Source organism: Molothrus ater, chromosome 16, assembly GCF_012460135.2.
Source record: "Molothrus ater isolate BHLD 08-10-18 breed brown headed cowbird chromosome 16, BPBGC_Mater_1.1, whole genome shotgun sequence".
Lineage (NCBI taxonomy): Eukaryota > Metazoa > Chordata > Aves > Passeriformes > Icteridae > Molothrus > Molothrus ater.
In genome coordinates, this window is record NC_050493.2 from 1433460 (window position 1) to 1649752 (window position 216293).

The 216293-nt window shown below is 52.5% G+C and overlaps 12 protein-coding genes across 17 annotated transcripts; 6 read left to right on the forward strand and 6 right to left on the reverse strand.

The window, feature by feature from the left end:
• Positions 1 to 12273: 12273 nt before the first annotated feature.
• HS3ST6 (heparan sulfate-glucosamine 3-sulfotransferase 6) lies at positions 12274 to 41576 on the forward strand. The gene is made up of 2 exons (XM_036392463.1): positions 12274 to 12635; positions 39875 to 41576. The coding sequence occupies exons 1-2, from the start codon at positions 12274 to 12276 to the stop codon at positions 40491 to 40493; spliced, it is 981 nt and encodes a 326-aa protein (XP_036248356.1). The 3' UTR covers positions 40494 to 41576.
• Positions 41577 to 58840: 17264 nt separating this feature from the next.
• Positions 58841 to 71106, forward strand: MEIOB (meiosis specific with OB-fold). Its single transcript, XM_036392817.2, has 14 exons — positions 58841 to 58860; positions 60007 to 60088; positions 63332 to 63389; positions 64573 to 64704; positions 65314 to 65386; positions 65760 to 65955; positions 66491 to 66591; positions 68093 to 68145; positions 68230 to 68325; positions 68688 to 68789; positions 69232 to 69385; positions 69675 to 69858; positions 70275 to 70361; positions 70639 to 71106. The coding sequence occupies exons 2-14, from the start codon at positions 60020 to 60022 to the stop codon at positions 70753 to 70755; spliced, it is 1422 nt and encodes a 473-aa protein (XP_036248710.1). The 5' UTR covers positions 58841 to 58860; positions 60007 to 60019; the 3' UTR covers positions 70756 to 71106.
• Positions 71107 to 72423: 1317 nt separating this feature from the next.
• FAHD1 (fumarylacetoacetate hydrolase domain containing 1) lies at positions 72424 to 73754 on the reverse strand. Its single transcript, XM_036392819.2, has one exon. The coding sequence runs from the start codon at positions 73691 to 73693 to the stop codon at positions 73007 to 73009; it is 687 nt and encodes a 228-aa protein (XP_036248712.1). The 5' UTR covers positions 73694 to 73754; the 3' UTR covers positions 72424 to 73006.
• Positions 73755 to 73809: 55 nt separating this feature from the next.
• On the forward strand, positions 73810 to 82787 carry HAGH (hydroxyacylglutathione hydrolase). 3 transcript variants are annotated; one of them, XM_036392466.1, is made up of 10 exons: positions 73810 to 73886; positions 75433 to 75458; positions 76679 to 76860; positions 77355 to 77419; positions 78199 to 78316; positions 79515 to 79623; positions 80478 to 80581; positions 80965 to 81066; positions 81314 to 81393; positions 81700 to 82787. In XM_036392466.1, the coding sequence occupies exons 3-10, from the start codon at positions 76756 to 76758 to the stop codon at positions 81797 to 81799; spliced, it is 783 nt and encodes a 260-aa protein (XP_036248359.1). In that variant the 5' UTR covers positions 73810 to 73886; positions 75433 to 75458; positions 76679 to 76755; the 3' UTR covers positions 81800 to 82787. The 3 variants fall into 3 exon arrangements, with proteins under 3 accessions (XP_036248359.1, XP_036248360.1, XP_036248358.1); XM_036392467.1 differs by lacking the exon at positions 75433 to 75458; XM_036392465.2 differs by lacking the exons at positions 73810 to 73886; positions 75433 to 75458 and adding an exon at positions 73967 to 73987.
• A 1185-nt stretch (positions 82788 to 83972) lies between these two features.
• On the forward strand, positions 83973 to 89605 carry HAGHL (hydroxyacylglutathione hydrolase like). Its single transcript, XM_036392440.2, has 8 exons — positions 83973 to 84144; positions 84842 to 84906; positions 85017 to 85134; positions 85738 to 85846; positions 85992 to 86095; positions 86547 to 86648; positions 86734 to 86813; positions 87771 to 89605. Exons 1-8 carry the CDS (start codon positions 84040 to 84042, stop codon positions 87934 to 87936), a joined length of 849 nt encoding a protein of 282 aa, XP_036248333.1. The 5' UTR covers positions 83973 to 84039; the 3' UTR covers positions 87937 to 89605.
• On the reverse strand, positions 89566 to 100712 carry CIAO3 (cytosolic iron-sulfur assembly component 3). Of its 2 annotated transcripts, XM_036392438.1 has the most exons (11): positions 100634 to 100712; positions 98809 to 98904; positions 97618 to 97761; positions 97042 to 97174; positions 96296 to 96430; positions 95901 to 96019; positions 94537 to 94666; positions 94234 to 94306; positions 92604 to 92738; positions 91478 to 91635; positions 89566 to 90728 (listed from the first exon to the last, which is right to left on the reverse strand). In XM_036392438.1, the coding sequence occupies exons 1-11, from the start codon at positions 100697 to 100699 to the stop codon at positions 90490 to 90492; spliced, it is 1428 nt and encodes a 475-aa protein (XP_036248331.1). In that variant the 5' UTR covers positions 100700 to 100712; the 3' UTR covers positions 89566 to 90489. The 2 variants fall into 2 exon arrangements, with proteins under 2 accessions (XP_036248331.1, XP_036248332.1); XM_036392439.1 differs by lacking the exon at positions 92604 to 92738.
• A 9466-nt stretch (positions 100713 to 110178) lies between these two features.
• On the forward strand, positions 110179 to 135294 carry MSLN (mesothelin). The gene is made up of 22 exons (XM_054516589.1): positions 110179 to 110255; positions 111601 to 111638; positions 112362 to 112383; positions 112490 to 112517; positions 118756 to 118897; positions 119959 to 120174; positions 121472 to 121642; positions 122549 to 122695; positions 122823 to 122872; positions 123346 to 123466; positions 124745 to 124830; positions 125506 to 125629; positions 125940 to 126130; positions 127286 to 127376; positions 128191 to 128305; positions 128809 to 129017; positions 129577 to 129723; positions 130595 to 130728; positions 131756 to 131883; positions 132385 to 132479; positions 133166 to 133355; positions 134849 to 135294. Exons 1-22 carry the CDS (start codon positions 110210 to 110212, stop codon positions 134941 to 134943), a joined length of 2586 nt encoding a protein of 861 aa, XP_054372564.1. The 5' UTR covers positions 110179 to 110209; the 3' UTR covers positions 134944 to 135294.
• A 951-nt stretch (positions 135295 to 136245) lies between these two features.
• On the reverse strand, positions 136246 to 143329 carry LOC118692638 (mesothelin-like protein). Its single transcript, XM_036392585.1, has 13 exons — positions 143284 to 143329; positions 142850 to 142881; positions 142384 to 142430; positions 141877 to 142026; positions 141700 to 141790; positions 141052 to 141196; positions 140350 to 140522; positions 140020 to 140178; positions 139707 to 139840; positions 138886 to 139019; positions 138622 to 138722; positions 137825 to 138398; positions 136246 to 136259 (listed from the first exon to the last, which is right to left on the reverse strand). Exons 1-13 carry the CDS (start codon positions 143327 to 143329, stop codon positions 136246 to 136248), a joined length of 1800 nt encoding a protein of 599 aa, XP_036248478.1.
• Positions 143330 to 145927: 2598 nt separating this feature from the next.
• On the reverse strand, positions 145928 to 150278 carry RPUSD1 (RNA pseudouridine synthase domain containing 1). 3 transcript variants are annotated; one of them, XM_036392625.2, is made up of 6 exons: positions 149855 to 150278; positions 149475 to 149666; positions 149271 to 149394; positions 148698 to 148800; positions 148514 to 148615; positions 145928 to 148350 (listed from the first exon to the last, which is right to left on the reverse strand). In XM_036392625.2, exons 2-6 carry the CDS (start codon positions 149654 to 149656, stop codon positions 147950 to 147952), a joined length of 912 nt encoding a protein of 303 aa, XP_036248518.1. In that variant the 5' UTR covers positions 149657 to 149666; positions 149855 to 150278; the 3' UTR covers positions 145928 to 147949. The 3 variants fall into 3 exon arrangements, with proteins under 3 accessions (XP_036248518.1, XP_036248517.1, XP_036248516.1); XM_036392624.2 differs by having other exon boundaries at positions 149798 to 150278; XM_036392623.2 differs by having other exon boundaries at positions 149792 to 150278.
• A 167-nt stretch (positions 150279 to 150445) lies between these two features.
• Positions 150446 to 162423, forward strand: CHTF18 (chromosome transmission fidelity factor 18). The gene is made up of 22 exons (XM_036392864.1): positions 150446 to 150571; positions 150718 to 150882; positions 151002 to 151128; positions 151209 to 151383; positions 151470 to 151559; positions 151687 to 151739; positions 151937 to 152078; positions 152622 to 152834; positions 152946 to 153043; positions 153728 to 153851; positions 153954 to 154081; positions 154727 to 154820; positions 154918 to 155016; positions 155576 to 155706; positions 156255 to 156417; positions 156496 to 156720; positions 157375 to 157524; positions 158417 to 158547; positions 159857 to 159989; positions 160754 to 160849; positions 161515 to 161572; positions 161961 to 162423. Exons 1-22 carry the CDS (start codon positions 150478 to 150480, stop codon positions 162095 to 162097), a joined length of 2826 nt encoding a protein of 941 aa, XP_036248757.1. The 5' UTR covers positions 150446 to 150477; the 3' UTR covers positions 162098 to 162423.
• Positions 162424 to 162471: 48 nt separating this feature from the next.
• GNG13 (G protein subunit gamma 13) lies at positions 162472 to 164799 on the reverse strand. The gene is made up of 3 exons (XM_036392865.2): positions 164720 to 164799; positions 163877 to 163999; positions 162472 to 162971 (listed from the first exon to the last, which is right to left on the reverse strand). Exons 2-3 carry the CDS (start codon positions 163972 to 163974, stop codon positions 162866 to 162868), a joined length of 204 nt encoding a protein of 67 aa, XP_036248758.1. The 5' UTR covers positions 163975 to 163999; positions 164720 to 164799; the 3' UTR covers positions 162472 to 162865.
• A 4689-nt stretch (positions 164800 to 169488) lies between these two features.
• On the reverse strand, positions 169489 to 183624 carry LOC118692637 (uncharacterized). Its single transcript, XM_054516592.1, has 19 exons — positions 183362 to 183624; positions 182861 to 182990; positions 182634 to 182727; positions 181592 to 181742; positions 180539 to 180701; positions 179720 to 179845; positions 178627 to 178695; positions 177684 to 177806; positions 177237 to 177392; positions 176573 to 176626; positions 175808 to 176025; positions 174065 to 174141; positions 173811 to 173921; positions 172864 to 172950; positions 172000 to 172107; positions 171684 to 171805; positions 171310 to 171432; positions 170261 to 170303; positions 169489 to 170131 (listed from the first exon to the last, which is right to left on the reverse strand). Exons 1-19 carry the CDS (start codon positions 183534 to 183536, stop codon positions 170054 to 170056), a joined length of 2208 nt encoding a protein of 735 aa, XP_054372567.1. The 5' UTR covers positions 183537 to 183624; the 3' UTR covers positions 169489 to 170053.
• Positions 183625 to 216293: the final 32669 nt, after the last annotated feature.

The window sequence follows — 216293 nt, forward strand, 5'->3', positions numbered from 1 at the left end:
AAATTCTGAGACCTTTTTTCCTCCTTGCAGCTTTGCCTGTGCTCTCTTCCTGCTTGGTAAAAACATCTTCTTGTTTGGGGTGGGTTTATCCTTTGCTCTGAGCCATAAAACCCCTTCTAACCAACACACCCTTTGCCTCCTTGGTTATCCAGCCAGACTGGCTCAGCAATTCTTTTCTTCTACATCAAAACTTGCTTTCATTTCCATTCTTCTTCACATTCTACATTCAAAAAATCTTTCTGCCGAGCACAAATATCTGTGAGACTTCCTTGTCAAACCTTCATCCTTCCCAACAGCGTGGGCCCAGGTGTGAGGGGTCAGGGGCGGTGCCAGGCGGGACAAAACGGGGCCGAGCAGGGGCTGGGATTTGCCAATTCCCGCCGAGGGGCGAGACGGATCCTGCCTTCAATCGCGGCTGCTCACGTGTGTGAGTCGCTCAAATATGTCAGGTATTTGATTCCATGTCAGGTATTTGTTTCTATGTCAGGTATTTGTTTCATTTCTCCCTCTGAGGCCAGAGCCGGGTCCTGATGCTTATCAAACCTGGGGCTTGGACCGAGGCTCCGGGGAGGAACTGTGCTCTCCTGGTAACCCAAGGCAGCGTTTAAATCCCCAAATTTGGCTCAAATGGATCTTCTCTGTGGGTCGCTGGTAGGGCAGGATTGTTTTCACCCAGGTTTGTGCAGCGTGGTGGGGAACGGGGGGGATATTTTGGAGCATCCAAAGGGAGCTGTGAGCACCTGAGCTCAGCCTCGGCCAGGCTGTGAGTGCCCTCCCAGGCTGTTCCCAGCGTCAGACAGAGGAGTCCCTTTATCTGAGCTCTTTGCACCCCTTGGTCTTCTCTGGTATTGTTCTTTATGCAAGAAGCTTCAGAAATTTGCATTTTCCTACGCCCTCTGTACCATGGCAGAGGTTTCTTAAGTAAAAAGGTTAAAATTCAACACAATGTTCTACGGGCTAAACTTCAAACGCTTCGTTCATCTTGCTAATTCCAGTGAAGTCCAAAAATCTCTATTTTACTGGGGCAACAGCTCGGCTGGCACCGGGGTCCTGCTCTGCCCGGGACAGCTCTGCCGCAGCCCCCGGGGAAGCTCCAGTGACCGCAAACCATAAATCAGGCTGTAAAATTAGCGGCTAATTAGCAGAGACTGCGGGGTACCGCGGGCCGGCTGCGCTGCCCGTGCGCCCCTGCTCCGGAGCCGCCACCTCGGAATGGCAAAATTAGGGCAAAACGAGGGGATGGATGCTACGAGGAGAGGGAAACACCGCCCAGCGGAGCTCTGGCAAGGCCACATCCCCCTCCGGGCGGGCTGGAGCAGGGTCTGGTGTCGCCTGCCACCAAATCCATTGTGCCCCGCTGGGCACGGAGGGACGGGCTGGCACAGCCCCCAGAACAGGGAGAGGGATGGAACGGCAAACAATCAACCAAAAAAACCCCCACGGAACGAGAAATAACCCCTGGAGATGGGTTACTGCTGGTGACTGTGCGGGGCTGGGGTTTTCCCTCCCCGCCGCTCCGAGCTGGGCAGAGCCCAGGGGCCGAGGACTGCAAAGCATTTGCTGCAGAATCTGAAGAATTCGGAGTGAAACCCCCAAAGAAATTAAGGACAGATGGGTTAGAGGGGAGGGAAAAAGAAACCCAAATTCCTCCTGCTGCTCGGTGCCTGCCTCCAGGGCACTGCCTGGTCCCTGCTGGGCTGTGCTGAGGGACGGACGGACGGACGGATGGATGGATGGACATCCTTCATGCCAGGCAAACACCGTGAGCACACCAGAACAGTGCCCAGGGGCCGATGCTCCTGCAGCACCCAGGGCCAGCCCCGCTCTGCCCCCGGGGATCCCCGGTTCCCATCCCGCCCTGGAGCCGCTCCCCCAGCGGAGCAAAGCGAGAGGAAAATGAACTTCTCCACTCCCAACCGAGAGCTCCAGGGCCGGGCCGAGCGCGGGGGCTGCCCGAGGTGGGAGCCCCATCCCCAGCCCGTGTTTATTGCCGTAATCACCGGGATTAGGGGTTTTCTGCTCGGGCTGGCGCTGGCAGAGTCACCCAACACCTGCGTGCTGACTTCAGCACCTCAAATATTTCTGATGCAATTCCTTTTATTCCCCTCCTAAAGCAAACGCGATGTGTTAATGGGTAAGAAACGAAGCATAATTGCTCCTTTGTGCGAAATCAGTCGGGGGAAATCGCAGCGGTTCGGTTGCAAAACTGGAGCTGCAAACAGGTTTGGGGTGGGACCCGCCTGGGCTTGGGGTGGCCGGGAGAGGGAACCTCCCGTGGGGTTCATGGGATGGGAAATTGTCGGGATCTCTTGTTGGCCAGAGTGACCCCGAGAAAAGTTGGAAAGTCTCTTTTCCCAGCCCGGCGCTCGAAGGAGTCAGGGCTCTTCATTTCTTGGTCTCAAGGTCGTTTATTTTATCTTATCTATAAAAAATTTTCTCCTGGCCTGCCGAGGTCAGCTCAGCAGGACAGTTCCAGGCACTCTGCTTGCCCCTGGGGTGGTGTTATGTCTTTATGCTAAAAACTACCTGTACAATATTGACCATAACTTCCCAATTCCTATCACCTGTGTTAGACAGTGAGCTTCTACTCTAAACCAATCCAAAAGTGCCAACATCACAGCAGAAGATGGAGGCCAAGAAGAAGGAGAAAGGCTGGACACGCCCAGATTCCTCCATCTTGCCTCCTAAACCCCAAAATCTCCTTTTCCACCCCGTGATAACTTCACTATTATTCTACCTAAACTGTTGTGGCCTGCTGATCTTCATACAAGGTTGGTAATTTGCTCCATGGGTCATAATCCAAACCACAGGGGCATCCTGGGCTCTGTGCCAGGGTCTCTGAGCCCCCTGGCAGGGTCTGGGCTGCTCAGGACAGCCAGAGGGATGTGCTGGGTTCTGATGGGCAATGGGCATCTCCTCCTCTCCGAGGGGCCGAGCTGGGGGCCAGGGCTCCTTCTCAGGCCGCGTTTGATGCGTTCCCGTGTGCCAGGCTGAGGGAAAGCACCTCCAGATGAAGGCAGCGCTGGCAGCGCCGGGGCCGGGGCCGTTTGCGGCTCCAGATGTGAACAATGAGGCCAGCGGGTCTTGATTTCATCTGTCGAGTAATTGGGCTGGAAGTCTGTGATGCTAATGACTCCACATCAAGCGCTCAGATGTGACCCATCCCCGGCCGGGGGCGGCCCGCGGTGGCCGTGATGAATGTCCCCCAGATGTTCTGCCCCAGATGTTGTCCCTCCAGGGGAGGCCAGAGCCACACGTGTGCTGTTAATAACGCCCAAGATCTGAGGTTAGGAATGGCTGGGGGGGCTGGTCCTGCTCTGTGCTCGGGGCTGCCTGGGGTGGGGACACTCCTGGCTCTGAGGAGCCCCCTGAGACCCCACCGGGCAGCCCTGGGTGCTCTGGGGAGGAAGAGGATGATCTGACAGCCCCGAGAGGCAAAGATGGGGCTGGCACAAGAGACAGGGATGCTCTGGGGAGGCACAGGATGCTCCGAGGAGCTCCGACAGCCGTGAGAGGCAAAGATGGGGCTGGCACAAGGGACACGGATGCTCTGGGAGGGTTGCTGGAACGGGAGGAATTGACCCGGGGCAGATCCCCATGGTGTGCGGGCAATCCCAGATTGCTGGAACGGGAGGAATTGCAGCCCGGGGCAGATCCCCATGGTGTGCGGGCAATCCCAGATTGCTGGAACGGGAGGAATTGCAGCCCGGGGCAGATCCCCACGGTGTGCGGGCAATCCCAGATTGCTGGAACGGGAGGAATTGCAGTCCGGGGCAGATCCCCACGGTGTGCGGGCAATCCCGGGTTGCTGGAACGGGAGGAATTGACCCGGGGCAGATCCCCATGGTGTGCGGGCAATCCCGGGTTGTTTGAGCAGGAGGAATTGCAGCCCGGGGCAGATCCCGATGGTGTGCGGGCAATCCCAGATTGCTGGAACGGGAGGAATTGCAGCCCCGGGCTGTGGAGCCGAGCGTGCCCCACGCCCTCCCGGCTCCGGAGCCGTCCCAGCCCTGCCCTGTGCCGGCTCCTGCATGTGCACCGCAGATGATGAGAGATGAGCGGGGCTGGGTGCGGCTCTGCTGCGCTGGGGCCGGCCCTGCCCGAGCTCCTTTCTGCTCCTGCTGCCCGGGACGGCCGGGGTTTTGCTGAAAACAGGGGGGTTTTCACCCAGAATGTGGGTGCTGGCTCCAGCAGGACCTGCTGCCCCCAGCCCCGGTTTGGCAGCTCAGGCTGCATCCAGTGATGGGGAGGTGAGGGTCACAGGGTCCTGGGCTGGTTTGGGTTGGGTTAAATCCCATCCAGGGACACCTCCCACTGTCCCAGGCTGCTCCAAGCCCTGTCCAGCCCAGCCTTGGGCACTGCCAGGGATGGGAGCTCAGGGAGTGGCACCGTCCCTGAATGGGGAGGGTGAAAATTCAGGATTCTGGCCTGGCTTGGGAGCCTGATTCTGCTGCTACTGCTGAAATTTGGGTTTTAATTCATTAAACTCTGGAATCTGTGTTGCCCACAGAGGAGGTTTGGCTGGGGGTGCAGCTGGCCCGGGTTTGATCCAGTGCTGGCCTTTGTGCCCCTCTCTGACCCCACATTTTTTCCTGTTCCCCAACCCCACCAGCACCTGAAAGAAGGACACTGGGAGCCTCCTTTGTGCTTCTGCTTCCCGTTGGAATCCCCTTTTCCCCCTCCATCCCTCTGAGATGTTCTCCTTCAAACTTCACCTTGTGTTTCACTGTGCTTGGCTCTGCTCCAGATGTTCCAATCCTCAATCCCACACCTTTCCCTCCCTTTGGCCACTGGATATTTGCCTGAACCTGAGCCAGAAGAAAGCTCCCCCCCACCTGTGCATAGAATTAGCATGGGGGGCATGCCAGACCTCCACAGACTCCTAAATGTGGCCATCTGCACCTGGCAACAGGATTTTATAATGGCAAACAAGGAAAACACCTCCAGCTCCTAAATGGGTTGAGGGTTTTTTCTCTCTGGAAAAAAATAGGAAAAAAAAAAAAAGGAGGAAACTGGTAAATGATTTGCTTGGAAAAAGCCATTTCCCACTGAGATTGGGCACGGCCACGGGGAGCTCGTGGCTGTGACTCAGGGGAAGGAGGATGAGGAGTCCCAGCTGCTCTCTGCTGGGTTGGGAACAGCTCTGGCTGAGTCCTGCCTGCTCTGGGCACGGTTTGGGACAGGATTCTGCAGCCCTGCCCTGCCAGGTGATGAGCAGGGCCTGCCTTAGGGCACAGAGCCAGTCCTGCCTCCCCCCCTGCCTTCCCCAAAGCATCCTTGGGGCTGCCACCCCTGCTCTGCCATCCTCCCTCGCTTCAGGGGCTGCTGCTGCCCCTTCCAGACTCCCCAGTCCCACACTGGCCCTGTCCCAGCGCCTCTGGCACAGCCCCCAGCCCTGCACCATGCCCCAGGGGCACGGTTTGAGGCTGAAAAAGTGCGATTGAACCATGCAGTGACCCTGGTGGTGGCCTGTCGCGGATGTATTTTAAACAAGAATTTAGAGAATCGGGAATTCCCTGAGTGGTTTGGGCTGGGAGGGAACCTCAAAGCCCATCCAGTGCCACCCTTGCCATGGGCAGGGACACCTCCCACCACCCCAGGGTGCTCCAAGCCCTGTCCAAGCCTGCTGATCTCACCTGTGTGGCTGATCTCACCTGCTGTGGCCAGGAGAGGTTGCCTGGTGTTCCCTGGCGCTGAGCTGGTGCCCCATTCCCCCACCCCAAATGCCATTCTTGCTCAGGACCCTGCAGTGAGCAGTGGGACCAGCAGCAGGAGGAATTCCTGCACTCCCCTCCCCACTGCTGGGCTGCTCCAGCCCTCCTTGGGAGGCTTCCAGGCTCATTAGGGAGATGTCTGTTTGCTGTGTAATTAACTCTAAATGAGATCAGCAGCGAACACAAATGCCATTAAAGGCTCCAGGGCTCCCTGGGCTGGTGAGGAGCTTCAGGACAGCCCTGGCTGGGCACCGAGGCTCTGTGGGGATGGGACAGGGGTTGATGAGGGGGAGCCCTGGCCCAGGAGGGACAGAGGTGGCTCCAGTGACTCCTCAGGGACTGAACCTTCCTCTGTCATCCCCCAGGGCATTGGAGCCACTCTGGAATTCCCAATCCAGCTGTGGCCTGCAGCTGGACAGGCTCCAGGCCTCACCTTTGGCTGCATCCCTCACCCACTGCCAGCCCTGATCCTGCTCTGTTCCATCCCCTGGCTGCTCCCAAAGGGGACTTTTCCCACTGGGAATGCCCTTGGCTGCTCCACATCCAGCCAGGAGAGACAAATCCCTCTGGTTCCTCACACCTGTGTGCCCAGTGCCTGGGTTACAGCAAATTAAACACACAGAAAAGAGCCACTCTGTAATTTTGTCACTCCCAGGATGGTGTGAAACCTGTGTCACCCCTGCGTCCCCACCCAGGAGGGCACCTCTGAGGGAACGACTGCTCCCAGTTTGTGTCAGATGGGCAGTGAGGAGGGGACTGGGCTGTGCCAGAGCCCCAGGGATGGGGTTTGCCCTGAGCTCTGTGCCTCTGCCTGCCCCAATAAAAACTGCACATTTCATCTATGTTATTTTTTAAATTGAAGCTTAAAGGAAAAAAAACAAACCAAAAAACAAACCCCAAACCAGTGGGTTCTGGCTGCCTTATCCCCTTATTGGGATGATTTAAATCAAAAGCAGGAATTGGGGGGAGGCTCCTTTTGTGGCTGCAGCTGGGTGGGAGCCAGCCCTGGCTCTGCAGCCACGGGGTGCCCGTGCTCCTGCAGCTCCCAAATCCCCAAATAATCCCACGGGGACAGGAGCACACAGCTGCTGCACCCACGTCCTTTCTGGGCTGCTGGAGATCCCCCAGCCAGAATCCTCCTCCCTGGGATGCTGCTGCCTTTCCAAGCCAGGGGAATGAATGGGTTCGTCCTGTCCACGCAGGCTCTGCCCCCAAATCCCCGGGAGCTGAGGTGGCCAAAGCTCCTGTTGGGGACAGGGACAGCTGGAATTGGGGGTGTCCTGCTCCTCCTCCCCGCTCGGGGCTGTCTGCAGCTCCCCACAGTCTCTGTACCCACGGGCAATTCTCTGTGCTGGAGTTTTGCAAAACCATATTAAGCAAAAATCTCGCCCTGGCGCTGCTGGCTCCGCTCCAGGCTGGAAATTGCATTCCCCTGCTTGAAATTCCTCCCGGAGTTTCAGATGGAGAATGTACAACTTCACTTTCCATCTTGAGCTGCTGTCACACATTTTAATAACAGGGCTGGGCTCCACCCCAGCCGTGGCTGCGTGCCAGGGCTCTGGAGCCAGCCCTCGGAGCTGCTGCTGGAGCTGGGGCTCAGCCCCACAGCCCAGCTCAGCCTCCTGCAGCCAGGCTCGGCTCTGTGGCTTGGTTTTAATCCTTGCTGATGAGGTTTGGGTGTCCCCTTTGGTGATGGGGAGGGGGTTTGGAGGGGATCAGCTCCGTGTGCTGCAATCCCCGTGAGGAGATGTGATCCACCCCCCCTCCTTGCTCCTATCCTGATTCTGTGATCAGCTTTGGGGAGCTCTGGTGGGGCTTTTCCCCTCTCCATCCTGCCTTTCCCCACTGCAGGACCGGGAGAAATCCCCCTGTACCCTGACATTGATGATGGTTCTTCCCCAGATTCCAGCAGATAAACCTCAAATCTTGGGGAAAAGCCTTTGCTGAGACCCTGGATGGGACAGCAGCAGGGGGGTGGCACTGCCAGAGCTGCTGGGGACATCCCTGTGTGGGTGACCCCAGGTGGGGACAGCGAGGAGTGACCTGGCAGGGCTGTGTGGCTTTGGGGACATCCCTGGGGATGGGGATCCCCCTCCCCGAGCCGCCTTTTCCGGGCTGCTCTTTGAACCCGTGCAGTTGTGCTCTATTTGTCCAACAGCGGCTGCAATCAGGGAAACAGCCGCGCTAATTGGATTGGGCCGGCGGCGCTAATTGGCTGCGCTAATTGGCTGTTTGGAGCAGCCGCTCCCAATCAAGCTGTGCGAGCCTTTCAGAGCCCTGTGAGCCTTTACCAGCCTGGCAAAGCGCTCCGTGGAGGGGACCTGCGGAACGATCCCCGTGCTCCTAAAGCCCTTTTCATCCCTGCCGATCCCCCCGGCCTTTTTCTTTCTTTCTCTGTAATAACAAATTGGGGAAAATCCTAGAAATCCCCGAGCAGCTCCTGCCTGGGGTGGCCTGGAGGAGGTGACAGTGCTGGGGGGGGACCCGTGGGGTGGCAGGGGTCCCACCCTGCTGGGTTTGGGATGGGGGAGAGGGCGGGGCACGGAGCTCAGGTGTGCTCAGAACTGTGCTGGTGCTGCTGGGTTTGCCCCTGGTGGCACTTGTCATTGTCCTGGATCAGGCAGGACAGTCCCCTGCTGCAGGACAGGGTTTGTGTGAAGGGCTGATCCCACTGCAGGACAGGGTTTGTGGGGAGAGCTGATCCCACTGCTCTGAGCAGGGTTTGTGGGGAGAGCTGATCCCACTGCTCTGAGCAGGGTTTGTGGGGAGAGATGATCCCATTGCTCTCGCCAGGGAGCTGATCCCACTGCTCTGAGCAGGGTTTGTGTGAAGGGCTGATCCCACTGCAGGACAGGGTTTGTGGGGAGAGCTGATCCCACTGCTCTGAGCAGGGTTGTGGGGAGCTGATCCCACAGCAGGACAGGGTTTGGATGAAGAGCTGATCCCACTGCTCTGAGCAGGGTTTGGATGAAGAGCTGATCTCACTGCTCTGAGCAGGGTTTGTGGGGAGCTGATCCCACAGCAGGACAGGGTTTGTGTGAAGGGCTGATCCCATTGCTCTGAGCAGGGTTTGTGGGGAGAGCTGATCCCACTGTTCTGAGCAGGGTTTGGATGAAGAGCTGATCCCATTGCAAGACAGGGTTTGTGGGGAGAGCTGATCCCACTGCTCTGAGCAGGGTTTTGTGAAGAGCTGATCCCACTGCAGGACAGGGTTTGTGTGGAGAGCTGATCCCACTGCTCTGAGCAGGGTTTTGTGAAGAGCTGATCCCACTGCAGGACAGGGTTTGCTCACACTCCTCCATGCAGCATCTCCCTCCCAGGGAGCTCCTGAGCCACCAGCCCGGCCCTGGGGCTGCCCAAGGGCTGCTCACTCCTGCCAGGACCCAGGGAGGGAAAACCACCCCTGGCTGTGCTTCAGTGGGGACCACTGAGGGTGGTGAGGCCCTGGCACAGCCACCCCTGGGACACCAAACACGGGGAGAACGTTGCAGAACTCATTTATTTCACCCAAAACACCCTGATTTTGCTAAAAACCTGCACGTGAGCTGCTCACCCTCCACGGCCTGGGCTGCACCCAGGGACCCTCCTGCAGGGCCCCCCAGCTCCCCCAGACACGGGGCTGGGGTGACCTTGGGCCCATCCCAAGCCCTCGGCGCCAGGCCCTGACCGCAGACTCGTGTTTTCAGCCTTTTTCCCAAATTCTGGAGGTGAGAAAGGAAGGCTCTGACTGCTCTGCGGGGAGCTGGCGGTGCCAAGAGGCCCCGTGGCACCAGCCCTGGCAGCCCCCAGGCCGAGGATGAGGAGGGTGAGGAGGGGGAGTTTCCTGCTCCCCCTGCACCCTCACGGAGTCTCCCTGGCTGCTCTGGGACAGGAGTTTGTCAGGATCTGCTCCTGCCAAACGTTCCCATTTTGACAAACTGGCATTTTCCAAGAGCAACATTGGCCCTCCCAAGCCAAACAGGGAGCTGGAGCAGCTCCTGCTTCCAAAGGCTCAGGGAAAGGCAGCCAGGGCTGGCCAGGGGCAGGGTTTGGATGGGTTTGTGCTGATGGAACTGCTCTGATAGTGATGAGCTAGAACAGAGCCTTGGCAGAGTTCAAGGATAAAGCAGGGATTTATTAAAAGGCCTCAAAGGATACACCTTGGGCAGTGCAAGAGCCTGGCTGTGGCTACACCCAAGATGAACCAAAATGGTCACAAAATGGATGAGGTCTCACATTTTTATAAGTTTTGGTACATTTTCATGTGGGGGTTAATTGTCCAATTACAGCTGTAGGTTGTGAAGTTCCATCCTTCCTGTTTTTCTCTCTTTAATTCCCTGTTGTTTGCACTTTTTGGGCCTGGAGCTGCAGTGGTATCCTTGGTTCTGGGGCTGGAAAAGGAAAAGGATTGTTCTGTGTGACTGAGCTGTGAGGAGAACTGCTGACACTTTGTATGGAGTTCAGAGTTATGGACCAATGCAGTGCAGAATCTGGGAAATCGGAAATAAACCAAGGCACCAGCAGCAGCAGCAGCTGCCCTCCCTCGGTGCCATCGCTCCCTCCCGGCCCTGGGAGCTCGGGGCTGGGGCTGGGAGGGGTCTCGGCTGTCCCACCCCTCTGAGAGCTCCGGCGGGCGCCAGCCACGAGAGGGCACAAAGCCCTGGCCCTGCAGCCAGGCAGCCCTGTCACCGTGTCACCGTGTCACCCTGCAGCCCTGTGACCGTGTCCCCCTGCAGCCCTGTGACCCTGTGACCGTGTCACCCTGCAGCCCTGTCACCGTGTCACTGTGTCACCCTGCAGCCCTGTGACCGTGTCACCCTGCAGCCCTGTGACCCTGTCGCTGTGTCCCCCTGCCATCCTGTCCCTGTGTCACCCTGCAGCCATGTCCCCGTGTCACCCTGCAGCCCTGTGACCCTGTCCCTGCATCACCCTGCAGCCCTGTCACCGTGTCACTGTGTCCCCCTGCAGCCCTGTGACCCTGTCGCTGTGTCCCCCTGCCATCCTGTCCCCGTGTCCCCCTGCAGCCCTGTCACTGTGTCCCCCTGCAGCCCTGTGACCCTGTCACTGTGTCCCCCTGTAGCCCTGTCACCATGTCACTGTGTCCCCCTGCCATCCTGTCCCCGTGTCCCCCTGCAGCCCTGTCCCCGTGTCCCCCTGCAGCCCTGTGACCCTGTCCCCATGTCCCCCTGCAGCCCTGTCACTGTGTCCCCTTGCAGCCCTGTGACCCTGTGACCGTGTCCCCCTGCAGCCCTGTCACTGTGTCACTGTGTCCCCTGCCATCCTGTCCCCGTGTCCCCCTGCAGCCCTGTCACCGTGTCACTGTGTCCCCCTGCCATCCTGTCCCCGTGTCCCCCTGCAGCCCTGTGACCCTGTCACCGTGTCACCCTGCAGTTTTGTCCTCCTGCAGCTTTGTCACCCCCCAGCCACATCCCCATGTCCCCCTGCAGGTTTGTCACCCCACAGCCCTGTCCCAGGGCCACCCTGCAGCTTTGTCACCCCACAAGTCCCCACTGGTGCCACTGTGGCCCTACAGGACCTTCACTGACCCCATCCCAGGCCATGGATCCCCACCAGTCCCCAGCTCTTGGAAAACCTGGGGATTAATTCAACAGAGTTAATTACGTTAATCGGCTAATTAAGACACCAGCCTGGGATCCTGCTCTGGTGCTGGAGTGGGGCCCTTCCCAAAAACAGCCCCGGGAATGGTGAGAGGAGGAGGGAACACGGGCAAGGAGAAAAATGGATGGGAAAATGTGGTGAAGTACGGAGAAATGATGTGGGAAATCATGGGAAACGTGTGAGAACACAGGGAAATGTGGGAAGCGTGTGAAAACATGGGGAAGCGTGGTAGAAATATGGAAAAAACATAGGAAAATAGGGGGAAATGTGGGGAAATAGGGGAAAATAGGGGGAAAATTGGGGAAAAGTGAAAACACGGAGTAACACAGGGAAATGTGGGGTAACATGGAAAAACAACCAGAAATGTGGGGAAAAAAAGGAAAATACAGGGAAAATATGTGCAAACACGGGAAATGTGGGAAGCGTGTGAAAACATAGGGAAGCGTGGTAGAAATATGGAAAAACATGGGAAAATGTGGGGAAATGTGTGGAAATGTGGCAAAATAGGGGAAAATGTGGGAAAAAATGAAAGCATGGAGTAACACAGGGAAATGTGGGATAACATGGAAAAACAAGCAGAAATATGGGCGAAAAAAGGAAAATACCGGGATAACGCGTGAGAGCACAGGGAAATGCGGGCAGAGGAGTCCCGTGCGCGGCAGGGCCGGGGCCGGGGCCGGGAGTGCTGCCCCAGGCAGGGGCTGCCCCGTCCGGCTGTGCCAGCCACGCGTGGGCGGCCCCGTCCCCGCAGGGACCCCGCGTGTGCCGCGCCCCCTCCCCGTTCCCAATCCCCTCCCCATCCCTTCCCCTCCCCGTCACCGCCCCACGCGCGTGTCCTCGCCCTCCCCCGCCCCGCGTGGGGGCGGCGCGGCCGGGCCGGGCCCGGGGGGAGCTCGGGGGGCTCCGGGGCCGGGCGGGGGGCGCGGCGGCGGCGGCGGCGGTGCGGGATGCGCGGCCCCCGATGGGATGTAGCGGGCGGCTGCTGGGAGCCGCCGGGGGCCGCCGCGCCTCGCTGCTCCTCACCATGATCCTGTTCTTCACCTACTTCTTCTCCTGCCTGCCCGGGCCCTGCGAGCCGCTGCCGCCCGCGCTGCTGCTGCCGCCGCCCGCCGCGCTGCCCGCGGGCCCGGGGGAGGCGGCGGCGGGCGCGGGGGGCGCGGGGGGCGGCAGCCGCCGCTTCCCCCAGGCCATCATCGTGGGCGTGAAGAAGGGCGGGACGCGGGCGCTGCTCGAGTTCCTGCGGGCGCACCCCGGGGTGCGGGCGGTGGGCGCCGAGCCCCACTTCTTCGACAGGTGCTACGAGAAGGGGCTGCGCTGGTACAGGTGAGGCTGCGGCGGTGTGTGGGGGGAATGAGGGGGTCGGTAATTAGCGCACAGTTAATTGCTGCCCGGGCTGGGATGCGGCGGCTCCGCAACAGGCGGGTCCCGGGAGAGAAAGGGGGTCCGGGGGTCTCCGGCGGGGCCGAGCCTCGCCCGGGCTGGGGAAGGGGCTGGCGGCTCCTTTTGCGGGGCTGCTGCGGTGTGAAAAGCGATGTCCTTGTCCCCGTGTCCCTCCCTGTCCCCGCGCCTCCCATCCCGCATCCCGCCCGGCCAGGGACGAAGGCGGCAGCAGAAATGCGCTCGTTTCGCTCCGCAGGCTTTGAGGTTTGAACCTTTAGCGCCTTATCCCCAGCCGTGCCCCCGTTTCCCCACCGGGCTCCTTTAGGAATTGTTTTATTCGTGTGGTTTCTTAAAAAAACACAGAAACGAGCGAGGACCTCGTGCTTGATCCTGAGCCGGGCTCGGGGCGAATCCGTGGGATCCTCGGTGGGCAAAGGGCAGAGCGGGAGTGATCCAAGGGTTTTGTTTTTTGAGGGTTTCCATGGGATCGGGCTCTTCGGGCGATAAAGCGTTCGGAAGAGCAGCTACTGTGCATGTGGAGTGGATTAAACTCTGTCTCCTGGCCAGCTCCAGAGCGCTGGGCCAAGGGAGTCGGGAGCGATAAGTCCCTTGAAGCCGGGGGTGGAATCTGCCCCGTTATTCTGAAGGCAATCCAAATGTGCCGATGTATGAAAGCGCCGCGGTGTTCTCGGGGAAACATCTGAAAATAATCAAAGGAGCAGCTCTCGCTGTCCTTCCTGCCTCTCCATCCCCTTCTCCCCGAACACCGCGTTCCTCCCCATCCTTTGGGGGAGGCTGCAGCTTCCCAAGCCTCGCCGAAGTAACAACCTGTGAAAAATCAGCGTGTTTAATGGAAAGAGTAATTTCAGCGGTAATTTTACCCGCAGACTTTCAGCTCTCTGAGCCCACATCTGGGCTGTAAAGTTACGACTTAACACACCTTCAAAACCCAGTAAGTAGCGGCGCTCGTTTTTACGGCTGCATTAATATTGCCGTGATTTATGAGCTCATTCCTCAGCTCCGTTCGGGTCCGCGCCGCTCCAGGAGCAATAATGACGATCACTAATCTTTTTGGGGTGAGGACTGCGAGCTGGCTCTCGCTCGGCAGAATGGGGCTTTAATGACTGCGACCACATAATTAAAGCAGGGAAGATCGAGCGCTTTCATATCGCTCGGCGGAGCCCGGCGAGGCTCGCAGGACGGAGCGCAGAGGAGGAGCAGAAATAAATCTGAGTTTGGATGGCTCTGCTGCGGGTTTTTAGTGCTGGAAGTGCTTGCAGGGAGCCTGGCCTGACACCAGCTTCGAGATGATCCCGCATGTGGTTGTGGTAAATTTGGGGAAATGGAGCGGGGAAGGTTTTCTGGGCTGGGGAGAATCCGCATCCTCCGGGGCGAGGCAAAAAATCAGGAGATGTTTTACTTAACTCTGCATAAAGTGTGGTTTTAATCACACACACACACACACACAGAGCTATTTCCCTTCGCTTCCTCTCCTCTCTGCCTCTTGTTTTGTCTTCTCACAAGACCTCGCAGTACCCAGGGATCTTATCCCCGGCAAAGCCAGACAGAGCTAAATGTTTAAAGCTGGGATGTGCTGGAGTGGAGGGGAAGGGGAGTTGGACAGAAAATCGGGTTTTTCCTATGGATATCTCAAAAGTGGCGTAAACATTTTTAAAATGTTTGAACTTGCTAGGAAACCGAAATTACACCAAGTGCTTCTCACGCCAAGATATTTGGCCCGAAGGCACCTGTAGGTTGTTGCTTGTTTTGAGTAAATGTAGAAAAAGAATTCCCTTGGAAATATCACTCCAGAATTATTTTGTTCTTTCTTAGCAGCTCTGTCCCGTAGTGATTTCCCTGCCCTGGCAGGAGCATCTCTTCGTGGGTGATGAGTAGTTTGTTGTAAGTTACTGACTGAAATAATTTATTCTTACTGGTTTGTTTTATTTAATTTAAATTTGAAATGGCCCAAAGCCCCCCCCCCCCCCTTTTTTTTTTTTTTTTTTTGGAGTAGTAGTGGAAAGAAAATGTTCTGCAAAAGCATCTCCTACAGAATTCCTTGAGTTACTACAGCTTTAGCTAATTCTGAGGAGATTAAACACCTTTTTGAGGCTGCAGCATAAATGATTTAATGGCTGATCCAAGCACGATGGGATGCTTTCTCCTCAAGCAAAACACAGTTTGAATTCTTTTGGCACTCAGTGCTGCTTGAAGGAAACCTAAATAAAAAGAAGAGAGGATGCTGGGGTGTCTGCTGCCAGTTTGGGGTGTGGGGGTTCCCTGTGGGAGCCTGGAACTCTCTGTGCCTGTTTTGTGGGAATGTAGGTGAGGACAAATGGGAAAAACTGAATTGAATCCGAGCAGTTTGGGGTGAGATTCAGAAATCCATTGCAAAACTTGGAGCACCTGTGAAGGTGTGGGGCCAGGTCCTGCCTTTGCCTGTGGGGATGGAGGAAAACAACATTAGTGGGGTGAAGGGGTTTGGGGGCTGGAACCCCCTCGGTGAGAGGGGAGCAGGTTTGGGCTCACAGGGCACATCTGGGACGTGTTCACCCCTTGCATGGCGGGGCTGGGGCTCTCCTGTGTCACTCTCTGCTCCACTGGGGACGTTTTGGGGGCGTAGCAGAATCCTTGCATGGGGTTGTTCCCTTTTGGGGGGCCAGAGCTGCTCTGGTTCCCACGCAGAGCTCCCGGCTGCTCCCCCTGCCTCGCACCCACCTCGGGGCTCCGGGGGAACGGGGCAGGAGAGGAGGGGAACAGCAGCTCTGGGGAGCTGGAGAGGGGCCTGGCTTGTGAGAAAGGGACTTCAGCTCTGAGGGAATTGTGTGGAAAGCTCTGAGCTCATTCAAAGAGGTCTCCTTGTCCCCATCTGCCAGAACTCTGTGGCAGGATCGGCTCAGTGTGAATGGGCTTTTCCCCTGGCTCGGGTTTCCCTGCGTGATCTGGGATCCCTATCCCTCTCCTCCTTCCTGTCCTCCTGCTTTTCCCAAGGGCCAGAGGAAGGTTTGGGCAGGAATGGTGCTGGGCCAGGGCTCCCTGCACCCCGTGTGTCCCTGGGATTGCACACACCGGACCTGTAGGAACTGTAAAGAATCCCCTATTTTCACACAGTTCGCACCAGAAGCATTAAAAAGTACTATGGGATGTCTGGTGATTGTCCCTCTGCTGCCAGAGGCACACGAGGGGCTGCAATCCCCACCGAGCATCCTCAGGCCCTGCAGAGCCAGCCCAGAGCTCCGAGACTCCGAGGCCAAATTTAACTTTTCATTGTCGTTTTCCCGTCCCATCCAACACGAAAGCTGGCACGAGGGGCCAGGAACTGTCCCGGGGGTTCCTCATCCCTCTGCGCTGCTGCTGGGCTGTCCCAGCTCGGGAGCACCTCCGGGAAGGTGCAGGGGGAGCGGAGAGCCCTTCCCTGGCCTGTGGGGTTTGCCCCCTCCCCTTCCCCAGCCCCATTCACAGCAGCTAATAACGCTCTTGAAAGGCTTCCAGGATTTCTTGAGCCAGACTTTGTTATCTCGGAACCTCGCAACCCCGACGCCTTTGAGCGACAGGGGAAGGACGCGGCTGCGGCGCTGCTCTTTTGACTTTTGCCGGGAGTGTTATTGGCAGCTGAAAAGTGCAGCTAAGTAGGTGCCTGGAGGGGTTTTTGTGTGTGTTGTGATTGTACAGACAGATCGAGACACTCTATAGCCCGAGCTGCTGAATGGGACCGGCTCCTCCGGAGCCACCAGGCTGCGTTTTGGCACCGCTCTGCGGCCCCTTCCAGGGCGAGCTTTGCTTTCCTCGGGGAAGCGCAAAGGTGGGGACAGACAAAGGAATCCGGGCTGGCGATGCTCGGAGCTGCTCCGGGACGTTATCTTTATTCATTGGCACCGCTAATCTCCCCTCCTGATGGACTCGATTTCAGGCTCAGAGCGGCCCTTGTTCTCCCGGGCCGCTCGCAGCCACTCGGCCCCGCAGCTTCTCGCCTCTGTTTCTTTGCAATCTTTTCTCTGCCATTCACAAGTGAGACCTTTCTGTCTCAGCTTCCCGGATCCTCACCCCCGTGTTTGGGAAATGAAACCTCGAGCACAAAGAAAACATGCGGGAAACCTGAGAAAAAGCTGATTTTAACTAAGAATAAGATACACCAAAGCTTTTACTGAAGGTGTAGTGTTTTGGATCGGCTTTTATGCGCTGTTTTAGCGCCAGCCCTACTCTTAGGACCAGGCTTAAGCGCTGGGTCTCCCTGATGATGTGCCCCTGCTTTCTGCTCCCTAACTTGGGAAGCAATCCATAATTCGTGCAAAGTTTGGGTTTCTGCAAACTGCTTTCACGTGGGATTAAAAATAGCTTTTACTGCCACGATGAGGAATTAACATTTGAAACCATTTAAAGAGCTCCCAGGCAGGGATTGCTGCGGGTGGGGAGGGACAGGGGCTGTGCCTGTCCTGATGTGGGGGGTCGGGGATGGGGTGAGGAGCTCAGCTCAACCCTCCTGCCCCCCATTTTCACGCTGTTACTCCCTTATTTCCACCCGGCCGCGTTTTCTTCCCGACCCCATCAAGTGCTTCTTGCTGACCCAAGCAGGTTTGGGAGCCTGAATTTGAGCCTGAATTTGAGCCTGGCTCAGCCTCCAGGCGAAATGAAGTCGGGTTGTTCCTTGTGCTGCTGCTGAGATCGTGTCAGGCTCGAGCGATTGGAGCTGCGTGTTAATGTTGGCTGGGATTTTGGGGATAAAAGCTGCGACTTGCAGGGTGGAAGGTGCTCATCCCGCCTCAGGAATGCTCTCCCTGTCTCTGGCTCTGTTAAATCAATGGGGGGATTACACCCGGGCTGGGCAGGGGGTGTGCAGGAGTAACCCGAGTTCCTAAAGGATTTCAGATCTGCCAGGATTTCCATCCCAGGCTGCTCAAACACACCCAGAAATCACAGGGCTAGTTTAAAAAAAAATAACATTAAAGGAATGAATACCTTTGGAAAAGGTTTCTTCATTCCTGTCCTTTCTTTTGTTGTAACCTCAGGGGGTAGAAATTGAAATATTGAAACTTTTCTTTTTTTTTTTTGGCCCATGTAACTCCAGGGAAGTTTTGAAAATATGTCAAATATTGCCAAAAAATCCACCAAGAGCCGGGAAAGCCGCAAGGCTTCTGTAAGTGGAATTACTGAAGGCTTGGAGAAATAATCACAGCAGCGTAAAGGAAAGTTTGGGAGTTTCTCCTTCAAGGCATTAGGTGGATTTTTTTCCCCTGGATTTTTTCTTGATAGTGACAGAAGGTGGAAAAGGCCGGTGGATTTAGAGGGTGCTTTCATGCAAGGAGAGACAATTACTTAAGAGAGTTCAAAGCTTATTTATAAAACAGTAATTACCTTCCCCTGGGATGGAGACGGGCAGCTCTGGCGGCGGGGAGGGGGTTCCAGCACTTAATTGGCAAAGATGCTTAAAAGCTTCCTCCTGACCTTTTCAAAAACTTTCTGCTGCAACAGGCTCGGGCAGAGATTGAAAACCTGCCCGAGGAAAGGCCAGGTTTAATACCGAGACTTAGCTCTAAATGGCTTTTCAAAGGGCTGTGGAAATCCTCCTGCTTAGGGAGCTGGGGGTGTCAGAGAGAGGGAGGATGAGGGATGGATGGATGGATGGACAGGGATGAATGGGTGAGGGTTGCATTAGGGATGGGAATGATGGATGGACGGACGGACAGATGAGGGATGGATGGATGGACACATGGATGCTCCTTGTCTACAGGACAGAACTCTGGGAGCAAGGTGGGACCTGAGCCTGGCAGTTCCCTCCCCGCATCCTGGCTCTTGGGATGGCCAAAATATTGAAGTGAGGAGCACAGGGATGTTCTGAGAGGCTTCTGTGGGGCTTGGTTAAAAGCCAGGTCTGGGGGGTGAAGGCAGCCAGGGCTGGTCCCTGCTGGGCACGTCAGGGCAGTGGGTTAAGATGAGTCTTCCCTTTCCTGTGGGAACTCATGGAATGATGGGATGGTTTGTGTTGGAAGGCACCTCAAAGGTCAGCTCATCCCACCCCTGCCATGGCAGGGACACCTCCCACTGTCCCAGGCTGCTCCAAGCCCCAGTGCCCAGCCTGGCCTGGGGCACTGCCAGGGATCCACAGCTGCTCTGGGCACCCTGTGCCAGGGCCTCCCCAAATTCACCCCACACGAAGAACAGCCCAGACCCCCCAGTCCCACCATGACAAACTCGTGGTGGTTGCAGCTCTGAGCTTTCCCCATGACAGGGATGGGATCTTGGCTCAGGATTTACACGCTCACCTTTGGTGGTGATGCTCCTGGGTGGAAAATTCACAGCAGCTCCTTGGACTTCCCCTCCTTCTCCCTCTGCTCAGAGACAGCTCAGATCACAGGAATCTCAAAATTATTCCTGCATCCCTGCAGTGAGTCACTCTGACTGGTTTGAAATGCCAGTGTGGATGTGGCACTGGGGTGGTGAGGGGGCACAGGGGAGCTGTGGGGTCCTGCAGGTCACCCCAGCACTCAGGGCCAGCATGTGCCAGCTCTGGGTGTGGCTCCAGGGCTAGTGCAGAGCCAGGGTTTGCATGGCTGAGATGGTGCAGAGCCACGGAGAGCATCCCTGCTCCACCAGGTGCTGTGCATGGACTGCCCTGAGCTGGAGCACGTGGAGTGCTGGTCCCAGGCTCAAATGTAGGAGGGAATGGCTGAAATTCAAAAAAATTCACCATCTGGGCTGTTAAAGGCCCAGCACAGGATGTTTTAGGCAGCCTGGGATAACAGCAGCACTTTGGGAGTGGGATGAGCTGCCGGGCTCCTCCTCTGAGTGACTCTGGCGTGCTCCACCAAGGAAATCTGGTGGCAGGCAGGGACACAGGGAAGGAACTCCTCTCTCCCTGGCAGCAGCTCACAGCGAGGGGGTGGCAGGAGCCTCCCACGCCCCCGGGGCTGCTCTGCATCTTAGCCCACAAAATTGATCAGGAGCAGGAGGGAATTACATTAATACAGTCACTTGTCACTGAGGTCTTATTAGGAATCTGCGCTCATTAGTGTGGAGAGAACAAGGCTGTGACCTTGTTAAGGTCCTCGGGCAGGGAAAGGCTGATTGACCGCTTTGCTGCTGATTTATCACCGGGCCCCTGAGCTGTGTGTGGCACACCTGGCCCTGGGCACACCTGGAAGGCTTTTCTGTAGCTGGAGTGAAGAATTGGCGTCCCCTCCCCTGCCCCATCCGCACCCTCCAGGCTGATTCAGCCGGGAATTCGCAGCCACGTTATGCAAATAAATAAAAAAATAAACAAAAGCAGGCGGGCGGTGATTGATGGGAAGGGCCAAGGAAAGTGACAGGTCCCGTCCCCAGGGGCCACATCCCGGCTCTGCTCGGCGGGGGCTCCTGCCTTGTGCAACTTCCCAGCTGCTCCAGAGCCGCCGCATCCCAAACCTGTCCCAAACCATCGCAAACCCATCCCAAAACCATCCCATACCTGTCCCAAAACCGTCCCAAACCATCACAAAGCCATCCCAAACCATCGCAAACCCATCCCAAAACCATCCCAAAGCCATCCCATACCTGTCCCAAAACCGTCCCAAACCATCACAAAGCCATCGCAAACCATCGCAAACCCATCCCAAAACCATCCCAAAGCCATCCCATACCTGTCCCAAAGCCATCCCAAACCCATCCCAAACCATCGCAAAGCCATCCCAAACCCGTCCCAAACCCCGGGGCTGGGGGAGCTGCCCCCCGTCCCCCTCTGCTCCCGACATCAGCCCCAGCCCAGGGCAGGATGGACGCGCTGGGGGTGCAGGAGGGCTGGGCTCAGCTCTGGGGACAGATTTGGACACGGCAGGAAGGACATGGAGGGGCTGGAGCGTGGCCAGGGAAGGGAACAGGGCTGGGCAGGGGCTGCAGAATCCCTGAGGGAGCTGGGCAGGGGCTGCAGAGTCCCTGAGGGAGCTGGGCAGGGGCTGCAGAATCCCTGAGGGAGCCGGGCAGGGGCTGGGCCTGGAGCAAAGGAGGCTCAGGGGCCCTTGTGGCTCTGCACAAGTCCCTGCCAGGAGGGCACAGCCGGGGGGGGTCGGGCTCTGCTCCAGGGAACAGGGACAGGAGCAGAGGGAACGGCCTCAGGCTGGGCCAGGGCAGCTCAGGGTGGGATTTTAAGGAAAATTCCTTCCTGGAAACGCTGCCCAGCCCTGGCACAGCTGCCCAGGGCAGGGGTGGAGTCCCCATCCCTGAGGGGATCTGACAGCCCTGTGGATTGTTGGACTGGATGATCTTAGAGGGCTTTTCCAGCCATGATTCCACAATTCCATAATTCCTTCTGGGGGTGAAATCAAGCCCCCACCAGGGCAGGATCCCGAAATGCCCCCGCCATCTCCACAGATTATTTAATTCCATTTTATTTTCCCCTCTCTGGAGGCTTCTGCAGGTGCTGCTTGCGCCCGAATCTTTCTCTGTCCCCACCTGCCCGGAGTCCCCGGTAATTCCGAGTGACAAATGTCCCCTCCAGGGCCACCCTGCCGGGCAGGAAATGTCCCTTAAGTGGCAGCCAAAGAAATCCTCCAGTTTCCGGAGGGGCTCGGAGGGGCTCGGTCAGTGCCATCGATCGATCGGCCACTTGTCATTGTCAGCGTGATCGCTCAGCACTGCTGCCGGTGCCTGGGGACGGGGAGGGGACACTGCTGTCCTGGAGGGACACTGCTGTCCCAGGGGATGTGACACGGCTGTCCACAGGGGACACTGCTGTCCTGGAGAGGGGGACACTGCTGTCCCCAGGGGACACTGCTGTCCCAGTGGATGTGCCACTGCTGTCCAAGGGGAAGTGACACTGCTGTCCCAGGGGATGTGACATTGCTGTCCCAGGGGACACTGCTGTCCCAGGGGACGTGGCACTGCTGTCCCTGTGGTCCCTGGCGTGCTGCAGCCTCTCCAGGGCTGTCCCCCCTTTTCCTGTGAGTGCCAGCCCGGCGGGACAGGGGAGGGGGGGGGTTTATTCTGAGTTTATTCTTCCTCCGTCACTTCTCTGCTTCCCAAAGTCATCCCCCAGAGCCACACAAGCCTGAGAAAAATTTCGAGGGGCCGCTGCCAAGGACTTTGAGCCGAGGTTTGGGTTTTGTTGAGGGCAGGCAGGGTTTGTGCGCATGAAAAGCCGGGTTTGGGGGGAGGGCCGGGCAGAACTTCCCCCCGCGGTGCCCGAGCCCCGAGCGTGACAAACCCACATCCGCCCGGGCACAAAGGAGCCGTGAAAGGGGCTGGGATGGGATGGGATGGGATGGGCTGCTGCCAGAGGGACAGGGACACAGCCCGAGGGACACAGCCCATGGGACAGGGACACAGCCCGGAGGGACAGGGACACAGCCCATGGGACAGGGACACAGCCCATGGGACACAGCCCAGAGGGACAGAGGACACAGCCCATGGGACAGGGACACAGCCCGTAGGACAGGGACACAGCCCAGAGGGACAGAGGACACAGCCCATGGGACACAGCCCAGAGGGACAGAGGACACAGCCCATGGGACAGGGACACAGCCCGGAGGGACAGAGGACACAGCCCATAGGACAGGGACACAGCCCAGAGGGACACAGCCCGGAGGGACAGGGACACAGCTCAGCAGGACAGTGACACAGCCCATAGGGACAGAGGACACAGCCCATGGGACACAGCCCATGGGACAGGGACACAGGTGTCCCCATCCTGCTCCGTGGGGTGGGACACAGGGCTGGGATCAGCCCAGGAAGGGCCCTGCAGGATTGGAGCTCTGGGTACTGGGATTTTTAGATTTCTGTGCTGACAGACTCTGACTCCCAGGAGGGCACTGAGTTTATCCTGAGGCCATGGAGAAAATTCCAGAATGGATGAATAACACCAGGATAGCACGTGTGCAGTTGGGTAGAAGTGTGTCATATCACAGAGTCAAGAACCTAAAGTTTTAGAATATAGTAATATATAGAGACTTGAGAGACAAGTTTTAGGACAATAACCAATCCTTCTTCTTCACTATCTTCATTTTCTTCTTCATAGGTTTGAGCGGTGTTTTGGGTTAGGGCTGGGGATTTCACCTGCTGTGCTCAGGCACTGTCCTGCCCTGGCCTCCTGGGGTTTTTTGGGATCCTGGCTGCCCCTGGCTTTGGGGTTTGTTTGGAGCTGGTATGAGGCAGGAGGTCTGCAGGGAGTTTGGGGAGCTCAGAGCTCATTCTGGATGATGGATGGATGGATGGATGGATGGATGGATGGATGGATGGATGGATGGATGGATGGATGGATGGATGGATGGATGATGGATGGATGGATGATGGATGGATGGATGGATGAGGGATGGATGGATGGATGGATGAGGGATGGATGGATGGATGGATGGATGGATGGATGGATGGATGGATGGATGGATGGATGGATGGATGGATGGATGGATGCATGGATGGATGGAAGCTGGGTTCTGGTTCTGTCGCTGTTCCAGGCTGCTGTCACCCCTGGCAGGTGGCTCCGGGTCTGGGGTGTCCCCAGGGCTGTGGCTGTGTCCCTCTGGGTGTTTGGGTCACATCCCTCACTCTCTCCCAGTCCCCAGCCTCCCCAAATCCCTGGGCTGCTTAGGGAGCCCCCAGGGAGGGTCACCCCAACCTCCCCAGCCCCTGGGGGTGGTGGCAGTGGGGACATTGCTGAGCTCAGGGTCACAGAATGTCCCAAACTGGGACAGCCCCATTGCTCCAACTCATCCCTGGCGTTGAGTCCAGCCCAGGGGGAGCTGGGTGGCCCCAGAGCCCCCAGCCCAGGGCAGGGGACAGGGCAGGGACCCCCAGTGGGTCACCCTCGTTAGCCTGAGTGTGACATGCTGGTTAATTGCCCCCTGTGCCATCAGAGGGGCCGTGTGGGGCTGGTGTCACTCTGCCACCGCTCCGTGTTTGATCCCCGTCTCGTTACAAGGCAGATAATGAGGGACAGCCTTGTTCTGGTCCTGGTGTGAATATTAAAAATGCATCTTTGGCTGCTTTGAGGGGGATCAGGAGCGTGTGAGGGTGCCCTGCACCCACGGGGCTGAGCAGGGATCACACCCAGGCCTCGCTCGTGTTAGAGCTCATAAAACTTGAATTATTGAGCAGACACTGGGCAGGGGAGATTCCTTTCAGCATTAATCACTCTGCTGGTGCAAGACCTTTTCTAAACTTTTTTTTTTTTTTCTGGGCAGAATGCCTTTAAATAAAGGCTCAGAGGTTCAGTGAGCACCTAACTCCAGCTGTGCCCAGCTGTGTGAGCCTCATGTCAGCGCCACAACCAAACAAATTCCTGCCAGTGTCAGCACACACCTGGTTGCTGGGGGTTTCTGGTTTCCTGACACCCAGGGCTGATGAGTTCCACGCTCAGCTGTGTGTGTGTGATGTACCCAGCTGTGACCCCACTTCTGATGGGTGCAGAGCAGGGCTGAGCAGGGCTCTGTGGAAGGAAACCCGGCTGTGAGAGCCCCTGGGCTGGGCTGGGAAGCTCCCAGGGACAGATCTCAGCCTTTGCATGCAGCTGGAGAGAAATTAAAGCACGATCTGGGTGGAGGACAGGGTGGGAACTCCTCTGATTTAATTCAGAATCCCCAGAGATATGATGATTTTTGAGTCACGGAGCCTTGGCACGGGGGGAGTTTCAGTTCTTGCTCGAAGCCAGCATGTCCTGAAGACAAGAAAACTGTCCCAAGGACAGGAGAGCCACAGCCCATGTGAATGTGCAAAGCTGTGCATGAGCACAATCCCAGTTTGGGCTGGAGGTGTGTCACTGTCACATCTTCTGGAAAAATCCCCTTGCCCAGGATTCTTCTTCTCCTGGGAAGCTGAGAAGCCTCAGAGAAAAAGGAAAACAATCATGATCTGATTTGCTTCTCCTGTGTTTTGCTGCTTTGGAATGTGTTTGGAGATTGTTCCATTGGATTCTGGTGCGAGTGTTTTCACTCTTTGGCAATTACATCGAGCTGTGTCAGACTCCTGAACAGAGAGTCACGAGTTTTGCTTTATTATCTTTTAACCTTCTGTAAGTATCCTTTCTCTATTCTTTAGTATAGTTCAGTACAGCATTCTTTAATATAATACAGTATCTGAAAATAAGAAATGAGCCTTCTGAGAACGTGGAGCCAGATGCATCATTCCTTCCTGCCGTATCAGAGAGGTGGTTCATGATCTTCTCACCTGCAGAAAAACTTCAGCAACAGAGGTTAGGAAACCATTTGGACATGTAAACATCTCCCAGGCCACAAAAGCCCCCAAACCACCTCCACGGCCATAAAAAAAACCCCAAACCATCTCCCAGGCCATAAAACCCCCCAAACCATCTCCCAGGCCATAAGAACCCCCAAACCACCTCCCAGACCACAAAAGCCCCCAAACCACCTCCCCGGCCATAAAAAAAACCCCAAACCATCTCCCAGGCCATAAAACCCCCCAAACCATCTCCCAAACGATCTCCCAGGCCATAAGAACCCCCAAACCACCTCCCAGACCACAAAAACCCCCAAGCCATGCTGGCAGCCCAGTGAGGAATGGTGGCTGCTGTGGTTTGAGGAGCTCAGCAGATCAGATGAAGGCAGGGGGGAGCAGCAGGAGGTGGGAGGTGCTGCCTGGTGCCCCCACAGCCAGGCAGGTTTGCCCAGCCCAGCCCAGGGTGAGCCCCACACGTGCTGTCACCGTGCAGGACAGAGGAGAGCAGCTCTCAAAGAACAAGGAGAGCTGTTGCCACTTCAAAACCCGCCTGGGAATTGGTGCCAGGCCTCCAACAGACTGATGCTCCTTTCTTCTCCCCTTAATTAATTCCTGTGCCTGCAGTGAATTTCCATCTTTTATTTGTGTGGCAATCAAAGGCTGCGAGCAGCGAGGCTCACATTAGGAACAGACCCATCCAAACCTTTTTTTTCCCCTCTTCCTGTATCACTCCTGGCCCTCTCCTCGGGCTGCCAGGCTGCAGCTGAGGCACAGATGCCAGGAGATGGCTTGGCTGGAGCAGGAAGGGGCACGCAGAGCCCCGGGGTTGGCTCCCTGCAGGTCCCCTTGGCTGCGGGGAGGAGGCAGAACGGGGCTGGGTTTGCTCAGAGACACAAATGGGCAGTGAGGGGCTCACCTGAGGAGTGCCTGGTGATTCCCAGCCTCCTTAAAAGGGGATGGGAAAAGCAGGGAAGGTTTGTGGCATCTGCATGGAAACCCCTGGGCCTGACCCTCACACCCCAGAGAGAGAGAGAGAGAGAGAGAGAGAGAGAGAGAGAGAGAGAGATTAAATATCCAAGGATGGCTTTGGGAGAGCCCTGCACATCTGGGCATGGCTTTGGGGGAGAGCCCTGCACATCTGGGCCTGGCTTTGGCTTTGAAGGAGAGCCCTGCACATCTGGGCCTGGCTTTGAGGGAGAGCCCTGCACATCTGGGCATGGCTCTGAGGGAGAGCCCTGCACATCTGGGCATGGCTTTGAGGGAGAGCCCTGCACATCTGGGCATGGCTTTGGGAGAGAGCCCTGCACATCTGGGCATGGCTTTGGCTTTGAGGGAGAGCCCTGCACATCTGGGCATGGTTTTGAGGGAGAGCCCTGCACATCTGGGCATGGCTTTGGCTTTGAGGGAGAGCCCTGCACATCTGGGCATGGCTTTGAGGGAGAGCCCTGCACATCTGGGCATGGCTTTGGCTTTGGGGGAGAGCCCTGCACGTCTGGGCATGGCTTTGAGAGAGCCCTGCACATCTGGGCATGGTTTTGAGGGAGAGCCCTGCACATCTGGGCATGGCTTTGAGAGAGCCCTGCACATGTGGGCATGGCTTTGGGAGAGCCCTGCACATCTGGGCATGGCTTTGGCTTTGGGAGAGCCCTGCACATCTGGGCATGGCTTTGGCTGACACCGAAGGCCCCGGACCTTCCATGTCCTGGAATCAGGGAATTCCAGACTGGATTGGCTGGGAGGGTCCTTAAAGCTCCATCTCCCACCACCCCAGGCTGCTCCAAGCCCTGGCTTTGGACATCCCAGGGATCCAGGGGCAGCCACAGCTGCTCTGCAGATCCATCCCTGTCCCTCCCCACCCTCCCAGCCAGGAATTCCTCCCCAATATCCCACCCAAATTCCCCTTTTCCAGTCTGAAGCCATTCCCTGGGTCCTGTCCCTCCATCCCTTGTCCCCAGTCCCTCTCCAGCTCTCCTGGAGCCCCTTTGGGCCCTGGAAGGGCTCTGAGCTCTCCCTGGAGCTTTCCCTTCTCCAGGCTGAAAAGGGAGATTTGTGGTTTAGGGGAAATATAAAAATTGTAATTTTTAGGTGACTTTTAAGTAAAAAATATCCCAGCCAAAAGTACCTGTGAGGGCAAAGGCATGGTAGAAGCAGAAACTGCAGTTGCATCAAGCTGGAAATCCTAAATAATCCAAAAATAACCCAGGCTGCAGGTTTGGAAGCTGCCTCCTTTCCTTGTTTGAGGAAAGGGAGAAAAAATTAAACCTGTGTCTAAAGCCTGTTGCAAGGAAATGAATTGCAAATAAGAAAAACAAATTGGAGTTAATTCCTCTCTTCCAGCATGGCTCCATTCAGTGTTCTGGGAGCCAGGGGATTTAGGGATCTGGAGATAGCTCAGTGTTTTTGGGTAACAAGTACAAACTGTAGCAGCTTTTAAGGCTTCAGAAGCTGTTTTTGATTAGGATCTTTTCTTTTGACAACTTTTTTTTCTTTTCAGGAAAGGAAAAAAAAGAAGGAGGGGGGAGGAGGAAAGGGCTTTTTGTAACACAGTTGGGTTAGAGATGAGGGAAAATCTGTTTGAAATATGCAGGGACCTGAAAGCAAATCTTGAGTGAATAATAAGTTTAACTGACCTTAAAATATCCCATTGCCATGAGGGATTTGAGAGTAATACTTCAAATGGATTTTTGATGAGGCTCTGCAGGCTGTGGGGAATTGAATATTTTTACCCAACACGTTTTCTTATCTAAAATTTTCACAACAACTGGGGGGGGGGGGGGGGGGAAGAAAAAAACTATTTGGGAATGCCCAAAGAAGGGTTGGGGTTGTGTTGTTTTACTCTAAAGCTGCTGCTGGGCAGGGAAAAACCAATTTGCTGCAAGGTCACTTTTCAGAAGGACTTTAATTCCCCAATATTTGAATTTAATCCTGGAGCAGGGTTCCTGGGTGGAACCCTTGGCATTCCTGATCCCAGGGGGTTTTCCTCATTGGGAACATGGATTTACCTGATCCTGGGTGTTTTTCTCATTGGGAACATGGATTTACCTGATCCTGGGTGTTTTCCTCACTGGGAACATGGATTTACCTGATCCCAGGGGTTTTCCTCATTGGGAACATGGATTTACCTGATCCCAGGGGTTTTCCTCATTGGGAACATGGATTTACCTGATCCCAGGGGTTTTCCTCGTTGGGAACATGGATTTACCTGATCCTGGGGTGTTTTCCTCATTGGGAACATGGATTTACCTGATCCTGGGGTGTTTTCCTCATTGGGAACATGGATTTACCTGATCCTGGGGTGTTTTCCTCATTGGGAACATGGATTTACCTGATCCTGGGGTGTTTTCCTCATTGGGAACATGGATTTACCTGATCCCAGGGGTTTTCCTCATTGGGAACATGGATTTACCTGATCCTGGGGTGTTTTCCTCATTGGGAACATGGATTTACCTGATCCCAGGGGTTTTCCTCACTGGGAACATGGATTTACCTGATCCTGGGTGTTTTTCTCATTGGGAACATGGATTTACCTGATCCTGGGTGTTTTCCTCATTGGGAACATGGATTTACCTGATCCCAGGGGTTTTCCTCACTGGGAACATGGATTTACCTGATCCCAGGGGTTTTCCTCATTGGGAACATGGATTTACCTGATCCTGGGGTGTTTTCCTCACTGGGAACATGGATTTACCTGATCCTGGGGTGTTTTCCTCATTGGGAACATGGATTTACCTGATCCCAGGGGTTTTCCTCACTGGGAACATGGATTTACCTGATCCCAGGGGTTTTCCTCATTGGGAACATGGATTTACCTGATCCCAGGGGTTTTCCTCATTGGGAACGTGGATTTATCTGATCCTGGGGTGTTTTCCTCACGAGGTCCTGGCCACCACTCAACTGCAGCTTTCCATGGAAATGTGCAAGAATTCCTATTTTTGATCCTCAAACCCAGCTGGAACGGGCCGGTGGGATCTGACGGGGCAGACAGCTGGACAGACAGACAGACAGAGCGTGTGATTGCTCCAGCCACACTTCCTTAGGAAACCAGGCTAAAAATAAGCAAAATCCAGTTCTTTCCCACAAATGGCTCCAGTTGCCACAAAGTGCAGCTTTCCCAGTGGAAAGAAGTGTTTTGTTAGAGAACCCCCAGTTGTTCCTTCTGGAGCAAGGAGGGAGGGAGGGAGGGAGGGAGGGAGGGAGCCCTGACAGGACAGATGGAGCCCCCATCTCCATCACCTGGGGCTCAGCCAGAGCTCTGGGAGCTGCAGAAAATTCAGGATATCCTGGAATTCCAGAGTGGTTTGGGTGCAGGGACCTTGAAGCCCATCCAGAGCCAAGGGCAGGGACATTTTCCACTGTCCCAGGCTGCTCCAAGCCCTGTCCAGCCTCTCCTGGGACATTCCTGAGCCTTCCCAACACCTCCACAGCCCCTTTGGCCATGGCTGGAGGAACACCTTTCCTTCTTTTTTGTGCAGCAAAGTGCGGAATCCAGCCCAGCTCCCTCCTCAGGGGGGATTTCCTTCACCTGGGGACCAGCTGGGCAGGAGAGGGGGCTCCCAGCAGCATCCCCACATTCCCAAAGCTCCCACGTGCTCCAGGCTTGGCTGCGTTTGTGGGGCTGCTCCTTCACCTGTGCAGGCAGCAGCTGTGGGGCAGCGTGAGGGGCTGAGCAGGTTTTGGACACCAGAACCATTTGCTCCATGCTGGGGCTCCTCTCCCAGCTCCCTCCCACTGGGATGGGATGGCACAGGGAAGTTTGGGAATGGTGGCTCCCATCCCTGCCAGGCTGTGGGTGAAGCTCTTTGCCAGGAAATGAGGCTTTTTCTGATAGTCAAAAAAAAAAAGAAAAAAAGCTGAATTTGTTTCTCATCTTCCCCTCAGGCTGGATTACAAATTTGACCCAGATGGGGAATCTGTGTTGTTTCTGTGGAAAACTGGATGCATTTTCCTTTTCCATCCCAAGGAGAGCAGTGTGACAGCGTCAGGCTGAGACAAACACCACAAAAAAAAAAAATCAGCTCTGGGGTTTGGAGGAGGGGGCACAGAGGAGCTCCTGCAGCCTGGAGCCACCCTGAGCTGGGTGGGACACGGGTGGGATGTGGCTGAGGGAGGCACAACCTGCCCCGGGGGGACACAGCAGCTGCTGGCCAGCACAGGGGGTTTGGGGTGGCACTTTCCCTGCGAGCCCCCCAGGCTGAGGGGAGCACGGGGTGCAGGTTTGGGGTGAGGCAAAGTAGAAATTTCCCAGGGTATAGAATATACAAGTGCCCAGAAAGCACCAAGTGCTCGTTTTTGTCCTTTGGAAAGGAGACACTGGATAAGTGACTTGAAACCATTCGAACGGGGCATGTTAGGAATTGTGGGGCTGGGGGGATCTTTTCTATTCCCTGAAAGTTGTTGGGGAGCCCCTTCCTGCTCCCCCTGGCTGTGCAGGAGGAGGGCGAGGAGCAGGGCGAGGGAGGGGACAGCCAGGGCACAGCCAGCCCTGCCCGCGGTGGCCTCGGAGCCATCTGGAGAGCCCGGCTGCCCCTTCCCGCGGCTCCTCCGGGCTCGGCCCCATCCCGAGATCAAATAAACACAAACAGCCTGAAATTATTCATGGCTCTGGGGACTTGTCTGCTGCCCGTCAGCAGCTGCTGAGCAAATCAGGGCAGCTGTCAATTGGGCAGCGGGAGGGGCTGGCTCTGGCTGACATGTGGGGGTAATTCCTCCTCCTCCTCCTCCTCCTCCTTCCTTCCTTCCTTCCTTCCTTCCTTCCTTCCTTCCTTCCTTCCTTCCTTCCTTCCTTCCTTCCTTCCTTCCTTCCTCCCTGCCGGGCTCCTGCTGCTCCCGCACCTGCGGCACCGGGAGGGGCAGGAATTCTGGGGGTGCCCCTTGGCTGCACCCCGGGATTGGGACAGGGAGGGACCCCTGGGAACCACGGCCAAGGAGGGGATGCAGGTCCTGCCCTGGTTAATTAGGCTGGGCTAATTAGCTGGGAGTTGTGGCTCGGGGAGCAGCGGCCGTGGGATGGATGGATGGATGGATGGATGGATGGATGGATGGATGGATGGATGGATGGATGGATGGATGGATGGATTGAGGGATGGATGGATGGATGGACGGAGGGATGGATGGATGGATGATGGATGGATGGATGGATGGATGGATGGATGGATGGATGGATGGATGGATGGATGGATGAGGGATGGATGGATGAAGGATGGATGGATGATGGATGGATGGATGGATGGATGGATGGATGGATGGATGGATGGATGGATGGATGGATGGATGGATGGATGGATGAATGGATGAGGGATGGATGGATGATGGATGGATGGATGGATGGATGGATGGATGGATATGGGATGGATGGGATATTGGGAATAAATCCCTCCCTGAAGGGTGGGCAGGCCCTGGCACAGGTGCCCAGAGCAGCTGTGGCTGCCCCTGGATCCCAGGCAGTGCCCCAGGCCAGGCTGGAGGAACCTGGGATAGTGGAAAGGGTCCCTCCCTTCCTTTTCCTTCTGCTCAGCCAAGCATCAGCAGGTGGGAGAATTCCTGTTTCTGCTGTCTGTGTAACTGCAAACCTGGAAACCCCAGTGATAAACCTGGAAACCCCAGTGATTTTTGTGACCTTTCTATGCCTCCCCTCTCCTCCATCAAGGTGGGAAACCAGGCAGGACCAGCCTGTTGCTGTGAGGGGATAATTTAGTGACAACTAATGAGTGTAATTTTTAAATTTGTAATTGAAACAAAGATCTTTACACAGAGTGGTCTCAGGGATTTTTTTTCTGCTTTTTTTAAAGAAACCTTGGGCTAGTCAGGGTTAGTGGGGTCCCCTTTCCTCCCCAGCAGCTCCAAGAGCAATTTTCCCTTATTTATCGGCGCTCCCAAGGACCCCAGTTCCCAGGGGGATCAAATCTGTCACCAGTGTCGGCGCTGCAGGTTCAGAGGAGGGTAATTTGTGTTTCCCCCTGCTCAGACAGCAGGTCAGGTCATAAAGCATCAGATCCACGGGGAGGGGAGAGGCTCTGTAAAGGCTGCCCGTGCTGAAAGGTGCAATAATCCGCCGGATTACTTGCCGGGGGAGCTGCAGGGAAATTTACTGCCTTGCAAAGGGATTATCCCAGCGCCGCTGCCAGCGGGTTTCTTCCCTTTCTTTCCTAAGAGGAAGGAAGTTTTTCATTGAATTCCTGCTGCTGGAGCCGGCGGGAGCCATGGAACTGGGGCTGGGCTGGGATTGAGCTGCTGGAGGGGTCGAGATTGCTGCAGAGGGATAAAACAGGAGGAGGGATAACCAGGAGGAGAGATAACCAGGAAGGACAAAGAGAAGAAGGGATAACCAGGATGAGAGATAACCAGGATGAGGAATAAAAAGGAGAAGGGATAACCAGGAAAAGGGATAACCAGGAGAAGGGGTAATCAGAAGGAGGAATAACCAGGAGGAGGATTAAAGGGGAGAAGGGATAACGAGGAGGAGGGATAACCAGGATGAGAGATAACCAGGAAAAGGAATAACCAGGAAAAGGAATAACCAGGATGAGGAATAAAATGGAGAAGAGATAAGCAGGAGAAGGGATAACCAGGAAAAGGGATAACCAGGATGAGGAATAAAGAGGAGAAGGGATAACCAGGATGAGGGATAGCCAGCAGGAGGAATAAATCCTCTGCAGTGCAGCTCCAGCTGCAGGAACAGCTTTTCCCCAGCAGCCACGAGCACTCCAACCCCGAGCATCCCCTCCTGCGAACAGGGACCAAACCCAAGGGCTCCATCCCCCATCCCGAGCAGAGGATGGAGCTGGAGCAGCTTCCCAGGCTGGAGCTGGAGCCCAGGGCCACTGCTGAGCTCCTGAGTCCTTCAGCAGAGCCCCCCGGGGTTGGGGAGGGTTGGTTTTGTTTGATTTCCTTCCCCTGGAAGGCAGGAGCGGGGGCTGGGGCAGCCAAGGCCTTTAATTGTGTGCAATGAAGGCTGACAGTGCCGAGGCACAGCCTTTAAAAGGGGTACTGAACCTTTAATTCCTGAATAAATCATCTCCAGTCTGTTGCTCCTTCATCTGCAAGCTGTTTGAGGGGACACACGGGCACTGCTGGGAAGGGTCACCGGGAGATCAGAGCCCAGGGCCGGCCCGGGTCACAGGCAGGACACCTGCCACAGGCTGTCCCCTCCCTCGGGCCCTCAAAGGGACACTCAGAGGGGAGGAGAGGACATTCCTGACTGCTGCCAGGCCGAGGGGCTTCATTCCAGAGGGATGGAGAGCTGCCAGTGCAGCCCTGTCCTCACCGGGCACAGCCCCGGCCCAGGGTCACAGCAGGCTGGGCACGTGCCAGGCCCCATGCTCTGAGGGGTTTTTGGGGATTCAGTGCCCCATCATAGTTGGGCACCTTCCAGCCCCCATTTTCTGAGGGGGTTTTTAGGAATTCAGTGCCCCATCATGGTTGGGCACCTTCCAGGCCCCATGCTCTGAGGGCGTTTTTAGGAATTCAGTGCCCCATCATGGCTGGGCACATGCCAGCCCAACCATCTGAAGGGTTTTTGGGGATTCGGTGCCCCATCATAGTTGGGCACCTTCCAGCCCCATTTTCTGAGGGTTTTTTGGGGATTCAGTGCCCCATCTGAAGGGTTTTTGGGGATTCAGTGCCCCACCAAGCTGGCAGCCTTCCAACCACATTTTCTGAGGGGTTTTTTGGGGATTCAGTGCCCCATCATGGCTGGGCACATGCCAGCCCCATTTTCTGATGGTGTTTTGGGGATTCAGTGCCCCATCATGGCTGGGCATGTGCCAGCCCCCATTTTCTGAGGTTTTTTTAGGGATTCATGGAGCTGTTCTGTTTCCCACCTGTTTTTACCCAAGCAGTGGCTTCAGCTGTGTTTTCACTCACAGTTATTCAAACTCCACTCACAGTTATTCAAACTCCATCAGAGAGGAGGCCCTGGGGCCCATTTTGGACCCCATAAGAGAGGAGGAGCTCCTGGGGCTCATTTTGGACCCCATCAGAGGGGAGGAGCTCCTGGGGGCTCATTTTGGACCCCATCAGGGACAGCCCCAGCAGTGCTGGCTGTGCGGGGTTCCTGGCAGTGTCACTGTGGAGCTCAGGTGGCATTTTTGGGGTGACCCCAAATCTTGTAGCTGCTCCACAATGGAGAAGGGTGAGGAGGGGTCATCCCAAACCCCATTTAGAGACCAGAGAGCCTCTTCTGCAGTGTGGGGAAGGAGCTGTGCCCTGAGTGAGGCTGATTCCTGCTCTCCACAATCCACCTTTCACCCTAAGGATCCAGCTGGAATAACCAGGCAAGGAAAGCACCCTCCAGGGCCTTTTCCAGTCACTGCAGCCTCTGGCCATGCACATGGGCAGGAAATGCGATGGAAATTCTGGGTTTTGGGAACTGAACTGAATGCGGGGACTGCAGGGTTGGAGGGACACGGCCTTTTCCACACTTTCCTGCTGGGAATCCTGGGATCCCAGGGCGTTTGGGAGATTTTCTGGGTGGGAAAAGCAGAAAAGCTGGGTTCACCAGCCCCGGTTCTTGTGGGGGTTAATGATGGTGTTGGGTGGTGCTGGGAGCAGCCCTGCCATTAGAAATGCAAATGTTGCCTCTGGATTCTCCCCTTGCCTTTACTGCACATCTCCAGGTCCGGGTGCGCGTCCAGCCCGACCCTCCCTGAGCCCCCCACAGTCCCCAGGGCAGCCCCCTGTGCCCTGCAGCCCCTCGGGGAGGGCTGGGGGGCTCACACCCCCTTCCCCTCCTCCTCTGGGACTCTTCATCCACCCGAACCCAGCCCAGGGACCCCGTGGGGTGGCACTGGGAGAGTTCGGGGGTCCCTTGTGTGGGCTTGGGACCCTCCAGCCGTGGTGCTCTGTGGGGTGAGGGGGGAATTTGGGGCTTCTGGGGGGCAGGAGGAGCCCCTGGGGATGCTCCAGCCGGGAGCACGACCCGCCAGAGCCCCTCGCTGTGTGATGTATCAAACGGTAATTAGGAGCAAAGGGCAGAGGGGCGCAAAGGAGCATTAATAAATTATCCGCCTGCTTGTTAATTGACGTGTCTCAGCCAGCCCGTGGTGGAGCCCGGGGCTCGGCTCCCCTTGCAGGCGCATTGCAGCCTTGTTACTGCCCTCATTAGCATATTCAGGGCTCCCTGCTTAAAGGCAATTAGCTCCCGGCCAGGCCTGATTGGGAAGCCGCGGCCTCATTTGCACATTTTTGAATCGGTGAAAGAATCAAAAATAATGGGGGCAGCTCGGGGGTGGGGAGCGCTGGGGGGGCACTGCCAGGACCTGCCGGGGAAGGCGAGGGGGAGCAGCTCGGTAATGAGGGTAAAGAGGAACGCGGGCTAATTTGGTCCCGGGCGGCTTGGGGAGCTCATCCCTCCCGGTTCATCCCTCCCGGTTCATCCTTCCCAGTTCTTCCCTCCCGGTTCATCCCTCCCGGTTCATCCTTCCCAGCTCATCCCTCCCGGTTCATCCCTCCCGGTTCATCCTTCCAGTTCTTCCCTCCCGGTTCATCCTTCCCAGCTCAGCCTTCCCAGCTCATCCCTCCCATTTCATCCCTCCTGGTTCATCCCTTCCTAGCTCATCCCTCCCAGTTCATCCTTCCAGTTCTTCCCTCCCAGTTCATCCCTCCCAGTTCTTCCTTCCCGGTTCATCCCTCCCGGTTCTTCCCTCCCGGTTCATCCCTCCCAGTTCATCCTTCCCAGCTCATCCCTCCCGGTTCATCCTTCCAGTTCTTCCCTCCCGGTTCATCCTTCCCAGCTCAGCCTTCCCGGTTCTTCCCTCCCGGTTCTTCCCTCCCGGTTCATCCCTCCCGGTTCATCCCTCCCGGTTCATCCCTCCCAGTTCTTCCCTCCCAGTTCATCCCTCCCAGTTCTTCCCTCCGGTTCATCCTTCCCAGCTCAGCCTTCCCAGTTCATCCCTCCTGGTTCTTCCCTCCCAGTTCTTCCCTCCCAGTTCTTCCCTCCCAGTTCTTCCCTCCCGGTTCATCCTTCCCAGCTCAGCCTTCCCATTTCATCCCTCCTGGCTCATCCCTTCCCAGCTCATCCCTCCCAGTTCTTTCCTGTGTTTCCATATGGAAATTCCTGCTCCCTGGCATTTCCAGGGGATGAGCAGCAGACAGAGCCTGTACTGCTCCCCTGCTTTGGGCTGGGATAGAGTTCATTTCCTGCTGGAGCTGCCCTGGGTGATAACTCAGGGATGCTTTGGGCTGGAGACTTCTTTATCTCCTGAGAGTGCGTCCCCTGCTCTCTCAGCTCGGTGCTGGGAGGAGTTCTGCTCCAAAAAATCATCAGGAATCATGAAGCAATTAACTCTGGAAAGTTCTGTTGGCCCAGTTTTTGAAGTCTGCTTTGATTCCCTGCCTGCCGTGGCTGTTAATCACTATTTAATGCAGCTCTCTGCATTTTTATCATCATTTTATCTGCTGTAATTTATTGTGTGTTACCTTAGCCGAGGAAGCATTTTCATGTGTTGAATGTCTCCATGTAGGAACCCCCTGCTCCGATGCCTCTCAAGTGCCAGTTCTTTTATTAATTAAAACCAAACATTTATCAGCTTAATAGAGAGGCAGAAGGTTTTTTATCCTCCCCCTGGGCACACAGTCTCCTCTGGAAATCCCAGCTCCTCCCAAGGCTCCCCCAGTGCCGTGTCCTGTACCTGCAGGCACTGCTTGGCATTCCCAGGGTGCTCTCTTAGGTCAAGAAGAATTAACTGTAAATTTAATTAACATTCCTAATGCTTGGGTTAAAGTGGAGCCCAGCAAAGCCGGCTCTGCTCTTTGCCAGTTTAAGCCAGAGCTGGAGGGAGCTGGGTGTTATCAATAATTAACCGGCTCATTTAGGGGAAGTATTAGGGCATTAATGAAACTGTGAAATGTTTAATTATTGTGCCAGGAGCTGGGGCTGCTGAGGAAGAGGAGGTGTGGCACCATTCATTGCTGCCCCTGAGGGGATCCCGGGATGTCCCTGGGATGGGGAAATTCAGGGACTGAAGGTCCCCGTACCCATCACTGCCACGGGAGCCGCTGGGAGACCCCACCCAAGCCGGTCTTTCATTAAAACTTCTGGTAATTGCGTGTTAATTACGGTGTGGGTGGTGTGGATGGCCCTGGGAGGCTCAGCCTGGCCGGGATGTCCCTGTGCAGGACAGGGAGGGATAGGAGGGGTTTGCCAGAGGGGCTGTGCCTGCCCCATCCCTGGGCCTGCCCCATCCCTGTGCCTGAAGGGTCCAGGGCCAGGCTGAGGTTTAGTGGGGCCTCTCCAGGTGCCCATCCCGGGTTTGCCGTGGGTAATAAACAATTTATTGCCCACTGAGGAGCGGGGCTGGGTCAGACCCTGAGCCCAGGTTTGCTGCGAGGGCTGGGTGCGGTGAGGATGAGGATGGAGCCGTTCAGAAATCCCAAGGAAACACAGAATGGATGCCTCAGGAAGGTGCCAGGAGAGGCTGGTGAAGCAACCTGGAAAGCCCTGCGGCATTTTCTGCATGGAGTTGAAGTTCAGGATGCTCGGCCCCTCGGGAAGCCCCACAGGAGGGTGGTGGAGCTGTGCTGTGCTCCCGGTGAATCCCACTCCCCATCCCTTGGGTTTTCCTGGGCTCTGGGACAGGGATGGGTCTAATCCCTGTTAGGAAGGTGATTCCCAGCAGGAGCTCTGTCAGTCAGCCTCTGGTAGGTGCAGTTAAACAGCCGTGGCTGCCCTGGGGTCCATGGATCCCTGAATGCACCCATGGTGCCAAACGGGGGCTGTGCTGCCAGGTGAGGGCACCAGGGACAGGAAATACCTCTGAAAACGCTGGCACTGTGCAAAAATTAAAATAAAAGTGGTGGATGGGGAGAAAAGCCACAAATGGCTTCTGCTCTTGTTCGGGGGAGGGAGCTGTGGGGGCCCAGCGTCGCTCACAAATGCTTTTAATAAAATGTTCTTTCCTGAGTCCAGGGGAAAAATCCCAGAAACCTCAAGCTTTCCCCATGACATAAGGAGCAGATGCTGCTGGGCACAGCCCTGTCCCTGTCCCCAGCTCCCTGCCAGGCACAGCCCCAGCACTGGGATGCAATTCCCAGAGAATCCCCGGCTGTCCCTGGCAGTGCCCAGGGCCAGGACGGTGCTTGGGGCACCCGGGGACAGCAGAAGGGGTCCCTGCCCTGGCAGAGGTGGCATCTGTGAGCTCCCTTCCTGTTGGGGAAGATGAAACAGGAAAGCCTTATAAACATGATTGTCTGGCAAAAGATTTTGAGAACATGGAAACTATCAGCGAGATTGAAATGAAAGCAAGCTTTGAGATCCCTCAGTTACTGAACAACTGGAAAACAATGGTGTGGCCAGCTGAAGATGATCCCCTTTTGATGGAACAACACCCTCTGCTTGTGGACAGGTCTAAGGGTCAGAGCAGACCCTGCCAGCTTGGCAGAAGGGGCCCAAATAGGAGTTTGTAGGATTTAAAATGTAACACAGTGTGGTAATGTAGTGATTCTTATAGGCTGTATGTAAATGCTGTAGGATTGGTACTAGATTGGTTAGTGAGAATTAGAATATTCAGCACAGAAGAAGATTTATTGTATTGTAATGGGAACCTCGTGCTCTTAGCTCTTGCCTCTTAGCTCTTACTTTTCTATGCTCTTACCCCTTTTACTCTCTTATGCTTTTACTCCCTTACCCTCTCATCCTCTCTACCCCTCTCTTCTCTGGGGCCTGCTCTGAGCTGTGCCTGGCAGCTCCAGCAGGGCCCTGCACTTGGCCCTTTGCAATAAACCCCAAATTCCAAAAGGCCCCTGCACCCAATAAACCCCAAATTCCAAGCCCTGGCCGCAGAGATCTCTCGTCTCCATCTGTCCCGACCGTGCTATCCCCCGACGCTCCTACACCTTCCCAAACATTCCAGGATTTTGTGGGAGGGTGTGCGGGGCAGGTGCCTGTGCTGGTGGCAGGGAGGACCCGTTCTGTCGCACGGGGTGACACGGCTGGGTAATTTCTGCGGCAATTAATGCCTCATTAAAGTGCACGAGGGAACAATCAGAGCAGTGAATTTTACCCAGCACAATAGCTGGGCCCTCAGGGTTTTTTTTCTGCCTTTCTTTTGAAAAGGAAACAGTCTTTTTCTGGCTTTAACTGCTCCCTGTCTGGAGGCAGAGGAGGAGGGAGCCTTGGTGGGCATCTCCGTTCCCAGCTGGTGCTTGGGCATCACCCCCGTGATGGGATTTTCCGGGATTTTCCTCTGCAATCCCACGGGACGAGCTGAAACCTCCAGGACATGAAATCTGACTGGAGGCAGGGATGAACACCAGCCCTGTCCCAAAATGTTTGTGCTGAGATGTCCCTCACCCTCTGCAGCTGCGGGCAGGAGATTTCCAGGGCTGGGAAAGGATTCCAAGGGGGAGCAGCAGCCTGCGGGTGCTCTGTGGATGCTGCTGGGGGGACAGGGAGCTCCTGCCCGGGGACACTGGGGGGGACAAAGGGAATGCTGAGATGGGCAGAGAGGCTGGAGCTCCTAGGAAGGTTTTGAGGATGAGAAATGACCAGAGGGGTGTGACAAGGTGGGGCAGGAGGAAAGGGGAGATGTGGCTGTAGGTTGGGTGCGGAAGTTTGCAGGCAGCCCTGACATGGGAAGAGATGAGAATCTGACTCCATGTTTCAGAAGGCTGAATTATTATTTTATTATATATATATTATATTAAATGTAAACGATATATTAAAAGTATATTAAACGAATAGAAGAAAAGGATTTCATCAGAAAGCTTGCAAGCAATACAAAAAGAATGAATGATAATAAAATCTTGTGATTGACCAGACAGTCAGAGCCAGCTGGGCTGTGATTGGCCATTAATTAGAAACAACCACATGAGACCAATCCCAGATGCACCTGTTGCATTCCACAGCAGCAGATAATCAATGTTTACATTTTGTTTCTGAGGCTTCTCAGCTTCTCAGAAGAAAAAATCCTGGCAAAAGGATTTTTCAGAAAATATCATGGCTACAGATGGGAAGCCCCTGAGTCTTTCTGGCCGGGTTTTGGGCTTTGTTCCCACCCATTGTCCCATCAGGTGGGAGCAGCTGAGACCTGACCGTGTCTGTCTGTCCTCAGGAGCCTGATGCCACGGACCCTGGACGGACAGATCACCATGGAGAAGACCCCCAGCTACTTTGTGACCAAGGAGGCCCCGCGGCGCATCCACAGCATGTCCCGGGACACGAAGCTGATCGTGGTGGTGCGCGACCCCGTCACCCGCGCCATCTCGGACTACACGCAGACCCTGTCCAAAAACCCCTCCATCCCCAGCTTCCAGGCCCTGGCCTTCAAAAACCTCAGCACGGGACTGATCGACACCAGCTGGAGCGCGGTGAGGATCGGCATCTACGCCAAGCACCTGGAGAACTGGCTGCAGTTCTTCCCCCTCTCCAGGTTCCTCTTCGTCAGCGGGGAGAGGCTGGTCAGCGACCCCGCCGGGGAGATGGGCCGTGTCCAGGACTTCCTGGGGCTCCAGAGGCTGGTGACAGACAGACATTTCTACTTTAATGAGACCAAGGGCTTTCCCTGCCTGAAGAAGCCGGAGGGGGGGAGCAAACCCCGCTGCCTGGGCAAGTCCAAGGGGCGGCCGCACCCCACCATCGACGGGCAGGTGGTGCAGCGCCTGCGCGAGTTCTACAGACCCTTCAACATGAAGTTCTACCAGATGACAGGGCAGGATTTTGGGTGGGACTGAGCCCATCCCCAGGGCACGCTGCCGGGCTGGCACCTGCGCTGCCAGGACTGTGGTCCAGGGATGCCCGTGGGCATCCTTGGCCAGGGATGTCTGTGATAATAATTGTCCAGGGATGCCCGTGGTCATTGTCCAGGGATGCCCATGGTCATCGTGGTCCAAGGATTCCCATGGTCATTGTGGTCCAGGGATGTCCATGGTCATTGTCCAGGGATGCCCATGGTCATCGTGGTCCAAGGGTGCCCATGGTCATCATAGTCCAGGGATGTCCATGGTCATTGTAATCTGGGGATGCCTATGGTCATTGTCCAGGGATGCCTGTGGTCATCATGGTCCAAGGATGCCCATGGTCACTGTGGTCAATGGATGCCCATGGTCATCATAGTCCAGGGATGTCCATGGTCATCATAATCTGGGGATGCCCATGGTCATTGTCCAGGGATGCCCGTGGTCATCATGGTCCAAGGATGCCCATGGTCACTGTGGTCAATGGATGCCCATGGTCATCATAGTCCAGGGATGTCCATGGTCATCATAATCTGGGGATGCCTATGGTCATTGACCAGGGATGCCTGTGGTCATCGTGGTCCAAGGATTCCCATGGTCATTGTGGCCCAGGGATGCCCATGCTCATTGTCCAGGGATGCCTGTGGTCATGATGGTCCAAGGATGCCCATGGTAATTGTGGCCCAGGGATGCCCGTGGTCACTGTGGTCAATGGATGTCCATGGTCATCGTGGTCCAGGGATGTCCACGGTCATCATAATCTGGGGATGCCCATGGTCATTGTCCAGGGATGCCTGTGGTCATTGTGGTCCAGAGATGCCCGTGGTCACTGTGATCAAGGGATGCCTGTGGTCACTGTGATCTAGGGATGTCCATGGTCATTTTCCAGGGATGTCTGTGGTCACTGTGATCTAGGGATGTCCATGGTCACTGTGGTCCAGGGATGCCCATGGCCACCCCACCAGCACCCCCCTCCCTTTGTTCTAATTTATATCGGACCTTTTCTGACAAGAAATGGACTTTTCTGGAGTAGAGAGAAATATTTAATAAAACCTCAGATGAGCCCTCTCCCCTCCCTGAGCAGATTAAATATTCTTCCATATAAACCTTGCTGATCTCCATTCACTGGGAGGGTTCTGGGTGGGACTGTGGGTTTGCGTGCACAGGGATTGTGGATCCATCCAGAATGAAACCTTTGGAGAACTCTGGGCCACACAGCTGAGGGTTCTGGGGGTGACACAGTCCCTGGTGGCCAGGGGAGGGCTGGGCAGCAAACCCCAGTCCTGGGAGAGGTTTTGGAGATGGAAAAGAGTCTGCAGGAATTTCCCAGCTGAGCAGAACAATGAACAGCAGCAGTTCTGAATAAATGCCAGGTCCTGGCTTAGGGAGAGGGAGCTGTGGATCACCTTCCCATGTTCCTTGAGTGGCCCAGCTGGTAGGGCAGGGCCTTTCTAACCCTTAGTAGGAAAATTCCAGCTTCTCCACAATTTACCCAGCTCTGCCCTTTCAGTTCAATAATCTCAATAGTTTTTCAAATCTGCAGCCATCGAGGGTCATCATGGGAGGCTGCAGAAATTACTTTAATCTCTACTAACTAGTTTTCCCTTAATTAAAGATGGGGAAAACATTTAATTAACCTCTATGATCTTATTAGTGACTTGTATTTGTCTGTTTAATGAGCTAATTATGAGTTTTGGAGGGCCCTCAGGCCCTGCATTATTTGCAGATCTGCTTTGGCTGTGGTTCTTTCCATCATGCAGCATCCCAAGGCTGCTGAGGTGCCTCCTGTCGCTGCTGCTGCTGCCTGGGCAGGAGGAGGGAGGCAGGTCCCACTTCTGGGATGTTCAAGGGGCCTCACCCCTTCTCCTCCCCGGTCCAGGGTGGTTTCACACCCACACCTGGAGTTTCATCCCACACAGCTCTCCCTGCTCCAGGTCCTGGCACCTCCCTTGTGTCCCTGGGGTGAGGTTTGTCTCCTGTCCCATGCTCCAGGTGCAGGTGAGGTTGGGCAGGTTCTTGTCCATTCCCAGGACAAATGACACCTGCTTAAGGTGACGCTGGAGAGACCAGCAAGCAGCTGCCAGCTGCTGTGTGGATTGGGCCATCGAGGAGGTGACAGTCCCCAGGGCTTTGTCACCGCGGTAAAGCAGGATACTGCCAAGGCAGAGTGAGAGGAGATGAAGCCAGGGCTGGTTGAAATCCCAAAGTCCTGGAGTGATGCAGCTGTTCTGGGATGGACTCTGGGATGGACCCCCTGACCTGGCTGGGATCCCCCAGGCTATGACCTCCAGCTATCAACCAGCACAGCTGGGATGGGCTCAGCATCTCCTGCCCGGGGCAGGGTCCCCAGGTTGTGACCCCCGGCCGTGTCCCCCCGGCTGTGTCCCCCCTGGCTGTGACCCCAGGCCATCAATGTCCCCCCTGGCTCTGTCCCCCCTGTCTGTGACCCCAGGCCATCAATGTCCCCCCTGGCTGTGCCCCCCTGTCTGTGACCCCAGGCCATCAATGTCCCCCCTGGCTGTGTTCCCCCAGGCTGTGACCCCTAGCCACAGCCCCTCCAGGGTGGGATGGGCTCAGCATCCCCTGCCCTGGCTGTGTCCTCCAGGCTGTGACCCTCGGCCATCAATGTCCCCCCCCCCCGGCCATGTCCCCAGGCTGTGACCACCGGTTGTGACCTCCAGCCATGTCCCAGCCATCAATGTCCCCCCCAGGCTGTGTCCCCCAGCTGTGTCCCCCAGGCTGTGACCTGGGGCCATCCATGTCCCCCACAGGCTGTGTCCCTAGGCTGTGACCCCCTGTCTGTGACCCCCAGCCATGTCCCCCCAGGCTGTGACCCGAGGCCATCAATGTCCCCTCCAGGCTGTCACCCCCAGGCTGTGACCCCCAGCCCTGTCCCAGCCATCGATGTCCCCCCCAGGCTGTGTCCCCCAGCCATGTCCCCCTGTCTGTGACCCCCAGCCATGTCCCAGCCATCGATGTCCCCCCCAGGCTGTGTCCCCCGGCTGTGACCCCCGGCCGTGTCCCCTCCAGGGCGGGATGTCGCAGCGGCTGGAGCCCCTTGTCAGCCTGGCTGGCAGCTCCGCATGATGGACTGCGCTCTGCTTGTTTAGGTTTTGTTTCCAGCGACGACATTCGACCAAATTATTCTCCGCGAAGGGCTTTAAAGTTTCCCAAGTGCCTGTGAAAGGCTGGAAGCGCTGATAGTGATCCTATTTCCCAGCTGAGTGACTGCATTCAGCCCCAGCCGTATTGATATGCAAAACGTTAAGGGTCCCGGCTCTAAAGATGGTTTCTGTCTGCCCTGTGAAAGGGAACCATACTTTTTTAAAGCCCGGCCCTTTCTAAAGCCGCACAATACCATATAGACTATGCCATTTAAAGCATCTGAAGCGACCCAAAATGTATTGAAAGCTCGCTTTGCAGACTCATTAAGACTACTCAATGCGCTCTGGCAAATACCGTGCCAGGGCTGACCGCACGGATTAAGACTTTTGAAGTGTTACACAAACCCCCTGCTTAAACTAATTGCTGCCCCGCAGCTCACGAGGTCAAGTATTTGTATTCATTGCCTCCGAGAGGAGCCACTTATGGCTCTGTCCAGGTGAAGTCTGCACTTCATTAGATCAAGACAATAAAAGCAGCTTTGGTAGGAAGGGAATGAAATCTCCCGGCTCCTGCTCCCCGAGCCAAGCACGGGTTTAAGTCCACCTCGGTGGAGTTTGTTGTGCTTCCAGGAGCCCCAGTGGAGCGATGTGCTTCCCAAAAAAGTGTGTCATTGGGGATGGGGACAGCAGCCCTGTGCCGCTTGTGCCGTCCTGGAGGCTTCGGCTTGAGCAGAGATTCCTTGGAATTCCCAGTGCTCACTGAGCTCCACTGGGACACTTCATTCTCCAGGGTCATGGAATCCTGGTTTGGGTTGGAGAGACCCTAAATCCCATCCAGTGCCACCCCTGCCATGGCAGGGACACCTCCCACTGTCCCAGGGTGCCCCAAGCCCCATCCAGCCTGGCCTGGGACAGGGATGCAGGAGCAGCCCCAGCTCCTCCGGGAGGAATTGCTGTGAAACTCCCTCAGAGGCTCAGGGACAGGTGCCACTGCTGGATCTCCCTGCTCAAAACCTCTGGGAATAAAGTTTTTTATAAAGTTATAACGAGAGGATGCTGAGCTGTGCTGGTGTTTTCTGGGACACAGGGAGTTGGGGCAGCTGCTTGCTCAGGGGATGATGGCAAACACCCCGTGCTGATGGAACTGGAAAAATGGCTCAGGTTAATTGGGGCAGTGCCAAAACAAGAGGATGATGAAGATCCAGCTTTGCAGCCAAGTATGAAATGAAGTTTTCATCCCTGTCTCAGTTAACCAAAGTTTCCATTTCTAGACCCAATTTTGTTTTGAAAATCCAGCTATCCAAAGTTTTGTGGTTCCTGTGCTCTGGGCCTCTCTCTCCATTCCACTCCATAAGCCAGGAAGAGCAAGGCTGGAAGAGCTTTCCAAAATTCTTTATTTACTCCTTTTTCTGTTATACCAGATTTAGGAGGACAGAAGGGAAAGAACAAAAATAGGGAAGAAAGAAAAAAAAAACCAAAAACCAAAAAAAAAAACCCTCTAAAAGCAAGAAGTTAAAACTTCCCTGCTTTTGCGTGGGTCTGGAGATGAGGAGAGCAGCAGGGCTGATTTTCAGTCCCACATTTCATCTGGAATGTTTGTAACCTGTGACAGGGAGATCATGACCTTCCCTAGAAATGCCCATCAATCCCCATTCCCTGCTGCCACACCTGTCCCACCCCACACTCCCCAGGTGAGGCTGGTGCTGCCAGGCACCTGTGGGCTATAAAAGCTGCGAGGAGGCACCAGAGCCTCCCCCAGGATTTCCCCCAGGGTGCAGAGGCTGTCCTGGCCCTGGGAGCAGGAGCTGGCACTGCCTGGTAAGTGGGGGCTGTGCCAGGGCTGTTGGGCATCCTCCCTGCTGGTTTTGGGGGCTGCAGCAGTGTGGTTGTGTGCAGCCATCAGGTGGAAATGCCAAATTTATGCTCTGATTTGGAAGAGCGAGGCGTTGCCTTGCTTGATGAATTTCTATCATGTGAAAGAATAAATTGATGCCTTTCTGGCAGGAGGTGAGCCCCAGGCCCTGACTATGGCCCCCTCATGGCTGTGGGGTGGATGGGGCACTGCCCCCACTGCCCCTTCCCCAGGGAATGGGCACACGTGGAATGGGCAGGAGGAGGGGATGGCTGCAGCCTTTGGGGCTGACTCATGGCGATGCCACAGCTGGGGTTGGAGGAGAGGCTGGAGCTGAAAGGGCTGATCCAGCCCCATTTTTCCCAGTTTACGTGGCTGGGAGTGCTGGTGCAGGTCACGAAGCAGCGATGGGAAGGATCAGGCTGGCACACCAGCTCTGTGCCAGCACTGCCATCCAGGCTGGCAGCCACGCCTGCAAATCCACAGCGAGGGAATGAGGGAATTTCCCCCCCCCCCTTTTTTTTCCCCTTTTACTCTGAGTTTTTTTTTTACTTCCATCTGATGGCTGATTGCTGAAGACCCCCCCTGGCAGCCACAGCACGCTGCTGGCAGATGCCAGAGGGAAGGAAAGTGTGAGGGATGGAGGGCAGCAGGAGAGAGGCCGGGAAACTGGGAAACACTCCTGGTGGGGATGGGAAAGGGGCCTGTGCAACAGCCAGCCTTTAATTAAGGGTCTTTAAAGAGCTTTCCCAGCTGGTTAACATTGCCTTGCCATATTGGAGTGGTTTAGAAGCAATGCTCCTCTGGAGTGGCTCCCTTCCTGTCAGCCCTGTGTGTGTGAGATGGGTCCTGGTCCCTCACAACCTCTGCAAAAATGGGGCAGAGAAAAACGGGTCCATGCCTGGCTGGAGAGGACAGGGAGAGCCCCCCACCCTCCCAGGGGAGAAGCTGTATTTTCTGTGCTGGTTGCTACACACAAATGTCTTTAAAGCAGCTCAGCAAATGCTGGATTTGGGATCCTGAGCCAGCCCTGGTGGACAAAGCTCCACCTGAAGTGCAGGAGCCCTGTGTGGCAGCTGTGGGATCCTGAGGGTGCCACGGGGCACCCAGACCTCCCTGGAGCTGGTGCCCCTGTCCTGCTTCTCCTGCTGCAATGATCTCTGCAGTGACAGCACTGCCCTCCTGCCAGCTGGGCACAGGCCCTGCTGTGCACATAAACCTGCTGGGACTTCCTGGGGACTCATCCCATCCCTTCTGGCTTTATGTCTCATCCCAGTCCTCCCAGAGCCCTTCCTTCCGGCATCCCGTGCTGGAATTGCCCTGGGCAAAATCCTCTTGGAGGCAAAAGCAGAGCTGCCCATGGGATGGGGACTCTGGGGTGCTGTCCCTGTTTCAGCAGGAGCTTTATGGGTGCCCAAAACTTCCTGCTGAGGTTTCAGCCTCCAGCTGCCCTTGCAGAGGAGGTGATGCAAAGCAGCTCCAAGTGTGCTGAGAGTGTTTTGCTGCCCCTTTTCCAGAAAAGCATCCCCTGACACTGGAGCATCCCTGCAGCTTGCTCTGCTGCTCCCTTCATCCAGGCTGGGGCTGAGGGATGCACAGCTGAGCACCATCCTCTTCCTCCTCCTCCTCCTCCTCCTCTGCATGTCCCAGCCTCACCACAGCATTCCCAGCTTGAGGTTCCCCACTCTGTCAGCTCCAAGGACGTGGATATTGCTGGGGCTCCCTCTGCTCCCACAGCCTGCTTTTATCTCTGGAAAAAATCCTAATAAAAGCCAAAAGGCAACTTTAATAGTGTAATATTAGAGAGGGCTGGGAGGGAAAGGCTCCTGCCCGGGGCCATGGCACAGCTGGGGTCCCAAGCACGGATCCATGCTTCCATTTAGGGATGCATGGGGGAAAATGGGGGAAAAACCAAATTAAATCAATGTTTGCTAGGCTGGGCTGTGCTCAGGCAGGGGAGCACAGGGAGGCAGAGCCAAGGCTGAGCCTCCTGTTACCTTCAGGACAGGTATTGGGGTTGTTCTGTCTGAGGAAAGCCCAGCTGTGACCCTGCCTGTGGAAGGGGAGATCCTGGAGCAGCCTGCCCAGGCATGGGCATCCCTCAGCAAGGGGCACAAGCAGGCAGCAGAATGCAGGCAGGGCTGAAGGAACCGGTGTGGAAAACATTCCAAGTCCAGAGAGGCTTCGCAATAATTTCCACATTCCGTAATTTTTCTCAAGAGGGGAAGAGAGGCAAGCCTGGAATAATTACCCACACAAGCAGCCATTGAAACGTTCTGTGCTGTGAGTACTGATCACTTACTGTACTTAACAAGACAATTTTGGCTCTCAGCACATAAAAGCAAGCAGTGATTAAAGCTCTTGTTTGCAGGATCCCTGAGCCAAAGCACAAAAGTCTGTAGCTCGATCCAAATGTGGGCTTGGCAAGCGGCTCCTGCGTGGGGAGGGAGCCAAGGTGGAGTGGCTGTGCTGGGGATCCGTGGGGCTGCAGTGCAGCTCCAGGGCTGGGGGTGACCTGTGCCCCAGCCCCAGGGATGCTCTGCAGGGACTGCAAGGTGTGGAACTCTTCTCTTCGGGGCTCGGAGAGTCTGGAAATGGCTCAGGGCCATCTGCTGCTGTCTGCCCGTGGAGCTTGGGAAGGTAAAAGGCCCTGGTGTGGAGGATGGGAAGGTAAAAGGCCCTGGTGTGTGCAGGCAGTGCTGCAAATGAGGGGCTTGGCTGAAGGCAGAGCCTCTGGCACCTCATGCTGCCTGGATTTGGGGATTCTGGGTTTGCGGGGTGTCTCCAGCTAAACTGAAGGATCTGTTCCCTGTTGGGATATCAGGATTGGCCACGGGTAAAAGTGCTGAAAGTGTCCTTTGTGCTGTGCTGGGCACCACCCTGCTGGGAGATGCTGCCCTGAGATGAACTGGGAGCAGCAGGGCTAGAGCTCCCCGCAGCCCTGGGGGTGTTGTCTCTTGGAATCCCTGATCAGGGCCTTTCTCCAGCCTGGCTTTGTGGCTGACACAGGTTTGGTGAAGGTTATTCCCTCTGGGTAGTGATATTTTGGCAGCAAAGCCCAGAGGAGTTGGCTGTGAGCTCCAGTCAGTCTCACAGGTACCCTGTGGTGTTGAGCTCTGTCCCAAACCCAGGCACTGCAGGGATGGGCAGCCCTGGCACACCCAGGGCAGGGTTTGCTGCAGCACAGCCCTGTCTGAGGGGCTTTATTTTACCCTGAGGGTCTTCATGCTGCTGATTTCAGTGCTGCAATGCCTGGTGTGAGTGTCCCAGGGTGGGATCCCAGTGCTGCTGTCCCTTCATGGCTCTGCCCTGAGCTCTGCCTCGGGGGCAGAGGGAGCTGGGAATGGGTTGGGCCCAGGACATTGGCATAAATCAGCCCTGTTTGGTTCAGAGCAGCTGTGTGATTGAGATCAGGTCAAGATCTGGTTCAGATCTTCCTCTGTGCTTGTTAAGCTCCTGTCCTTGAGGACAGTGTGGGTTCACCTCGGAGGGAAGATGAATGAGTCCCAGTGTAGCAGCACTAAATCTGTCTGGCCTTGTGCTGGGCTTTCCAGGGCTCTCTGTGCTGCAGGACAGGGAAAGCATCCAGGGAAATCCTTGGGATGGCTGAGAAACCCAGCTCTGCATGGAAGCAGCATGCAGAGTCCCCCTCTGGCCTTTCCCCTGGACAAAAAGCAAGAATTCAGATCCTGAATAAATTCTAGTGCTGTTACCTATGCTAAATGAGCAAGTGCTTGCACAGGGCTGTTACTGCTGCCTTTGCCTCAACCATCAAACCAGATCAGGTCCTTGCAGGGAGGTTTTATTTCCAGCAGTGACCTCCTGGCTGTCCTGGAGCACTGCTGGTGCTGTGGAGGTCCAGCTCCTGGGGTGGCTGTGTCCCTTGGGTGCCCCTGCTCCAGCTTGGATGCAGCTGAGCAGTTGTTGTCTGTAAAAGTCCTCCTGGCACGAACTGGGAGCATGCCATGGTGGGCAAAGGTGTCCTGAGGGATGTCCCTGCAGCACTGACCATCCTGCCAGCCCAGGGCACAGCTGCCACCAGGACCCACTTGGGAGCTGCACTTGGCTTTCTTGGCTGCATTTTAGATGGAAAAGAGCATTTCTGGGGCAGAGCTGGCAGCGCTGGAAGGGCCCTGGCAGATGGGCAGCCTTCATCCATGGCCCTGCTCTCTTGGATGAGTTGTGCTTGTTGGAATTATTTACTGCATTGGTCGATAAACGCTCTGGGCACTGGGCTGTATTTCATGAGCACCACTCTCTCCATGTGCCTGCTGTTATATTTCAAGAGCATAAATAACAGCAGGGCAGCAGCAGAAATTAAAACCAAACACACACAACGATTTACACCCAGAATTTTTCAACACAGAAAGGAAGGAAAAAAACCCAGCCCAGGGCTGTGCCCCTCACTTAAACCTTGCTCCTGCCTTTCCTGGGGTGCCTGTGCCTCTGGCTTTGCTCCTGCCTCCAGCTGGGGGGGTTTGGTTTTGGCTGGGAAGGGGATATTATTTCTGGGAAGCCACCTGCTTTGCCCACATCCCCTCGTGTGTGGGGACACAGTGCCAGGCTGGTGCCACCATTTGAGAGCCTCCCTTGGCACATCCCGCCTGCCATCGGGGCGCAGCCACCCCGGTGTTTGTTTGCCTAGGGAGGGAAACATCCAGCAGCATGTGCTGCAGCCTTCAGGTTGTTTGTTTTCCTTTAAAATGCAATAGAGCTCTAATGAGATGAAAACAAACTCGGGGTTCCTCAGAGCAGGCAGCCAGGGCCGGTTCCCTTCCCTCTGGTAGCGTTTAAGCGTTTCCCCCGCGCGGGTGACGCAGCCGTTCCCCATAAATCAGCCGAGGTAGGAGCACATTTGCTCCCCTGGCTTTGAAGAGGCGTCAGATCTCCGAACAGAGGCTTCTTGCTGGGTGATCCTCCGGGGCTGGTTCTCATTTCCTTGTAGGAGGTGGGTCTGGAGCCCATTTTGTGCATTTGGGAAGGCTGGCAGGGGGGGAAGGGGGAGGGAAACGAATGACTTTGCTTCGTTGACAAAAAAAAAATGTTAAAAAAGCCTCGACACCACGAGCACTGTGCCCCATTAACGTCCCACTGACACAATTATTCACCAGGAAGGCGCAGATATTGATTTGGCAGGAACTGCACGTGCCAGGGCTGAGGCTGAATGGATCCATAAACTGAGAGTGGGATCCCTGCAAACCTGGGGCTGAGTGTGACCCTGCCTGGGCCAAGGCCACACCATCTGAGGCACTGCTGTGCCTTTCACCCCTCTGGTATTTGAGTGCCATCTGAGGTACTGCTGTGCCTTTCACCCCTCTGGTATTTGAGTGCCATTTGAGGTACTGCTGTGCCTTTCACCCCTCTGCTGTCACTGCTGGCTTTGCCATGTGCCCAGAGCCATGGGGTGGTGGCACTGAGGGCTGTGCTGCTGTTGGTGCTGGGGAAGGGCCTCTGGCAGTCAGCTTTTGGGGAGCCACCTCCCAGGGGATGGGGATGGATGGGGGTACTGTGAAGGGCAGTTCCTGCGGCCAAGGAATTGCATTTGTGCATTTTAATAGATGGAAAACTGCCAAGGTGAGGTGTTGAGTGCCCCAAAAATGGAGGTTTCCTGTTCAGTTCTGCCCAGCTTTTATGCCTTGAAGAGAAGGTGTTAATGCACACCAGTAGCACAAGGCATCCATTGCTGTCCCAGCCATGCTCATACCCTTCCCAAATCTCTCCTGTGCCTGCATTATCTGGGAAGGGCTCAGAGATGTCCCTGAAGAAGCTTCAGCTCTGTGTTAGGGTCAGCTTTAAAATGAGGCACTTTCATCCCCTCTGGGTGTGCCTGGGCTCTGAGGGGCTGGGCACTAAGGCTGGGCACCCTCTGGATGTGGCCTGGCAGACACTTCCACCTGGGACTGCCTCAGCTGCTGCCCTGGAGGAGCGTGGCAGGCTGCAGCCAGAGCCGCCGCGCTCATCCCGGCAGCAAGAAACTCCTGGGAAGGATTTGAAGGCAGGTTTGGAAAGGTAATGGCCATGCCAAGGTGGAGCTGGAACATTTCTGCTGCTCTGGGCTGTTTGCAGTGAGAGGAGCTGGCAGCAGGCGAGCTGCTGAGTGAGGAGCCGGCGCTGCCATATGGAGCTGCTCGCTCATGGAGAGATCAGCAGGGCCAGGGCTTGGCAGCCCTGCTGCACAGAGCCCCTGGGTGGGGATAGATGTTACTCCTTGCACAGAGCCCCTGGTTTGGGGATAATTGTTACTCCTTGCACAGAGCCCCTGGGTGGGGATAAATAAATGTTACTCCTTGCACAGAGCCCCTGGGTAGGGATGAATGTTACTCCTTGCACAGAGCCCCTGGGTTGGGATGAATGTTACTCCTTGCACAGAGCCCCTGGGTAGGGATGAATGTTACTCCTTGCACAGAGCCCCTGGGTTGGGATGAATGTTACTCCTTGCACAGAGCCCCTGGTTTGGGGATAGATGTTACTGCTTGCACAGAGCCCCTGGGTGGGGATAGATGTTACTCCTTGCACAGAGCCCCTGGGTAGGGATGAATGTTACTCCATGCACAGAGCCCCTGGTTTGGGGTTAATTGTTACTCCTTGCACAGAGCCCCTGGGAGGGGTAAATAAACGTTACTCCTTGCTGCACAGAGCCCCTGGGAGGGGTAAATAAATGTTACTCCTTGCACAGAGCCCCTGGGTGGGGATAGATGTTACTCCTTGCACAGAGCCCCTGGGTGGGGATAAATAAATGTTACCCCTTGCACAGAGCCCCTGGGTAGGGTAAATAAATGTTACTCCTCAGGGTACTCAGGGTTGCAGGATCCGCCTGCAGGCAGAAAGAGCCGTGATTTGGCCCCGCTGCAGGGGAGCAGCACAGCAGTCACTCCCCAGCTGAAATCTTGTGCTTAAACTCGATCTCTGCGGGGTCTGAGCTTTCTTCTGGCTTGATTTTTGTGCCTTGGATTAACCTTGGCTTTCCCAGTGGAGGCGGCCTCCTGTGCTCCATGGAGTCTGCCTGAGGCAGGAGGTTTGTGGAGGGGAATTTGGGGTTTGCTGAGGAAGGTGGCAATGGGAAGGCTGAAACAGGCTGGCAGGGCTGTGTTTTATTTCTGGTGATAAGAGCAGGGAAGGGGGAGGAAGAAACTGGATGGAATTGGAATACTGGGCATTTCAGAATGGTAAAGTAAAAAAAGCTCAACCAAAACCGATTTTAAGCAGAAAAAGTCTGTGGGAGTTCATAGTCTCAAGATCCTCCAGAATCTGAGCATGGGAGATGAGATGAGGAAAGCATGAGGTGCAGGACTGAAGTCATTCTGCTGCTGTTAGGTGGGAGATGCATTGGAAGGGAACCAGAATTGAAGTCTGGAAGTCCCAAACTGACCCCTTGCATCCCAGCCCTGTTCCCTGCTGCCTCTTTTGAACCATGGGTTTGTGGCTGCCCATCCCTGGCAGTGCCCCAGGCCAGGCTGGACAGGGCTTGGAGCAGCCTGGGACAGTGGAAGGTGTCCCTGCCATGGCAGGAGGGATGGGACTTTGTGGGCTTCAAGATCCCTTGCAACCCAACCCATTCCAGGGTTTATCCATGAGATGGGATCCTGACCTGCCTGTTCTGGGCTTTCACCTGCACGGCCCCGGCTGCTCCTCTGCTCCTGCCCTGATCCTTAATCGAAGCTGAGCTGCACTGGAGCTCCATCAGGGGCACGTTTGGCCTCCAGCCTCCTCACACAAAGCTGATTGCCCCTTTCCTCCCACAAACAGGGAGCTCAGGGCACCAGGGAGCCCCGTGACGGGACAGGGACTGTGTGGGAGAGCTCCAGAAAAGAAATGCTAATGGGGAATGAGACAAGAGCAAATCCAAAGGAACAGAGGAAACCCTTGTTAGATCGGGCCGAGCCAGGGGGTCTGGAGGTGGTGAGAGCTGTACAGAACACAGCAGTCTGTAATATTTTATTCCAGGGATGTATATTTCCGGGACAAGTTGTTAGATTGACCTCTAGTGTTCATTTTCGTAAGGGAGAATTCCGTGATCCGGTCCCGTTTTGATCAAGCCTCGTACCTTTGCACTTTGAACAGGCTTTGAGGGGAGGTTTTGTTTTTCCAGTGGATAAACCCTCCAAATGTCAGTGTGGGTCTGCAGGAGTTTTCTAACGAGCTGCCTGACAGGCGGCCAGGAGGGCTGTGGAAATGTTGACACACGATTCCCTCGGAAGGAAGGGCTGGATGCAGTCCTGGCTCTCCCTGCAGTGGGAGCCCTGCCACCACTGGGCCGGGGCCAAACGCTCAGCCAGGAGATCAAAGGTGGATTTGTGCTGGAAAGTTTAGCTTGGATGGGCCTTTTGGATTTCTCTGGTGCTCCCTTCACTGAATTCTGTGGTGAGGAAAAATTTGATTTATTCTAAGGTCCCAGTCTTCTTTTACAGCCACCCCCATATGTCTTTGGGAATTATATCCTAAGGTTTCCTCCTTGTGAACTGCTCATGTAGGGATCAAGTTTTTGCCTTGGTTGGAAACTGGAGCAACTGGAGGTTGGAAGGTTTTTTCCCAGTATTGTCACTGGGAGATGCTCATCCCATGTGTCCTAATTGGTACTGCTCAGTCTCATCTGTCTCCAGCTGAAATCCAGATATAATTTGGGTTTGGTTTCATGGATTTGAATGGCTGGAAGTGTCTGAATAGCAGCCAACAATGCTAAATATCTTCTTTTCTTCCCCCCTCAACGCATTCTTCCTCTGTGTCAGGGAGCTGTCACTAAAACTATTTTTAATTGTTGTGTGCTTTAATTCATGATGTTTTGTTGGAAAATATTCATCACTTGTTTGCTCAGAGAGGGAGGAGGAAATTCTGGTCTTGGGGAAAGTGATGAAAATCCAAGTCATTTCACTGAGCTCACATTATTTTGGAATTATGTGCAGGAAAAGTTATTCTCTATAGCCTGAAGGCTCTAAAAAGAAGAATTTTGAATTTCTGTAGTCTCAGTCAAGTTAAATAGCAGACTGAGGGCTTTAAATCTTGGGCAATCAAAGCCTGAGCTTCAGAAAAGGGAGAAAATGGAAGAAAAAAGGCCTTGTGTCAGTGCTTTCAAGCAGTGAGTTCCTATATGGGCATCTTATTCTGCCTTTTTGGTAGGAAAGCTACACAGGTTAGTTCAGGGATAAGTTTATTTGCTGATGATACAGTGAAAATAAGCTGACTGCTTAGTGAGGATCCAGGAGGTCTCAGATGTCAGCTGTGGTGTTTCTATCGGGCTGTGACTCTGCCCTGGCACCTGAGGGGAGCTGATTTTGGGGCAGGGGCTGGTGCAGATGGCTCCCGTTCCTCCCCGGGATGTGCCACATCCTTTCCGTGACATTCCTGCTCCACCACTGCTGCAGAAGGGATTGATTAGTGATGGAATCATGAGGAGCTGAGCTCACTGATGAGCAGACATCATGAGCCTGGGAGGGAGAGGAGCAATGCCGTGCCAGGCTCCAGCCCTGGCAATGCCATTCCCCCCCTGCCCATGGGCACAGCAGCTACGTGGCCCACAGGGATTTGCACCTCAGAAAAAAAGCTTTTTTATTTTGGTCTTTGCCAGAAATAGAGCTTTTCTTGTGCAGAGAGAGCTGTTGGCGTTCCTAGCAGAGCCCCTGGCCTGTGGTTCTGTTTGCTCATGCCTCTGTTGGGGTCTGAGCTCCCTGCAGGCTCGTGCTGCTGCCACCTGCATGCACCAGCCTCAGGTCCTGGCATCTCCCTGGCCCCAAGAAGGCAGAATTGACCCAGGTGAGGTGGGAACCAACCGTGGGTCGTGTTAATTTTACAACAAGGCTCTGGGTTGTTGTTTTTCCATGCTGCAGGTGGTGGTGGTGCAGCTCCCACTGAAACAGCACCGGGATGGTTCCAGTGCTGGGGGGGAGAACCAGGCTGGAGTGAGAGCTGAACAAAGACTTGGAGAAATTGAGATTAAATATCCCTAAACACACACTGAGCACCTGTTGGCTGCATCAGCACCTGCACTGCTGCTGCTGAAGATGTCCATCCTTACTCCATCAGCGCTCCCGAGGCTCTGCCAGTTCAGGTATCAGCCAAAACCACTGAACACTGAGCACCTTTAATGGTTTGCTGCTTTTAATGCATTCAGTCAGGCCAATTACATAAAATTACATGTCTGCCCTCTCCATTTTACCAGTTCTTTTGGTCTTAAGGATGTATAAATATTCAATGAGCCCCCTCAGTAAACGCTGTGGGCAGTGGAAAATGCACAGAGCAAATATTTTTATATTGCTCTAGGTTTGGAAATGATTTCTGAAATGTCCCTGCTAGTGCTGGACTTTCTTCCCCTGATCTCAAAGTGTACTGATGGTCACGTAACAAATTGCTAAAGTGAATTACGAAATGGCATTTGCACTGCTTGGCCATGCCAATGAGTGTAATTTAAATAAATCTATTCATGAAGGCTAATTAGCAGGGACTGGGCAATTTGCAGTCTAGTGTACGGGAAGGCCCTGCCAATCACAGGAGGACTCGGCAGAGCGCTAAGTGCCGCTGAAGTGCTGCAGAGTTCAAATCACTTGGAGCTTTCAGGGATCAAGCGCTAGATCAGAAAAGCACTGAATTAACACTGGTGCTGGAGAGGGGAGCTGGTTCTGTGTGGCACATGGATTGTAGGAAACCTCTTCTGGCCTTTCTGTCGCCTCTGTTTTCCCAGTTGTCAGAGGGAGATAACGATGCTGATTTCTTTTTGAGGCCACTTCGAGGTCAGCTGAGGAGGAAAGGCTGAGTAAAGCGGGATACAAGTTGAATAACATTTGTTTTTACAGATGCTCTCCAGTGTTTGTATTGAAAATTCCTGACTGGGAGAATCAGCTGGCATTGTAAATCAGTGGGATAAAGGCAGGTTAGACATTTGTGGGTTACAAACACCAAAAAAGGTGTTATTTGTTTGCAGTAACCACAAAAGTCCCTGGCTGTCCCTGAGGTGCCATGTGCTGTGTGAATGGTAGAATTGTCAGTGTCACCTGAGACAGGTACGGGCATCAAACGAGTCCTTGGCTCAGTATCTGCAAGGCAGAAATTCAGCATCTAATCAGACATCTCAGAGGGAAAGAGCCGGGTCTCACTTTGTCCCCTGCCTTTGTGCCTCCTGTCACGATGGCCCTGATAACGTCTTCCCAGCAGGAGCTATCCTGGGAAAGTTAAAAAGCAACTTTTTTTTTCCCCCCAAATGTACACTGAAAATAGGAGTGGAAGTGGCCCACAAAGCAAGCCCTGCCGGTGATTATGGGGAGCCGAGGAGAGGCACAACAGCACCCTTGTTCTGGTGGCTTTGAAATGGAAAAAAGGCCTGGAGGGGACATGGCAGGGTCGGGTTTCACCTGCCCTTTGTGCCTGTGGGAGAAAAGCAGCTCCACCTGGACAAAACCCACTGGCACTGGGGACCTGCCCATGCACAGGATCCCTGCAAGGCTCCATGCCGCAGGTGCTCGTGTCCCACCAAAACCTTGCTGAGATACTGAGCCCAGCTCAGCTCCTGCGAGCCCCTGGGCTGTGGTGCTGGTTTGTCACCTTCTGCAGCAGTGGGCACCCCACAGGTCTCATTTCAGGGATTATTTTTCCTGTTTTGCATTGCAGTCGTGGCTGTAAGAATGAGACTTGTGCCTTTGCCAGCATTTCCCAGCCAGTGTCCAGGTTCTCGTTCCCATTCCACTGGGATCCTATCACCAGGCTCATTACCTTCTGCTTGTTCATTAGCTTGAGGTAATGAAAACAACAGAACTGACAGAAAAAAATCCATGTTCTGTTTAGTGGAGACATCAAACCTACAAAACAAAATTAGATCCATGGATCATACTGTATAAAAGGTGACCCAAAAAGGAAAAAAAAAACCCACCCAGGCTGTCAGTTCCCTGGCATCCTGTTTGTCATCAGCACGGGATAATTATCGTGGATTTTTGTGACACAATAAATACAAGAGCACAGGTGGGATCCATTTTCAGCTGTTTAATTGAAGAAATGAAAGATCCTGTAAGACAGAGTCAACACAGAATTTGTCAGGCTGTGCTGAAAACTTCCAATAGCTGAGACCTTGGGGTTATAAAATTACTCATCAGGAGTAAAGTTTTTTATGATGCAGAAGTGAAGGGTATTGATTTTATGAAATATAATTTTATATTCAATATAAATGGAGAAAACAGGCTCAAAAAGCCAGCCTTCTGCAGAGCCTGAAAATATAGGACTATTGGGTGTAAATCAATACAAATAATATCTTTAAACCAGAAATTTTGATTAATTTATAAAATACAGGCTGCAACTTTTTTTTCCCTTATAACCAACATTAAAAAAAAAAGGAAGTAGGGAATGGTTTCTCCAGAGATTTCTGCAACTTGCTTTGTCTTGCTGGTGCATTGTGTGTTTATATTTGTAGAATGAACCTGACTTTTAATTCCTGATCTTGTAAGTCACGGAATCACAGGATTGTTTGGGTTGGGGGGACCTTAAAAACCATCCAGCTCCATGGGCAGGGACCCTTCCATTACCCCAGGGTGCTCCAGCCTGGCCTTGGGCACTGCCAGGGCTCCAGGGGCAGCCACAGCAGTGCCAGGGCCTGCCCACCCTCACTGGGTACAATTCCAGCCCAAAATCCCATCTAACCCTGTTGTTACCTCCTCAAAAGCAGCGACTCCAGGCCTGCTGGAGATCCCACTGAGCTGTGGGGATGGGAGAGCGTCTCCCCTCAGCCCTGAGGGACGAGGGGGCGCAGGGCCCTTTTCCCGCCACCGCGCCGGCGCCATCTTGTCTCCCTCAGGAACTGAGGGGCACCTGAGGGGCTGAAGGGTCGGTGAGGGGAACCTGAGGGGCTGAAGGGTCCGGGAGGAGGCTGAAGGGTCAGTGAGGGGCACTTGAAGAGCTGAAGAGTTCAGGAGGAGGTTGGAGGGTCAATGAGGGGCATCTGAGTGGCACCTGTGAGGCTGAAGGGTCCAGGAGGAGGTTGAAGGGTCAGTGAGGGAACCTGAAGAGTCCAGGAGGAGGCTGAAGGGTCAGTGAGGGGAGCCTGAAGGGTCCAGGAGGAGGCTGAAGGGTCAGTGAGGGAGCCTGAGGAGTTCAGGAGGGAGGCTGAAGGGTCCAGGAGGAGGTTGAAGGGTCAGTGAGGGGAACCTGAAGAGTTCAGGAGGAGGCTGAAGGGTCAGTGAGGGGTTGAAGGGTCCAGGAGGAGGTTGAAGGATCAGTGAGGGGCGCCTGAGCAGAATGGTGGATGTGTGAGGAGGCCCATGATGGGTTGAGCAGCAGCTGAGGAGGTTGATGGGTCCCTGAGGGGGGGAGCTCTGCTCCAGCTCTCAGAACTCAGATAATTTAAAATCCTAAATGACCATTTTAATATTCCTTTGATACAGGTGTTGCAGTGCTGGTTCCTTTGACACGACCCAGCTGGTGTGAGGTACAGCAGGTAACAATATTTAACTACTTCTGAGGTGAGAATATTACCCTGCCTTGGAGGGATGCTGAGCTAATTTTCCTACAGAAGGAAACATAAATTCTACCATCTAATGGGATGGGAACAGGTTTGAGGGCCCCATTGTTCAGTGGTTTCTGTAAGGCAAATTTGGGCTGTCTCTCTGTGAGAGCGTAGTTTAAAATGCTCTTTTAGAAAAATCACTTGGTTCTCAGATAACTGCTTATTTTTCTTTAAAATGTAGGCTTATTTGTTCTCTAGCTCAACAGACCTTTATCCTAATGCCTGATGAAATGGTTAACAATTCTCACATGAGGTTCCAGGTATAAAGACTGTGAAAGCCATTCAGGATTTTGTTCTAAAGATTGAACAGGCATCCTCTGAAAAATGTCAGCAGTTCTCTCCTATTAAGGTTATTAAGATTTGGACAATGCCAGAGTTCCTTTTACAACAAAAACCAGAATCTGACAACCATTTGTTGAGTATCTAAATGTCTCTGAGGAACCCATGAAATAATAAGAGGCATTCAGAAGGTTTAAAAAAGCAACTATGGCCCCACTTAGGCACCTCTAGAGAGAACCTGGGTGCTCTCAGGGCTGGGCAGTAAATGCCACGTTGGCAGCCTGGAAAGAACTGGTTTTCACAAATTTTATTTTAATAAATTCACAGTTTTTGTATTTTGAGGAAGGAATAAACTCACATTTTAAAGTAGTTTAATATTTAGTCCAAAACCTCAATTAAAGGTGCTTTGCAACCCAACACTTCTCTTTCCTCACATATAAATTGCCTTTTAAATATGAGCTGCCTCATTAAATTCAGTTGGCTTCCCAGAGAGAAGGAGGGTAAATATTTTTCAGAGCCTGGTGCTAATGGAGTCATTTAATGATGAATAATAAATAAAAATTACAGGCCTTTATTTGAGAAGCTTAGGTAGAGCTGTCATAGTAAAATTCATAACTTCCATCGCCAAATCCAAACAATATAGAATTGTCTACTTCAGATGGCTTGAAATGCCTCTTATTGAAAACAGATGCTATTAGGTCAAAACATTTATGTTAAAAAATAACTTGTTATTCTCACTGTGAATGGTCTTAAGTGATTTGTTTGGATATTTACAAAATCTAAGTCAGCTTCCTTCAGTTTCAGATAAAGAATGGCTCATTCTCGTTCAGCACAGAACTTTGTTGCACTTTCAGATCTGCATCCAAACCTTGCTCGTCCTGTAAGTCTCAAAGCCTTTTGTTCCCAGATGAAATTGTATCTGACTGTCTTATATTACTGCAAAATTATGTAATTGATGTGTATTTAGGTACTGATAGCATTAGTGCAATTGTTGGGTAGAAAGGACCTTCCCTTCTTTGTGTGCAAAGCAGCAAAATGAAAATTGATGCTGTAGTTGTCCTCAGCCTGTGGGTACCACAGGCACAGATATTGACTGGACAATTCCATGTATCAGAGGCTCCTTTGTAGCCCTTGAAATGGATGCTGAATTAGTGAAGACATTATTGAGGACATGACAGAGTCAGCATTATGCAGCCACAATCATCTGGGACCTCAGCAGTCTCTCAGGCACGCTGGGAAGGGCAGGGTAAAAACCTCACAGTTCCATGGCAGGGCTGGTTCTGTTTCTTTGGGATGAAAATTGGGTTTGCATAGGATCACAGGTTGGTTTGGGGGTGGAAGGGAGCCTAAAGCCCATCCAGTGCCACCCCTGCCATGGCAGGGACACCTTCCACTGACCCAGGCTGCTCCAAGCCCAGCCTGGCTTGGGCACTGCCAGGGATCCAGGGGCAGCCCCAGCTGCTCTGGGCACCTGTGCCAGGGCCTGCCCACCCTCACAGGAAAGGATTTATCCCCAATATCCTAAGCCTACTCTCTGAAGCCATTGTCCCTTGTCCTGTCACTCCATCCCTCTCTCGTGTTTCTTGTCAGCTCCTTCAGCCTCTGGAAGGCCACAATAGGTGACCCTAAAGCTTCTCTTTTCCAGGATGAGCAATCCCAATTCTTTCAGCCTTTCCAGTCACTCTGGAGCCTCCTCTGGACTCACCCCAACAGCTCCACGTGCTCCCTGTGCTGGGACCCCAGGGCTGGAGGCAGCTCTGCAGGTGGGGTCTCACCTGAGTAGGGGCAGCATCCCCCCTCCCCTGCCCCAGAGAAGCTCTGTTGTTCCTGGAAAGAGTGAAAATAGGAGTTTTCCCATTCCCACCACTTTTTATTTGGGATGGCACAATTTATTTTCTCATTTACTTTAAACAAATGAAAGAGGAATCACAGAACAGGGATGATCTAAGAGAAGTTTTCTATCTCCTTAGAGCCATACTGATCCAAACTGGTGTTCAGCAATGCTAATCTAACCTGTCATTCACAGTTCCTCCCAAATAATGATCCACTAACCCAGTTAAAGTTTTTCTTTTACAAATAAAACTTATCTCGAGTATTGCAGTTAGGAACACACGGCAATGAAAGTATTTTATAAAATAATAATTTATGATAGAATGATCAGTGTGTGTTGTGTTAGGCTGCTAAAACAGCTGAACACACAGTTTGAAGTATCCAAATGGCATGGTTTATGAGTTTGCTGTTTATTTTAAAAAGTGAAAGAGATTCAAGTGTAAACACTTGCAGTGCTCAGGAGTTGGTTGAGCAGCCTCAAGCAGTGCTCTGCCAAAACAGGCACCATGGGGGGGTGTTCCCCTCCTCTTTTGGGAAAATGAGTGCTTGGGCAGTTGCACAATGAGCTGATCAAGGAAATGATCTCTGGAAGTTTTTCTCCCTTTCTCAGTCCAAAATAGTTTCCAGCCAGGTCAATTCCTTCTGCCAGTTCCCCATGCAAGCTCGGGGTTGGAGACACAGAGGTGAACACATTTACAGCAGGGCCGGGGCAGATTTCTTTGTGAAACTGGATATTTACACCAGAAATTAGGCACAATCAGCCTAATTTCTGCAGGCACTCATCCTAAATGTCAGTTCTTTTGACATTTGGTGGTGAGATACAGGGAATGTTGCGCTATAATTTGATAGGTTTGTTTTTTTTTTTTAAATTAATAAACAAAACCCAAAATAGAAAAACAAAATCCTAATCAGAATCACCGCATGCAGTGGATATAAAGCGTTCATTCTGGAAGGGGGATATTACAGTGCTGAACACAAGTGGCCTCTTCCTGAGCGTGTCCCTCCGGGCAGGATAAGGCAGTTCCCGTGCTCCCTCTAGTGATCCCAAGGAAACCGGAGAGCTGATTTTTGAGCACGTGTCGATATGGTTGCAGTGAAGTCAGGCAGGTCCCGCTGCTTTGGGAACAGGTACCAAATGAATCCTGGCTGGTTTATTGAACTGCAGCCCTGCCCTTCCCAGCTGGCTCTGGAATTCTGCTGGAATGGGACACTCAGGGCTGCCAGAAGGGCTCGTGTGAAGGAGCTGGGGCTGCCCCTGCATCCCTGGCAGTGTCCCCGGACAGGGCTTGGAGCCCCCTGGGACAGTGGGAGGTGTCCCTGCCATGGCAGGGGTGGCACTGGATGGGCTTTAAGGTTCCTCCAACCCAAACCATTCCAGGATTCTGTGATGTGGAATTGAGGCAGGATGCTTCATGTTTTGAAGGGTCCTGGCAGTATTGCACTCTGTCTGTTCTTCCAGCCCTCATCCCACTCTGACTTTCCTTGCTGACCTTTTAAATCCCAAACGAGCACCTCAAAGCCCTTCTCTGACACCAAGGACCACCTGAAAAACAACAAGAACCCACTACACAGCTGTTATGTTATATTATAGATAGACAGATAATATATCTATATCTACATGTGTGTGTTTGCTCCCAGTAGTTGTGTTTGACAATTGAGAACAGGACGTTTTTACATAATAGACACAGCTTTAGCAAAGCAGAATAAGATTGATTTTGGTCTGAATCAACAGAAAAGCTCCTTGCCTCAGCTCCCTTGGAGTCAGTTGAAAGATAGCAAGAGAAAGCACCTGTAGAAATTTAGGCTGCTTGGCTGAGGCCAGGACAAGCTCCTGTAGGTGCACACGTGTGGCTCGTGGTGCTGAGAGCCAGGAAAACCTTGGACACTTTAGAGTAAAATAAATCCTGTCCAGACTTTTCATGGAGCATTTGAGGATATCTGAGACCTGTGCAGAGAGCATGAAACAGCATTGCTGCCTACCTGAGGAGAGATTGCTGTAGAACAGCCAGAATTGTGAAGGGTTGGGGTGAACTTTTGTCCTCTCATTTTCTTCACAAACAGAAACAGATGCATTTATTTTAATATTTTTATTAGTCACAATTTTTTCCTGAAGTAAACCTGTGTGTTTATGTTTTACTCTTTAGCTCATACGGTACTGTAGGGTAAATAGATTAAAATGATTACCAGCCAGAAATATGTTTATTATCATCAGCAGAGTATAATTCCATGAAATCTAATTCATCATCTACATCTGGGTTTAATACTTGTACTCTATAATCTTTTTATTTTTCAGAATGTAATCGGGGTGGTTATTGGGAAAACAGATGTCAGAAGCTTTCCAGACCGAAAAAGTACAGTCCCTTTAAACTCTTTTTACTTCATTTTCTTCAATTGTGTAATTTGGCAGAGATGACTGAAATCAAGGTTTAAATGATAAACAGATTTCTCAGTGTAAAATGGATAGAATAAAAATGCACCCAAAAAAATGGTGTCTGTTTGAGAACCAAGATGAAAGAGCAGCATTGGTTTGGCTAAGCCATATCAATTAGAAATTGGAAAATCTCTGTCATGGGAGTGTTTCATGCTCTGAAGATGGAACCAATATGAACCCACTCTTCCATAAATACTGCTGGAATGGGGCTGGTGCCTTCATGTTTGTTCTCTCTTAAAACAGAAATGTTGAGGATATGTCTTATGGAGCGACACAAGTATTTCTGGCCTGAGTAGCAACAGCTTCATCTGGGACAAAATGGGAATTGTATGTTGTTAATAATGTTAATTGGAAATTGAAACAACAAATTTACAGTCAGGGTTGGTGCAGACACTGTCAGGAAGCACCTCCAGCCCTGGAGAGCCATTCCAGCTGCAGGAGAAGGGCTCAGTTATTCTGCAGCCACTGGCTCCTGCTGAGCTGCTGGAGGGGTGACGTTTTGGGGGAAGGTCATTGTCACCCAAAACCGGGGCCAGCCTAGTGCAGAGTCCACAGAGGGGTGGCGGTGTGTGTGCTCCATGGGCCCGCACTCAAGGCACTCTGGGGGATCACCTGAGTTTTCCTGGAGAATTTGGTGATCTATTGCATCATGCTGTGATCCTGGAAAGCTTTATTAGTTACCTGTATGAGACAGGGCAGGGATGCAGACACCAACATCCTGAATTTTCCATAGCATTGCAAACACTTTGCTTTATTGAATCGCCCCCCTGGCAGTGTCCCTGCAGCCTGGGCCGTCAGCCAGCCCAGCTCGCACAGACCTGGGGCTGTGTGTACAAACAGCCCCGGCTGTCACCTCCCACAGCTCCCGCACCTCTCCCTGTTTGAGCTGAGGTTGACACCCGCGGGGTGCACAGCTACGGCCACAGCAGGAATGGAGCCCATTCCCAACCACCACCGTGCTCCTGCACCACCTGCTGGCCTCCAGCGGGAGAAAATTCCTGCTAAAATCCAGAAAACCCCCAAAATAGTAGTTTTTATACACAAATTCTAGTTAGGAATCAAGCTGTGCTGAGGAATTGCTGCAGCCCTGTTTATTTTTGCAGACATTGGCACTGAGAGATACACCTTCAGTTTTACCATTCGTGATTCCCCAACTTGCTTCATTAATGTCCAGTCCTGGGGCAGAGGAGAGTACATCAGATCCCTCTCAGAAAGCTTCAGGGTTGGTGACTGTGGTGAGTTTGTTTATTTTATTTTATTTTATTTTATTTTATTTTATTTTATTTTATTTTATTTTATTTTATTTTATTTTATTTTAATTTTTTCCCACCACGTTTCTGTTTGCATGGCAATCAGGGTTGTGCTGGTGGCTTTGCTGTGTTTTGCTCTGAGGACTCACAAACAGCCTAATTGGAAACAAATTGTTCAGTTCTGTTCAAGAGAAAGAGGAAAGGAACAAGATTCCAAGGATTTCAACTGAAGCCCAGTAAATATGTCAACAAAAGAAACCCACTGAGTGCAGCAGCTCAGAGCTGGCCTGCAGTTAATCAATGTCAAAGCTCACATTATACTGAGGTCTTAAACATGATGAAAAATAAGCTGTAAAGCAGTTTGCTGTTTGTCTTCCCTCAGTTATAGATATGACTATGATTGCTGATAAAACCACAACAAAAATCCTGTATTTATTTACAGGATGCACTTTTATCTTTTTAAGTTCATTGAAAGATTTTGCTGCCTGTGGTTGTTTGGGTAAAACTTGTGAACTTACAGAGTGTACACACAAAAATGTCTATAATTGTACCTATAATCAATTTCTAATATTACTTATCAATGTTTTATTTTAGTTACAATTGAAAATCCATTAATTCAGTCAAAGGAAGCAGAAAGAGAAGAAAAATTCAACCCTGTAACTCCTAGGTAAATTTAAAGCATGGAGTGGTGGTTCTTTCTAGAAAGATCAAAGTTAAGACTTGCTTTAATTTCCAGCCACATGAAATTGGTAGAAAATTTTGGTGTTTTCTTCTTGTGTGGCTGTACCTTCCTCCTGTGCTCAACAGTGTCTTGTCAAATCTCAAGGGAGGATATATTTAATAACCAGAAGGTCATAAAGCAATAATGTTCTTTGCTAAACAGAGTAAATTTCATTCTTTGAGTAAAATCTACAAGAATTTTTTGTACCTTTAGGAAAAACTAAAATGGAATAAAGTTGGTTTTCCACATGAACGAACATTTTACGCTGTTGATACCTCAGTGAGTGCAGTGCTGATCCATGGGATCTGTTCTGTTCTAGTGGCTACAAATTACTGCTCAGTGAAAATCACTCTGTGGTTAAAACCTCGTCCTGCTACGACACAGACACCAGGCTCCTGGCCCTGCTGCACCTGCCTGTCAAGGACCCTCAGGATTATTATTCCCTGGGGGACATCGTGGCAAATGGACAAAGCCTCCATGGGAGAGTCCTCAACGTGCTGGCAGCCGTGATGGCAGTGAGTGAGGAGCATTTCTGTGCTCTACCACGAGTAACTTCATTGTAAATCTGTGGCAATGTGGATTTTGGGCTGTGATGGCAGTGAGTGAGGAGCATTTCTGTGCTCTACCACGAATAATTCCATTGTAAATCTGTGTAAATGTGGATTTTGGGCTGTGATGGCAGTGAGTGAGGAGCATTTCTCTGCTCTGCCACGAGTAACTTCATTGTAAATCTGTGGCAATGTGGATTTTGGGCTGTGATGGCAGTGAGTGAGGAGCATTTCTGTGCTCTGCCACGAGTAACTTCATTGTAAATCTGTGAAATGTGGATTTTGAGCCTCACAGTGGCCAGGACTCCATTTATTCAGCTTGGCAGCTGAGTGACAATAACCACACTCACCCTTTGATGAGACTTTTATCAACAAAATGAAGGGAAAATGAAGTGATCTCATTTTTAATAGTCTAGAGTCTTCTTCCCTTTTCTAGGTTATGAGTTTTGTTCCCCTAAACACTCAATAGAGGACAAGTGACTTCTTCTCTTTCTTTATCAAGGTTGGGGAGCCAAAGTATTTCATGACTTCAGACAAAAGGAAAGGCCAGAGGTGTGAAGTAAAGCTGTTTGATGAAACAGAGAGGTCTTTCCCAATAGTATGGTAAGATGTTCTTTAATTCACTAAATGTTCTTTAATTCACTAAAAATATAATGCAAACATGGGTAAATAAATTAGCTATAACACACACTAATTAGCTATAAACCCGTCTTTTAATTTAAATATATTGTTATTTAGCAGGCAACTGAGATGAGGCAACAATGTACACTGAAAAGAGACTTAAAGAAGAGATTCATTAGAGTGGTCTTATATATCTTGTGTAGTTCTATGGCTTGCTGACAGCCTGCTGGCTCATGGACAGCAAAATGAAGCTCAGTTCCAAATAATTCCTTTTTTTTAATGTGGACATTTGAGCTAATTCAGGAAATGACTTTTACAACCAGCTGCAAAGGCTGTTGTGTCTCTTCCACAAGCAGGAGGGCAGGAAAATGAAGAGCATGATCCATTTTTAAAGCCAAGCAGTATTGCAAGTGGAGTGGAAATAGGTTGAAATAGTTTTAAAATACTTAAAATAATGCAGAAACATTTTGATGTGACTTTGGCTGTAGTTTCAAACTTTGTCCTGTTTACAAACACAGCTCCCCACAGCCCATCCCTGAACAGTGCCTTGTTCACAGAGGAACCTTTGCATTTTGCCCAGAGTTTGTTCAATAAACTCGTGGCTTTTCCAAGTGCAGGGGCATGTGGGGGTGTGGGTGTCCCCTTGCCCTGGGATTGCTGCTTGGTGGTTAAAAAGTGACTTCAGGGACCTTTGTTCCCTCAGGGGAAGCAGGCAGGCAGCCCTGCACTGTGGGCTGGGAGCTGTGTTACCACCAGGGGTGTTTAACACAATTCATAGCCACAAATCCAAGAGGAGCAGCAGCTCTGGGGTGAATCCTTCCAGCCCAGGGTTAATTTGGAAATGACCTCCTCCAGCAGCTCTCTCAGTGCTGGCACTTGGGCACTGTCAGGGGATTCCAGAGCCCAGCAGTGAAGAAGTGCCTGGGCAATATCAGATGAAAAGGAAATATCTTAAATCTTTTCCCAAGGATTAAGGAGAAAACGCACCAGAACAAATCCGTGCTTTGGCTGTGCTCTTGCCAGCCAAATTTAGGAGGAGCTGAATGAGATTTTATCGAGAGACCATGAAATTACCATTTTTGAGGGTTGTTTGTGACCTCACTCCAGTCTCATCATCCCCAGGCACAAAGATCCCAGTGTTGGAAGTGCTGAACATCTGGCCTGGGGATCTGAGCAATCAGCCTGGCCCTGCACACACAGCTCCTTGAACTGGGATTTGCTTTAGCTAGAAATGACTTGGATAAAAGCTGAAACATAGCATTTTCCCTGCTGTATTGTGCATTTAGACACATCTTAATTTTATCCTGTTGGAGATAAAGCAGGAATTTGATGGCACATGGAATTTCAGTGCCACGTGTGTCACAAAGGAGTCGTGTCCTCTTTGGCCAATTTTATTACAACTACATTATTGAGTAATTTAGTACCAAACACTTGGAGTGCTGTTTCAAAAATGTTTTGATACATCCACTTTTGTTTAATTTAGCTGGGATAATGAATCCATCCAGCTGGCACAGAGTTGGATCCCCCAAGAAACAGGTAAACCAGTCTGCTTTATGGTTTTATTGAAGTTCTTTATGTGACATTTACTCTCCAGTAACATGGGGGTGTTTTTCTGCACAGTTATATTTGCATCAGATGTGAGAATCAATTTTGACAAATTTAGGAACTGCATGACTGCAACGGTGATATCCAAAACTATCATTACAACTAACCCAGGTAAGATCTGCTCAAGTATTTCTTTGTTTTTAGTAATTATTCTAGGCTAGAATGCATTAATTAATCTATTGGAACTGTGATTTCTTCTGCCTGCTTCTCACAAAGCTCCCTGCTTTTTGTCTGCTCTGTGATGACCAGTTCCTTTGGCTTCTACTTATAATTTTTATTTTTATTTTTATTTTTGTTAGCAACCTTCATATGTTTATTCCATGCAGGATTAACAGTTAAAATAAAAAAGAGAAAAGCAAATCTTGGCTAATTCCAATGTGTTTGTGCTACCAGAACAAAAACTTGTAAAATACAAAAATGCTGTGACTTTTACATGCAACATATCCTGGTAACTTTTAAAAATGCATTTTCAGAAACGGCAGAAGCAAATGTTCTCTTCAGCTTCATCAGAGAGAGTGCCCAGGCAGGAGCTCTGCCCAGCCCCGTGAAGGAGCTGCCAAATGAAACCATCAACTGTAAGCATTTGATTTTATTTACCTGCACAGTCATTTCATAGTGCAGCTGAAAGAGCTCCTGCTCTGTGTGTTCACAGAAACAAAGCTCAGGTCCAGCCTGGCTGAGTAGGTAAAGTCTGGGTTGTTTCTTGGGGCTGTCCCTTATTTTACCTTTACCTATCTTCAGCTGCAGCCAGTCTGCTGTGTTCTTTCTGTCTGCAACCAGTTTGGAGAAGTGAGGGGGAGAGCTTTTGTCAAAAACTCCTTTTGGAGGATACAAAGATTAAATAATAGATATATTCCTGATCTGAGTATCTTTTGTTTTACTTTTTTTTCTTTTTTTTGGAGGGGGGCTTTACTGCTGCTTTAAATCTCCTTTTGATTGCCTGAAGATCCACTTTTGCCATTGCTCTTTGAATAATTTCTGGCTCAGACACACTTAACTTGCCTTTTAAACTTGTAGTGGAGGCTGTAGTGGATGTGTACACAGTGGAACAGCTGAAAGAAAAAGCTCTCCAGAGTGATGGGAAGCTGGAGCCTGTCCATGGAATTATTTATGGCTACATTTCCACCCTGGACATCGACGAGAGCGTGTCCAGAGTCCTGCGCAACAGATGGTGAGCGACTGCCTGCCTGGAGTGTGTGCTAAAACTGCTTGTCCCTCCTCCCCAGAGCCACATGACATGGAGCAATGCTTTAGTCCCATCCCAGAGAAGAAATCAAACTCCTCTGGAGCATGCCATGTGGGTTTCTGGTGTGGGGTTTTGTTGAGGGCTCTTTGTGTCCTAGAGTGAAAAAGAAAGAGGTCACTTTGTCTCAGACAGTCTCTTGGGAAATCTCAGTCTAGAGAAATGTTTCAGGAAGAACAAATTGCACATGTGCATGAATTCTCTCCTTGTGTCTCAGCTCAGTGTGCAGGTTCATCGTGAATGAGGTGTCAAACACCTGCACCTTCTGCACTGACGTCTCTCCAGAGGCCAAGTCCACCTTTGCCAGCTTTGACATCCTGGTGGATGTGACAGACCACACAGGCACCCTGCGCTCCTGCTACCTGGCTGACTGTGTGGCTGAGGACACCCTGGGCTGCACAGTAAGGGGGATTGGGCTCAGCTGGGGAGCCTGAGGAGAATTACAAACATCTGAAATGTTCTGTGTGCGTGTGTGCAAGAGTTACAAAAATGGATGGACGGACACACAGAGCTTGGCAGAAGCTGGAAGTCAGCAGATGCCAACAGGAATTGTGTTCAGTGTAAGACTGAACCCAATTCAGAACACTGCTTTTCTGAGAATGTGGCTGGAAATCCCTAACTCTGATTTTCAAACATCCTGCAGTTTATCTGGTTAATGTGACTGTCCTGGTACACATCTCATACCTAGCACTACATTAAAATAGAAAAATACAGCTTAGAAATGTATAAAAATATGTAAGATGTTCTTTTCATCATCATTCTGTTGTGGAGATGTTTTAACCACCTGCTGAACTGCTCTGTGGTGTCCTGTTAACAGGTCCCTGAATTCCTCATGCTGGAAGAAGACCAGAAGACTGCACTGAAATGGCAACTCCTCTTGGAACGAAGCAAGATTTACTTCAAAGTTAGTATTTAATGTTTAATTCAAAACAGTAGCTGGTTTTCACATTTAAACTTGTCCTTTTGGGAAAAACTCTTCTTACTCTCCCATCTCCCCTTTCTCTGTCCCTATTTCCAGGACAAAATGAAAGTGTTTGACTTCAGCAGTGACAGGCAGATGGCATAACTGTGTACTCACACAGGAAATAATGTAAATAAATCTGTCAAACATGCTGTCAAACATCTGAAAATAATCTCTGTCAAGGTGCTGTGATAACAAAGATCCTTAATTATTTTTCCAGGTTACTTCATCACCCAATTGGAGAACTGGATTAAAAGTGAATCTTCTTTCCTGCAAACTGGCAGATCCCATAGAGGCCAGTCAGAGCTTGTTGGGAAGAGACTGGAATTATTTATAAATGCTAGGAAAGGCTTCCTTCACTCTGTTGTTAGAGATGGAATTCTGCTGTTGTTGGGTTTTGCCAAGTCTGTTCTGATGGTAAAGAAGTGCACGTTACAAGCCTCTAAGTGGGCCTGAGTTCATAATTTTGGGTGATTATACTTTAAAAAGTGTACTTGGGCCTCAGCTTAAATGTTACTTCTACCAAATTCAACCCCTTTCAAGGGGGCTGGAAATTTCCTCACTCAGCTGAGATCTTTGAAAAAATCAGAAATGACAAATAGGTTTAAAGAGATCTGTTGAACTTGTGTGGTTTTAACTGCTTTGCTGCTTTTGTGTTAAAGAAATAAAGAGCCCCCTTGAAACACTCTCTGGGTTTGTGCTGCACCTTGCTGAGGCCAAACATGGAGCTGTGGGCAACAGCAGGGCTGAGTCTCTTTGGGCAGACTAGGTCTAATTAGAGCAGAGTAATCAATTAGCAGTGACCTCTGGCAAGCAAAAAAATCAAGCTGAGGCTGTAAGCAGGACTCTGTTCACCAAAGCTGGAATTAAAGAACCCAGGTATGTATATTGTGCCTTCCTCCATGTATTTTTTCCCCTATTTTTAATATATTTCTAGCTTCCATAGTTCATAAACAGTCCATAGCTTCCCCTCCTGCTGGTGTATTTGTCACATCCTCACTCCTGAGCACGCTGGGACTCAGCCTGTTTCCAACAGAGGGAGATCCCCCAGCCCTGCTCTGCCAAAGGGTTTTAGGCCAGGACATCCCAGGGAACTCTGATCCCTCCCTACCCCTTAAAGCAACGTGGCACAGAGAAAACCCCCCGAAACAGGAAATACTGACAAGCAATCCCAGGCTGCAGCCCTGACTCGTGGGTGGCAATAAAGACCCCAGAAATGCTGCCAGCATTGGGTCATGGCATCCCTCTTGTAGGAGTAATGATTTAACATTTCCCAGCCATAACAATTCCCATTCTGAAGGGAATGTTTCCAATAACTTAATCCCAACTCTGTCAATACCCAGGGCTGGAGACCAAACTGCAAACAATGCCCTGCTGCTGTTGCCAGAGATGGGAAATGCAAACAGTACAGACACTTTAATTCCATCCTTCCTCTTCCAGAACTGTTCACCCTAATGGCTATTTTAATTCTGTAGAAATTCTAAAGGAATTCTTCAATTTCTTCTGCCAGTGTGGTGTGCAGCACCCTGGACTGTGCTGCTCTCACAGAGCTGCTTCCCTTTGGGAGACAGGATTTTTCTCTGTAGAACTCCCCACTTTTAAAACCAAAGCATTTCCTAGCAGTTATTAAGATCTGGCTCTGATAAATGAAAGTGTTTAACTTTGCTGGTTTGCATTTATGTAAAAACAAAAGCATCCATCTGTTTTTATTAGAAGTGAGCCAGTTCAGTGCAACCTTTGAAAATCTAGGTTTTGATGTTTGCATGGGGAGGATTTTTTAAATTATATTTTACAACTTGCTGTTGAATTGAAAGAGAACTCGCTGTCATGCAAACCGGTGGGGAGTGCTGGAACAGCTGGAGTTGGGAACTGGGGAAAGTTACCCAGCGTGGCTTTCAGCAGCTGGAAACCTTTAAAACTCCAACTACCGCACCGCACTGGGTAACAGCAACTGCTGCAGTTACAGTTTTACTAAAAAATACATTGAAAACACTCAAAAGAAAAGTTTGGTGGTGATCTTTATTCATATGCTTCTTTATTCTTGATCTTTTTACATTATTTCACTTTTAGAACATTTTTAAATCTCAGTTTAGGAAAAAAACAATCTGCCAAACATCTGGCACACTTCCTGCTGCCTTCGCCCCCTGGAGTGGGAGGAAAAGCCATCCTTCTTTAATTTGTATGTTTGAAAAAAGCAGAGAGGAATCACAAACCTAATCCAAAAAATCAAACATCTTTCTCTTGTAGAGGAAACTCTTTGCAAAGCTGCAACTCTTGATTTAGGGCTGAACATCTTCACATAAACCTTTGATTTTCCACAGCATGGCTGAGCATTAGCTCCTACATCATCGTTTGAATTGTTTTGATCAGTAATTTTTATTTTAAGGCAATACTCAAAGCATCAGCAGAAGAGAAGCACATGCAGAACAACAGCCGGGCCCATTCCCCTCTCCAATGTCTCCGTCTCCAGTTCCCAGGTACGGTTTTGGAATTAAACTTTGGAATCTGGAGCTTCTGGGCTCCACCTGCTCCAGGCTGGGCCGCACTCCAGGTGTGTTGAAGCCTCCATGGAAACGGGGCTGTGGCAGTCAAACACCTTTTGGGCTCCGGGGTTCCGTGCCCTGTACCACCTTGAACCTCATGGACACCACGTCCCTGATCCCCGCCTCGATCTCATCGTTGGCCTCCACCGACCCCACTCCTTTGGGAGACCCCGTGAGAATCAAGTCCCCTTCTTCCAAGGTGAATATGTGGCTGATGTAGCTGATCAGGTAAGGGATGGAGAAGATCATGGACGAGGTGTCCCCCTCCTGCCTCAGCTTCCCGTTCACCTTCAGCCAGATCTGCAGCTTGTGCGGGTCTGGGATCTTCTCCTTGGGCACGAACTCACTGACGGGGCAGGAGGAGCCGAACCCTTTGGCCAAGGTCCAGGGCAGCCCCTTCTTCTTGCACTGCTCCTGGGTGTCGCGGGCGGTCATGTCCAGGCACAGGGCATAGCCCGCCACGTGCTCCATGGCCGCGTCCTGCGGCACGGCCTGCGCCCTGCGGCCGATGAGCACCCCCAGCTCCACCTCGTGGTGCAGGTTCCGGCAGTAGTAGGGCCGCACGATCGGGGACCCTTCCCGCACGTAGGCCGAGGAGGGCTTGAGGAAGAAGAGCGGCTCGGCGGGCAGGGCGCTGCCCATCTCCTTGGCGTGCTCCGCGTAGTTGCGCCCCACGCACACGATGTTCCTGCCCCACTCCCAGAAGCGGGACAGCGGCTTGGAGCCGGCCATGGCCGCCCTTGCCGCGTCCTTGCCGGTCCCCGCACGGCGCCGCCGCTCCTCCCGCTCCTCCTCCGCGGGCCGAGCGGGCGGGCCGGGGGCCGGGCCCGGGGCTGGCCGGGCGCAGCGCCGCCCCCCGCACGCCGGGCCGGGCCGGGCCGGGCCGTGCCGGCGCTGCCGCCGCCTCCTGGGGCGGACAGCCAAGGTAACCGGGCCGGGCGGGGTGCACGATGCTCCGCGGGGGCTGGCGGGGGCTCGGCACCGCCCTGGCAGCCGGGGCCGTCCTCGGGGCCGTTCTCCGAGCCGGTACGTGCGGCGGTTCCTCTCGGGCCGTGCCTCGCGGCCCCGGGCGTGCCCGGCCCTGGGGCTGACTCACGGCCCGAGCAGGCCGGGAGCTCTGAGCTGCAGCCGGGGCCGGGCCGTGCTGAGCCCATCGCGGAGGCCCTGCGGAGCCTCGGGCCGCCGGTCAGTGCTCAGGGAGGAGGAGGAGGAGGAGGAGGATGGGGGGCCGGGCTGCGTTCGGCGGGTGACAGCTTGTACCGGTGATGGAACCGACCCCAAACCGTCCGAGCTTGCGCTTGCATTTCGGGCCTAAATCCTCAAAGGCTGTCCTGGGCTCTCTGGGAAGTCTGCGCAGGTGGTTTTGCATCGTTGGGGTTTTGAGACGTGGCTATGATGAGCGAGATTGGCCGGGGTTCTGTGGCAGGGACGCTGCCGGGAGCTGCCGTGTGGCAGTGCCAGACCGAGCAGCCCCGAGGTCCCGGGATCGTAGGGTGGGCTCTGCACCTTCCCCTGCCGGGACTGGGAGCTGCCCTGGCTTCGGACACATTTCCTGGAGCCACAAACTCGCTGGGTATCCCAAAAATCCCCATAGAGTGTAAAGAGTGAGCGTGGTTCTTGTGAGGCAGCACAGCAGCTGGGCGTGCAGTCATTTCTGAGTGACAGCCCCGCTTGGAACGGGAATTTTCCACTCTTTTATGTAATAGAGTAACCCCAAACGTTCTGGAGGAAGTGCACGAAGCAGCCGGGCTCTGAGGGAACCTGCCTGCTGACATTAACTCCTCCAGCTGTGCCTGTGACCCATTCCACAAGCCCAGGTGGGTGATTCTAAGCCTGCTGTCCCACTGCTGTCCCACTGCTGTCCCACCCCTCTGCTCCAGACAACGCTGAGCGAGAATGAAGTCACTGGGCATTTTTTAAATTAATGAGTTCTGGGGCAGAGCTGTGCGTGTGACAGGATCTGAGCATGGCCAGGGAGCTCCTCTGGGCTGGACAGGTCTGAGCAGGGCGTGAGGAGCTCCCTGCTCTGCTCCTGAGCTGCACATGGCAACTCACAACATATGAGTTTCATTCTTGGTGGATGCTTTCTCATTCCTTTGTTGAAATTAAATGTTTGGAAACATTTCCTTATGTGGTGCAGCTTGTTTGTTTGTTTGGTAAGAATTGCAAATTACACATGCAAAGAGACTGTGGGATCCAGGCCAAGGTTAGGGATGGTTCATCAGAAAGAAGCATTTGAAGTATGTGAATATTTCCTTTGAGTTGAAGCTAAGGTTGGGTTGTTTCCTTTTGTTTGGTTGTATTTTTTTCTCCTAGTTGGTGTCTGGCCTGCAAACAAACACCCAGTATAGATAACTCTTGTGGCTGACAGCATCCAAAAGTTCTCCCTGTTGGTGAGCAGTTGTTTTTTGGGCATTGTTTTTCCCCATCAAAGAACAGTAAAGGCTTTTTTTGTGTTCTTTTTTTGAAAGGAGTCTTCTCCAGAGGAGCACTGCAGGTAGGGATACTTCTCCCAATCCTGTAAATAGCCAGTGCATGCCTGTTGTTTTGTGCCTTGGGTTTGTTGGTTTTTTTTAAATTTCACTGGTTCCCCTTCCCTCATGAGCAGGGATGGTGGAGGTGGAAGGGGAAGAAGCTCTGGGCAGGATGGTTGTGCCAGAGGGCTCTGACAGCTCCCTGTGCCCAGGCTGGGCTGGCAGCAGGAGCAGATCTGCAGGACTGTGGGGCTCCTGCAGAGCTGCTCTTATCGGGGGTGGGCAGGCTGGGGACAGTGGGACAGGGTGAGCACCAGCACGGGGACCCCTCCCGGTGGCACGGAGGGAGGCGGCCAAGCAGGAAAGTCAGGAGCCTTTGGGAGAGTCAGTGGTGCAGAATGAAATGGGTCTGAGCCAGCACAGGCACCTCTGGGTTGTGCAAACACCTCGTGGGTGCTCAGCCAGCAGTTCCTGACCTGCAGGGCCTGGCACCTCTTTCCCTGCAAGTGTTTGAGCTCAGCTCTGAACTGCAGGGCCCCAGCAATGCCAGACCTTGCTGCCTTTGCTTCCCTTCCTTCAGTTTGTGTGGTAACACCTCTTAGGGTTGGTCATTTCTTTAAGAGTCAAGCAGTGGAGCCCAGGTTATTTGCATCTGGGATTTGCTTCTTGGATCTGATTAAACATTGAACCAAAAGCAAACATGGAGGCTCTGGTGTTGCATCAGGGCAGGCATGAGCAAGAGCCCTGTGTTACCTGGCCGGGTAGGGAGCCTTCCTCCCTTGGAGAGCCTGTTTGCTCTCCATGTGCACTGCAGGGTGACATTTCCCCCAGAAATACAAACTGGACGTTTCTGTTGGAGCAGTGTATTTCTGTATTTCTCCTTTCTTTCGCCCTCCTTCCTTCTTGTTTTTTGGCTCTGACATGTCCTTTGTGCCTTTTTTGCAAAGTCACTGTCCCAGGCTGACCTTTGACCAGCTCCATTCTGCTCTCCTGGCCCTTGAAATCTCCTCTCTGATGCAAGTGCAGAGTTGTCCCTGCATGGAAAGCAAAGTGTCCTGTCCTTCTCAGGGCAGCTCTGGAGCACCCAGAGCCCTGAGGGGCACCAGGTTTTGTCCTGTGGTGGCCTCTCCCCTCCTGTCAGAAGGAGGCAGATCAGGCTGTGCTGTGAGCTGGGGCACCTGCCATGCCCTGTCCCTGCTGTCCCCCTCCCAGGGCTGAGCTCTGGCTGTTTTTGGGTGCCCAGGTCCAGCACAGCTGCGAGCTCAATTCCTGCACACCGAGCACGAGCTGAGGGAGCCCAAGGCAGTGAGCCAGGCCGACATGAAGGTGGAAATCCTGCCAGCCCTCACTGACAACTACATGTACCTCCTCATCGACCAGGACACCAGGGAGGCTGCCATCGTCGACCCTGTGCAGCCCCAGAAGGTAACACCCCCCTGGCTCTGGGATGGCCTTCCAGGATGGCCTTCCAGGAGGGAGTGAGCCCCACGCTGCCTCAGGTGTGGGGGAAAGGCTGGAAGGACAGCCTGGGGTCACCCCAGGGACTGCTGTGTCCCCCACTCACCCCAGGGATTGCTGTGTCATCCCAGGGATTGCTGTGTCCCTCATTTCAGGGATTGCTGTGTCCCTCACTCACCCCAGGGATTGCTGTGTCCCTCATTTCAGGGATTGCTGTGTCCCTCCCTCACCCCAGGCATTACTGACCTGGTTTGGGATTTTGGCCTTAATTTGATGTAGGGCAGAAAAGGGAAAGGGGATGTGGGGCTGGGTTAGGGCTCATTTGCTGTCCTCTCCCTCCAGCCTGGGTGGGATGAGCTCCTGCAGGGCTGCTGTGGCTCTCCCTCCTCGTGCCCAGGTGCCACCAGGGGTGCTGCCAGCTCGTTCCACGGTGTGACTCTCCTCCTGTGTCCCTCCTGCAGGTTTTGGATGCAGTCAAAAAGCATGGAGTGAAGCTGACCACTGTCCTGACCACCCACCACCACTGGTAACCACCATGTCCTGGTCCCTCACACACACACACAGAGCCAGGGGTTGCTGCTCTCCTGGCTCCAGGTGATCTCTGAGACAGAAGGATCAGAACTCATCCTTTGGCCTTGCTCTGAGCAGAGGCTTTGTGCAGAGCTGTGTGTCAGTGCCTTTCACCTTTAAAATGCTGATTTTTGCAGGCAGCCGGTGCAGTGCAGGGTGTGGGAGGGAGCACAGGGGTGCTGAGGTGCCAGGACAGGCCCGTGAGGCGTCCTGCAGTCAGCATTGTGGGAGGATCACAGAGTGCAGATCAGCTCTGCTAGGGGTGGAACATGAATGTTTTGCTGTAGTCATCTGTCTGTGGGTCAGAGTGGAGCCACCCCTGTGGCTGGAGAGTGAAACAAGCAGCCCTGAGCTGGACAAACCAGCAGCACAGCAGTGCTGGGCTCTGGGGTAGCTCTGTGCCTGCTCCCTGGTGTTTTGTGGGGTGCTGGACTGCACATTTTCCACTCACCCCATTCCCTCCCTGCCCCAGATACTGCAGAGGTTACTGGCAGCCCCTAAGGCTGCTGTTTCCCAACTGGGGATGGACTTGTCAGGGATTGATTCCCCCTCTGACTGCCCCAATTACTGCAGAAATGATCTCCACTCCTGCTGTCGTGGCCTGTCCTTGGCTGGGAGGAGTGATGGATCCTGGGAGAGGCTGGATCAGAAATGATCACCTGGAGCTTACCACTGCACTCCCAGTGAGCATAAACCTGTGCTCATCCCTCCCTAAAGCCCTTTTTCCCCTTGCAGGGACCATGCTGGAGGCAATGAGAAGCTGGTGAAGATGGAGCCAGGGCTGTGCGTGTACGGGGGGGACAGCAGGGTGGGGGCCCTGACCCACAGAGTGTCCCACCTGACAGCTCTCAAGGTAAAGGGAGGCCCTGCAGGGCTCTGGGCGTCCCCTCCTTGTGGCACAGCTCTGTTCCCACCTGGGCTGGGCAGCTCTGGTGCCTTTCAGCACATGGGGGATGGTTGAAATGCAGCTTTCACCATTGTCCAGCCCTGGGAACTGCGACCCCTCTGCCTTGTGTGAGGACAGCACTGGGGCACCTGGGACATGCTGGGTGTCCCTGTGCAGCTGGGGGACAGGGCAGGGACAGTGTGACAGGGACAGTGTGACAGGATAAGGGCAGGGACAGTGTGACAGGGGCAGCATGACAGGGCATGGAGAACAACAGGACAGGGACAGCGTGACAGGGCAGGGGAGGGACAGTGTGACAGCAGGGGCTGTGTGACAGGGGCTGTGTGACAGGGACAGTATGACAGGGCAAGGAGAACAACAGGACAAGGACAGGGCAGGGAGTGTGACAGGGCAGGGACAGTGTGACAGGGGCAGCATGACAGCGCAGGGGAGGGACAGTGTGACAGGGGCAGCATGACAGGGCAGGGCAGGGGCTGTGTGACAGGGCAGGGACAGTCTGACAGGGGCTGTGTGACAGGGCAGGGATTGTGCTCTGCCAGGAGCACGGCGAGATCCAGGAGAACAGATCCAGCTGTTCCTGTGGGATGCCAGCTGGAAGATGGGCTGAGCACAGCAGTGCCAGCCTGGCTGTCCCCTGTTGGCAGGGAGCTGGCAGGTGACAGCACTGCTGGGGCAGGTGACAGCACTGCTGGGACAGGTGCAGCAGGCATGAAGGGCACTGCTGGCCTCGGGTGCACCCCAGGAGGGGCAGCAGCACAGGAGGGAGCACAGGAAGGTGGGCACATGAGGCCATGTTGAATCCTTGCCTTCTCCTCATCCGCTTCTCCCCTTCAGCTCCATTTCTGTTTGGGGCTTTTTTCACGCTCCATCAGCTTTGTTTAGGATTCTCTGTTGGCTCCTGCTGCCAACCAAGCTTTGAGTGCATGGACATGAAAGGATCTGGCAGTTCCCTTTGTCAGGACACCTGCTTGGAGGAAGCAGCTCCCTGCCAGCCCTCCCTCCCTCCCTGGGCTCTCCCAGGAGCAGAGCTGCTGCTTCCTGGCCAGACTGGGGCAGATTTAGGACCATTAGAGCACTGAGAGTAGCAATTCTTTTCTAATCATGCCATTGCAGCTTCAGCTTTAGTGTTCTGCCTTCTTCCCAGGTGGGATCTCTGAGTGTGAAATGCCTCAGTACGCCGTGTCACACCTCGGGACACATCTGTTATTATGTGACTAAGCCAAATAGCTCCGAGCCACCTGCAGTTTTTACAGGTGAGGAGTTGGGAGGTTCCCTTGCAAAAAACAGAAGCTCCCCCTCTGCCTGGGTGCCTCTGGCTCTGGATGTGCATCCCTCCCTTCCTGCCAGGGCAGCTGCTTGACTTCCACATCTTGCTCCCCTTTCCAAGCAGGAGCTGTAGGTGGAGCTGGGGAAGCCCCTCTGGATTTGTGAGCCAGGGCTGCACAGACCCTGCAGGCAGCATCAGGAGTGAGCCCTGCATGAATCCTACCATGAATCCTACCATGAATCCTACCATGAATCCTACATCCAGCGTTTTTTTTTTTTTTTCCTGGAGTAAAGAGCTGTTGGTTTCCTGCCTCAGGCCAAACTGGCTGATCCCAAGCCCTGTTGCTTTTCCATATATCTGTGCTCAGGTCTGACAGCAGAGAGAGGAGAGAGAGAGTAGGGGACTCAGAGAGGGCTGGTGCTCCACTGCTGGTGGCCAGGGCCTGGATCCTGCTTTGGGGAGAAGGATTCCCCTTCTCTGGGGCTGTGCTTCATCCCTGTGTTCTCCAGAGCTCACAGAAGCTCCTGCATGGAAGAGAAAGAGCCTTAAACAAGATTTTAGGGAGCACTGAGGAGAAAATAGAGGCGACTCATCTTTGTTCAGTTTCACAGCAAAGAACGAGTGTTCTTGTCCCCTGTAGGAGGGACAGCAGGGGACAGGGGCTGCCCACAGCTCAGAGGTGCTGGCAGGAGGTGCCTGCTGAGGCTTCCACGTTTGCCAGCAGTGTTGGTGTGGCTGTCCCCGTGCTCAGCTGCCGTGCTGGGGCAGCAGTGGCAGGGCTGAGCCCCCAGGCTGGTGTGGGCAGCCTGCTGTGGGCCTGATGCCATGTCACCCCTGCAGGTGACACCCTGTTCGTGGCTGGCTGTGGGAAGTTCTTCGAGGGCACCCCAGAAGAGATGTACAAGGCACTGATTGAGATTTTGGGCAGCCTGGACCCCCGAACGGTACAAACCTGTCCTTTTGTGTGAGTGAGGCAGCCCAAAGCAGCACCCAGAGCAGAGAAACACCCTGAGGGTGCTGCTGTGCACAGACACTCTGCTGTGTGCAAGGAATGGGTGCTTACAGGAGTTCTGTGGTGCTGCAGTGCCCTGGGGAGGACTGGCCTGCCCCAAATGTGTTTGTGCTTTGTGGGGAAGGAGCAGGGGCTGGGACATGGGGCTCTCATCTGTTCTGCTGGCAGCTTGTCCTGCCTGCTGAGTCCTGGCACGTGTGCCTGTCTCCATTTGGGGCTGTTGGGTGGAGTGTGCTGTTCCTGTGCTGTTGGCACCTGGCAGTCCCCCTGGGTGCCTTTGCAGTGCCCAGTGTCACTGTCCCTTCCTCTTCCCAGAGGGTTTACTGTGGCCACGAGTACACCATCAACAACCTCAAGTTTGCTCGGCACGTGGAACCCAGGAACCCCAACATCCAGGAGAAGCTGGCCTGGGCCAAGGTGAGCTGCTCCTCCTCCCTGCACACAGAGCCTTGCTCAGGAGCTGCAGGAGAGGAGACAATGCTGGGGAGAGCAGAGGGAGCATCCTGCAGCTCCTGGCTCTTGTGTTGTAGGGGAGCAGGGTTTGGCTGTGCCCACACTTTGCTCTCTGGGGGAGAAGTTCCCTGCCTGGAAGCTCCTGTTCTGTCCAGGACACTCCCTGCTCCCCAGAATCCCTGGTGGAGCAGCCCTGTGTCCCTCTTTGCAGGCCCAGTATGACAGTGGAGAGCCCACCATCCCCTCCACCATCGCTGAGGAGTTCACCTACAACCCCTTCATGAGAGTGAGGTAGGGAGCCCCTGCTTGGGGGGCTCTGGGAAGGGGGAACTGTCCCTGTCTGGGTGCCTCCAAGGCTCTCACTGGCTGTCCTGGCAGAAGGTTCCTGGTTTGGGGGTTGTGCTGAGCATCATTCCCTGGCTCAGGAGGCAGAACAGGCTTTGGTGTGTCCTGTTTCTTCATCCAGCAGGTGCTGCTGGGGCACAGAAATGCCATTTCCTCCTGAGCCTGCAAACCAGGCTGAGAGCTGTGCCAAAGCCCAGGGTTTGATGCTGAAGTTCAGCCTTGAGCCCTGAGCCTGCTCTTCCCTCCTGGCAGGGAGAAGTCAGTCCAGGAGCACGCTGGGGAGAGCGACCCTGTGCGGGTCATGGGGGCCATCAGGAAAGAGAAGGACAACTTCAGAGTGCCCAAGGACTGAGCCCTGCCTGCATCACTTTATTCATCACTTTAATGTCACTTCAAGTGTCATTTAGACCATTCAGATGTTTTAGAAGTCAAATCTTCTGTCGTGGTTGAGACAAGTTTTCTTTAGGTTTTTTTTTGTTTTGTTTTAATTAAGGAAAAAAAAAAGCACTTTGCCCTTGTTGAGATGTTCTACAGCATATTTATATTATGATGAAGAATATTTATCCTCCTCTTGCTCTCTCAAGCTGTCAGTGTCACCTGCAGAGATCATTGTGCAAATGTTGGTGTGAGACTCCAGGCTGGGCAGGATCAAGCCTGGAGGTTTAGGAAGAAGCTCCTGTCCTTGCTGTGGATGCAGAAGGTGGGACTGAGATGTCTTTGTGTGAAGCAGAGACCAAATTCAGGAGCTGAAGATTCCAATGTTTCCTCCATGCTGCTTCTTCAACATTCTGGGTGTCCTCCTGGCTCCACCAAAACCAGTTCCAGGGACAGACCTGCTGTGCCAGTGCTGCTTCAGGGAGTCACTTGTGAGCCCCACGGGCTGCCCTGGCTCTGGGGGTGGCTCTGAGGCCATCCAGCTGCTCTCTGGTCCCCAGGCATTGCTGTGCTTGCACCCTTTGAGTCCCCAGGCTGTTGCATGAAGCTGCTCCCTGCTGTCCCCTGTGTGTGACCTGTGCCAGGGCTTTGGCTGGTGCCTCAGAATGCAGGAGCAGCCACTCCTGGTGAGTGCCTGTCCCCCTGAGGGTGGTGACACCCTCGCAGCAGGCCTGGGAGTCACAGGCAGCTGAGCAGTTGTTACCTGTCCCCAGGTGAGCAGGGATGGGGGGTGGCACCAGGTCTCCATTTGCTTTAAAATGCTGAATTTTATGTGGTTCAGAGAGAAAAGTGTTGCCTAAAGCTGTGGTGTCTCCTGGAATGCTGTGACTGCCACACCTGAGTGTGACTGTCCTGAGGGCTGGGCAGAGGGGAAATAAATAACAGCTGGAAGCAGAGGTTGTTAACTCACAGATTCCTTAATTTCTTGGGTTTGGACTAGAGATTGAAGCCAACCAGCTGGGAGTGTCACTCTCCCTAATCCTGGGGTGAGTGGGTGACATTGTGGGGACCCCAGGGGCTTTGGTGGTAGCTGTATTTTTGTGGAAGGGGAACAGGGGAGGGTTCAGCTCTGGTTTTGCTCCTTGTGAGTGCCAGTCCTTCCTCACCAGGGGCATTTGGGCCCCTCAGGACAAGAGGGACATGGAGGGGCTGGAGCGTGGCCAGGGAAGGGAGCAGGGCTGGGGAAGGGGCTGCAGAATCCCTGAGGGAGCCGGGCAGGGGCTGCAGAATCCCTGAGGGAGCCGGGCAGGGGCTGCAGAGTCCCTGAGGGAGCCGGGCAGGGGCTGCAGAATCCCTGAGGGAGCTGGGCAGGGGCTCAGCCTGGAGCAAAGGAGGCTCAGGGGGCCCTTGTGGCTCTGCACAGCTCCTGCCAGGAGGGCACAGCCGGGGGGATTTGGGATCTTATCCCAGGGAACAGGGACAGGAGCAGAGGGAACGGCCTCAGGCTGGGCCAGGGCAGCTCAGGGTGGGATTTTAGGGAAAATTCCTTCCTGGAAACGCTGCCCAGCGCTAGCACAGCTGCCCAGGGCAGGGGTGGAGTCCCCATCCCTGAGGGGATCTGACAGCCCTGTGCATGTGGCACTTGGGGACATGGGTCAGTGCTGGCTTTGGTTTCGGGGGGAATGGTTGGATTCTGTCTCAGAGGACTTTACCAGCCTCAACAATTCCATGTGGGGGCCATGGCCAGCCCTGCCCCAGCCCTGGGTTGCTCAGCTCAGCTCTGCTCCCGGTGCCTTTGGGGCTTCCTGCACTCGGGGTGGGACCCTGTCCCTGGGGCAGAGACCCTGCGGGACCCCCCTGCAGCAGCTCCAGTGTCCGGCACCGCTCTGCACCTTGTGTCCCCGCTGCTGCGTCCCTCCAGTGCCACCAGTGCCACCAGTGCCAGCCCTCCCATCCCTCCCCTTGTCCCCGCGGGCCCTGGGGGCGGGCAGGGGCCGATTTTGGGGACAGAGCTGAGGGTTCCCCTCCTTCCTGCATGCCGGCGGTGTCAGGATGTGCCCAGGCTGGCACAGGGGCCGTCCCCGTGTCCCCCGTGTCCCGCCGTGGCCATGGCGGGGCTGTGCCCGCCCCACGCTGCGTGACCCGCCCCGCACACGCGGGGACCGCCCCGGGGGTGGCGCTGGGGACGCGCCGGGGTCCCGCAGCCTCCCCGGGGCCATGAAGGTGAAGGTGATCTCCGTGCTGGAGGACAACTACATGTACCTGGTGATCGAGGAGAGCACCCGGCACGCCCTGGCCGTGGACGCCGCGGTCCCCAAGCGGGTGAGCGGGTCCGGGGAGTGGCGGTGGCTCCATGGCCGAGTATCCGTGGGACATCCCCGGGCAGGGCAGAGCCCTCCGTGCCCTGGCTGTGGCTGGGACCCCTGCCCTGCCCTGCCCTGCCCTGCCCGGGCTCCGCGGGGTCCCCGAGCCGTGCCGCGCCCCGCAGCGAGCGGGATCCCCCCAGAGCCGGCCCCGGGCAGGGTGACCCCATGGGCACCCCCCCTTTCCGGGGCCGCCGTGCCCCCCGTGCCGCCGTGCCCGCTGTCCCCGGTGCCAGCCCTCCGCTGTCGCGGGTTTTCAGCGTTCGGTGCTGACTCGGGCATTTCCTTCCTCCCGGAGCCGGAGCAGCTCCTGGCCCTGGGTGTTGAGCTGGCACCGGAGCCTCCTGGCAGCCGAGCGGGGCTGGCAGTGCCCTGCGGCCAGGGTGGGTGGCACGGCCGCCGTGTCCCTGCCGCGGCGGTGGCACTGTGCTGTCCTCTGTGCCTTCCCTAAGAAAGCACCGGCCGAAAATGCCCCCATGGCCGTGGTGCCATGCCCCTGCTCCAGGCAGGGTCACACCTTTGTCCCACCCTCAGCCGGTGCCTCCTCAGGGGGTGCTTTTGGGGGATCGCCCTGCCTGGTGGCACAGGGGACAGGTCACTGTGTGGGTGTGTGTCACCTCCCCTGCCCTCTCACCGCTGCTCTGGGTCCCTTTCAGCTGCTGGAGATCATCAGGAAGGAGGACGTGGTGCTCAGGGCCATCCTCACCACCCACCACCACTGGTAGGTGTGACCCGCTCAGGGTGGCCGTATCCCCGTGGGGACGGTGCCCAATCCCAGTCCCAAACCCATTTCCATTCCCAGTCCCAATCCCAGTCCGTGCTCTGCCCTAGGGACCACGCCAGGGGCAATGAGGAGCTGGCCCAGCTGCTGCCAGGCCTGCAGGTGTTCGGGGCTGACGAGCGCATCGGGGCCCTCACACACAGGGTCAGCCATGGCCAGGAGCTCTCGGTGAGAGCCTGCAGGGCTGGGGACACCGGGCATGGACCCACACACGGCTCCTGCTGCTGCATGGGGTGGTCCTTGCTGGGGGCCAGTGGGGAGCAGAGTGGGGTGGTCACACTGTCCCCAGTGGGGTGGAGAATGGGGTGGTCACGCTGTCCCCAGTGGGGAGTGCAGTGGGGTGGTTACACTGTCCCCAGTGGGGAGTGCAATGGGGTGGTCACACTGTCCCCAGCGGGCTGGTCACACTGTCCCCAGTGGGGAGTGCAATGGGGTGGTCACACTGTCCCCAGTGGGGTGGTCACACTGTCCCCAGTGGTCCCCAGTGGGGTTGGTGCTGCTGGGCCATGCTCAGCACTTGGTGTCCTGGGGTGGGTGCAGATGTGGCCCCACAGATTCCAGGACCCTCATCCCAATCCCAGCCTGTTTGGGGTTGTGCTGCAGGCTCTCACCCTCTCCTGGGGCTGGGTCCCAAATGCCATCAGAGCAGACACAGCTGGACCCACCCAAAGCCCCCTCAGATCTGTGGCCTGCTGGGCCCCAGGCAGGCGTGGGGAGGTCTGGGGGTCTGTTGGTCCCCCTCAGGAGGACCCTGACCCTCTGTCCCCCCAGTTTGGGACCATCAGGGTGAGGTGTCTCTTCACGCCATGCCACACCTCGGGCCACATGTGCTACTTCATGTGGGAGGACGATTCCCCAGATGCTCCCGCTCTGTTCTCAGGTACCCCCCTGCCCACGTGCCCCCCGTGGCTTTTGGGGACACACTCCCTGTGTGCTGCCTGTCCCCACACTCAGCCCTGCTGGGGTGACCCTGGCACCCCCATTCCCAGCCCTGGGGCCCCTCGGTGCCCACCCCTGTCCCACAGGTGACACCCTGTTCGTGGGGGGCTGCGGGCAGTTCTTCGAGGGCACAGCGGAGCAGATGCACACCAACCTCACCCAGATCCTGGGCACCCTGCCCAAGGACACGGTGAGTGTCCCCTTCCAGCCTGGGGGGGCTCCTGGGGCTGGGAGGGGGCTCAGGGCAGGGATCTGGGGCTCAGGACAGGGATCCTGGGCTCAGGACAGGGATCTGGGGCTCAGGGCAGGGATCTGGGGCTGAGGACAGGGATCTGGGGCTGGGACAGGGATCTGGGGCTCAGGGCAGGGATCTGGGGCTCAGGGCAGGGATCCTGGGTCAGGGCAGGGATCTGGGGCTCAGGACAGGGATCTGGGGCTCAGGGCAGGGATCTGGAGGTGGGACAGGGATCCTGGGATCAGGGCAGGGATCTGGGGCTGGGACAGGGATCCTGGGATCAGGGCAGGGATCTGGGGCTCAGGGCAGGGATCTGGGGCTCAGGACAGGGATCCTGGGATCAGGGCAGGGATCTGGGGCTGAGACCTGCCCTTGGAGAAGGTCTGATGCCCGCTGCCTCCTGCAGAAAATTTTCTGTGGCCACGAATGCACCGTCAGAAACCTCAAATTCGCCTTGAAGGTGGAGCCAGAGAATGAAGTGGTGAAGGAGAAGCTGGCGTGGGCCAAAGTAAGTGACGGTGCCCCCTGTGCCAGGGGGGCTGGGGTGTGGGATGGCAGTGGGACACCTTTGGACACCTTTGTTCCCCTGGCAGCAGAGGGATGACGAGGACCTGCCCACGGTGCCCTCCACGCTGCAGGAGGAGTTCCTGTACAACCCCTTCCTGCGGGTCACGTAAGCACTGTGGGCTCTGCCCCAAACCTGCTCCCAAAACCCTCCTGCACCATCCCTGCTCCCAAAACCCTCCTGCCCCAAACCTGCTCCCAAAACCCTCCTGCACCATCCCTGCTCCCAAAACCCTCCTGAACCATCCCTGCTCCCAAAACCCTGCTGGGAAATCCCAGCCCGGGGCCAGGGGAGGCTGCCCGGACATGGGGTCACCCCAGAGCCACCCCAGAGCCCCCGTGTGCCCCAGCAGAGCCAGCACAGGGTGGCAGTGCCCACTGTCCATGTGTCCATCCCAGCACAGGGTGGCAGTGCCCACTGTCCATGTGTCCATCCCAGCACAGGGTGACAGTGTCCTGCTGTCCATCCCAGCACAGGGTGGCAGTGCCCCACTGTCCATGTGCCCATCTCAGCACAGGGTGGCAGTGCCCACTGTCCATGTGCCCATCCCAGCACAGGGTGGCAGTGCCCACTGTCCATGTGCCCATCCCAGCACAGGGTGGCAGTGTCCATGTGTCCATCCCAGCACAGGGTGGCAGTGCCCACTGTCCGTGTGCCCATCCCAGCACAGGGTGGCAGTGCCCACTGTCCATGTGCCCATCTCAGCACAGGGTGGCAGTGCCCACTGTCCATGTGCCCATCCCAGCACAGGGTGGCAGTGCCCACTGTCCATGTGCCCATCTCAGCACAGGGTGGCAGTGCCCACTGTCCATGTGCCCATCCCAGCACAGGGTGGCAGTGTCCTGCTGTCCATCCCAGCACAGGGTGGCAGTGTCCTGCTGTCCATCCCAGCACAGGGTGGCAGTGCCCACTGTCCATGTGTCCATTCCAGCACAGGGTGGCAGTGTCCATGTGTCCATCCCAGCACAGGGTGGCAGTGCCCCACTGTCCGTGTGCCCCATTGCCCATGCCAGGCCAGGGCGTGTCCCCTGTGTCCCCAGGGCTCACAGGGCTGTCCCCTTGCAGGGAGGAGGCCGTGCAGAGGTTCACGGGCAGGACAGACCCCGTGGAGGTGCTGAGGGCTCTGCGCTCCCACAGGGACAACTTCAAGAAGCCCAAGGAGAGGCCCAACCCCCAGGCCATGCTGGCCTTTCACTGGGGGCTCTTTGGGCCCTTCCTGGAGAAGAAGTGACACCCCCGAGGTGCCAGGGCTCCCTCCTGGCTGGGCCCAGCTCAGCTTGGCTCCCAGCTGGATTTTGGGGCTGGATTTTCTCTTTCAGCTGCTTGTGTGAGGCTGCTCTGCTCTGCTCTGCTCCCCCCTGGCTCCTGGGGTTCCTGTGCAGCTCCTGGATCCCTTTGGGGGGATCCCAGGCTGTGGGACCCCCCCCTTGGGGCTGGGGTGCTGGCAGAGGGTCAGGCTTGGAGCAGGGGACAGTGCCAGTTTTGGGGAGCTGCCATGGAAGGAGCCAGGGCTGCTCAGGACTGTGGTGCTGTGCCCATGGAGCCCCTGCCTGCCCTGCATCCCCATCCAGGGCTGCTGTGATGTGGCTTTGGGACTCCTGGGAGCCCTCCTGGCCCTGCCTGTCCTGCTCCAGCCCCTCTGGCCCCGTGTCCTGCCTGATGGACACTGGGACGTCACTGGTGGCACTGGTGGCACCAGAACCCACCCAGCTCCAGCCCTGTGCTGACAAATCCCCCATCACAGCAGTTTGGGTGGGTTTTCCCTCTCTTTTTTCCCTGTTTTCCAGTAGGTCCCACAGGGATTTGTGGCCCAGTGGCTGCCCTGGGGAGCCCTTGGGGTGTCCAGGTGGAGCAGGGTCAGACCCAGCAGGGATTTCCCAAGGGGGGGCAGAGTTCAGGCAGCCAAGACCAAAGTGCTGCCAGGCATCCCTTTCTGCTTTTTGCTTTTTCCAAGACAAAAACTGGGAAACACTCGGTGCCAACTCCATGGACTTTGCCTTGTCAAGAGCCAGGGAGCAGCTGGGGCTGCACAGCCTTCGCTTTGTGCAAAATCAGGGCTGTGTTTTATTTATTTTTGTCTGAGAAAGGAGCAGAGTTTTATTTGCAGCTGTTGGGAAGCACTTCACACCACTGAAGTCATTCCATTTTTTTTTTTTTTTTTTTTTTTTGTGAAGAAAATGAGTGTTTGATGGCAGCTCCCAGCACTGGGACAGAGCTGATTTCAGGGATTTTCATGTGTGGACTGTGACTTTCTTTGTTGCCACTGGAGTCTGGTTTGGGGCTTTTTCCTGTGCTACAAACCAAGTTGTTTTATGGGTTTGTTTTTTTTTTTTTCTTTTATTAAGTTATAGTTTGTATTTACTTGGCATGGAAGGGGAAGGATTTATCCAGCTGCAAAAGCTCCCTTGGTACCAGGGCCTGCATTCCCCAGTTCCCATGGAATGCTGGATTGTGGATGTCCCCTTTGGGATTCTGTTTCTCCTGGGAGCAGGGATGCCCCTGTGGGTGTGAAGCAAAGCTGGGGCAGGTTCCAGCTCCTCTGGTGCCAGCCAGGGAGCCCAGGGTGCCCCTCTGGGTGTGTTGGTGACCTGGGAACTGGGCAAGTGACCCCAAGGGCAGATCCCCGGGCATTTCATTCCTCAGCTCATTCAGCCTCACTGAATTTTGTGCATTTCTGAGCTGGATGTGCTGAGTCCAGCCTGGAGCCCCTCCCTGGCCATTCCCTGCTTCAGCCAAATCCCTGCATGGCACAGGGAATTCTCTGGAAGCACCACTTTGCTCCTCAGGAAGGAAGGGAGGGGGCAGCAGGGGGACGCTGATGCCTTAGAACACTGTGAGGTCATGAATGATCAGCAACAGCTGAAAAATGGAAAGCTTTTAATTAAAAACATGAAAATTCAGCATTTGCTCTGTGGATTCATTGGAACAAAGTGCAGAGGAGGCTCTGGTTCCTGGCAGCCCCAGGTCAGGGATTATTCTGTGGTAATTTCAGGATGTTATCCAGCTGTAAGTGCCTGTTTTGTCTGGATTTAGGGATATTATCCCTCAGGAAGTGGCTGCTGAGGGTGGGTAAATGTGACAATTCTGTCACTCCCTGCTGAGTGCTTCTTAGGAAGAAAACACAGAGAAGGAACTGCCCTTGGTATAAATTATTATAATTTAAGGAAAAGGAATCACAGGGGTTTTGTCCAGCATTCACTCCAGTCCCTCTGCAGCCCCAGGGATGATCCCAGGCTTTGGATCCCCTCTCTGAGGGCACTGCAGGGCAGTGAGAGGGAGAGCTCCAGGCCTCAGGGGACCATTTCCAATGGGATGAGGCTGTTCCAGCAGGGGCAGGCACAGGCCTGAGTGCTGTGACAACCCAGCAAGGCCTGGGGGAGGAATACTGGGCTGTGACACAAAGCTCAGCCTGGAGCTGAGCTCTCAATCCTTGAGCTCCTCAGCTCTGGCAGCACTGGGGCTGTCCCATCAGCCTGGGACGTGTTTCTGCCTCTCCTGCTGTGTCCCTGTCAGACTCTGGGGCTTATTCCCATCCCCTCAGATTTGGGGCTTATTCCCATCCCCTCAGATTTGGGGTTTATTCCCATCCCATCCCCTCCAGCTGGAGGAATGAGCACAGTGCCTTTGCCAGAGGCAGATTTGGGGTTTATTCCCATCCCATCCCCTCCAGCTGGAGGAATGAGCAGTGCCAGGCACTTTGCCAGAGGCAGGAGCTGCCCAGAGTCCCTGGAGGGTCAGCAGTGGCAGCTCAGAAGGCACTGAGGCTCCCCGGGCAGGGCAGCTCTCACCATTTGATGCTGAGGGCAGAGCTGGCTCTCTCCACAGCGTGGTACTGCGTGTGCAGCACCTGCAGGGCCCTCTCTGAGCCCCAGCCCCCCAGCCAGTGCTCATAGAGCTCCCTCACAGCCTGGTTTTCCTCTGGCATCTCTGCCCTCAGGGATTCATACAACCTCTCCACCTGCTGCAGCTCCTCCTTGCTGGATTCCCCCTCCAGTTTGATCTGCCCTCCTCCATTCAGACAGCCTGGGGGAAAATAAAAAAACAGAAATGAAGAACTTCAGCTGGGAAAACACCCTCAGAAACTCCAGGTCATTTATCCTGCTCCTGCAAACAGCTGCAGGGATGAAAACACCCCAGGGATGGAGGTGCCCTCCCAGTTATCTGCCAGCAGCAGGGCCACAGGGCAGGGAGATGGGGGCTGGCTCCAGCTGGGGCTCTGCCAGCTCTTATCTCTTATCTGCTGCCCCCAGGAGGGAGCCTGAGCCCAGCCCAGGTGAGCCCAGCCTTGCAGGCTGAGCTGCAGGAAAGGGAAAAGTGCCTGGGATGAGTTCTGGGGGCTGGGAGGGCCCTTGGGAAGGAGCAGCTCCGAGAGGCAGCAGGGGCCCCTCAGGGGGCTCAGGCTGGCCCTGCTCCCAAGGGAGCCAGCAGCAGCACAAGGAAAATGGAAGCAAATATTAAATATTCCTCCACCAGCCACAGCAGCGTTTTCTCTAAGTGTGATGGCAGGTTGGGGCAGTTTCAGGGGGAAAATCCCCTCAGGTACCAGAGCTCAGGAAATTCTCCTTAAAAGCAGTTAATTAATTGATTATGAAAATGTTGTGTGCTGGAATTCAACTGCAATTCTTTAAATCCTGAGGAATTATTGGGAAATATCCCCCCCTCCCCCAGCTGTGCTGGTGTGGCTGTCACAGCCCAAGGGGGTGAGGATTCTCCCTTTTCTCCTGTCTGGAATGCCCTGGAGCTCCCCCAGGCTGGAGATGGAGCAGCCTCACCTGAGGGACAGGCCATGACCTCCACGTAGTGATAGGGGCACTTCCCTCTCTTGAGCTTCTGCACCAGGTTCTGGATGTTCCTGAACCCATAGGCCAGAGCAAAGTGGAGCAGGACCTGCCCATCCCTCTCCAGGGTCACCTCCTGGAAGTCCTTGTTCCTGAGGGAGCAGAGCACAGCAAGTGGCTTCTCCAAATCAGTTTCTATTTTAATCTTCAAAGGGCAAAACCCAAATTCTTTGTGAGTCTCACTGAAGAGCTGTCCCAGTTCTGGGCCATCCAAGGAAAACAGGAAGGAATTCCTTCCAGAGCCTTCCAGGATTGCTGGAGCCACCTGAGCAGAGTTTGCTGGAGGACATCTGTGCTGGATGAAGCCTGAAAAGCTCAGCACAGGGAGCCCCTCCCTGACAGACCTGAGTTCCTTCAGCCAACATCAATTGGGGATTTTTGACTTCTGCTGGATCATAAAACATGGGAACAAACCCTGATTGAGGATTCCAGATTTCTAAGGTTAGTGGGAATACCTGGTCCTGATAACAAAGTAAGTCATTTGATTTTTATCAAGTTTTTGAGACTGGTTTTTCTGCTTCTTAAACCAGGGAATCCTACAAAAAAAATGCTCATGAGGGATATAATTAAATCCAAAGGATACATTAAATTAGAACTGGGAAGCCAGAAGGAATCTCAGGTGGATGAGCCTCAATGCTCAAACTCAGTGATTAATGTTGTGTTTCACTACAGTTAAACAGAGCCCCAAAGCCCTCCCACAAGGTTCTTTGGGATCAATAATCAGTGACCAATGTTCCTGATTGGCCTGATCCAAGGTGAGGAATCCCAGCTCCACGACAGCTCTGCCTTTTCAATTACTCTAAAACTTTATAATTATTCTAAAAGTTATCAGTGGGAGAATCCACCAGGCCAAACTCCAGGGTGTGGCTGGAGAAGGGGCTGGAATTCTCCCTGGAATTGGCTGATTTATTTAACGTTGGCTGATTACTGCTGAGCAGCCAATCTCAGCCTGGACGCGAGCTTTAACATCGCAAAAAAAAACCCCAAAACTTCAGCCCATCAACAAGGAGAGAATTGTTGAGAAAAACCCAGAGTTTTCAGTGGGATTGCAGCTCCTTACTTGAGAGGTCTGTAGTGGATGGAGGCCCCCTGGATGCCGAAGAGCTGGCGGGCGGCGTGGGTGAAGATGTGCTCCAGGAACCCGCCCGAGCCCCCGCCGCGGTGTGAGCTCAGCTCCTCTGCAGCCCTGCCGAGCCTGGGGGCACAGCAGCAGCACCTCAGAGCCTGGGGGCACACACACAGCCCCAGGGGGCCCCAGGGAGCCAAAGTGCAGCTGCCCCCGAGCTCCAGCCTCTGCCCTGCTCCTGGCAATGGTGCCATGGGGTGTGCCAGGGGATGTGGCTGCTCCTGGAACCCTGCAAGTGTCACAGGACAGGCTGGACAGGGCTGGGAGCAGCCTGGGATGGTGGAAAGTGTTGGGGTTGGATGGTTTCCAAGTCCTTCCCACCCAAGCCATTCCAGGATTCTCTAATTAATCCTCATTAATGGATGGATAACTCGGGGAGGAGCGGCCTGGAGCAGCCTGGGATGGTGGAAAGTGTTGGGGTTGGATGGTGTTCAAGTCCTTCCCACTCAAGCCATTCCAGATTCTCTAAATAATCATCATTAATGGATGGATAACTCAGGGAGGAGCAGCCTGGATTTGCACTGGGTGTTTTGGTAATTTGGTTTTCTTACAGAAGGGGTTGGGGTTGGATGGTTTTCAAGTCCTTCCCACTCAAGCCATTCCAGATTCTCTAAATAATCATCATTAATGGATGGATAACTCAAGGAGGAGCAGCCTGGGACAGTAGGAAGGTCGTTGTTTGCACTGGGTGTTTTGGTAATTTGGTTTTCTTACAGAAGGTGTTGGGGTTTGATGGTTTCCAAGTCCTTCCCACCCAAACCATTCCAGGATCCTCTAATTAATTAATCCTCATTAACTGATGGATAACTCAGGGAGGGGCTGCTGCTGAACCTCTCTGGTGTTCCAGTGCCAGGAGCTCTGGGATATTCCCTTGCCCTGAAGCACAGGCAGCTCTGGGTGCTCAGTGCAGAGCCAGCCCTGCTGTCACCCCAGACCCCAAAATGTGCAGCTGGCCCTGGAGCAGAAGTTCCTCCTCAGCTCAACCACCCCAGTCCCATCTGACACGTCCTAAATGTCATTTTTCACCAACAGCCTCCTGCAGATTAACTGGGTGACCTAAATATTTGTTATTTCTGCTTTCATTCTGGGATCTTTGCAGTGGCTCTGCTAAGGAGGAGCAACAGCTTCTGCTTCAGGAAATTTTTAGCACTGGGACAGATTCTTGTCCTTCCCAAAGCCTGCAGCAGCTTTTTGTGGGATGAAAGGAGCTGGAGTGATTGTCCAGTGGAAATTCACCACATTCTGTACAAGAAATGTTTTAACTCCCAATTGTTCTGGTTCAAGTAACACAAGAAACCAAATCAAGGGCAAACACACTTGTGTAAAACAGCAGGAAAAGGGGAATTCTGAACTCTCTGAATCCTGGAGGAAAGGGAATTCTGAACTCTCTGAATCCTGGAGGAAAGGGAATTCTGAACTCCCTGAATCCTGGAGGAAAGAGAGCAGGGAAAAGGGAATTCTGAACTCCCTAAATCCTAGCAAAAAGAACAGGGAAAAGGGGAATTCTGAACTCCCTAAATCCTGGAGGAAAGAGAACACGATTGAAATGGGATTTTGCTCTTACATGGTGTCCAGGGGAGAAGGATCTACATCTGACAGGGACACTCCTTCTTGCTCCAGCAGCTTCAGCACTTCCCCTAGGGCAGAACCAGGCACAAAGAGTTCTTATTTTTGGGATACAGGCAAACAAACCCCCCAGAGTTTGAGGTAACTGCACCTGCATTTTACCAGGGCATGATTTGCCCTATTAAATATAAATATAGATCAATACCCAACCTCTGTCACAGACAAAGGGTTAGTGAAGCCAGGGAACACTGCAAGGCTCCCAGAATTTGCTGGAATTGGGAATCTCCTGTGGCTCTCTTACCTGTGGTGATGACACAATCCACATCCCTGGTCTGGTATTCCTGGTTGAAGAAGTCCGGCCTGGAGGCCTCCAGCTTTTTGTCATAGCAGGGCATGACAGTGACGTGGTAGATCCTGTCAGGGGGCAGGTGCTGCAAGGGAGACAAGGCTGGGGCAGCCCAAATCCCCCTGGCCCCAGGGAGTGCATTCCAGGAGCAAAGGAGTGGGGGAAATAATGCCACTGTGCCAAATATGAATGAGTATTTGTGTGTTTAAATATTTGTGAGTCAATGAAATGATTTCTCTCCTAAAGCCAATTTTAGCTGCAGGCAGTGTCAGCAGTCAGGGACCTTCAGAGGTTTCAGGGAATCCTGGAATGGTTTGGGCTGGGAAGGACCTTAAACCCCAACACCTCCCACTGTCCCAGGCTGCTCCAAGCCCTGCCCAGCCTGGCCTTGGACATTCCAGGGATCCAGGGGCAGCCCCAGCTGCTCTGGGAATTCCACCCCAGCCCCTCCCCACCCTCCCAGGGAGGAATTCCTTCCCAACACCATCCAACCCTGTGTCCTGGCAGCCCAGGCCTTTGGGAATAATCCCTTTCCATCCCTCCTGAGGCTCCCTTCACCTGCTGGAAGTTTCCCTCACTCTGGTGCAATGATCCAAGGTCAGGCAGAGAAGCCAATAATCCCTAATTAAGGCATTAGGGAATAAACTTCCTCCCTGCTCCCAAAGCTCAGCCCTTGGGGACTTGATCTGGAATCCCACAAAACCTCAGGATCATCCAAGCAATGAACACAGGCTGAGCAATCAGGTCACTGACCCTGGGCCACTCTTTCAGTCTCTTGTGCCAAACATTGCCAGAAATTGCCAAATTTTGTCCCAAATCTGCAGCTGCCTCATGCAAGTGTCCCAGGCAGTAATCCCCCCAAGAAATCCCAGTGGGTGCTGCAGCCCTTTCTGGCTGTGGGGATCTCCAGCTCCCACCTGGGAAGATTCCAGGGGTTCCAGGCTGAGGACAGCAGCAGAACATGAGGCTGGGAATGAGGGATCACTTTTGGATCTGCACCTAAGCCCCCACTGCAGCCTTGGCTTGGGTCACTTCTTTGAAATTATTCACCAAATTTAAACAACAATGGCACAAAGACACTGACAATAAGGTTCCTCAGCTCTCCCAAATAATTCAGAGGCTTTAATTTAATTAGCCCATGCTCAGTGTTCTACCCTAATTACTACTCATTAGCTAAGGCAGAAGTGAGGAAGATTTCTGCCTTCTGCAAGGCAATACTGACCCTTAAATGTGTATTACACAGCAAATTTATAAATAATCAGCCTAAAGTGTTGAATTGGAGGAGTTTTGCAGTAAGCAGAGCATTTTTAGAGCTGTACCTGCTGCTCTGCAAAGTAGCCCTTGACCAGGGAGCCCATGACCTGCTGGGGGGATTTGGTGGTGCTGATGTGGGGGATGATGAAGCTGCCGTGGGTTTTCTCTGCATAGCAGATCCAGCCTGCAAGGAACATCACCCAGAAATACAATTAAAAAACAAGAACAGGCCTTCACCCTGCCCATTCTCCCCAAACCCCGGGTTTAGTGCCATTCTCAGCCTCAGCTCAGCACAAAAAGCAAAGCAAGTGTCAGCCCAGATTGATCTTAAGGTGTCTCTCCACTGCTTTAGCACCAAAATCTGTGCTGTGAGGAGAATCATCCTGCAGGTAAGAACATCCATTTGCAGCTTTCTGAGCAGCTGCTGGATTTGGGATTGCAGCTGGAGCTGCAGGCATACCTGGGCAGGCAGAGGCCAGCATGGGCAGGGCCTTTTTGTCCTCTGCTTGTCTCTGGAAGCGCCTCACAAACTCCTGCTGGCTCTCCAGGAGGCTGAAGTTCCTGGAGAAGGTTGTGTCAAACACGTGGTGCACACCTGGGCAGGACAGCAGCTGGGTTAAAAACCTCAGCAGACAGCAAAATACAGCAAAAAACCTCCCACTTCAACCAGGGGCAAGCTCAGGCACAGGTGCAGGGCCCTGCAGTTGGCAGGGGACATTTTTCAGCAGGGGAAGAGGAGGAAAGGTGACAGGAGAGGTGGAAATGTAAAATGTTAAATTGTTTTCAGTGGTTCTTTACAGGTTTTATGGACTGTGGAATGGTTTGGGGTGGAAAGAGCCTCAAAGCTCAGCTAGTTCCACAGGCAGGGGCATCTCCCACTATCCCAGGGTGATCCAAGCTGGCCCTGGACACTTCCAGGGATCCAGGAGCAGCCTCAGCTTCTCTGGGAATCTGTGCCAGGGCCTGCCCACCCTCCCAGCCAGGAATTCCTTCCCAGCATGGCATCTGTCCCTGCCCTCTGGCAGTTTAAATCCCTTCCCTTGCCCTACCCTTCCAAAAAAATCCCTGCCCCTCCTTTTCCCAAGCTTTCCTCCCCTCTCTCCAAGCTCATCGTGGGACTGAAATTTTGGACAGCCTGGAATCCCTGTGGGGGTTAAATCCCTTTAACCTGTGCTCAGCCCAGAGAGCAGGAAACCCCACACTTGCCTAAGCCCTTGAGGAAGGTGGTCAGCTTCTGGGCTGTCTCCAGCAGCCCCAGTTTGCACCTTGCAGCCAGGGAGGCTCTGGACTGGGGGGACACAGAAACCACCACCAGCTTCTGCTCGTGGGCAGCAGCAGCCTGGAAAACAGCAAACAACCCCAAAGTGGCAGAGCTGGCAGCACCACAGAGCTCACCCTGAGGAAGGAACCTGCACCAAAAACCCTTGAAAAATGAGAATAAACCCCAAAGTGGCAGAGCTGGCAGCACCACAGGGCTCACCCTGAGGCAGGAACCTGCACTAAATCCTTGAAAAATGAGAAACAACCCCGAAGTGTGGCACAGGCAGAGCTGGCAGCACCACAGAGCTCACCCTGAGGAAGGAACCTGCACCAAAAACCCTTGAAAAATGAGAATAAACCCCAAAGTGGCAGAGCTGGCAGCACCACAGAGCTCCTCAGGCTCACCCTTACAACTTTAAAAATGAGAAGCAGCCCCAGGAGTGCAGTGGGGTCTCCGAGGGCTCAGGAATTCCCTTTTCCTGTGGATTTCCCCCCTTTTCCTGCAGGGTGAGTGGGACCCACCTTGTTGAGGGCCAGCACCTTGCAGAGCTCCCCGTGGCTCTGCTGGCTCACCAGGACACTCTCAGCTGAGGTGATGCAGCCACTGCAGGCCAGGCAATCATTCAGAGTGATTTTGGCCTTCTCCAGCTTTTGGGCTTCCCCATCCTACAAAAAAAAAACAACAAAAAACCCAGAGCAGGCTCAGTTCTGACCCCAGAAATTAAGGAGGAGCTTCCCCACTTTGTTACAAATAATGAAGGTGTTGTTCTTTTGATTTTTACATCTTTATTTTAATGAGATGAGGACAAAGCCACCTGAATTTGGCTGCTTTTAATGGGGTTGTTTGGCACAGCAAAGGGGATTTCATCCCAGACACTGGAAGGGAATATTTCCCTTCTATCTGCCCTGAATAATTTGAATTTCCCAAGAGATTCTCCTCTAATCATCACTCCTCAGTAAAGCCAGGAGTAGACCAGGAAATGAGGCACTATTAACATTTTAAAGTAAGGAACCAGGCTCCTTTGGAAGTGCTGTGCCCTCCTTTTTTTAAATCAAAATCTGCCTCAAGTTCCAAGTTCCATTCCCAGAGGGATTCCCAGCCTGGTTAACTGAACAGTGCCAACTTTTTTTGGTGAAAATAGGAAAAATTCAGCCTGAATTCTGGAAGCTTCTGAATTCCTCAAGCTTTTAAAGAAATAATTTGAAATATTATTTTTTTTAATCAAACACAATTTATTAAAAATATCTTGATTAAATCTCTGAGTGAGCACAAGGACATTGTTACAACCAACCTGGAACTGCCAATCCTTAAATATTGATAAAATAAATAAACTTTTCATCTTATCTGTTCTCTTATGAAAACCATCACCAATTAATAGCAGTATTTCAGAGTATAAAAAACTGGAATAAATTGGAATTACTAATTATAAAATGACTGCTTAGAAAAGAATTTATAAATTAAAATGCTGATAAATTGAAGTTTAATACAATATCAGCTTATCTGCTCTTATATTAATAATCAGTAATTAATGCCAGCGTTTCAGAGCGTAAAAGTGGCACAAAATTGGAATTATTGATTATAAATTAAAAAGGAAAAAAAGCCAGGAATGCTGACAGCACCTCTTTGAGGCATTAAATGGATGAAGATAATTAAATTACTTAAAGTACACTGATTTTTCTGGGTTTTTTACAGTGAACAAAGACGCCACGTACCTGATTGACCTGGAAATAGCTTCCATCAGCTTCAATTCTGATCTTGGCTGCTGCTTTTCCAGGCTTTTTGTCCACTTTGACAGGCTTGATGCATTCCTGAAAGAGCAGCAGAGCCTGGAGGTGAGGGGCTGAGCAAGGCAGAGGGGATTGATAAAAAATCAATATTGAGGATTGGATGAAAAATAAATATGGGGGATTGAATAAAAATAAATATTAGGGAATTGGATTAAAAAATCAATATAGGGGATTGGATAAAAAATAAATATAGGGGATTGGATAAAAATAAATATTGGGGATTGCTAAATAAATATTGGGGATTGATAAATAAATATAGGGGATTTGATAAAAAAATATTGGGGATTGGATAAAAAAAATATTGGGGATTGAATAAAAATAAATATAGGGGATTAAATAAAGAATAAATATAGGGGATTCAATAAAGAATAAATATTGGGGATTAAATAAAGAATAAATATAGGGGATTCAATAAAAAATAAATATAGAGGATTCAATAAAAATAACTATAGGGATTGAATAAAAAATAAATATAGGGGATTCAATAAAAATATAGGGGATTCAATAAAAAATAAATATTAGGAATTAAATTTTAAAAAATAGGGGATTCAATAAAAAAATAAATATAGGAGATTGGATAAAAAATAAAGAACTCAAGGGATCAAAGAGTAGCTCTGGATCCTGCCCCTCAGTCCAGGCTGGAATTTCCCCGAGTTTCTCTCAGCCCTGCCAGAGGGATGTGGGGCAGAGGCTGTGTCCTGCTCACCCCCTGGGAACAGGAGGAACAATTCTCCAGCATCATCCCAGCCCAGCCCAGCTCTGCTGCTCCTCAGCAGCTCAGCTCTGGGTCTGGAGCTGTGGCAGGAACAGCCAGCCCCTTCCTCCTCCTCCTCCTCCTCCTCCTCCTGCTGCTGCCCAGGTCCCAGCTCAGCTGCAGGGAGGTGCCAGTGCCCAGCCCAGCTGCCTTTGGGGACAGAAGGGGCTCAGTGCCACCCTGCCCTGGTGCCCCAGCACGAGTCCCAGGGGGTTTCTGGATTTTATCCTGATTTTATCTGGATTTTACCCTGATTTTATCCTGATTTAAGTGCTCAGGCACCCCTGACTCCGTGTCCTGCTCCTCCTTTGAGGCTCCCCTAAACGAATCCCCCGGCAGGAACCCCTCACTCAGATCCTTCACTCAGAACAAAGGCAGGGCTGGTTTTTCCAGGAGGAATTCCCTTACAAACCCAAACCCAGGGAGAATTCACCGTTTTGGGGTTTGCTATTGCCCTGCCCACAGTCCCAGCTCGGTTCTTCTGCCGTGCTTCTCAGCAAACACAGGACACAAATCTGGATATAAATCCTGGGTATGAATCTGGATATGAATCTGGGTATGGATCCTGGGTATGAATCTGGATCTAAATCGTGGATATAAATCCTGGATATGAATCTGGATATAACCTGGGTATGAATTCTGGATATAAATCTGGATATGAATCCTGGATGTGAATTTGGATACAAATCCTGGGTAAGAATCTGGATACAAATCCAGGACTGACATCTCGGGTGTGACCCCACAGTGACTCACAGTGTCCCAGTGACCTCGCAGTGACCCCATGGTGTCCCACAGTGTCCCCGCGGTGTCCCCGAGCCCTGCCCCGGCCCTGTGGCAGGATCAACTCCCAGCCCTCCTTTCCGCCCAGCAGCGGGAGGGGTTTGATGGCCGGGCACGGCCCCGTGCGGCGACACCGAGGGGCAGAGGCTGAGGTGGCACCGCCGCCTCCCCTCAGGGCCCACCCCGGGAGTCCCCGCGGGTCCCCGGCGCCGTCACCTGCGAGGGGGCGATGAAATCGTCCAGATCCGTCAGCTGCAGCACCCCGCTGAAGCGCGCCGCCATGGCTGCCGCCAAGCGAGCCGTGTGTCGTGACACGGGACTACAGCACGGCCGGAAAGCGAGCCGTGTGTCGTGACACGGGACTACAGCACCGCCGGAAAGCGAGCCGTGTGTCGTGACACGGGACTACAGCAACACCGCAAAGTGAGCCGTGTGTCGTGACACGGGACTACAGCACGGCCGGAAAGCGAGCCGCGCGTCGTGACACGGGACTGCCACACCGCCGGAAAGCGACCCGTGTGTCGTGACACGGGACTACAGCACGGCCGGAAAGCGAGCCATGTGTCGTGACACGGGACTACAGCACTGCCGCCAAGCGAGCCGCGCGTCGTGACACGGGACTGCCACACCGCCGGAAAGCGACCCGTGTGTCGTGACACGGGACTACAGCACCGCCGGAAAGCGAGCCATGTGTCGTGACACGGGACTACAGCACGGCCGGAAAGCGAGCCGTGTGTCGTGACACGGGACTACAGCAACACCGCAAAGTGAGCTGTGTGCCGTGACACGGGACTACAGCACCGCCGGAAAGCGAGCCGTGTGTCGTGACACGGGACTACAGCACCGCCGGAAAGCGAGCCGCGCGTCGTGACATGGGACTGCCACACCGCCGGAAAGCGAGCTGTGTGCCGTGACACGGGACTGCCACACCGCCGGAAAGCGAGCCGTGTGTCGTGACACGGGACTACAGCACTGCCGCCAAGCGAGCTGTGTGTCATGACACGGGACTGCCACACCGCCGGAAAGCGAGCCGTGTGTCGTGACACGGGACTGCCACACCGCCGGAAAGCGAGCCATGTGTCGTGACACGGGACTACAGCACTGCCGCCAAGCGAGCCGTGTGTCGTGACACGGGACTACAGCACCGCCGGAAAGCGAGCTGTGTGTCGTGACACGGGACTACAGCACGGCCAGAAAGCGAGCCATGTGTCGTGACACAGGACTACAGCACCGCCGGAAAGCGAGCCATGTGTCGTGACACGGGACTACAGCACTGCCGCCAAGCGAGCCGTGTGTCGTGACAGGGGACTACAGCACCGCCGGAAAGCGAGCCATGTGTCGTGACACGGGACTACAGCACCAACGGAAAGTGAGCTGTGTGTCGTGACACAGGACTGCCACACCGGTACAAAGCGAGCCGCATGTCATGACACGGGACTACAGCACCAACGGAAAGCGAGCCGCGTGTCGCGTGTCGTGACATGGGACTACAGCACCGCCGCCAAGCGAGCCGTGTGTCGTGACAGGGGACTACAGCACCGCCGGAAAGCGAGCCATGTGTCGTGACACGGGACTACAGCACCAACGGAAAGTGAGCTGTGTGTCGTGACACAGGACTGCCACACCGGTACAAAGCGAGCCGCATGTCATGACACGGGACTACAGCACCAACGGAAAGCGAGCCGCGTGTCGCGTGTCGTGACATGGGACTACAGCACCGCCGCCAAGCGAGCAGCCACACGTTGCACAACCGGACTGCCACACCACTGCAAAGTGAACAGCAGCACTGACAGTCGTAAAAGCGCTCGCAGTTACAATATGCTTTTTATTTTTGCTCTGTAAATATCAGCTTTTTGGAATAAACTGATACTGTATAAGGTCTTTTGGCGTTATAAGCAAATAAAAAAGTGTCAGCGCTAGGAAAATTTGGTGTAATTCCTCTTCTTTGAGGCGCTGGGGGGTGTTGAGAATCTCCTGCCTCAAGGGGATCCCAAAATTAAATTAAAAAAAAAAAAAGGTACAAAATGAGGGGAATTCCCTGCAGCTGCTGGGCCCAGCCAGGTGCTCAGAGGGTGCTTAAGGAGCACATTTAGGGTGGGGAACATTTGGGGTTTTGGCAGAGTGGGAGGCAGGGAGTAGCTGAAGTTTGCTCTGATCTTTGGGACTGGGCTGTGCAGGACCTGGCACCCACTGCAAGTGACTCTGTACGTACACTTATTATATTTATATTTGTATCTTTTTATATTTATGCATATATATGTTTATATTTACACTTATATTTACACTTATATTTTTAATTTCTATTCATATATTTCATGTTTATATTGATATTTGTTTACATTTCCCTCTCTATTTCTATTTCTCCCCCAGCAGGTTAAGCTGCCCTGCTCACCCCCAGGTGCCAGCCTTGCCCTCCCAAGCTGGGCACACCCCGAGCTCCTTTTCCTGGATTTCCTTGTGCTGGGAGTGAGGAATGAGGCAATTCCAGCCAAATGAGGGTCCCTAGCAGGAGCTGCAGCATTTGGGGTGCCCCCAGCACCTCTCCCTGCCTCCCCTGGGAATGTGGGGACAAACCCCAACTGGTGGGCTGGGGGCTCTGGGGAGCCTGGCAGGGGATCCATGGGATGGGATCCATGAGATGGGGATGGGGTGGGTTCCATGGAATGGGATCCATGGGGTGGAATGGAATAGGATGGGATGGGATCCATGGGGTGGAAGAGGATGGGATGGGATCCCTGGGAAAGGATCAGATGGGATGGGATGGGATCCATGGGATGGGAAGGGATCCATGGGATGGGATGGAATAGGATAGGGTGGGATCCATGGGGTGATATCCATGGAATAGGATCCATGGGGTTCCTGGGCAGCCTTGGTCACCCCTGAGCTTCCTCCTGCTGCAAGCCACTTTCCCAGTGACCCTAAAACCCGTCACACCTCTCTCTGCTGTGCCAGGAGTGTCCCTAGAGTGTCCCCAAGGCCCATGGGATGGGATCCATGGGATCCTGAGCAGGAGGGGCTGGGATCCATGGAGTGGGGTGGGATCCCTGGGATGGGATCCTGAGCACGAGGGGCTGGGGCACTGCTGGGCCCATTTCTGCTGCTCCCCAAACGTGGCACAGAGGCACAGCACGTGTCCCAGCAGTCCCTTTTCCCCTCTCCTTGCTCAGTTTGTTTGCTCTGCAGGGCTCGGAGCCTTCCCTGAGCGTGGTTTGGGCCTTGTGCAATGCAAACAGCACAGAGCCAAGGAAAGCTCTTGTGCAAACCTGCAGGGAGGAGCAGTGGGGTTGAATTCCAGCTACAAAGGGATGGTTGGTGCTGCTGGGCCTTCTGGGGGTGTCCCCATTGCCCCTGGGACACAGGAGGGGCTGCAGGAGGGCTCCAGGGCAAGGGATCAATCCAAGGGATCCATCAGGGCTGGGGTTAGAGGGCTTGGGGTGTTTGTGGTTTTTTTTCTACAGGTCCCAGAGCAGGGGATAAATCAGGATTGGGATTTGGGGTGTTTGTAGAATTTTTCTGCAGTTCCCAGAGCAGGGGGTCAATCAGGATTGAGTTTAGAGGGGTTGGGATGTCTGTGGGATTGGTTTGCAATTCCCCGAGCAGGGAAAAAGTTGGGATTTGGGATGTTTGTGGGATTGCTCTGCAGGTCCCAGAGCAGGGGAAAAATTAGGATTTGGGTTAGAGGGGTGGGAGTGTTTGTATTTTTGCCCTGCAGGTCCCAGGGCAGGGGAAAAATTAGAATTGATTTTTGGGGTGTTTGTGAGTTTGTTTTGCAGTTCACAGAGCAGGGGTTAAATCAGGGCTGGCTTTAGGGGTTCTGGAGTGTTTGTGGGATTTTTCTGCAGTTCCCAGAGCAGGGAATAAGTCAGGATTGGGGTTAGAGGGGTGGCAGTGTTTGTATTTTTGTTCTGTGGGTCCCAGGGCAGGGGATAAATCAGGATTAGAGGGTTTGGAGGTAGGAAAAGCTCTCTGACACCCCTGCCTTCCCTCTCTCCTTCTTTGTTGCTGAAAATCCCCCTCAGGTGAGGGGCTGAGGATGGGATCACAGAATCACTGGGGTTTAAAAAGACCTTTAAAACCCCAGCACTGCCAGGGCCACCCCTAGAACCTGTCCCCAGCTCTGAAATCCCTGCAATGACCCCAGCACCGCCCTGGGCAGCAGTGCCAGGGCTGCTCCCCCCTCTGGGGGAGGAAATTCTTTATTAATCTCCAAATTAAACCTCCCCTGGTGCACCTGGAGGCCATTTCCTGCTGTCCTGTCCCTGCTCCCGGGGTGCCTGAGCTGTGACACCCAAACCCCCACCCCGGGCTGGCCCCTCTGGCATTTCTGGGCGTGGGCTCTGCAGCTCCTTGGAGCCAAAATTTGTTTCTGTTCCTGAATTCCCTGCTGGGAACTGCAGCCCTGAGCAAACAGAGTGACACAAACTCCTTGGGGAGGCAAATATTGTCCTGTTTGTGGCACTGGGATCTCCCTGCTGGTGACATTTACGGAGGCTGTGTCACCCTGGGGGCACGGGCTGGGCTGAGCTCCTCTTCCTTCCTCATCCTCATCCTCCTCATCCTCCCCTCAGCTCCATGCCAGGTTTGGCACTGGAAATTTTTATGGTGGGCAGGGCTAAAACAGAGACAATGGCTAAAATTAAAATTTTATGGCTAAAACAGAGACAATGCAAAGGAACAAACTCCATTTCCAGAAGGTTTAAACTGGGTTTAAGCAGTTTAACCTATTGCAGCATGCATGTTTTTTATACATTCTTATAAAACTCATAAATTTAACTTTATTCATAGGTCAGAAAAGACAAAGCGTTCATTGCAATAGGGAATTGCAGATTCGTTGGAATAGAGAATTTTATTCCAAGTGAGCCCCAGGTTTCTCTTCTTTCTCCTTTCTTTCATTCTTGGTTTCTCTGTCAATGACCTTGGTAGGAAATTCTTTCCACGTGGATGTTCTTCTCAAAAAGTTGCCGTGAAAGCTCCTGCACAAGGGTGACACTGGAGCAGCCCTGTCCCCCATCCCTGCTGCAGCTCTCCCCTCTGAGGAGAAAAAAATCCAGTTTTTTCAGGAGGAAAACCCAGGATGAGGTGTTGGAATGTGAAATGCAGGGAACTCCCAGAACGAACTGATTGTTGTTGTGAAAAATCAGCATCCACTTGGTGAGGAAATGGCATCCACAAGTCCCAAAAATCAAAGGAGTCAGAGGTGAAACAAAGCTAAAGAATTGCCTGGACATATTAAAGAAAACCCTCAAATATTTATATATATATATAATAGAAATAATATGTAATATATTATATATAACACACATATATATAAATACTCAAATATATATCTATATAATAGAAATAATATATTATATATAAATATATAAATATATATGATAATATATAATATATATTATAATTATGTTTATATTATAAAATATCTTTAATTATATAATATAAATTGGAATATAATTATATCTTTTACAGAGAAATATAGAAATATAAAATATTTATATTTTATATTTATATATTTTTCTGTAAAATTATAAATATATATAAATATATAAAAATATATAAATATATATTATATAAAATATAATTATATATAAATAATATATAAAATTATATAAAAATCATAATATATAATTATAATTATATAAAAATCATAATATTATAAATTATCATTTCTACATGATAATTATATAAATATCATAATTATATAATTATAAAATTAATTATATAATTATATATAATTATATAAATAATATATAATTATTATATAAAATAATTATAATGATTATATAATTATAAAATAATTATATAATCATAATAGTTATGATTATATAAATAATTATATTTATATAATTATTTATATAATTATATAATTAATATAATTATTTATATAATTATATAAAAATCATAATATTATAAATTATCATTTCTACATGATAAATATATTTATAATATATGAATATATAATAGAAAATGTATATGAATATGCCTTTAAACAGTGCAATCAAACAATACATAAGGAAATTTGTTATAGCAATTGCTGTGCTTTTGGCAGTTTGCTGGATTTTATTTCTTACTCAGCCTTTAAAAAGTTGAAATTGAGCCTCGTTGCTCACCCTGAGACAGGCTTAGCCAGCCCCGGCTTAGCTGGGCCAGCACAAAGCCCCATTGTCCGGCCTGGGCAGGATTTATTGTCCCTGTCACACCTGGCTGAGCCCAGCCCTGCCCACCTGGGCAGGCTCGGGCTCATTTGGGGCTGTCCCCCCCCCCCCATTTTGGGGTGTCCCACCCTTCTCCTCCCAGCCAGGGGGGGCCTGGTGCAGAACTGGGAGAAGATTTTTGGGGAAAAAGCATCTTGGAGGCAGAGGCAGGGCTGGTGTGTTATGGGGTGAGTGAATTAAAGGGGATTTTTTTATTCCAGATGAGTTCCAAAATCCCTCTCACAGACCCTTGTAGGGCTGGTGTGTCTTAGGGTGACTTAAAGGGGATTTTTTAATTCCAGGTGAGCCCCAAATCCCCCTCACAGACCCTGCAGGGCTGGTGTGTCACAGTGGTGAATTAAAGGGGATTTTTTTTATTCTAGGTGAGATCCCAAATCCCCCTCACAGAGCCATGTAGGGTCATGGGGTGCATTAAATGGGATTTTTTTATTCCAGGTGAGCCCCAAATCCCTCTCACAGACCCTGCAGGGTCATGGTGTGAATTAAAGGGGATTTTCTATTCCAGGTGGGCCCCAAAAGCCCTTCACAGAGCCCTTTAGGGGTGCTGTGTCATGAGGTAGAGCTAAAGGGGATTTTTTTTTTTAATTCCAGGTGAGACCCCAAATGCCCCTCACAGTCCCTGCAGGATTATGGGGTGAATTGAAGGGGATTTTTTAATACCAGGTGAGCTCCAAATGCCCCTCACAGGCTCTGCAGGGCCGGTGTGTCACAGTGGTGAATTAAAGGGGATTTTTCTTTTATTCCAGGTGAGCCCCGAAATCCTCAAAAAAAGCCAAAAATCCCCAAAAAAGTGCCAAAAATCCCCCTCAAAAAAAGCCAAAAATCCCCAAAAAAGTGCCAAAAATCCCAAAAACGCCAAAACCCAGAGCTTTGGTCTCTGAAACCCAGCCAGAGGATCCTCAGAGGCCTCTCGCCTTGAGCTCCAGCCCTGTGACTAATTAATGACTAATGACTAATTGCGCTAATTCCCGTGTGCTGGTGGTCCCTGCGGGGTTGGAGCTTTGGGATGGGGCCCGGGGGGAGCCTCTGAGTCAGAGCAGCCGGGTTTGTTCGTGACTCCAGGAATTCCCGAGGGCGGCCAAGGACCTGGAGCGGGCTGGGACCCGCGGGGGTGTGGTGGCACTGGGAGGGGACAGCGACACCAATTATTGATGGCCAGGAACGGGCAAGCCCAGGCCCGGAGCTGGGCTTGGCAAAAAAACCTGTCTGGAGAAGCGCCGAGAAAGTGACAAATCACGATTTTTACAATTTGGTTGGTTTTTTTTTTTGGTTTTGTTTGAGGTTTTTAGGTGGTGGTTTTTTTTTTTTTTTTTTTGGTTGGTGGGTTGGGGTTTTTTTGGTGTTTTTGTTTGGTTGGTTTTGGTGGTTTTTGTTTTTTTCTTGTGTTTGGGTTTTTTTTGTTTTGTTGGGGTTTTATTTTTTGGTGGGGTTTTTTTTTGTTTGTCTTGGGGTTTTTTTGGTTGGGTTTTTTTTTTGGTTGGGTTTTTTTTTGTGGGGGGGGTTGGTTTTTTTGTTGGTTTTTTCTTTTTTTTTTGGGGTTGTTTTGTTTTGGGGTTTTTTTGTTCATTTTTTTGTTTTGTTGGGGTTTTATTTTTTGGTGGGGTTTTTTTTTTTGTTTGTCTTGGGATTTTTTTGGTTGGTTATTTTGGTTGTTTTTTTTTTTTTTGTGGGGGCGGTTTGTCTTGGGTTTTTTTGGGTTTTTGTTGGTTTTTTCTTTTGTTTTTTGGTGTTTTTTGGTTTGTTTTGGTGGTTTTTTGTTTTGTTTTGTTTATTTTTTTTCCCCAAATCTGAGGATGTAAAATTACCCTGAGATGAACCCAAAGGCACCGAGCTCCCAGCCTGACATCCACATGGTCCGGAACCATGGAATATCCTGAGTGGGGAGGGCTCACAGGGGTTGTATCCCAATAAATCCCATCCCTGGAGCGCTGTCCAAACTCTCCTGGAGCTCTGTTCGCTGCCAGCCCCCCCTGGGGATGAACCTTTCCCCCAACCCATCCTGGCACAGCTCCATGCCCCCCTCCTGCCTGCCCAAACCTCTCCCAGCTGGGGCTGCCTGGCACACCCAGACATTTCCTGGCAGCTCCGGGCACAGAACGGATCCATCCCTGGTGCCGAGCCCTCCCCGGGGCTTGCAGGGAGCGCTGCCCAGCCCGGGCTGGGTCAATCCGGGCAGGGACGGACAGACCCGGCTGGCTGCGGGTCCCGGCCCTGCCCAAGAGCCCCGGCTTTGTCCCGCAGCCCCTCTGTGCTCCTGGAGCCAGGGAGTGCCCGGTTCCATCCCCTCTGTGCTCCCGGAGCCAGGGAGTGCCCGGTTCCATCCCCTCTGTGCTCCCCGAGCCCAGGGAATGCCCGGTTCCATCCCCTCTGTGCTCCCGGAGCCCGGGAGTGCCCGGTTCCATCCCCTCTGTGCTCCCGGAGCCCGGGGAGTGCCCGGTTCCATCCCCTCTGTGCTTCTGGAGCCGGAGAGTGCCCGGTTCCCGCTCCATGCCCAGGGAATGCCCGGTTCCCTCTCCATCCCCTTTCTGCTCCCGGAGCCCAGGAGTGCCCGGCTCCCGCTCCATTCCCGGCTCCATCCCCTGTGAGCTCTCGGAGCCCGGGAGTGCCCGGCTCCATCCCCAGGGAGTGCCCGGTCCCTGCTCCGTGCCCGGGGAGTGCCCGGTCTCCGCTCCCTCCCCTCGGTGCTCCCGGAGCCCAGGAATGCCCGGCTCCCGCTCCATCCCCAGGGAGTGCCCGGTCCCCGCTCCATCCCCTCGGTGCTCCCGGCGCTCAGGGAGTGCCCGGGCCCGTTCCATCCCCAGGGCGTGTCCCGCTCCATCCCGGGATGCAGCAGCCCGGGCCACGCCCCGGCTCGCCCGTCAAAAGGAGCCCGCGGTGCCCGGGCGTGCCAGGGACCGGCACGGGCACAGGTGAGCGCCACAGGGGCCCCTCTGGGCGGGCACGGCCACCCCCTGGCCCTGGGCCACCCCCTGGGTCATTTCCTCTTTCTCTGCCACCCCCTGTCCCTCTGCCGCTCCCCTGGGTCATTTCCTCTTTCTCTGCCACCCCCTGTCCCTCTGCCACCCCCTGGGTCATTTCCTCTTTCTCTGCCACCCCAGACCCAGCTCAGGGCGTGGTGCCTTCATTAACTCCAAATTCTCCCTGTGTTTTCCTGGACCCCCCACCCCAGGAGTTGTCCCCATTTTTTGGGGCTAATTTTGGGGTTTGTGAAGGGTGTTGGGGTGTCCAGATTTCCACCTGACTGTTACCTTTCCTCCTCTGGGTTTGAGGTTGGTATTCATTTATTTCTCTTAGGTTTTTCCTTTCTGAACTGGTTCCTGTGGCTCTCCTGAAGACCTGTGCTGGTTTGGTTTTTATTTATTTATTCCTCTTTGGTTTTTCCTTTCTGAACTGATTCCCGTGGCTCTCCTGAAGACCTGTGCTGTTTTGGTTTTTATTTATTTATTCCTCTTTGGTTTTTCCTTTCTGAACTGATTCCCGTGGCTCTCCTGAAGACCCGTGTTGCTTTGGTTTTTATTTATTTGTTCCTGTTTGGTTTTTCCTGGCGGAGCTGAGGTGGTTCCTGAAGAGCTGTCCAGAAATGTCTCCTCTGCTGCCAGGGCTGGGGTTCCTCCTGCTGCTGCTGGGTGAGTCTGCTGTGGGCTGGCCCAGGAGGGTTTTCCATACCTGGCATCGCCCTCAAAGAGGAAATTGTGCTGCCAGAGCACTGAATGTGACTTTGGTGGTTGCTCTAAATCCCCAGCCTTTCATTGTCCTGTTTGTTGTTGGATTTGTGAGTGAAATATTTCAGTTTTTAGGATGGAAGGTCCCACTGGGTCCCTGTCTGTGTGCTCCCTGTTCCTCTGCTGGGGAAAGCACTTAAGGAATAATCATAATTAAATCTGATTACCTCTCTATTCATTGAATTATAAATCCCAGCACAGTTTGGGTTGGGAGGGACCTTAAATCCCCTTCACTCCATGGGCAGGGACCCCTCCCACCATCCCAGGCTGCTCCAAGCCCTGTCCAGGGACATTTCCAGGGATGGGAAATCCATTCCAGGGCCTGCCCTGCCTGCCAGGGAACAATTCCCAATTCCCAGCATCCCACCCAGCCCTGCCCTCGGGGTGGGAGGGCACATTCCCAATTCCCATATTCCCAATATCCCACCCAGCCATTCCCTGGGCCCTGGTCCAAATCCTGCGCCCCATTAGGGGAAGGTTACTTAGGCTGTTAATTAGTGACAGTTCTGCATTAATTAAATGATTAAAAATGCGGTAATTAAGGAAGGTGTTGTGCTAATGAAGTGAAGAAGGCAATGAAGGTGTTGTGCTAATGAAGTGCTCATCCAAGCTGCTTTAGGACCCCCTTCCTTATGCAGTTTTTGGGATTGTGAACTCATCCACAGCAGGGAAGTCACTCCTCCATCAGACCTGAGAGCTGCAGAGCCCTCTCTGTGTCCCCTCCCTGTCCCTGCCCTCATCCCACTGGTATAAAATACAATATAATATAATATATAAGTATATTATAATATATTTATAAATTACATAATATATTTATACTATATTATATCATTATATGTTATTATTATACTATATATAATATAGTATATAATAATGTACTGATATATATCAATAATATATTTATATATTATATAATGTATTGATATATTATGTACTATTATAATATATACTAGATTAATATATATTAATATAAAATATAGTATATTCTATATTACATTACATTGCATTATATATATATATTAATATATATTAATATAATATATTCTATAATAACCTAAATTATAATCCTTGTATTATCTCACCCTTCACATGAGACTAAGAACAGAATAAAATTTTTAAAACACCTCTGAGTTAGAAAAAAACAGAATCCAGCAGAAAATGAGCTCTGAAATCCTTCAGGGAGCTGGGCTGGGCTGGGCTGGGCAGGAGCTCTGTGCTGGCTCTGCTCCCAAATCCCCTTGTCTTGCAGGGTGCCAGGGAGCTGCTGCTGCTGCTGGGACAGAACTGGTAAGGCAGATTCAACCCAAAAGTTGAAATTTGTGTGGTTAAAACATTCCTGGGTGGTTTGGGCTGGGGGGGCCTTAAAGATCAGCCATGGCAGCCCCCCTTCCTCTGGGACCCCACTGGAACCACCAGGGGAACTTTCCCTCCCCTTGTGGGGTGGGATGGGATGGAAGTGCCCAACGCATTGAGGTGCAGAGCCAGGAACTGTCCTGGGGCTCGGGGCTTGGGGTTTCAGTGAGTTTGCTCAGGGTTTGGGATTTGAGTGAGTGTGCTCAGGATTTGGGGTTTGAGTGAGTGTGCTCAGGGTTTGGGGTTTCAGTGTGCTCAGAATTTGGGATTTGAGTGAGTGTGTTGAGGGTTTGGGGTTTGGGTGTGTTGAGGGTTTGGGTGTGCTCGGGGTTTGGGGTTTCAGTGTGCTCAGGGTTTGGGGTTTCAGTGTGCTCAGGATTTGGGGTTTGAGTGAGTGTGCTCGGGGCTTGGGGTTTTGGGTGTGCTCGGGGCTTGGGGTTTTGGGTGTGCTCGGGGCTTGGGGTTTGGGTGTGTTGAGGGTTTGGGGTTTCAGTGTGCTCGGGGTTTGGGGTTTCAGTGTGCTCAGGGTTTGGGGTTTCAGTGTGCTCAGGTCCCATCCCATTCCAAAGGGCTCCCCCAGTCTGTGTGCAGTGATCCCAAACAATGTCAGAGCTGCATTTTAACCCTGTCTCTTTTCTCCTCCTCCTCCCGGTGCAGTGCTCCAGCTCCCCCATCAATGGTGAGTTCCTTTCCAAATATTTATCACAAAACTCAGAGAGGGCTCTGTGTGCCAAACCCTCCCACAATTCCTTACCTTGGTCTCTCTTTTCTTGTCCTGGGCTCAGAATCAGCCGTGTGTGCCTCAGTGCAGAGGTAGGTGAGCCATCCCCAGGGGCTGGGGCATTTCCTTGGGAGGGATTCTGCTTTTCTTGGGGTGACCACATCCCTGTGAGCCCAGATTTTGGGATTTTCCCCAGGGTTGCCTGTGGGCAGGGAGGGCTCTGGTTGCACTTGTTCAAACAGTGAAGGGAAGGTGCCCTGCTGGGGTTTGTGGCTGGGAAGACAAAGAAAGGCAGGGCCGGGCTCTGGGGAGCAGCCAAGGGCCTTGGCACTGGTGCTGAGCTTATCTTGGCTCCAGTGGGGCTCAAACAGCCCCACTCTGAGCTCACTCAACCTGAATGGTGGCTGAGGGTCAGCAGTGCACCCCTGCCTGTCCCTGTGCCAGCAGCCTCGTCCTGCCCCGTCCCTGTGTGCCCTGAGCTCTGCTCCTGCTCATTTGGGAGGGCTGGATCCTTGCTGGGGGCACAGCCAGGAGCCAAACCCTGCTCAGGGCACTCCGGTGCCTTTGGGTGCCGTGCCCAGCTGTGCTCTGGGCTGCTGCAGGGTGACACCTCACATCTGGGTCTGTCCCCAGCCACTCCTGCTCTCATCTCCCCACCCAGTTCTGCTCAGTGCCCCACCAGTTCTGTCCCCACCCAGTTGTTCCCACCCCATCCTCTCCCAGTTCCCATCAGTTTCTCCCATTCCCATCCCCTCCTCTCCCAGTTTCCCCATTCCTCCCACGTCCCAGTTCTCCCATTCCCGGTTCCCCCATTCCCATCCCAGTTCTCCCATTCTCAGTGCTGTCCCAGTTTCCCATTCTCAGTGCTGTCCCAGTTTCCCATTCCCAGTGCTGTCCCAGTTCCCCCATTTCCATCCCAGTTCTCCCATTCCCAGTGCTGTCCCAGTTCCCCATTCCCAGTGCTGTCCCAGTTCCCCCATTCCCATCCCAGTTTCCCATTCCCAGTTCCCCCATTCCCATCCCAGTTCCTCATTCCCAGTCCCCATTCCCACATCCCTGTGCTGTCCCAGTTTCCCATTCCCAGTTCCTCATTCCCAGTTTCCTGATTCCCATTCCCAGTCCCCATTCCCACATCCCTGTGCTGTCCCAGTTTCCCATTCCCAGTTCCTCATTCCCAGTTTCCTGATTCCCATTCCCAGTCCCCATTCCCGTGTCCCTGTGCTGTCCCTGTCCCCCCAGTGCCAGCCAGGAGCAGCTCCTGGAGGTGGCCCGAGGCCGAAGGTCCCCGTGCAGCCTCAGCTTTGCCCAGCTGGCCTGTGCCCAGGTGAGGACCCTCAATCCCTCAATCCCTGGGGCTGGGATTTGTGTTCCTTGGGAATTCTGACCCTTCCCACCAGCCCTGGGGGAGCAGCCAAGGCTGTGCCCGGGGTTTCACCCTGAGCTGTGGCAGTGCCACCCTCTGGGGGACACTGCCCTGTGCCACGGGGCTCAGGGGTGCCCAAAGCACCACGGACACCTTGGGGAATTGGGGATTTTCTTCTCCAAACCCCCGGAGTGAGAAGGAAGTTGGGGCAAAGGGACTTTGCAAATCAAATGGACTCTTAAGAATTGGTGTCACAGCATTGGGATGAGTCTCTGCAGGAGAGTCACGCTGGGTGCTGGGATAAAGCACAATTAGAAGGGGTAAAAGCACAATTAGAAGGGGTAAAAGCACAATTAGAGAAGTAAAAGCACAATTAGAAGGGGTAAAAACACAATAGGAGGGGTAAAAGCACAATTAGAGAAGTAAAAGCACAATAGGAGGGGTAAAAGTACATTTAAAAGGGGTAAAATCGCAATTAGAACTGGTTGCAGCCTGGAAAATGCCACCTGGATACTCCAGGTTTAGTTTCTTCCCTGGTTTTGTCATTATCTCTTAAGTTGCTGCCAGTAATTGCAATTAAATTGACAGCGATTTGTGGGTTTTGGTAAATATTTCTGGCAGAAGGATGGCAGTCCTGTAAATATTTGTCAATGGGGTTTTTTTTTGGGGGGGGAGGGGGGTTGGAATTTTTTGGTGTTTGTTTTTTTTCTTGGTTTTGTTTTTGTCTTCTACTGTTTGTAAGCCATTTTCCTGAAAAAAATATTTGGGAATTAGAGAGGATCCCTTGGAAGTTTCTACTTAGATGAAATTTTTCAGAAATTTGGGCAAAGTTTTGGCAATTTTGGGGGTGTTTTTTTTTTTTTTTGGATAAAGCTTTTAAAACCTATGCCAGTGTTTTACCCCCTCAAGGGGGGAATCCCTTCCCAATGCCCAGGTGTGGATGAGCTCCCTGAGGGTGATTCCCCCCCTAAATCTTGTCTTTATTGGCATTTCCCTTCTCTCTTCCAGGGAGCTTGGCTCCAGGACCTCCAGGATGATTTCCTCTCCTCCTTATATTCCTGCCTGGCCCCTAAACCCAGCACAGCTCTGGATCCAGAATATTCCATCCTGTTCTTTTCCAAATATGATGCCAGGAAGCTTTTGGCATCCCTGACCGAGTTCAGCCAGCAGGTGAGTCTTCCCTCCAATGGAATTCCCTCAAATCCAGGGGATTTTTGCTCAGGGAAAGACTTCATTTCAAATGCCCTGATTATTTTTTTACCTTATTTTGGAAAGAGATGTTGCCCTGATTTTTTAAGATTTTTTTTAACCTTATTTTGGAAAGAGATGTCGCCCTGATTTTTTTAAAAGAATTTCTTTAAGGTTTTTTTTTTCCTTTAAGGTGTTTTTTTTCCTTTAAGGTGTTTTTTTTCCTTTAAGGTGTTTTTTTTCCTTTAAGGTGTTTTTTTTCCTTTAAGGTGTTTTTTTTCCTTTAAGGTGTTTTTTTTCCTTTAAGGTTTTTTTTCCTTTAAGGTTTTTTTTCCTTTAAGGTTTTTTTTTTTTTTTCCTTTAAGGGTTTTTTTTTTTCCTTTAAGGTTTTTTTTTTTCTTTAAGGTTTTTTTTTTCTTTAGGGTTTTTTTTTTTTTAAGATTTAGATTTTCTAAGCCTTCAGACGTTTACATTCTTGTAAGGAACTTTCTCACACACTTTATGTAAATAACTCATTGTTTTGCATTCTTTTCTGGAGGAGGAGAAATTTGATGGACTGTTGGTCTCTCCAGTGTCATTGGGGAGGTGGCACTGTCACCCTCCAATCCACTGTCACTTTTGGAAATCTATAAACATTGGAGTCAGAAATTAAAAATTCTCTTTTTACCTTGAAAAGAGCAGCGAGTCCACGTCGCGTTTCGTGTCCTGCAGTGCAAAGAGCCCCATTCAAAACAGCAGATTCCATTTAGCACTCAGATCTGCTTGGACTGCTGTCCATGTCTGGCTGGAATTCCCTGGAATTCAGGTTTTTTTTTCCCTCCTGCCTTGCCCCCAGTTCTCCCAGGTGCCCCTTTCCCCGGAGTGGAGCCTGGTGTTCCTCAATGGGCTGTGGGAGAGGATGCTCCAGGTGCCTGGCATTGGGACCCCGCCAGTGCTGCTCCAGTGGCTCCATGGGGGCCTCCAGCCTTTCCTGCTGCACCCCGAGAGCTTTGGCTGCCTCCGTGCCAAGGACGTGTCCTGTGAGCAATTCCAGCTGCTGTGAGTCTGGGATGTCCCCTCTGGGCCACCAGAGCCATGCCCTGGGCGCTCCTCTGGGGGAAAAATCACTTTGGAGGAGGGTGGGAAATGGGTTTGTAGAAAATCTTTGAAGTTTAATTAAATACTTGTATAGTGGGTATTTATATGTCCGTTTTGAGATAAGAAATGTTGATTTAGAAATATCATAGAGAGGCCAAGAAATGCTTATAGTGTGTTGGAATTGGAAATTAGAATACACTGGCTTTTTTGGAATTGGGAAATTAGAATACACTGGTTTTTTAACAATTAGGAAATTAGAATACACTGGTTTTTTAACAATTAGGAGATTACAATACAGTGGCTTTTTTACAGTTAGGAGATTAAAATACACTGGCTTCTGATTGTGATGGTGTGAATTACAACATCTGTACTGTCTCACCCTTCTCACGAGACTGAAAATGGAATACAAGTTTTTAAAACACCTCTCAGTTGCCCCATCTCTGGGTCAGAAAAGGGCATAATCCACCAGAAAAGGATGGGATTGAGAATATCCATGTTTTTGTGAGAGCCCAGCCCTGGCCTCAGCAATGTTTGAGGTGTTTTCCCCTCCTTTTGCAGAGTAGCTGCCCTGGATGGAATCTATTTCCAGCTTTCTGTGCAGGAGCAGAGGAATCTCTACTCTGGGATCAAGCATTTCCTCACCCAGCATGGTAAAGGATTCCCCTGATTTCCCTGGGCTCTCTCCCAGGGCTGAGGCTTCACAGGGGGTTTGGGAATCTCCAATGAAAACAGGCTGGGAACGTCAGTAATTAATGGATTTGGGAATGATTTCCCTGCCTGGAGGCTTGATTAACTCAGGATTTTTATAACTTTTTTATAAATTCGCTGCATTTGCTGCCTGTGCGGGGTTTGGTTGTGCTCAGGAGGGGACCCAGGCAGGAGCTGCCATGAATGTCCTGCAGAAAGCTTCTGGTGCATGTGGAGGGAGGGAGAAAGAGGCTGGGCATGGAATATTGGCAGGGCTGGGATTCCTTCTGCCCTGTCCCATGGGAATCTGTGGTGTGAGCAGGGAGCTCTGCTGGGCTGCAGCCTCAGAAATCCCAGTTCCCAGTGGGCTGCAGCTCCACGGGCTCTGTGCTCCTGCACTCCTGTCTGCAGAGAAAGGGGCTCTGCTCCATGGGCTCTGTGCTCCTGCATTCCTGTCTGACTGCAGGACCCAGCCAGAGCTGCCACAGCCCCAATTCCACTGCCTGGTTCCGGAATTTCCTGGGATCCTTTCTGGAGCACGCCACCGTGGAGGACCTGCAGCTCTTTGGGGATGAAGCCACAGTAAGTGGGGACCCTGGGTGGGGGGGTCACAGTCCTGCCCTGAGCAGAATCAGAGCCCCAGGATGGTGGGGTTGGAAGGATTGAAGGGTCACCCATCCCATTCCAGCCTCACCCACTGTCCCAGGGTGTCACTGTCACATTTTCTGAAAAATCCCCGTGCCCACGTTTGCTCTCCTGGGAAGCTGAGAAGCCTCAAAAAAAAAAGGGAAAACAATAATTATCTGATTTGCTTCTCCTGTGTTTTGCTGCTCTGGAATGTGTTTGGTGATTATTTACCAACTGGTCATTGTTTTATTGGTTTCATGTGAATTGTTTTGACTTAATGACCAATCAGGGCCAAGCTATGTCAAGGCTCTGGAGACAGTCATGAGTTTTCATTATTATCTTTTTAACCTTCTGTCTATATCCTTTCTGTATTCTTTAGTATAGTTTAGAATAGTATTCTTTTATGTAATATAGTAAGTTAAAATAATCAGTTAGCCTTCTGAGAACATGGAATCAGATTCATCATTCCTTCCTGCCACGGGGGTCCCAGAAAATACAAGACCAGGGTGCTCCAATCCCTGTCCAACCTGGCCCTGGAATTCCTGCCAGGAATGTTTCTCTGGTTAATCTGAGGTGAACAGCCACTGCAGTTTTTTTCCCCATCATGTGATGAGAGGGATTTGCACAGCAGTTGGTTCCACAAAGGGAATTCTGCAGGGAGCAAACTGGAGCCAGTGAGAGGAGCAACCTCAAACCTGATCAGGGTTCCAGTGTTTACTTTAAAACAAACAAAATAAACCTCAGCACAACTTTAAACCCAGATGAAAAGCCCTGAGGTTGGTTCAGACTGTCCCATGTCACTGTCAGGATTGAAGGATCCATCTGAGTCATTTTCCCTTTTTATTTTTTTTCCACCTTCAGCTTCAAAAATTTGCCAGGGACCCGGTGAATATGGAGATGGTTGGGAACCTCACCTTGCTCAGGGAGACTGCCCTGTACTACACCCTGCTCCTGACCTCTGCTCCTGCCTTTCCCCTGGCCAGGTATGGATCTGAGGGGGTCTGATTTCCTGGCATGGTTCAGCATGGCACTATTGATTCATTTTCTCTTTAAAGGTTCTATTAATTTTCTCTTTAAAGGATCTGTAATTATCTCTTTAAGGGTTCCATCTGTTTTCTCTTTAAGGGTTCCATTCTCTTTCTTTTCAAAGGTTCCATTTTCAAATGGAGCCTTGCTGCCCTTGCTCTCTGGGGCCAGATCCCCAGTTCTTTTCCTGGGAGATGATTTCCCTGCAGTGCTTCCAGGGATTTCCAGCTCCCTGAGCTGGAGCCTTGGCACCAGCAGAGCTGAGACGATGGGGGAAGGTGCCTGGAGGAGGAGCATCCTCTGGAGCAGAGGAAAGCTCTGCTGGAGCCCCTCTGTGACCCAGCCTCTCCTTTTGTCCCCAGCCTCCCGGACAGGTTCCTTTGTTACCTGAGCCCCGGGGCAGTGGCGAACCTGAGCAGGGAGGAGGCGCTGGGAGTGGCCCAGAGGCTGGGGAGGAGCTGCCCCTGGAGCAGGGGGATGCCCGGAGCCTCCCTGGAGCTGCAGGTGAGCACCTGGGGATCCTCTCGGCTGCACAAAACCCATGGGCGAGCACCTGGGGATCCTCTCAGCTGCACAAAACCCGTGGGTGAGCACCTGGGGATCCTGTCAGCTGCACAAAACCCATGGGTGAGCACCTGGGGATCCTCTCGGCTGCACAAAACCCATGGGTGAGCACCTGGGGATCCTCTCAGCTGCACAAAACCCATGGGTGAGCACCTGGGGATCCTGTCAGCTGCACAAAACCCGTGGGTGAGCACCTGGGGATCCTCTCGGCTGCACAAAACCCATGGGTGAGCACCTGGGGATCCTCTCGGCTGCACAAAACCTGCTGGGGTGAGCCCAGCTCTCTGTACCCTCTTGTCACCCTCCTCTTGGTCACCTTGTGTCTTTGTTGTGGTGTCTGGCTGGGTTTCCATCACCTCACGGGGCTCAGTGGTGGGGATGGTCCATCCACATTGAGAGGGAGACATCTCAAAGCAACACACTCCATTTCCAGAGGGCTTCAAACTGTTTTATTCCAGCAAGCGTGCTTGTTATACATTCTTACAAAGCTCATGAGATTACACTTTACCCATTGGTCAGGAAAGACAAACAAAGTGCTCATTGGAACAGACAGTTGCAGGTTTCTCTTATTTATCCTTTTTTGTTTCTTGGTTTCTCTTCTTTCTCCTTTCTTTCTTGGTTTCTCTTCTTTCTCCTTCTTCTTTCTTTCTTGGTTTCTCTTCTTTCTCCTTTCTTTCTTGGTTTCTCTTCTTTCTCCTTCTTCTTTCTTTCTTGGTTTCTCTTCTTTCTCCTTCTTCTTTCTTTCTTGGTTTCTCTTCTTTCTCCTTCTTCTTTCTTTCTTGGTTTCTCCTCTTTCTCCTTCTTTCTTGGTTTCTCTGTCAACGACCTCAGTAGGAAATCTTTTAGGGGGAAACAAACTTATCACACTTCTCTCTGGCTCACAGAAGTCACTGTAAAACCTCTTCCACACCTCCACAGGCAAGCCTGAGGCAGAACCCCAGGGATTTAGGGCTATGGGATGCAGCATTGCTGCTCTGACTCTGCTCTGTCTCGTGGCACAGGTGGCATCCTCCCTGCTGAGGAATTTGGAGGATTTCTCCCCAGCCGTGCTGGCAGCCCTGGGCCAGGCTGCCCTGGGGCTCTCAGTGTCCACAATCCAGGAGAACATCCCAGAGGAGCGCCTGGAGGCAGCTCTGCCTGCCCTGGGCAGAGTGCAGGGCTGGAGGGATGAGCAGGCCAGGGCTGTGGTCAACAAACTGCTCCAATCTGGCTACCAGGTACTGCAGAGCTCCTCACACCCACAGGCTCCTCCTGGCCAGGGTTTCAGGCACTGGGAGTGCCCAGGGAGGTTGGGAGTGCCCATCCCTGGAGGTGTCCAAGGGATGTCTGGAGGTGGCACTGATGCTTTGGGAATAGAGGCTGGACAGAGTTAAAGGAATAAAGTTGGGATTTGTTACAAGGGCTTCAAAGGATTCTGACAGAACCACAGGACACAGCCTGAAGCTGCACCAAGGGGAATTTAGGTTGGGTATTAGGAAGAGGTTTTTTACAGAAAGGGTGATAAAGTTCTGGAGTCCCCATCCCTGGGGGTGTTTAACAAAGCCTGGATGTGGCACTGGGGGCCAGGGGTGAGTTCAGGTGTTGGGACTGGTTGGACTCAATGATCTTTAAGGTCTCTCCCAACTCAGTGATTCTGTGAATTCTGTGGATTCACCTTGGGCAGTGCAAGGGCCTGGCCAGGGCTACACCCAAGATGGACAATGGGTCAGGAGTTGTCACACTTTGATAAGTTTTGGTCCATTCCCATATTGGGTTCATTGTCCAATTCCAGCTCAGGTGATGCAGTCCCACCCTCCCAGACTGCTCTCCTCCATTCCCTGTTGTTTGCACTTTTTGGGCCTGGAGCTGCAGTGGTGTCCTTGGTTCTGGGGCTGGAAAAAAGCAGGAAATGAATTTGTAGAGAAACATTTGTAGAGAAATATGAATTTCTAGAGAAACAGGCAGTGTGGAGAGAAAAATAGAACTAGAAACAAGTTTCAAAGGATGGCCTTGGAAATAGGACTGGATACTTTGGAGAAATGGAATTGTGAAAGATGCATTGTGGTAGGACCCACTGAGGGGTAATTTTAGATTATTAACTTTAAGACATTTACAGCATGGTGTAGGACAAGCTGATAGGCCAAGAAATGCTTATAACATAAATAAGAAATAGTTAAATTCTGATTATGATGGTGTGAATTATAACATCTGTATGGTGTCACCCTTCACATGAGACTGAAAATGGAATAAAAGCTTTTAAAACACCTCTGAGTTATCCCATCTTTGGGTTAGAAAAGGGCTTAATCTGACAAAAAAAAAAAAGGATTATTTTGTGTGGCTGAGCTGTGAGGAGAACTGGTGACACTTTATATGAAGTTCAGAGTTAGAAACCAATACAGAATCTGGAAAATATAAAAGCTCTGAGGACGAGCCCTCAGAGCTCTGGGCTGGGGATTGGTGGGGTTGGGCACAGCTGGGACTCGAGGATCTCAAAGGTCTCTTCCAAGCTGATTTTTTTCTGGGATTCCCTTGCAGATCCTGGATGGACAGAGCCTGGCAGAGCTGGGCACTTTGGTGGGTGGCCTCAATAGCAGCACACTCTGGAGTTTGTCCCCAGAGGTTGTCCTGGAGGCCATCCAGCTGCCAGCCTTTGCCCAGCACGTGGACACTCTGCCCTATGCTCTGAGAAGGATCCTGGTGGAAAAGGTGACCTTGTTTTGTCTCACCCTGGAGCAGGGGTGGGGGCACTGCTTACCTGGGGCCAGGTGTGCCACAGCTGCACCTGCCAGCGTCCCCTGCGCCATTGGTCACAGCCAGGAGGGGTGGCAGCAGGACAGGCCACTCAAACCCTGCCACTGCCTCTGTGTCACTGTCCTTGGCCTCTCAAACCCTGCCACTGCCTCTGTGTCACTGTCCTTGGCCTCTCAAACCCTGCCACTGCCTCTGTGTCACTGTCCTTGGCCTCTCAAACCCTGCCACTGCCTCTGTGTCACTGTCCTTGGCCTGCTCAGCCTCTTGGGGACAAGGCCAGGAGGGATTTGTTTTATGGGGTGCTCCCAGAAACTGTTTCCCAGTGGTTGTTCCCAGGGAAAGAATATAAATATATTTATATTCTTATTTATTTTATATTATTTTATTATTATTTATAATAATAAAATTAATTTATATTTTATATTATTCTATATTATATTTATTTTTCTTATTTATTTTATATTATTATTCTTATTTATTTCTATTATTAAATATATTTATTCTTATTTATATATAAAAATATGTTTTATATTATATACATAAAATATATTTTAATATTTATATTTTTAATAAAACATATTCTATATATTTCATAATAGATATTTTATAAAAATACATAAAACATAAAATATTTTATAAAAATATATAAAATATAAAAATATTTTGTAATATATATATTTAATATATAATATATATATATATAAATATATATTATATATTGGAACCATAGAATAATTCAAGGTTGGACTCGATCCTGGAGGTCTTTTCCAACCCAAACAATTCTCTGCTTCTGATCCTGCCATGATTTGGGCTAAAGCTGGGTGAGGTTTGCCATGGTTTGTTCTCTTGGCTTTTTCCAAGGTTTCCTCCAGGGTTGGCCACCCCTCTGAGCTGGTTAAACTCATTCCCAGTGCTCTGGCCACCTCCATCCCAAAATCCCTGCTGGTTTTTGGGGAAGAGATGCCAAACCTGCAGGATCTCAACAACAAACCATGGACCAGAGAGCAGGTAAAGGGTTCCTCCTTCCCCTCCCTGGCAGCCCTGCCCTCTGTGGGGCCACGAATTCCACAAATCCCCCTGGAAACTGAGCCCTTTTCCCTGGAAAACCTCTGACCTCTCTGCCTATGCTCCCCAGGCTGCCATGTTCTTCAGTGATGTGGTGAAGGCAGAGCCTGACTTCAGCAGGTAAGGATTTCCCTCCTCTCCTTCCCCTTTCTGCTTGTTTTCCTGGCAATTCCCACCTTTCCCACGGTGCATCCACATCCACCCCCTGGAACCCATGGAAGCAGATGGGAAATGGAATGGGAACCCAAACACAGATGTGGAACATGGAGATTCACCAGGGCTCAGCTGCCAGATACACCCAGGGACCACATTTTCCTTCTAAAGTGATGCTGCTGGCTCAGGCTGCACCTGGAATCTTGCTCCAGATTGCCTCTGGAAGGCATTTCCAAGCAGGGAATGCATTTCCAAACCTTCCAGAGGGCAATTCCAGGGATTCTTTTAGAGGGGCTGCTGTGTTTTTTGATGTATTTGAGTTGAAAATTATGAAAACAGAGCTTCATATCTGGGAAAACCAGTGGGGTGAGCAGAGTCCTGCTCTGAATGCACCTTCCTGAAGGCTTTTCCCTCCTGATTTTCCTGCTGGGAACTCCCAGGCTCTCCCAGTCTGTGCTCCAGGGCTTCACCTGTGCAGCTGCCAGCGCTGTGGGGGCAGAAAGGTTCCAGGAGCTGGCCAGAGTCATGAGGAAGAAGAAGGTCAGGCTGGGCCAGGACCAGGTAATGCCCACATTCCCAAGGGTTTGGGGTTGTCCTGCGGGTACTAAAGGAAATTGTTCAGCCAGAACAGCCCCTGGGCCTCAGGGGCTGCAGCAGGGACGTGTCAGGGGGGTTAGGATGGGTTTTAGGGACAGGTTCTCCCCCCAGAGGGTGACCCTGGGACAGGGGGGTTTGTTGGGGTGTCAGGGTGGTCCCTGTGGGTCCCTTCCTGTGAACAAATGTCTTGGGGGTCCCTCCTACAGCTCTGAGTTTCCCTGAAGGCAGGAGAAGTCCAAACCCTTTGATTTCCATAATTTTTCCTTTCCTTTCTTTCCTTTCTTCTTTCCTTTCTTCTTTCCTTTCTTCTTTCCTTTCTTCTTTCCTTTCTTCTTTCCTTTCTTCTTTCCTTTCTTCTTTCCTTTCTTCTTTCCTTTCTTCTTTCCTTTCTTCTTTCCTTTCTTCTTTCCTTTCTTCTTTCCTTTCTTCTTTCCTTTCTTCTTTCCTTTCTTCTTTCCTTTCTTCTTTCCTTTCTTCTTTCCTTTCTTCTTTCCTTTCTTCTTTCCTTTCTTCTTTCCTTTCTTCTTTCCTTTCTTCTTTCCTTTCTTCTTTCCTTTCTTCTTTCCTTTCTTCTTTCCTTTCTTCTTTCCTTTCTTCTTTCCTTTCTTCTTTCCTTTCTTCTTTCCTTTCTTCTTTCCTTTCTTCTTTCCTTTCTTCTTTCCTTTCTTCTTTCCTTTCTTCTTTCCTTTCTTCTTTCCTTTCTTCTTTCCTTTCTTCTTTCCTTTCTTCTTTCCTTTCTTCTTTCCTTTCTTCTTTCCTTTCTTCTTTCCTTTCTTCTTTCCTTTCTTCTTTCCTTTCTTCTTTCCTTTCTTCTTTCCTTTCTTCTTTCCTTTCTTCTTTCCTTTCTTCTTTCCTTTCTTCTTTCCTTTCTTCTTTCCTTTCTTCTTTCCTTTCTTCTTTCCTTTCTTCTTTCCTTTCTTCTTTCCTTTCTTCTTTCCTTTCTTCTTTCCTTTCTTCTTTCCTTTCTTCTTTCCTTTCTTCTTTCCTTTCTTCTTTCCTTTCTTCTTTCCTTTCTTCTTTCCTTTCTTCTTTCCTTTCTTCTTTCCTTTCTTCTTTCCTTTCTTCTTTCCTTTCTTCTTTCCTTTCTTCTTTCCTTTCTTCTTTCCTTTCTTCTTTCCTTTCTTCTTTCCTTTCTTCTTTCCTTTCTTCTTTCCTTTAGCATAAAATCTTTCCATTATTTTATCTTTTCCTTGTGTTTTGTGGTGGTTTCTCTCCTTGATGCAATCTCTGGTGTCCTTGCAGCTGAGCTGCTTGCTGAGGATGGTGACTCTGCATGGGATTCCCCAGGATTGGGACACTTATCCCCAAGACCTGCTGCTGTTTTTAAGGTAACCGTGCTGTGGTTTCCATCATCTTGCCTTAGAGCAACATGGGAAAAACAAAAATTAGTTTATTAGTTAATTAGTAACCAGGCTGACTAATTTGATTCCTATTTCAGAGTTGTTTAGGCCTCTTTCTGGGGAATAAAAAATGGGATTGCAGAAAGCTGGAGGAGGGTAGATTTGTATGAGATATTGCAATAAATCCTTCCTTGTGAGGTCTCCCAGAGGCTGAGGCTGCCCCATCCCAGGCAGTGGCCAAGGCCAATTTTAGCATTCCCTGGTCTCTGGATGTGCTTTTCCCTTACAACACCAGAGAAAATGGAATAAAGTGAATTCCCCTGTTCCAGTACCTCCCTGCTGTGGTTCTGTACCCAAACCTTAAACAGTTTTAACAATAGATTAGTTTGAATCAGTTTGAATTTGAATCTAACAATGAATTAGTTTGAATTTGAATCTAACAATTAGAACAGTTTGAACAATAGATTCCTTCAGGTGAAAATTGATTTTTTAAGAACCATTTTTTAAACTTAAGGAATTTTTAACGAGTTTAATGGCATAGAAGAAACCTGAGGAGGAACAGCTCCTGGAGTTCAGAGTGCAGGTGTGGAAGATGTTTTATCAGACACGGGGTGCCTCGAGCTTGACCTCATTCCCTAAAATTCATGGAGTTTGTCTTTCCAGCCCCTCAGACTATGCAGGGAACTGCAGCCAGTTCTTCATCAACGTTGGGAAGGCAAACGAGGATGTTCTGCCCAAAGAGGCCCCTCAGAGGCAGCAGCTGCTCCTGGAGGCTCTGGAGTGTCTGGTATGGGGAGAGGGATGGGGGTCCTGCAGGGCTTATTGGGGTCCTGCAGGGCTTGATTGGGATCCTGCAGGATTGGGATTGTGCAGCAATGGGGGTCTTGCAGGACTTGGTTGGGGTCCTGCAGGAATTGGGATCCTGCAGGGCTTGATTGGGATCCTGCTGGAATTGGGGTCCTGCAGGAATTGACGGGGAATCCTGCAGGGATGAGGATCCTGCAGGGCTTGATTGGGGTCCTGCAGGAATTGGGGTCCTGCAGGAATTGGAGTTCAGGGATGTTCCACCCCAGTTAATGCCTCTGCCTTTATTCCAGGGAATTCCTGGCACACAAATAAATAAGACAAACGCTGAGGTCCTGGGCTGGCTGGTGTGTGAGCTGGATGGGGACTACATCAGGGGTTCTGGGGGCACTTTGCTGAAGGATTTGAGCCAGTGTGGATCTTTCCTGCCTGAGCAAGAAGAGGCCATCAGGGACGTCCTCAGCAGTGGCAACACCACCTTTGGGTATGGGTTTTCCTCCTGGACTCTTCCCTTAATCAAGCCCATGGTCCTATTAAGGCCTGAACTCCAGCCAAGCAGCTTGATCAAAAACCAAAAAAACTTCTTCATTTTGAGCTTTGCACTGGGTCTTTTATGTTATTTGGTTGAAATTATTTCAGCTGAAAGGCCTGGGTGAAATTCTCCTGAAAAATGTGATCACTTCTGTGTCTCTCTTGCTCATTATAAAAGCTTTTCCTCCAGTCTGCAAAATTGATTTTTCATTACTCAAACTTCTCTGCCTGGCCTGGTGGTCACAGGTGAGGTCAGGCTGTTTGTCAGGCACAGATTTCCAGGAGACATTCTGCCTGTCCAGTGAGAGATGTTTGATGCTTCCCTGTGTGTTAGAATGGGGATTTAAAATATTTTCCTTCCATGTCAGTTGCCCCAAGATCTTGGCACTGAATTGGGCCATAGCAAGCAACAGAAATTCTTTGGGTTCCAGAAAGAGCCTTAAGAAAAGAATGTGTTTGTTCAAGACCATTTTCCCACCCAGCTGCCCTGATTTATGTCCCTGACAACTTCTGCTCTGCTGCAATAACATTTTGTGCAACAGGAAGTGGTTGAGGTGTTTTAGGGTTTAAACCTTATGTTTTCTTAACGTCACATGTTTCAAGGATGTAATCCTGGGGGATTTAAAGGTGTTTTTTTAGTTTTGTTCTTCCTTGAGAGCTGATACCTGCTCATTTTCATTGTAGCTTGCATTAGAAATAGAAATGAGACAGATGAGACACTTGGTTTTGTGTAGAATAGCTGAATTTTTATTGTATATAGCTCATTTTATATGCTATTAGAAGGTACTGTGTTTGAATTTAATAGGTTAGTAAGTCATTGAAACTCAGTTGATTGGTTGGTAATGGTTAGTGTATACGTTTATTAAACTTCTCTCATTCTAGATACTTTATATTTTCTCTTTATGGATTTTTATGGGATACACTTCTTATTTTTATAAATGCAAACTCTTCTTACCAGAAGAGATTGTTACATAAATTGATTTTTATTTTTATAATTCTTTTCCTATGGGAATGTAATAGATTAGTTAGAGTAGTAAGGTTTAAATTATGTTTATAAGGCCTTTGTTTTATAAGGTTTTACTTATTTGCAATATATATCTGTTTGCAGGCCTCCTTCAGCGTGGTCAGCCTTCACCCTGAGCGAGCTGAGTGGGCTGATTCCTGTGCTGGGTCCCAGCATCCTGCAGCAGATCCCCAAGGTGGGCTCTGCCCATGGCCTGGGGAGCACTGCTGGCAATGGGGCTGGGGTCTGCAGAGCCAGCCTGGTTCCAGTTCTTCCTTTTAAAGCACCTGGGGCCACAGGGATGGGGTGTGGGAAGGGAGGGTTTGTGGAGCTGGGGGCTGGAACAGAGACTGGGCAGAGTTAAGGAATAAAGCAGGGATTTATTAAAGGCCTCAAAGGATTCACCTTGGGCAGTGCAAGGGCCTGGCCAGGGCTACACCCAAGATGGACAATGGGTCAGGAGTTATGGTCACACTTTGATAAGTTTTGGTCCATTTCCATATTGGGTTCATTGTCCAATTCCAGCTCAGGTGATGCAGTCCCACCCTCCCAGGCTGCTCTCCTCCATTCCCTGTTGTTTGCACTTTTTGGGCCTGGAGCTGCAGTGGTGTCCTTGGTTCTGGGGCTGGAAAAGGAAAAGGATTGTTCTGTGTGACTGAGCTGTGAGGAGAACTGCTGACACTTTCTATGGAGTTCAGAGTTATGGACCAATGCAGTGCAGAATCTGGGAAATAGGAAAGCTCAGACTGAAGGCATCAGAGCTGACAGGCTGGACCTGCAAATCCAGGTCACTGCCAGCCCTTTTCTGTCACTTGGGGAGAGCAGGAATAACTCCCAGTGCTTTATGAGGAGCTTCAGTCACTGATAGGTTGGGGGAAAGGGAGAGTTCAAACATTTAAGGAATTGCTTTTGGCGCTTCAGGCTCAGAGCCTGGTGTGTGAGGAGCAGGGGCTGTGCTGGAGGCACATCCAGCATTCCCAAATCCCCCTGATGATCCCTTTTCCTTGCAGAAAGCTGTGACCACCTGGCTGAGGAACTTTGCCTGGGATTCCCACCTGTCCAGGGAGGAGCTGGCCACCGTCATCAAGGAGCTCCGGCCCCGCCGGCACAAGCGAGCAGAGGAGGGTACGGGGGCTGCCCTGAGCCAGAGCATTCCCCATGGGCCCAGGGCTCACCCTGGCCCTTCCTTTTGGGCCCAGGGCTCACCCTGACCCTTCCCTCTGGGCCCAGGGCTCACCCCGGCCATTCCTTTTGGGCCCAGGGCTCACCCTGACCCTTCCCTCTGGGCCCAGGGCTCACCCTGACCCTTCCCTCTGGGCCCAGGGCTCACCCTGACCCTTCCCTCTGGGCCCAGGGCTCACCCTGACCCTTCCCTCTGGGCCCAGGGCTCACCCTGACCCTTCCTTTTGGGCCCAGGCCTCACCCTGGAGCTCCTCAGGCCTTGGGAGAGGCTCCCAGGGAGATTTGGAGTCCCCATCCCTGGAGGTGTCCAAGGAGCTCAGTGCTGGTGACAAAGTGGGAATCGGGCACAGAATCAACCTTGGCGGTTTCTCCAACCAAAATGATTCTGGGATCCAAAGCTTGGAGCCAAAGGATTTAATTTAACCCTGTGTTTGCCATGGCTTCAGCAGGTTGCCCAGCTGAGCTGGAGATAACAAAGAAAATGCTGGATGATGATCTGATGCCTGCCTTCTACATACCTGAGGAGCTCCTGCGTGCCTGCCTCCAGAACATCTCCCTGGAAAATCACCTCTACCTGGAAAATGACCTCTCCAAGGTCCTCAACTACCCCTTCAGCAACCCCCAGCTGGCTGTGCTGAAGGAATACCTGCATGAGGTATTTCCAGCCCAAAAATGTCCAATTTCCACTGATGGGATTGTTCAGGGCCTTGTCCTGGGGAATTTAGGATCTCCAAGGATGTGACAAATTTCCATTGATGGGACTACTCAGGGCTTTGTCCTGAGGAATTTGGGATCTCCAAGCATGTGACTCAAATTTCCACTGGTGGGATTGTTCAGGGCCTTGTCCTGGTGAATTTAGGATCTCCAAGGGTGCGACTCAAATTTCCACTGGTGGGATCTCTCAGGGCTTTGTCCTGAGGAATTTGGGATCTCCAAGGATATGACTCCACTGTCTCTCAGCTCCTCTCCCAGGGTTTGCCACCTTTACTGGGAAAATATTTATTTCTTATCGCTCATTTCTATATCTAATGAGAGTTTTCCTGGCCTGTTTGCTCTGAGCCTTTCAAGGGCACCTCTGAGAGGAACGTGGCTCCATCCTCCCTCCAATCCCAATCAGAGAGATGAAAACAGCTCTAAAGTGATTCCACCTTTCCCCAGGCTGAGCCCAGCTCCCTGAGCCCCGCTCTGAGCCCATCCCCATGGTGTCTCCACAGAGGTATCCCGATGGTTATCCCGAAAAAGTGCTCTCTGGGATGGGCCCTCTGCTCCCCCTGCTCAGCCCAGAGGATATCTCCACCTGGAAGATGAGCTCAGCATACACACTGGCTGCATTCCTGAAAATTGAGCCCCCGGATTCCCTGGTAGGGGCTTGGCCTTGCTCTCCTGGCTTTGGGGCTGCTTTGGGTTCTGAGGTAGTTGAAGCATCTCTGGTGCCACAATTTTGGGTGGCCCAATAAACTTTATAAAAGAAAGGCCTTGTAAAATCAGGCCTTTCTGTTCTAAGCTAACCTATTTAGTTCCCATTAAATAAAAAATCATAAGAATAAAAATCAGTTAGCACAATAATCTATTCTTGTAAAAAATGTTCACACCTATAAAGAACAAGGAATCTATCCCATAAAATTCCATTTAAAAATATATTAGCCTATCTATAAATGTTTAATAAACCTAAAACATATATAAATATATTACATATATATAAATATATGATATATTGTTTAATAAGCAATAACTCTTATCAACCAATGAACTAGATTACTAGATTTCACTAGATTACCAATCGATTAAATAAATATATAAACCTATCTATAAAATGTTCAATAGACCTATAACATATATAAATATATTACATATATATAAATATATAGCTTATATTGTTTAATAAGCAATAACCCTTACCAACCAATGAACTAAGTTTCACTAGATTACAAACCAATTGAATTCAAACACAATGCCTTCTAATACCATATAAAAAATGGTATACAATAAAAATATTTTTAAAAATAAAAATAAATAAAATTAAAAATAATAAAAGAATATGAAAATTGTGTACAATTAAAAAAAAAAAAACTATTCTAGATAAAAACCAAATATTTCTATCTCTAACACAAAACTCATAGCAACACAAACAGTTCCATTTTACTTTTGTAATTCTAAAATACTGAGTTTCTCTCAGGGATGAAACCACACCTCCTGATGCCATGAAATGAATCTAATTAATTGTGTTTCCAGGCCTCAGCAGCAATCAAACGCTACATGGAGCTGGGCCATGCCCTGAATGCCACGGCCCTGGATGCCATTGGCACCAAGTACGTGTGCCTGCTGAATGCCACCCAGCTGAAGGCCATCGACCCCGCCAGCCTCAAGTGAGTCCCAAGTTGGGGTGTCCTTGGCTTCTTCCAAAAGCCCTTTCCCATCCTTATTGTGTTTGTGGGGTGCCCCGTGGTGGGAAGGAATGATGAATCTGAGTCCATGTTCTCAGAGGGCTAATTTATTATTTTATGATGCAATAATATATTAAAGAATACTAAACTATACTAAAGGATACAGAAAGGATACAGACAGAAGGCTAAAAAGATAATAATGAAAACTTGTGACTCTCTCCAGAGCCCCAGTACAGCTTGACCTTGATTAGCCATTGAGTCAAAACAATTCACATGAAACCAACAGAACAATCTCCAAACACATTCCAAAAGAGCAAAACACAGGAGAAGCAAATCAGATAATTATTGTTTTCCCTTTTTTTTTTTTTGAGGCTTCTCAGCTTCCCAGGAGAAAAATCCTGGGCGAAGGGATTTTTCCAAAAAATTTGAGTGCCACACATCCTTTTCCTTTTTTCTGCTCTCAGGGAAAGGGAATTTAGGAAGCACCTTAGAACCTGCCAGGCAGGGCTCAGATTTCCAATCCAACCCTCTTTATTTCAGCCCAGCAGGCTGCAAATCTGACTCTGTGCTTGCTTTCATCTGCAGAAGTGTTAATTAAATTGAATTTCATAGAATTATGGAGTCCTTAAGGTCGGAAAAAGCCTCTCAGATCATCACCCAGCACCGTGGTCACCACTAAACCATCAGGTGCCACATCCTTGTGGTTTTTAAGCATTTCCAGTTTGAACTCCTCTGAAAGACTGAATGAAATGAAATGAAATGAATTAATTACCACTTGGCAAACAGACGGATTTATTGGGCACCATCAGAGCCATTATCACCTGAAGGACAAATTCTCAGCAGGAAACTGGGCCACTGTTTTTCCTCTCAGCTTCTCTCCATAGAGCTGGGAATTAGGGATCACCTGTGCTGTGCAGAGACTCCCAGAAAAACACTCAGAATATGCAAAAATTGAACAGGTTGGAGATAATAAAAGTTTTTTTCACCCTAAATCTTTATTTTTCTGCAGACTGGCATCTCTGAATCCTTCAGCCTGTTCACAGGAGACGAAGAACATCTTGTACCAGAAAGCCAAAGAAGCTTTCTCTGATCAGCACCATTTACCTGCTTACTATGAGCTGATTTTACCTTACCTGGGTATGTAAAAATCCAGGATGTCGTGGAGAAGGAGAACTCTTAGCTGCAAATTAAATGGGTATCAAAATCCATCAAAGATTTGGGGATTTTTAAAGACAAGTTGTTAAAAGTTTGTCTTTCCAGCTTGTAGATAGCACAAAATATTCTGTGCCTGCTTTAAGTTGCCCAAATCTGTTTCCTGACCATCACAGGGAAAATCAAACTCAGGATATATCTCCAGGCCCTTTTCCATGTCACAATTTTTTTTCCCTGTTAAGCCAAGAATTTTTCCAAATTCTCCTCACCCTTCTTTCCCCTGTCTGGCATCACCACAGATTTTTAATGCCCAACAAAATAACTCCCAATAAAAAAAGGAGGAGCATCCCCATGTTTTGCAGCTGGACTTCAGTGTGTTATCAGCCCCAGCCCAATGGGTTTGGAGAAATCCTCATTTTGTGCAGAGACCCAGCAGTGCTGCTTTGGGCTCTGCCATCCTTTGATGTTCTCCTTGCTTTGGTGCAGGGGGGGCTCCTGCTGCAGATCTGAAGGTTCTCAGCAAGGACGACGTGAACATGAACGTGAGCACCTTTGTGACCTTGAGGAGAGACTCCCTGATGGTGAGCTGGGCCTTGCAATTCTTTAATTCCCTGCATTTTGTTGTGTTCTGTGCTTGGGTTTGGTTGTGCTGTCCATTGGTGGAAATCATCAAATCCAAATTCCATAGATATTTTTATTTTAAAATATTTTCTAATTATTAAATATTTAATATTACATATTTTTACTTATACATTAAATAATACAGAATAATTTAATATATAATATATATTAAATTTATTATATCTATTTATATATTGTTTATCATTATTTATATGTAATAAATAATTATATATTACTATAATAATATTTAATAAATTATATAATCAATATATTAGTAAATAACAAATTATTAGCTTATAATTAATATTAATTATTTGTAATAATACGATAATATTAATATAGATATATTAATATAGAATAAATATAATTATTACTACTTTTATTATTTCTATATTGTTTATCTATTATTCATATATATTATATATTATAAATATTAAATAATTTTATCTCTTTTCTATTAATTAAATTTTTAAAAATTTAAATAAATATTTAATTTAAAATTTAAATTTAATTTAAATTAAATTTAAATTAAATTTAAAAATTAAAATTTAATTAAATATTATTTAATTAAAATTTAATTAAATGCACGAGGTCCATCAGCACACTCCTAACTCCAGCTGTGTGATTGTTTGTTTGTTTTTGGCAGCTCCTGACGCCCGGGGAGGTGCAGGGGCTGCTGGGGGTGCATCTCCCTGAGCTGGCGCAGTGGCAGAGCAGGGCCCCCGTGCGGGACTGGCTGGCGCTGCAGAAGCAGCCGGAGCTCGACAAACTCCACGTCGGCCTCACGGGGGGCGTGCAGGAGGGATACATCAACCTCATCACCCCCAAATTCCCAGGTCGGTTTGGGGCCCTGGTGCTTGGGGTTTCGCGGTTCTTTCGGGGTTTGTCCTGTTTAGCAAAGACAGGTGTGTGCTAAGGAAGGCAGGAGCCTCCCCTGGAATGGAAAATGTAAATCCCCCCCTCTGAATTGCTATAAATTTGAAATTAAGGGGCTCTCAGGCAAAGATGTGGGAGTAGGAAATAACAGTTCTTTAATAGGGAGGAAAATAAAAAGATAAAATAAACAATGCAGTGAACTAAACCAACACTGTCAGAGTCAGAACCCATCCTGACACCCTGTGGGTCAGGGTGCTGGCAGCAGAACCATTGGAATTGTGGCTCAGCCCTCCTGCAGTGCCAGGGCTGGTTCTGCTGGAGCAGGGATCCTGGAGAAAGGTGCAGTCTCTGCCTCTGCAGATCCAGGGCAAGAGGCAGCTGCTGCTCCTCTGGGCAATCCAGTGCAGAAGCTGTGCTGGTGTTCCAGAATCTCAGATTATATCTGGGTAGGAATGCTTGGCTCTCCCCTCTGGGCTCACATCTCCCAGTGGGATGCTGTAGCTCTTATCAGCCATGCAGTGACATCTAATAGCCTGTTATCAGCAGATGTCCCCCTGGAGGGAGGATTGGGTGTGGAAGAGATCAGGAAAACTGCCCACAGAGCAGAAGCCAGCTGCCTTGCAGATGGCAAATAGAATACAATTTACTTGGCAGTCCAGGACAGGGTTGCAGCAAGGATTGCAAGAGGGGCAGCTCTGCTGAGGAGGCTGAAGCCCTGCAGGGCAAATCCTGGGATCCCACTGGGAGCATCCCTACTGAACATCCCAGCTGAGTGAGGAGCACTTCCAGGCCTTCCTCCTTGGGGGTGCTGGGTTTGGCCTTAGAGGCAGGATCAGGGTGCTTGGGGTTGAAGGAAACTTGAGGATCCTCCAGTTTCAACCCCAAACTCAGCTTGGCGTTTGCTGTGGTTAGACAGGTGAAGAGAATCCCTGGAGGGGGCATGGAGGGATGCTTTCCCCATGGAGGAGTGGTTCAGTTGTCAGATTAAGCCCTTTTCTGACTCAGAGATGGGATAACTCAGAGGTGTTTTAAAAGCTTTTATTCCATTTTCAGTCTCATGTGAAGGGTGACACCATACAGATGTTAAAATTCACACCATCACAATCAGAAGCCAACTATTTCTTAATTCTATTGTAAGCATTTCTTGGCCTATCAGCTTTTTCTACACCATGCTGTAAATGCCTTAAAGTTGATAATCTAAAATTACCCCTCAGTGGGTCCTACCACAATGCATCTTTCACAGTTCCATTTCTCCAAAGTATCCAGTCTTATTTGCAAGGCCCTCCTTTGAAACTTGTTTCTAGTTCTACTTCTCTCTCTCAAAAATGTCTGTCTCATTCCATGGCATTTCTAAGTCAGCATTTCTTATCTCAAACAAATCTTATCTCTACAAATCCGTGTTCCACAGTTCAGTCACTGATTGCTCTGCTCTGATGTCCTCTTTGTCCTCCAGCAATGTCCTCAGCCCCTCTGGGCACCGTGGCCATGGTGTTCCACCTCCTGCCTGCCCTGCTCCTCACCTTCCTCACCGTGTCCATCCTCTCTTGACCATCTCCTCCCACCAGGGACCAGCCTGTGACCTGCTCTGAGACCTGGCCTGAGGAGTGCCCAGAGCTCCAGGCAGCTGGGCTCAGCCCAGGACTCACTTTTAGGTACTTTTGGCTTTCAAATCACTTGGAAAAAACCCAGTTGTGTCTGAAGGGAAGATTCCAGACTCTTTGGTGCAGGATCTTTTCCTTTGGGACAGCCCCAAACCACTGCTAAACCCCATCTTACTGCTGGGTTTAAGGGTGAGTTCTGCAGGTTAAAAATGACATTTCCCAGAGCCTGACCTCGTGACACTGCCAAGACCTCAGGGTGGGAGTGAAGTTTGCCAGCTGCTTGTAAATAAATCCTGGAACTGAGTAAAAATGCCAGAAGCAAACTGATGAGTGTCTGCTCTTCCTTGGGGCTGCCCTCACCTTCCTGACTGCAGGAATCCCCCCCAAATGAAGGCTCAGAATGCCAGGATCTGCCTGTTCCTGTTCCTTGGGGTTGGCTGTTCAACATTTAGGAGCTGAGACTGTTCTCAGCTTCATCATCTGGAGGGAAAGTTTTTGCCCAAGGTTTTCCATATTTTTTCCCCACTTGTTGGAAATATCTGTCAAAAAAAAAACCCTCCATGAAACCTGTATCCAGCTCCTGACATCCCCCTTTCCTCCAGGAGGAGAGTCTGGGAGGGAAAAAGGGATTTATATATTTTATGTCTTATAAATCTTCACTGTCTGAGCTTTCTAGAGAGGGAGCAGGTCTGTCCTTCACTGCAGATTTTGGATTTATGCTGGAAAAGCTTCCCCACAAAGCACTAAACACCTCAAAAGACACGTTGGGTTAGGAAAAACCAGATTGATGTTTTATTGTATAGCACTGAACAGTAATCAAGATAAATTATCTCCAGCTAATCATCCCAGGAGAGTCTGTGTGTGGTTTGAGCAAACCTTGATCAAAAAGCAGTTTGTGAAAAAGTTAAAGAGGATTTTTGGGGATCTCTCAGCTGCAGTGCAGGGCCACCAGTGACTCAGATCCCTGTTTTCCCACTGTTTAACAGATCCCAGTGGGATGGGATGGACAGGAAATCCCTGCAAGAGCTGGGCCCAGTGCTCTTGCCTTGGCAGAGCAGTCAGCAGCACTGCTGGTTGTACTACAGGGAGTAAGTCTCTAGTAAGGACCTGTGGGGCTTCTCCAGGCTGGAAAATTCTGTCCTCCTTCACTGGCCAGCCTCAAAAATAACCAAATCCTGTGCTGGCATCAAATGGGGATGAATTCTCTTCCCTTTCCTGGCTCCTGCTGTCCAGCAGGGACGTGCCTGGCTCAGTTCCACTGGGCTGGAGGGAGGGGTGTGCAGGGTGGGGGGGCTCAGGGCAGCCCCCCCAGCAGAATGCTCCCCATGGTGGCTGCCAGCAGGAGAGCAAGGCAGGAGCAGAGCCTGGATCCTGATCCTGATCCTGCAGGGAGGGAGAGCACAGGGAATGCGATTCTCCAGCTGCCCAGGGAGGGCTGTGGGCTCAGGAGGTGATGGGACACCTTGAAGTGCACCTGAGAACCCAAGGGCAGCCCCAGGGCCATGTCCCCAGCTGTCCCCCAGCACTGAATCCCCCCAGGAAGGAGAGGAACCAGGCAGCTTTGTCCTCCCCAGCATTGCCAAGCCTTTCCCACGTTCCCAGCTCACCAGGCACAGTCTGCAGGTTGATGTGGCCGTTGGAGGTTGGCTGGGCTGGCTCTGGAACACTCCCAGGTGTGGGTTTGGGGCTGGGGACAGCGCTGGGAGGGGAGCTGGGCTGGCATGGCATGGCTGGGGAGGAGCTGAGGCTTGTTTGGGGGGCAGTGGTGGAGCTGGGAATTGGGGTGGGCGTGTGTGGGGCTGGGGTGGCAGTGGGGACAGGGGAGGGGTTAGGGACAGGAGTGGCAGTGGGGCCAGAGGTGGCATTGGAGATGGGGGTGGCATTGGGAGGAGATGTAGCATTGGGGACAGTGGTGACAGTGCTGTGGGTGGCAGTGGGAGCAGAGGAGGGGTTGGGGACAGTGGTGACAGTGCTGTGGGTGGCAGTGGGAGCAGAGGTGGGATTGGGGACAGTGGTGACAGTGCTGTGGGTGGCAGTGGGAGCAGAGGAGTGGGTGGGGACAGTGGTGACAGTGCTGTGGGTGGCAGTGGGAGGAGATGTAGCATTGGGGACAGTGGTGACAGTGCTGTGGGTGGCAGTGGGAGCAGAGGAGGGGTTGGGGACAAGGGTGGCACTGGGAGAAGAGGTAGAATTAGGGACAGGGGTAGCAGTGGGAGAAGAGGTGGGATTGGGGACAGTGGTGACAGTGCTGTGGGTGGCAGTGGGAGCAGAGGAGTGAGGGACAGGGGTGGCAGTTTGAGCACAGGAGGGTTTGGGAGTGGGAGAAGAGGTGGGATTGGAGATGGGGGTGACAGTGCTGTGGGTGGCAGTGGGAGCAGAGGTGGGATTGGGGACAGTGGTGACAGTGCTGTGGGTGGCAGTGGGAGCAGAGGAGGGGTTAGGGACAGTGGTGACAGTGCTGTGGGTGGCAGTGGGAGCAGAGGAGGGGTTGGGGACAGTGGTGATGGTGCTGTGGGTGGCAGTGGGAGCAGAGGTGGGATTGGGGACAGTGGTGACAGTGCTGTGGGTGGCAGTGGGAGCAGAGGAGTGGGTGGGGACACTGGTGACAGTGCTGTGGGTGGCAGTGGGAGCAGAGGTGGGATTGGGGACAGTGGTGACAGTGCTGTGTGTGGCAGTAGGAGCAGAGGTGGGATTGGGGACAGTGGTGACAGTGCTGTGTGTGGCAGTAGGACCAGAGGTGGGATTGGGGACAGTGGTGACAGTGCTGTGGGTGGCAGTGGGAGCAGAGGAGTGGTTGGGGACAGTGGTGACAGTGCTGTGGGTGGTACCAGCTGGGTTAGTGCCAACACTAGTGCTGGTGGTGGCCCTGGAGGTGACAGCAGGGCCTGGGGTGGCACTGGGGCTGCTGGTGGCCAGGAGGGTGCTGAGCAGGGTGGCAGCAGGGGAGGTGGCTCTGTCTGTGCTGGGGGCCTGGTGGGTGGAGCAGGGCGCTGCGCTGGTCACAGCAGAGGGGCTGGCAGTGGGGACAGGGGGGACAGTGGGACCCCCAGTGTGTGGGGGGCTGCCTGGGGGGGTAGGGCTCACAGTGCTCGGGGTGGGGGTCCTGGGGGGCACCGTGCTTGGCTGAGGGCTTGAGGGGCTGCTAAGGGCAGTGGTGGTGGGGACAGTGGTCGTGGAGGTGACACTGGCGGGGGTGGTGGCAGTGGCTGTGCTGGTGGCAGCGGAGCCGCCTGTCCCCGTGGGCTGGGGCCGCCCTCCCTGCAGGCCGATGTCCAGCACGCAGTCCAGCTCCTGCTGGGATTGCTGCTGCACCCAGCTCACCACCAAGGGCTCGTGCTCGTGCTCCTTCAGCTCAGGGAGGTTTTTCCCCAGCAAATGTTTCACATCAGTGACGCTGAGTTTCTGCAACACACACACAGAGCATCCCCTTCCCTCGCCCTCACAGCCCCAAACGCTTTGCTAACGGGGCTGCAGAGCAACTGAAACTTCCTAAAGGAAATTTATAAAGGTGAGAAAGTGGAGAATTGGTGATTTGGCTGGGCTCTGACCTCAGCCCCCCCTGCTCAGCGCTCAGCCAGCCCTGCCCTTCCCTGGGGAGAGGGGCAGCAGCACCCCAGGGCTGTACCTGCAGTTCCTCAGGGTTTAGGGCGAGGAAGGTGCCCAGATCCATGTTTATGGCCACACCAGCATTAGCCAACTCCTTCAGATCTTCTGCTGGAGCTCCACCTTAAAGAGAGCCCAGGGGACACCTGGAGATGTGCAAACCATTCCAGCACTTCTGGGGGGGGGGATTTGGGGAGGTTCTGGAGACTGCCAGGCCTGTCTGTGGCTGAGAAGAGACCCTGAACCTGGTGGTGGGAGGGAGGGAGGGTGGAGGGGAAGCACCTACCCAGGTATGGATGGATCTGGCAGTAATAGCAGTCAGGGGGGCTGGCCAGGCTGGCAAAGGCCTCCCGGGCCTTCCTATAGAGCTGATCCTTCTTGGTTTGGGAGCATGAAGAGATGTCCAACAGCCCAGCAGTCCTGGAAGGGGGCGCAGGTCAGCTCTGATGCCTTCAGTCTGAGCTTTCCTATTTCCCAGATTCTGCACTGCATTGGTCCATAACTCTGAACTCCATAGAAAGTGTCAGCAGTTCTCCTCACAGCTCAGTCACACAGAACAATCCTTTTCCTTTTCCAGCCCCAGAACCAAGGACACCACTGCAGCTCCAGGCCCAAAAGTGCAAACAACAGGGAATGGAGGAGAGCAGCCTGGGAGGGTGGGACTGCATCACCTGAGCTGGAATTGGACAATGAACCCAATATGGGAATGGACCAAAACTTATCAAAGTGTGACAACTCCTGACCCATTGTCCATCTTGGGTGTAGCCACAGCCAGGCCCTTGCACTGCCCAAGGTGTATCCTTTGAGGCCTTTTAATAATTCCCTGCTTTATTCCTTAACACTGTTCAGCCTCTGCTCCAGGCAGCCTCTCAAGGCATCAGCAGCATCCCAAATTGCAGATAAATTGTTCTGGTGGCTGGGAGGGACAAGGGGGATATCCCTGTTCATGGTCCTGGAGCTCAGGTAGGATCTGGGATTGGGACAAGGCCATCCCACTGTGCTGGTTGGGACTGGGGACATCCCCAACAGACCTGGGGATCTTCCATGCCACCTCCCCAGAGCCCAGGGCCTCTCAGGGCTGAGCAGCAGCCCCAAGAAGCAGCTCACCCAATGGCTGCAGCAGGGATCTGCTGGATCTGCTCCTCCTGCAGGTTGCACAGGTATTTGCCTCCGATTTCCTGGAGCAGGGGCCCCGTCAAGGAGCCCCCCAGGGCCAGGTACTTGCTGAGCAGCTGCTGCACCTGAGGGACACAGGGCACGTGGGAGGCACAGGCAGGGATGGGAGATGCTCCTGGGAAGGATGGCAGGGCTGCCAACCCCCCAAAACCCCACAATGCCTCCACCCTGAGCTGGGCTGGGACAGGGGCAGTCCCAGTTTGGGTTCCTCACCATCCATCCCCTTCTGCTGCCATGGGTTTACCTGGGAATCATTCCACACTCCTTCCACGTTTCTGAGCAGAGCAGAGAGGGTGTCACTGGATGTCACATGCCACTGGCTGATCTCCTTCTCTGTGTACAGGCGGGACAGCGTCCCCAGGTGCCTCAGCTTCTCGTCCGGGATCTCTGACCCCTGGAAAAACTGTGGGGCCCAGCCCGTGGGGCAGGAAAGAGGGAAGGGAAAATAGGGCAGGAATGAGTGCAAAGGACCCACTTGGGCACCTTCATCCCTGTGCCCACTGAGCCCTGTTCCCTGCCCATCCTGGCTTGGCCTGTGCTGCTGGGGGGGCTCCTGTCCTGTGCCACCCCTTACCTCATCCACCTTTTTTTTCAGGACCCAGGAAGCCTCTGAGGTGAATGGCAGAACCTGCACAGCCTCCAGGTTTTCTACCAACACATTACTGCTCAGGCACAGGTCAAGATCCTCAGGGAAGAGTAAGAGGATGTCCTCGATGTTGCTGGCGTTGATGGGCTTGAACTGGCAGCCTGAGGACAAGGACTTGGTCAGGCAGAAGGTGAGTGATCTCTTCCCACCTGGCCCTGCTCCTGCTACAGGGCTCAGAGCCCTGCTGAAGGACAGGGAATCACAAAAATGTGGCTCAAGCCACAGTGGATCCTTCTCCCATCCCCTGGTCCCCAACCCATGGAGATGTCTCATTTGCTGTTATTCCAGAAGAACCTGGTGATGTTTTGCAGCCCGCTTGTGCTTAGTCCTGTTAAAATCAGCTCAAACTGCTCCATGTCCCCTACCAGGAGCATCCTCTGCTCCTGCAGCATCCTGCCCTGGGGACTGTCCCACTGTCCCAGCTCCTTCCTGAGTGCTGCCACCACATCCCTGCTCCCAGGTAAGAGCAACCCCCCCAGCCCCGTGTTTCAAGGACATTTCCCCACTTCCCCAGTTTGTGGGAATCCCAGATTTCTGTCTGGTCCGGCCGGGAGCTCCCAGACCCTACCAGCCCCGGGCATTGTCCCCTCCCAGAGCTCTGGCCTGGCCGGAGGGAAGGGAAACGCTCACGGTCGGCGCTGCGCTGCAGCCGGGGCTGGGAGGCGGCTGAGGCTGCTGCGAGCGCCCTGAGGAGCATCAGGGATTTCTCCCGCTGGGAACGCCCCTGGCTGAGGTACGCGGCAGCGATGCTCCTCCTGAAATCCTCCTGTGCTGCCTGCGGGGACACAGGGTGCTGGGACAGAGAGTGTGGGACCGAGGGGACGGGGACAGAGAGTGCTGGGACCGGGGGGACGGGGACAGAGGGGTTCTAGGACCGGGGAGCACAGGGACAGAGGGGTTCTAGGACCGGGGAGCACGGGGACAGAGGGGTTCTTGGATCGGGGAGCACAGGGACAGAGAGTGCTGGGACCGGGGAGCACAGGGACAGAGGGGTTCTTGGATCGGGGAGCACAGGGACAGAGGGGTTCTAGGATCGGGGAGCACAGGGACAGAGGGGTTCTTGGATCAGGGAGCACAGGGACAGAGGGGTTCTTGGATCGAGGAGCACAGGGACAGAGGGGTTCTTGGATCGGGGAGCACAGGGACAGAGGGGTTCTTGGATCGGGGAGCACAGGGACAGAGGGGTTCTTGGATCGGGGAGCACAGGATCCTGGGTCCCCCAGCCTCGGAGCTGACCTGCCTGATGCTCCTCTCCCCCCGAGGAGGGAGGGACCTTACCTCGGCCACCAAACTCAGCGTGGTCTGGTTCAACGCCAGCACGAGCGGCCCCAGATCTTGCAGAGTCTGTAAATCCCAGCTTGAAGGATCCCTGCGGCAGCAGGAGCACGACCAGCTCAGCATGCCCGTGGATCCCCACCCCTCCTGTTCACCTCCAGGAGCAGGAAGGCTCCTCACCCGTACGCTGTGTCCCCCGAGAGGAGCAGGGCATTGAGGGCATCCTGCTGTGCCGCTGTCAGCGCTGGGCAGAGCTTCAGCTTCTCCAGGATGCTGGGGTCCGAGGCCGGGATGGTGCCCGGCTCCAGGTCACACACCTGCACCCCGAGGCTGTACATGTGGGGTGTCATGAAAATGTCCCCTAAAATCGGTGCCGGGGTGCTGCCATCCCCACGGCCGGGTGGGTGCCCCCATATCCCGGGATTTGGGTGAGGAAGAAAAGAGCAGCGCCCGGGTTTCAGCCGGGGCGAGGCTCCCGCTGCAGCCGCGTGAGGAAGGAGAATTCTCGGTGTGTTTGTGTTTCTGCTGGAGCCCAGCCCGCTGCAATCCCAGCTCGGAACCGGCTGCACAGGGCTGTAAATCCTCCCTGCCCAGTGACCCAGCACAGCAGCAGATGTGGCATAAAGGCAAATTCACCCCAACAGACCCCCGGGACCCCCCAGAGCCCCCACCGGAGCTGGTACTTACTGGGGATGCTCAGCGCTGGACAGGACGGCTCCAACAATCAGGGCAGCCTGTGGAGAGGATGGGGGATGCTCAGCCCCGGTAAGGAAAGGGAAGAAGGGATCTGAGATTCAGGGAATGGGATCTGACCCGGCTGGAGGACCCAGACTGCTGCCCGTGGGAGCAGCCAGGAGCTGCAGCATCCCCTGGGTTGCTTGTGGGGACAAAAGCCATCAAAGCCACTCTCAGCAGCGGGGACACTCGGGCGGGTCTGTCCCTGCTTGTCTGGAGCTGGGTTTGGGAGCAGGGCACGGAGGAGAGGGATGGGACAAGGACAGGGCCACGCTGTGCTCAGGGGGACAGCAGGGAGGTGGTGGCTGTGCAGCCCTGGAGATGAGCACTGCGGGAATGGTGGCACCTCCAGCGCCTGCTGGGGAATTTTGGGAAAGCCCTGGCACGGTGGGAGCCAGCAGAGCCGGCAGGGACTCACCGCTGTGGCTTTCACCGGGTCTGTGGCGACACCTGCGAGGAAGCAGGAGCAGGTTAGGAAACATCCCTGGAGTATGAAAGGCTCATCGGGGCTGCTCCAAGCAGCTCCGGGTTTGAAGTCTGGGAAGAGCCTTTCCTTTGCTAATTTCGTGTTTAGGAAATGCTGCAGATCACTATGAAGGGAGCAGCCCCCAGCCCGAGCACCCCCGGCTCCCTCCAGGAGGGTGTGGAAGACAAAAGGGGATAAATCCATCCCTGAAATCTGGGAAGATGTCCCTGGGAAAAGCCTGTGGATGCTGAGGAGAGCAGGAGGCAGAGCCCTGGAGGGCTGAACCAAGCGGGATCGGGATGAGGAGCAGCACAGCTGGAGCATCCCTGGTGCCAGGGGGTGCCAGGGGGTCCTGGGGCAGTTGTTGGGGACAGGATGTGACTCACGGAGGCAGAGGGTGACGGCTGCCAGGGCTGGGGCTGCCCACACCATGGTGCTGGTGCCGGGGGTTCGTCCTTGGAGCGGGTCCGGAGAGCCGTGTCCCACACTTGGAATTGCTGGAGGTCCTGGGGCTGAGTCTGTCACCCAACACTGGGACTGGAGCTGTTCCACACTTGGGGTCAGAGCTTGGGGACAGCACTGGAGGTCCTGGGGTGACTCTGTCGCCCAACACTGGGACTGGAGCTCTGGGGTCAGGGGTCTCACTGTGCCCACCCCATCTCTGTGGTGCTGCACAGACCCCCAGCGACCATGGGAGAGATTTTAAATCTGATATAACAGAAAACAGGGCTTTTCCCACCCGTTAGTAAAAGAAACTCCACACTTGTCCTGCAGGGACAGGGTCCCCCTCAATCCCCCAGCTCCTCACCAGCACAGACTGGGAGAAATCCAATGTAAGGCAGTGGGGGAGCCCAGCAGGTGTTCCCCACCCCTCCACACCCCTCACAGGGATCCCCTGATAGAAAATCAATCCCTGCTCCTGAAACTGCCCCAGGGCTGCCCACAGCAATCCATTATCACTGTTTGAACTCAACACAAGGAATTTCCCCCCCCTAAATCTCATTTCCCCCCCCCAAATCTCATTTTTCCCCCCGAAATCCTACCGTGGCTGTGTCGGGCTGTTCTCCTCCCCCTTGTCCAAGGGGATTTGGCTCCGGGATGGGAGGATTCCCCCGGGAAGGTGCTGGTGGGGCTGGGCCAGGGGCTGGGCAGGCTCGGCACTTTATCTGTGCGGGGTGGGGATGTTGCTCTGCACACGGGGTGTGACGGGGCAGTTTCTCAACTCTGTTTTGTCAGGCTCCTTTCCTTCTCCCTGGCTTTGCTTTGGGGTTGTTTCCTACTTCTCATAAAGGGTCACTGAGCTCTGGGTTCAGCTGAACCGAAAGTGAACCCAGAAGGAGTTAAAGCCTCTGGTTTGGGAGTTTCTGTGCCCCTGAGGGGGATTAAGGTGCTCCAGGTGAGGGGGAAACCTGTAAAGCTGCTCAGGGGTTATTTTATAGGGCAGGTAGGGTACAGAACAGACTGAGCCCAGTGATGGGCTCAGCACTCTCTGGGAGGTGTCTCCCCTCTTCTTTTTCCCTGGATCACAGCCAATCCCATTCCCTTTTTTTCAGCTTTTCCCTTGATCGTGCTCCAAATGTCAAGCGCGTGTCATGAAGGGGACCAAGACCAAAGGAATCAAATCCTTCCCAAGGCTCTGAGATGACAACCTGGAGGAGCTGTGAGCACAAACTTTATCTGAGCTTTTATCCCGGGAAAAGGGAAGGGTGGCTGGGCTGGGGCAGGGCTGGACCCCCCTCTCAGCCAGGTTTGGGGGTCCCAGCCCTCACCAAGGGTCCCTGGAGCTGCTGGCAGTGTCAAGAGGGGTTTGTCACCCCAGCCCTGTCCTGTCCCCAGTCCTGTCCCCCAACCGGTCTTTCAGCCCCAGGGCTGGGTTGACGCCCATGGGTGTTGCTGATTTCTATTTTGGAAGGATTTACTGTGAAAATAGCTCCTGTTGGGACAGTAAAATTACAGAATGCTATGAGGCTACCGGAGGGACACAGCCCCTGCCCCGGGCTGGCTGGACAGAGGTGGCTGGAGCAGGAGGGCAGGGACACATCAGGGCCACTCAGGGGGTCACCGTGTCCGCTGTGTCCCTGTGGAGATCAAAGCTGGCCCTGAAACCCCCTCGGGAGCTGCCACTGGAGGATCCACTCTGAACTCGAACATGTGGAGGAACATCTGCCCCAGGCTGTTCCTGGGGACATTCCCAGGTCAGCTGTGAGCTCTGACTGCAGGTCCCTGTGCCAGGAGGGCTGGGAGTGCTCCTCTCCCTTAACCAGTGGCCCTCTGCCCATGTCTAGTTCATAATCTTCAAAAAATCTCCCAGTCTTAAAGACTGTAATAATTCCTTGGGTCTTCAGTAGGTTTTTCCTCTGCTCCAACCTGAGGGATGAGTGTCCCTCACAACAATCCTACAGCTCACATAACAATCCTCTAAAATTCAATCCAGCCCCTCACACAACAATCCAGCCCCTCACAAAACAATCTTCTCACACTAATCCTCTCACAGACAACAATCCTCTCACACACAACAATCCTCACAAAACAATCCTCTCCCTCACACAACAATCTCTCTCACACTCAATCCTCCCTCACACTGAATCCTGTCACACTCAATCCAGCCCCTCACACAACAATCCTCTCACACAACAATCCTCTCACACTCAATCCTCCCTCACGCAACAATCCTCTCACACTCAATCCTCCCTCACACAACAATCCTCTCACACTCAATCCTCCCTCACGCAACAATCCTCTCACACTCAATCCTCTCTCACACAACAATCCTCACACAACAATCCTCTCACAATCCTCTCACACTCAATCCTCCCTCACACAACAATCCTCTCACACTCAATCCTCCCTCACACAACAATCCTCTCACACACAACAATCCTCACACAACAATCCTCTCACAATCCTCTCACACTCAATCCTCCGCCGTCGGGCCGGGTTGGAGCCGCGGGGCCGCTCCCGCGGGGCCGGTCCGGCCTCATTCCCCTCATTCCTGGAAGCCCCCGGGAAATGGATGCAGAGAGCGGACAGTGAAGGGCAGAAGACACGTTTAATACAGCAAATACACCAAAACTGGAACTGCGGAGTGCACGGGACATTACAGCCACGCCACAACCCCAGGGCACCGGAGGAGCCGCAGCCCCGTGGGCAGGAGGGGACAGGACGGGGACACGGCCCTGGAACGCAGCCGGGAAGGGCGCCTGGAAAACTCCCTCTGCAGGGTAAGGAAAATTCCCTTTTATCTGTGGCGCTGGGGAGAAGCAGCATGCAAAGGCTGGGCTGGGGTGTCAGGGCTCCTCCACGCAAACACGGCGGGCTCGGGGTGCCAGCCCCAGCCACGTCCTCATGTCCCCACCCCTCATCCCGGCCGCGTTCCCGGCAGGGCCCGCTCCCAGCGCGGACAAGGTTTGGTCTCCCCTGTGTGAATCTCAGCTGTCGCTTTCCAGCACCTCCCGTGCGCGTCACTCCCCGAATCTTTGGCAAACAAAGGTTCCTTGTGTTCCTTCCCGGCTGTGGGACCTGCCCGGCCCTTCCCGGCCACGGGGCCTGGCAGAAGAACAAGGGGCTCCTGCTCCTCCTGCCCTCCGAGCCCCCTGGCACCAGCCCTGAGCCCACCGTGCCCGCTCAGTGCCCAGGGCTGGCACCTCAGGCCATCCCCGCCCTGCAGTGGTGGCACTAAGCCACATCATGAAGGGACACATAGGATAAGTGATCCAATTCTCCCCCCACCCCCCCCCGGGATTTTGGTGACTTGCAGGGTGTGTTTATCCACAAGGAGAGGGCTGTGCCTTTTTATTCCCCCTCGGGGTGGGAATATCAGCTGTGTGAACCCCATCAGGTGTGTTTTCAACGGGATGGGGTTGGTGAGGTGACAACAGCTCTGGGCATGTGCTGATGTGGTGCTTGAAAGCCCTGGGATGGGGCTGTGTGGGCCCAGCTGTCCTGTTCTCCTCATTTCCAAATGTCCCCCAAGGGCTGCAGAGGATGAGCAGGGAAGGGGAAAGCGAAGCAGGATGACCAGCAAAGCAAGGGCACTTCCAAGGAAATTTCTTGGCATCTGTCAAAGCTAAGCTCCTGCCTGCTCTTTCACCTTTGTCCTTTTCCTACTGTTCCAGAGCTTTCCCAAACTGCCCAGCTGAAGGACCTGCCTGCAGGACCCTCTGGAAACCTGCCAGGCAGGAGCCACCCCATGGGACCTATACAGGACACTGATCCCTCCTCAGGTGGGTGAGCAGAAAGGGACTTGTGTCCTCTGAGCTGTCTCAGCAGGGATAAAGGCAGGAAAGGCAGTGCTAGAAGGAATAATAAAATCCATTAAAAAAGCTTTGGGCTGCTGGCTCTCTGACCACAGAAGTACTAAAAATACCTCATTCCTGAGACCACCCGTATTTTACAAACCCTAAAAGACTAGATTCTCTTCCTAGAAAATTGAAAAAAGTTTAAAATCCATTGGTATCAACTCCTTCACCTTCACCAACCTTTAAAAACTGCCCAGGTGGGCTGAGGGAGGGACAGGGCAAGGGGAAGGGACCTTTCCATGCCCATCCCAGTCCAGTTTCACAGGACACCCTGGGACTGGGGGACTCCCAGTGTCCCCAGAATGTGCTCCAGCCCCCAGTCATGGCACAGCAGCTGGAGTGAGGGAATGGGGGACAGGGACACTGGAGCTGCACCCAGCACCTTCTCCCCTCCCTGTGCTGGCTGCAATTCTGCATCCAAGCATGGAAAGGTTGTGGGAATGTCCATGGCAAAGGCAGTGCCCAGCTGTGCCCGGGCCCCAGGACAGGGATGGAAAGCTCTGGGGTCACTCTAAGCTGGAGTGTGACAAACTCTGCTGCTGAGGCCCAGGATTGGGAAAGGGACACCCCGTGACCAGATGGATGATGGGCATCACAAAATAACCCCACCTCAACCCCTCCTAAAATCCACCTGACGCCAGCCCCAGGAGCGAGGGAAGCCACAGAGGGAGTGCAGGTGTGGAGGCAGCGCTGGGGTCCGTGGGGAGCCGCTGGGACAAGGCTGGAGCTGGAGATGCAGGGATGTGCTTTGTGCTCACTGCAGAGCCCACTCAGCCAGCCACTGCTCACACTGCGCCCGCTGCTCCTCCAGCTCCTCCCTGCTGCCTTCACCCCCTGCTCTCTCCTCTCTGGCAGCTTCCTGGCTCTCCTCCTCCTCCTCCTCCTCCTCCTTGTGTGTCCCCTTGTCCTTGAGCTCCTGGATGACGTCCTCCAGCCGCTGGGTGACGTGCTGGGGCACCCAGTTGCTGTCCATGGCGGTGACGAAGGGGTCGGGCGCGCACACCTCGATCAGCTCCTTGCCGGTGGGGATGCGCAGGTAGTAGGCGTGGAGCATCATCCTGTAGGGATTGCTGTCCTGCCTGTGGCTGTAGGTGAAGTCCCCCACGATGGGGTGGCCGATGGCGCTGCAGTGAACCCGGAGCTGGTGAGTCCTCCCTGGGGGCAGAATGGGAATCAGGGACAGGGAATTCCTGAATGCCTCCTTCAGGGCATGGTGACAGTGCACCTAATGGCATTTGTCCCCCTGAGCACAGCAGGGCTCAGCTTCCCTCATCCCTTTCCAGGCTCTGCTCCACGTCAGAGCTGCCCCTGTCCCCACCTGTCAGTGGCTGCAGCAGCACTTTGGTGACGGGGTCTCCGCTGTAGGATCCATGTTCCAGCACGATCAGCTCTGACTGGCACGGCTTGGGATTCTCACAGCCTGCAAGGAGAGCCAGAGGGGGTTTGTGATGCCCCAGAGCATCCCTGGGGGCGTGGGCAGAGCAGGGGATGGGGCTGCTCACCCTCTGTGCCCTCGATGCACATCATGTGGGTCATGCCCTCCGTGGTGTTTTTCCCAATGGCGTAGCGGATCGACATCCGGCTCTGGCTCACGTGTCCCCTCACCTGGGGGCAGGAATGTGCACACTGAGCCCTGGCACGTGCTCCTCACCCACCCCCCATGACAGGAATCATGGAATCACAGAAAGGATGGGGCTGGAAGGACCTGAAAGCCCATCCATCTCCCCAAGGCCAACTCCTTGTTGGGGGCAAGGACACCTTCAACGTTGCTGCCAGCCCCATCCAAGCTGGCCGTGGACACTTCCAGGGGTGGGGCAGCCACAGCTTCTCTGGGCACCCTGTGCCAGAATTCCTTCCTGATATGCAACCTAACCCCACCCTCTGGCAGTGGGAGGCCATTCCCTGTGTCCTGTCCCTCCATGCCCTTGTCCAAATTCCTCTCCAGCTCTCTTGGAGCCCCTTTAGGCTCCAACTCTGAATCTTTCTCTTCTCCAGCTGAACACCTCCAACTTTCCCAGGGCAGAGGTGTTCAGGAACACCAGAAGCCAAGGCAGGAGGTGGCAGGGAGGGCTCACCAGGGCCAGGTAGGCTTTGGTCACCAGGCGCTCCTTGAAGCACTTGTAGGCACTTCCCGCCGCCGCTTTGTTGAGTGCCACACACAGGGCCCCGCTGGTGGAGAAATCCAGCTGGTGGCAGAACCTGGGAAGGACACGGGGGTAAAGGAGCAGCCAGGGCATCTCAGCAGTGTCCCCAGCTGAGGGCAGAGCCCAGGCGCTCACCTGAAGCCGTAGTAGGTGTCGGGGTCGGCCAGCTCGGGGAAGCGGTGCTTGAGCTGGCTCTGCAGGGTCAGCGTCTCGTACCACATCTTGCTGTCGATGCGCAGGTCCCAGTGCTTGTTGACCACGATGAAGTCGGAGCTCTGGTACAGGATGGACAGGTTGTCGATGGTGCCCGGCTCCATGGCCAGCGCCCTGCGGGGCAGAGAGAGCGAGGGGGAATCGGGACGAGGAACCGCCAGCTGCGGGATGGGCACAGCCGCCCCGGACACACGGGACGGGCAAGGCCTGGAAACGGGATACCCCAGCAGGGAACGCACATGTACCGATGCTGCCGAGGTCACCTGCAACCCTGCTGTCACCCTGCCTGTCCCCAGGCTCACCGGTGTCGCACCGTGCGGATGCAGGTCCCACAGCGGTACGGACGCTACAGCAGCGCTCCAGCCGCCGCCATGCCGCTGTCACAGCGCACGGCCCCGCCGCTGTCCCGCTGTCCCGGGCCGCCCCGGCGCCACGCGCGGAAGGCCCATGCCCGCCCCGCTGTCACGCGTGGAGGCCCCGCAGCCCCGCGGTGCTGCCTCTGCCCATCCCGGCGGCGGCCATCGGCCTTGCCCCGCTCCCCGCTGCTGCCCGGCCGCGGGCGCGGCGGCTCCGCCGGAGGGCACGGGACAGAGGGGAGGGGACAGGGGACGCGGGGCGGGGACACGCGCGGCGGAGAGGACCCCGGACCGGGCTGAAGTGACCCGGGACGGGGGGGAGGTGACCCGGCCCCGGCTGGGGGGACCCGGACCCGGCTGGGGGGACCCGCGCAGCGCCGCTGCCGCCGCCCCGGCCCCGCCCGCTCCCGCAGCGCCTCCCGGCAGCGCTCACGTCGCGTCCAATCAGCGCCGCCCCCGCCGCGTCCTCCCGCGCGCCGCGCCCAATCAGCGCCGGCCCCGCGGCGCGCGCGGGCGGAAGCGCGGCGGGCGCGGGGCCGGTGGCGGCGGCGGCGGGGCGGGTGCCGCGCATGGCGAGCGAAGAGACCGGGCCCGAGGATGGGCCCGACGATGGCTTCTACGAGCGCTTCGCCGACGAGCTGGAGGTGCTGGCCGAGCTGGGAGGTGGGCGCTGCTGCGGCGCCGGGACGGGAAGCGGCAGAGGGAGGGAGGGAGGGAGGGAGCGGGACTGTGCTTTGCGCGCCCGTGTGCGCCCGTGCCGCCGCGGGTCCCCTCCGGTGACCGGCACCGTGGTCTGACCCCTCTTGCAGATGAGCCATCCCCACCCGCCGGCCCCAAAACATCGCAGTTCCGGGGCAAGAGGCAGCCGCCGGAGGAGCCCGACCTCCCCGGGGACTCTCCCGGCGGCACCGGTGCCAAGAAGAGGGACCGGGACTGTGTCCCCGCCGTGTCCCCGGCAGCAGCCGAGCCCCGCAGTAGGTTTGACCCGGTTCCCCAGGTGCTGGTGCCCCTGTTCCCCGCCCCGAGCGGTGCCGGGTGCTGGAGCATCCCCTGGGTACCACCGTCCGTCAGTGATGCTCTTCGCTTGCTCCAGCCCCGAAGCCGAAGCGGCAGCGCCTGGAAGCTGTTAAGAAGCTCGATTTCGGTGCAGACGATGAGCAGGCTCCGGATGTCTCCTGGGATGGTGGCCCAGAGGCACCTCTGGCTCCCCACAATACCAGGTTGGTCACCCTGAACCCCATTTTTAACAGGAGAGAGGGGAAGGGCCCTTCCCCTACTGAAGGAATTTCGTGTTTTCCAGCTCGAACCAGCTGGACATGAGTGGAATGGTCCCCATGCAAACCACACCACCCTTGGAAAATAAGAGGGTCCTGAGGAGACCCCCCGTCCTGGAGGATTACATCAACGTGACATCCACCCAGGGCACCAGGGTCTTCTTGGTGCTGAGGGATGATCCCTGCAGGACAGGGCTGCAGGTGAGGAGGGATCTGAAGGTCAGGTTTGCTCCTCGGTGGCCTCCAGGTGGCTCAGGAGGGGGCTGTGCTGTGCTGTGTCCCTGCAGCTCCCGGATTCCCTGGGCTGGAACGCTCGCAGGCCGCTCCACTTGCTGGGGGTGCCCTTCTCCTACCTGAAGGAGCAGGTGGATGAGGAGGTACCACATCTCCCTGACCTTCCCCTGTGTCCCTGCCACCCCTGCTGGCCACAGGGCTGGCTCCCAAATTCCTGTCCCCAGCCGTGGACTGGGGGGTGTCTCTGACCCCTCTGTGTTTGTGCTCAAGCGTCGCAGGCAGGTTCTGGAGGCCTCCCAGCAGCTGACAGAGATCATCACCAGGTGAGATGCTGGCATGAAATCCCTCTCCAGTCCCTGCCATGCTGCTGCATTTCCCTCCCTCACAATAAAGTTTTGGGGGACCTGCAAGCGGAGGAGCCTTTTTGCCCTCATCACCCCCAGCCTGGGGGGTCTGGGTGGAGTTCCCACCCTGCCCTGACTCCTGGGGTGCTTTGGGGTACATTAATTCCATGGTGCAGCTGCCTGGGGAACGAGCCCAGCACGGAGAGTCCGGATTCCAGCATGGACACAGCTCCAGCAGCCCAGGAGGAGTCTGCATCCCACTGCCTCTGGGTGGACAAGTTCAGCCCCCAGCGCTACATGGAGCTGCTCAGTGATGATGTGAGGTGCTGGGACAAGGGGGGGCTTGGGATGGGTGGGGTCATGCTCTGGGATCAGGAATTGCCTTTGGAAGCACTGGCTGGGGGCTGTGTCTGTGCTGCTCTGCCTGGGAGCAGTCCTGAGTCCCTGGGAGATTGGGATGGCAGCTTTGCACTGGAGGCTGGGGGTGTTCTGGCAGATGAATCTATGGAATGTCACCAAAACAAGACAAAAAAGATTGAGAGGATTATAGCCAGAAATTGTTGGCTATTTTGAACTTTTTTGGGAACTGTTAGAAGTTTTGTAGGGAATGGGATGTGCTGGATGAGACTGGGAATTGCTGAGTTGAGCCAAGGTAGAGCAGGGCCAGCAGGGATGGGGCTGATGTGACTCAGTCAGGCTTTCCCTGAGGGATGGGGGCTGAGCTGGGAAGGGAATCGTTCCCACCTTGTCCCAGGGAGATGCCAGATGGGACCCTGAGCAGCCTCCTCCATGAAGGAGAGCTTTCCTCTGCCCCCAGCTGGATTTTCCCAGGTTCCATGGATTTTCCCTGCTTCCCTGCAGTACACCAACCGCTGCCTGCTCAAGTGGCTCAAGCTGTGGGACACGGTGGTGTTCGGCAAGGACAAGGCTGGCAAGAAGCCCAAACCCAGCCCTGCAGCTCATCCCCCACCCAGCCATGCCAAGGAACATCCCAACAAGTGGAAAACCAAGGTGCAGCTCACCGAGGAGATGCTGGAGGCCGAGCTGGACCAGCACAAGAGACCCAAACACAAGGTGAACAGGAGGGGACGTGGCTGTGGGTCCCTGTGCTGCCACCAGCTGGGCAGCAACGTTGTCTCCTCTGAGGAGGAAGCCCTCCAGAGGTGACCTTCCTGTGTGCCACAGGTGGCCCTGCTCTGTGGGCCCCCTGGCCTGGGCAAGACCACGCTGGCCCACGTCATCGCCAGGCACGCGGGGTACAACGCCGTGGAGATGAATGCCAGGTGAGCCCTGGGTGCCAGGAGAGCCCTGGGTGCCAGGTGAGCCCCTGGGTGCCAGGAGAGCCCCTGGGTGCCAGGAGAGCCCCTGGGTGCCAGGTGAGCCCTGGGTGCCAGGAGAGCCCTGGGTGCCAGGAGAGCCCCTGGGTGCCAGGTGAGCCCCTGGGTGCCAGGTGAGCCCCTGAGTCCCAGGTGAGCCCATGCCCTGCCCACAAAAGAGGGCAGGTGATGTTGGAGATGATGGTGGCCCGGGGGTGATGCTGGAGGTGATGGTGATGCTGTTATGGAGGCGATGGTGCTGTGGAGGTGATGCTGTTCTGAAGGTGATGGTGCTGTGGAGGTTGTGCTGCTCTGGAGGTGCTGCTGTTTTGGAGGTGATGATGCTGTTGTGAAGGTGATGGTGTTGTGGAGGTGTTGCTGTTCTGGAGGTGATGCAGTCCCAGGGGTGATGCTGGAGGTGGTGGTGATGCTATTATGGAGGTGATGGTGGCATGGAGGGGATGTTGTTCTGGAGATGGTGGTGCTGTGGAGGTTGTGCTGCTCTGGAGGTGATGATGCTGTTGTGGACGTGATGCTGGTGGTGATGCTGCTCTGGAAGCGATGGTGCTGTCCCAGGGGTGATGCTGTCCCAGGGATGATGCTGGCCGTGTCCCCACGCCCAAAGTCACCTGTCCCTGTGTCTCCTGGCAGTGATGACCGCAGCCCCGAGGTGTTCCAGACCCGCATTGAAGCTGCCACCCAGATGAGGTCGGTGCTGGGCTCCCATGAGAGGCCCAACTGCCTCATCATCGACGAGATCGACGGCGCGCCCGCGGTGAGCCCGGGGCACCAGCCCCTCAAACGTGACCCCATTAACAGCCCCCACTGTTCCACAAGCAAGAACCCCATCCCTCCCATCCCGTTTCCTTCCCCCCAGGCCTCCATCAATGTCCTGCTGGCCATCATCCAGAGGAAGGACAGCGAGGGCGAGGCGGGCGCGGGGCGGCGGCGGCGGCGCGAGGGGGGGCTCCTGCTCAGGCCCATCATCTGCATCTGCAATGACCAGTGAGTGTCACCTGCCCGGGGCGGGGGGACAGGGACACCAAACCCTGCCCCCACACACGATGTGGCTGTTTGGAATGTCTCTGTTCGAGCGCAGCTGCTCCAGTCCTGGGGTTGGTTTGGGCCCCTCACATGGAGGGGCTGGAGTGTGTGCAGGGAAGGGAATGGAGCTGGGAAGCGGCTGGAGAATTCCTGAGGGAGCTGGGAAGGGGCTGGAGAATCCCTGAGGGAGCTGGAAAGGGGCTAAGCCTGGAGAAAAGGAGGCTCAGAGGGGACCTTGTGGCTCTGCACAGCTCCTGCCAGGAGGGGACGACTGGGGGAGGTTGGGCTCTGCTCCAGGGAACAGGGACAGGAGGAGAGGGAACGGCCTCAGGGAAAGTTTAGATTGGATATTTAGGAAAATTCCTTCATGGAAAGGGCAGCCAGGTGTTGGTTGCTGCTCAGGGCAGTGGTGGAGTCCCCATCCCTGAGGGGATTTCAGAGCTGTGTGGATGTGGCACTTGGGGACATCATTTCACGGTGACTTGGCAGTGCTGGGGCAACAGTTGGACTCAACACTCTGAGAGGTCTTTCCCAGCCTCAATAATTCCAGGATTAAGAAGGGAATTCCCCGCTGGGCTCTCTCACCCCCCTGTTTCCCTGCCCCAGGTTCGTGCCTGCGCTGCGCCCGCTGCGGCAGCAATCCTTCCTGCTCAGCTTCCCCCGCACCGCGCCCTCCCGCCTGGCCCAGCGCCTCAGCGAGGTCTGCCTCCCCCAGGGCCCCGGCCCCGTGCCTCAGGGGCTGTCCCCCGTCCCCCTGGCTCCGTGTCCCCTCCCCGCTGAGCCCTGTCTGTCCCCAGATCACGCTCCGGCAGGGAATGCGGGCGGACATGGGCGCGCTGCTGGCGCTCTGCGAGAAAACCGACAGCGACATCCGCTCCTGCATCAACACCCTGCAGGTGCTGGGGACAGGGCAAGGGCCTTGGGGACATGGGGAGAGCCCTGGGGACACTGTCAGGGCCTTGGGGACATGGGGAGAGCTCTGGGGACATGGGGAGGGCCTTGGGGACATGGGAAGAGCTCTGGGGACACTGTCAGGGCCCTGGGGACACAGGGAGAGTCCTGGGGACCGGGGGAGGGCCTTGGGGAGATGAGGATGGCCATCAGGACACGTCCATGGCCCTGGGGACACAGAGAAGGCTTTGGGGACATGGGCATGGCCCTAGGGACACAGGTATGCCCATCAGGACATGGGGATGGTCCTGGGGACACAGGTATGCCCATCAGGACACGGGCATGGCCATCAGGACACAGGCATGGCCCACGTTTCTGCTGAGCTCCAGGCTCACATGGGGACAGAGGGGACAAAAGTCCCTTCCAGTCAGGTTCCTGAAGCATCTCCCGGTCCCCTGGGGTGTTTTGAGCCCTGCCCGTGGAGGAAGAGGGGGGTGGCTGTGTCCAGCTGTTCCCAAGGGCTTTGGGATCCCCATCCCCTCCATCCCCTGGCTCCTGCTGCAGTTCCTGCACGGCCGAGGGCAGAAGGAGCTGAGCGTGCAGATGGTGCAGACCATGAGGATTGGCCTGAAGGACCAGAACAAGGGGCTCTTCTCCATCTGGCAAGAGATCTTCCAGCTGCCCAAGCCCCAGAGGTAGGAGGAGGGGGTTTTTACGTCTGTTGGGTGCTTGGGGGGTGCTGTTCCCATTTCCCAGAGAAGCTGTGGCTGCCCCATCCCTGGAAGTGTTCAAGGGAGGCTGGATGGGACGTGCAAGGTCCTGGAGAGCAACTTCTTGAGGGGATTTGTGTTGATCATAGAATGCTGGGGTGGTTTGGGTTGGAAGGGACCTGAGAGCCCATCCAGTGCCACCCCTGCTGTGGCAGGGTCACCTTCCACTGTCCCAGGCTGCTCCAAGATCTGTCCAGCCTGGCCTGGGACATTTCCAGGGATCTAAGGGCAGCCACAGCTTCCCTGGGCACCTGTGCCAGGGCCTGCCCACCCTCCCAGGGGATATTCCTTCCCAATATTCCTTCTAAACCTTTCTTCTCAGTTTAAGGCCATTACAGATGCTTTGTTACCACTCCATTTAGCTCCCAATAATTCAGCACTGGCATTGCCTCCAGTCCAGCTTCCAAGGATCCAAATATTCCTCCAGCACTGGCAAACCCAAACCCTCAGCTCTTCCCTTTGGGCTCCCTCAGGCACAGGATAGGAATGGACCCCTCTTTGCCAGCCCAGCTCCTGCTGGGGGACGAGGACCTGTCCCACCCTGGGGGCTCAGGGGGCTTCAATTCCTCCTCCCACCGCTTCCACCACATCCTGCACCTCTCCATCTCCTCGGGAGAGCAGGAGAAGCTGGCCCAGGTGAGAGCAGCCGGGGGGGCTGGAGGGAAGCTCAGACCCCATCCAGCCGGGCTCCACCTGATCCCACATCCCCTGCAGGGCCTGTTTGAGAACTTCCTGAACATGAAGGTGCGGGATCCCAGCCTGGGCTCCGTGTGCCTGGCCCTGGAGTGGCTGTGCTTCTCTGACCTGCTGGGCCGGGCCGTGCTGCAGGCCCAGAGCTTCCAGCTGCTGCGCTACCTGCCCTTCCTGCCCGTGGCCTTCCACCTGCTCTTCGCCGCCGCCGCCGTGCCCCGCCTGGCCTACCCCAGCAGCCAGCCCGAGGCAAGTGCACAGGGGCTGCTGGAGCCAGCCCTGGGCCTGCAGGGACCCTGCCTGGGTGTCCCTGTGGATTGGGATTGATTACCAGTATTGCTGGGTGGAACGTGCCTGGGCTCGTCGGGCCCTTGCTGCTTGACCAAGGGTGGCAGCTGTGGTGGTTTCACCTCAGAGACACCTTTGGCTGGCTGGATGCTGCAGCTGGCACTTGGGACAAGTCCAGGCAAGCAGGAGCTCAGGTTTACCTCTGTGGAGAGGCTTCAAGGCCAGGTGAAGGAGAAGGAGTTGGGTTCTGCTGGAGGGTTTGGATCCAGAGCTTTATTCCTGGCCCACAGGGCTCTGAATGCAGCAACAGCTCCAACAGAACAGAGAACCCCGTGGTTGCTGTGTCTTTTAACCCCAGGGAGAGGGGCAGGGAAGGGGTAGGGATGCCACCAACCAGGTAAGGGGGGGGAAGTCTCACGGGACAAATGACACCCAGGGCTGAGAGGCATCTTTTGAACTTCACCAATCACAGGTTGCCCTTGTTGGAATGCCAAGATGGACAGCACTGAGCAGGGGCAAGAGGGGGGAAGGGAGAGGTGATTGGCACACCTGGGGAAAGAACCGGGACACTGGGACAGGCTGTTCCATCACACACAGCCTCTGTGCTGTCCCCAGGCCGTGGCCAAGCTGGGCCAGATGCAGAACCTGGTGCTGTCCATGGTGTCGGGGATCGCGCCGGGCGCCCGGAGCCGCGCGGGGCAGCAGGCGCTGGTGCTGGACGTGCTGTGCCTGCTGCTGGACATCATCGCCCCCAAACTGCGGCCTGTGAGTGCCCCCAGCCCCTGGCCCTGCTCCCCAGAGCCCTCTGCAAGCCCCACCCGATGAACCAGCCTGGCTTTGTGTCCCAAATCTGGGCTGAGTTTGGTGTCACAGCTGGTGCAGGAGCTGGGGACAGAGTGTTGAAGTGCCCAGCTGTGTGGAGCGGTCCTGAGCCCCACCTGGGCTGGGCTTTGTGGAGCTCTCAGAGTCACCCTGACCCAGGAGAGGGTCTGTCCCTGCTCTGTGTCCCTAAGAAAGAACTAAACTCAGTCTGGGTCCTTCCTCACCCAGAAACAAACCCTGTGTGTGGCATTTTCTGAGTCCCCATCGTTGGGAGGAAATGGTGAATCTGTCTCCATGTTCTCAGAAGGCTAATATATTATATTATATTATATTATATTATATTATATTATGTTATGTTATGTTATGTTATGTTATGTTATGTTATGTTATGTTATATTATATTATATTATATTATATTATGTTATGTTATATTATATTATATTTATATTATATTATATTATGCTATACTAAACTATACTAAAACTATACTAAAGAACAGAGGATGGATACTTACAGAAGGCTGAAAGATAATAATGAAAAACTCCTGACTCTTCAGAGTCTGACACAGCCTGACTGTGATTGGCCATTGAGTCAAAACAATTCACATGAAACCAATGAAACAATGACCACTTGGTAAACGATCTCCAAACACATTCCAAAGCAGCAAAACACAGGAGAAGCAAATCAGATAATTATTGTTTTCATTTTTTTTCCTGAGGCTTCTCAGCTTCCCAGGAGAGAACTCCTGGCAAAGGGATTTTTCCAGAAAATGTGACAGTGACACCCATGCTTGGGCTGTTTGGGGTTTGCAAGGTCTCTGCTGTCCCCTGGCCAGGTGAACACGCAGCTCTACAGCCTGAAGGAGAAGCAGCAGCTGGCTGAGCTCATCAGCACCATGCTCACCTACAACCTCACCTACCTGCAGGAGCGCCTGCCCGAGGGCCAGTACATCTTCAAGCTGGATCCGTGAGTGCCGGGGCTGAGGAGGGGAGTGGGAGTCAAAATCCTTCCCTGGAATGGAATTCCCAGAGATTCTGGGGCTGCCCCATCCCTGGAAGTGTCCAAGGCCGCGTTGGATGGGAGTTGGAGCAAGTGGAAGGTGTCAGGGTTGGAGCTGGATGATTTTAAGATCCCTCCCAACCCAAGCCATTCCAGGATACTGTGGTGATCCTCAGGAAGGAGTTGGGACTTTTGGCTCTGCTCCATCCCCAGATCAGCTGGGCCATCCCTCCCTTGGGCTGGGGCTGAGCAGGTTGGGTTTCATGGGATTAAAGGGAAGGGAGCAGCTTCCTGTGGCTGTCACCAGGAGGTGGCAGGGCAGGGCTGCCCCACCTTGGCACACCCCTGTGGCACCTGGCAGCTCTGGCAAACAGATCTGATGTCACTCCAAAACCTGGGCTCTATTTCTTTAAAACTTCCTAAAACATTGGTTTGACAACTGATTTCTGAATGACTGCAGAGCCACCTGACTCAGGGCTTTGCTCCTTTTATTTTAGGGACAATAATAGTGGATAAATAGTGAATAAATAGTGGATAAATAGTGAATAAATAGTGGATAAATATCAAAAAATCAGTGGATAAATAGTGGATAAATATGAAATATTCAGAGCTGGCAGAGGGACTGGTGGCTTCTTGTTGCTGGGGAAACTGAAAGAGGCCTGTTAAGAATCCAGCTGCTCTGATGATCCCAAATTCCTGTTCCTGGCTGCATTCCCATTAAACCTGTCTGGGGGGGCACCTCAGGGTGGCTCTGAAGGTTGAGCTGCTGCTGTGCCCGAGCTGTGCTGTGCCCCTGAGCTTTTCAGGCCAATCTGTCCAATCTCCTCTTTTTGCTTTCAAACCAGGATTAAACCCCTCTAATCCCTCCTGCATTCCCATTCCCATTCCTGCACGGGGGGAATGACCCAGGGGCAGGGCTGGGAGGTGCTGGGGCTCTCAGGCTGCACAGGGTGAAATCACAGGGTGATTTTTGGGGTTGGTTCTCCCTGGAATGACCCAGGGGCAGGGCTGGGAGGTGCTGGGGCTCTCAGGCTGCACAGAGTGAGCACAGGGTGAAATCACAGGGTGATTTTTGGGGTTGGTTCCCCCTGGAGGGACCCAGGGGCAGGGCTGGGAGGTGCTGGGGCTCTCAGGCTGCACAGGGTGAAACCACAGGGTGATTTTTGGGGTTGGTTCCCCCTGGAGTGACCCAGGGGCAGGGCTGGGAGGTGCTGGGGCTCTCAGGCTGCACAGGGCTGGCTGATTTTTGGGGTTGGTTCCCTTTTCCCTGCTGCAGGAACGTGGAGGCCGTGTGCCGCTTCCCAGCCCTGCCGGCCCGCAGGCAGCTCAGCTACCAGGCCAAGCAGCTCATTGCCAGGGAGATCGAGCTGGAGAAGATGAGGAGGACAGAGGCACGGAGCCTGGCCCAGGTGGGCATCCCCAGAGGGCTGCCAGGGCTGTGCGTGTGCAGGAAATCCCCAGGGATGTGTTTTTCCCAAAGCTGGCTTTGCCTGCGGAGTGGAAATCCAGGATTAACCCCCCTGGCTGCAGCTGTTTCCCTGCACAGCTGGGCTGGGCTGCAGGGCTCAGCTTTTTGCAGGAATTCTGGAGGGAGTTCCAAGCTTTGAACCCTTCCAGTGAGGGGTGTGAGGAAGTGGGAATTTTTTGGTGGGGATTTTAGGTGGGAATTTTTGGCTGCTGTTTGTACCTGGCCGTGTGGGAGGTGAACTCTTCCCTGCCTCCCCTTCCCTGGCTGCTGCCACTCCCAAAGCCCCCCAGGAGCAGCAGAGTGGCTCTGCCCCTGCTCCTGGAGGCAGGAAAAGATGGGAAGGGGTGGAAAAGGTGGAGAAACATCCTGGGTGTAGCTGATGCCTGCCCTGCCCTGGTGCCAGCGGGATAATTAATCCCTGGGAGCCCCTTGGAGCACGAGAAAGGCTCCTGGGAGATGTCTGGGACAAAGAGAAGCTGCAAAAACATCTCTGAAAGCTCCTTGTTTACATGGTAGGGATGTGAAATCCCAGGGAAAGGGGCTTCAGCTGGGGCTGATCCCACAAGGCAGAAAATGATGGAAAAATCTTTGGGATATTGGAATCAGACCTGGCAGCGAGCAGGGGCTGGGTGGGATGGGGCCAGGGGGGTGCCAGGAGCTCAGACACCCCAAGGGGAGCCTGGCTCAGCTCTGTCCTCCCCACAGGACCCCGGGAATGGCCCCGGGGAGGAGCCAGCAGAGACCCCCAACCACCAGCAGCGCCTGGAGCACATCGTGAGGAGAGCAGCCCTGCAGGACAAGGTCAGGCCCAGTCCCTGCCCCAATCCCTGCCCCAATCCCTGCCCCAGTCCCTGCCCCAATCCCTGCCCCACCTCCCACCAGCCCTTCCTGGGCTGCCAGGCTCTCCCTGGCTCCTCTGGAATTGGGATTTTTAGTCCAGTTTCCTTTAATAGCCCAGCCCAGCTCTGAGTGTCACATAAAGGCATCACTGGGATTGGCATGACTTGGAGCTGGGTGACATTTTGGATGTGTCCTGGGAAGTTTTCAGGGCTGGGGGAGGGAGGAGCTCTGGGAATTTGGGCTGAAATAGCTGAACTTGGGCTCTGTGGGAAAGCAGCTTGGAAAAGCTGCTCTGGAATGGTCCCACCCTGGGCTCCAGGAGGAGCTGGGATCCTTCCCTGGCACTGCCCCTCTCCAGGGCTCAGCTCCCCACCCTCTCCTGCCTGTAAAACCCCAGCTGAGCCTCACATTTTGCCTTTCCCCCAAATTTGGATGCTGTTTGCATTCCCAGGCCTCTGGCCCTTCCTGCAGGATTTGCATTTGGCTCCTGCTCTGCTCAGCAGAGCCTTGGGGTGCCTGAGCCGTGCCCAGGGGCAGCCCTGCCGTGGTTCTGTCCCTCCCTGAGCAGCAGCTGGAAGGGCAGGTGCCCCAGAGCCACCCCCATTCCTGCTTCTTGCTTCCCACAGCCTGAACTGGACTTTTTTGGGAGGCCACTCCAGCGGAAAGAGGTGGCCAAGGCCCCGGGTAGGTGACACAGGGACCTCAGAACCGGGTGGGTGGCACAGGGACAGGGTGGCTCCAGCCCCAGGTGGGTGGCACAGGGACAGGGTGGCCCCTGGGTGCCACTGGGGGCTCTCCCCATTCCCAAAGAGGGGCTCCTGTCCCTCAGCCCTGTCCCCAGGGCACAGCAGCAGGGACAATGCCAGCCTAGCCCAGCTGGCAGAGAGTTCCTGTGGGCACATCCATGGATTCTGGCCCCATCCAAAGGGAATTTGGGGGGAATTTTTGGTTGCAGCATCCGGGATTTGGGAGCATCAGCTCTGCCCTAGCAGAGCCTCCCTCAATCCCCCTCTGCAGCCAGGGCACAGCTGATACAGTTTGAAGGTTTTTAAAGTGGATTTTGCTGCTGCAGCCCCCCAGGTTTCCAAGGAGGAGTCCCTGGAGCTGCAGATGGGAAAGGCCGTGGGCAGGAGCGACGTCTGGTTCCGCTTCAATGAGGGCTTCTCCAACGCTGTCAGGAGGAACCTCTACATCAGGGACCTGCTCTAGGGGATCCTCTACATCAGGGACCTGCTCTAGGGGGGCACCTCTACATCAGGGACCTGCTCTAGAGGAGCCTCTACATCAGGGACCTGCTCTAAGGGATCCTCTGCATCAGGGACCTGCTCTAGGGGATCCTCTACATCAGGGACCTGCTCTAAGGGATCCTCTACATCAGGGACCTGCTCTAAGGGATCCTCTACATCAGGGACCTGCTCTAGGGCTGTGCTCAGCTGAGCTGGAGCTGGAGGATCAGCTGGGTTTGCCTTTCCAACCCATGGCTGGCCTGTGTGCCCACGATTTTGGGCCATGATCTTTTTTATTACCCTCTTATTTTGTTAAAAAAAAAAAAAAAGAAAAGAAATAAAATGGATCTAAAAAAATCAATGCTGAAGTATTGCTCTGTTTATTTCAGACATAAACTCGAGGGGCCAGGTTCTGCCTGGTTTGCTGTGAAGCAATATCCTACAGTGTACAAAAGTATCTAAAATCACTAAAAATGGGGGGTTTTATAAAAAGCTTCTTTACAGGTTGCAAAACTCTGCCTGTTTGGGGTGGCAGAAGTGTGAGATGAAGCTGCAGCACACCCCTGGAGCAGCTTTTGCTGCTCCTCCCCCCAGGCTGCCCATCCTGGGGGGTTCCCCGTGTCCCCCCATTTCTAAAACCCCTTCTACAGCTACGAGAGCAGAAAGGAGCAGAGGGCAGGGCTTTGTTCAGGGTCTGGGGCTGGAACTGGAGCTCAGGGGTCCAAGCCCGTCCTGCAGGGGGGACAGAGCCTCAGAGGATGATGCATTTGCCTTTCTCCACCCAGGGGTTGTTCTTCATCAGCTCTGGGTTCAGGAAGGGATCCTCGGGAATCCCGTCCTCGATCCACTTCACAAACCTGCAGAGAGGGGAGGGAGGGTGGGCACAGCCCAAGGGGGGCCCTGGGGGATCCTGGGGCTGTCCCCAACTCTGTGACAGCAGGCAGGGAACAGAGCCAGCCGTGATTGAAAGGATTTTGAGCTCTGCAAAGCTCTGGGAAGGGGGGATCTGCACCCTGGGTGCAGATTCTACTGTATCATATCATAGAGTAGAATATGTATATTCTAAATATATATTTTTTATATAATATAAATATAATATATAATAGTATATAATATATAATACATATAATAATACATAATAATATTTTATAGTATATAATAGTATATAATAGTATATATAATACATAATATACTATATATAATATATATAATCTAAATATATATATATTCTATATATATTTATATATATATCTCTATATATATATCTATATTTAATTTCAAAAATACATATATAAAAGTGAATCATGGAATAGTTTGGGTTGGTAGGAACCTTAAAGACCATCCAGGGCCACGATTTTGTATATAATAAAAAAATAAATCATATATATATACAAAAACAAGAGACTGCATATGTATACATATATATATATATATATATATGCATACCAAATGATATATAAAATCAAATCTATATTTTAATTTTAATCAAATTGCAGTGGAAAATAAAATTCATATTACATGTATGTGTTTATGTAGATAGGATACAATTTCTAGCTCAGATTTATTATTTTTTGGGCATTATGGACAACATAGAATGTATAGAATATAGGGAAGGGAAGGGAAGGGAAGGGAAGGGAAGGGAAGGGAAGGGAAGGGAAAGGAAAGGAAAGGAAAGGAAAGGAAAGGAAAGGAAAGGAAAGGAAAGGAAAGGAAAGGAAAGGAAAGGAAAGGAAAGGAAAGGAAAGGAAAGGTCCCCACTCACTCAGGTATGGTCTTGGAGGACATCTCCCTCTTGTAGGCCAGCTGGTACTTGAGGCTTTCCACCTCTTTTTTCCATTGTGGGAGATCCCACTCGTCCATCGCGCTCTCCGAGGGCTCCGTTGGGCTGGGAATGGGGATTTTGGTGCCTTGTCCTGCCCTGACCCCTCAGTTGCACCCCAAAGGCTCCCCCAGGATGGGGACAGGCTCTGGGGGAGGTTTCCAAGCCCACAGACGAGCAGCCAAGGGCTCCGGGAGCTTTTGGGGCTGTTTTGGTTGAGGCAAAGGCTGCCCAGCGCTCCTCTCATGCAAAACGCGGGGACTGAGGCAGATTTGACTGGAATTTGGGTGGGGAGCAGCACAGAGCAGCCCGAGGCTCCTCGGGAAGGGGCTGTTTGTCCTTGTCCTGCCCGACCACGGCTCTGGAGGGACCAGGACGGATTTGGGGCCGCCTCAAGAGCGCCGGAAAGGGCTCAGGGGGGCGGCCAGCACAGATTTGGGGAGCAAAGCAAACCCCTCTGCACCCCCCACCCCACTGTCCCCCAACAGCGACCCCGTGGGAGGATGGGCGTGATGGGGAAACTGAGGCACAGCAGCAGAGGGGGCTCAAGCAGTGCCCGCAGTGGGGTGGCCCCCGTGCCACCCCAAAACCCGGCGGCACAAGGGGACGTTTCCCTGTCCCCAAGCCCATGAACCCCGGGAGAACGGGCAGGGAAGGGTGAGACCCTGCCCTCCATGCCAGCCCCGCTCCATCCCAGCCTGGCATCCCCGGAGCTGCAGCCGGGAGCGGGATCGGCCCCGTCCCCGCCCCGGGAGCGGCCCCGACCCCGCACATCCCCGCTCGCACCTGGTTCGGGGACTCCGGCAGCAGAGAAACGGGGCCGCAGCTGCAGCCCTGGCCGCGCTCCTCCCGCAGCCTCCCCGGCTCCCGGCGGTCCCGAACGCTCGGGATGATCTGAGAATGCTCGGCTGGTGCCGAGGGATCGCGGCTGAATCCTCCCCCCGCCGCTCCCCGGGGATTTGGCTCCGCTGGAGCGCCCGGGATGGAGGCACCTCCTGCTATTCCGGCTCTGGAATTGGGGTTATCCCGGCTGCTCCCCCGGCCTGAGGGGCACAGGGAGAGGGGAGCGGTGGGGGACATCCCCAGGGAGGCCCTGGATCCCTGCTGGGATCCCTGCCCCAATCCCTTCCCGCATCTCTGCTCGGATCCCTGACCTGATCTTTGCCCAAATCCCTTCCCGCATCTCTGCCTTCATCCCTGCCTTCATCCCTGCCTTCATCCTTTCCTTCATCCTTTCCTTCATCCCTTCCTGCATCCCTTCATCCCTTCCCTCATCCCTGCTCTGGTCTTTGCCTGAACCCTTCCCTGATCCCTTCCTGCATCCCTGTCCCAATCCCTGCCTTCGTCCCTTTCTCATCCTTTCCTTCCCTCCTCATCCTTTTTTTCATCCCTTCCCCAATTCCTTCCTTCATCCCTTCCCTCCTCCCTTTCCCGGTTTTCCCGCTCTGCTCCCCGCTGGATTTTGTGGCTTTTCCCCCTTCCCGAAGCCGGAGGAGATGGAGAGGCTGGGAATAACTAAAAAAAGTGGAAAATAAAAGGGATGGAACACCTGGCAGGTGAAGGAGCAGCGTCATCAATAATTGAATTAATCGGAATTAATCAGAATTATTGATGAGGGGTTTGCAGGGAAAGACAAAAGCCCCGGAACAGCTGGAGCTGATTAAAGCCAAAATAATCCATGGAAAACCAGAGGTGGGACCCCCCTGCCTTTGTTAAGGCATTAAAAATAAACCTGGGGTAAAAGTTGGTGCTTAAAAAAAACAAACAAGGTTTGAACACAGCAAAGCCCACCCAAATCCTGGCCCAGGGCTCCTCCTTCCCCGGGGGAATAAATACAGAATATTTATATAAATAAAAACAATAGAATTATGGATTTAATATCGGGATAATACTAAACATGGATTTAAATTTGGAGTTAATATTGGATTTTGTGTCTCTGCATCACACCTGGGCTGGGCTGGTCCTACCCCAATAACTGGGGCTGGAGCCATTCCCCATTCCTGAGGGAGAGAATTCCCTGGGGGAGAGAGGAGGTGAAGGTGAAATAGAAATATAAAGTAATAAAAAAATAAAATATTATAATATATATTTAAGATTATCTATAAGATCATATATCTCTAAATATGATAGAATACATATGATACATATATGATAGAATAAATAATAATATAAATATATAATATAATATTGTAGAATATATATATATATATATATATATATATATATATATATATATATATATATATATATATATATTTAATTTTTAAAATATATATATAAAAGAGAATCATGAAATGGTTTGGGTTGGTAGGAACCTTAAAGACCATCCAGGCCCATGATTTTATATATAATAAAAAAATAAATAATATCTAATATATATATATATATATATTATATATATATATACACACACACAAAGACAAGAGAGTGTGTGTATATATATATTTTTTTTTAACACATACCAAATTATATATAAAATCAAATCTATATTTGAATTTTTTATCAAATTGCAGTGGAAAATAAATTCATATTACACATATGTGTTTATGTAAACAGGATACAATTTTTAGATCAGATTTATTATTTTTTATGCATTATAGATAATATTTAATGTAAAGAATACCTATATATGCATACATACACGTGCATGTTTACATTTATGTATATATAAATATAATTACATGTACACAAAATAGATATAAATATTAAAAAATATAAAAATAAATATACATAATAAATAAATATACAAAATAGAAAATAGGAAAATATAAGAAATAAATATAGGAATATAAATACTATAGACAAATACTTATATAAATTCTATAAATATAATTAGCATGTTATATAAATAGTTCTAGAAAAGTAAAAATAATAAAAATAATAATATAAAATGAAAACTAAAATAAAAATGTAAAATATAAAAATAAAAATATAAAATATAAAATATAAAATATAAAAATAAAAATTTAAAAATATGAAAATAAAAATATAAAGGCTTCCTGAAAGAGACATCTTATAGGACATACATAGGAAATCAAGATATAAAATATTTAAAAACTATTAAAAAATGATGTGTTTTCTCTGTCCTTCTGAAGTGCCAGAAGCAGGATCGTGCCCTGGGCTCCCATCTCTTCCCTTCAGGGAGCTGCTCCAGGCAGAAGCAGGCTGTGATTCCATGGATTTGGGGTCCATTCCGTGCTCCAGGCAGGAGCAGGCTGGGATTCCATGGATTTTGGGGTGCATCCCGTGCTCCAGGCAGGAGCAGGCTGTGAATCCATGGATTTTGGGGTGCATCCCATGCTCCAGGCAGAAGCAGGCTGTGAATCCATGGATTTGGGGTGCACCCCATGCTCCAGGCAGGAGCAGGCTGGGATTCCATGGATTTTGGGGTGCATCCCGTGCTCCAGGCAGAAGCAGGCTGTGAATCCATGGATTTTGGGGCGCAGACTCCCCTGGTTTTTGCAGACGAAGCTCCCCAGGCTCTGCACTATTATCGAGCAGAGCCATCTGTTGAGACACCATTTCCCCAGGCCTGGGATTAAAACTGGGATTTTGGGCTGGGAGAGCAGCTGGAAATGTCCCTGTGATCCCAGGGGAGCTGGGCAGGGACTCAACCCCGACCCTCAGAGCTGATTTAGGGGCAGGAACAGGGACCCCCGACCCTCAGAGCTGATTTAGGGCCAAGGACAGGGACCCCGACCCTCAGAGCTGATTTAGGGGCAGGAACAGGGACCCCGACCCTCAGAGCTGATTTAGGGCCAAGGACAGCGACCCCGACCCTCAGAGCTGATTTAGGGGCAGGAACAGGGAAAAGGGGCTGGGGCAGGGAATGGAGCAGCAGGAGGGGCTGAGGGAGCTGGGAAGGGGCTCAGCCTGGAGAAAAGGGGGAGCAGGGGAAGTTTTAGCTCTGCAGAACTCCTGACAGGAGGGGACAGCCAGGGGGTGACAAGGGACACGAGAGGGAACAGCCTCAGGGTGGGAAATTCCTTCCAAGATGCCCAAATCCAACCTTGAATGGATCCCCACTGACTCCTGTCCCCAGCCCTCCTGGGGATGTCCCTGCCCAGGCAGCCCCTTCCAGCTCTTCCATGAAGGAATTTTCCCAAATATCCAACTCAGAGGAGTTCCCTCTCCTCCTGTCCCTGTTCACCATTTTCCAGGTGAAATTCATGATGTTCCAGGTGAAATTCCCACCTTTCCACGTGAAATTCGTGATTTTCCAGGTGAAATTCCCACCTTTCCATGTGAAATTCGTGATGTTCCAGGTGAAATTCCCACCTTTCCCTGTGAAATGTCATTTTTGGTGCTGTCCCTTCCTTGCAGCTCTGCTCCCTCCTGCTGTGGCTGCTGCAGCTTTGGGATGAGGCAGCTCCAGGGCCCCATTTCCTGCTCCAAAGCCACTTTTCCATTTTTAATGAGCTCTGTTCCTCCCCATTTGACCTGGAGCAGAGCTCAGCCCTCCTCCAGGCCCAGAGGGACGTGCAGAGCTCCAGAAAAGGTTTTTTTTTTCTCATCCATAAAAGATTAAATCATTACCTAAAGGATCCATAGGGCTGCTCCAAGGCAGTAAAGTTGAGCAGGGATCAATAATGGAGAAGGGTTTACTTACAGGAAAGAAGCATTTCCCAGATTTCCTGTGCCAAGGGGGAGAAATCCAGGCTGGAAGGGGACACAAAGCCCCTGCACTAAATCTGCTCCCAGTCCCTCTTTGGGGTCCTGGGATGGGGGGATCTGGAGGAGACTCAGCCTGGCCCAGGCAAACCCCAAGGGAAAAATTCAAACCCCTCCAAAAAAACCCCAAAATATTCAAAGGAAAACCTCAACTCCACAAAAAAAAACCCTGAACCCCCAAAAATCCCTCAACTTCCTAACAAACCCCTAAATGCCCCCAAAACCCTCTCAACTCAGAAAAACCCCCCAAAACCCTCTCAACATCCTAAAAAAACCCAACCTCCCAAAATCCTTCAACTTCATAAAAAAAACCATAAACCCTCACCAAAACCCTCAGCTCCCTAAAAAAAACCAACCTCCCAAAAAATCCAAAAACCCAATCTCCAACAAAATAAACCCAAAGCAAAAAACCCAAGAGGCAAAAAAACCCCTCAAATCCAAAAAACCCCCCCCCAAAAAACAGGACCAAAACACCCAATAAAAAACCCCCAATTAAAAAAACCCCAAAGAAACCAAAGCCAAAAATAAAACCCCAAGCACAAAACAAAACACAACCCCAAAAACCCCACCCCAAACCAAGAAAACAACCAAAAAAAACCACCCAAAATGTCAATGTTGCAATGGAACTTAGAGAGTTTTAATGATCAAGGTGTTAGATTTCCATCCAGGTGCATTTTTGGTGAGAACTTTGGGATAACAAGAGCTGCAGAAGCCCCCAAACCCCTGTGGGAATGTGCAAAGTGCCCCTGGGCACATCTTGGGGCTCATTTTCCTGCCTGCCCAAGCACAGAGGGATCCCAAAGGGGCAGAGGCTCCAGAGTTCTTCTTCCAGGTCAGAGTGAATTCCAAATTCCCATCAGCTTTAGGATTTGGGAAATGCCACCTGCACCAATCTAAACTTTATTTTCAGCAGAAAAGAAAAGCCCAGCCTGCAAGCTGGATTATTTCCAAATCAAACCAAAGCTCTCCACTGCCCCACACTGGGGCTGTTTGAGGAAAATAAAGCTCAGTTTTATCTTCCAGCCTCTTGGTTTAGAATGAAACCCAAAATCAGAGCTGTGCAAACAGCACTTGACCCCAAACTGCTGCAGAGGGAGTTCTCAGCTCCCTGGTTTCCTGCTGGAAGCTTTTCCCTCTCAGCAGTTGCCTCTTGCAAGGTTTGTGTCCCAAAAAGAGGAAAAATTCTTTGCTGCTTCGTGCTCCATCCAGAAGCTTTTGTCAGCTTCTGAAAACAACTCCAACCTTCTGCCTCTTCCAACAACTCCTGAAAATGTGGAACTGCAACAAACTCCCAAAATGTGGCTCTGGTCCCACTCCAGAGCCAGGGAGTTCAGTTTTCAGCTGGCTCTTCCTGGAGGTGACAACCAAAGCAAACCCAAGGAACTCTCCAGGAAGAGACTGGATAGATGAAAAACCAACTGGAAAACATTCCTGAGGATTTGGTCCCAATTAAAGCTTCTCAAAAGCACTGACGAACTTGGAAACTTCCTGGTGAACTGTGGTGCCAAAGGGGAGCTGCCCCAAGCCCTGGCAAGAGACAGAACACTTAATTCCCTTCAGGAATGGGGTTTTTTTGATATAAAAACCATTTCAATATTTGATTGGTGAGGGGTATCAGGGTTTGCTGATAAATCCTACAAACACTGGGATACTCACAGACTCGTGGAAAAAGGTGCAGAGCTGCTTGGCCCAGGGACATCTGAAACACAGAGAAATTCCCACTCATTCCCTCCCAGCTGGCCACAGCTGCAGCCACCCCTGGCTTTGCATGGCTCAAAAATCTACAAAAATCCAACAGGTCACAGCTGCAAGCCAAGGTGATTCCAGATTTACAGGAGAATGATTGGGGGGAACCCCAGGGTTTGCAGGTGGCTCTGGGGGAGTTCCCAGGGGGACAATGCCAGGATTTATTTCAGGTGGCCCTGGGCAGTCCCAATGGGACAATCCCAGGATTTCTTGCAGGTGGCCCTGGGCAGTCCCAATGGGACAATGCCAGGATTTATTTCAGGGGGCTCTGCAGGAGTTCCCAGGGGGACAATGCCAGGATTTACTGCAGGTGGCCCTGGGCAGTCCCAATGGGACAATCCCAGAATTTCAGGTGGCCCTGGGGCCAATCCAGTCCCAGTGGGACAGTCCCAGGATTTATTTCAGGGGGCTCTGGGGTAGTTCCCAATGGGACAATTCCAGGATTTATTTCAGTCCCAATGGGACAATCCCAGGACTTCTTGCAGGTGGCTCTGGGCAGTCCCAAAGGGACAATGCCAGGATTTCAGGTGGCCCTGGGGCCAATCCAGTCCCAGTGGGACAATCCCAGGATTTATTGCAGGTGGCTCTGGGCAGTCCCAATGGGACAATCCCAGGATTTATTTCAGGGGGCCCTGGGTTATTCCCCACTCTCAGAATGAGACAATGCCAGGATTTATTTCAGGTGGCCCTGGGCAGTCCCAACGGGACAATCCCAGGAGTTCTTGCAGGTGGCCCTGGGTTATTCCCCACTCTCAGAATGGGACAATGCCAGGATTGATTTCAGGGGGCTCTGGGGCCAATCCAGTCCCAGTGGGACAATCCCAGATTGATTTCAGGTGGCCCTGGGCAGTCCCAATGGGACAATGCCAGGATTTCTTGCAGGTGGCCCTGGGTATTCCCCACTCTCAGAATGGGACAATGCCAGGAGTGATGTCAGGGGCCCTGGGGCAGTCACTCACAGGTGCAGGTTCTCTATGACCACGTTGAGGCTGAAGAGCCCCACAGACTGCATCCTCTTGTGTCTGCAGGTCAGGAACAGGCACAGGAACTCCCCCACGTACTGGGGGCCAAGGTTCTGCCACCTGGACAACAAAACCACAGGGCTTGAGGCACTGGGAGGAGCCAATTCCCACAGAGCCAAGGCAGGAGATGCTGCCAGCACTGCTGGAAGCCAAGGGGGCTCTCCCAGGGCCAAGGGAAGGAGGAGCCCCCTCTGTCCCTGCTCCCCAGAGCCATGGTGGAGGACCTTCACCCCAGCTGTGCATTCCCCAGATCCACAGCCCCATTCTCCCTGTGCTGCACTGCCAGGGCAGGCAGAGCAGGGCTCACTCACACTCTCAGCATGGTCCCCTCCTCCCGACTCAGGTCCCTCAGGAGCAGGTTGGCAGTGCCACACAGGATGTGCTCCTCACAGCAAAGCTGGTCCAGCAGCAGCCTCAGAGCCCAGAAGTTTTTCTAAGAAGAGACAAAATATGATTTAACCCCAGTGCCAATCATTCCTGGAAATAAATAAAAAAAAAAAAAAGAATAAAAATCGAAGTCAAATTAAACGTGGCTAAAACTTGCAGGATGGTGTTTTCATCATCACAGAGATTTTAAACATTATTTGTTTCCATCTCTTAGAACAGGAATCAGTTTGTAGGACTCACCCCAAAAGCCAGGACTACCTCTAAGAAGGAAGTCAAGTGGGGAAGGTCACAACAAAGCATCTGCTGCACTGCTTGCACTGCCAGGATGAGAGAAGCCTCGTGGTGCAGCTACACAAGAGACAGCAACAAGGGAGGAAATGCATTCAACAGCTGCTTTCCCTTCATTTATCCACTCAAACCAGCACTGAGTTATTCCAGGTCAGCCAGAGAGCTTGGAGGGCACACAAGAAATCCACAAGAACCTTATCAAGAGTTAAACACAGGGGAATGGAAGAGGGATTTTATTACTGGTGCTCTCCAAGTGCTCATATAAAAGAGGAAACTCACCCAGGAGCAGAAATAGGGAATTAAAGGGAAAAATCCAGCTCAGGAGTCACATCTTTGGGGAATAAACTGAAATTTCCTCAAAAAAAGTCAAAAAAGAGTAAGGCAGCTCCTCAGGAGACTGCATTGAATATGGAATGTTATTCCTGCTGTCTTCAAACAAGTCCCACATACCTGAGACCCTTAATTGAAAAGAAATTTAGAACTTCTGGGCAATTCTGAGTTTTGGGAAGCCCCAGTGTCCTGTTTGAGCCAAACCCTGAGAGAAGTTAGGACACAATCAATTATTCCTGGCCCTCCTGCTTTATAAATCCATCAGTTTGGACAGGGATAAAGATTTCTCCTGGTCTGAGGATGTGCAGAGCAGAAGAGACCCTCAGTTCTCTACCTCCATATCTGCTCCAGAGTTTAGACTGTGCTAATCTTTTAATCTTATCACACCCCCCAAAAAAAAATCTTTCAGGCCCCTCTTAGAAGCTTTTCTTAATAACCCAACATTTTTCACTGCTGGGGATAAATCCCTTTGTTGTCATCACTCACCTGACCAGAGAAAACAGCAGATGGTAGAGAGACATTAACTCCAGACTTGAGATCCTCCAGGAAGTTGCCACTGGCTGCCAGCACATTCTGCAAGGGGACAGTGAGGGACAGGGATGGCAGATCCTCCCCAGACAAACCCCAAACCATGCCAGAAATGGGGGTTTCATGTGCATTTCAGTGACTTCCTCAGCATTTCTGCAGAGGATGGTGCCTGTTCCACATCACCCTCAAGGGGAATTGAGGCTCTGCAGCACCAACCAAACCCTATCGTCAAAAACTCTTCATTTTTGTAGGGCTGAGATGGAAAAATCACCTCATGCCAAGGACACCTTCCACTGTCCCAGGTGGCCTTGGGCACTGCCAGGGACCCAGGGACAGCCACAGCTTAGAGCCACTTGTAGTCACTGTCATCTACTGCTTCACCAAAAGCCTCCAGCATCTGCCAGGCTTGTCTAGATGGTCTCAGACAGGAGTAAAAATGGCATTACTGGTCTGCATTTAGGCACCCCAAACCATGCCAGAAATGGGGGTTTCATGTGCTTTTCAGTGACTTCCTCAGCATTTCTGCAGAGGATGGTGCCTGCCCACCCTCCCAGCCAGGAATTCCTTCCCCATCTCCCATCTGGCTCTGCCCTTTGGCAGTGGGAAGCCATTCCCCCTGTCCAGGTCCTTTCTGATCTGATCCATCTCACCACGGACAGACCCAGAAGCAGTGGCAGGCCTGAGCTGGGAGCAGAATGAACCCATTTCCAGCTGCCTTTAACATTCCTGAACCCCCACATGCTGCACAGCCACCCTGGCACAGGATGAGGCACTGGAAGTTTACTGTGGCATCTGGGAGAAGGAGCCAATTCCCACATCCAGTGGAATCCTGTCCATCCCCAAGGCAGGAGGTTGGAATCCCATCCAACCCCAAGGCAGGAGGTTCTCCCAGCACTGTTTGGTACCTCTTGGAAGCTAAGGGGGGGCTCTCCCAGGGGTAAGGGGAGCAGGTGCCCCCTCTTTTCCAACAAATCGCTGCTCCCCAAAATCATGATGAAGGAACTCCAACATTTGGCCTAAAAAACAACAGAACATTTGTGTTACAAAGTGGAGTTTGGGCAGAGGGGTGAATTATTCAGAGGACAGAGAGGTCAGAGTAAATCCTTGCTCTCTCAAGGAGTGGGAGCAGGAGGGAAGAGGGGATTTTGGCCACACTCACATTCCTGTAGAGTGCCTCGCTGCTGTAGAGCAGTTTGAGTGCCTGCTTAATTAGCACAGTGTTCCTCAGGGGAGAGCCTGCAGGGATGGAAATGAAAATTATCAAAGCCAGACCCCACACAGCCCAAGTCACTGCACAGCAGGAACTCAACCTGGATGTTCACTTGGTTCCAGGTTTGTTTCTGCACAGCCAGGAGGTGTTTACAGCTGCTCTACGCTGGTTTGTGGTGGAATGAATAAACATCAGCTACAAACCACAGCTCTGGAAAGCTGCAAAGTCTGGGCACCATCCAGACTGAGCCAGGTGATCCCAGAGAAGTGTTTGTTATGGACATCACACCACACTGAGGGAGCTCACACTTCCAAGAATTCTGCCAGTAGGGAACAACTCCCAAATAAATCTTCTGCGGCAGAAGACACCCTGAGAGGTGACAGAACCCAGGACAGATGATGGCAATTATCAGAGCTCATGGTTCTGATGATGAAACATCTCCCATCAGGAGGTTTTCTCCTCAAGGTCATGGCTGAGACATAAAGCCAAGTCCCCCACTGACAGTGGCAGTGCTGGGAGGGAAGGAACGAAGGGCTTTGGATTTTCTCTGAATAGTTTCTCTTGCTTTGCTTTCAGCAGAAAATGAACTGACAAAATCAGTGTTTTAAGTGAAGTGAATAAATTCATGCCCCAATACAAAGTCAGCCTTCCTGCCTGCTGTTTTCATGGTTTGGGTTGGAAAGAACCTCAAAGCCCATCCAGCCTCAACCCAACACCTCCCACTGTCCCAGGGTGCTCCAAGCCCTGTCCAGGGACACCTCCAGGGATCCAGGGCCTCCCCACCCTCACCCAATCCCCAGCTGGGCTCAGGGTGTCCCTCCTCTGACTGCCAGTGAGGAGCTGGAATGAAGTTCCCAGGGAGGGAGGAAAGGAAGGAAAGGAAGGAAAGGAAGGAAAGGAAGGAAAGGAAGGAAAGGAAGGAAAGGAAGGAAAGGAAGGAAAGGAAGGAAAGGAAGGAAAGGAAGGAAAGGAAGGAAAGGAAGGAAAGGAAGGAAAGGAAGGAAAGGAAGGAAAGGAAGGAAAGGAAGGAAAGGAAGGAAAGGAAGGAAAGGAAGGAAAGGAAGGAAAGGAAGGAAAGGAAGGAAAGGAAGGAAAGGAAGGAAAGGAAGGAAAGGAAGGAAAGGAAGGAAAGGAAGGAAAGGAAGGAAAGGAAGGAAAGGAAGGAAAGGAAGGAAAGGAAGGAAAGGAAGGAAAGGAAGGAAAGGAAGGAAAGGAAGGAAAGGAAGGAAAGGAAGGAAAGGAAGGAAAGGAAGGAAAGGAAGGAAAGGAAGGAAAGGAAGGAAAGGAAGGAAAGGAAGGAAAGGAAGGAAAGGAAGGAAAGGAAGGAAAGGAAGGAAAGGAAGGAAAGGAAGGAAAGGAAGGAAAGGAAGGAAAGGAAGGAAAGGAAGGAAAGGAAGGAAAGGAAGGAAAGGAAGGAAAGGAAGGAAAGGAAGGAAAGGAAGGAAAGGAAGGAAAGGAAGGAAAGGAAGGAAAGGAAGGAAAGGAAGGAAAGGAAGGAAAGGAAGGAAAGGAAGGAAAGGAAGGAAAGGAAGGAAAGGAAGGAAAGGAAGGAAAGGAAGGAAAGGAAGGAAAGGAAGGAAAGGAAGGAAAGGAAGGAAAGGAAGGAAAGGAAGGAAAGGAAGGAAAGGAAGGAAAGGAAGGAAAGGAAGGAAAGGAAGGAAAGGAAGGCAGGAAGGATGAAGTGCCACTTGCCAGCTGTAACCCAGGGCCCTGTCTCCAGCATGTCATTCCCAGAGGGAACACAGCCTGTCCTGAAGATCTTGAGGTAGACCTTGAACTGGCAGGGGGTGATCCTGCAGGCAGAGCAGCAGGCCAGGCTGTTCACAGGGAACAGCAGGGAGTGGGCAGCATCCAGGAAATTCCCAGTTTTGCACAGGTAGAAGGGGATCAGATCCCGAAGGTCCCGGAGCCTGGGAAGAGAAAATGAAGGTTTAGGGTTCATTAGGATGGGGTTTCTGTAGGATTTGTGGAGAGAGCTGGTTGGGCTTGACCATTACAGAGGGGAGGGAATAGAGAGGGGGGAAGAAGGGAGGAAAAAGCAGGGAAGGAAATGGAAAAAGAAGGGAAAAGGGGGAAAAGAATGAAACAGGGGGGAAAGAGAGAGAGAAAAAGGAAAGGGGGGAAAAAGAGAGGAGAAAGAAAAGGGGGGAAAAAGAGAGGAGAAAGAAAAGGGGGGAAAAAGAGAGGAGAAAGAAAAGGGGGGAAAAAGAGAGGAGAAAGAAAAGGGGGGAAAAAGAGAGGAGAAAGAAAAGGGGGGAAAACAGGGAAAAAGGAAAGGGAGGAAAAAGAGAGGGAAAAGGGTGAGGAAGAGAGGGGAAAAGGAAAGGGAGGAAAAAGGAAAAGGGGAAAAGGGAAGGGAATAGGGGAATAGCAGAAAAGTGAGGGGAATAGGGGAAAAGAGAGGGAAAAGGGATAGGGGAAAAGAGAGAGGAAAAGGAAAAGGGAAAAGCCATTTACCTTTGGTTTTCATTGCATTTCACAGCTCTCAGGTACCGAACAACCTCCTTGTACCTGGGGAGAAGAAGAGAAGGTGAGAAGGAAGGGAAGGAAGTGCAGAACTGTGCACAGGGCAAACAATGAAAGAAGCAAAGCAGGACAGCTTCCCACACAGGAGACATTGCACAGCAGGACAGAAACACAGCTGGAAAGAAATTCCTAGAGGTTATTCTCAGATTATCTCAGCTCTGGCAAAATAAAACCAGAGGTTGCCTTGCAGCTGAATTCTTTAAGTGGACTGGATTCTTTGCAATATTGGATTTTCTGGAGCACAGCCCTCTGAAGACCCAGAACAGACTCTTCTGGCTGCCTTCCACTTGTCAGCCTCTGATGAAGAGGAATGGCTTGAAACATCAACATGTAAAACCTGCAGAGTTATGGAGACACAGAAATGAGCCACTCCAGCAATCTTTATTTGGTCCTGAGGCGTTCAAAGGGTTTTGAGTGACTTCAAAAAGCTCCTGGCCTTGTTGAGAGGAAAAAAAAAATTAAAAGAAAGAGTTTGTTTTGTGTTTCCCCATACCAAAGTACAGTTTTGTGTTTCCCCATACCAAAGTACAGAGGTTTGGAGCAGTCAAAATGTAAGAATTGAGTTCACCAAGTGGAAAAGCCAAAGCAGTCTCACTTCTTTTTCTCCAGCAGTTTCTCCACTCGAGCCTCCACAACAGGGAGTGCTTCCCACAGATAGGTTTTCCTTCCTTTCTGTCTCCTCTGCCCAGTGATGTTCTGGCCTTTTAAAACTGTGGTCAGCAGCACGTGGTCCCAGGGCAAAACATTCAAGCTGGAAGGATAAAAACAAAGCAATTTTAACTGTGTTTTGTTGTACACCACTAGTTAGCTCCTTTAAGGATTGTGAAATTTGATTAATAAAACATTTTGGGGTTTAGAGCTCAGTTCTGGAGGAAAGGAAATAAAACTTTAGGGAGAACAGCTCAGTCATGGCATCAAACAACAAACAGGGAAAGCAGCAAATACTGAAATATTCTTCTAAAATGCTCCCACTTTTATTATAAGGGAAAGAACATTCCACGGGCAACTGGATTCAAACACACTCAGAGGCCCCAGAACTCACCTGTTGGAGAAGGCATAGCAGTGGCAGGGAAGGGAGATGGACTGGAAAAACTCCACAAACTTGTCATACAGAATTTTTGGGAAGTCACACAACACCAGCATCCTCTGAAGTCGGGTTACGATCCTGTGATTTGAAAAGAAAAATAATTTAAAAAGGGTATTTTAAATGAGGTGAGTTACTAACAAGTTATTTTTTAATCACATGGGAAACTGCACAAATTTGGGGTTTTTTTTGTTTGGTTCTGTATGTGAATTTCTGCTTTAAGTTTTGTAGTGAATAATGAAATTATTATTGCGCTGTTATTTTTAAAACCAAGGTTCTGTGGAGTTTAAGCTTTAAAACAAAGATCTCCAAGGACTGTGTACAGCACACACTTCAAACTGTGCTGGGCTTGAGCTCCTGCACCTTCCCTGCTACTGCAACCATTTCTGTATTACTTGATAAGTGGAGATAAAAAAGAAGAGTTTACTCTTTAAAATTTTGGCAGAGAGGTAAAGACAAACTCTTTGCCTTTTTTGTTCCAAGCAAGAAATTAAAAAAATCAAGAATAGCAATTTAAAATGAGAACTGCTGAAGGATTTGGGTTGTACTTGTCAGTAGTTCCAGAGAAGGTGAGAATATAGAACTGGGTTGGAAAGAATTGAACTCCTCACTCATCAGCCTTCTCTGGCAGGTGAATCTGGGGGGAAAGGTGAAGGATAGAGCTAAAATGGGAAGTGAATTAAGCCAAGGGAGCTGGGTGTCCTCATTCTCCAGCCTCTGGGGGAGCTTTTCCATGCTCCATCCCAGGGGATCCTGCCAGGCTGCTGCTGTGCCCTCTCCTTGGTGTAACAACCACAACCTGCCCTGGCCTCCCACGTGCCTCTGAACAGGGGATTTGTCACCTGCAACACATTTTAAAGCCAAGGGGAAAGTCTGCAGCCAGCAAGGAAACCAATCTTACCTCTGGAACAGAAATGGGACAGCAATCCTTAGGGAAGCAGTGTGGCTAAGGTTCTGACAGCTCCTAAGGCTGGAAAAAACCAACACTGGTTAATGCCTGCCTCCCCTTCCTGCCTCTTCCCCTTCTTTGTACTCAACTGTTGAGGAAAACACTTTCTAAGGAAAAATCTTGGAAGCTGGCATGCTGAAAAAACATTCCTGCAAAGACTGAAACAACTGCTAAAGTGCAAAACACAGTGAAAAATTCCCAGGTAACAAATGCAGCCTGCTCCTTGCAAATCTGGATCTCTCCTCAGCAGAACTGCAGGGGAGCTGCTCTTTCAAACCAATCCAGACATCATTTCCTTCTCTTTTACCAAAACCCCTGAATTTAAACCCCAGAATGTTCAGGTTTCACAAAGTCAAGCTCCCTGTGCTGTTGGAAAGTGTTTTGCTGAGTTGCTATGTGCAACTTCGAAGTGCTAAGTTAGGTTAAGTGCTGTTCAAGTGCTATTTCCCCTTAAATCGTTATGGTTAAGTTTTAAGCTAAGCCTAAGTTAGGTGTAAGTGCTGTTACTTTGTTGAATTGCTATGCTTAAGGTATAATTTAAAGTACTGTTAAGCGGGAGTGCTGTTAAGCTTTTAAGGCCGAGCTCCTTTTTGTGTTTGCTGCTCCCTTTGTCCCACACTGCCCTCGGTGGTTCTCGCTTCGTTTCCTTCTCTGAATGCCTGGATTATGTTCGGTTTTGTTGTTGCTTGTTTGCCTTTGTTGTGCCTAAGCTCTCCTGTAAGCACTGGAGCAAACCTTGCCAACCAACTTCGTTGTTTAATATTAAATCTGGCTTTCCCTTGGCAGGGATTTCTGACAGAGATCTCAAACTCTCATTCCTGCTGAACCTTTCCCTCTCACATCCAAGCTCTTCTTTTTCCCCAAATCCCTCCTGCTCCAAATCCCACTTCTCCCTCAATGTGTTCATCTTCCTCTTGCTGTGCTGCAGCCCGGGCTGGGATTTTTACACTTTCCTGATAAACAAACCCCCAGGATTCTCTCACCAATTCCCCTCCCCTGGAGGAAACAAGGAAGATCCCCCACTCTCTGTGGGCCAGGTACTTACAGAGCAGGGTCTTTGTGCAGGGCAATCTGTTTAGCTGCTCCCAGCAGCATGACAGCAGCAGCTTTGGGGCTTTCTTGGTCTGCCTGATTTAAAAATCTTGTTACCAGCTCGAAAACATCAGAATACCTGAGAAAGTCAAGTGGCCTGTAAGATCAAGGGTCTGCAACAACGGATTTCCTAAACAAGTGGTAATTGTGGCCATCCCACAGCTTGAGAGCAATCAAGAGCCTGGCCTTGCCTTCAGAGATCTCCAGCACGCTGAGGAGGTGCTGGCACAACCAGTATTTTGGAATTCTGAAGGTTTGTTATACCAGTGAAAAGATGAAACTCATTCTAAGAAATAAATTAGTAAAAAAAAACCAACCTAGAATAGTTTGGATTGGAAGGATACCTTAAATTCCAACCCCAGCACCTCCCACTGCCCCAGGCTGCTCCAAACCCTGTTCCACCCGGCCTTGGGCACTGCCAGGGATCCAGGGGCAGCCCCAGCTGCTCTGGGAAGCTGTGCCAGGGCCTGCCCACCCTCCCAGAGAAGGATTCCTTCCCAATATCCCACCTAAAGCCACCCCAAAGCCCAGGCCTCAGGTTCCCACTTTCCCAGGTTATAATAATCAGAGATGCTCAGGTGTCCTGCCCAGCACAGGAGATTTAAAGACACATTGAAGAGGGATTTTAAACTACAGCCAAATGCAATTTATCTTGCTGACCATATAAGTTCTCTCCACTCTTATTTTTGCTGTCTCAGGTGCCACAATTTTGATTATAACTCATTAAATAAATCAAAGCTGCCCTGACAAACTCAAATCTGTTGTCACTTACTTGTACACCACCTCCATATTCCGTGAGCTGCAGACCCTGCACTGCCCTGGGGGCAGCTTTGGCTGGCAGCAGCATTCATATCCTGGGGGACAGATCCTTTCTCCTATCAGGTATTTGTTATAGGCTACAGAAAGATCCCTGATGAATTTTTCTAGGAGATCCCCTAAGAGACAAGACAAAAAAAAAATTACATAAAGATTTTTCCATGGTTTTTTTCAAAATCAAAAGACAAAGTTCCCCATGTGAAATTATTCAGGAAAATTGTTTGCATCCAGTTTTATCAGTCAGGAAAGTTTGCTGCTGAAAGAGGGGAAATTTAGGTGGGATATTGGGAAGGAGCAGTTCCCTGGGAGGGTGGGGAGGCCCTGGCACAGGGTGCTCAGAGAAGCTGCCCAAGGCCCCGCTGGATGGGGCTTGGAGCACCCTGGGATAGTGGGAGCTGTCCCTGCCCAAGGAATGGGGTTGGAATGAGATCATCTTCCAGCTCCATTGCACCCCAAACCATTCTGTGATTCTCCCAGATGGAGAAAAGCAGGAATCTGCACCTGCAAACCCTGGTCCAAGCATGGAAAAAGAAAACAGGAGCAACAATTTACTCCTTAAAAACTCCCCAAGGATTGGAGTGGAGCAGCCAAGCTGTTCCCCAGGGCAGGTCCTGAGCAGCCCCAGGTGTTTGGGGACAGGGCCTGAGCAGCCCCAGGTGTTTGGGGACAGAGCAGCCAGGACAGGGCCTGAGCAGCCCAAGGTGTTTGGGGACAGGGCCTGAGCAGCCCCAGGTGTTTGGGGACAGGGCCTGAGCAGCCCCAGGGCCCTGGGGACAGAGCAGCCAGGACAGGACCTGAGCAGCCCCAGGTGTTTGGGGACAGAGCAGCCAGGACAGGGCCTGAGCAGCCCCAGGGCCCTGGGGACAGAGCAGCCAGGACAGGGCCTGAGCAGCCCCAGGTGTTTGGGGACAGAGCAGCCAGGACAGGGCCTGAGCAGCCCCAGGTGTTTCCCTGGGGACAGAGCAGCCAGGACAGGGCCTGAGCAGGGCCCTGGGGACACAGCACCCACCCCCACGCCGCAGCTCTGTGTCCAGCTCCAGCAGCTCCAGGTTGAAGGTGGCCAGGATTCCAGCCAGGGCAAAGTTCCTCTGTGCCTTCCAGAAGTTGCTCTTGTTGTGGGCATTGCAGTGGCACAGGGAAGGGACTGTCCAGAGCTGGCACTGTGTCAGAAAATACAAAACAGGGAGAGGTTGCTGGGTTTTTGTGTTTTCCCCTCAGCACTGAGTGAGGGGTTACAATTCCTTTTATCCTCCTTGAACCTGAGTAAATATTCTGACAGGCAACAATTTGATATCATGGCAATAATTTCAAAAAAGCCCCTTATTGATTACCTGTCATTGCTGAGCCCTTCACAGAGAACCTCAGGGCTGGCACCCTCCCCACTGCAAACTGAGCCCTGTCTTTGCATGCTCACCCCAACTTTGCCCACAGCTCAAAGTCTTCTGAAATTCACAAAAGGCACAAGCAAATAAAGCACCCCCACACAATTCCCTCCACTCCTAACTCCAGTGGGGACAGTCTAGAAAGCTGGCATTTCTCTAATTCATTAAAAAATGTCTGATTTAGTAATCTGATTTTGTGAAATGCACTGTGTGCCCACAGCAAACAGGACATACAAATAAATGTATGTTTACCCCAACAGAACCACACTTTTAGTAGTTATGAGGAGCTGTTAATCAAATTTCCTGTATTATTCTCTTAGAGCCCTTAACTCTTTCCTGGGAGTGCAGAATTACTGACTCCTAATCTATCCTATTTCTTTGCCAGCTTTGATACAGATACCTTGTTACTGTGCACTGCTTTATGCAACCTGCTTTGTTCCATCCTGTGTAATAAATAACTGCTTAAAGCCCTTTCTCTGCTCCCTCCTGTCTACTCAATAAATAACTCATCTGATATTAGACCTGACCTTAAGAACTCGTGAGCCAGAGTGATTTAGGCACAGTCACCTGAGCAGAGCTGCTGCCAAAAACCTGAGCCTAAGGCAGGGCTTGGCTAAAGCTCTGTTTGATGCACAGCTTTGTCTCCTGCAGGCTGTGCCCTGCCCTTACCTCAGCAGCCAGTTTGTCACAGATGTAGCAGTAGCACTGGTCACAAATATCTGCATTTTTCCCAAGGGGGAAGCAAGTGTCACTCTCTCTCCTCCTGCAAGGTTGAAAACCAGAAGGTTCATTAGGAAAATCACATCCTCACCCAGCTGTGCTGCTGCCTGCAGCTGTTAACAAAGGGAAATGTGGGGAATGGGAGCCCAAGGGGCACCGCCCAGCCCTGGACATACTCAAAGGGCTGCGTGGTGCAGTCGTGCCTGGCGTGAGGCATCACATTGGCTTGCTTGCAGTAGGTGACCACTAAATCCCCCTCCTCATCCACCAGCTCCTCTGATTTCTTCTCTTCCAGGGGAGACTTCTCTGCAGGAAAGAGAGCAGGAGGTGTAAATCAGTGTTAGAAATTACTGAGATTTACTTTTTGAGCACTTTCCAGCACATCTTTTTGGGATCTGACAGAATGGCACAGAAAACTTCCATGAACTATCAAGCCAAATCAAAAAGGACCCAGCTGAAAAGGCCCAGTCTGAGCCCAGTTTGAAGTATTTCAAAACTACACAGCAGCATCCTTTGAAGTAGTGCCATCAAAGATATCCCTACAAACTGGGGATTTCCTCCTGGTTTTATTCCCTTGTGCAGCACAAGGACAGATTTCAAGCGTAACACAGAATTAATTCAGTTTATTCCCTAAATCTTTCAGGGAATTCCAGCAGCAGCAAGGGAACAGCTCTTACCCTGTGGCTCTACAAACAGGACTGAACTGCCTTGGGTGCTCTCCCCTTCATCTTCATCATCATCATCACTGATCAGGATTACATTGTCCTCCTCCTCCTTTTCTGATGGCCACACGGCCACCAACTTCCAAATTGGAACCACCTGGCAGTCACCAGGGTAACACTGGCCATCCATTTGTACTTTTAAGGTGTTTTCTTGAACAAGGGAAGAAAAAGACTCCTCTGAGACCCAAATTCTTCTTCTCTGCTGGGTAAACTACACTAGAGACAGAGATGTTTCATCCTCAGTGCACTCAGCACCTCAGAACCCACTGGAGCTTCCATCCAGAGCCCAAGGAACCCTGAAAATAAGAAGAAAAACAAAGAAAAAACTTTAAAATATGAGATGAGCTGTTCTTCTAGTGGGTTTGGTGGGAATGGCTGTGGAATGAGGAGAAGGGAAGGAGTTCCCACTGACAGGGAAAGGTTAGAGGGGATTTTGGGACAAATCCTTTCCTGGGAGGGTGGGGAGGCCCTGGCAAAGGTTCCCAGAGAAGGTGTGGTTGTTCCTGGATCCCAAGGAGTGTCCAAAGCCAGGCTGGATGTGCCTTGGAGCACCCTGATCGAGTGGAAGGTGTCCCTGGCCACGGCAAGTGGTGGGATTGGATTGTTGGAAATGATGCAACATTAAATGTGGGACCAATGAATGAGAATTGCTTCGGGTTTTGTGTGTATAAATCTGCCAGCTGTCTAGTAAAGAACCACCTGCATATGGAACATGTCCCGTGGCACATCCTGGCCAGAATAAAGTAAGTCCTCACTCTATCACTATGGAGTGCCAGGAGGGTTTTTTATCTTTACTCTTCCCAAATTTTGCTGTTAAAGTTCCTTCCATCCCAAACCGTTCCAGAATTCCACTGCAACAACTCCTGTTAACAGCAACTCATATGTCCCTTAACCCAACCACACCACAAACACCCAGAACAGCAACAAAACCACTTCTCCCTCTCCCCTTCCCAAACTCAATCATCCCACATTTCACCCCTGTCCCAAACTCAAACATCTCCCACCTCAACTCATTCCCAAACTCCAACATTCCCCTTTCCAAACTCCAACATTCTCCATCTCACCCAATTCCCAAACTCCAACATCCTCCATCTAACCCCATTCCCAAACTCCAGCATCCTCCATTTCACCCCATTCCCAAACTCCAGCATTCCCCTTTCCAAACTCCAACATCCTCCATCTCACCCCATTCCCAAACTCCAACATGCTCCATTTCACCCCATTCCCAAACTCCAACATTCCCCTTTCCAAACTCCAACATCCTCCATCTCACTCCATTCTCAAACTCCAACATCCCCCATCTCACCCCATTCCCAAACTCCAACATCCCCCTCTCCAAACTCCAACATTCTCCATCTCACCCCATTCCCAAACTCCAACATCTCCCATCTCACCCCCTTCCCAAACTCCAACATCCCCCATCTCATCCCTCCCCACAACAAGTGGTGGTGTTACAGCACCTGGGAGGGAAAATCTCAGCACTGATTCCGAGGAAATTTTTCACTAATAAGAATCAGTTAAAGAAAATCTAGGAAGGATTTAAACCGAAGCAGAACCTGCCCATGGCAGGGGCTTGAAACTGAATGGTCTTTAAAGTCCTTTCCTTTAATTTCCCACTCCCTTCCCCTCCCTCCGGCACCCCCAACGCCTCACACGCCGCTCGCCCCCCAACCCCAAACCGCCTCCTCCCAACGCACCCCCCGACCAACCTCCCCCAGAGCAGCTCGGGTGCCCGCTCAGCCCTTCCAGCCGTGCCGTCCTGCCCGGGATTCCCGGAGAATTCCTGGCGTTTTCCCGGAGTTTTCCCGGAGTTTTCCCGGGATTCCCGGCGTTGGCTTTCCCGCTCACCCGCACCCCTCTCCCGCCGCCCGCCACTCTTTGAAGGCCCGAGCGCTTCCGGGCCGGGCCCCGCCTGCCCTTCCGCCCTCACCGCGCCGCCTGAGGGCTGCGGGCCGCCGCCATGTTGGCTGAGGGCACGGGCTGCCACGCGTTAAATAAAAGTATTTTTTCGGTAAAAACGTTAAACAAACGCTTTATTCTCCGCGAAATCGGCATCCGCGCAGCGCCCTGCAGGGGCTGTCCCCTGTGTCACCGTGGCCGCCATGGCGGACCCTGCGCACCCCGCCGAGCTGTGCGGGAAGTGCCGCTGGGACAAGGCAGTGTCCATCGAGAGACACGGGAGTCCTCCAAAAATCAACTTTATTCGGGTAACGGAGAGAGAACATTGCCCCATACCTCTGTGGGGTGTCTCTGGAGTTTTTGGAAGGCACAGCTTCCTTTAATCCTCATTTTCTGACCACGTTTCCCTGCTCTCTTCGCCCTTGGCCGAGGCAGTAGGGAGGTACAGTCCCAATACTACATATTCCCCATTTAACGTGTATCCTCCCCCATCACAGTTGTATGAACATTAATATTCGATTTAAACTGACCCTGGATGAAGTTCGTACTCACAGATCCATTCAGCCTGCACGTTTTTCCCTGAAGTTCAAACGGTTTGAGTTTCTTAAATCCCCACAGGCATTCCTTCATTGGTTCTTTCAAATTCAGTCATTACTAAAAACATCGACACCCATTTCTCCTGCAATTACTTAGACCCCCACGCCCTTTCCACCAGTGACCAATTAATTTTTTCACATTTAGTTGCCACATTTAGACCAATTGCTCATCTCATTACTGAGACGACCCCCCCCCAACACCCATTCTGCCAGGACCTGATTGGTTCTTACAGATAATTAGTTACATTTTTCATTAGTGAAGATCACAACACCACACTCTGCACTGGGGTTGGCCCCACCTCGAATATTTCGAGCAGTTTTGGTTACCAAAATACAAGATATTAAGCTGTGGGAGAGCATCCAAAAGAGCGAGACAAAGGTGGCGCCTTGAGGTGAAGCCATGGGAGGAGCAGCTGAGGGAGCTTGGTCTGTTCAGGGGACTGGGATGAGATGGGTTTGAAGGTGCCTCCAAACCATTCCAGAATTCCATGATAATCGCAATAATTCCATGACAATCACAGTAATTCATGAGATGGTCTTGAAGGCTCCTCCAAACCCAAACCATTCCAGAATTCCATGATAATCACAATAATTCCATGACAATCACAGTAATTCATGAGATGGTCTTGAAGGCTCCTCCAAACCCAAACCATTCCAGAATTCCATGATAATCACAGTAATTCATGAGATGGTCTTGAAGGCTCCTCCAAACCCAAACCGTTCCAGAATTCCATGATAATCGCAATAATTCCATGACAATCACAGTAATTCATGAGATGGTCTTGAAGGTGCTTCCCAACCCAAACCATCCCAGAATTCCACTATAATTGCAATTATTCAGATAATCACAATAATTCAGCTGTCCCTTACTCCAGCTAGAGCAGGAGCACCCAGCAGGAGAGAGGGGACCCGCTGAGGGTTCCTCGCCAGGGAAATGTGATTTTTGGGGATGGTTCTCGGCAGGACTGGATGATCGCTGTGGGGTCCCTTCCAGTTCAGGATATTCCCGGATTCTGTGATTCTGAGTTGTTCCCCTCCCAGCCCTGCTGGACCTGCTCGCTGCTGGAGGAGGAGGAGATGCTGTCGCTGCGTCTCCTCACCGCAATCGCCACCTTCTGTCGCGACATCAGCGAGAAAAAGCCGCATCCAGCAGCTGAGGCTTCCCCCAGTAACACTAGGTGGTACCAGAGCTCCACACAGGCTCAGCCAGGACTAGACCTCAAAAAAACAGAAAAAAAAGGGAATTCTGAACCAGGGAGAGCTGAAGCTGCGATGTCTTAATGTGCTGCTGGCACGAGGAATCGAGTTTTCGCAGGGAAAAAGCCGACGGGACCTGTGAATAAAATAAAGATATTTTCTGGTCTTCAGGACTACAAGTGCAATGTGTTTGTGGTTAAAGTTGTTCAGCAGAGTGATGGTGTTACAGCACCTGGGAGGGAAAGTTTGAGGACCGATTCTGAGGGGATTTTTCACTAATAAGAATCAGTTAAAGAAAATCTAGGAAGGATTTTAATTTAAGCAGAACCTGCCCATGGCAGGGGGTTGAAACTGGATGGTTTTTAATGTCCCTTCTAACCCAAACCATTCAGGAATTCTATTCCATGGTTTCATCTTAAAAATGAAGTGTCCTGATACCTTTAATTCCTGATATCCTTAATATTAGCAGCACTCAGAATATGATCACCTTTTCCTTCAAGCAACTGCACACCCGGGCTGAAATATTCATGCATTAAAAAAAAAAAAAAATCCCTCTTCCTGCAAATGAATATTTATTCCATGAATAATCTTTATGTCTTCGTGGCTTTCAACACATTTGGGCAAAATGTTTCAAGTTTCTGTGCTTACAATGACAAAATCTAAATCCGACACCTAAAGAGGTGGCTTGATTTCAGCTGTGTGGGGCATTTTCTAGAGACATAATTTCCTCCCTCTTGCTGCCTCCTTAGCACTACACAGTTTTAGCAACCTTGAGTAACTCAACACAGCAGTTTGGGGGATGAAATGAAGTATGGAGATAGCAGGGAGAAATAACAACAGCAGAACTGGCCCTTGGCCAGAAGACTTTTCTCTAAAACTCTGCTCTCATGCAGAAATTCCTGATTCTCTGCCCATGGCAGGGGGCTGGGACTGGATGAGTTTTAAGGTCCCTTCCAACGCAAACCATCCTGTGATTCCATGATTTTGTGAAGTCCTGGGAGATGATCTTATGGCTAAATATGGTCAGGACTTGAGTGCTGTGCCTTGTCCAAGACCCAGTGACATCGGTGGTTCCTCTTTCCAGATGAAGAGTTGGCGGCGGCGGCTTATTTTTAGTGGTGTGGGTGTAAAATATTGAATTTCACATCGCCTGAGCTCGGTCTGCTCTGCCCTGGTGGGTTTTGTGCCCAGATCCAGCCAGGCTCGAGGTCTGGGGCTGACATCATGGAATCAGAGGATCCTGGAAGGGACCTTAGAGCTCATCCCGTTCCAATCCCAACACCTTCCACTATCCCAGATTGCTCCAAGCCCTGTCCAGCCTGGCCTTTGGCACTTCCAGGGATCCAGGGCAGCCACAGCTTCTCTGGAACCTGTGCCAGAAACATCTCAAAACACAGCTAGAAATGCAAACAGATTTATATATTTGACAGGTGATTCCCACATCCCTGCTTCCAGGAGACTCTGCAGCTGTTGGGACATCACCTGGAGACTGCAGCTCCCTGGGAATGAGCAGCTGAGGGCCAGAGGAGTGGGATTCTACCCTCCAGCTCCTCAAGGCAAAGGGAATTTCTCTCTGACCACAACAGCAAACAGACCATTAAAACATCTGTTCAAAAACCTTTCCACGTCCCATTTACATTCACTGCTACTTCATTCTGCTGCACAGTTTGTACCTGGTGAAAGGTTTGGGATAGATCAGTGGACTGGAAAAGGCTCTGAGGATCAAAACCTCCAATCCCACCTGGGCAAGTGCTAATCCAGCAGCTGAGCCCACCCCAGCTGACTCCTGTCACGCCTCTTGGGCGTGTTTGGCCCCAAAAATGACGTCCAGAGCTGGAAATGGAAAAGACATTCTTAGAATTGAGTTTTTGGGAAAGAGTTGTGGGGTTTTCAAGCTTTCTCTGAGGGGCTGTGAGGGCACATCCCCCCTTTTCACCTTTGGGGAGCCCCTCAGTGCTTTGCTGTGTGGGACCAGCTCAGGTTTCAGAAGGAACCAGGATTTAGGTGATTCTAATGTGTCTGCGAGGGAATGATGGCCCTGTTTCTACCCTGGTATTGCTGAGATGGGAGGAAACCAGCTCAGGTGTCCAAAAAAATCCTGGATTCAGGAGGAGGGCTTGGGATAAGAACGTGCCTCACTGTGCAGGAGGGAAATGGGAGCAGAGTGAGGAACGTGGGTGAAGCTCAGGGCCCGCAGGAGGGATCTGTTCCACCTAAATTACAAACAAGCTGTTACCTGAACCCTGATTTTGTGAGGGAATGAAATTTCTGTGGTGATGGCCCAGTGATGTTCCCCTCACAACCTCACCCCAATGTCATTCCTGAATTCTGGTGCCAACCAACTGGACAACAGTTCCAAATCCCAAAGGTAACACATTTAACAGATGTGCAAAAGAGAGAAGCCCTCATTCATTCCTTCTCTGAGTTTAATCACAACCAAAAAACTTCAAATCAGGAAGAAATGGGACAAACATTCCCAAACCATGGAAAAGCTCTCACACCTATGAGATACCAGAGGTCCACACAGGAGAAAACCCCCCAAAAGAGGACTCTGAGTGCTGACCAGGCAAGAGCTGCTCTGGGTGAGGTATAAATCCTGTTTTCTTCCCCCACGTGGTTTTCCTGGTGTGTAGGAAGGGGTAAAGCCCGACAGAGCCCCACTTCAGTTTTGTTTAAAAGTCCCTCAGCCCTGAGGCACAAATCCATTGGACACCAGGCTCCATCCCTTCCAGCACCGACAGGACTAACACAGATTTCAGCGCTTGAAAGAAAATGTTTTGTTCTGCTCTCTCCCCCTGTAACTCCTTTCCTCTCTCAAGACCACATAAAGCAGGAGTGAGATGCTGGGAGAAGGATGGTTCTCTGGGTAGTTCAGAACACATGAAATGCTCTCTTTTTTTGGACAAGAGGCAGGCCAGGGCAGGAGAATCCCACAGAGGCACCGGTGCTGCTCCCCGAGCCAGGCAGAGTCCCGGCAGTGAGCACTGGAGATGCTCCTGCCCCGGCACAGCGGCAGCCAAGAGCTCTCGATTTAAGAACCAGATGAGTCTGAACCTCCTTGGAATTCCTTCAAAAATCTGCCAGCACTCTCCTCCCCGCCGAAAACCGGATAAATCCCCTTCGTATTCCCGGCTCCGAGCGAGGCCCTGAAATATTATCAGTGCTCTTTGACACCCTACCTGCCCCTCATCCCACCTGGCTTTCCACAAAACGCATTTCCTCTGCTTTCAGGGGGAAAAAAGTCAGATTCATTCAAGCCCTGACACTCCTCCAGCACTTGGGTGATCAAGTCCTCTCCGGTTTATATTTGATATTTTAATAGGGTTTCCTTTTGGCCCTTTAATGAGTTTTTATTCCCCTCTGTGCATCAGACGCTTCAGTCTGACCGACAGTTTTACTCACCCCATGTGGAGGAATATGAACAGCCAGGACAACCTTTTCTTCCTGTGGCAAGCTTTGCTCTGCCAACATTTTTCTTCAGCTCGCAGTCGGGGGATGTGTCCTGACCCTTTCCTCGCCCATCCTCCAGCCCTGGAGCTGGGATGTTCCCGCTGCTGCTGAGGCAGGAACAAACCCAGCAAGGAAGGAGGGAGAAAAAGAGGGAGAAAAGAGTCAAAATTAAAGCAAATGTGGGGTTTGGCTTGTCTGAGCAGCTGAATTCTGTTGCTTCAGTCTCAGCCCAGGCATGGGGGACAATTTATTATAGGGTGCAGTGAGTGGGACAGGCTGGGGCTGTGCTTGTGCCTGTGGAGAGCTCCATTCATAGAAATTCGGAATTACAGAAGGGTTCGGGTTGGAAAGAGCTTTAAAAACCATCCCATTGCACCCCCAACAGCTTCCACTGTCCCAGGGTGCTCCAAGCCCTGTCCAGCCTGGCTTTGGACACTTCCAGGGATCCAGGGACAGCCACAGCTTCTCTGGGAATCTGTGCCAGGGCCTCCCACCTTCATAGGAAGGAATTCCTTCCCAATTCCCCACCTAAACTGCCTCTCTTTCAGTTTCTCCCTTGTCCTGTCCCTACAGAAGTTATTTCTGACATACCCCAAGCTGAGCATGGAGAGAGAGCAGATCTCATCCTGCAGGGCAGGAGGTGCTCAGTGTCCTGCTGGAAAAGGTCCCTGATTGATCCTCCTGGGCATGGGGCACTCCCCAATCCTGGCCCCAGCTGGAGGTGCCAGGTCCCATTTTTCCCCCACGGATGGCAGCAGTGGCTGATGCCACAGGAGGGGTTGGTGCAGGACACCTGGCTGGAGTTCTAAGGGATCCCACACCCCACGTGCTGCACAATAAATCAGTGCCAGTGCAGGCCCCCAAACCCTGCTGGACAGTGGGGATGGGATGGGATGGGATGGGATGGGATGGGATGGGATGGGATGGGATGGGGAGGGGAAAGGCAGAGCCACCCAAGGAATTGGGACCCCACATGGACCAGCAGTACCTGGTCTGAGTGATCCTGGGCTACTGGAATTCTGCAGCACAGAAATTCATGGAAAAACTGAAATAAAGCAAATTTTGGGCTAGAAAAGATTGACATGAGATCTGTAAACCCTTTTTTGAGGTGTTTCATTCTGCATTTTAGGAATTCTCAAGGTGCCCAGTGCTGTCTGCAGGCACAGGGGTCCCAGCAGCGCCTTGTGCTTAATTCCACAGATCCAACAGAATTACAGAGTTTAAAACCATCTCTTATTGAAGGTTCCACATTCAACTTGGGTTGGTTTTTGATGTTGCAGGAGGCTGATGCTCATCTGCTGAGAATTAGGAGGTTATTATTCTATAATCCAAATTGCCTCTTATCCATAGGCAGAAAATGACAGGAATATTTAAACCCGTTGCCCAGATTACAAACTTGGTGGCAGAGCTCTGCACCCAGCAGTATCTTGCATTTGATAGCTGCCAATAATTTCAGTCAACTGTTTAACATCTGGCATTACTATTTAATGTCTGGCTTAAGCTGTAACCTTTTTTCCTCCCCCTGCTTTTAGAAAAGCTTTTTCTGCTTTGAGAGAATTTTGATTACTAAAGCCTTGCCCAGGACAGATTTATCCTGTGATTTAACATTTTCTGATGGAGCTTCATTTTGAATCAGTTGAATAATTGGCAGTGACTTTGGTATTAAACTGATTCATGATGTACATGCAGGTCCTTCAATAATTGAACATTATTGTCTTTATAATCAAAGCCCCTTTTTGTCCATTAAAAACTATTGGAAACAGTCTGGTGATCTGCTTTAATTAAAAATAAAGTGCAGAGGATTGGGAATGAGCAGGGATGAGAGGCACTCTGTGGCCCTGAGCAGCTCCAAGATGGGCTGAGGAGTCCAAAGCCAGGTTGGATGTGCTTTGGAGCAACCTTGGGTAGGTTGAGGTGGGATATTGGGATTCAGGAATTCAGGAATTCCACCTGGGAGGGAGGGCAGGCCCTGGCACAGGTGCCCAGAGCAGCTGGGGCTGCCCCTGGATCCCTGGAGGTGCCCAAGGCCAGGCTGGATGGGGCTTGGAGCAGCCTGGGATTGTGAGGGGTGTTGGGATTGGAACTGGATGAGCTTTACAATTCCCTTCTACCCCAAACCACCCCAGGATCTCTGATTAAATAGATTTTCTCTCTGCTTCTTTCGAGAGCTCTCAACTGGGATCAGTTAAAAAAACCTGGGGAGCGCATGAGAGAAATCCACAACGCTCAGCACCGTGAGGTGTTTTGGGTGAAGAACAAACACAAAAGGCCCAAATCCCTCTCTTTTGGGATCAACACAGCTGCTGTGGCTGGATCTTGGTGTCCCTGATCCTGGGGGCAGCCCTGGGATGAGCATCCATGCAAGGAATCCCACTGGGAGAGGCTGGTGGGGCCTCGGCTCCCCGAAATGCGAGGTGTCCTTTTCACACTGCAGCCCTGGCCAGCCTCTGGCAGGGCTCTGATCTAACAGGTTTTGCATAGCTGCTAGACATCTTCCTAATAGCATCCCCTGGGAATTCTAAATTTCACTCACAGCCTCTAAATTTTCATTAAGAGCAGTCACACACGGAGAATGATGGATTAGATTTTATTGTTGGAAAATCTCCAGATAAAATTAAAGTGCTTCTTTATTTTCTGAAACCTTTACCTTTCCCCTGTGGTGCCCTATAAATAAGGTATCAAATAATGTTTATCCTTTTGAATTCTGCCATCTTACATGTTTCATGCTTAGTCCTGACCACTTTCCTGCCTGTGAAGAGATGTCACTCTTCAGTTAAATCCCAGGAACAGACAGCTACCTCATGGATTTCATTGTGCAGCAGCCTGACCGTGTCCCAGAGCCTTCACTTCAACCCAGTATTTATAAATACAGCGTTGTCTCCTTCCCTTTCCTGGAAGCCTTTCTTTCATTTCCTTCCTCTTTCCATCAAATTCCCTCTGTCCTTTCTTTTATCCCCACTTCTCCAGCCTCTCTGTGTCCATCTCATCCTGCAGACAGATGAGGCACAGCTTTGGGATGTGCTGTGATCACGGGGCTGAGGCACTTCCAGCCTCCACCAGCCAAACCCTGAGAAGTGGGATCTGCTCCCGCTGCCCCTGGCCAGCAGATTTTTATAGCAGATGTTGTTTTTTTCCTCAGTGAAATTTAAAAAAAAACCCCACTATTATTTTAGGACTTTAATAGTTTTTGAGATGCTTTTAGTCTCCCCTTGAAAAAGCAAGAGCCCTGCAGGCAGTTGGTAGGAAGCATCCAAGAGCTGGGAATGCTGCTGTGATTCATACTGGTGTCAGCTCAGTTAAATTCAATTCCACAGAGATTTATCCAGCCAGGCCTCCAAACAAGTTTTAGACAGCATCTCCCACCCCCAAACCTCACACTTGACAGCATCTTAAATTCATCCAGAGAATGGCCAGGGCTGGGAAGGGTTCCTGCTTCCCACCTCAGCCCAGGGAATCAGCAGCCTTGCCCAGGGGAGGGAGAAAAGCAGGATTGCAGCTGGATTGACACAATTCATCACAGCCATGGGGGTCCCCATGGCTCAGACTGGGGCAGGGTCCCACTGAGCACTTACCTCAAGGATGTCCCTGGCAGGGCTGTCCCCAGCCCAGGAGCTCTGGTCACCCCTTGGGCACTGCAGGTGGGTCCTGGCCTTGTGCAGACCCCCAGGACAGGGGATTGTCCTCAGAGCATGGCCAGGGCTGCCTTTCCAGCCCTCCTGAACCTCTCCTGCTGCTGCTTCCCCACAGCACAGGCTGCTCTCAAGGCTCATTCCCACCATTTTGGGACATTTTGCTGTGATTTATGTACTTAAATAGGAAGATATTCCACACCAGCACAGAGCCAAGCCAAAGCCTTGTCTCAAAGTTCCTCCAACCTGCCGGGATCAGCCAGGATTCAACTTCCCTTCTGCACAAAGAAGGTGAAGAGCTCTCCAAGAGGAATAACTTCCCCTTCTCCTTACCATGCCTCTCCCAGGAGCATGTGAGGGAGTTACACAGGTGACCGTGGGTGAAACTCATTAAAATCTTAAGGATTTGGCCAATTTGTACCAACTGGGCACCAGGCCCTTGGTTTTGCCCCCAGTTTTGATTATCCACCCCTGACCTAAGGGCTGCTTCCCAGAGCAAGGACCCCAGGAAGAGCCCACGAGCATCCTTGGTCGTTGTCCCTCCCTTTCCCTTTGTAAAAAAATTCTCAAAACTCTTCTCAGGCCAGAAGAAAAATTACCCACAGGCTGGGGAACAAACAGAACAAGATCCCAGCCTCATCCTCTCTGCTGCACCTTCATGTCATCCCAAAGGAAGCAGCAAAGGGAGGAAAACTCCCTGGATTTATTGGCCACTTTTACAGCTTTGTGGGTGCCACGTTCCGCGGGCAGCCGTGCCAAGAAAACCCTTTGTGCTTCCAGAGACCTCTGAGGGACAGAGGTGAGCCAGAGAGGAGGCAAAAGCTGGAAAGGGGGGAAATTTACCTTGTAAATCTGGTACCAGTGAGGTGCCAGAGGTGACCAAAAGGTGCCACAAAAAGGAGTGAGATCTCAGCCGTCCCCTTCCCGCGCTGGAGCCCTGACGCCCACGGCTGGGAGAGGCGCCAGGGTTATTTCTGGGGAGGGTTTGTGCAAGTTCCAAGCAGAGCCTCAGCAAAAAGGAGACATGAGGGAGAGATGGAGCTCTCTTTTGAGCAGAGATGTTGGAAACACGTGGGAGAGAAGAGTTGGAGCACCCACTCTGAGGGGCTGGGGGTGCACAGCCATGGACCAAACCCAGCTGTCCCACAGCAGCTCCTGAACTGGAGTGACAAATCCAGGGATCCCCAGGGCCTCCCTCAGAGCTGCTCCCAGTCCCACTGCAGCTCTGGGTGCAGGATCACAAGGCCACAGTTGCAAATCCAGTTTAGTGGAGCAGAGGGGGCTTCCCTAAAGGCCAATCCTCAGCTGAGGACAGAGCGAGAGCAAAGGGCACAGGGAAGCACAGGACCTTTGACTCCCTTTCCATTTGGGAGGGAGGTGTTGATGTTTTAAATGCCAAGATGGATGGAGAATTGGCAGTGTCTTGCATTCATGAGGTCACTGAGAAGCTAAAAAACCCCTCCTTTTCCATGGCTGTGGTAAGAAGGCAGCATTGGGTTAGAAGTGAGCGAGCGAGGGCTGGGCACGGCTCCCAGCACGCTCCAGAGGCTGTTGTGCAAGGATCAGCTGGACACCAGCCTGTCCCTGTCCTGCTGCTGGGGCCATCCTGCCTCTGCACCCCTCCTTGTCTCCCTCCCCTGAGGAGGGAGCAGAGCAGCTGCAGCTCAGCTCATCGGGCACAAAATCCTCGTGCTCCTGTCCAGTGCCTCTCTGGGACCCCAATCCCAGGGCACAAAATCCTCGTGCTCCTGTCCAGTGCCTCTCTGGGACCCCAATTCCAATCCCAGGGCAGAAAATCCTCATGTTCCTGTCCAGTGCCTCTCTGGGACCCCAATCCCAGGGCAGAAAATCCTCGTGTTCTTGTCTGGTGCCTCTTTGGGATCTCAATCTCAGGGCAGAAAATCCTCATGTTCCTGTCCAGTGCCTCTCTGGGACCCCAATCTCAGGGCAGAAAATCCTCGTGTTCTTGTCTGGTGCCTCTTTGGGACGCCAATCTCAATCTTAGGGCAGAAAGTCCTCATGTTCCTGTCCAGTGCCTCTCTGGGACCCCAATTCCAATCCCAGGGCAGAAAATCCTCGTGTTCTTGCCTGGTGCCTCTCCAAGGCCCTGATCTCAGGGCTTGGGGACAGGTTTGCTCTGCCTGGGCCGAGCTCTTCACCTCCTGCCTCGTTCCAATAGCACCCAGAGCTGAGCAGAGCCAAATCCAAGCATTTTTTCATGGATGAAAATGTTCAACAAGGTCCTTCTGGCTGCCATTGCCCCCAGGTAGGAACACCTGAAGTACCACAGCTCCAAAGCTTGTGAGAGAAGGAAGAAATGATTTTTATGAATTTTATATTTGACTTCCTGGTTGTTCCTGGAATTTTGCACATCACCCCTGACAGAGAGGAGTGGCCCAGCTGCTTCTCCCAGGGAGTCTTTGCTCTTCCACCAGCCCATCCTGGGCTAATTTTCCTATTCCTAAACCCAGAGTAATTAATACTGAGTAACCTCTGAGGGATTTCACAACTCTCAAAGTTCTGATATTTTTCTCAGTACGGAATTCTGGAAAGAAACTTCTGAGGAAAATCACATCAAAAATGGACTTTCAGTATTTTTTCCCCCTTAATCAAAAATAAGGTTCTGATTTTTAGCAACAACAATAACCTGAAAAAAGAACGGGATTAACTCGAGAGCTCCTTCACTTTCACTCCATTTCTTTTGCCCCTCCACAGGGAAATCCTCAATGCACAGTTCCCAAACGTTAATGAACACCAGCCCTTTCTCGGTACCTTTTAGGGCCTGATTCACCAGGATCATCCATAAATATTCCTTTAAAAACCTTCCTGAGGAGCTCCCGAGGGCAGCCCGTGTCAGGAAATGTCGGCTATTTCTCCCTCTCCTCCTTGAGCCGTTGGTAGCCTGCTCGGGAAAGAACAGATGCGTTAAAAGTTGGGAGATTTACAGCATCCCCCCACACACGGGAGCCATAAACCCACAATTTGTTCCATTCCCAGAGCAGCCTCTGCCCGCTGCAGGACCTTTCATCGCTGCTGGAAAGCTGCCTTGAAAAAAAAACCCCTCTCTTTTATGGCCACACGGACACAAAGTTCAGCTCCCGGTGCCTCAAAGATGGAGATGGGGGAAGGAAGAGATGAATTCGCTGCCCCTCTGGTGCTCTCCTGGCCAGGGAGATATCCCAGACGGGGAATATTGATGGCAGCAGGGCCAGGAGGGTGGGAATGCCCTGACACACAAGGTGTGCTCGAGCTGTGACCCTCAGGTGATCACTGCTGGGCCTGGTACCTGCTCCTGACCTCCAGTGGGAGCATGAAAATCCCTGCATGACCGAGGAACTGCAGCTCAGTCCAGCCTAACAAAACCCAGCCTGGACAAAGGTGTTGGTGCAAACACCAACGTCACCCTCAGAGCTCTGCATTTCTGGCTCAAGCAGACTGTGATGCAGCCAGATTTATTCCTGATATCCAGTGCTGGAATCAGCAAACATCCAGAGGAGCTCCTTGATCTGCCTCTGGGATTTCATTGCTGAGCACAACCCAAACCTGCTTCACCTTCTGCTCCCAAGGAGATGCCCCCAAAGCACAAAGGGTTAAACCTCTGTCCAGTCTGCCCTTCCAGCTTCCCCCAGTTTGCAAAGGGAGGGAAGGGAAGGATTAGAGGGGAGAGATTTATGGAGAGCCCATCCCAGAGCCTCCGTTTGATGCTGGGGGAACAGCCCTGCTCCAACAAAGGGGCTGTAAAGCACTGCCCGCCACAAAACCCTCTGTTGGGGGCAGCCAAATCCCTCCTGGGATTATCCTGGCCTGGAGAGGCCCTGCAAAGAAAGGCTGCCCCCTTTTCTGGCTGCATTATTCACAAAGAGCTGGTGAAATACTCACGGCTGCCCCGTAAATCTGCCGGGGCTGCACAGACATTTGGGCTGGGAGGAAACGAAGGGCTCGGGGCTTGGCCTGCGTCCCCCATCCCAACTGGGGTGTCCCTGGAGCAGGGAGAGCAGATCCATGCCCTGGAACCCCTTGGGGTGCTGCTCTGGGCAGGGAGAGGAGCCTGGAGTCACATCTGGGGTGGGTGGATGGTCCCAGGTCGCTGTTCCCACAAAACCAGGGGGCTCTGAATTGTTCCAGGGATGCAGGGATGGATCCTGGAGATGGAAATCAGGAGGAACCAACACTAGAATGAACAGCTCTGCCTTTCATCCAACCCTGAGCAGCTCTCCCTTAACCCCTTCAGATGTCACAGCCCCTCAGGGTCACTGGAGCTCACCCAATAAAGAAGGACCAAGTGACCTCTTAGAATGGGTTTTTTTCCTCCTTTCCATAGGTTTTTTTTTTTTTTTTTTTTTTTTTTTAAGCAGAAGAGGAGGAATTAATGGAAAACCAGAAGTGCTCCATTTTAAGTGAGAAATGGCAGAAGAAGCCTGCTGGCAGTCACCAGCCAAGAAGCAGCTGGTGTTGGATGGGAGCTCAGAGCAAGCTGTGATCCACAGGCTCTGGCTCTCCAAAGGGGAGGAGGCAATAGCTCCCACTCTGTCACAGTCACTTTGTCACCCCCTGAGGCTGCTCCAGGCCCTCACCTGTGTCCCCTGCAGTGGGATGCCTGCTCTCCCACACATCTGTCCTCAGAGAGCCACAGAACCCTTCCTGCTCCAGGGAAGGCATCACCAGCCCTTGCTCAGCTTCCCACCATCAGCACCTGTTTGGAGCAGCATCCCGAAAAACCCTGGAGAGCTCAGACCTGGCTGTGCTGGAGAAAAAGCAGAAATAAGCAAACTCTCCTGGCTACCAACAAAATCCATGCCATGACAACGACAACAAACAACAGCAAAAAAAAAGTTCCTTCCTAATTTCAGCTTCTGGTCATAAAATTTTACTTTCATGGAACAGCGTGAAATCTGCACAGCCTGAGCAGGGGTTTTTCATAAAAGGCAGAGCTGGTGGAATATCCCAGCCAAGGTGTTTTTATAAGCCAGAAGAAGAGAGACAGAAACACAGAAAGAAAATAATTTTCTTGACTTCCTTCCAGAAAGGAATTTTATTTAGATTTCCTTTAGCCAGGCTGAACCTCTCCTGCCTCTCCTTGCATGGGTTTTATCAGAGCCCTCCCAGCAAATCCAAACCACTCATTCCTGTTTGCATCTGAGCCCCAATGCCTTTAAAATCTTGGAATTTTGAGGAACAGAGCGATTTGCAGGGGGAATTTGGCTCCTTCTTAGCCCAAAACACAAACCAGAGTGTGGAAGTTGAGCCCTGCACCCAGGGTAACGCTGCTCTTCCAACACCCCGAGGATGGGGGGAAACACTTCCCACCAGCCAAATCTATGAGGTTTGAGGAGAAAATAATGTCTGCTAAAGGGCCAGAAACAGCTCTCAGCCCGGTGAAAAATGACTTCCAAATGCCCCCTGCTCTGGGGATTTCATGAGGGAAGATGGATCTTTCTATCCTTTTTCCTTTCTTCTTCATTTCTCAACTCTTGACCCCCGCTGGAGCAGGGAGCTGGCGGGTGAGAGCCCTCGGCAGAGGAAACGCTTCCTCCAGTTCATTTGTCTCCATGCTCTGTGCAGCTGAAGATGCTCCTGTGGCCCAGAGGATGCTGTTCCCAGCCCTGCCCATCCCAAATCCTCCAGCCTGGATTTGCAGCTCCAGCTTTGCCACTGAGAAAACCCAAGTCAGAGCAGTTTTGGCCCTGCTTTGGGGCAGCTTGGCAGCCCGGGACTGAGAGAGGCTGATGTGCTGAAGGAAATCAGAGAGGTTGGAGTTTGCCTGGCCATGGGGGGCCAGCTGGGAAGGATATTGCTGGGAACTGCCTCCCAGGTGCCTCAGATCCCAGGAAAGCTGCTCTGGATAACCCCAGCTCAAAGCTCTCAGCTCAGAGAGCGGCACCAAGCACGAATCTCAGGCACAGATCTCAAATCCCTTAAAACCCCTGGGAAACACCCCCTCAACTCAAGGTGCAAAGGCAAAATATTGCCCAGCATAGAATCCTGGCATGGTTTGGGTTGGAAAGGACCTTAAAAATCCCCCTGTTCCACCCCTGCCATGGGCAGGACACTTCCACTGCCCCAGGTCACTCAGCATTCCCAAGGTCATTGGAAAGCACCAGGGATCCAACAGGGAAAGGAGGGTGTGGTTTGAGGCTTCCTTTTTAGGAGATAATCCAAGCTGGAGCATGGAGAACCAGAGCCCAGAGGCTGAAAGATGAAGAAATCCCTTTCTGAAAGAAATTTCTGCTTAGCACCTTATTTATAATTAGAGTGGAAATCACTAAAATGGGAAGATCTGTGTCATTCCAACCTCTGGGGATTTTTGAGGCGTCTCAGGGAGCCCCAAACACACATTTCCCTGGATGTTGTCCACAGAGCCAGGCTGGAAGGGGAAAGAAGGGAGAAAGGGGTGAAAAAGGGAATGCTGAGGTGTCTCCCCAGCCTTTCTTCTCTCTTGGTCTGAACATGGGGTCCTGATTTTCCTTCTGTTCTCAGGGAGAGGCAGAACCTACTGGATTTCAGCCCTTTTCTCTTAGATTGGCTGTCCAGTTAAAAACTAGGACATTCAAATCCCACATTTCCAAGCTGGGCCTCGATCCTTAGCAAAATAAAACTCAGGAGGAGAATTTTTATAGCACAATTTGCTGCTCACCATGAAGACTTGAAGAGGCCAAAGAGCCTGGCCTGCAGCTTTGCTGGGGAAAAGGATCCTCCTGCCCTCCTCCTCCTCCTCCTCCTCCTCAGCTTCCCTTTGGCTTCCAGCAGCCCACGATCCAGGGAAAACACAGCAAGGGCCACTGTTATTCTTTATGGAGGCAGGAGAGGAAAAGAGGCAGCATCCAAAGCTCAATGTGAGATGGAAAAGGCATCCAAGCTCTGCAGCACTGGATGAAACAAAGCGCACGCAGAACCCAGGGAAATGCTGGGATTTCTTGGGAGTGGGAGTGGAACTGTCTGTGTTTGCCTTGGAGAAGGGGCAAGGAGCCACAGGGTTGCATCTCAGCAGGTGCTGCTTTTCAGCACAGAGATGTGGAGGGAGGCAAAGCCCTCCTGCCAGGCAGTTCCTGTGTCCCAAATCCTCAAATCCCAATCCCATCCCATGCACAGGTGATGCTCACACAGCTCCTGCCAGGCAGTTCCTGTGTCCCAAATCCTCAAATCCCAGTCCCATCCCATGCACAGGTGATGCTCACACAGCTCCTGCCAGGCTTTCCTGTGTCCCAAATCCTCAAATCCCAATCCCAATCCCATCCCATGCACAGGTGATGCTCACACAGCTCCTGCCACGCTTTCCTGTGTCCCAAATCCTCAAATCCCAATCCCAATCCCATCCCATGGCCAGGTGATGCTCACACAGCTCCTGCCAGGCTGTTCCTCTGTCCCAGCCCCTCAGACCCCAGTCCCATTCCATGCACAGCTGATACCCACACACCTCAAACAGATTTTTGCAGGAAGAGAAGGCAAAAAAAAAAAAAAGAAAAATAAAAATCAAGGCATCAGCATTCCATGAGCTTTATCCAGACTTTGCTCCATTTTTCCTAAGCTGGGTCCTGTCCAGACCTTCCCTCACTGCTCTGGGCTGGGGGGCTTTGATCTGGAGAGGATTTGTCCTGGTGGGATGGAGAGCACTGGAGCTGGACAGGAAAGAGCCATTGGAGCATCCTGATATTGCTTCAATATCTCCATAACAGACCAGACCCCAAAGCTCATCTGTGTCCCACCCACAGCCCATGACACCTTCCACATCCCAGGCTGCTGCAAGCTCTGCCCAGCCTGGCCTTGGACACTTCCAGGGATCCAGGAGCAGCCCCAGCTCCTCTGGCAATCTGTGCCAATTCCTCCCAGGGAGGAATTCCTGTATCCCAATATCCCATCCATCCCTGCCCTTTGACAATTTAAATCCATTCCCCCTCTGCCTGCTGCTCTATGCTCTTGGAACAGCATCTCCCCATTTTTTTTTGCAAGCTCCCTTCACGTGGATATCCGAACAAATCCAGGGAGCAAATATTAATTCTGAATTAATATTTCCCGTGCTGAAGGCGCTGCTCTTCCCAGGGCGTTCCTTTGTCTCTGCAGCGGCTGCAAAAGCAGCTGCGGGGTCTTGGCTGGGGGATTTCCCCTGATGTGGAGGCAACAGGAGGAGTTTTCACCTGATCTCAAACAATGCCATGCACAGAGGGCCACATTGTTCCCCTGCCATTTGGAAGCAATTACCTGCATGTTACGTAAAACTTTTATGAAACGCCGGCAGAAATTCGGTAACGTGTTAATCAGGGGCTGAGTGACATCTGCTCGGTGCCCGAGGTTCGGGAGCTGCGGGAGGAGGGCTCGGCCCTTCCCGGTGATTACCAAAACACATTGCTCCTTTTTGCGGCCTCCCACGTGTTAATTTTTCAGATTTATCCTCCCAGGCTCCCGGTGTTCTGCCTGCACTCAACATCTGCTCCATCCCTGCCTTCCACGGCTCTGCCCCGCCGAGATCCCGAGGCTGCTCCGGCTCAGGGAGCTCAGGCACTTTGCTGAACTAATCCACAGGACAATTCCCAGGGAAAGCTGGCTCGTTTCTGCCATCAAAAGGGATTTGCAGATGGATTCAAAGCTAAAAAAACCCACAGGTGTAGGGAAAAATGTGCTCAGGGCAAGGCTTGGTCAACCTGGGGGTGAGAAGTGGGGTGGGACATGTCCTGGGGAGATGCTCAGGGCATTCCTGTTCCTGACTGATGTTCTGGGGAGATGCTCAGGGCATTCCTGTTGTGACTGATGTTCTGGGGAGATGCTCAGGGCATTCCTGTTGTGGCTGATGCCCTGCAGAGATGCTCAGGGCATTCCTGTTGTGGCTGATGCCCTGCAGAGATGCTCAGGGTGTTCCTGTTCCTGATGCCCTGCAGAGATGCTCAGGGCATTCCTGTTGTGGCTGATGTCCTGCAGAGATGCTCAGGGCATTCCTGTTGTGGCTGATGTCCTGCAGAGATGCTCAGGGCATTCCCGTTCCTGGCTGCTCCTGCACACCTGGAGTCACTCCCTGCCCGTAGAGAGCCATGAAATCCTCTGGGAATGCTCATCCTCAGAGCAGGGAATGGTGTGGGATGGGAGGGAGCCTGGAGCTCCTCTCATTCCTGCCCCTTCCACTCCCCCAGGCTGCTCCAAGCTGTCTTGGTTTGAAAAGCCAGGTGCCTGCTAAGGAGGGCAGGAGCCTCCTGTGAAATGGGGAATGCAAACCCCATCCCACCAAATTATTATAATTTTGAAATTAAGGGGCTCTCAGGCAAAGATATGGGAATAGGAATAACAGTTTTTTACTAGGAAAATTAAAAATGCAAATGCAAGGGTACAAACCAAAAAAAAAAAAACCAACCCCACTGCCAGAGTGAGACCATGCCCTGTCCCCTGTGTGTCAGGGGGTGGCACAGCCCCATCCCATGGGGGCTCAGCCCTCCTGCAGTGCCAGCTGTGGTTCTGCTGGAGCAGGGATCCTGCACAAGGGGGGAGTTTTCCTCTGCAGCTCCAGGGCTGCTGGAGATGGGCCTGGGCTCCCTCTGGCCATGCAGGGCAGCAGAAGCTGCTCCTCTGGGAATGCACTGGGCAAAGGCTGCCCTGGTGTCCCAAAGCTCAGATTGGATCCAGGTAGGAATGCTTGGCTCCTCCCCTGGGCGGAGCATCTCCCCATGGGATGATGGGATTGGATCAGCCATGCAGGGACACTCAGTGGCCATGGACAGAAGATAATTAATAATCATCTTCTGTTAATGTTAATTATCTGTTAAGAGAATTAATAATGGCCCATGAACAGAAGGTGTCTCCTGGGGAAGGATTGGCTGTGGAAGAGTTAAGAGAGCTGCCCAATGAACAGGAGATGATAAGTGCCCCACCTGTAACAGATGGAAGTGGAACACACACCCCCATTTCCAACCTCAGACACAAGCCCTGCCCAGCCTGTCTGCAGGATGGGTTTGGGAGCACTGGGAATCCCCATGGAACCATGACAGAATGAGGATTTCACCCCAAAGTGACTTCCCAGAAAAGCTTCCTGCAGGTAATTCCCGTGCATTTCCCTGGGTCTTACTCCAGGAGAAACTCCCCCTATCCACGAGCCAAAAGCTTTGTGTGCTCCTGTCAGACCCCATTTCTAATTTATGCTTTTTTGATTATTCTGCTCCCTCACCCGTGCTCTGCTCCCCTTTCCCAATAAAAATTACAGCTTCCATTTATCATTTTTCCAAAGGCTGCCATAAATTCTGTTTGTTCTATCCCTCCCTCACCTCACACCAGCTCTGTCCTCCTCCCTCTGGGGTTGTGGCATTGCTGTCACCTCACACATCTCCTTCCTTCCTTTTTGGAGAAGGAGATAGAAACAAAAAATAAGAAATAAAAAATAAGGAATAAAAAAAAAAGAAATAAGAAACAAAAAAAAACCCAAAAGCAAATACCAGAACCAAACCAAACCAAACAATCCCCCAATCCTGAAATCTTTCCAGGTCATCTCCAAACCTGTAGAATGACTGAGATTTCACACAAATAAAACGCCAATAGTTTTACAGCAGAATTTCCTGATTTTTCCCTTTTTTTCCCCAGGAATTAGCAGCAGCTTGGAGAGGCAGGAGTGACACTGGTTGCCCTCAGAGCCGAAATTTTTTTTGGGGAGTCTCTACTTTAATCTTTCTTTTTTAAACGCAGCCCTTAAAGAAGCTGCTCTGACTCCAACATGATTTGAAAGCACCGAGCTCTGGCTGCACTTCCAGCGCCCAAATGTGTGACCTTGGATGACACCAATCTGCCAGAAAAGCAGGAAAAAGAAAAGGTGTTGCTGATATTTATTTATTTTCTTCTCTGGTTCCTCATCCATCATCAGGGAAATTCGCTCTTGGCAGCGCCGGCCACTTCCTCAAGCGCAGCCAAGGTGACCACGAAAATTAGCATCAAACCCCACAAGGTTTTCCATCATGGACACGTTGTTTTTCACTGGACACAAATCCTGAGGTGTTTCCCTTTTATTCTGCATCCACAGGGATCAGGTTGTTACTCCAGGCATTGCTCCGTGCGCTGACGGATTCTCCAAACGGGAAAGTGAAATTTCTGTGTTTCACCGGAGAAATTCCCCCCCATCCTCCCCAGCTGAACGGCTCAAAACGGCTGCACCGCCCCAGAGCTCAGACACAAAACTCCACTTTCACCCTCCCTCATCGATTTTTTGCTCAGTGAGAAGCCCTGGAGGAGCAGATTTCCCTGGCAGAGCCAAGGAACACAGACGTGCACGTGGGAGCACCGATGGGAGTTCAGGAGCTGCACCCAGGGCCCTGCTGGAGCTCCCACCTCTGCCATTCCCAGCTGGGGACTGCAGGGATGCTCTGGGAAAAGGAGTTTTCCATCCCAGAATCGCTGAGGTTGGGAAAGAACTCCAAGCTGGGCCTGACCTCCACCTTGTCCCCAGCCCAGAGCACTGAGTGCCACCTCCAGGAATTCCTGGGACACCTCCAAGGTGGGGACTCCAAACTTCCCTGGGCAGTTCCAATGCCTGAGCACCCTTTCCATGGGGAAATTCTCCCCGGTATCCACCCTGAGCTCCCCTGGCCCAGCCTGAGGCCGTTCCCTCTCCTCCTGTCCCTGTTCCCTGTCCCCTCCTGGCAGGAGTTGTGCAAAGTCAGAAATTCCTCCTGACCCCCCTTTTTCTCCAGGCTGAGCCCTTTCCCAGCTCCCTCCTGCACATGCCAGGAATGTCCAGCCCCAGTTCCAGAGGGTTTTCATGGGGAGCCTTTCCCTGAGCCGAGGATGGAGGAGTTTGGCTGAGGGTGTTGTGAGGATTGGGGTGGCCGTGGCTGCTGGCACAGCTGCCCCATCCCTTCAGCAGGAGTTTCCCTATGGAAAGGCGCTCAGGCACTGGAAGGGGCTGCCCAGGGAGCTGTGGAGAGCCCATCCCTGGAGGTGCCCAGGAATTCCTGGAGGTGGCTCTGAGAGCTCTGGGCTGGGGACAAGGTGGGCATCGGGCACTCGATGACCTTGGAGTTCTTTTCCACCCTAAAAGATTCTGGGATTCTCATCCCCAGGCAAGGCAGGCAGGCAGTGCCAGTGGGAGCTGTAATTAATTAGGGTTAATTCATTAAGTGCTATTAAAATTGGGGTGTCATCCAGGGATGCTCGCCAGGGCAGAGTCCAAGGAATTCTGAGCTTGGAGGGACTGAGGGCAGGTGAGGAGCTCCTGATGGCCCCTGAGCTGGAGAAGGCACTCAGGATTTGCTCCATGGCTCTGTAGGATCCTCATCCTCAAGGAATAATAATAAATAATACATTTATTAATAGAGATATATAGATAGAATATATAATATGCATTATATAATGTATATAATATAAATTTATATATATTGCATATTATATATACACACATATATATACATTATATATATATTATATATATACACACATATATATACATTATATATATAATATATATATACACACATATATATACATTATATATATAATATATATAATTATATATATAATTATATATATTATATATATAAAATATATATAAAGTATATAATATACATATTTTTCATATATATATATTCAAGGAATAAAATAGAATAAAAGTGGGAAAAATCCCCCTCAGCAACAGGAAGATGGAAATTCCCTGCAGGGATAACCTTGACTGCCCCAACACCCCCAGGCACTGCCTGAATGATGAACTGGGCTGGAATCACAGCCAGAAACCCAAAAATGTGGGGATTCGAGAGGTTCCTGTGCAGGGGTGGGGGGCACTAGAGGGCACTGTCGCCTGCAGATCGGGACAGGGAGGATTCTGAAAGATATCCCGAGATCTCAGCCCTGCATCCCGACCTCTGGAATGAGGGACTGGGCCAGAAAAAACCCAGTATTTTTAAAAATAAAAATTAAAAAAAAAAAATATATAAAAATAATAATAATGATGATATTAATAGTAACAACAACAATAATAGTTATTTCAATAAATACTTCCTAATATCAGGTATTTAATACCACAGTATCATATATTTAAAAATAAAACCTTCTCAGGCTGCTGGGAGATGCTGTGGGGGATCTGTGGGTGCAATACCCAAACCTTTTCTCCCTGAATATTGCAATAAATGGGATTTTTAACGTCTTCCAACCTGCTCAGCCTCGGGCCTGCTCCAAAAGTAGCCAAGGCATTTCCTGGGCTGGAGAGGGTCAGACCTCTGGAGGGTGTTTGCCTCTGGGTTCCTCTTTCCAGGAGGGATTTTCTGTGGGATTTTGCTCTGGAGCAGTGGGAGGGGAGGAAGGCACAGGGGCTGCCTAAGGAAAAGTCATGAAGCGAATGCTCACAGGTAAAAATTCACTTGTTAAAGAAAAGAAATGAGGGAAAAAGGGAATTCTGCCCCTGCAGCTGATCCTTCCCAGGGCAGGGAGCTGGGCTGGGCTGGGAGCAGCTCTGATTTCCAGGGTGCAGCTGTGGGGATGTGGAGACAGAACAGAAATTCCTCACCTGGAGTTCAGCCCAGAGCCCAGGACTGGGCAGGATTTGGGGATCCATCATCTCTGCTTGGAGAGGGAAGGGTTAAAGCCTTGAGGACTCCCAGGTACAGCAGCTCCGGTGGCTGGAGTTAATTCCAGACTGAAACCAACCACGAGTGGGAACCTTTAGGGAAAGAAAAGGGGAAAATATTTCCTTTGCCTCCCTGAAACAGCAACTCCCAAATTCCCAGTGCCCTGGTGAGGCTGGGGAGGGGTCTGGGCTCACACTCCTGGGTGACCTCAGGCTCCTGGGTGACCTCAGGCTCCTGGGTGACCTCACTCCTGCTCCACACCTGCCCCAGGACCAGCCAGGGGTGCAGGAGAGGCAGGAAAATTCCTGCTGTGGATCCCAAAGATCCCATCCCAAAGATCCCATCCCAAAGATCCCATCATCCCATCCCATCCCATTATCCCATCCCATCCCATTATCCCATCCCATCCCATCCCATCCCATCCCAGCTGCCCCTCTGGGAGAGCTCCAGGTCTGGATCCAGAGCCCTGGGAGAGCTCAGGGTGTGGGGGAGCCCTGATCCATCAGCAGCCCCCAGCCTGCTGGAGCCCACCCCAACCTTCCCAGCTTTAGTTCTGGTGGAATCACCTGGCAGGAAATGAGCTCCCCCCACCCGGGGCTGCCTTGGGAGCGGCTTTTCCCAGGTGAGCAGGAGCACAGGAACAAGGTGGGAGGTTCCACAGGCTCCTGCTGCTGCTTTGAGACCCAGGAGAAGTGGGAAAAACAACTTTTTGGGGACCCCCCCGTGGCTGGGTCACCCTGGTGCGCCTCCACTCCCCCAGGCTGATCTTATCTCGCAGAGATTTATTTCCAGTCTTCTTTTCAAGACATGATGTCAGGATTCTAATAACCTGACTGAGGCAAATCCTGGCTGGAATTCCCGTTGTGTTTATCAATTTCCTCCTCTCTTTTCTTTTCTTGTCTCGGTTAATCATGGAACAGCCCCATGGAAAAGTGCTGTTAGCCCGACCTCCCAGCCAAGGCAGGCCTGCTCCCTGCTTCATCCAGGTTATTTTTAAAAATCCCCCAGGGCTCAGAACTGTTGAATCACAGGAGTGGAGAGGAGCTGTGAGCTCATGGGCTCTGTCTGCTGGCCAGGGCAGCTCCCCCAGCTCCGCTCCTCCTTGGGCTCCCTTGGAGCTTTTCCTGCTGGGCAGCAGAGCTCACACCCAGCTCTCCGTGGATGCCATGCTGGGAAGGAGAAAGGTCCAGAGCTGGCCTGAGGGGTTTGAGGCTGATCTGTGGGATGGGAGAAAGGATTGGGAACTGCCCTGCCTGGACCATGGGGGCACAGGACCAGGAATGCTGCTCCAGGAGCCCGGGGATTGCCAGGAAGGGATTGGTCCTGGTCAAACCTCTCATCTTCCCTGACCCAAACCTCTCCCGATGCTGTGCCAGCCCTGGGGCTTGTGAACGAGATGGGCAGCCCAAAAGTGGACGGGCTAATTAGCTGCACAACGGCTGTTAATTGGTTTTGGGGCAGAAATGTCTCAGATCTCCTGCGGACATCCCTGCCTGGAGCAGGAGTTCCTCCTGCACATCCACGGTGCCCAAACCTGCTCTGCTTCCCCCTGGGGGCTCCCCTGGCTGCTGGGGCTCCCCTGGCTGCTGGCCCTGCCCGGCCAAGGTGCCCAAAGCCCGAGGTGCCCTCGGTCCCTGGCGGCGCTCGGCTCTGCCCCAGCCTTATCTGCCTGGAGTAATCACAAATAATTGGTGGCTCCCCAGTGGCCTGATCTAATAGCAGCACGAATAAAGTTATTTTGAACAGTTGTTCATGAGTTCATCTCCTGGAAAGCCTCAGCCCCAGCTGTTGCTGTGCTTTTGATTAAAAAAAAAAATAAATAAAAAATTAAACTCAAACTGGGGATTAGCGGGGCTAAGCACGTCTCAGCCCTCCCTCCTCCCCGTGTCAGGTGCCCGGCCGGGCTATAAACGCCTCTTTGTGTGCGGCTGCCTCGGCCCTTTCTGCCGGAGCTGGCACAGGCACCGCGGCGCCTTGGCAGGCTCGGGATGTGGGGCAGGGATGTGGGGATGTGGGGCAGGGATGTGGGCAGGGATGTGGGGATGTGGGGCAGGGATGCTGGGCAGGGATGTGGGGCAGGGATGTGGGGATGTGGGGCAGGGATGTGGGGCAGGGATGCCAGGCAGGGATGTGGGGATGCCAGGCAGGGATGTGGGGCAGGGATGCGGGGCAGGGATGCCGGGCAGGGATGTGGAGCAAGGATGTGGGGCAGGGATGTGGGCAGGGATGTGGAGCAGGGATGCTGGCCCGCGGTGCCCGGCCCGCCTGGCAGCGGCGGCCGCGGCAGCCTCAGCATCCAAATGGTGGCCCAGGCCTCCGGCCAAGTCCATTTGTTAATGGTCAAGCTCCGGGGAGCTGCGCGGCGAGAGGAGAATTAGGCACGAGCAGGGCGGAGGGAAGGCGGCAGCGGGGATGGGGCTGGGGACAGGGGCTCTGCGGGTGGCACTGCGGGGGCCTGGGGACAGTGTGATGGCCGGGGTCCTGCAGCACGAAGCGTCCCCAAAGCCCCGGAGTGGCGGTGTCCCCTCGGCCACAGCCGAGCCCGGCGCTGCCCCCGCTGCGGAGCAGCCGGACAGGAGGGGACCCCTGGAATCCCGGCCCCAGCCCAGCCCGGCGATGTCACCGCGCGGGTCACCTCGCACAGGTGCTCGGGGACATCCCCAGGACATTCCCGGGTCCGGCTGCTGCTCCTGGAGCTGCTCCGGGGAGCGCAGAGCGGCTCAGCCCCGGGGCTGCGGCTCCGGGGGCTCCGGGGGCTCCGGGGGCTCCGGGCTCTGCTTTCCCCCCGCTCCGGTCCCTGCTCGGACCAGCCCAGCAGGGCGCAGGACGGGAATGTCCCCTCTGTCCTGCGAGGTGTGATGCCCCGAAAAACTCGCGCTGATGCCCCGAAAAACCCGCGCTCGGGCTCTGCAAAACCCGCGCTCGGGCCCCGCAAAACCCGCACTCCTCAGGCTCCGTAAAACCCGCACTAAGGATCTGCAAAACCCGCACTCCTCAGGCTCCGTAAAACCCGCACTCCTCAGGCTCCGTAAAACCCGCACTCCTCAGGCCCCGCAAAACCCGCACTCGGGCTCTACTAAACCCGCGCTCAGGCTCTACTAAACCCGCGCTCAGGCTCTACTAAACCCGCGCTCCTCAGGCCCCGCAAAACCCGCGCCGCAGCAGCCGGGCTGAGCCGGGGCAGGGCCGATCCAGCTCCCAGCCCCAAATCCCAGGATTTGGCCGGGCCCAGCCGTGCTCTGGCAGCGGCGGGGTTGGGCTGGGGGCAGCCGCTGCCGTGACCCCCCCTCTGTGCCCGGCACAGCTGTCGGCACGCGGGGCCAGCGGTGCCTCCACATCTGGCCGCGCATCCCTGCAGCTGGAGGGGAGCGGCGGGGGCAGCTCCTCCCGCAGCTGCGGGGCTCTGGCTGCTGGCAAAGGCCCTGCCCGGAGCCCTCTGCCCATCGCGGGGTTTGGGGGAGCTCTGCACGTTCGGGGATGTTCTTGCTGAGATGGGGTAATTAGGGAGAGGATACGGACAATAAGGAAGAGTTTCACGCTTAACTTCCCTTGTCCAATCAATTAGGTAGGAACAGAGTCACTCCATCCGTCCGTCCGTCCATCCATCCCTCCTCCTGAACAAAGACAATTTTAAAAGCACAGCGATGAACTCGCACCAATAATCACCCAAATATTAGGAAAAACTGGGAGCAATGCAGTGAAAAAAGGGAAAATTAGGTCAAAAAGCAGAAAGAAATGGATAGCACCAAATCCTTGACACACTCCAGGCTGAACATGCAGAATATTGCCTCAAAGCATAAGCTGATAAGGAAATGATAATAAATAGACTTAATGAAGATATTTATTCCCAATCTCTGAATCCCCTTCTCCAACCCTTTCCCTCTTTCAAAAATAAAGACACAAACCAGTGCAGGTTTCCCTGGGCCGGTTCCACCCAGCATTTCTTGCCCTGCCTCTTATTTTCCTGCTCAGCATCAGCCTCCAAACATCTGGGTGGTGGTGGAGCTGGGAGCTGGAAGCGCCACAATGCAGTGAGAAAGGATGTTTTTGTGCTATTTCCAACCTTCCCAGAACAGAGACCTTCAGAAAGCCCCTCACAAAGGCTGCTTTCTTCCTCCCCACCACTTTGAAACGCTGGGTGAGATCCTCCCTTATCTGCCCTCAGCAGCCTTGTACGAGACAGAGACGATCAAAAAGGAGGGGGAAGGGGTGACAGAAACCCCGGCCAACTCTGGCTTTTTCTGGTGGTTCTGTTTGTTTCTTTTTTAGCTTCTTTTGGTTCAAACTGGAGTTTTGGAGCCCCTCCAGCCTCCTCTGTGCTGGGGGAGGATGTGGGATCACAAAGATTTACAGGAGACCCCCACGGATTACAATTCTGCTTCTCCCCCATATTAAAATTTCTTTTCTTTTTTTTTTTTTGGTAAGATATTGAATCAGAGTACATTTAGGGGAGAAGTTTTAAGCAGCTGCACTGCTGAGCACCCCTGATCCATCCCCACAGGATCCAGCTCCCTCCCTCAGCCCTTGGACTGAGCTCCCCACAGCCTGGGGAAGCCTCCCAGCTGTATCCCCACCCCACACCTCTTTTGGGGTGCCATCCCCTGTCAGGAAGGCCTGAAGCACCAGGATTTGTTATCCTGCAGAGCTGCATCCCTCAGCTCCCTGAAGAGCAGAGCAGGAGCCCAGCAGGAAGGGACAACACGGATAAAGCTGCTCTGGGGGAGCTTCCTGCTCTTCAGAGCATCCTCATGGAAAATCCCTGAGGGCTCAGAACACTGACACATCCCTGGAGCAGGGCACAGGGACTCAGGGAACCCAAGCAGGGCATGTTTGACCCCATTTGGCAGCACCAATGAGTGGACAGGGAATAACCCCAGCCCAGCCCCACACTGAGCTCCCATTCCCAAATCCTGGAAAACCAGGACATCCCTTCCTTACAGCACATCCCTGCTTGCAGGCAGCCTGAGAACATATTTTATCTTCTACATAATCACAAGGAGGAGGATAAAAAAAAAAAAAAAAAGAAAAAAAGAAAAAAAGAAATTATTAAAAAAAAAATCCCCTCGCCTTCAAGATTCCCAGACAGTTCACTCAGCATCCTCATGCTACTGATGTAATCCTGGAGGAAAATCCCCTGGGCCTGGGGAGCTGGAGCTGCTCCCAGCCTGTTCCTGCACTGGGGGTGGGCAGCCCCCAGAGCCCCCCAGAGCTGCACCCCTGCAGCACCCTGGGCACGTCTTTATGGCCCCATTTATGCACTTGTTGAGTGCCTGAGCTCCCCCTGCCCCCACGGGGAACATTAATAGCTCAGCAGAGCTCTTTGCTAATTCCATTTTCTGTCCTTTGTGCTCAGCTGCAAGAAAAATTAGCCAGGAATAAAAAATGACCTCATGATAAACAGCACTCAAGCCCAGCACTGCTGATTCCTGAGCAGGTACTGCCTGCAGCCCCAACAACCTTCACCCTGCACTGAGAACAAGCTCAGGGCGAGCCCCGAGCTGAGGGGGGACAGTGGAACAGGAGATGAGGCCATGGCACGGGGCCAGGGGGCAGATCTGACCCCAATTGCTCCATCCCCAGCTGGTTCAGTGATTCACTCATGCAGGGCCGGGCCTGGCTGCCAGGCTGGGGCTGCTCTCAGGGATGGGAGGGAGGGGGGCTGTGTTTTGTTTGTCCCAGCGCCTTGGTTATCCAGGGAAGCGTGACACACGTGGTGGGAACGCTGGAGCTGCCCCCTGGGACCTCTCCTGCTCTGCTCTGACATCAGGAGCAGCACCCCAGGCGTGCTGGAACCCAAAACTCTGTCTTGATGCCATAAGTCTGTCCTGATCCTATAACTCTGTCCTGGTCCCATTGCTCTGTCCTGGTCCCATTGCTCTGTTGTGGTCTCCATAACCCTGTCCTGGTCCCATTGCTCTGTCCTGGACCCATTGCTCTGTTGTGGTCTCCATAACCCTGTCCAGACCCCATAACCCTGTCCTGGTCCCATTGCTCTGTCCTGGTCCTAAAACTCTGTCCTGATCCCATAACCCTGTCCTGGAACCTGTAGCTCTGTCCTGGTCCCATAACTCTGTCCTGATCCTATAACACTGTCCTGGATCCCATAGCTCTCCCCCGATCCCATAACCCTGTCCTGGTCCCCATAAGCCTGTCCTAGATCCCATAACCCTGTCCTGGATTCCATAACCCTGTCCAGACCCCATAACTCTGTCCTGACCCCATAACCCTGCCCTGGTCCCATAACCCTGTCCTGATCCCATAACCCTGCCCTGGTCCCATAACCCTGCCCTGGTCCCATAACCCTGCCCTGGTCCCATAACCCTGTCCTGATCCCATAACCCTGTCCTGATCCCAGAGCTCTATCCAGATCCCATAACCCTGTCCTGATCCCATAACCCTGTCCTGACCCCATAACCCTGCCCTGATCCCATAACCCTGTCCTGACCCCATAACCCTGCCCTGACCCCATAACCCTGCCCTGGTCCCATAACCCTGTCCAGACCCCAGGTGTGACACCCCAGGGCAGCACCAGGATTTGCAGGATCCCGAGCACCCCTCAGCCCAGGGGCTGCTTCCAGGGACGGGTGCAGAGCCCAGGAGCAGCAGGGAACCCTCCCATGCTTTGGAGCTGTTTGGGCTGTGCCACCACCATGGACATTGGGTGGGGTGGAGGAGGAACCAGCCCTGAGTGGGGTTTTCAAGCTGAGCAAAGTTTGAGGAATCAGGAGTTATAAAATCATGGAATAATTCAGGCTGGAGAAGAGCTCTGGCATCGCTGAGTCCAACCATTCCCTGTGAGGCCACCACTGCCCCATGTCCCCAAGTGCCACATCCACAGGGATTTAAACCCCTCCAGGGATGGGGATCCCTGCCCTGTGCCAGGATTTGCGCCTTTGCACCAAGCAATTCCCCAAATACCCAACCTGAGCTTGCCCTGGGACAGCTGGAAGAGCAGAGCAGCTGCTGGGGACCCTCAGCATCCAGCCCAGCTCCAGCCCAGGGATGTTTTGGGATGCACACACAAACCCTGCAGGGCTCAGGGCTTGGCCAGACAGCTGCTGGCACAGTGACCTGAAAAAAAAAGCTGAAATAGAAAATGCAACAAATCCTACAGTTTCCTGTCCCTTCCCACTCGGGTTTTGCTGGCCTAAATCGTTCCTGAATCAGCCAGGCTGGGTTAGAAATGTCCTTTAATGAAGTGCAGCAGGGCTCTGCCATTATTTCCCAAGCTCCAGCAAGGTTTAATCCCTGCCTCTCTAAGCCACGTGTGCTTTAAGGAGGATATTTTTTACTCCCTGGTATTTCATGTGTGCTGTGTTTTAAAGGCTGTTGCCAGATTAGTTTAGACCCCCAAAAGTTGGTGGAACTGCAGGGTGGAAGTGGAGAGGATTGAAAATAACCTCAGGGCAGGCCTGAGTCTCCTGTGTTCTCCTAGAGAGGCTGGAGATGTCCCAAAAAATTTGGAAACACCCTGGGGGTGATGAGCACCCTCAGCTTCCACCCCCAGCACTGCCCCAGCCACCAGGGGCGATCCCAGGGCACTGCACAGGCACCAGGAATGGACTTTGCTCATTAGGCCTGGCTTAACTCTGTGCTCTGTTTGGTTGAGCCCGGCCTGGAGAGAGCCAATGTGCAGCAGGGAGGGAGGAAAAGCCCTCGTGGCCTCTCTGCTCTTCCCTGGGAGAGCCCCACAGGGGGGATATTAAAGGCTTTTGTTTCCAGGAGCTGTCAAAGCCCTCACCTTTCACAAGCACTAAAACAGCCCAGGGAGAGAGGAAAAAAAAAATTAAAAAAAAAATTAAAAAAAGATCTGTGAGTGGAATAATAATTCTGGAGCCATAAATCTGAGCCTGTAAATCAGGGATTGACGGGGTGGTTGCTGTAATGTCTTGGGAGTTCACCTTCCAGGGTTTCTTTCACCTGAGGAAAAGGGGAAAAAAAAAATCCCAGAGTCTGTGCCCTTCCAGTGCAGGGGTGCTGTAAATCACCTTAATGTTCCAGCCTGGCTCTTAAACGGCCCCAAAAGAGCAGAGAGGGAAAGTGGCTGAGTGAAAAAGGCCAGGGAGGGAGAGAGCTTTGATTTCATCACAGTAACCCCAGGGAGCCACAGCATCGCCTTCAAAGGCAGAGGGCAAATCCTTCCCTCCCTGGGGCCGAGCCCTGCTGCTGCTCCTGCCAGCCCAGGGGCTGGGGACAGCGTGGGGACAGCCTGGGGACAGCCTGGGGACAGCTGGAAAACCTCGGGATCAGCCCGTGGGATTTGGGGAACACAGGGTGGGAGCAGAGATGGGGGTGCTGCTCAGGGGATGTCCCCACCGACCAGGGAATCATTAAAAAACCATCGGAAAAGGGTTGGAAAAGGTCAAAGCCCAACCTCTGGGCAACTCCAGCAGCCCTCAGAGCAGGGAATGGCCCTGCAATGTCCCCATCCATCCTGGGAACGGGGAGCAGCACCCCAACACCAGCTGGGATAGCTGGGATGGCAACGGGGCCACCCCTGTGTGTCACAGGCACCCAGCACGAGCCACCCTCTGCCCCAGGGCAGCTCCATCCCAAACTGGGGGCACCCTGCCCAAACTGGGGCCTCCCTTGCCCA

Excerpts from the sequence above, each read along its gene's own strand:
- FAHD1 (XM_036392819.2), bottom strand. The coding sequence starts at position 73,693 with ATGGCCGGCTCCAAGCCGCTGTCCCGCTTCTGGGAGTGGGGCAGGAAC.
- GNG13 (XM_036392865.2), bottom strand. The coding sequence starts at position 163,974 with ATGGACGAGTGGGATCTCCCACAATGGAAAAAAGAGGTGGAAAGCCTC. Across the intron at positions 162,972-163,876 it reads TCCTCCAAGACCATACCTGA|GTTTGTGAAGTGGATCGAGG; the intron begins GTGAGTGGGGAC and ends CCCTCTCTGCAG.
- HAGHL (XM_036392440.2), top strand. The coding sequence starts at position 84,040 with ATGAAGGTGAAGGTGATCTCCGTGCTGGAGGACAACTACATGTACCTG. Across the intron at positions 85,135-85,737 it reads GCCATGGCCAGGAGCTCTCG|TTTGGGACCATCAGGGTGAG; the intron begins GTGAGAGCCTGC and ends CTGTCCCCCCAG. Across the intron at positions 86,096-86,546 it reads GCACCCTGCCCAAGGACACG|AAAATTTTCTGTGGCCACGA; the intron begins GTGAGTGTCCCC and ends TGCCTCCTGCAG.
- HAGH (XM_036392466.1), top strand. The coding sequence starts at position 76,756 with ATGAAGGTGGAAATCCTGCCAGCCCTCACTGACAACTACATGTACCTC. Across the intron at positions 79,624-80,477 it reads GCCACCTGCAGTTTTTACAG|GTGACACCCTGTTCGTGGCT; the intron begins GTGAGGAGTTGG and ends TCACCCCTGCAG. Across the intron at positions 80,582-80,964 it reads GCAGCCTGGACCCCCGAACG|AGGGTTTACTGTGGCCACGA; the intron begins GTACAAACCTGT and ends TCCTCTTCCCAG.
- LOC118692638 (XM_036392585.1), bottom strand. The coding sequence starts at position 143,329 with ATGGTGTGGGCAGCCCCAGCCCTGGCAGCCGTCACCCTCTGCCTCC. Across the intron at positions 141,197-141,699 it reads CGCTGAGTTTGGTGGCCGAG|GCAGCACAGGAGGATTTCAG; the intron begins GTAAGGTCCCTC and ends GTGTCCCCGCAG. Across the intron at positions 140,179-140,349 it reads TGAAAAAAAAGGTGGATGAG|TTTTTCCAGGGGTCAGAGAT; the intron begins GTAAGGGGTGGC and ends TGGGCCCCACAG.
- HS3ST6 (XM_036392463.1), top strand. The coding sequence starts at position 12,274 with ATGGGATGTAGCGGGCGGCTGCTGGGAGCCGCCGGGGGCCGCCGCGCC. Across the intron at positions 12,636-39,874 it reads AAGGGGCTGCGCTGGTACAG|GAGCCTGATGCCACGGACCC; the intron begins GTGAGGCTGCGG and ends GTCTGTCCTCAG.
- LOC118692637 (XM_054516592.1), bottom strand. The coding sequence starts at position 183,536 with ATGGATGGCCAGTGTTACCCTGGTGACTGCCAGGTGGTTCCAATTTGG. Across the intron at positions 182,991-183,361 it reads CCTGTTTGTAGAGCCACAGG|AGAAGTCTCCCCTGGAAGAG; the intron begins GTAAGAGCTGTT and ends TCTTTCCTGCAG. Across the intron at positions 181,743-182,633 it reads GTGACAAACTGGCTGCTGAG|TGCCAGCTCTGGACAGTCCC; the intron begins GTAAGGGCAGGG and ends TTTCTGACACAG.
- RPUSD1 (XM_036392623.2), bottom strand. Across the intron at positions 148,801-149,270 it reads CCAAAGCCTACCTGGCCCTG|GTGAGGGGACACGTGAGCCA; the intron begins GTGAGCCCTCCC and ends TCCTGCCCCCAG. Across the intron at positions 148,351-148,513 it reads GCTGCTGCAGCCACTGACAG|GGAGGACTCACCAGCTCCGG; the intron begins GTGGGGACAGGG and ends TTCTGCCCCCAG.
- MEIOB (XM_036392817.2), top strand. The coding sequence starts at position 60,020 with ATGGCTCATTCTCGTTCAGCACAGAACTTTGTTGCACTTTCAGATCTG. Across the intron at positions 68,146-68,229 it reads TTGGATCCCCCAAGAAACAG|TTATATTTGCATCAGATGTG; the intron begins GTAAACCAGTCT and ends TTTTCTGCACAG. Across the intron at positions 68,326-68,687 it reads TATCATTACAACTAACCCAG|AAACGGCAGAAGCAAATGTT; the intron begins GTAAGATCTGCT and ends ATGCATTTTCAG.
- CIAO3 (XM_036392438.1), bottom strand. The coding sequence starts at position 100,699 with ATGGCGGCGCGCTTCAGCGGGGTGCTGCAGCTGACGGATCTGGACGAT. Across the intron at positions 97,175-97,617 it reads AGGTGCTGGCCCTCAACAAG|GCTGCTGCTGCCCACGAGCA; the intron begins GTGGGTCCCACT and ends GCTGTTTTCCAG. Across the intron at positions 96,431-97,041 it reads CACCTTCCTCAAGGGCTTAG|GTGTGCACCACGTGTTTGAC; the intron begins GCAAGTGTGGGG and ends TGTCCTGCCCAG.
- CHTF18 (XM_036392864.1), top strand. The coding sequence starts at position 150,478 with ATGGCGAGCGAAGAGACCGGGCCCGAGGATGGGCCCGACGATGGCTTC. Across the intron at positions 151,129-151,208 it reads CTGGCTCCCCACAATACCAG|CTCGAACCAGCTGGACATGA; the intron begins GTTGGTCACCCT and ends CGTGTTTTCCAG. Across the intron at positions 159,990-160,753 it reads AGGCACGGAGCCTGGCCCAG|GACCCCGGGAATGGCCCCGG; the intron begins GTGGGCATCCCC and ends TCCTCCCCACAG.
- MSLN (XM_054516589.1), top strand. The coding sequence starts at position 110,210 with ATGTCTCCTCTGCTGCCAGGGCTGGGGTTCCTCCTGCTGCTGCTGG. Across the intron at positions 111,639-112,361 it reads CTGCTGCTGGGACAGAACTG|TGCTCCAGCTCCCCCATCAA; the intron begins GTAAGGCAGATT and ends CTCCCGGTGCAG. Across the intron at positions 123,467-124,744 it reads TCAGGCTGGGCCAGGACCAG|CTGAGCTGCTTGCTGAGGAT; the intron begins GTAATGCCCACA and ends GTGTCCTTGCAG.